Source organism: Pollachius pollachius (assembly GCF_949987615.1).
Source record: "Pollachius pollachius genome assembly, chromosome: 5".
Lineage (NCBI taxonomy): Eukaryota > Metazoa > Chordata > Actinopteri > Gadiformes > Gadidae > Pollachius > Pollachius pollachius.
Genome location: NC_136938.1, coordinates 2,570,003 through 2,815,949, shown reverse-complemented (window position 1 = coordinate 2,815,949; position 245,947 = coordinate 2,570,003). Strand labels below are relative to the sequence as shown.

The following is a 245,947-nucleotide window of genomic DNA, read 5'->3' as shown; positions in this document are numbered from 1 at the left end:
GGTGAAGGACAGCACCTCCTTTAGATCTCCCCCAACCTCCTCCTCTGGTCCAGTTGGGTCTGGAGGTACAGATCTAACGTCCATCCCCTCCGGCCGAGGACTTGTTGCACCTCTGAAGGGTTTCTGCTGAAGCTCCACAGATACCTGATAATAGATTTACTGTCCTTCCACTTTATTATACGAGTTGGATGTACTCCAATATTTAAAAACGATTTAGAAGCGTCTACTTCCATTTATTTTGTTCCAATTCAAACTTTATCAAATATGTTTTTCTTGGCGGAATGGCAACTTGAAGCCTATTACTAATGAATAATGACTAATTCCGTTTATTACTCGTTAACGTAAATTCAGAATCAGGTATGAGAGTCTTCTCACCCACAATAAACAGCAGAGGCCCTCATGGCTCCTCATCCGCAGGTGACTGAGTGAAACATGACTGGATAATCTCGTGTCACCTTTACTAAGTTGTAGGCTTCAAGAAAACATGACAATATGAAACATGACTCGGTACTTTGTTATGTTATTGAAACTTGAAGAGAGAAATTGACACCCCAATATTTCAGGGGTGTGCACTAAATCCATACTGCTTAAAAAAATTGCATGCCAAGTTTCACGGCATGTAATTAGTATTACATTGAGGACAAACTACACAGTTCTAAACCGACTGAGAGATCATGGGGGGGGGGGGGGGTCACTGCAGTGACCACTTCTCCAAAGTACCACCACTCCCCCTAAACAGGTTCTGTGAACCTGTGTTTAGTGCTATATAAAGAGGCGCCATGGTATAGTTGTAATGGAAAGATAAGATATGCATGGAGCTCACATCTGTTTGAACATATCAGGGGAAGCAGAAGGAAGACATGAGCAATCAAAGACACAAACCACTGTGGTCGAATATATGGAACAGAAACATGATAAATATCACGTTTCACCATCATTATACAATTGATTCATCGTGAGAGAGTTCATCCAACCCATCGCTGCCGCTGTTGTCATAGCAATAGTTGCTATGACAACGCAGTGTGATCAGAGAATGATGATACAGATGATACAGATTTCCCTATATCAGTTAGTGTCGTTCGTTTCCTTGATCCTGTGGAGATGTATCAAATACTCTCAGAGGTAAAGGGTGTCTATGATGGTAGGGGTGGTTTAAGATACGGAACTCTGTGGTGGGAATCTTAGCTATATATTAAGAATCAGGTTATAGCATTTCCACTCAAAACAAACTCAGTCAAGCCATTATGCTGGACAAACTGTATCAAAAGGTCAATATCAGTAGAAAGAGGCTTGAATGAGGAGTCTGCAAGCTGTTGAAAAAAAAAACATTTATTGTGGAGTATTGTGGTGGAGGTTTTGCGCTACAGAAGACCAGGAGTATTTATGTGCACAGGAGAAGTTTACTGATCACAGCAACAGATTGACTGTCACTGGGGCCGCTGTGCATAACTTACAACACGCGTTATACTTGGTTAGTAATAAATAAGAATACAAATGTGTGGTATACTTGAGTTAAACAAAAATAACCATGGCATCCATACCTTTAAGTATATACACATAATGACAGGTGAGCTCCCGATGTCAAAGGACCTTTACTCTGAAGGATTAGAGTGTACATGTGAAACACTGTAAGTGGAGGGTTTTCCACGACAACACAAGCCCGCGTGCCAGATCCATCTTGGAATGTGAGGCGACATGGTGGGGCTGTCGTCATTCAGCCAGCACCTGGACGTTTCATTAAGGTTTGAGTCTCTTAAAAAGCCGGGATTTGTTTTTTAACTGTTACCATCTCTTTCATTCTTTTTATTCAAACTGAGCAGTGCCAGTTGTTTTCATGTTTCTTGTTGCAATTAGGATACATGAATGCCTCATATATCCTAGTTCATATTCTATATAGTTAACCTAACAATACCCCCTTAAGCTATAATGCTTTGTTCAAAAACATTTGAGTGCTGTGGGGACACCAGTTCAGTAGAGTTCGTCAAGGTTTCTCCACACCTGGAAGCCTTCAGGCTAAGGGAGGGTGTGGCCCATCAGTTATCCAGAAGGGTCTGGAGTCTGTGGCGGTGCGCTGGTTCCAGATCAGCCCCCGGTGGGAGCAGTCTGGGAGCCAGCTCTCTGTGCAGTTCCCAATCGATCCCAAAGATTGTTGTGTGTGATAAGCTGATTGGCAGGTTTGTACGTGTGTACGCTGGGTGAGAGGGTTGTCAGCTGAGTGCTTTTCCCTTTTCTTGAATTGAATTAGCTTCTCTGATTGTAGATGATGGTATTATGTTGAGTAGATAGATTGTTAGTTTTGTGACTTGTCAACTTTTAACTGACTTGACCGACTTTCAGGCATCCACCATGCCATCACTGACTGGGCCATGTTCAGGTTCTGCCTTCTGAAGCCTGGATGTGTTCATCCTTCATGTTTAGAACCAATGCCGCCACTAGGTGGCGGACGCTGCTATCCAGACTGTCCGTCGGTCTCGCCCGAGGGAGGATTTGAGCCAAAAACGCAAACACTTTCAACGTTAGGGGTCAGGTGTCTGCTGTCCTCGGTAGTAATGAAGTTGCCATGTCGATGCCCTTTAACTGCAAAAAGACAAGGTATTACAATGTAGTATGCATTAGAAATGCACCGAACTCCTGAGCTATAGTTTTACATCTTTTTGCAGGCTGCTATGTGCTTAACTTAACATAACTTCACAAATCTTCATAAATTATCCCCTTTCCTACCCATCATTGCAAACTTCATCAACGCCCCTGCCACTCTGCAGAAGGTGCTGAATACAACAGTTGTTCAGTGTATTAAGTGAATTAGTATAAAACAACCCGTTATGAAACGTGTACTTACGTCTGGAGATGGAGGAAAGCAGCGTCATAAGTTGGTCCTCTGGCTTCCCTCAGAGCTCTCCATCTAGGGACACTAATCCACGTTCACCGGAGTGCCACCGCTCCTGCTCGGACCGCTCTGTGGGCAGAAAACCTTGATGTTCCGGTGTTGTTGTCTGTGCGTAACGGGCTTGGATCGGAACCTTGCAGGTAGAGTGCGTAACGATCCATTACATTGGTTTGGTGTGGAGCGCGTCTCCACACCGAGGGGGAGGGGGGGGGGGGGGGGGGGGGGGGGGGGGGGTCATGTGATCACAGCTCAACTATAACATAACGGAGCTCAGCTATAACATAACGGAGCTCAACTAGAACATAACGGGGCTGAACCGTGGATAATTGTAAAGTTAACCCTTTTCATAGTTGGCTCAAACATGCTATAACGGGGAATTATTGATGGGTGCGGTATTTTCCATTGACGGAACACCTACGTGTCCATGTTAATGCAGTGCGCGCGAGCTGCGCGTCTTTCCTCTCCAACGTTTCCTGCTTTTGGAGAATTAGCAAACACAAAATGGCGGCTCACTTTGGCAGACGCACATGCGCACTGGGACAGATAAAGAGAGGGGCGTAGCTTTACCTTATGTTTATGCATCATGTTTTATACCAGAGGATGCTGTTACAACTAGGAACTCATTCTAAGTGGTGTTTACAAGTGGACATCGTTCTGTTGTATTCCTAGGTACTAGTTACATCTCCATCCTCCTCCTCATAGTCCCCAGTATCCCCAGTATCACCAGTATGGAAGGGTGGGTTCTAAAGGGGTGTGTATGCATGAGATACGCCCTAAAACGCCTCCGTTTATTTATGGTACGTAAAGAAACAATCACAACATCGACAGACCATTGATGACATGTAACGCAGTTTTCAAAAGTCAAACAAGATTAAAAAAAATTCAAACCCGCTTTACAGACAATCTGCATACGGTGACTTGCCGAGTCAACTTTTCCATCATAGTAACGGGAGGTTGCAGCATGCAGAAATGTATTATCTAATTCCTATAAATTGCTATGGGATAATTCTCTCGATCATAGACATAATCAACAGCTATGAAGCCATGTCAAACCAAGTATTTTTCCTTAGTTTCAGAAATCTTTAATGCATAATTCATTATTTTAGGGTGCTGGTTGATCTGATTAGAGAGCAGTAGGGAAAAGATGAAGAACCATCTTCTTGCCATCTTTTAATTTCAACAAAATTGCTTTGGAAAAAACGAGTCTCCCAACACAACAGCCTAAAGATGAATACTTAATTGATTACATAATCAAACATAATGTGTTTCTTTCAGTTCCTCTGAAGCTGGTTGACTTCTCTGTCCGTTATTCCTGAGATGATCTGAGCTCTCTGACGGTTCTTCCCGTCTTAACGGCTCATTGTGTCTTCACCGGCACGTTCTCACGCTCCTCTCTGCGGGGGGGGGGGGAAACAAGGCGAGGTCTGTGGGTCTAGCCGCTCGGCCCCTCCCACTCCAGCCAGGCATTACAGACTGCCGGTCCTTCACACATAGCAACGCCGCCTCGGCAACAGAGCCCCGGCAACGAGCTCCACGGCAACAGTGCCGTGCTCCGCGATGGAGCTGCCATTGGGCGGACCCTCGCTGAGGCACTACACCCAGAGCCGACCCAGACCCCACCGGCAGAACCCAAACCACCGGCCCGCCCGACAGCAGGTACCCCCCCCCCCCCTCTTTAGGCTAGGGGAAAAGGTGTGAGTGTGTGAGCAGTCGAGCCCGGGAGAGATGGTGACGGCAGCGGGAGGGAAGGGGAGACTCAGTGGGTGTGTGTGTGCGTGCGCTCCCTGCAGCCACACAAAATGGAAGGTAATGAGATAGGGGGATGTAAACGGGGAGCAGGGGGGGGGGGGAACTAGAAGGAGAAGGGAGGGTCATGTGCAGAATGCATGGGGTGTGTGTGTGTGCGTGCATGCAGGCTCTAATGAGATGTTCCCATTGTGCTGGCCACCAGCTGTTTCATCCAACCACACTTGAGGCGTCATCTGGGTGTGCATGTATGATTGATTGATGTACGAAATCCACTAATCGTTCATGCTTGCATGATGTATATTTATTCAGGGGATTCTGTGGGGGAAGACAGAAGGACAACAGCAGATTTCCCCTGAAAAGAGATTGCGTAACATGGAGTTGTGCTTGAATTTTGCTCTTCACTCTGTCTCCGAAATCTTTACGTTGGTGCCCGCAGATGTGAAATGATACGCCTCATATTTCCCTGAGTAGCTGATAATTATGCGGGCCATATTATGTATTCCCTTGGTTCCAAGGGCAATCTTCTTTTTTTATATCAGAGCTGGATGTGGTCTCATCATCAGGGAACGGCAAAGGGGGCGTGTCTCTGTAGTATCCTCAGGGAGATGTAGAGCTGTAGTTGTGTGTCTGTGTTTTGCTGTGTAACTGTATTTGTGTGTCTGTGTTCTTCTCGATGTAACTGTATTTGTGTGTCTGTGTTTTGCTCAGTGTAACTGTGTTTGTGTGTCTGTGCTTTGCTCTTTGTAACTGTAGTTGTGTGTCTGTGTTTTACTTGGTGTAACTGCAGTTGTTTGTCTGGGTGGTGCTCTGTATAACTGTATTTGTGTGTCTGCCTTGTGCTCGGTGTAACTGTAGTTTTGTTAATGTCTGTGTTGTGCTCTGTGTTACTGTAGTTGTCTTAATGTGTTTGTTGTGCTCGGTGTAACTCTATTTGTGTGTCTGTGTGGTGCTCTGTGTAACTGTAGTTGTGTTTATGTGTGTGATGTGCTCTGTGTAACAGTAGTTGTGTTAATGTCTGTGTGGTGCTCTGTGTAACAGTAGTTGTGTTAATGTGTGTTCCTCCCAGGAGCCGATCCTAGAGAGTGAGAACGAGGGCCTGGACCACATGGGGAGGGTGGATGAAGGGGTGGAGGAGTTCTTCACCAAGCGGGTTCTGCCCGCTGACTCTCTGTGAGTACCTCCACCTCCCTCTGGTCTGTGTGACACCGTCCCACCAGACCCTGTTCGCTGTGGACAGCCATGATAAACGTACCGGTTATATCGGACCACATCATGTGATCGCGTGGTTGTGGTGTTTTCTACAGGAAAATCGACGATGAGATCTCGCCGGCGATCGTTCCAGAGTCGCTCTCCACCAGCGCGACCTCGTGCCCCCCCCCCACCCGAACCCTGAGGAGGAAGCTTGGGGACTTCTTCACCCTGAGGAAGAGGCGAGGCCTGAAGACAGAGCCCAGCCAGGAGGGCCGCTCCAAGAAGGCGTCCATCGCCGACCTCATCCGGCCGCTCCGAGAGGCGGCGCGGGCCGACAAGAGCAAGAAGGAGCAGGACAGAGACCACGACAAGGAGAACGACAAGGAGAGGCAGAGGGACAAGGCGGATGGGGCCGGAGACAAGGTGGTCGAGGAGGCCCCTGTGGCCCTGCGGAGCGACGCGGCGCCCCCCCGACGCGCCCTCAGAGAGGGGAAGTCCCAGTCACTTATCCTGCTGTCGGGATCGGCAGCGCCGGGGACTGGAAGCACCAGACAAGCCAAGGTGAGGTCCCCTTCAGGAAGGATCCAGGTTCCTCAGAACCTGATGAGAGTTGAGCAGAAGGTGGAGCCGATGTCTTGGTTTAATAAAGAATTTGTGTTTTTTTTTACAGAAAAACTTCGATGGTCAGCATAGCTTTGAACAGAAACTGAGTCTCATGCTGCAACGCATCGGAGTGACCAAATCCCAGCCAGCAGAGGAACAGGTGTAGTACACAGAACGCATCGTTTAGAGTATGAATAATTGGGATTCAATGAGTGCTAATGTAATTTGCCATCTTGGCACCAACATGGCGATATGTATCCCCACATGTGGGGCTTTCCCTGCTCCCAGTTTGTCTCATGTGTTGGCAAAAAGCAGTGTAATCTCATTATCTGCTATTCTCAGAGTCCGGAGGGAGAGATGAAGAAGGCAGACTCTGAAGGTAAAACAAGTTTAATGCTTTTATAAATGTTTGCCATTGTTCTTTGCTTGCTACCATGAACATTCAAATAGACACAGAGATTAAATATCTCTCTTAACATATTATTTATTTGAACTAGGAACTATAATTGACAACAAACCTGAGCCCCCGCCCACTGCGTCCAAACCCCGGACCATGTCCACCTCCTCAGGTAACTCACCTTCTAACCGGTCCTCTTTTATAACGGATTAGGAATACATCTCTTTAATAAACTGCTCTGCTCCGTCGCAGACACCAGGCATCAGATCCGTCAGAGCGCGTCGGCGCACGAGGCGGCGGGGAAGCCGGCGCTGCCCCCCAAACCGACCCTCCGGGCTGCCGCGCCCCCGGCGCCGCCGTCCGGCTGCAGCACCCCAGAGAACGAGCTCGCCCACATAAAGGAGGCCGACGCCTGTCCCCCGGATACCGCCGTCTCCGCCCCTGTAGACCCCGCAGCCCCGGCCGCTGCCATCGCTCCCTCCGACACTCTTGAGCTACGTCAGATAGAGGCCACGATTCCGGTAGAGGCCACACCTCCGGTAGAGGCCACACCTCCGATAGAGCTCACAGCTCCGGTAGAGGCCACACCTCCGATAGAGCTCACAGCTCCGGTAGAGGCCACACCTCCGATAGAGCTCACAGCTCCGGTAGAGGCTACTCCTCCAATAGAGGCCAGCCCTCTTAAAGAGGCCACAGCTCCCAAAGAGGCTACTCCTCCGATAGAGGCCACACCTCCGATAGAGGCCACGCCTCCGGTAGAGGCCACACCTCCGATAGAGGCCACGCCTCCGGTAGAGGCCACTCCTCCGGTAGAGGCCACACCTCCGATAGAGGCCACACCTCCGATAGAGATCACTCCTCCGGTAGAGGCCACACCTCCGATAGAGGCCACGCCTCCGGTAGAGGCCACACCTCCGGTAGAGGCCACACCTCCGATAGAGGCCACGCCTCCGGTAGAGGCCACACCTCCGATAGAGGCCACACTTCCGATAGAGATCACGCCTCCGGTAGAGGCCACACCTCCGATAGAGATCACTCCTCCGGTAGAGGCCACACCTCCGATAGAGGCCACGCCTCTGATAGAGGCCACTTCGCCGATAGAGGCCACGCCTTCGGTAGAGGCCACACCTCCAAAAGAGGCCCCGCCTCCAATAGAGGCCACTCCTCCGATAGAGGCCTCGCCCCCGGAGCTCCTTGATGGCAGCGCTGCGGTCGCTACACTGGGTGTGTCTGCCCTCCCCCCCCCAGCCCGGCCCCTGTCCTCCTCAGCCGACCCCAGCAGCTCCGCAGAGCCGTCATCACTGGCCCCTACGCCAAGCGCTGCAGCCCCGGGCCCCTCCACTCCTCCACCCCCTGCCACCACCGTTGCCATGCCCATTAGATCCTCAGGGACATTATCGCCGCTTCCTTCCACTCCCTTTGAGTCCATTACTTTAAACCCCCTCAGTCATTCTACAACAACAACAACATCAACAGCCACGCATTCTGGCCCCTCATCCTCCGTCTCCATTAGCTCCTCCTCTGCGGTGCCCCCCAACTCATCCCCTCCTTCCCCCTCGCCCGGTCCTGTTGCGGCCGTCCCAAACATGGCTGGTTCTGCTCTGGTTTCTCAAGATCCATCTTCAGAAGCCACCACTGTGGACACGGTCTCCGTGGGAACCTTCCAGAACGCAGCGGGGCCCCCCTTCACACATTCCCCCCGTACCGTGACCCACCCGGACCCCGTCTCCACCACAGATATCTCCACCAGCTCTGAGACTCCGGCTCCATCCATAGCGACTCCGGTTCAGGGTTTGGCCGCCACGTCTTCTGTCTGTAAGACGCCGGTCGAGACGGATCCCCCCCCTAGCGCCGGATCAACGGCGTTGTCCTGTGTGGAGGCCACGCCTCCTACCGCTAATGTCACCAGCCCGGTGTCTACTGACAGCGCTCACTCTATTGTAGCATCTCCAAACATTCAGCCAGGCCCCCCCCTCCCCTCTGACACCACCCAGACCTCCTGCCCCGAGTTCTCCACCTCAGGGGCCCCCAACACATCCATCCCTCCATCCACCTCCACCTCAGGGGCCCCCGACACATCCACCCTTCCCTCCACCCCCACCACTCAATCAGAACAGCCAGCTTCAGTTAACCTTTGTGTCACAAACCGCCCCGGTGCAACAGGACTGAGCAGCATCAACACTGAGTATGCAGAGGTTCCCTCTGTTACCATGACAACGGCAGCTTCCCGTCCGGATTCCACCAGTCCAACAAATCACTGCCGAGCCGAGGTTAACAATGTGCAAACACCGCCGGTGGAAAAGCCCCAGCATGACTCACCGACAAAGGAGAAAGGTATTTGCTGAACACTTAAGTTTATAGATGCCTTTGTCTTAAAGTGGAACTTAAACTGACTTTAGTGTCTTTCTTTCAGCGACAGATGATGATGTAGACCGCAATGTTCAAAGGAGCAAGCAAGAGGAGAGGAATGGAGACAGCCAGGAGGAGAGCCGCACTAAGCACCCAGAGGTGGAGCGAGGAGAGGCCCAGCAGGTCAGAGCAGAAGAGAGGGAGGACCTCAGAGTCCCAGACGATAGCACTGTGGCTACAGACCCATAGACGGCTTAGGCTCAGAGAGACGACCGGCAGAAAAGGAACGGGGGAGACCAGAGGCTGAAGCTCAACCAGATGAAACCAGTTCCATCCATGAAAAATAAGTTCCTAAAGAGAGGCCTACAATACCAATAGCATCCATGTGGGACCAACTACTGTGAGGAGGAAGGAGAGCCAGCAGTAGGGAGTTATGAGGAGGGACACACGAGTCATGGGACCAAAGAACAGCCCTCCCATTGGATGAGATGATCCAGCAGCGACTTTGTCTGTTTTTTGTTGTTGATGTATTTTTTTTATGGATATGATTGAATATTGAACTGCACGTATAAAATGTACTGTATGAGAAGAACTGTGGTAAAAAATATGTTTACAATAGATGGATAAGAGACATACTCTTCACTATTAAATGGATTGTCGACTTCATAATTGAATGTTCTCACTTTTCTCAAAGAAAAATAATGATTATAGAAATTACTTATTCATATAATATATAATAATACTGATATGGTCTGGATTAAAGATTTAAAATTGTTCAGAGCTAATTATAGGCCATGTGTTATGTTTCTTATTTTGAACCAACTAATGAGCCGTAGCAATAAATAAAGAATATCTATTGTACATAGCCCATACATGGGTTATATGTAAGAGAATATTTTCAAAATAATGTTTATCTATGATACATCTAGGCTGTAATTGCATTTAAACTTACCTTATTATTACAAGGGCATCAACGGATTGTAAGAATATAAAATATTGTGTTTGAATCGTAATCAATTCCAAATGACTAGTATATGGTTGAGTGTAACGCCTGCCTCCCGGACTGAGGGGGCGCTGTGACATCAGCTCCCACTAGAACTACAGCTCAGAAGGCGCGGAGAGGGAGGGCCGAAATAAAGAAACAAGCATTTTTCTTTGTAGTTCCGCAGTTTCTGCAATCCTAACTTTATTTTCCAGATTCGGGCGTCCAGCTCCACGCCGGTCCTCGACAGAAGGGTTGCCGGTTCGTTGCCCGTCCAGCAGCAGCATGTCCATCGTGCCTCCGAGCCGCTCCAGCGCCGGCTGGCCGCGCGGCGGCTCCGTTCAGTTCGGGAACAAATACATGAGCGGGCCCGCCAAGGCGCTGAGCCTGGAGAGGACGATCAACCTGTGAGTCCACAGACATACACAGAAACACACACGTACACACACGTACACACACACACACACACACACACACACACACACACACACACACACACACACACACACACACACACACACAGCCTGGACTGGGTTAAGATCGGTCTCTAGTGTGTATTCATGGAGTATGAACGCTGTGGGTTTGCGTGGCATGTCCAGGTGTTTCCTGCTGGGTCGTTAGGAGACGGGACAAACAGGTTCACTTGAACCTTCAGGTTCTCAGTTCCCTCTCTGTGTGTGTTAGATGTGTTCCTGGGTGCTTCATTATCTGTACCCAGTGATAATTTCCGTGGGTCAATAGGAGTTCAGCTCTTCTTAAGCAAGTGGTTGTATTCCAGATACCCGCTGACCAACTACACATTCGGCACCAAGGAGCCTCTGTACGAGAAGGACAGCTCGGTGGCCGCCCGCTTCCAGAGGATGAGGGAGGAGTTTGACAAGATGGGGATGAGGAGGACGGTGGAGGGGGTCCTCATCGTCCATGAGCACCGGCTCCCCCACGTGCTGCTGCTCCAGCTGGGGACCACCTTCTTCAAGCTGTGAGTACCATCGTCCATTGAGTGTTTCCGTACAGTCTGTGGTACAGAATCCAACACCGTGCCTCCTCCCCAGGCCCGGAGGAGAGCTGAGCCCCGGAGAGGACGAGGTGGACGGTCTGAAGCGGCTCATGACGGAGGTACGTACAGAGTGCTCCTGCTGAGCGGCTGGTGGTTGTTGATCTGTTGTTGTTGATCTGTTGTTGTTGATCTGTTGCTCCCCGTCTGTCGTCAGATCCTCGGGCGTCAGGACGGAGTGAAGCAGGACTGGGTGATCGACGACTGCATCGGTAACTGGTGGCGCCCCAACTTTGAGCCCCCGCAGGTGAGAGCCCCCCCACATGTCCTGGGGGTCATGAGGCCACGATCTGATGATCAGTCATGAATCAGTGCCGACTAGAGAAGCTTCATCTAATATTTGCCTCCATGGATTTCTTTTTTTGAAGTAAATCAGTAAGGAACAATGCTGGCCAATCGTAACCATATAAACTCTTGAATCTCTGCATCATACGTTCTTGGTAATCAAAACATCGGTTTTGTTTTATGGATGAGAAAACATACTGATTATTGTACAGATTGCATCTCGTTGAGTCTGTCTTCAGCCTGATTGACACGTCCGTCTGTCCATCCAGTATCCCTACATTCCGGCTCACACAACCAAACCCAAGGAGCACAAGAAGCTGTTTGTGGTTCAGCTCCAGGAAAAAGGTCAGTTTGAACCCAAGCTAATGTCAAAATAGGCGTTTGCTCATGAATATGATTCAAAGTTGTGATTGATGAACGTCCAGTCGGGATTGACTCATGTCTTGTGTCCTCCTGTCCTTGTTTCCTCAGCGCTGTTTGCGGTCCCTAAGAACTACAAGCTGGTGGCTGCGCCCCTCTTTGAGTTGTATGACAACGCCCCCGGCTACGGACCAATCATCTCCAGCCTCCCGCAGCTGCTCAGCAGGTACCTGCCGGTTTCCTGCATGTTTCTGGAAGAGGGGCTGTGAAGTGTGTCTGTTGTATACGGGGAATAGGTTAACCTAGTGATTGTTAGTGCTTGGCACATGGTTCTATGAACATCCCTACTGTACCGACAGCGATCTATTGTTGTTTCTCTTTCTTCTGACCAATGTACTTATTTTAAGTCGCTTTGGATAAAAGCATCTGTTAAACGCTCTCAATCTAAGTAAGGTGTAAAGGAATATGTTTGGTTTGAAGGTGAACAGCTTAAAGCCAGGGCTTTGGCCTTCTACTGCTGAGCCCAATAAAGTCTTGATGTCTGTTTTTCTCCACGTAGATCAAAAATGATATGCAACTTTGGAATGCAACGGTTTAAGTTTATTTGGTGACTTGAATATAAGTATAAATATATACAATTCTTGGCGTAAACTCCATAATACTGACAAAGTATTCAACATGCAAACCATTATCTTGGTTCCTAAATCGTGCTTTTCTTTTTTACATTTCTTTATTTCGTTTTTTTTTTAGGTTTAACTTCATCTACAACTAAGAGAGGAACATTTATTTGATGCTGTCTCTGTGAGCACAGCTGTTATGGATGTAGTTCAAGAGGAGCTGGTGGTTTGGAAGAACACTGTTCATCACTGAAGGACTGTCCCAGCAGCTCTCCCCCTCACTGGGTGGACGGGACTGCAGTGGGCTCCGCTGGGGATGGAGAGGAGATATGGGCCGGGGAATTTGTGTTTGTTTTTTTACATGGAAAAAAATAGTGATATTTTCTATCATATGTTGTTTCCTTATCCAAATGCTACAAATTCATTTTACTCAAAAGATTTGTCTGATTAAAAAATAAGAAAAAGCTACAACTTTGAGTTTCTTGTTCTAACCTGTGATGATGTAAGTGTTTTATTTTAATAAAACAGTTTGTTAAGAGGAATAAGCTCTTTCTGGAGTGTGTTGATGGATTTATTCAGGTGGTGAGTGCTCGCATTTTCCAAAGGGATTGAGACTAATATTTATAAAATTACCAATAAATATATATATATATATATATATATATATATATTTACAATGGGGTGAAAAATGAAAAGCCATGTCAGGGATTTGCAGCCGTATCGTAAAAAACGGTCCTTCCGAAAATTCTGTTCACACTGCAATGACACTGAAACGTTATAATCTGTAAACAAAAGCAGACTCTGGATTAAACTGCTGGGATGAGGGTGTATTTATAGCTTCAGCAGGCAGGATGCTCTATGTGTTGCTCTGCACTTCTCTAGGAGTTACAGACGCAGGCTTGGTAAACCCTTTGAGCATTTCCATTATGTGTTTTATGTATTAGGTCAACTGTTAACATATTCTTTATAGTGGTTTTAGAGGTGTATTATAAATTGATGCACTACTTGGGAAGGCTCTGGTAAAATAGGCTCCTGGAATGTGTTCATATTCTGCTTCATAATGCAGTAAAGCCAATGAAAGGTCTCATGTGTACATGTGTGTATATATATATGTATTATATGTATTTGTTTATATAAATTATCAAGTCTTTTTAAAATGTTTTATACATTTACTGTATAAATATTGTTGGCCGATATAAATCTATCTATATATAATATATATCTAATATATATAATTATTATTTTTTTATATTGGCAAACAATAGTAAGATAGTAAATGTATAAAAAAAATATTTAAAAAGACTTGATTGTAAATGTAACAAATGTTGAAAGATAACCAAATAAGGGTTATATTTATGACGGAATACAAAATGTTTGAGCCCGTCCTTAACTTCTGTGGCGTAGATCCTCCGCGACGGTCCCCGGCTGCTAGCACGACGCTGACGTAGACACTGTGCGACCGGACCGGACTTTAATAGAGTGGACCTAACCAAAGTAAACATCCAAATGTGGAGCATGAGGCGTTAGCAATGAGTTCTAAACGATTACAAGAGCACAGCGACAACCCGGAGAAGCGAAAAAGGATAAAGAAACGCGAAGAAGTGGCTCAACTTTCTGTGGTTGTGGATGACGAGGAAGTGAAGAAAGCCGTGAAGGAAGCATGGGCACAAGGAGTCCACTACTCCAATGGTGAGTGGACTAGAGTCCTTACCCTATAGAGTCCTGGTCCTGGAGTCCTAAACCTACAGAGTCCTGGTCCCAGAGAGTCTTAACCTACAGAGTCCTGGACCTATTGAGTCATAAACCCAGAGGGTCCTGGTACTAGAGAGTCCTGGTCCCAGAGAGTCCTGGTCCCAGAGAGTCCTGGTCCCAGAGAGTCCTGGTCCTAGAAAGCCCTGGTCCTAGAGTCCTATGTAGTCCTGGTCCTATGTAGTCCTGGTCCTATAAAGACCTGGTCCTAGAGTCCTGTTCCTAGAGAGTCCTGCAGTTGATCCACTGTACCGGGGTACCAGCCCGGTTAGGACGGGGGGGGGGGGGGGGGGACGGGGTAGAACGCGGGGTGAGACAAGTTAGGATGGGGGGTGAGACGGGTTAGGACCGGGTGGTGAGACGGGTTAGGACAGGGTGGTGAGACGGGTTAGGACAGGGGGGTGAGACGGGTTAGGGCGGGGGTGTGAGACGAGTTAGGACGGGGATTCGAGACGGGTTAGGACAGGGGGTTGTGACGGTTTAGGAAGGGGGGTAAGACGGGTTAGGGCGGGGGTGTGAGCCCATTCTCCAGTCTCCTCCAGACCCAGACTGTTAGCTGATCCGAGCATGAAACCATCATCACCTCAGTGATGAGAAGGGACCCCCTACATTAATGTTACGTTTGTTAACGTTTGTTGTTACAAGTTTGTATCCTGTGTAACAATTCATGCATTATTAGAATGTCATCAAACTGAATGTTGGATCAGTCCTGTCCTGAAGCCCCCCTCAGTCTGGATTGAGTGGTCATCTAGTTTCATCGTTTTGCGCCAAATTCGTCATCTGTCTGTTGTGGATCCTCGAAGCTCCCCGATGGGATGAGGAACACATCAGAACAGGAGTGTATTTGTTCTCACATTTCCTACATCTTTTATTTTACAGAGAACTTGGAGTTGAGCTGCTACCCTTTCCCGCATTGCATCATCAAGGACTTCATCCACAGTGAGGCGTTCACAGAGAACCTCCAGAAGGAACTTCTGGAGCTCAACTTCCACGAGAAGTCCAACGACCTCTACAAATTCAAGCAGGTTTGCCCAGTCTCTTGGTTCTGCTGTCCAGCCTGCAGGGCCAAGCTGTGGTTAATAACATCTTCTCTCTCTTCTTTTCCAGTCTGATGACTTACGGGAGAGAACAGAATCCCATATATCAGGCTTGAGGTAAAGAGGAAACAACATCTCCCCAGCACATTTTCTTCTGTATTAATGTTTGCAAACTGTATGAGACAACATTTGGTGGATTGGTGTTGATTTTTTTAACTCACTGTTTTTGGGACGGTCTGTTGTTGATTTTTATTAATTTTTTTTTTATTCTCATTAATATCAGGGCAGCGTTATTTGGCCGCTTCCGTTGCTGGCTCGGAGACGTTCTGGGTGTTGAGCTCGAACCCACCGTGGACATCTCCTGCGCCAAGTACCAGTATACCGGTAATACTATTAATACTGTGGTAATACTATTAGTACTACACCGGTAATATGTATTGTTACACTGGTAATATTTATTAAGAATACGCCGGTAATACTATTAATACAGTGGTTATATTTATTAAGAATACAGTGGTGATATTTATTAATACACCGGTAATGTTTATTATGAATACAGGGTAATATTTATTAATAATAGACCAGTAAATCTTATCACAGTGTTAATATTTATTAATAAATACATGGTCATATTTATTAAGAACACAGTGGTAATAATAATTATTACAGTGTTAATATTTATTAAGAATATATGGTAATATTTCCAGTCCTCCCCTCCTCCAGATATCCTCCTCTGTCATGACGATGAGCTGGAGGGCCGGCGGGTGGCCTTCATCCTGTACCTGGTCCCCCCCTGGCAGAGCAGCGACGGGGGCACCCTGGACCTGTACGCCACCGACAGTACGTAGCTCACAGCAGGGGGGCGAGGGTCCTGGTTCTGCTTTATCAGAACAAACCAATAAAGATGTCATAAATATTTGCCCTGTTAAGCCCTTTGAGACTGTAATGGTGACTAAGGGCTATACAAATAAAATAGAATTGAATGTTCCTCCTCCACCAGGTCACCTCCAGCCAAAGCACATCGTCAAGTCCCTGGTCCCCTCCTGGAACACCCTGGTGCTGTTCGAAGTGTCTCCGGTGTCCTTCCACCAGGTGAGCCCATCCTCTCTCCCACTCGGGTGGGGGGTGGGGGGGGGGGGTCCGGGTTAGGGTTAGGGTCTGGGTCCGGGCCCCAACGTCTTCTCCCTGTAGTCCTCAAGGATGTTTACTTCAATACTTCAACAACAATCGTCTGTAAGGTGCTTTGGATAAACTTGTCCGCTGACCTGCTGGTCTAGACCCAAGAGTAAACGCCCCAGAGAACAGGCTTCTACTGCCCCAGAGAACAGGCTTCTACTGCCCCAGAGAACAGGCTTCTACTGCCCCAGAGTACCAGCTTTTACTGCCCCAGAGTAAAGGCTTATAATGCCCCAGACTAACGGCTGCTTCTGCCCCAGAGGCTGCTCCTGCCCCAGAGTAATGGCTGCTCCTGCCCCAGAGTACAGGTTGTTCCTGCCCCGTTTTAATGGCTGCTCCTGCCCCAGAGTAACGGCTGTTCCTGCCCCAGACTAACGGTTGCCCCTGCAGGTGTCGGAGGTGTTGTCGGAGGATAAGTGCCGTCTGTCGCTGAGCGGCTGGTTCCACGGGCCCTCTCTGGAGCGGCCGTCCCGCCACATCGAGGAGCCCCTCCCCCGGAGCCCCCACCTGCCCAGGGATGTGAGTCGGGACTCCTGCACACATCTACCTCTCCCTGTCTTGGTACGTACCCGTCTTGGTACGTTCAATCTCCTTTACCTGAAGCTTGACACGCTGGTCTTTTTCCTTCCCAGGAGACGTTGCTGCTGGAGTGGGTGAACCCAATGTATCTGGACATCTCCTACCAGGAGCAAATCCAGGAGGAGTTTGAAGAGAGCGCGGAAATCCAGCTCAAAGACTTTTTAAAGGTGAGCCTCCTTCTTTATTAGTGTTATTTTTATTTCTTGTTTTTTTCCCCTTCTCGCTGTTGATGCTGTCTGTCGTCAGGAGGAGAAGTTTGCGGAGGTCAGCGTGGCTCTGAGGCTCCACGACATCCAGTGGGCCAGGAGAGGGCCGCCCAACAACAGGTCGGCCACCTCCCCCCTCTCCCCCCCTTTACCTCTCCCCTTATCCCTCCCTTAAACACCGTGGTTACGACAGCGAGAAGTGGTGTTGCTAAGTAACAGCGTCCCCTCCCCAGGTCCTACGAGGTAGCGTCTCTGGAGAGCATCCCCCCGTGTGTCAGTGAGTGCTGGGAGCTGCTCTGCTCCGAGGCCTTCTTCCTGCTGCTATCCAACTTCACCGGCCTCAGGCTGCACTTCCTCTGCCCCAACGACGAAGAGGAGGAGGAGGATGAGGACGGGGAGAATGAAGAGAATGAAGAGAAGGAGGAGGAGGAGGAGGAAGAGGAGGTAGAGGAAGAGGAGAGCCAGGAGAGTGCGAGGGGCGGAGAAGCCACGGGGTCCGCGATGGAGACGCCGTCGACGAAGAAGAAGACCAAGGCCAAAGGTAGGGGGGTCCAGGGGGGCGTCGGCTACGCTAGGCCCCGCCCATCCTCTCTAGGTGAGTCTGTGACGTCTCGTTAACCTCTGACCCCTCCCCAGAGCCGAGCACCCCTGAGTACGTGGGAGAGCTGCGCCGGTGGACCCACGGGGGCTACACGCTGCTCCACGACGGAGAGGCGACGAGGGCCGAGTACGCCTTGGACCTCATCCTCCCCTTTGGCTGCTCAGGTCAGAACACTGACCCAAACCCCAACCCCAACCCTAACCCCAACCCTAACCCCAACCCTAACCCCAACCCTAACCCCAACCCCAACCCTAACCCTAACCCGACCCAGACGTTACTGTGACGCCGTTATGTGCAGTTTGATGTAGAGATTTTCCGATAACATTTTTTCCTTTCCGAATCCTGAACTTGAGTATCGGCCGATAGAAGTATATACCGATACAGCCTCTAGCATTGTAACTTCTAACAGCACTTGTTCTTACTGAATGGTTCTCTAATTATGACAGCAATGTATAGTCGGTTCACTTACTGTCAACATTTTGTTTCAGAACTAGATAATTTACATTTATAATCTATAATTATAATAATCCATTTGTATTCTTGTAGTTAAGCGCCCATGCATCCATGTTTATCCGACTCGGTAGCTCGAACCCCCGTAGGTTGGAGATGATTCCCATTCCGACTTTCCACCTCTGACCGTTAACGAACGCAGCAACAGTAGTGCAGTGTTTGATGTTCTCTGCCTGTGTAGTTAAGGAGTTGTGTGATGGTATCGGATCGCGTCAGAGACTTGCGTACTCGCCTCAGATACTGCCTGAAATGTAGTGTCGGGTATTGTCGACGGCGCAAGTCTATGGTGAATTTAGTATGATGTTTTGCGATGTGTCTCAGGTTTAGACTTTAAGTGTGTGTGTGTGTGTGTGTAGACTGGCCGTCAGAGTTCGGGGGCTTCACGTCGTACGTGGCCAACGAGGAGGACGAGGAGCTGCTCACGGTGAACCCGGAGGACAACTGCCTGGCGCTGGTCTACCGCGACAAGGAGACCCTCAAGTTCGTCAAACACATCAACCATAAGAGCTCCTGTCAGGAGAACGGCAATAACCTTCGTAGGACATTTTACGACTTCTCTTTTGTGTACTATGAATAAATCTTTGTGACTTTTACTGTTTGGTTGTTTCTCCACTGCTGAATCGATCCAAGCTGTCAATCATACAGTATAAATCAATATCAGGTTATGGAAGGGTCTAGATTATTTACCGCAGGAGGCAAACGATTTTAGATAATACTGTTTGGTAGGTTTTGTTGTTTCTCTGTTAAATACTGAATGTGTCAGAAAGGCCAAAACAGTTTCTTTACTAATAACAATTTGTGTATCTATGTTAAAATTATGAAATGTACGAAATATGAATTGACTGAATTAATAAAATGCATGTATTGTAATTGATAGCAACTAAGACATCCACTTAATGTAGAAACAACTCTGTCGCCCCTCGGTGGCTTAATGAAAACCAACCATGTTTTATCCTGTGGGGCTTAAAATCACATTTCGATTCATTTTGATGAGAAAAAGGAACTTATAATTATTCTAAAAGCAATCTCAATCACGTGATTTCGATTGCTTAATCACTCAAACACAAAACGATGATTCAAATGATATAATTACGACGAATGCGTTTAAATTAATTGGCCAAGACTCCAAATACTTAATGCTTGGTTGAGCTGCGCAGAACTTGTTCTACCGGCCGGGCTGAGAGGTCCATGGTCCACCAGTATGGGTCTGGTTTAGTTCACCAGTATGGGGTTGGTAATGTCCACCAGTATGGGTCTGGTTTGGTCGACCAGTTTGGGACTGGTTTGGTTCATCAGTATGAGACTGGTTTGGTCCACCAGTATGAGACTGGTTTATTTCACCAGTATGGGTCTGGTTTGGTTCACCAATATGGGCTGGTATGATTCATAAGTATGGGACTGGTGGTATTGTTCACCAGAATGGGACTGGTTTCGTCAACCAGTATGGGGCTGGTATGGGGGATACGCCAACAACCATTTCCTCTCTGCTGAGGGTCAGCCTCTCGACTAAAACTTAACTTCGTCCAATCGCAGTGTTCCCTGATTCCCAGTCAACCAATCACAGGCCGTGACGCTCCTAGCAGGCTGTGGGCGTGGTCCTAAGTAGGAAACATCTCGGAACATGGTTACAAAGTTCGAGGTAAGTTCTTAAAGATTCTGTATCAGAGCGACAACAAAGAGGAACTATCTGTACGGTGTATCTTCAATACATGTGTGTATGATTAGTTTCTTTGTACTTATTTGTACGTAACTGTCTGTCCTGCAATCCCCGAAGATATTGGTGTTGCTCTGAAACCCATTCAGCAAACCAGTCATGTACTGGTCCTGTACTGGTCCTATACTGGTCGGAGGACTCCAGCCCGTTTTAAAAACGAGTCTTTGATAACCCCGATGTGTTTGTTTCTCGGCCCGGTTCCTAATTGCTCTCCTTAACCCTCCTGTCCCCTGAACCTCGCTGGGTTGAGTCGAGGGTTAGTGGATCTCAATCTGAGAGCACAGTGAACCGCACATTATCACATAATCCTTTACATCTGCGGGGAACTAATCTTACCATTATATTTATAGAATATCAGTGCATAGACATATAGGCATATGATTACATATGGGATAAGGCATCGTATTAGTTTAACAGAAAAGCATAATCCCTTGTGATGTTCTTTCCACGAAGAGCCATTAATGTGTACAGCAGAAACACATCAGAACGAAAACAAGTCTGCATCAGAGAGGGAAGGATACATCGAAACAGTCTGTATTGAACGACAGGGGGATTCTGATATTATGGGTTGTACATTAAATTGGCCTTTTTATATACCTTCTGCTGAATGTCCTTTTATCTGACATGAGCCCTGAATATAAGATTATATTTCCTATAAACCTAATGCTCATGGAAAAATAGTCCCATATATTTTATTAGATTTTCTTACAGGCTTAATAGAATAATATAGGAATAATAACAATAACATAGTATTAATATCATCCATTAAGCTTTCCAATGGTTAAACCCTACATTTCAATAACAGTTATTTTTTAATTAGAGTGAGAAATATTTATTTTCTGTGATGCTAGTAAGTAGCTCTGGAACAACATCTTGGCTACTAGATCTCCCCTCTAGAAATCCAACCAAGTGATGGTTTTTCACCAGGAATACATGGTTCCTTATCAGAAAGCTTCTTATAACAACGAGATGAGATCCTGCCGTGTGTATGAACCCATGGTTCTTGTGAGCCCGTGTTCAAAGGAAGCATAAGGGGAAGGTGGTAACTGTAGACCCTGTGAATGTGTTATTACACCACAGCATGGGCTAGACCAACATGGCTAAAGCAAGACACTCAATTTTGTTCTATCTATATACATATAGAACAGGCTATTTAAAACACACTCCTGTTATTATAGGCATTATGAAATAAAACAAGTGCTATGAGTGTATTAGTGTCCCCTCACCTCAGGGGACATATCAGGGGCTGCACTCTGAAAACCAGGACCATAAATTATCATAAACTTCAATGTAATGAAGCTCAATGGGATTGTTGAGAATCACATTCTCTGTGTCCTAATGAACTGTGTGTGTGTGTGTGTGTGCGCATGTGTGTGTACGTGTGTGTGTGTGCCTGTGTGTGTGTGCGTGTGTGTGTCAGAGCATGGCAGAGATCGGCGGCTGGATGGGGGGTGCGGTCCTCTTCCTGGAGTCCCTCTGTCCTCACGTGAACCTGCTGTCGCTCTACAAGGACCCGCACCACAAGTTCACCCTCTTCAAGGTCATCAAGCTGACCCTGACAGGTAGACCCCGCCCCCCTCCCCCCAGGCCCCGCCTCCAACGGGCCACGCCAACCAGACCTCAGACCTTCTATGTGTGTGTATGTGCGTGTGCTTATGCGTGTGTGTGTGTCTGTTTGTTTGCGTGTGTGTGCGTGTGTGCTTATGCATGTGCCTGTGTGTGTGTGCGTGTGCTTGTGCGTGTGTGTGCGTGCCCCCAGACTCCGCGGGGGGGCTCGGCGGCTATGAGATCCTGAAGCTGCACGACGCGGACCCCCTGCTGGGCGTGGAGCTGAAGTTCGTGGAGCTGGAGGCGTGCCGGCGCTTCCTGCAGAGCTACATCTCCGGGACGCTGCGGCAGGCGCTGGCCCAGCACGCCGGGCGCCTGCTGGCCGCCGCCCCCGAGGTCAAGGTTGAGACGCAGCTCAAGGCCGGGACGCACACGCTGGACCTCTGCCTGGACAGCCTGGAGGACTGCCTGGAGCACATACACCTCTCCCAGGTAGGGTGCTGCTCATACACCTGTCACAGGTAGGGTGCTGCTCATACACCTGTCCCAGGTAGGGTGCTGCTCATACACCTGTCCCAGGTAGGGTGCTGCTCATACACCTGTCACAGGTAGGGTGCTGCTCATACACCTGTCACAGGTAGGGTGCTGCTCATACACCTGTCACAGGTAGGCTGCTGATCATACACATATCTCAGGTAGGGTGCTGCTCATACACCTGTCCCAGGTAGGGTGCTGCTCATACACCTGTCACAGGTAGGGTGCTGCTCATACACCTGTCCCAGGTAGGGTGCTGCTCATACACCTGTCACAGGTAGGGTGCTGCTCATACACCTGTCACAGGTAGGGTGCTGCTCATACACCTGTCACAGGTAGGCTGCTGATCATACACATATCTCAGGTAGGGTGCTGTTGGGTGCTCATTCACCTCTCCCAGGTAGGTTGCTGTTCACACACCTCTCCCAGGTAGGGCTCATACACCTCTTCCAAGTAGGGTGCTGATCATACACCTCTCAGAGGTAGGGTGCTGCTTGAAGTATTAATTTTAATAACAGTAGGGTGCCGTCGTGCCTCGGGAGGCGTATTGAATATATCAAATAAATCATTATTAAATGATCTCTATTTTATTATATACAGCATTAGTATTAATAACTGTACAATAACATATCCAACATATAACCTTGACATCTGCTATCTGCACCTCCGATCTGATCAGGTTATTCCTCACTTCATCTGAGCGTTGTTCGACCCCGATAGCCGTGACCTTTGACCTTAATCGACGTCCAGGGACGAGGGGTGCGGTGGAAAGGGCAGAAAATGATCAGATGATAACAGTCAGACCTAAAGGCCTGACTGTTACAGTGGTGTCATTGGAGACACAAAGCAGGTGCTCTGGTTCTGGTCTATGGTTCTGGGGTCAGTCATGTTGCAACCCAGTGGGTTACTGGGGGGACTGGTGTGGGCCCCCCAGTCTGTGTCTGAGAGGCTTCCAGCTCCTCCCTAAAGTGTTTGATTGATGTGTCCTCAGTCGGCGCGTCTCCGTGACGACGAGATGGAGAACCTGGAGCAGCGACTCCAAAAGCAGGCCTTGGGGGGGTCGGCCCCGCGGCCCCCGCAGGGAGACTGCTTCCACTTCCAGAGCGGGACGTTCGGTGAGGACTGGTCCGGCCTGAAGTCAAAACAGTGGATTATTGAAGTCGACCTTTGACGGTTTTAAGGATTTCTCCAGACAAAGCTTGTGAACGTCTCTGTTCTGCTACCAGGACAGATACGGAGGCGTTCAGTCCTCAAAACAATCATGGTGACACGGCACTATGTGAAATAAAACAATATCATCTATATCATGAACTAGGAATTATATCATCCCCTTTTAAAGTTGAAAACAGAACCATATCATATCTGTGTTAGGTGTTCTTCAGTAGACTGAGAGCAATTTAAACAGAATCAAGCCTCACATTAACACCTCTCCCTCTCTCCCCTCCCCTCTCCTCTCTCCCTCTCCTCCCTCTCTCCCCCCACCCTCCCTTTCCTCTCTATCCCCTCCCTCCCTCTCCCTCCCCTCTCCCCCCCTCCCTCTTCCCCTCTCCTCCCTCTCCCCCTCTCTCCCCCATCTCCCCCTCTCCCCCCCTCTCTCCCAACCCTCCCTCCGGTGGGACAGAGGACCGTATCCTGACCGCCGCTGACATCCACAGCTTCTCAAACGGCGTGGGCCGGCAGTGGAAGCACGTGGGCCGGGCGCTGGCCCGGAGCTGCCGCGCCCTCAAGGGGCCCGCCATCGACAACCTGGCCTACGAGTATGAGCGGGAGGGGCTGTACGAGCAGGCCTACCAGATGCTGAGCCGCTTCACGCAGGCCGAGGGCAGCGCTGCCAAGCTGGGCCGGCTGGTCGGTGCGCTGGAGGACTGCCGGCTGACCGGGCTGGCCGAGAGCCTGCTGGGCTCCCAGTGACCGTGTACTCTACTGGGACGGTCTCCATGACCCTGTACTGTACTGGGACAGTCCCATGACCCTGTACTGGGATGGTCTCATGACCCTGTACTTGGACGGTCCCAGTGACCGTACTGTACTGTGACTGTCCCAGTGACTGTGTACTGTACTGGGGCGGTCCCAGTGACCCTGTACTGTACTGCACTGGGACGGTTCCAGTGACTGTGTACTGTACTGGGACGGTCCCAGTGACCCTGTACTGTACTGGGACGGTCCCAGTGACCATGTACCATACTGGGATTGTCCCAGTGACCATCGGGTTCCTTTTACTGTCCCAGTGACTGTGTACTGTACTGGGACGGTCCCAGTGACCGTGTACTGTACTGGGACGTCCCAGTGTAGGGTGCAGAGGAGGGGTGGAAGATGTACTTATGAAATATCTGATCTTTGGTTTGTTTGTATCTTTTGTTATGTTTTCTCTATGTGTGTGTGTGTGTGTGTGTGTGTGTGTGTGTGTGTGTGTGTGTGTGTGTGTGTGTGTTCCGGTGTTCTTGGTGCAGACCAGCAGGCGGCCTTGTGTCTGACTTCCATTTTTACATTTTGAGCTTCGTTGTTTTAATCCTCCAATACACACGGCCTCTGGTCACTCCTGTTCTGGCCAAGAGCAAATTGTCAAACGTGCCTTTTCTACTCTCCATTTGTAACCAAAGAATGATTGAATCAGATATAACCTTTGAGGTATTAGACTTGTAAATGCTGAGCACAAATGTGATTGTTACTGGGTATTTCTGTTTAGCCAAATGGGCGGATTAAATGGTTGTAAAACAGTCTGCATGTTTATGTTGGATGCATTAGTATAATTGAAGATGAAAATAATTTAGGAAAACATTCCCTCAGGTATAATTTGCAATAATCCTCTCTCTCTCTCTCTCTCTCTCTCTCTCTCTGATTAAACGGTTCAGTACGGCCGTATCTTGCGTGTGACCGTTTGGCAGCGGCTGTAACACCAGGGGTGGTGGGGGGGAGGGTCCTGAGTCTGGTCCCCCTAGGAGGCGATCTGGGGTGAGTCCTGACCCTGGTTCCCTAAGGAGGGGGGGGGTGGGGGGGGCGGGGGGGTCTGGCTCCATTAGGGCTGATGGTCCTCTGCCCCCCCCGCCCCCACGCTGCACTTGTCTGCTCATCCAGATGTGATGCGGATTAGAAGCTTTTAACACACTTACATCTGTAGCCCACAAAGGACCAACAGTAAATATGAGATATATATATTCATATATATGAATAAATATCACCACGGCATGTGACCTACATACTGAGGTATCTAAACAGGTAGCCTATATATAGCTCGCTCTGTCATTCTCTTAGTTTCAATTCTGTTATACACCTGCAGAGGCTTTTTTAAACGTGGATCTTTTTTCAGGCTCTAACGTTATTACCCATAATTCAGCTGCACGTCTTAAACCTCTGAAACATGAACACAGGGTGATGTTCAGGAATGACTTTCCCGCCGCTACAGTGTGTAGTAATGACACAATAAGAGCAGCAGCTCGCTGCTCGTTAAAAAGGCTTTCATTGAAATCATCTTCCCTGGGATGTGATTAAAGCTGCCGTGACGTCAGCGAGATCGCCTCTCTAGGTGAGTCTCGCGCGCTCTGCCTCCTCCTCTCGCGGCGGCTCGCAGATTGAACGATGCACTCGCTCGCGCGGACTGTTATCAGCGCCGCCCTATAGAGACCCCCACCTCCGAGGCTCGAGCACAACGACCCCATCTCCGAGGCTCGAGCAGAACGACCCCACCTCCGAGGCTCGAGAAGAACGACCCCACCTCAGAGGCTCGAGCACAACGACCCCACCTCCACCTCCGAGGCTCGAGAAGAACGACCCCACCTCCGAGGCGCGAGCACCACTACCCCACCTCCACCTCCGAGGCGCGAGCAGAACCCCACCCCCTCTCCGAGAGGGACGGCGAGAGACACCGAGCTGTAACGGACTAAATACCTTTCGGATCCCGCGGCTCCATTCGCCCCGACCGGGCCTAATGCTTTAGCGAGAGAGAGAGAGAGAGAGAGAGAGAGAGAGAGAGAGAGAGAGAGAGAGAGAGAGAGAGAGAGAGAGAGAGAGAAAGAGAGAGAGAGAGAGAGAGAGAGAGAGAGAGAGAGAGAGAGATCCGCACTGATTGAGTCGGCAGGGACAGGGCGGAACAGAGGATCCTTCATTCGCTCTGAACCATGGGCTGTACTCTGAGCGCCGAGGAGCGCGCCGCTCTGGACCGGAGCAAGGCCATCGAGAAGAACCTGAAGGAGGATGGCGTCACGGCGGCCAAGGACGTCAAGCTGCTGCTGCTCGGTAAGGAGCGGGACCGGGAGCGGGACCGGGGCCGGGCAGCGGGAGGGAGGCGCCGCTCCGGGAGGGCGCACCTTGCCTCCTTAGGACCGGGCTGCTCTCCGTGGTTCTGATTTCCTTCGTCGCTCCGTCGAGTCTCACTCTGCCGTTCTCCGTTCTTTGCAGGCGGCGGGGAATCGGGCAAGAGCACCATCGTGAAGCAGATGAAGTGAGTGTCTTTACGTCAGATTTATTGTGCGGTTTTCCGGCCTCGTCATGGGGGGGGGGGGGGGGGGTAAGGCCCAGATTGCGCCTCCCTTGACTCGCTAAAGCTGAGCCGCCATGTTTCCGGAGGCCGGAGCCCAAGGACTGCCGGGGACTCGAACCCTCCCGCGGACCGGCCCCCGGGCCGGCCCGGGGGCCGGGGAGGCGCCGTGCCAGCCGTGGTTCCGACCGCCCCGGGGGTTTATATGTGTGTATGGAGGGATTGGCGGATCATACGTGGGTGTTGCTCTGCTCGAATGAGCGTGCACGCGCAGGCGCGCGCGCGTGTGTGTGTTTTTGTGTGTAATGGTTGTGAGGTCACTCTGCTCCATTAGCGCTACCTCCGCTTTAATCTTAATGCCTTTAAGTGCCTCATATCAACCAGAGTACTTTTGCATATAAAGCGGATTTACGCAGAAATATGGCATCTCAACCCGCACCTAAACCGGGCCCCTTCTAATCTAAATCTAAATCGGTGGTATTTTAAATCACTGTTGTTTTTCTAAACCTCTGATTTACTTGATGTTCGGGGACGCCGCGGTGGTTGTGTGTGTCCTGCACGGCAGACATCTTCTTAGCATCTTGCATCCCTGCGCTATCCGAGCATCCTCTCCCACTCCCTCCCAGCTTCCATTCTGCATTGCACCCCCGCTTCCTCTCTCGCTCCTCCTCGATCATCTGTTTATCCATAACCAGTTCTCGATGGTACGCCGTTATCTCAAGAAATGCTTTTTGTCATGCTATCCATTAGCCTCTTATACATTCACCCGGTAGATTAAGTGCACTGCAGAATTACGGGTTTTGGTTTATGCTCTTCTGCTCTGTGTGTGTGTGTGTGTGCGTGCGCGCGCGCGTGTGTGCGTGTTTTTTCGGTTTCGATGTGTGTGTATGTGTGTTTTGGTGTGTGTGTGTGTGTGTTTGCGTGTGTGTGAGTGTGTATGCGTGTGAAAAGTAGGTTACCCTAAAATGCAATAAAGCACCATAGTTGTTTTTTTTCTGGGGTTATTTTAAGACCATATCTGATTCATTATGCATATGAAAGATGAGTTGTATGCAGTTAATATATCTCTTATAGATACAGTTTCACTTAGATATAGTAAGTATAGCTGGTTGCTAATGTGTGTGTGTGTGTGTGTGTGTGTGTGTGTGTGTGTGTGTGTGTGTGTGTGTGTGTGTGTGTGAGAGAGAGAGTGTGCATCTTGGATGTTAATTTTAATCGCTAATTTGTCGTATTATTGAAATCTGTTTTCCAATATTTTGTGGGTTTCCTCATTGGGTGAAACCCCCACAGACAGGGTGCCAACCCAGGCTGACTTCTCTCCTGATATATTGAGCCTGATGAGCCCTGTGTGGAGGACATTATACTAATGATGCTCCTCTTCATATGTTACCAATATTAGCTCAGAAAGCGTTACATGCTGCGGCTCAGTAGGAATCCGACTCCTCCTGAATTATTAATTCCACTGTCTTGTTCCTCCTTCAGCAATATTAAACATAAACGGCAGAGAATACATTCAATATGTTGGTTAGATATTGATATAAGATACAGACTTATATATTTATATAGATATGTTTATACACAAATATATAAGGTGAAAGGTAAATGTAGAGGACATCAACAAACGCACACACGACCGCACACACAAACACACACACTCACGCACAGGCGCGGGTGTTTTCGCGCTGCGCTGCGAGCAGGTGTGTGTGGCGCTGATTGCGGTGTGTGTGTGCAGGATCATCCACGAGGACGGGTTCTCAGGGGACGACGTGAAGCAGTACAAACCCGTGGTCTACAGCAACACCATCCAGAGTCTCGCTGCCATCCTCAGGGCCATGGACTCCCTGGCCATCGAGTTTGCCGACAAGGATAGAAAAGTGAGTCCCCCTCCATGCCCCAGGATGGGCCGGAACTAACCATCATGGAAATACCCAGCTCCCACTGGGACCGGTGGGACCAGTGCAACATGCAGAAGCAGACACTGCAGTTTGTTCTATTAGAGTAACGTAAACGTGGAACCGCTTATTAAATTATTAATAAATGTTTTAGAGCTGCAGAGTTCCCTGCTCTATTCACGCCGTCTCAGGGTGCAGGGAGAGAGGTTGTTTGGGTACAGACCCCGAGAAATGTCACATCGTGACATGAATCCTTTTCTCAGTGAAAATGGAGATTGGGATTCAGGAACGATCATTCCCACTAATAACGAATCATATTGCATCACAACGTCGGTCAAAGCATCAAACCAGGAGTCTAACCGATCGTTTAGCCCGTAACGATCCATCCAGTACGATCACACTGTTTCTATCGGTTCACATCCCATAACTGTAATAACTGTGTGTGTGTTTGTGTGTGTGTGCGTGCGCAGGCGGATGCTAAGCTGGTGTGTGACGTGGTAACCCGTATGGAGGACACGGAGCCGTACTCGGCAGAGCTCCTCACGGCCATGCAGAAGGTCTGGGCCGACGCAGGCACCGCCGAGTGCTTCAACCGCGCCCGGGAATACCAGCTCAACGACTCCGCCCAGTAGTGAGTATATTAACATGACTCCGCCCAGTAGTGAGTATTAACGTGACAGTAGTGAGTACATAACATGACAGGGGCCGTAGTTAGTATATAACATGACAGTAGTGAGTACATTAACATGACAGGGAATAAAGTGAGCACATTAACATGACATTGGTGAGTACATTAACATGACTGGGACAATAGTGAGTATACTAACATGACGGGGATAGTAGTGAGTATACTAACATAACAGGGACAGTAGTGAGTATATTAACATGACAGGGACTAGTGAGTACATTAACATGACAGGGACAAAAGTGAGTATATTAACAACTACAGGGACAGTAGTGAGTAAATTAACATGACAGGGACATAGTGAGTACATTAACATGACAGCTGTGAGCACATTAACATGACAAGGACAAAAGTGAGTGCATTAACATGACAGTAGTTATTATACTACCATGACAGGGACAGAAGTGAGTATACTAACATGACAGGGACAGTAGTGAGTATATTAACATGACAGGGACTAGTGAGTACATTAACATGACAGGGACAGTAATGAGTACATTAACATGAAAGGGACAATAGTGAGTATATTAACATGACAGGGACAATAGTGAGTATATTAACATAAGGACTGACAGGGGCAATAGTGAGTATATTAACACGACAGGGACAATAGGGAGTATATTAACATAAGGACTGACATGGACAATAGTGAGTATATTAACATGGGGGTGATGGCTAACAGGGACAATAGAGAGCACTCACATGGTACATGACAATGCGATGCACTAGCTGCTATAGTGGCCGTTTGGTAGGCTAATGCGTGTGAATAGTCTGAGTGCACTCTGATATTTGTACCGTGGTCGTTCCCCGTGGGAATCGAACCCCCAGCGGCGTTATTTCCATGCCAGTTGAGCTAGACGGTGAAGCGATCCTCATAAGCCAGCGGGCCACATAACAACAACAGTAGCTGTACGAACATGACCCGGGATAAACACTTACATCCAGGGAGATGGAAAAACCATTAGAACGAGGAGCTGTGTGCTGCGGAGGAAACACCCCATTCATCCAAACCCCTTCCCCTCCCCTCAGCTACCTGGACAGTTTAGACCGCATCGGAGCCGCAGACTACCAGCCCACAGAGCAGGACATCCTGAGAACCAGGGTGAAGACCACCGGGATCGTCGAGACCCACTTCACCTTCAAGAACCTTCACTTCAGGTACCTGGTCCCCAGCCCTTGGCCCCTGGGGCCCGTGGCCCCCTGGGGCCTGCACGGCCACCCGTCAGGGCCCCTAACGCGTCAGAACCCAGAGGTTGACAGCTGTCTGCTCTCTGTCCACCAGGCTGTTTGACGTCGGAGGTCAGCGGTCCGAGAGGAAGAAGTGGATCCACTGCTTTGAGGACGTCACCGCCATCATCTTCTGTGTGGCCCTGAGTGGCTACGACCAGGTGCTCCACGAAGACGAGACAACGGTGGGTGGAGCATCAGAGCATCACTGCACATCTCCTCTACTCCCTCCAGTGCTGGAGTCGTTAACACTAATCTAACCCCCTTTCTCCCCCCACAGAACCGCATGCACGAGTCCCTCATGCTGTTCGACTCCATCTGCAACAACAAGTTCTTCATCGACACCTCCATCATCCTCTTCCTCAACAAGAAGGATCTGTTCGCTGAGAAGATCAAGAAGTCCCCTTTGAGTATCTGCTTCCCTGAATACATAGGTAGGTCCCCCCCCCCCCCCCCTCCCCCCAGACCTGCTGATGGCGGCGTACTGACGTGTGTCTCTCCCCCCCCCCCCCAGGTGCTAACACCTACGACGACGCCACGGCCTACATCCAGGTTCAGTTTGAGAGTAAGAACCGCTCCCCCAACAAGGAGATCTACTGCCACCTGACCTGTGCCACCGACACTGGGAACATCCAGGTAGTGTTCGACGCGGTCACCGACATCATTATCGCAAACAACCTGAGGGGGTGTGGCTTATACTGAGGCCGGGCCACCAGCCACCATGGGGAGTATGAGGTGTTAATAATGATAATTTTGATGATACTAAAACACATAAATACTGTATGTAAATCGACACGTCCACACGGACCCAAAGAGCTGCCGTCAGACACCACACTGAATTATTGCCATGTTTGGTTCCTCTCCCATCTTCTCTGTTTTGAGTTCACTATACAAACCCTGGGTGTGTTTTAAAAAAAAATGTGTTTTCACAAAATAAATGTTTAATTGTTTTTTCTTGATTGTACCAGCAATTATGAAGATGAGAAAACGCGGCACTAGGGGCTATGAGCAGCCTTGCCTTGTTTTTTGCAAAACCTAGAAATCCGATGCACGGAATGCACAATGTACTCTTTTAACATTTCCTTAAAAAAACACAAAAAAAAAGATAGTGGTCGTCCTTTACATTTGATCAGCGAGGCCGAGAGAGCCGCTGTCCTGCTGAATAACCCCTGGTGCCGCCCGGCCACAGATGCTCTACTTCTATATATATATAGGTGGTGGTGGTGGTGTAGGGGGGAACTGTACCGGTGGCTTGGGGTCATGCTGGAGATGAACAGAGCTCTTTAGCGCTCACTGGGACAAAGCTCCCCTTTCTTCTGGTCGCACATGACTGCTTAATGCCAGTAGCCTGCAGGAACCTCCGTTTGTCTTTCTCACTCTTTCTTTCTCTTCAAACACATAAAGGAGATGAGGATGGCTCTGTTAAAGTGGCGCTGGCTCTTTTTATATTGGGCCCCCTGCAGTGGATAGAATGCCTCTGATCAGCCAATGATAGGTGGGGGGGGGATGTCATATCAGTGCCAACCTTCTGAGAATGACAGGGAGAAGCCGTCATGGGTCACTATTGTCGAATCACCTAATGTCATTGAAGCAACACCTTGCATTTTAATATCATCGGATGAGTTATTTAGACCTCATGCCCTGCATGCACCCTCCCACCTCCTTAGAACATGCCCCCATCCCCCCGTCACTCGAGGGGGGGCAGTAACCTGTGAACGAGTCGGAGGGCTCCGCCACCGCGACCGCCTGCAGCCCCCACTCTGATAGACGTAGAACTCTACCGGGATGGCGCCTTGACACGTTCCCTCTCCTGGGGGTTTACCCCCGCCCCCTCTCCACTGAGCTAGGCGTTTAGCCCCGCCCCCTCTCCAGTGAGCTAGGCGTTTAGCCCCACCCCCTCCAGTGAGCTAGGCGTTTAGCCCCGCCCCCTCTCCAGTGAGCTAGACGTTTAGCCCCGCCCCCTCCAGTGAGCTAGGCGTTTAGCCCCGCCCCCTCTCCAGTGAGCTAGGCGTTTAGCCCCGCCCCCTCAAGTGAGCTAGGCGTTAAGCCCCGCCCCTTCACAGACACAGTGCACCACCGCCCCCCGGTCCGTGGGTCTGTCCGCTGAGAAGAGGAAGTACAGCTCTCAATCTCTCCACTCCTGATATCCATCCTCCTTTCCCTGTATACTCTTATCTATCACATATCACTCCTCATATGCTCTTTCCATTCTCACCTTGAAACACCGTACTGTATATATATATTATGATTATACCAGATTTTTTTTTTACTGTGAATGTTTTTGTGCTGCATCCCATCCTACTCCGTAGTTTTATTGGTTGCTCTCATGTGGAATGTTTGTGCTGAGCCAATCGAATGTTGTGTTTACATTAAAGCCACACTTTTCCTAACTATTCCCAATGTCTGCCGCGTCTTTAATCCACGTGCACACACACACACACGCACACACACGGAGCAGTGTACTATCACTCTGGCTCCTCAGCAGACCCGTCTACAGATTAAGGTTAGCTGTGGAGATGAGGCGACGTTATTAGAGTGGCCCTCTTTTAATGGTTCATTACCTTGTGCATAATGCGGTGTACTCAGTGACTCCGATGTGGCCGTAATACAAAGGCTTTGTGGCGGCCTCCGCGCTGATAGGACAGCACTTTGCAGAATGTAGCACAGCAGAGATCAACAGCATTGTACAGCCTCTCAATTTATTAGGTTAAAAGTGTCCCATCAGCGCAGACAAGAAGCTATTCATGTGTTGAACGTTGGATCAGTCGTCTGACCCGCTTCTGTCCTCTAATGGAGTGTGTTCATTACGCGCTGCCTGACACATCTAGCGCAGTCTTACTTACAGATATAAAAAACTCAACTCCCCGATCGACATTATCATGAAATTAAACATTTGACAGATTCTTTTACATTTCATATTCCCCTGAAACGCTCCGACGCCCCCCGGGCTGGAGCCCAGATCCACTTCGATTCAGCGGTGCTCACAGGAAGGCTGAGGTGTTTAACGCCAGGGAGAAGGCTCTCCGTCCTCAAGACTAATCACAGTGCCACCTCCCACCCTGATAACATATGTACACAAGAACCGGTCTGGAAGAACACACGTAAAGAACGGATCTCAGTCCCAGCAGAGCCTCAGCAGCCCGCTGCCGCACGATGGACGGCGACCCGATCCATGATCCTGGTCCCGGTTCCATACCACGCTCCGGTCCTTGTCTCGGGCTGCGTCCTGATTCCAGACGGCGTCCTGGTCCCAGTCCCGGTCCCAGACCGCGTCCTGGTCCCGGTCCCAGACTGCATCCTGGTCCTGGTCTCGGGCCGCGTCCTGGTCCCGGTCCCAGACCGCGTCCTGGTCCCGGTCCCAGACCGCGTCCTGGTCCTGGTCTCGGGCCGCGTCCTGGTCCCGGTCCCAGACTGCATCCTGGTCCTGGTCTCGGGCCGCGTCCTGGTCCCGATCCCAGACCGCGTCCTGGTCCTGGTCTCGGGCCGCGTCCTGGTCCCGGTCCCAGACCGCGTCCTGGTCCCGGTCTCGGGCCGCGTCCTGGTCCCGGTCCCAGACCGCGTCCTGGTCCCAGTCCCGGTCCCAGACGGCGTCCTGGTCCCAGTCCCGGTCCCAGACCGCGTCCTGGTCCTGGTCTCGGGCCGCGTCCTGGTCCCAGACCACGCCCCCCCCCCCCCCCCCCCTACAGGCGGAGCCGCTTTATGTCTTCGCTGCGGAAGTCGATGCGGAGTGCAAGGACCTGCCGCACCTCGGCCGGGGTCAGGCGCCAGGTCAGGGGCCCCGAATTGGGCCCCCAGTAGTCCAGGATCTCCGTGACCTGCAACACACCACAGAGTCACCCCCCACCCCCCCAACCCTAACCCTGACCCTTAGTGAGGGGTGGGGTGTGGGGGGTAAGAGGGGGTGGGCGGTTGGGGTAAGGGGCAGGTTAAGAGGGGGTTGGGGGGGCGTTACCCTCTCCAGGTTGAGGACGGTGGCCATCTGTGTGAGGCGGGCGAACTTGTCGCGGATGGTCCAGGTGGTGACGGTGGTCAGGTACGCCACCAGCGAGCGCAGCTCCTTGTCAAACTGCAGCCCCCCGAGCTGCGGTAGCGGGAACAGAACCGGGTCAGCGGGGTGCGGTCGGCCGCGGGGGCGGTGTCGCGCGGCTCAGCTTCAGTCGGCCGCGATGGACCCATCCAACATGGCCGCCACAGACGGTACACAATTAAAATCTATTTCCGCTGCACCACAAGGAACCAGCGTCACGGGAGAGAGGAAGTGGTTAGATACCGGGGGGGGGGGGGGGGGGGGGGGGGGGGGCGTGCTCGCTGAGGGAGAACCGGAGGAATCCTAGCATCACCCACGCAGTACCTCCGTCATCTCGGATACCTCGGTTCCAACCCGCCAGCCCGTACAGCCGTTAGCGTGGGTCACGTGTGTAGGTGTGTGTGGGGGGGGGGGAGAACACTCGTGGGGAGTGTTCTCCTGGGGGGGCCTGCCCTACAGCTGGGGGCTGCGTCACTATCAGCCTCGTCTGAACACGTCTAAACACTCAGTGACTAGATCACAAATAGCATCGGGGGGAGGGAGGGAGGGAGGGAGGCTGAGGGAGGCTGGGGGAGGCTGACAGAGGCTTGGGGAGATTGAGGAGAAGGAGGGAGGGGGAGGGAGGCTGGGGAGGGAGGGAGGCTGAGGGAGGGAGTCTGATAGAGGCTGGGGGGGCTGACAGAGGCTTGGGGAGACTGAGGAGAGGGAGGGAGGGGGAGGCAGGCTGGGGGAGGCTGAGGAGGGGGAGGGAGGGGGAGGGAGGCTGGGGAGGCCGTTCTTCCCGTCTGCAGATCTTCCATCTGGGCGGTGACTGGTTTCTGCCGCTGCTCTACTTAAAATATAGATAGATGCCATTGTGCGGAAACCTTTTTCTGTTGCCCTTTCTGGAGTCATAAATAAATCATGGTTCAGGGCGGGTCTGTTCACCACATCTGTGTCAGTGATGTAACGCCTGGCAGGGGCAGCACAGCGCCCCCCTGTGGCCCAGCGCGCGTGCGCTCACTCCTCACAGCCTCTCCCACTCACTCCACACAGCCTCTCCCTCTCACTCCACACAGCCTCTCCCTCTCACTCCACACAGCCTCTCCCACTCACTCCACACAGCCTCTCCCTCTCACTCCACACAGCCTCTCCCACTCACTCCACACAGCCTCTCCCTCTCACTCCACACAGCCTCTCCCACTCACTCCTCACAGCCTCTCCCTCTCACTCCTCACAGCCTCTCCCACTCACTCCACACAGCCTCTCCCTCTCACTCCACACAGCCTCTCCCACTCACTCCTCACAGCCTCTCCCTCTCACTCCTCACAGCCTCTCCCACTCACTCCACACAGCCTCTCCCACTCACTCCACACAGCCTCTCCCTCTCACTCCTCACAGCCTCTCCCTCTCACTCCACAAAGCCTCTCACTCCAACACCCTCTCACTCCCCTCACTCTCTCAATCCACACAGCCTCTCACTCCCCTCACCCTTTAACTCCCCACACCCCCTCACCCTATCACTCTCCTCTCTCTCTCTCTCTCTCACTCTACACCCCCTCACCCTCTCAACCCCCACACCCTCTCATCCCCCTCACCCTCTCACCCGGCTGAAGGTGCACTTCAGGACCGTCTTCTCCATCTCCATGGCGACCAGGCTGGTCATGAGGCTGGTGAGGGTGTCATAGGAGGCCGGGGTGAGGCCGGTCTGGGGACAGGGGGAGAGGGGGCGGGTCAGGGGGCGGGTCAGAGGGTGGATACTGCATCCTGATTGTTCAATGCCCAATGTTCCAAACGCAGAATCTATCAGTTTTTTTTATTAATGAGCAATACAATATTTTCAGTCCAATCTTGTATCTTTAGTAAGCAGCCGTGTACTAAGGCAGATAATGTACAGCGAGGCGTTAACCCTGGGGGGTCCGCCCGGATGCACACGGCCTTACGTAAGGCTCAGATGTTCTGCTGTACCTTGAACTCCGCCATCACCTGCTCCAGACTCACGATGAGCTGCTGGACCCACGGGTCGTTGGCCTCGTACTCATTAAACTCCTCCTGGGGACACACACACACACACACACACACACACACACACACACACACACACACACACACACACACACACACACACACACACACACACACTTAATTTGTTAGATCCACGTTTTTATACTTTCCCACAGACTCAGACCCTGGTTGGTCAGGAGAACACAGAGAGGCCAGGGCAGTCAGGTCATGGAGCCTGTCTGAGGTGATGCTCAGCAGGGATTTTGTCCTGCAGCCAAAGCACCAGCATGGCGGCCATCTTGCCTCCTCGATGTTGTGAGAGATGGAGAGGAAGGCGTTGATCCAGGGCTTCACTTGGGGCTTTATGGCCGTGCTGTTCAGCTCTGTGAGGCCCTCCTGGGAACAGACAGAAGATCAACATCAACAAAACAAACTCAGTCATGTGCTCTTAATATTAATAGAGACAATTAATATTAATTAATTAACTATTATTATTAATAGTTCTTCTAAGATCACCATGTTCTCTCTACCGAACCTTTGCTTAAACAGCCGATGATAAGGCTGTTCATAAATCGTCAGAAGCTAAAGTGATGTGAGCGATGACAATAGTGTTCCTTTCGCCCGCAATGCCTCGTCTGAGCACAAGAACACGAACATGAGCACATGAACATGAACACATGAACACGACATGAACACATGAACATGAGCACATAAACATGAACACATGAACATGAGCACATAAACATGAACACATGAACACGACATGAACACAGGAACAGGAACATGAGCACATGAACTGTGTGTTAGATGGAGGCGGGGCTTGTGATTCGTGGGCAGGCTCAGACCTGCAAGAGGTCCTTGAACTTGCTGGATGTGTTGACAAGATCCGACAGGCAGCTGTCAATCTTGGCGTGGTCGCCGGAGGCGGGTCCTTGCATGAACAACTTGGAGCAGTCGTTCTGCGGAGGAAATAAGAAAACAAATGTTCAGAGTCTGAGGGGAGGCCGTCTATGTGGCACGCTGAGAAGATATTCCCGCTCTTCCTACCTCCAGGTTCCTCTTCAGCGTGGTGATGTTCTCGCTGCAAACCTCCGCGTTGTTCAGCGTCACCTGGGGGGCAGCAGAGAGCCGTCAGAGAGTAGGTCAGCGCGCCGTAACGCGCCGATCCTCCCGAGGGACTCTGACATTCACTAAACACCGAGTAGGTAGACCGTCCGTAGGGAGAGGAAGAGCTGGAGAAGGTACAGCCAGCGATGAAGAGGAGACAGCTGGCGACAGACTTTAGGGATGAAGGTCAGCAGTATTGATGCGTAGATAAATAACTAATAAATGTCAAAAGTCACGTGACATAAAGGATGAGAAATGTCACGCTGGAGTACATGACAGCAGTACACCATCATCATGAACCATAACCTGTTAACTGCTCTGGATAAAGACCATGTTCAACGACTATAATAGATAGTGAATAGTATTATAAATAATCATATTTTCTCTTCACAACTGATGGTAATTCATTGAAGAGTTAGAACATGATAGATCCCCCTTTAGAAATGTCAGTTATACCACATCGTTCATCATGATGACTTATTACTGATGTGAAATCTGTTTGGATCCGAACCACATAATGACAAATCATACGGCCGGAACAGTTGCGTCCGTGCCTGTGTGCTTGTGTGTCTGCCTGTGTCTGTGGCTGTGTGTGTGGTTGTGCGTGTGGCTGTGCGTTTGCGTGTGTGTGGCTGTGCGTGTGTGTGTGTGTGTGTGTGTGTGGCTGTGCATGTGTGTGTGTACTGTACACCCTCCTACCAGGAAGGCCGCCTTGGCGTTCTCGGTGCTCTCGATGCCGAGCGCGTTGAACTTGCCCTGCTGCAGGCTGCTCTGCATCAGGCTGACAGCGCTGCTCACGCCGCGCTGGAAGTCCTGCAGCGTGGTGGCAGGGTAGCCCTGCCTCAGCTTATTATACAGCACCTCCCTGGGACACTCACACAGAGAGAGACACACACACACACACACACACAGAGGCACATACACACAGAGAGAGACACAGAGGCCCACACACACACACGCGGAGGCACACACACAGAGAGGCACACACAGAGACAAACACACACAGAGACCCACACACACACAGAGGCACACACACAAGCAGAAACACACACACACACACAGACAAACAGAGACACACACACACACACACACAGCAACAGAGACACACACACACACACACACACACACACACACAGGCACAGAGGCAGAAACACAGACGCACACACAGAAGGGTATGTGTGAGTCTGGATCAATAGAGCAGATGGTGGAACAGCGTGAATGCTTTCAGCGGTACCTGAAGTCGGACTCCAGCGCGGAGGTGGAGTGGTTGATCATGGCACACAGGCAGTCAATGTTGGAGCTGGACAGCGCGCGGCTGATGCACTTCTTCACGATGTAGAAGCAGTCGTCCGCCATGCTGGACGTCAGCTGGCCCTTCTCGTACGAGTCCATGGCAACGGCCTGAAGACAGGGTTCATCGTTAGGAACCAGGATTCATCGTTAGGAACCATGAGGGGTCATCGTTAAGGACAGGAGGGGTTATCGTTAGGGACCAGGAGGGGTCAACGTTAGGGACTAGGAGGGGTCATCGTTAGGAACCAGGAGTCATCGTTAGGAACCAGGAGTCATCGTTAGGAGCCAGGAGGTTTTAGGATCATGCCTCCTTTCCATTGTCCAGTTGTGGCCATTTTCCTTCCAATTAACATGAATTCATGAAACTTTAAATGTGAAGACGTCTTCTCCAATTCCTGCCGTCTCAGCAGCCTCCCAGCTCCTCCTGACCATTAGCGCTCGGCTAATGGAGACCATTAGTGGTCAGCTAACCTGTACTCGTCTCTGATTGATTCTTGGATCTTGCGGTTTCATTTGATCTGAAGAGCTTCATACATCCTCAACTCTATTCTTAAAATGGCTACTTCACAGATACCTCATACGTTAGCATAATACATTTAAAATCAATACAATGATTATTAATGCTGTGTTGGCTACAAGATTAGTAACCTTAAGCTCCACGCTACATCTTTATGAGAACGTTCTCCAGCTCAGCAGGTGGGGAGCAGCGACCTGAAGATGATCTGCTGCCCCCAACAGTCCGTCCGCATCACTCACCTTCCAGTGTTAAATCAGCACGCTTCAACCTCCTCAAGACCACTGTAGAGGACCCCTCCAGCACCGGTCAGCTCAGTGTCCCTGCCCCTCCCTCAGTGTCCCGCCCCCCCTCTCTCAGTAGCTGCGTTTCCATCCCCCTGATTTTATGCAAATTTTGAAGTATCGAATTATCGAATCAGTAAACGGTGATGGAAACCGGCCATAGCAACCCTGCCGACATCAACTTGTAGCGTCAATGTATTTTTAAGCGTTTGTATACATAGACATCCTATATCATATATATATATATATATATATATGATATAGGATGTCTATGTATACATCCTATATATATATATATATATATGATATAGGATGTCTATGTTTGTATATCCTTTAATCATACCGTGTCCATTAATCCCTGATATATGGACACCTACTAAGTAATTCCATTCAAATTATCTGTTCAGCTTTCAAAACGAGAGCTGGTACATTGTGGAAAATGCATTAAACTGTAATCAGAAAACGAGGTTATATGCTATAGACCCTATAGTATCTGGGGTATAAAGTATTTCAAATGATAAATATGTACACTTTATGTTGAAAGTATAGACCGCCGCGGTTCCCATTGAAACGAATGGCACGTTGAATAGTCTTCAAAACGAGCTGGTACATTGTGAAAAATTAATTAAACTGTAATCAGACAACGCGGTTATATGCTATAGACCCTGAAAGATCTGTGGTATAAAGGCTGCGACGAATTTCGAATTATAAATATGCACAATGTATCCTTTAAATACGTCCATGGAACAGATGACAATGGGAATAATAGATATGTGTGGACCGCCTAAGAGGTAAAACGTTTCCTTGCTCCCATCGAAGAAAAAAACATTACAGCTATTTTAGATGGAAAACAACGCAATTCCAATATATATCAGGACCTAATAAAGGATGTTATCAAAAGGATATGACAAGCCCTGGAATGTGTGTAGTTTTCCGCTTGATGGAAACGCAACTAATTAAATTTATTTTTTGCGAACTTTCCAAAGATTCGCTTCACCTTTTAGATGGAAACGTGACTAGTGTCCCACCCCCCTCTCACCGTCCTGCTCGGTGTCCCCGCCTTCTCTCAGTGTCCCCCCCCCCCAGTGTCCTGCCCCCCCCTCCCTCAGTGTCCTGCCCAACCCTCTCAGTGTCCCGCCCCTCCCTCAGAGTCCCGCCCCTCCCTCAGAGTCCCGCCCCTCTCACCTTGTTCACCGACTCCCTCATGTAGTACTCCTCCATGGGGATGTAGTAGCCGATCAGCTCCTGCATGGTGGTGCTCAGCAGGCAGTGCTTTAGCAGCTTCTCCACGTTCTGCTGGTGCTCTGAGAGGAACAACACAGGAGGACCTTAAAGATCTACTTGTGCTCTGTGAGAACAAGAGGACCTTAAAGATCTCCTGGTGCTCTCCGGAGAACAGGAGGACCTTAAAGATCTACTGGTGCTCTGTGAGAACAAGAGGACCTTAAAGATCTCCTGGTGCTCTGTGGAGAGCAGGAGGACCTTAAAGATCTACTGGTGCTCTGTGGAGAACAGGAGGACCTTAAAGATCTACTGGTGCTCTGTGGAGAACAGGAGGACCTTAAAGATCTACTGGTGCTCTACGGAGAACAGGAGGACCTTAAAGATCTACTGGTGCTCTGTGGAGAACAGGAGGACCTTAAAGATCTACTGGTGCTCTACGGAGAACAGGAGGACCTTAAAGATCTACTGGTGCTCTACAGAGAACAGGAGGACCTTAAAGATCTACTGGTGCTCTGCGGAGAACAGGAGGACCTTAAAGATCTACTGGTGCTCTACGGAGAACAGGAGGACCTTAAAGATCTACTGGTGCTCTGTGGAGAACAGGAGGACCTTAAAGATCTACTGGTGCTCTCCGGAGAACAGGAGGACCTTAAAGATCTACTGGTGCTCTGTGGAGAACCACAAGGAGGTCTTTGGTGAATGGGAGGGGTTTAATATGAGTGGGAGGGGTCTTTGGTGAGTTGGAGAAGTCGTTGGTGAATGGGAGGGGTCTTTGGTGTGTGGGAGGGGTTTAGGGTTATTAGGAGGGGTTCAGGGTGAGTGGGAGGGGTTTATGGTGAGTGGGAGGGGCTTAGTGTGAGCGAATGTTGATAGTAACATTCTTGTAACTATAGACTTGATATGATATGACTACAGAAATGTCGAGGTTATGTTAGAGGGTCTCCCGTCAGGGGGGGCGTGTCAATGTGCCCCTTGACCCTGTGACCCTATGACCCCTGTGCTTGACACCCACCCTGTGTGGTGCTCTGGGCGTCGCCGACCTCCAGGTCCGCCATCAGACGGCGCCGCAGGAAGCGCAGGTAGAGCTCCGAGCGGGCGTTCATCAGGGTCACCTCCATCAGCACCGGGTCCAGCTCCCTGCACACACACACACACACACACACACACACACACACACACACACAAGTGAGGAAGCCTATTGGCTGATGGGCCATAACAGGGCAGGCAGCCAGGAGGCCTTGGGGTGGGCGCGGTGTGACGTGGAGTGAGGCGGAGTGAGGTACCTGGGCTCGATCCTCTCCGTCGGCAGTGGACTCTTCATCATGCTGTTCTGGACGACCTGGAACTACGAGAACACAACGAGGTCAGAGCACTCAGCGGAGACTAGAACACATCACCATAATCTAACCCTAACCCTTATCAACACTCGTCACCCCTCCTATCTCGGTCCCTCCCTGCTCCCTGGTGATGAGGGCGGCACAGACCTGAAGACCTCAAGAGTGGCCCATCAGATCAGTGTCAATAGAATCGTCTCTATTCAGAGGACACCTGCTCAAAGACTCTGGACACGCTGGAGCTCTGCCTCGGTGTGTTGGGAGCAGGACTCACCTAGGTCTGATAGTCTCTCTCTAGGTGTGACTCACCTTGCTGTGGTCTCTACCTAGGTCTACTGTGGTAGTCTCTACCTAGGTCTACTGTGGTAGTCTCTACCTAGGTCTACTGTGGTAGTCTCTACCTAGGTCTACTGTGGTACTCTCTACCTAGGTCTACTGTGGTAGTCTCTACCTAGGTCTACTGTGGTAGTCTCTACCTAGGTCTACTGTGGTACTCTCTCCCTAGGTGTGACTCACCTTGTTGTGGTAGTCTCTCTGCTGGATGAACTTGTCGACGATCTTCTGGGCCTGCCGGTCGCACTCCTGCTGCAGGTGGATGATGAGGGTGTAGAGGTGGCCCGGCCCGTAGTACGTCTCCACGATGGGCTGGTGGGTCTCCACCACGCGGGCGATGCCTGGCAGACAGGAACCATCGTAAGAGGACGGATGACTGACAGGCCGTCTGGGCTCTTGAACTGACTTATTTTGAAACATTTACACATTTAGCTTGCTAGATTATACTATCTAGCGTACTTATGTCATAACATGATATATACTGCTCACCAGGTAACATTAATATGTTCCTTAACTAAAGTCAACATGAGCAGTATGCATGTTCTCTATTCAGAGGGGACTAATGGAGAGAGAGCGGTCTGAGCGTGTGCAGACCGCCGTGTGTACGTCCTGGCACTTGTACATTGTACTTATTCAAGGTACTTGATTGTGTAGCATCTACAGTAGCTGCTATCGCTGCTTTACACGGGGAATGGGTTAGCCTAGCGATTGTAATACCAAGTGATACTTGTGTAGCACTTGGTTCTATGAACGTCTTTACTGTACCGACAGCGATATATTGTTTCACTTCTTATGACAAATGTACTTATTGTAACAAATGCACTTATTGTAAGTCGCTTTGGATAAAAGCGTCTGCTAAATGCCCTAAATGTAAATGTAAATGTAAATGTAAATGCAGACGGACCCTCAATACGATGTTGAACTATAACCAGCTGGTCTTGCTGGTGATCTAACCTTCTAGCAGCAGAGTAAGAGTGTCAGCAAAGACCAACGGGGCCCTCTTCTCGTTGACGTCTCCCCCCGTCGCCAGCAGCAGGTTCTCCTCTGCTTTGGAGGCCAGCTGTCCACAGGTTCATGATGCAGGATGTCAGCGTGTAAACCAGAGGCAGAACAATAGGCAGAGAACCAACGTTACATTCATCATCTGGCAGAGGCCTCGTTTCACAGTGACATTGGTTAATGCACTAAACTATCCTCCAGAGTATTTCTCAATCACTAACAAATGAACTATATGGTTCTATGGGTCGGGAATGAGGGCCAGGAACCCTCCGGTAGCACCGACCCCAACCCAGCTCAGGGGAAAGGCTTCAAAACACAAAATACAACAGAGAGGCTTTACTGTTAACTACTGGAAAAGTATTTGATGCTTCATTAAATGTGACTTTTATGTTCATCATTCGACTTTGACTTTTAAGATACCTTCTTGACGTTTGTCTACCAAAACGTCTTTGACTTCTCAGCTCTGGACGGCTCTGGAGGTAAGAGGCTGCTGGCGATAAAGCCTCGGTTGGTGGGCGGAGGGGCTGACCTGGCTGCAGAGGGTCTAGTGTATGTGTGTGTGTGGGGAGGGGCTGTGTATGGGGGGCTGACCTGGCTGCAGAGGTACTGGCCGAAGCGGGCCAGGCCCTGCTGATGGAGGCCCAGCAGGGGGAAGATCTTGAAGAAGCGCTCCACCTGCACAAGGTCCACCGCCGCCACGGCCGCGTCCAGACGCTCGGCCACGATCACCTTCAGCTTCTGCTCCGCCTCCTGCAGCAGCACCAGGCTGGCGTCCACCGAGCTGCCTGGGGGCAGGAGGGGTCAGCAACACCGTCATGGGACAGGAGCTATGGAGCTCTATAGGGTCCTAATGTCAAGTCTGCCTCAAAGTAAGACTCTCTTTGTTATTGGGCTTCACAAAGTGGAATACAAAAAAGGCTATTTAGGATGCAAGTGGATGTCAATGTCAGTGGCATCACAATACTTTCCAATGTTGTCTTTATTCACAAGGCTAATGTCGCCAGAGCTGGCCACCTCCACCCCATCACAGAGTCATTCCGGTGTGGAGGAACCAGAGTAGGGATAAGACTTGTTCTCCCACCTCCTCCTGACTCCTACCTGGCTGGGAGCAGGGGTCTCTGAGAGCTATAGTGAGCCTCATCACCACAGCGGCGATAATTCTGGAGTTCGCTCCAACCTCAACAACCTCAAATGGTTATGGAAGACGCAGCCGGCCAGCCAAATAAGATGATATACGTTATTAATCCCAGAAGCGATATCAGGGAACAAAGACCACATTGGAAAGGATCAGGGGCATTGCCTTATTATGACCTAAAACTAAAGTGATTCACTGTCCCTTCAAGGGTAAAAGTAACAGGATACTGGTCTGAACCAGGACTCACCCTCCTCCCCCTGGCGGCTGAGCTCGATCACCGATTGGTCCAGGGACAGGTAGCGGTGGATGTGCGCAGCCGCCTGCTCGTAGTCCTCATTGTGCAGTGAGGTCTGAACACCGTCCATGCAGAATTTCAGGTCCAGGATGTCATCAGCGCGCTGAATCACCTTATAGAGACGCGTCTGCACGGGGACGCAGCATGTTGGTAACCTTATAGAGGACCCCTTATAGAGGACCCCTTATAGAGGACCCCCTTATAGAGGACCCCCTTATAGAGGACCATCTTATAGAGCAGTGGTTCCCAAACTTTTTGTGCCCAAGGCACACCAAAGGACAAATAAAAATTTTAAGGCACACCTATTGTGCAAAATAGCCTTATAACACGTGTTATCACTAATATCATCTGTTTATCTGTTAAGTTTATAATTATTTACTAATGCCAAATAAGATGTGACAAAGACAACTATTCTACTCATGAAATATTTATTAACAAAATACTTCACAAAAATATTTAAACTTTATCAAATTGGGCTTAATCAAAACACACCCATTTCAACCAGACAGGTGAGGCAAAGGAAACAGAAATTCAGCAGAGAACTGTCCATGAGAAAGCTGCATGGTCCTGAATCTGACCCACAAATTATTACTGTAACATTTAGAATCAGGCTTTTTTTGTAAATATTCTGCCTACTAACAAATCAGTGGGACACATGTGCCTGTCGGGGCGCACAGATTTTTTTAATCCTTGGTGGCACGGAGGAGAGGGCCACTCGCAAGTCCTGCTCAACAGAGAGCCGTGACCTTCATGTAAACCGTCTTCATGTAAACAAGAGTGGAGAACGCCAACTCACACAGGTAGGTGGTGGGGAAATGAAGAAGTTGGTCGATAGCGTGGTGGGAGATGGTTGGATATTCTGATGCACAAACCAACCAAAACTGATCGAGTGTGAGCTCACTAAATTTCAGTTTCAGCGTGCGGTCCGCACGGAGCTCTGCGCTCTCCTCTCTCTCCTTCATAGTGAGCTTCTCGGTTGAGGACTCGGACTCCTGGTTGAATGGGTCTCGGATCCAGTCATTGTCCTCGATGTCCGCCACACGTGGAAAATAGCGCTCAAACCTCTCTTTTAAGGTCTGAAGGTGTTCGGCATATACAGCGCGCTCACTGGCTGCCTGTGGCGCAGCTGATGCCAGCGGGAACATGTTCATGGAGCCCTGTTCCAAAGCCTCGCGCCACAGGGTCAGTTTGCCCATAAAGCCCCGAATCTTGTCTGTGGATGATAAAATGTTTTCATTCCTGCCCTGAAGCTTGGCGTTTAACTCGTTGAGATGCCCAAATATGTCTGCAAGGTAAGCCAGCCTGGCGCACCAGCTCTCATCCGCGAGCCTGTCCTTATGTGGGACAGCGCGTTCACGTGAAAATTCCAAAAGCTCTTCCCGAAGCTCGTAAAAACGGGATAAGACTTTCCCCCGAGACAACCATCGTACCTCTGTGTGGAGGATCAGGCTTTGGTGGTCGGCTCCCATCTCAGCGCACAGCTGGGAGAAAAGGCGAGATTTCAGGGGCCTTGATTTGATGTAATTCACCATCTGCACAGCCTGATTCAGCACCTCAGTCAACTCCGGGGGCATGGTTTTGGCAACTAATGCCTCTCGGTGCAAAATGCAGTGGTTGGTCACTATCTGTGGATTTTGTGCTTTTAGCTTTGCAATAAAGCCTCTCACTCCCCGTCATGCATGCCGCACCATCCGTGCACAGACTGACGCACATACTCCAGCACAGATTGTTTTCTTTTAAGTAGTTATCAGTTACCTTGAATATTTCTTCTCCCGTTGTATGGCTTGCCATTTCTTTACAGAAGAAAAAAGTCTCTTTAATAGAGTCACCGTCAACATACCTGACGTTTGCCAGGAGCTGGGCAGCCCCACTTATGTCGGTCGATTCATCTATTTGAAGAGAAAATCTGCCGCTCGCCTGCAGTTTCTCTGTTAAATGTTGTTCAATGTCTTCTGACATGTCATCTATTCTTCTTTTGATTGTGTTATCAGATGCCGGCACCTTGGATAGCTCATTTGCGGCATCTGGACCCAGCATGACACCTGCAATTATTTTGCAAGCAGGGAGGATGAGTGTCTCCGCTATTGTGTGAGGCTTCTTTTGCTTTGCAATAAGCTCCGCTAGCATGTAACTAGCCTCCATTGCCTTTTCAGACACTTTCACACAATCCAACAAACGGTCTTGCTGCCTCTGGTTCAGATCCCGCGCTCTTTTGAAATAGGCCAGGTTTCTCTCAGCGTAGAAGGGATGTTTGGTTTCCAAGTGCCACTTCAGCTTGCTTGGAACCATATTAGCATTAGCTTACTTCTCCCGACAGAGGACGCACTCCGGCTGAGGAATGTTGACATCCCCGGTCCAACTGAAGCCATAAGACTTTCATGATACTGTCGGCTGACAGTTTTTTTTCCTCTTTTCTTTCGGTGGGTTGTCGGACTCGGCAGTCTCTGCACTGGTGGTTGGTGGTTTGCTCCGCACGAGAAAGCGCTCCATTTTCCCTCTTGTTTATGTTTTAATGTTGTGTTGACCTACTGCCTTTGATGTGTCACAGTCTAAATTAAATTCCCACCTGCGCAACTGCGCGAACAGCGAAATGTGGGATCCTCTTTGAGGATTTTTTAAATAGTTTTTAGATAAAGAGTTTGCCTCTGTATTATGGAAAGAGTGCATTCAAAGTAGTATATAGTAAATTAAAATAATTATTTTTGTCTAGTTGTATACTATATTGCAGTAGGCTATGGTTGTCACAAAATCCCACGGCACACTTGGACTTGCCTCACGGCACACCAGTGTGCCGCGGCACACAGTTTGGGAACCACTGTTATAGAGGACCCCCTTATAGAGGACCACCTTATAGAGGACCATCTTATAGAGGAGCACCTTATAGAGGACCCCTTATAGAGGACCCCCTTATAGAGGACCATCTTATAGAGGACCCCCTTATAGAGGACCACCTTATAGAGGACCCCCTTATAGAGGACCCCTTATAGAGGACCCCCTTATAGAGCACCATCTTATAGAGGAGCACCTTATAGAGGACCATCTTATAGAGGACCCCCTTATAGAGGACCACCTTATAGAGCACCATCTTATAGAGGAGCACCTTATAGAGGACCCCTTATAGAGGACCCCCTTATAGAGGACCACCTTATAGAGGACCCCTTATAGAGGACCCCATTTTAGAGGACCCCATTTTAGAGGACCCCATTATAGAGGACCCCATTATAGAGGACAACCTTATAGAGGACCCCCTTATAGAGGACCATCTTATAGAGGACCCCTTATAGAGGACCACCTTATAGAGGACCCCATTATAGAGGACCCCCTTATAGAGGACCCCCTTATAGAGGACAACCTTATAGAGGACCCCCTTATAGAGGACCCCCTTATAGAGGACCACTTATAGAGGACCACCTTATAGGGAACCCCTTATAGAGGACCACCTTATAGAGCCGCGTCTGCACAGGGACACAGCCTGCATGTTGGTCACCTTAGAGGATTACCTTATTACGGTGACACAGCCTGCATGATGGTTTACACTCTAGGGCTGGGAACCAGTACCAATACCAGTTTCAGTACCCTGGTGGTTTATGGGAATGCGTGGGCATGTAGACCGTGGAACACCCTCCCTGACCACCTGAGGGCCCCACAAACTACAGCTGTTTTTAAACTAAACTTAAAACGTATATTTTTAAAAATGCATTTTGCTAAATTGTCTTTTATAGGTTCTCCTTTTAACCATTTATTGATTATTCTTAATAACCGTTTTATTGCATTTATTCTCATCGATTCTTATTTACTTCTCTGTAGCACTTTGAGATTCCTGAAATATAAGGTGCAATGCAAATAAAATGTAATATTACTATTATTATCATGTGTGTGTGTGCATCAGTGTGTGCGGGGCTACCTTGGCCAGGTCCAGCTGGCGGACCTTGCGGCTGACGTTCTCGGCCAGGCTGCAGGTGAAGGTGATCATCCCCGACAGCTGGCTGGCATCGCCCTCGATCAGCTGCAGGTTCGGCCTGGGGGGGATCAAAGCCTTAATAGTTGATCACACTATTAGTAAGACTCTCTTTGTTATTGGGCTTCACAAAGTGGAATACAAAAAAGGCTATTTAGGATGCAAGTGGATGTCAATGTCAGGGGCATCACAATACTTTCCAATGTTGTCTTTATTCACAAGGCTAATGTCGCCAGAGCTGGCCACCTCCACCCCATCACAAAGTCATTCTGGTGTGGAGGAACCAGAGTAGGGATAAGACTTGTTCCTACTCTGTCTTATCCCTACTCAAATCTAGGAATTAAAAATTCTTAATAAATGACACATTAATACAACTGAATTTATTTGTCGTCGAACATTTCTGACTCCCACCTGGCTGGGAGCAGGGGTCTCTGAGAGCTACAGTACAGCACTATAACGGTTTATATTATTACTGACAACACGATACATGTCACTACAGTAAGTTATTGTGAATATGTACAGGATTTAGTAGGTGAAAGAAAACAACTTCCTGCGTTTTTAACGTTCCTCCCCTGAAAGCTAAATGTAGGCGTGTTGGACAGTTTTATTTTTTTACCAGTACGTCCTGGGTAGTTCACTTGTTTGATTGCAGCACTCCAATCATGCGCGAGCACAGTGTGATGTTTCAAATAACTAATTGGACGAGGGGAAGTGGTCATAAAGAACAGAGTCGTTTTAGAGTAACTCCACAGCGACTTGTGTTCCTCCAGGATCTTAAGGAGCAGCAGCAACTAGAGGGGAACCAGATCATGGCTGGACGGGACGTCCTGCTCACCCCATTCTCTGCAGCGTCAGCATCTTGCTGTTGATGGTTCCCTGCTGACCGACCAGCTTGTCCAGCTCCACCTCAACAGCTTTCTGCGAGGGAACACATTTATTTTAAGTATTAGTACCACAAATATGAATCTTTGAAAAGATGAATGTAGTCAGTCTAGATCGTTCAATGTATGATCAACATTTGTACAACACATGCCTCATCCTGTGAACAAAGGTTTACTATGTTTAGGACCAAACCTAAACACAATATAGGGTTCATTCTGTGTGTGGTTGTGTGTTGACCGGAGTGCGTCCTGCTTCACTAGTCACACACTAGTCACCCACTAGTCGCTAACTAGTCTCACACACTACTCACACACCACTTGTCACAGACTAAATCAGTAGTCACACACTAGTCATAGACTAGTCAATAATTAGTCAACAGACACACACACTAGTCACTAGTCACTCACTAGTCACACACTAGTCACACACTAGACATTAGTTTCACACTAGTCACTGGTCACACACTAGTCAATAGTCACAAACTAGTCACAGACTAGTCAGACTTCAGACTAGTCACACCCACTTCCGCGTCGTCAACAGACCTGTCGTGTTGGTGTTGACCAGTTGACATTTATGCAGGTGTCGTACAACCAGACATTACCCCCATGTCCACAGTGCAGATAAGATGTTGATGTTTCATACCTTTCATTTCTCTCCCCGTGGAGTCGATCATAAACAGGCAGGTAAACCCAATACGAGCGGACCTGTCTACAGTCTCCTGCTCAGCACTCACCTCCTCGGTGCACAGCTGCTGGTAGACCCGCTCCAGGTCCTCCAGCTCCGTCAGGGAGGTGATGGTCTCCATGCTGATAGAAGATTCGCTCAGAGAGTCGATTCTCCGGACCGACAGGAGCCCGCTGCTGTCTGCCATCTTCGTCAACACACGCTTTACGGCAGGAGACCAGCTCGGTTTACGACACATTATCGACACGACAGCAACGTTAGTAGCGTCATAGATGGATTATAAAACAGGAAGAGTCCTGTATGACGTTACCATTCTTAAAGGATGTATAATAAGATAATAATGGTAAGATTCGTGTATAACATTAACATTCATAAATGTAGATGTTTTATTAATTAGTCTCATGCATTACATTACCAAAGAAAGGAGGAATTGTTATTCAATGCTCAGAACTGTTGAACGCTATGGAGAGCAGATGGGTTATGGAGCAGTATTTATAGAGAACAGTTAGGAGTAGAAGAGAGTCATTCATACTTAATGAATGCTTATTTCCAACAAGGAGCCTCACAAACTGTTTGAGTTCTGTTCCATGTACTAGAAATGTGCTCCACAATTCACACCATGATGTGTGTGAACAGCTCATCCTAATCACATTTTACGACCAAGTTATCAAGATAATATCAGGTCCAAAAGTCCTCAAATCTAGGAATTAAAAATTCTTAATAAATGACACATTAATACAACTGAATTTATTTGTCATCGAACATTTAATGGAAAAATTGTGTTTCCTTGTCAAGGCTCAATGCTCCTGGTGTAAATGCAATACAAGTTATGGTCACAAAGCAAATTAAACAAGGCTGACATGAAACAGAAGTTAAATATTACATCTTAACAGAAATTCACAGGCTGGAAAATATACAGTGCAAGAATTTTAATCCACACCGAAACATACAAAATAAATACAACAGTTAGGAACATGACTGCAGCGACTGGCTGCCTGGTAGACACAATACACTGCTTAAGAACGTGGCATTGATTCAGTGCAATAAAAGGATGTTTAGTAGTTGTAAAAGCCTGAAGGTATAAGTAATATGTGTCCTTAAGACACGATGTAAACATCTTTTTTAAGCACTATTAGGACAGCGTGAGGTAAGCATGTGACATCAAACGATAGTCTCCTCACCTGCATTGGATTACTGAACACATCGCTATACTGCAACCCCACCAGCTCTCTTCGCCTGGAGAACCCATATTGCAAACATCTTAAATAAAGTGGAACACAGCCCTTTTTGTGTGTTCGAGGTCCAAAGCCGTTCACTTCCTGTTCCTGGAGCCTTACCCGGGCTGAGTAGGATGACACTATCTAGAATCGGTCACACATCAATCCAGTGGTTCACCTCCACCGAATCTAAAGTACAACGCATCAAAGAAGAGGCTGCGCTCTACACGGGGAAACGGATGATTCCAGAAAGATCAGAGAATCTAAAAAATGAAAAAATATATTAATTCAATCAGGGTTTTTTTTACATATGTAAACACGGTTACATACATCCTTGAATCATTAACACGCGTGTTCTGCTGGATGCTCGTCTGGATTTCAAAAGAAGCGCAAAAATGGGATTTCTTTTGTTAATTTTCTAAATTGACAAACTGACATCAGAAGAAAAAAAAATAACTCGGATGAAAGATTATTTTGGAAACACTTTCAAACATGTAATCCTATTAAAAAATGTAGACCAAAAAATGTAAATAAAAAACAGTTCCATTACCCTCATTTTGTGTCTCTGTACATACATTTTTGTCAATGAAGTAAGGAAAATAGTTTGCAGTGTTTAGCATATTACAAAAAAAACAAAAAAATAACACTCCCCTGGAATTCTAGCGCTCATAATTGTGTAAAGAAAATAATAATTTAAAAGAAAGGTTTGACATGTTCAAAGGTTAGACGTCCAATATTTGAATTCTTGACAATATTCCAGTCAGAAGAAAACCGACATTATTTTAAAACCAGTTAAGAAGAGGAGACAGAACATGACGGTGTTCTCTGTAGAGCTCAGCGGCCGTTAGTTCTTGTTCCTCTGCAGGCCCTCACAGAGGTTGTGGTTGGGGTCCGGTTCCTCGGTTCTTAGTTCTTGTTCCTCTGCAGGCCCTCACACAGGTTGTGGTTGGGGTCGGGCTCCTGGGTCATGACCTCCACACACTCCCACTCCCCGCTGCGGCTGGACCTCTTCACCGCCTCCACCACCGTCTGCACGTACAGCCCGTCCTCGAAGGAGGGTGCCGCCGCCACCGGCTCGCGGGCCCAGGACCGCCGCTCTCCGTGGGCCTGGAACGAGTGTCTGAGCGCCGTCACCATGGAGCCCAGCCCGCGGAGGTGGGGCAGCAGGGGGTCCGCCGGCCCCGCCCGCCCGCCGTCGCCCAGCAGCAGCTCCTCGCCGCCGCCCCCGTGGCGTTCTCCGTACAGCTGCGTGCCACGGGCCACCAGCCGCCCAGCAGACCCCACCACCATCACCTCCTGGGTGAACGCCCCGGGCATGTTGAAGTTCAGCGTGACCGTGCAGCACACACCGCCGGACCCCGCCCCTGGCCCCGCCCCCGGCCCCGCCTCACCCATCAACATCTGGAAGAAGCAGAAGTCGTCGCTGGTGACGCGGCGGATCCCGCAGATGGAGGCGCTCTGCGTCAGGAAGGTGCGCAGCAGGCCGTGCACGCGCTGTGCCCGGGAGCCCAGCAGGTGGCTTAGCAGGTCAATGACGGTGGAGCCCACCGTGTGAAGCCCACCGCCGCCCATCAGCTCCTCACAGGTCCAGCCGTAGGCGCGGTCCAGCAGGCTGGGCCCGCACACCCGCACGTCGCACACCTGCACCTCGCCGACATAGCCCTCCAGCAGCCGCCGCCGCATCGCCACGAACGCAGGCAGGAAGCGCAGGGTGTTACCCACAATGCTCAGCAGCTGGGGGTAGTAGCGGGCCGCCGTCACCATCTTGAAGGAATCCACAGCAGTCGCAGCTTTTTCACAGACAACGTTCTTCCCGATGCCTGGGACAGGGAGCAGTGATCCGTTAGACTTCTGTTTCAATACGCCTGCGTACATAATACATACATTATTCAGTCCCACAATACATTTTACATTTTCCAAGTGTGCATGCAAGTCTTATTCCTGCCATAATTCGCCACAATATTGTCCCGGTGATTCTGTTGGGATGTGACAAACCCAGGAAGCTGAAACAGGAAGCTGAGGTAAACGGTTAGGAATTCCTGAGATAAGCGAGCCGCAACCACACCCTCTTGAATTCCTATCTCAGTGCGTTGTGCATGAGCTCACAGGCTAACAGAGGATCGGGGCTGCATTGAGGACGACCGTACAGAGAAACATACAGAACATGACCTCTATGATCATATAGGACGTAGAGTCATCCTAGGTGTTCCAGAGCATTCTGGAGATCATCAAGCTGTCATTTTGTAATATCTAGGTCGGTGTGTGTCCTGCTGCTCCCGTTTCACCCACACTGTGTTCTTTCCCCGTCTGTCTGTCTGTCTCACCCAGCGCATTGACGGCGATCTGCCGCGTCATGGGCGGGGGGATGTAGATGCAGACCAGATGCACGTCGGGGTGCAGCAGCACGTCGTCCGAGCGGCTGGTGCTGAAGGGGATGCCCAGCTCCCGGGCCAGGCCCCCCGCCTCCTCCTCGCTCTGCCCCCACAGCGCGTGCACCTGGAAGCCCTCGGCCTGCAGCAATGGCACTAGCATCCGGGCTGTGCTGCCCGTCCCGAACACGCCCACCCCGGGCAACATGGCACCTCACAGCCCTCCGGTCCGACACATCCTCACGCACACCGCCCAAACCAAACCGACGGTCTCCACGAGCCCACGAGAGATCACCTGTGAGGATCAGACATCGGACATGAGACTCTAATCGATATATATCATTACTGTTGACTGGCTGTTAAACGGACTGCATTCATACCGCGCTTTTCTAACCAGTGGCCACTCACAGCACTTTACAATATTGCCTAACATTCACCCATTCATGCACACATTGACACAACAACGGCGGAGTCAACAACGCAAGGCGACAGCCAGACCGTCAGGAGCAGTCAGGGTGAGGTGCCTTGCTCAATGACACCTCAGACCTGATGTCTGTGGGCTCTCCGCATGTTAAAGTGGTTGCTGAGCAACAATGCAAACGTGATGTAAATGTAATTTGTCAGGTCTCAGGTCAGCTGAGCGGCGTTCTATAGCAGGGAGCTGTGGAACACACTGTCAGACACTGGTCAACATATTTGATGTGCACACAAGGTGTCTGTCTGGGTATCAAAAAATACACCTAGAGAGAGAGAGAGAGAGAGAGAGAGAGAGAGAGAGAGAGAGAGAGAGAGAGAGAGAGAGAGAGAGAGAGAGAGAGAGAGAAAGCACCTGCTCCTGTCAGAACATAAGAAAGATGAATTCACCTGCCCCCTATATTTGAATCTATTTAGCTATCCTTTAAATAGCTGGTCGCGCATACTCCAACACCACAGCATCAAGCGTCATAAGGAGCTAACGGATTAGCCGCTACACCACCAGTGTGTGAGCGCGTCACGTCAGAACGTGATCTCAGCCGACGCTCGGTACGCCTGGGGTCTCGCGGTGAACCGTTAGTAGAACCGTCCAGAACGCGCTGCTCTGGGCTCGCGAGGCGGCAGAGGCGGCTCCACCGAACACCCAGAGCTCCCGCTGAGGGCGGAACTAGCAGCACTACACGACTCTTTAATCATTGGTGCCGTTTAAGTGAACTGTAACTGACGAAACAGACAAACAAGAAACACACGACCGCATCAAAACACAACATTAAACGGAATGGTGTTAAATCATATCGTTAAAAGACCTGTTCCCAAGACGACAGCAGTGGCGGTCGCGACACTCGGCTCATCCGGATCCGGGCGCTGCCCAGTTGCTAGCAGGTTGCTAGGCAGTAACGTCTATGGGCTGTAGCCTATCAGACGTCTACGATGAGAAAAACAACTCAACATGTTGCTGGCAGGTTGCTATGCAGTATCCTATGATACGTTTAGGATGATTAAAACAACGTATTGTGTTGCGAGGCAATAGCCTATCACTCGGATACGATGATAAAAACAACGTAACGTGCCAGATGATGAATCAAGTCCATCTTGTTTAGTTGTTTGCTTGTGTGCTCTCCAAGTAAACGCCACATAAAGGTCAGAACCGTGCCCGACAACGTCAAAGACAATACATCTATAATTGATTAGGAATAATTAATAGCTGATATAGTTTTACACTTCAGTTCTTCACATTATGCACTCAAAAGTAAATGAGTAGTCTTAATGTAAAGAAATTATCTCAATGTATCTCAATGCAACGCCAAATCGTTACAGCATATCAAACATTGAATAATATAAAACATGCCACATGTCATGTCACTTTCCACACGCTAGAGGACGCTGTGGCGCATTCTATAATACGAAAGAAGAAGAAGAAATCCTTTATATCAAACAAAACAAAACTTTTGACCACTTCTAATCATCAATCGTGGTATCTAGGTACACCAATGGACATCAACCGTCGATTGTATTCGTGTATTGCAGTCTCTGGAAACTGGCTTGAGTCTGAGTCTACCATATAATAGCATTTTTATTTTTTAACGTGGCTGGTATATAGGGTCGGTTTGTCCGTTAAAGACTACAACTCCCGCCAGCAGGGGCAGTGGCGCTATCGTGTTCCAGCTCAAAACGAAAGGGATTATGGGAGATTTAGTTCTTCTCGAAGGCGCTCGAGAAAATTTAAAATCCTAACTTTTGACCAATATGAAAACCAACGAAATAATATAAATAAAGTGAACTGTAAGCACCTTTGTTTAAAGTAAATTATTTTTGGTATTTTTGTGTTTGTTATTTGAGATTATTTTGTTGGAAACTATACCGGAAGCTGTAAGCATTGTGGGACGTGTAGTTCCGCCTAGAGGCGCTGGGCTTGATAACAACGCGCAGAAGAACGAAACAAAAATAAAATAACCGTAACTCATTTAAAATAACCTATTTTTAAACTATACAGTACACTAAGGATGCCTGGGTTCACTTGCTGTGTCCCTGGCTGTTACAACAACTCGCACCGGGACAGGGAGCTGCGGTTCTATACGTTTCCTAAGGACGTGACGCAGAGGGAGCTCTGGCTGAAGAACATCTCCCGGGCCGGGGTCAGCGGCTGCTTCAACACCTTCCAGCCCACCACAGGACACCGGGTGTGCAGCGTGCACTTCTCCGGGGGACGCAAAACTTACAACATTCGAGTCCCAACTCAGTTCCCCCTGCGGGGCGTGAATGAGCGGAAACACCGGAGGGGAAGGGGCCGGGGCAAGAAAGGGTCCGCAGCGGTTGCGGCGGCGCAGCCGCGTACTGCAGCTCACCCGGGGATCGTGATCTCCAACGTGTACTCTTCTTCCGCCGGGGATGCCGACAGCAACACGACCGCCGAGACCGGCATCGACAGCCTGACGGTGGTGCAAATCGATCAAAACGGGGAGTACGTGGGCTCCACCAGCGTGGCGGTGCAGCCCTACCGGATCGGCGTGCCCGCGGATGTCTCCAGCACCACCGACCCCACCAAGGAGGAGCAGTCCCCGGAAGAACCCCTCGACTACATCAGCGTGATCAGCAACCCCCTTGACCACTCGTACTCGCTGACCACCGGGACCACCTCCACCGAGCTGCTGCGGAAGCTGAACGAGCAGCGAGACATCATCGCGCTGATGGAGGTGAAGATGAAGGAGATGAAAGCCACCATCCGCCAGCTCCGCGTGAGCGAGGCCAAGCTGCAGGAGGAGGTCCGGGACCGGGACCGGGAGCGGTCCCGCTGCCGTGGCCTTCACCGTGAGGAAGAAGATTTGACCCGCTGGAAGTAGGAGGTCAGCCCAAAGACTCTCTTGGGACGCCGATATCAGGTCCTGAGAACAAGCCCTGTTTTCTACAAATTTACGATTTCCGACCATTTGTACACATTAGAGCCAATAGATGCATTTTCATAGGCTGACATTTTCATCTATTGAAGACGTAATAAGTCAAACTACTCATGCTGATGATCTAGAATGGTCGTCCAGTTTAGTCCAGGTTTGAAGTGCCCTGCTGGTCTGCTCTAGTTATGAGTTTCTGTAATCATGACACCGTAGGCGATGCTCATATGCAGGCTTAGATATTAAAGACAGGGGTATGAAAGTCTAACATGTATCCCACGCGGTTGCATTGTTTACCCGCTGTATCCTGTGATATGCTATGCAGCGCACAGACAGCCGCTGCTTTCATGTCCAAGGATTTGATGCGAAGAATGTTACTTTATTATTTTTCACAAAATGATATGAAACTTCCAGGTCATACATGATTGTTTTTTTTTTTTCGACCTAATTATCAATTGGAAGTAACTATGTTTTTTGAGATGGGGGATTAGCCTGAGTGACTCAATGCCTTCTAAGATGTATTCTTGGTAAGGGGAGATATCTTGGAGATATTTCTGGGCAGAACAGAAACAGGTGATTTGGGAAGTTCCCCATGTTTCTGTTATACCCCTAGGAAGATTGAGATTAGGCCATTGCATCGCTAATAAAACAATGGGACAGTGGACGTCACCAGACCTGGAAGACTGTTGGTTGAACTGTTGTTTTTTGGTATACATGCAAAACCATAGGATTTGTCATTTATTTATTTTTGATACGTAGGCCTGCCATTAGTCATAGGATATTAGAAAAGGTATATCTATGTTTCTGATTGCAACAGCTTGTGAAAAAGGTACATTTCCATTTCATTAATAAAAAATGAATTAGTACAAATAGTGCATTGAACCATTCTAGAGTAACGCTTAATGCTAATCACATTGTGTATGTTGAATAGTGAAAGGTCTTAAACCTGCTGCATGTTCAGGTGGAATCAGGGATGAGCAGAGCCACCTGTTATACATGTGGGAGGGACCAAGAGGTGTCAGAACACTGATCCATCACGTCAGGACCAATCACATGCTCAGACTTCTGGCCTCTATTGGATTAAAAAAAAAAAAAAATCTGATGTGGTTTACAAAAAATTGCATTATAGCGCTGACGGGGAATTTGGGTAAAAAATAGGGTGGATTGTTTATTCAATATTTATTCAGCAATCCTAGTGTCTAATAGTCATATGCACTTAGTGTTCAACAGCTCCTATTTGGAGCAATCAATGCTTCAAAAAAAAGATTCCAAAATAGGCAGAGCAAGCATCCACACAACAACCACAAGTTTATGTAACAGAAGTTGGCTCATGATAAGGAATACAGTTAAGATTATAAGACATAATGCCTTACGCAGTCATTATGAAATATATTGATGAAACGCCGTCGCCCTCCATGCTGCCTCCGTTGAGGTTTAAGAAAAAGATTCAACAGCCTCTCGGTGTTACACAAAAATCATGTTCTCATCACAACTCTAAGCCACGGCTCCTCTGTACAAGTTTGTTTTGATTATATTAAATATACTGAAATAGTATTACGAAAGGTGGTGGGGGAGAACAACTGTTTTGTTTGTTGATTTCTATCAAATGTGCTACGATTGTCTGTCTGTGGTTCACAGCGACAATTAAAAATAAAGGCAACAAATGAACACAGTGAGGCGCCTGCCGTTGTGTGGCAGGGCGGTAACATCGGCTGCATGTTTCATATATACGATCTGTACAAAACAAGGGCGTAGGAACCGGGGGGGACGGAGGGGACGTGTCCCCTCCAATATCGGAGACTGGCGCATTTGTCCCACCTAAAAATTATACCGGATCTGTCAGGTTTCCGATATGTGTCCCCCCCAATGTTAAACTCATTCCTACGCCCCTGGTACAAAATATATAAATCTAAAATAGTTGTCGATTATAAGTACATTTTCTGTTTGTCGAGTGGAATCAAACAGAACCTAACATAACCTGTAGATGGCAGAATGTTAAATATTCTCTAAGGTCTCATTAATTGGGTGGGTGTGCGTTGGTGGGCGTGGTTGGGGACGGGGGGTATGTGGGTGTGGGTGGGGGTATGTGTGTGTGGGTGGGGGTATGTGTGTGTTGCATACACACTGCATGAATGGTGCATGGCGTCATTTCAGATTTGTGCTGTAGATCCGTCCCGGTTGTTCTGCAGAAACCGCCAGCAGAGATGAATGGATGGAGGGAGAGCAATGAAGAGATGGAATGATCCTAATCTCATCAGGATTTATTTGTATTTATTTATTTTGTACTCCAAGCAGAGTTGCATAATGCCTTAATCCACGGCTGTGGATCAAACGTGCTCATCGCCCCCCGCTCTGCTGATATCACCCCGGCCCCACTCTAGAACCCTCCATTGATAGAAATAGAATGCAGCATTGAATAACCCTACTCTGTGATTGGATCTGGAATAACCTGTACATTTAGGCCATGTCCAATTCACAAATTAATAATGTACTATTACAGTATGAAATAATGAATTATAAGAAGACTAAAACATTGCTCATTGATTACAAGAGAAAAGTTCTTTATTCCTTTGAATTCTTTTTCTTAATTTCTGCAGTAGGCTTTTCCCTCATGAAGAGGATCAGCTGCCTTTTCCTAACAGAAAGATGTAGAGTTCAGTGAACTGAACCTAAAGTCTTTACATGCATGAAAAAGCTGCTCTTTGGACAACATCTGTTCTGGTCCAATTTAAAGGCTAGAGAACCAGCATGCAGGGTCTCTGGGGTTTTACGTCTAAGCTTTCCGATTCTCTCTTCCCTTTTTTTAGTTCAGGGGAAAAATTGCACTTCCATATCCAACACAAATTCACGGACATTCAATATTTGATATTTTTCATTGAATAACTTCAACAGAACCCAACACACTCCAAAAACACTATCCTGACAAACATGATTATTATTATTATTAAAGTGTTTTTCTGTATCTTAAATTAACAGGCCCCGGTTTCAATCTCACACCAGATAGTCTCTCTCTCTCTCTCTCTCTCTCTCTCTCTCTCTCTCTCTCTCTCTCTCTCTCTCTCCCTCTCTCTCTCTCTCTCTCTCTCTGCCAGGTAGTGTGACCATGATGGTTTTTGTATTTCGTTAATGGTGGTTCTAAGCAGTAGATTAACATGGAGTAAGCGTTCCTCTTGATGCCAAGAGGATTTATGCCCACAGGAAACGCCATCTGGCTGCAGTTGATTCACCTGAGAGGTGAGGGATGGACCTGGTCGGTAAGGACAGTGAATAAATAAAGGGAGTGTTGACTTGTGTGTCAAAGGATCCCCTTAGATTAGCTCAGAGTATGTCTCCTCTCTGCTCCTGTGAACAATAGCAGCGTGCTTTCTGACGAGCTCCCCGTCCAATCAGGGGCAACAGGACTCCAGAGAGAGTGGGAGGGGTCCCTTATGGAGAGGACCTCTACGTCAGAGAGGGTCTCACTACGCAGGCCGCCTCCCGTGGGGGCGTGGCCCTCGAATCCTCTCTGGGACAGCATCCATCTGGCAGCAGCCTCCTGGAACATCTGATTATCCCCTCTGTCCCGCGGAGCCTGCCGGCCGCGGAGCAGAGCTGGGTACTTACTGCGCTCTGAAGCATCCCTCAGTGTCCTATAATCTCTATTGTAATACAGGTTTCGGTCCTACCTCGACTTTTTTCTTCTTGAACTTAATACCGGAAATGAGAATGCTTTCCCACTGGCTAATCCGAGCAGCCGAGCTGAGCGCTTACACCAAAGCTCCACGCTTTACCTTGGGCCCCGCCCCCTGGACACATGCATACACACACATATACGCACACACACACATGTAGAAACACACACAAGCACGCAGACACAAACACCCCCCCCCCCCCCCGACACAAACACACACACACACGCACACACACACACACAGACACACACACACACACACACACACACACACACACACAGAGCAGCCCCATGGGCTCTCTGTGATCCATCGGTTTATGTCATTTTAATCCCCTGGTCTGTGGGTTTGTGTGGCTCTAGTATTTTTGCTGTTTTCTGACGGATTCCCAAACTGACGACAGCACACAAAAACTTTCGGTTTGGAATAACAACATCCCAGAGAACATCAAGTCACAGCCTTCAAAAGACGAGGTTCCACTGAACTCTGCTGGACTGGTCTGGTCATCAAGTCGTCTGGCTGTCAGCAGCATGTCTCTGTGGCTCCAGCTCGCTCTGAGCCTGGGTAAGGATCTGCTGTCAAGGAAAAACCTGTTGGTTTCTGGGTCTTCATGCAAAGTGTGCGTGTTCATGTTTATGTGGTACAATGTCCTGCCTCTGTCGAGGCATTAATACCCATGTTTTAGAATATGGATATTGTGGGATGGATGTTTGTAGTGCATATATGTATTTAAATCATGAGGACAATACAAATATAGGACCATGTTGCTTGACACAAAACAAAACAGAATCATTATCAATGGAGGGTGGAAGGACCATTGAGCTTGTTCTGAAATAGTTTAGTTCTAAAATCGTTTTTGTAAAAGCACTTATCTTCTAGTTTTGTTTATTTTGAGTATTTGTTTTGTTTAGATGAGATTTCACATGGTTTGAGAGTGTCACAGGGTAGAAGCCTTATAGTTACAATGATAGTAAATGATGGATCCTTTTACTACTACTGCTGCTACTTTCATTACCACAACTACTGTTACTACCACTGTGACATATTCTACTGCAACGGCTAGTTGAACACCAATGAGAATCCTTAAGAACTAAACTATGAAATTAATGATTTGTGAATAAATATGGCATGTCAGATGTCTTATACAAACGGGTCAGGCCGTGTGTTTGATAACTGCTTCATTCAATCATCTGGAGCTGCAGGACTCCTAGAAGATCCTATCTGACAAGAGATTAGAACCAATAAGTACAAGGGTCACACCTCAACCTAGCCCCTCGACCTCTGCATACTTTGACCCCATTCCTGAACCAGGAAGTGAATCTATTCTTTATCAACGGCACAATTTAAGTAAAGTTTATTTTAAAAACTGAATAAAATCCACTTCTAAATAAATGCTGGAAAGGTGTCTTATGATTTGACTACAGAAAATGTGACAAAAATTAGCAATTACATTATCAGTCTCTTCCTACTAATGGTGGAAGAGACTACAGAGGCCACAGGGAAAATGTCCAAACAGTATCAGCGTACCCTGGTGTGAAGCGTTTGCTGGACTCACTGGAATCCTATTATGTCTACATATTCTGGTCACTCGCCATTTGCAAGTGGGCAGCACCAAATGACCCTTTAAGCATAATCTCTCCATATGAATGAAGCGGACATATTTTGGTAGTTGTTTAATCTTTCCCAATAGTACAGCAAACAAGGTCCAACTCTGAGGGTCAGAGTAGTCTGAATAAAGCGACGGTACATTGTTGTAACTCTATAGAGCACTATATACCAACAACTGAGCAATTCATGGTTAACCACAGCTACCTCCTATTAATGACAGCGTATCTGTATCTCTTTACCGTTAAGTCGTTTTGGAAGAAAACTTATGCTAAAAAAATATCTGCCGAATAATAAATGTGACGCCTATGGTTGGAATGTGCCTAAACGCATTCCATGGGATCATGATGAGCATCAGTGTGGTTCGCTATTGATGAAACGTTATGATGGTCAGGGTGTCTAACCTCCTACCTGTCTAACCTCCTACTTGTATAACCTCATACCTGAGGGAACCTCAAAATAGAACTTAGAATCGTGTAGCATCGCTGGTGTATATGGGGAATGGGTTTACCTAGTGATTGTTAGTGCTTGGGACTTGGTTCTATGAACATCCTTACTGTACCGACAGAGATATATTGTTGTTTCTCTTTCTTCTGACAAATGTACTTATTGTAAGTCGCTTTGGATGAAAGCGTCTGCTGAACGCCCTGAATGTAATGTAAATGTATCTGTGTTCTCAGGGCTGCTCCCCGTGTGTTGGGCGGCATCAGTTCCTGTTTCCTGTGGCTCAATCTACAAGAGCTTTGCGGGGTGTCTGGTCACCCTGGGGGACAGCATGGGGGACACCATGGGGGACACGCAGAAGGACTCCAGCACACAGGACATCGATGCGATCTGCAGGTTCGTATTCGCTCTACCTAGAGTTTCAGAAAAGGTTAAGAACAAATTGATCCTTATTATTTAGTATTATTATATATTATTATCTTCCTGTGTAGAGCTACACTGTGTGTGTCTGTGTGTCCTTCAGTCCGTCTGTGTGTCTGTGTGTCATCAGTCAGTCTGTTTGTCTGCCCTCAGGTCATGGAATGCCTTCCATGTTTGTGCCAGCTCTGCGCTGGCCGGTTGCCCTGGCGACGCAGCAGCTGTCTGGGAGTCGCTCCGCCAGGAGTCCAGGAAGACGGAGTTCTCCGGAAACCTTTACGATCTGTGTGCCAGCCGCACGACCCTGGCACCCAGCACCCTGCCCCCGTCCCAAGGACCACCCACTTCGGATCAGACCAATCAGGAGACGCTGAAAGGCCACAGCTCCAAACAGAGGCCGGGTTCCCCTGTACTCCTGGTGCCCCTTGCCAGCCTGCTGCTGGCACTCATGGCCTAGCACTGCCTGGGTGAACACGTGACTGTTGGCTGGCCGGTTCTGGGTGGTTCTGTCTGATTCTAGCTGGTTCTGGCTGGTTCTGGCCGATTCTGTCCGGTTCTATCTGGTTCTGGCCGGTGCTGGCCGGTTTTGTCCGGTTCTGGCTGGTTCTGTCTGGGTTTGGTCGGTCCGAACAGGTGGACGTGATGAACACTTGTACAGGACTCAGTGTGGATGTGTGGACTTTCCTTCGAGGTTATTCGTGTTAAGTGACTTTTCTTTTACGCTTAACCTTGAAGTTCACACTGATGAAGATTCCAAAAATAAAATCTAGAACAATCCATCGAATGGCACATGATCAGGTCTGGATAATAAAGGGAGGTTTTGACATTGATTTGATTGACAGGTTTTCAGCTCTGTCGGAGATCCAATAGTTGTTTTGTTTCTTAACCAAGGACATCTTGCTTTGTGAAGACAGAATATATTTTTTTACTGAAAACATTCTCCATCCTGTTAAAATCAGGGCTTTCCTCAATATGTTAGAAATCTGACCTAAACATATTCTTCCTTATATGTCAAAACCTATTCTTAATGGAATTTTAAAATGCAAAGCAAGGCATTCTATATATAATAATAACAATAGTATTTCATTTGTCATTGCATATGTTCAATTATTAACATATTGATTTTTGTACAAAATTCATGATTTTGTGCATAATGTTATTAGCACATTTCCCTCCTTCAAAAAACGCCAAACCTTGTGATACAATTTTAATCTCATTATTTGTATGGGTCATTAAAGAATGATTAAATACACAGATGTTTCTAACACTAAGTAATAAAATCTCTTTGGAGTGTGTGGATGCTGGCCCAGTCTGATTGGACGCTGGTGCTGGGTGGGGCTGCACACCTGGTGCACATTGAGTCAGTGTGCACAGGTTAGACCAGCCATCTCCTAGCATGAACCTCCAGCCCCACCGACATGTCAGAGTGTTGGGACCGATGTGATCCTCAGACCTGCAGACAGGGGACCAGCCTACCACTCACTAGCTACAACTAACTTTAACTATATTACACAGACACATGTACAGGGTGGTTTTTATATGTCACACTGGAGTACTATAGACTGGTGTTGAACCTTCTATGTGTCTGCTCTCGGGTCTGAAGTGTCCTCTTTATTGGGAGTAAGGAGCAGGAGATCATCCTGTATGCAGCATCATAATGCCTGGGAGATTATTACAGTGGGTGCTCGGGGATTATGGCATTGTGTTATTTGATCCAGAGCTCAGTATTTTCGTTCGAGGGCTTTGGCCTCTCACAAGACGACTGAGAAGAAGGGAAGCTGATGTTGATCGCATGGCAGTCAGAATAATGCATGTTCACCATTTGATTAAGATTGCAGTTTTGTGCATTTGCCATCGGCTGAGAAGCTATTTTTGATTTTATTTAAATGCCACCCCAATAGGCAAATGTCCTTCATTTTAATGTAGTGTTCCACGAACATTGGTAATGCTTTATTTAATAAACGCCTAAAACGCCTTGAGTATCAAAATAAAAAACTATCATCAAAACGATATTATTATTTTTATTTTTTATTACTGGGCCTCAAGTCCAGACGAAGAGCATCTCGCCTGTGAAAAGATCTCCACTAGAACTGTACACAAATTGTCTGTTCTGTACGTAAATCTATAACCCATCACGGATTTCAGACAACACATTCGACTATATTAGATCTGTTTCGAAGGGTTTCCAAATTGTGCAAACGGAACTTTTACCTCGTGACCTTGAGGCAGCTGAAGGAGCATCTCGAGTCGAGCGTAGCCGAGAAGAGGCCACAGATCAACACTTCGGTGTCAAATCTTTCACGGCGCAGCGAAATGTTTGATCATGAAGCGTCTAATTAGTGCGGACCTGTGTGTGTGTGTGTGTGTGTGTGTGTGTGTGTGTGTGTGTGTGTATGTGTGTATGTGTGTGTGTGTGTGTGTGGTGGGGGGAGGCGGGTGGGGGTGGTACTTCTAGGACTACTTCTAGGGAATGGGCGCGCGTCGCTCGGGTCTCTGCCAAACAGCCTTCTGAGAGTGTGCGGCTGTAAGTCTATATTTATATAAATGACTATACTACTAAAAACAACCCTATATACATCCCTACATATATTTGCTTGCATTTAGACTAAAGTCGCCTAGCATTTTTTGGGGTCCCGGAAGAAGGACTGAACCACTCTAAGATGGAACCGTAGCCTCTTTAAGTGTATTTTTGAAACCTGATGTTTCCAGTTCTCAGTCCTCCCTGAAGCGCTCTGCAGTCTTTCTGACGGTCCTATCCAGGTGATTTATAATCGTAGTTCTTCTATTAAACGATGGAGGAGCTCGCTCGGGAGAGCATCAGTCTGCTTGCACGGTCCGCGTCCCACGCCGACCCGCCCCGGCTCGGCTCCTTCGGCGCGATCTTCATCATGCTGAAGTCCGCCCTGGGAGCTGGACTCCTCAACTTCCCCTGGGCCTTCCAGAAGGCCGGCGGAGTGAACATCGCCATCAGCGTGGAGATGGTAGAGATACTGCAGGCCAATGCATGTCTCACTGTATCGATACGTGATGATGCGCTGTGTGAATAGGAACCGTGGTGGCCGATCTGCGTGGCCGATCTACCCCTTCTCATTTAAATAACTATTAACCACGTCTAAAACTTTCAACTAAAACTGAAGTTTAACATAAACTTAAATATCGTGTGTGTGTATGTGTGTGCGTGTGTGTGTGTGTGTACACCTTCCGACCCACAATGTTTTCTCTCCTTGGTGTGAAAGTGAGCGTCAGTTCTCATCATGGTACTAATGAAAGGCCTGTCTGGCATGTTCACATGCTTGAATTCTGATGATATCTGCTCTTCATTTCTGCTTTTGCTGTTTAATTTTACGTCTGTCACAGTCTTTCCCAAGCTGATCTTTTTTATCCCTCTCCGTCTCTCTCTCTCTCTCTCTCTCTTTCTCTCTCCCCCCCTCCCTTCTCTCCCTATCTCTCTCCCTCCCTCCCTCCCCTCTCCCCCTCCCTCCCCTCCCCCCTCTCCATCCCTCCCTCCCCCCTCCCTCCCCTCTCCCCCTCCCTCCCCTCTCCCCCCAGGTGTCCCTGGTCTTCCTTATCAGTGGTCTTGTAGTGCTGGGCTACGCGGCGTCCGTCAGCAGGAAGGACAGCTACCAGGACGTGGTGCGGGAGGTGTGCGGCGCCGCCACCGGCAAGCTCTGTGAGGTCTGCTTCTGCTTCAACCTCTTCATGATCTCCGTGGCCTTCCTGGTGGTGGTCCAGGACCAGCTGGAGAAACGTGGGTCTGCCCCTCAGCACACGCATCACACAGTGTGGGTGGGGGTGTGTCCCTGTGTGGGTGTTTGTGTCTCGTGTGTGTGTGTGTGTGTGTGTGTGTGTGTGTGTGTGTGTGTGTGTGTGTGTGTGTGTTATCCATATGATGTGTCTTTGAAACATTCTGCACACCGTCAGTCTCTATCATACAAAGGTATTGCTCTGTGGAGGACGGTGAATCTCTCCTCTGCTGTGTCCTCAGTGTGCGTGTCTCTGTACGGGACGGTGACGGGCTCCTCCGAGGCCCTCATGCCGTACCACTGGTACACCGACCAGCGCTTCGCCCTATTCGTTGTGTGCCTCCTCTTCATCCTCCCTCTGTCCATCCCCAAGGAGATCGGGATCCAGAAGTACACCAGGTACCGTCAGCACCTTGACCTAGTACTAGTACTAGTCCTTATCTAGTACTAGTAGTAGCCCTTATCTATTACTCATTCTAGTTCTTATCTAGTACTAATCCTCATCTAGTACTAGTACTAGTTCTTATCCCCCTGCCTAAAGTCAGCCTCCTCCTGCTGTTCTGGCTGACCTCTGACCTCTGACCTTGTGTGTGTGTTTGTACAGCGCGCTGGGCACCCTGGCTGACCTCTGACCTCTGACCTTGTGTGTGTGTGCAGCGTGCTGGATACCCTGGCTGACCTCTGACGTGTATGTGTGTGAGTGTGTGTGTGTGTGTGTGTGTGTGTGTGTGTGTGTGTGTGTGTGTGTGTGCAGTGTGCTGGGAACCCTGGCTGACCTCTGATCTCTGACCTCTGACCTCTGACCTTGTGTGTGTGTGTGCAGCGTGCTGGGCACCCTGTCTGATCTCTTACCTCTGACCTCCGACCTTGTGCGTGTTTGTGTGTGTGTGTGCAGTGTGCTCGGCACCCTGGCCGCGACCTACCTGTGTGTGGCGGTGATCATCAAGTACTACCACACGGCGGAGCTCAGCCCCGAGCACAGCCAGGGGTAGGGCGTGGGTGTGTGTGTGTGTGTGGGTGTGGGTGTGTGTGTTTGTGTGTGTGTGTTCCTTGTGTGTGTGTGTGTGTGTGTGAGTGTGTGTGTGTGTGTGTGTGTGTGTGCGCGCGTGTGTGTGGGTGTTGACTCCTGTGTGTGAGTGTGTGTGTCGACTCGTGTGTGTGTGTGTGTGTGTGTGTGTGGTTGTGTGTGTGAGTGTATATGTGTGTGTGACTCCTGTGTCTGTGTCTGTGTGTGTGTATGTATGTGTGTGTGTGTGTTGACTCCTGTGTGTGTATGTGTGTGTATGTGTGTGTGTGTGAGTGACTCCTGTGTCTGTTAGTGTGTTTGTTTGTGTATGTGTGTGTGTCTGTGTGTGTGTGTGTGTGTGTGTGTGTATGTGTATGTGTGTGTGTATGTATGTGTGTGTGTGTGTGTTGACTCCTGTGTGTGTATGTGTGTGTGTGTGTGAGTGTGTATGTGTGTGTGACTCCTGTGTCTGTGTGTGTGTGTGTGTGTATGTATGTGTGTGTGTGTGTGTGTGTGTGTGTGAGTGTCTCCTGTGTCTGTTAGTGTGTTTGTTTGTGTATGTGTGTGTCTGTGTATGTGTGTGTGTGTGTATGTGTATGTGTGTGTCTGAGAGTGAGTGACTCCTGTGTTTGTTTGTGTATGTGTTTGTGTCTGTGTGTGTGTGTGTGTATGTGTGTGTGTGTGTGTGTGTGTGTGTGTGTGTGTGTGTGTGTGTGTGTGTGTGTGTTTGTGTGTGTTAACTCCTGTGTGTGTTTCAGAGTGGGCTCCTGGGGGTCCATGTTCAGCGTGGTTCCCACCATCTGCTTCGGCTTCCAGGTGAGAAGATGTTTTAATCATCCATGCTATAAGGCCTGTGTGTGTGTGTGTGTGTTTGTGTGTGTGTGTGTGTGTTTGTGTGTGGGTGTGTGTGTGTGTGTGTGTGTGTGTGTGTGTGTGTGTAGGCTGCAGGATTAATTGCATGTCAATCGAAATGTTTGAGATCTCGGCAGCTGCAATTAACTAATCATGAAAGGTTTGCAATTAATTGATAAAAAACAATTATAAAAGCATACATTAATCATATCTTTGTACATCTGTGCATTCATCAGATTACCAGTTTGTTATGTACAGTAGGCGCCACAGAATATTAATGTAATCCGTTAATCATAATTAATAACCCTGATCACAATATCAGGCATATTTATTGCAATTATATTTTCCTTAATGTGTCTTACCGTGGTTCCAGTGTCACGAGGCATGCGTGGCAATCTACAGCAGCATGGAGAACAAGAAGCTCTCCCACTGGGTGCTCATCTCCGTCGTCTCCATGTTCTTCTGTCTGCTCATCTACACACTGACCGGTGAGCCCCTCCTGGTCCCCGACGTCAGGGGTCTCCCGTCTCCATCCTTGGGCCTGGAGCCTGCTGGACTGCCCTCTTTCCCTATGTCTCTGGTTCTCAGACCTGTTCTAGATGTTGGTTCTGTGTCTCTGGTTCTCAGGCGTGTTCGGCTTCATGACGTTCGGCCGTGGTGTGGCCTCAGACATCCTGATGTCATATCCTGGAGACGACGTGGTCATGATCATCGGCAGACTGCTCTTTGGGATCTCCATCATCACCATCTACCCCATCATTCTACTGCTGGGACGGTAGGAACCAGCAGAGAGAGAAGTGGACTTAGTGAGGGCCAGGACTATTATGAGTTATTAATAACACTACCAACTCTAGCAGTTTCTTATGTTTTTGTGTTTTAATACATCAATCAATATCTATTCCAGTCCAAATGATCGATGAAAGTGGAGTTAATTAAGGCTGTGTGTTTTGTGATTTGTATTAACTTGTTTTAAACTTCCTTTAAAAGACTGATATTGACCAATTGCTCTCCTGTGTGTGTGTGTGTGTGTGTGTGTGTGTGTGTGTGTGTGTGTGTGTGTGTGTGTGTGTGCGCGCGCGCGCATGATCACCGACCCCAGGTCGGTGATCCTGGACCTGGTGGTGCGTCTGCGGCGGGACCAGCAGGGGGCGGTCACGCACTCCTTCGAGAGCCGGTGGCGGGCGGGGCTGACGGGCGTGTGGATCGCCGTCACCATGCTCATCGCCATGTTCGTCCCCGACATGAGCGACGTCATCAGCGTCATCGGAGGCATCAGCGCCTTCTTCATCTTCATCTTCCCAGGTGTGTGTGTGTGTGTGTGTGTGTGTGTGTGTGTGTGTGTGTGTGTGTGTGTGTGTGTGTGTGTGTGTGTGTGTGTGTTCGTGTTTGTGGTTTAGTTGGTGCATATTAATTCACCTAAAGAATATGAATAAAAATGTAATTATTAAAAAATGTATACATTTGTCTGTTAACATTATTTTTCTATTCTGGTCTGCTGTTTGATCGTCAGCCAAACCTCTAGTTTAGGGCAGAGAACAACATACTTATGAACATACAGTTATGTGTCAAGGATAAAGATACTGAATCTGTGTATTCTCAGGTCTATGTTTGGTCTTCATCATGCAGTCTGAACCCGTGTCCCCAAAAGTCAGGTGAGATCATCACTCTTAGATTCTTTAGGGATAGATGATGGGTGCTGACTGTCCCCTGTCTCACTCTATGTCCCCTGTCTCACTCTATCAAACGCTTTTCCTCGCAGGGTGCTGTTGACAGCTTGGGGGGTCATCACCATCGTGGTCGGGGCTTTTATCTTCGGACAAAGTACAACCAAAGCCGTCATGGAACTGTTCTACGAGTTTTAATTTTCATCGGCCATCTTGAATCCTTCTTCTATTAGTCCACCATCAACCCCAGATGAGAATCCATCATCAACACCATCAATACCAGCTGAGACTCCACCATCAACACCATCAATACCAGCTTAGTCTCCACCATCAACCTGATTTACACGTCAAGGGATTGCAATGGGACACAATGGGAGTCTTTTTATATGTTACTCCAATATATGTGGCTACATGTGACATGGATTGTAAATTGAATAATTTCTACACTACTATATATCCTATACTAAATACATAAATATATATATTAATATGTATGATACATTATTTTTTGGTCATGTTTTGTTTTATCATGTTTCTTTCTGCAATGTAATAATTATTAAAACAGTACAGAAGCCGACCGAGTTCAAATCTTGCGTTCAACGGACAGGGGGCAGTGTAATACAAAAATAGTCCAAACGTACAACGAGAGCGGAATGGCCTTTCTTACAAACATTGCCAAATACAACACCCAGTTCTGAATTAGAGACGAGGGCAAGACCTTTATAAAGTGACACAATGACAATTAAAACATTAATTTCCTTCTTTATCGACATAATGCTCTCCTGTCTTCATCCCTCCCCTCTCGACCTTCCCTGGTTTTGATCAAAGAGGGTCTTATGGGTAATAGGACCGTAAATCGTGCCGCACAAAGTGACAGCCACGTCATGCTGGAAATCATTCACTATATATATATAAATATATATATATATATATATATATATATATATATATATATATATAATTGATGTGAAGCAGTTTAGAATTATGGCTGTGTGTGTGTTTCTGTTTCTTGTTTTTGTATGTATGAGTGTGTGTGTGTGTGTGCGTGTGTGCTAGTGTGTGTGTGTTTGTGTGTGTATGCGTGTGTGTGTGTCTGTTTCTTGTTTTTGAATGTATGAGTGTGTGTGTGTGTATGTGTGTGTGTGTATGTGTGTGTGTGTGTGTGTGTGTGTGTGTGTGTGTGTGTGTGTGTGTGTGTGTGTGTGTGTGTGTGTGTGGTACCGCCACTAAGGTGACAGCACGTTGCGGTGCTCAGGACCGACCCCAGACCGGAGGAGCAGACAGAGGAGCTGAGCCGCAGGCGTCCGTACGGACAAACTAGGGGTGATTTATGAATGGAACTCTCCTGGAGATGAGATGGAAAGAGTTTCCTGTCAAGAGTTTCCCCCCCCCCCCCTACAGTACATAAATACCTACAGTACATATAACTCAAAATACACTTCAAAACCAATCCTCTGACTCAATAACTTTGCTAATAACAAGCAATTTTGGTTCTGAGAGGATTATGACGACAGACCTTTGAAAAACCTCCCAAACTCATCTCAGGAAGCGCCACTGAGCTCCAGAGCTGTTGGATCACACTCAGCGGTACGGTCCACTACCTCACTGCCCCCACCTGAGGAGCAGGAAGGGTCTGATGGAGGACCTGTCTGTCTTGACGGCACAGCTTTATGGGGACCTGTCTTTCTTGAAGTCACAACTTTATGGAGGACCTGTCTGTCTTTAGGTTAAAGCTTTAGGTGGACCTGTCTGTCTTTAGGTCACAGCTCTATGGAGGACCTGTCTGTCCTTAGGTTACAACTTTACGGAGGAAGTGTTTGACTGTTTGTCACATTTATACTATATAGTCTCTCTCTCTCTTTCCCTCTCTCACTCTCTCTCTCCTATAAATTAATCTGCTGTCTGTCACACCAGAGGTAACCAGGTCTACACCATCTCCCCCCCCCCCCCCCCTGTCCTATAGACGAGTCACCTGGTTCAGCCCGGTCCATTTACTGCTCCAAGCTAATTGCACTCCTCGCCCCTAGGCCTGTCCCTCCTCGCCTCACCCAGCCCTCCCCCTCCTCGCCTCACCCATCCCTCCCCCTGAGAGGCATCCCTCTCCCTGGGTCAAGCCCGTCCTCTGAGTCACAGATTCTAGTAAGGATTTTACATCTCATCCAAAGGTTGATCGCGGGCCACTAAAGTGTCTTTGAGTGCGTTGGTTTTTTGGGGTGGTCACTTGGTGTCTTCAACTTACTGGTAATATCAACGTATATTTCATCGTTGTTTTGGACGAAGTCCCACTGCAGAAAAAATGCAACAATCCTCAAACTGCATCACCAAACCTCCCATATCTCAAAGTGACGCCTTTAGATTCATATTTCAGTGTTATTCATTTTCCCCCTCCTGTGATTGATAATGTTGAGCCTGCTCTTGTCAAGTGTGCTGGTATATAGCCCCACACATCGCGTGCACCTCTCCCACAGCGAAGCAGCGCGGTTAATTCCAGTAGGACACAGCATGAGCAAATGAAATACTGCAGAGTGAGCGTGAGCGGAACAGCAGAGCGCTGGGTTCTGTCCGCACAGGAAGGCTGTTTGGTCGCTCTCGTACTCCAGGTTTGTAATGTGTTTGAAAGGGTTTCATCAGATGTGCTGTACCGGTGGTGGTTTCATTGGCAGGAGAACAATCTCACAGTTTGAGTTCTGGATCGGTGACTATCCAGTCCCAACCACGGCCAACTTCTGTAGAATTAACAGGAGGATTTTTTAATGGGTTTCTTTTTTTAAAGATTTTATCTGCAACAAATCTCAAAATCAAGCATAATTTCCACTGGTCGAGCCATGGAACAGGCCGTGGTCGGCTCGGCCAATCAGAGACGAGTAGGCGTTAAGTGTCTCTGCTAATTGGATAATGAATGAATACGTGTATAAAGGAATGAATTAAGAGATTAAGACGGATGGGAGGTAAACAAAGAACGTAAATTAAGTCATGGAAAGGATTCAATTATTGAATTTGCATAACAATTTATAATGTGTATGACATAATCATGAAGATTAACTGCCTATCGGGTACAGCAAGCATGAGAGGAGACAGAGAGGAGACATAGAGAGCAGACATATAGAGGAGACATAGAGAGGAGACAGACAGAGGAGACAGAGAGAGGAGACATAGAGAGCAGACAGATAGAGGAGACATAGAGAGGAGACAGACAGAGGAGACAGAGAGAGGAGACAGAGAGAGGATACAGAGAGGAGAGAGAGAGGAGACAGAGGGAGGAGACAGAGAGAGGAGACAGAGAGAGGATACAGAGAGGAGAGAGAGAGGAGACAGAGGGAGGAGACAGAGAGAGGAGACATAGAGAGGAGACAGACAGAGGAGACAGAGAGAGGAGACATAGAGAGCAGACATATAGAGGAGACATAGAGAGGAGACAGACAGAGGAGACAGAGAGAGGAGACAGAGAGAGGATACAGAGAGGAGAGAGAGAGGAGACAGAGGGAGGAGACATCGGAGACATAGAGAGGAGACAGCGAGAGGAGACATAGAGTGGAGACAGAGAAAGGAGACATAGAGAGGAGACAGCGAGAGCAGACATATAGAGGAGACATAGAGAGGAGACAGACAGAGGAGACAGAGAGAGGAGACAGAGAGAGAATACAGAGAGGAGAGAGAGAGGAGACAGAGGGAGGAGACATCGGAGACATAGAGAGGAGACAGCGAGAGGAGACATAGTGTGGAGACAGAGAAAGGAGACATAGAGAGGAGACAGCGAGAGGAGACATAGGAGACATAGAGGAGACATGGGAGACATAGAGAGGAGACATAGAGAGGAGACATAGGAGACTTAGAGAGGAGACAGACAGAGGAGACAGAGAGAGGAGGCATAGAGAGGAGACATAGAGTGGACACATAGGAGACATAGAGAGGAGAGAGTTCTGCACCTGAGATGTGATGATGTGGGTACCGCCCTGTGTAGAGGTCAGGTGAAGGGGGGAGAACGACCCCGGTTCTCCATTAAGATGACAGCTTCCTGATGAGGAAAACAAGGTCATCTCTTTACATTCATACGAGCATTCACATCTACCTACTACGCACATTCCATAATAGCATGTTCTTGATCAAAGGGGTTATTAGATACAGTACTCTTCATTCGTCCTCAGAGACCATCCCCCCCCATGGTCGTGAGAGAGTAAATAAAAACAATGTGTGCTTCTATCTCATTCTATGGCCGTGGCGCCCGTGGACATGTGACTCACTGAGTGGCGGTTATCAGGGGGCCATGAAGACACAAAGGCTGCTATTTATAAATGACCGGTGGCGCTGTCCTTTGAGATGTCCTGCCCGCCGAGGAAGGGTGGTGTACGTTACTCAATCATGATATCGTTGGTTCATCCCTCTGCCCTCTATAGAGCTTGTAAGTCCGCCCCTTCCGGGAGACCCCATGGGACCTCTGGGGAAGGAAAAATTAGAATGGGTTTCAATTGAGAGAAAGTAATTATTTTCTGGTCCCAGTCTTTACATGCCCTGGATGACACATATGTTGTTTGTAGATTTAAATTAAAAATGTTCATGCAAAGAAAACAAAAAAAAATCTCGATGAAGTTTGAAAATGTTTGAAAAGGTTTTGTGTGAGGCCGCTTTGTGAACTACAGCCCCTCGCTGCTCTCTACGCGAATGATACACGTCAGCACCGCTGTGGTACAGACATGGCGATCTCTCAGCTCGACTTCACCGATTTTTTCCAAGGGGAGGATAACAGCATCGAAAGAGGTGAAAACCCTTATAAGTCAGGGCATGTGTAGATTTTCAGTTATGCCTATGGGGAGATTGTCGGTCTTGTTCACGCCAGTTGCAGTGAGCGTGACGTCACATACGAGACGTGTAGTCTTTCTCATTGTGATTTCTGTACAGCCTTTAACTGAACAATTGCACAATGAGCAGTCAAAATCTTGGCATGAATAATTATCATTTAAATCCACAAACAACATATGTGTAATCCGGGGCATATAAAGAATGGGACCAGAAACGATTTACTTTCTCTCCATTGAAACCCAATCATATTTTACGATCTCATAGGTCCCGTGGGGGTCTACCGGAAGGGGCGGACTTACGAGCTCTATGCTCTATACTCGTTGGAGTCATGGACCTATAAAAGAAAGGACAGCGGACTTAAACATGGCTGCCCATTCATTCCTATGAAAACTGCTCCATAGAGTGGCGAAGTCACGCCTTTTCCGGTAGAGCCCATGGGACCTATGAGATCGAAAAATATGAATGGGTTTCAATGGAGAGAAAGTAATTATCTTCTGGGTCAAGTCTTTATATGCCCTGGATTACACATATGTTGTTTGTGTATTTTAAGAGTGTAAGAGTTTGACCGTTTATTGTGCAATTGTTCAGTTAAAGGCTGTAGAGAAAACACAATGAGAAAGACTACACGTCTCGTATGTGACGTAAGGCTCCCTGCGACTGGCGTGGACAAGGCCGACAATCTCCCCATCGGCATAACTGAAACTCTCCACATGCCCCAACTTATAATGGTTTTCACCTCTTTCGATGCTTTTATCCTCCCCTTAGAAAAAAGCGGTAAAGTGGAGGAGAGATCGCCATATCTGCACCGGAGTTCCAAGTGCGGGAGGTGACGTATATCATTCGCTTCGAGAGCAGCGAAGAGCTGTAGTTCACAAGGCGGCCTCATACAAAACCTAACATTATCAAACTTCCTCGCGATTTTAGTTTTCTTTGCATGAAAAATTATCATTTAAATCCACAAACAACATACGTGTTATCCAGGGCCTATAAAGACTGGGACCAGAAAATAATTACTTTCTCTCCATTGAAACACATTCATATTTTTTGATCTCATAGGTCCCATGGGCTCTACCCGAAGGGGCGTGACCTCGCCACTCTATAGAGCTCGTAAGTCCGCCCCTTCCGGGAGACCCCCATGGGACCTCTGGGCTAGGAAAATTAGAATGGGTTTCAATGAAGAGAAAGTAATTATTCAGAGGAAATCGCCTTGAACACTTAAGTCTGAGATTTCCCTCAGAACTTCGTGCGAAAGTAGAGCAACCCGAGCCTCCGAGTTGACGTCACACAACAATGGCTGCCCATTTCATTGATAGACTAAAGTGAACTTGCAGCAAAGACGAAGAGGCGAGTTAACACCAATTCTAACATTTGCATTACGATACATTATAGCTTACAATTATACAATTATAAAAATCATCAACTGATCAATTCTCCCTCATGTTCAACCATCGCAAGCATTCCTAATAACTGATTCAGCAAAGAACGCAAAGAGGTCCCTGCGTGCATCCATACTTGTTGTTGTTATGAATTCTAGTCTCACAAACAATCTGTTTTTCCGGTTCTATGTCATATCCTACAAACGTTTCCTAAACACTCTTATTTCGGAAGAAGGGAAGGTAAAGACACGTAAGAGCTTCCGAACCTCCGAGCTGCTTTGAATAATAATAATAATAAATGATTTTATATAGCGCCTTTCAGGATACTCAAGGTCGCTTCACAAGAGTGGGAGGTGAGGGTGTGTGTGTATGACCTGGGTGGGGTCGTGAGTTAGAGGCCATAGGCCTCAGAGAAAGGGTGTGCTTTCGTGTACTTTTTGAAAGTCTCCACGGAAGGGGCACAGCGGATGTGGGGGGGGAGCTGATTCCACAGAGTGGGGGCAGACACGCAAAAGGCCCTACCCCAAAGGTCTTAAGTCTCGTGCGGGGAATTGCCAGCTGGTCCTTGTCAGGACCTGAGGGACCGCAGGGGGTTGTAGGGGTGGAGGAGGTCAGAGAGGTAGCTCACCTTCACGCTCCTGGCTGGACTCCCTGCCTCTGCGATTAAAAACCCTTGCAGCGCATCCAGAATGCGGCAGCGCGCCTCGTGTTCAACCTACCAAAGTTCTCACATGTAACCCCCCTCTTCCGAGACCTCCACTGGCTCCCTGTAATAGCTCGCATCAGATTCAAGATGATGGTACTGGCATACAAGTCAGTCGATGGAACTGCCCCTGCCTACCTCCAAGCATTAGTAAAGCCACACACCCCAGCTCGATCCCTCCGCTCAACTACCTCAGCTGGACGTCTGGTACCGCCATCGCTAAGAGCAAGCAAAGGTCGATCAGCAAAGTCACAACTTTTCTCTGTTTTGGGACCTCAGTGGTGGAACAAGCTCTCTACCGATGTCAGGACCGCAGAGTCGCTCACCAGCTTCCGCAAAAGACTCAAAACTCACCTGTTCAGAGTTCATCTCAACTCTGCATAGAAACCAATGCACAGCCACCATTGAATGTTGTATGTCCTGGCACTTGTACATTGCACTTATTCAAGGTACTTAATTGTGTAGAATCTACAGTAGCTGCTATCGCTGCTTTACACGGGGAATGGGTTAGCCTAGCGATTGTAATACTTGCACTTGGTTCTATGAACGTCTTTACTGTACCGACAGCGATATATTGTTTCACTTCTTATGACAAATGTACTTATTGTAACAAATGCACTTATTGTAAGTCGCTTTGGATAAAGGCGTCTGCTAAATGCCCTAAATGTAAATGTAAATGTAAATATATGTGAGTAATAGAATTTTGAATTTAATGCAGAACTTGACTGGTAACCAGTGGAGCTGCATCAGGGTGGTGATGTGCTGCCAGGGCTTCATGCCAGTTAAGACCCTGGCAGCTGAGTTCTGCACATATTGCAGTCTGTCCAGGGTTTTACAGGGGAGACCGGTGAGTATGGCGTTGCAGTAGTCCAGGCGGGTAGAGATGAAGCAGTGGATCAGGGTTTCGGTAACTAAGTCTGAGAGTGAGGGTCGGAGTCGTGTGACGTTCTTCATGTGGTAGAATGCAGATCTTGTGACGTTCTTAATGTGGGACTGGAATGATAGGGTGGGGTCCAGGATGACACCCAGGTTGCGGACTATGGGTGATGGGGTGATGGAGCAGCCATCCACTTCCAGGAGTAGATCACCAACCTTGCTGAGCAGTGACTTGGGGGCCACCACCATGAGTTCAGTTTTATTGCTGTTCAGTTTGAGGAGGTTGGAGGTCATCCAGGTTTTTAATTCTTGCAGACAGTTGAAGAATGGACCAGGCGGAAGCTGAGTGGAGGGTTTGGTGCTGATGTATATTTGAGTGTCATCAGCATAACAGTGGAAACTGCGACCGTGGTGACGAATAATTTGGCCAAGGGGGAGCATGTATATGGTGAAGAGGAGGGCCGAGCACAGATCCCTGCGGTATGCCATGATTGACTGAAGCCAGGGTGGAGTTGGCATCTTTCAGGGTGACATATTGTTTGCGGTTGGAAAGGTAGGACTGAAAGCTTTGAAGGCGGCATTAACAATGACCTGTGATCTGACAATCAAGGCCCCCTCCACAGCACTGTCTGTGGTTCTCTGTTGACTGCAGAGGTTCGCTGTTAAAACTGTTTAAAAAAAGTGAATTTTAGGAGAAAGCCTGTTTTAGATAGTTAGGCCACGCAAGCATCAGAATGGAGGAGTGTGTAAGTTATGAGGCAAAAAAAAGAAAGGAATGTTTAAGTATGTAAATGTAGAATAGGAACGATTAACAAAATCCCAATAATTAAGTAGACCTACATCTATTCTACCCAGCCTTTTGAGAATATACTGATTCTGAATCAGAAATATAGACGATATTGGTAGCGTTCTCCTTTAAGCTTCATAGCACCATCTAAGACGCGCATGCGTATTCCGGGTGCGTTAGCATTTATTTCCGCCCTCCCTGCCGGCTTCTTCCGGACCGCCAGAGGCGGTGCAGGCGGTAATAACATCATCCCAGCGGAAGCGTAGGTCCAGCGTGTATAGTCACGTGCGACAAAGGATGTCCGTCCTGTACTATAATTGACGTGATTCACATTCATGTTTACCTTTTAATCCTCGCTACGGGTAAGTTAACCGAACAGGTAGACATCCGGCCCGGCGGGGAGGGAGGTAGTGGACATTTGGCCCAGGAGAGGCGCGTTGACAGAGCTGATAAACTTAACATATCCTAACATATCCTGGGCTCATTCCTCTTGGCAACAACAGAAGACAGTTATGGTCCTAAGTCTTTAAAATGCCGATTCGAGGCGTAATCATTTAAATCCTTTCTTTAGTAGATCGGCTCCAACAGCATTCCAGTTTACTTTAGGTGTAGCCATCACATTTTATGTTGTTCGATACAAAAGTTATTCATTTGGACGTTGAGTTTCCAAAAAGCATTTATTCAGTGCATGAGGATGCGGTATTGTTTCGGAAGTTGTGAGATCTTTCGTTTCTGTAGTAGATAATGTGTGACGTCACTAGGAGGTTTTACGTCTATATCTCTTATTGGAGAGATAAAGATATCATTGGAACATCTATAAGTGCACTACAAGACTATTCTGAAATCTCAGGAAGGACATTTCCAATTGTTATTACAATCTCAACTCACCGACCTCCATTTAGATTATTTTTTATAACATTAAACTAGGCTTTTTGTAGACCCAACTCAAACTACCAGCCCTGCTCCCTACAACTCTCAGTCCTGGTTCCTCCATCCTGTGTCTGCAGCTTCTCAACTGTCCCGAGACTTCCCCCTGAGCGAGACTCCCCCTTGAGACTTGGTTAGACACAATGTGGGCTTGTTTTGTAAGCATTTAATGATTAGGCGTTTTTACGTTGTTGTATTAGTTACTGGCAGAACCAATGGAGCTGTCCTGCTAGAAGGTTCTAGACTTTAGTGTAGAAACACTGTATCTACATGGAGGCCTTCTGGCAGTAATGTTGTTTGGACATCAAACGATGTCTCCCAAAGAAGGCTTCAGGGTTTAAGAAAGCGTTTCCCGAGAATACAGTTACTAAATGCCTGTTGTCCTTCCGCTATAATCACTGTTTATGTTGTTTCATCTCCTCTCTCTGAGGAGGAGGATGGGCAGAGCTCATGGATCAAGGAAGAAAGCCGGCCAGCCCCCGCAGTCCAACATGGCTGCCGTGGACCCTGACATGGCGACCCTTGACCCTGACATGGCGACGGAGGTGGAGGAGCTCTTCAGCAAGCGGAGAACGTTCACCAAACCGTCCAACGAGGAGTGGTGTCTCCCCGACCCCAACGAGGTCCTCACCCACCCCCAGCAGCAGCACCCCGAGCTGCAGGCGCTGAAGGCATCCCTGAACGCGGTGAAGAGCCGGCTCAGTGACCAGGACCTCTCCGAGTGGCAGTGGCACACCAGCTCCACAAACCGGGCGGGAAAGGTCATCACTGCCGTGCGCTCGGCCGCCAACGCAGAGATCTGCACGCAGGCCTGGTGTAAGTTCTACGAAATCCTGGGGACCTTCCCGCTGCTCCCGGAGGCGGCGGTGGCGGCAGGGGCGCTAAACACGGTTCACCTCTGCGAGGCGCCCGGCGCCTTTGTCTCGGCGCTGAACCACTTCACCAAGACCAGCGAGGCCACCCGCTACTGGGACTGGGCCTGGGCGGCCAGCACGCTCAACCCCTACCACGAGGGCAACGGAGGCCACGCCACGGTGGCCGACGACCGGCTAATCGCCAACACTCTACCCTGGTGGTCGTTCGGCTCGGACAACACGGGGGACCTCACCAGCCTGAAGAACCTTCTGCAGCTGCAAGGCTTCGTGGCCCACATGCCGCGGGTGGACCTGGTGACAGCGGACGGCAGCTTTGACTGCCTGGAGGCCCCCGACGAGCAGGAGGCGCTGGTGGCCTCGCTGGTCCTCTGCGAGGCGGTGGCCGGCCTGCTGCTGCTCAGCTGCGGGGGGGCGCTGGTGCTCAAGATGTTCACGCTGTACGAGCACTCGTCCGTGTGCCTGCTCTACCTGCTCAACTGCTGCTTCAGCTCCGTCAGCGTCTTCAAGCCCGCCACCAGCAAGGCGGGGAACTCGGAGGTGTACGTGGTGGGGCGGGGCCACTACGGCAAGGATGCGGCCCGGCCGCTGGTGGCGAAGCTGCTCCGGAGCTACGGGCCGGACATGGCGGACGGGCCGGCGCTCTTCCCCGCGGCGCTGATCCCGGCGTCGTACCTGCGGCAGCACTTGGAGGTGTGCTCCTACTTCCACGCGCAGCAGGTGGCCACCATCACGGAGAACCTCAGCCTGTTCCCCGTGATGAGCGCCGAGCAGAGGGGGCGTCTGGAGCGCCTCAGGGACCTCACGGCCCAGCAGTACCTGCTCCGCTTCAGGGTAGGCTCCTCTCTCGCTATGCACACACCGTTCGGATCGGCTGGGCCACGATTAACACAGAGGATGTTTGGAAGATCCTGCAAGTCATCATTATCCCCTACAGTATAATCATAGAATGTTATAATTATATTATGGTAATAATTCAATAGATGGATGTGGTGAAAAGATCACACACCACTGTTTGTTCTTATTGGTTTACGCTACAGACCCTAAAGCTGCTCCTGTCTGTGTTTCTGAAGGTGAGCTTCCTGCCGCGTGGCCGCTGGCTCTCCCGCGGCTCCGTAAGCCCCGCCTTCCTCAGCGTGTCGGGGGGGGGGCGGCCGGCGGGACTCAAGCGCCACATGGGCTCCTTCAACGCGCGGCGGGAGCTGCGGGGCCTGAGCTGGAGGCAGCGCCTGGAGCGCGGTCGACACGGCGACTGGGTGAGGCCCCACTGCGCCGAGGGGGGGTGTGGCGTGCTGGAGGGGCCGGTGGACTGCGCCCCCATTTCCTGGTTCACTGTCGCGGGGGCGGCGCTCTCGGAGGTGAGGAACTCCCCGTTCTGCCAGGGGGGGCTTCTGAGCCAGCTGAACGAGGCGCTGGGGGGGGCCGCGCCCGCCACCTGGGACCACCTCCCCCCCTGCGGCGCCTGCCAGGCAGGTGCCGCCGCCGCCGCGCTGGCCCAGGTGGCCCTGCCCGGTGACAGCGGCGGGGGCGAGGCCCGGACGTGTTGCCTGGTGGTGGGCGACCGGGTGATGTGGGCGGCGGCCGGGGGCCAGAGCCCCGCCCCCACGCTGTCGTTCTCCGAGGAGCCGGCCTTCCCAGAGGGGGGGCTGCTAGCGCTGCACGACGGCGAGCCGGGGTACCAGCGGGCGCTGCTGGGGGTCCTGCTGGGGGCCCTGGGGGGGATGGGCCCCGGCGACGCCCTGCTGCTGCCCCTTCTGTCGGCCGCCACGCGGCTCACAGCTGGCCTCGTCTTCTGCCTCCGCGCCGCCTTCCGCTCGGTCGCCTTCCGCTGCCCCCCCCCGGGGGGCCGGGTGGGGGCGCTGCTGCTCTGCTCCGGGTTCTGCCCTGATGCTGCCGCCCAACTCCTGCCCCCGCTGGCGGACCTGCGGGACCACATGGGGCGACTGGCCGAGGGCCCGGACCGGCCCCCAGGGGCCCCACAGCAGGTGCTGCAGTTCGTCCCTATGGAGGAGCTCCTGGGGGGGGGGCTGACGGAGTTCCTCTCCGCCCTGAACTCAGCCGTCGTCCGGCAGAAGCTGCACCTCCTCCTGCAGAGCCCCGGGCCCTGAGGGGGGGCGGGGGGGGAGAGACCGGGGGAGACCAGGGAACAGTGAGGGTCCCTGCACGGAGGATGGTTTGGTTATTTTTTATCCTTTTTGTTATGGATGATGATGATGATGATGAAGATGATGGTATTATTTAGGTAGAATTGCATCCATTCAGTTATTAACGGTAAACAGGCCATCACATATCCGTACCGCTTAAAATACAATCAAAGACCCTTGGCCTTTTAAGTTTTTTATCAAGATTCAAAAGGTGTGTTTCACCTTTATACTGATATGCATCTGGGTTTGATTGTTTGAGTTTATATTAGTAGATTATTTATTAATTGCACAACTATTCAGCATCTGCGTTCCTGCATCGTGCTATTTCTTACTTATTCTAAAAAAGGAAATATTTTAAAATATTTTATTTTAATAAAACGAATAAACTATTCCTCTAACCCTGCATCATTGTATATTTGTATAATTGCATATATTCCTGTTTGTACAACATTACATACTTGGGAGCATATGAATTGTTTGCACCGATGTGTTCATATTCAAATGAGACTAAAGACTGGAGCGAGTCACGTGAGTGCGGATAAGTCGAGCATGTTGCTGCACTTCGTGTGCAATTGTATTAGTCGAACCCAGTGCTTCTGCCTCCCCAGCTCCTGATTTGGACTGGAGTGCGTGCATGTGCGCGCGCGTGCACGTGCATTCCCGTGCATGTGTGTTCATGTATTATGTAAGTGACGGTGGGAGGGAGGGGCCTGGGATACAATTCATTGAGTGAGATGATGTAATGCCATCGCGGCGTGCACCAAAACATATTTCTAATCTATATTCCTACCACTTTTGGCGTCTTCTTCTGATTGCTAAACGTGTGTTTGTGTCTATCGGGAGCGCTGGGCGGAAGGTCTGACGGAGCTCCGATGGGATGAGAGACGCCTGAGCAGAGCGCCTGCAGACGGACCCCCTGCAACGTCCGCTCCGCTTAACTAAACTCTTCTTGCCATCTGCGAGTCACAAGATAAGTCGATGGAACGGCGGCGCCCGGCCCGGTTTACGTAACACCTGACCCCGTAGCGGCTCTCCTGCCGGGTAGCCTACCTTTGGCGCTGGCACCGCCAGGGAGGATGAGCAGATGGCTGGCCCGACATGAAGCGCCCGGGACGGCCCTCCAGCGTCGGGGTTCCCGCTCCACGGAGGACTATAAATAAGATGGCTCAGAGTAGCACAGGGAATCATTCTTCCTCTTTTATTCAGGGAGGCTAGGAAAACAACTTTACACAACACCATTTGCATTCAGTCTATTGTAAATGTGTTATATTTTCTGTTTGTAAAAACTATCACATGTTTATTTAGTTCTGTAGCGACCAAGCACAGTACACACAGAGCCGTTTGCTTTACTGCAAAATGCAGATGAAAGGAAACAGACTACTCTCTAATTTATATTTTCATGCTGAAGCCAACCACCACTTCTGCTCGTTGGGTTTAAACGTCGCCCTTCTAATGGACTTAGCCAGGGATTCTGATACACCATATAAACAAATGCATGTATAACGTTAAGAGTATCTGTATTAGTAGAATGCAGCTATAAAAAAAATAATGCCATAATATATGGTTAATATTTTGTAATAATATATTAAGAATTAAGCCTAACTTTTTAAAGATAACTTAAAGCAGAACCACTTCAACTCCAAGAAAGAGAATATGTCCGCGCGTGTGTGTGTGTGCACGTGTGTTTGCGTGTGTGCACGTGTCTTAGTTTGTTTGTGTGCGTGTGTGTGTGTCTGTGTGTGTGTGTGCTTGTGTGCATACGTTTGTATTTGTGTGTGTGGGCGTGTGCATGTGTGTGTGTGCGTGTGCATGTGTATGCTAGGGACCTACTGGACCAAGTGATTGGATTGTATTTGTACTCAGAATGCAATTCCTCCTCAGTACGATTTACAACGTTGTCGCTGCTCCACCTCTTCTGCTGAATCGGTGCTTCACAGACATGCACACGGACGGTGCACACGGACGGTACACACTCACATGCCTGCCGCCACACAACCCAATAACCCCTGCACGCCTTCTCTTGTGAGATCTGGCGTTGTTGTGCTCCGGGACACCCTGCTGGTGGTGGTCGGTAACGCATGCCCACCCCGGTACCTGGTTAGTAACGGTCTTCTGAATCTATTGGACCGCAGACACGCTAACACCGCAGTGTTTTCTCATCTGTCTGTTTCTGTCCATGGGGAACAACGTGTCACCGTTCTTCAATGGGTGCTGGCGTACGAGCTGTGATCAGGAGACGCATTCACCACATGGATTAATATCATTCAGCTGTTCCAAGTATCAGCTCATTGATATCCATGAAGAAGAACCTCCATTGAAACTTGAAAGAAAGTGCCTTCAGTATTGACCACTGACGTTCCACTGAATCTGACCAGTCCAGTATCCAAGCGGGGTTAACCGAAGACATAGAACCCACATTAGCGATGAGACGAAGGAGTGATGCGTGAGAACAACATCAGACCCCTCTGGGTAAATGAACACGATGACCTAGTGACCCGAAGAACGTGTGACAGCTATCGATGGGAGCTTCACGCTACTCAGTCAGAAGAGCAAAACATGAGAACAACGTGAGAACAACATGGAAACAACATGGGTTGGTAGTTTGACCTATCAGAGTGCATTCTGCCATGGTATATCAGAACGGCTCCCTACCAAGAAGCAGGTGATTATAGTTATTATATCCAAGTTCCTTCTGGATGAAATAAGTGTGATAACATGGAAATGACTTCTTAGCCTCCTGATGTTTCCTCAGGTGAAGATCTGTGAGCCCACAATGGTGTGACCGCTGAAGAATCACTGGAGAACTGGAAGGTGAATCTGTGTGTGTGTGTGTGTGTGTGTGTGTGTGTGTGTGTGTGTGTGTGTGTAGTGTGTGTGTCCCTCCCTCCCTATATGATTAGTGATGGATACCAGCTTCCCAGCTAGCATTTCCTTCTGTGAATTATTCACTACAGCGTCATGCGACGACAATCAGACGTTAAAGTGAGAAAATAAAAGGTTATCAACGTGGTTGTGAGTTTAAAAACCTTTGTCTGTGAGGAAGACGAGCAGCAGAAGGTCTCCTGTGCAGCAGGACTAGAGAAACAACATCTGCTCTCCACCCCGCCCTGGACGGACCCTCCTCCACTCTCCTACAGCTGTTGTCTGGAGGAAAGCCTCTTAGATGCCCTCACTGGATGAGATGAATCTGACCTGGTTTAGAACTCCGCTCCATTGTCAACATGCCTCTAGCGTTGGGTGGTGAACGTTACACATTCACAGAAAGACCTCAACAAGGGGTATTGGTCCCCCTGAGGCCAGCAGGCTGACCGCCGAGAGCCCTGAGACACACTGAAGGAATCGCTCCGGCCTCACAGTGAGGACGCTCATTAGACTCAAAGCGCCGTAACGCGGGGGAGCAGCAGCCCTCTGCTCATACGAGACATTTAGCAACATAAACTAATAATCCCTGCTAGAATGAATCCGCTAATCCACCCATGAATACTACCAAATGTATGTCTGCACACATTACACGCATGCATGCACGCACAGACAGACAGAGATGCACACTTACACAAACACACATGCTAGCATACACACACACACACACATAAACACATCCACGCACACAAACACGCATGCATGCACACACACAAACACACACGCAAGCACACAAACACGCATGCACATGTATGTACGCATATAAACACACAAACATACACAAGCACTCACACATACATATATATAGAATAATTTAGCCAAACCACTAACGGCTAACATTTCTTTACTCCAAAGGGGTGTAAACACTAGAGTGAGGCCACTCATCTCTTGTCATGGAATGTATCCTCCGTCCATTAACAACAGCAACTGTTTAACCTCGGACACAATCCCAATTGAACCGTCAATCACTGTCCCGGCCCGGACAGATGGCGGTCTGGTTCCTGTTGTCCCGGTCGGATGTTTAGCATGTAAATAGAAATGGATAATATTGAACTTTATTGCTGACTCCGAATGGTCTTTGGCTTCGTGTCTTCATAAAAACCTCCAATGAACCCCATGGCTCATGTTGGACGCGGTCTGACGGAGACTAAAGGAACATCATGTACACTCTAGACCTGTTAGTAACATTACAAATGGTGGAATACCTCCGCACAGATCCATGTGTTTAGGCAGGAAGTGAATGGAGGTCTGTACAGTAAACCTCTACAGTGACGCTAGTGAACCAACGGTTTATACACGTTTTATATTATACACAACATATTTACACTGCAGACTGAGGCTGATGGGAGGACGAAGAAAATGAAGGAAATAGATTGGAGGGAAAACCCACTGAATTCAAGTTTAAATCTATGTTAATTAGGATTTAGCTGGCATGCAGTATGCAGAATTTAAGTCTAATCAACTACAGTATCTATTGAAGTTATGTGACCGTAAGGACTCCATGGTTTGCAGTGTGTTGTGATTAAGGCGTATAATTTTCAATATTTGATATATCGTTACACAATTGTTTTCCATTTGTGAATTAGTAAAATGGTAAATTAGTTTGGGACGGACATAACATCATACTGAAACGTGCTGAACCACAGTTCATCCTCATCAACGTCATTCCTAATTACAACAATAACAGCAATTAACGCTTGCCTGTAAGTCATGAGAAAGACTTTGATCGGCAGATCTAGTGGCCGTTGAGCAGTGTTATCACGTCTTGTTTTAGGATGTGGTGGCTGCACCACAGTGTGGCCTCAGTCTTGGTTTCATGAATAAATGTCAGCCCCGGGGTTCACACAGAGAGTAAACCATCCCCATGAATCTTCATCCTCTAAAACCCTCCTCTTGCCTCCAGCCAGGAGCGCGAGCCACACATCAAACTGATGGTTTGCTCTTTTAACTTCAACGCAGTGTGTCGTTTAACATCCAAAGTAATGTGAGCAGGAGGGCTTTTTAAAATAGATGTGGTGAAACATCCTGCTCAATGCTAATGGTAGGCGCTCAGTTACAGTATGGTGTTGTTACACTTAAGGTACAGTGTGAACAATCTAGTGGCATCTAGATTTAAATTGAATTTGATATTTATAAGGTTGTCTTTTTAAGTGTATCATCTCATGAATATGGATACATCACTGTTACTTCACTGTGCCAGTAGACTTATCTTACGTGGGAATGATGTGTGGTAGATCAGCGTTGAACGAGTTTGTGTGTGTTTTCCTCACAAAGTTGAAGCTGGAGGACGACATCGTCCCTCTGACCCAAACGAGACCTGGTGAGGGTGAGGTGGTGAACCCTGCTGACGCACCCTTTCACAAATGGATTGCTTGGCCCCTCCAAAACACAACAGGTAGGTGTTGGCAAGTTTACTGGAGAGCTGGCAAAATGTTAGGGCAGTGCCGGTATTAATCGCTGACACGTCCGATCTCTCTCTCTCTCTCTCTCTCTCTCTCTCTCTCTCTCTCGCTCTCTCTCTCTCCCCCTCCCTCTCATCTCTCTTATCTTATTTGGCACTATGATTTCCCACGTGTTCAGCTCTACTGCACCACGAACATCCTGGGGAATGGCTTTTCCCAATCAAAATAACCCAGTATGGTTTATGATTAAACCAGTATGATCAAACCTTAGTGCAGATGGACCCAGCTCCTCTCCTGTTCCTCCCTAGCGCTGCGTCTCTGTCTCTATCTCTGGGGAGTTCGCCCTTTCTGTCATCCTCACCAATATTGATGAATGTCAAACATTAGATCTCGCTAATTTAATTAATCGACTCTAGACTTCAAAGTACTGCAGCAGAGTGCCGACACAGAGCCAAGCCCTGAGCCAAACTCTGAGCCAAGCTCCACTCCTCCCCCTGGGGAGAGCAGGATGCTGAGACAGCGGATTAAACCTCAGCCTCCGTAGCTGAGGGCACCACAGGTGTGCAAACTCACCAGCCACCAGTCTGGGGCTGGAGAGGCTGCTTCAACAAACCAGCAACCCCACACCCTCCCCCGGTGATTTGATATGTTCTCATGTTGTCTTCCCCATAAGAGAGAGTATATAGTTGCACTTTTAATGTAAGTGTCACATTGCAATCAGTGTCAGTGTGTCACGTGACTATTCATGTCATTCTACCTGAATAAGGCCTCCAGCTTCCTCTGGTAGCATCACTGGATCACTGATGTTACCAGAGGAGGCTTGAGGCTTGAGCTGATCGATGGATTGGGAAGCACAACAATGGAAGAGGTCGGTGCCTCAATCATTTCCTGACCTAGAATGAGCTCAGAAGCCAAGAAGAGGTTGAGAAGGCTGAGCGAACAGAAGCCTCGCAGGCCGCATCCATCCTGACATCAGAATGGGTTCATTCAATTAGCAAGTCACAAGTCAACTGGTGGAAACTGAAAATTGAATACGGGGGGTTGTAAAATAAATCGCGGGTGGCGGTCGGAGCGGGGCAGCTTATTGGCAGCCGGCGTGATGGACGGCGCCGCAGGACGCAGAACGCAGAACCAGGCAGCAGCAGCCGCCATGCAGGAGGGCTGGGTGCAGCACTCTGCCTCCTGCCTCCTGTCTCCTGCCTCCCGCCTCCTCCCTCCTGCCTCCTGCCTCCTGCCTCCTCCCTCCTGCCTCCTGCCTCCCGCCTCCTCCCTCCTGCCTCCTGCCTCCTGCCTCCTGCCTCCTCTCTCCTGCCTCCTGCTTCCTGCCTCCAGCAGCAGACCCAGCAGAACCCAGCCTGGGGTTCAGCTCCATAGTTCTTCTGTTGTTTTAGGCTTCATCTTTGTTCCATATCTGTAGGGGCTGTTTGTTTCATGACGACTGATGTCTGGATCAAGACACACACTCACATGCACATGAGCAGCAGTGCAAGTAGCCTACATAGCTATCCCTCAGCTAGCTCTCCATGTAGCATTGTCATGCAGCCTGCAGGTAGGCTCACAGAACATGTGGAGGTCGGATGAGAGCTTATCAGTTCGGTAGGGAACTAATCTGCGTCCTTTATGCATTAACAACCGCAAAAATGATTGGATTTGGTAGGCAGACGCCAGCCATGGTTAAAAAAAGAAAACAAATGTAAAATGCAGGTAGAATGCAGGTTGGAATCATATAATCACCACAAAAAGGGGCATACAATGGCAGGTTAACAGCAAGGTGTGAATGTTATTGCAGGTATTGTCTGTCAGTAAACTTAGTGAGTGGGGGGGGGGCGTTGCATCAGATGTACAGACTGAGGGAGTGTGGTCTTCAGCGCTGTGTTTTTCAGGTTGTTGTGGCATCGCTTCAGAGCCGTGCTCCTGGGGCTGAAGCTAATGGCCCTCCGAGGAGAATGCAGCCCCCTGATCCCGGCTCCCTGTGCACACACAGCCAGCCTATTGACTAAACATTCATCAAAGGGCCAAGGCAATTAGGTTTTATACCGATGGCTTTACCGACTCTTTACCGTGCGGTTATTGAAGACGGATTAGAGAACAATTTAATGTCTGGGCTGTCAGCAGGAAGTTAGTCTTCATGGAGGGAGGGATGGTCACACAACTACGGGTTTGATTCCCCCGCCTTGGATCTTAAAGACCGCACATTGTGAGACGCTGAGATGCATGTGTTTGGTCTCTCTAAATTATATTTATCTGAGATTACTAACCCTGTTACACGTACTGTTTAGATATTGTATTTACGGTATAATTCAAACGGGGGTCTTCCATTGTGATATGCAGGCGCCTTATGTTGGACTAAATGCTTCCCAAAGGTTACGTCTCATTAGAGACAGACACAATGTGACATCGTATTACTGAGATCAGGCTTTCTGTCGCTCGCCTCGCGAGGATGATACACTCACACACTCCGCAGCTACTCATGCGTGTTAACGATGAAAGAGCAAACGTTCCCGCCGCTCAAACCCACGGAGCTTAATGTCCAATACGTAAACGCGTCCGCAATGCGCGGAGACACAGTCCGCAGTATGAACCGCTGTGTGTTTCTGATATCAGGCCGCCGCGGCGGGACTGTGGAGCATGATGTCAGGGGCGTTGCACCTGATTACCTGGAGCTGTTTGCTCCTGTTGGCCTGCTCTCTGTCTCCAGAGAGGATCGGAGTGGGAGGGACATGAGCGTAAACACCCATAAGTTCATTGTGCTCAGGTTGTGAGAGCGTTGTGTAACACAACAGGGATCACTACTCTCTCTACGGACGTGAGAACGACAGGAGAGACAAACAAGCACCATGGGTTTACAGCTGTGGTCAGCTCACTCTTTCTACACAGAACTGTTCTCAGTTCCCATTGAATCCATCAATCCATCGATCAGTCGATCCAACCATCGAGGAATCCATCCATCCATCTATCAATCCATCGATCAATCAATGATTCATTCCATCCATCCCTCCCTCCCCCCCGCTGCTAGTCCTCTGTCTCCCATGCTCTTGTCGCCACGACAACGGGCCAAACAGAGCGGCCCACCCTCTCCTCCCGAGGGGCCCCAGGGGGCCCGGCCCTGGGGAGATCTCTGGTCCCTGCTGCTGGTCCCGAGTCGGGCCCCGGGTCGTCTCCCCAGGAGAGGGGCCTGGTGTGAACCCAGGAGGGGCTCCGCTGAGGAGCTGTCCTCCGCCCTCTCAGACGGAGGCAGAGGAACAGAGACTTCAGTACTCCTGGACTGCTGAGCTTCTCCCTGCAACACAGGGCGAGCCCGGCTAATTGATTTACACACTATATGTATGTAATATTTAAGTATATGATACACGTAAACACTCCAAAAATTAACAAGTTAACACTTTTTGCCGGGATTTATTTGTTTTTATTTGCGTGACGAGACGAACATTTTGTGATAAAAACAATATCCCGAGCTTTGAGATCTTTGGCATTGGATATTGCCCTACATCCCGAGATAGCGAACCAATCAAATTGCGCCAGCTTAAGAGGTTCACGTGTAGCATATACAAAATATATATATATGTATATAATAATATATATTGAGCAAGCTAGCATGTTGTAATCAACTTAACTGCACATGTCGAGTTTAATATAATCACGAACAGAAGGTGATGAGACCATTTGGGCTCATCTTCGAATCAAGCGATTATGTCACTTTTTCACTGCAGTCGTGACTTTTCTTCTAAATTATTAAAATGTCTTAAGAAGTGCAACCCATCCATATCTCTCTTGTTGCTCTAATTTATATTTTATTAGCCTCCCCCCCCCCCCCCCCCCCCCGATGGAGGGACCCCCGCTCTGCGGTCCAACAAGATGTCTGTCCTGACCTCTGGGGGCTTGGGCTGGGGGGGGGGTCATAAACATATGGCTGTTCAGACTGTAACTTAAGGGCTATACAAATAAAGTTAAAGAGTCAGTAGAGCGGACAGAACACTCTCAGAACACTGTGGTTTTGAAAGTTCTAAAAGTCTCCTCCGACTTTAAAACATTGTTTTCTTAATTGTGTATTTTAAAGGAGACATATTATGGTGTTTTCCCAACAAGTAAACATAGTATTTGAGTTCCAGAAATCATGTTTTTGAAGCTGTTTGCTGGAAATAGCTTTTAGGAAAGAAAATCTCGCCTACCGCTATTCCCCTCTGTTTCAGTCCCTTCAGAATGCGCTGTTTCTGGTGTCTGTAGCTTTAATGCAAATAATCTGCTGCCCATTAACCAATGAGCTGTCAGACTGATCCACAGCATGGAGGAGAAGGGATTGCTGCTGTTTGCGGACTCCTGGAGCTCTATATCTATATAATATAATATAATAATAATATTATGTATGGGTATTTATATAATATTATATCTAATATCACGGCCAAAAGCAATGTGCTCCTCGGATGATATTATGAATCATAAAGACTGCGTCTGACGTCTCTGGTACTTCCACAACAAGTAAAGACTCGTAGTGGGGGATATCTCGGCCATGGTTGAGAAGAATTGGGGGGAAGGAACTTTGGCCTTGACTCTCTGAAGTCCATGAACCGTGCCATGGAGGAGAAAGGGATTGTACTCCGGGACTAGAGCTGCCGGACTGCCGCCGAGCTCCCCGCGCCGATGCTGCCAGACTGCCGCCGAAGATTCGGCGGCAGTCCGGCAGCTCCGGCGGGGGGAGCTCGGCGGCAGTCCGGCAGAGAAAGGGATTGTACTCCCGGAGCTGAGCTGCCCTCCGTGTGCTCTCCTCCTCCCCGCGGACACCAGAGAAAGTCGGCCCAGGGTCAGAGCCCATCGATCCGGAGGTGGGGGATGTCAGCCACCGGAGAATGGCCCGCCGTGCTGGAGATATTCCTTCACACTGTCACTGACATTTCATCACCAGAGCCCCCCCCCGGCCCGGCCCTCTCTCCCTCCCCCGTGACCTCTCTCCACCGCCCGTCGTTATTTATTAAGAGCCTGAGGCCGTGTCAGGTATGATCGCCACCGCGCCAGATGGTTTATCACAGAGCATGGCGTGCTGCGGCGTCCTGATCCCAGTGCGTGATGGGTGGCCAGGCGGGGGGGAAGGGGGAAGGGGGGAGGGGGCAGGGGGGGGGGAAGACCTGACAGGACTTTAGAGCACTGTCCATCATGGGATTTAACGTACGCAGGGGAACCTGCAGGGACTCTGCATCTGTTGCCCTGCATCGAGAAGAATCATATCACACACACGCACACACACATGTACACACACACTCACACACACATACACACACATCAACACACACACACATGACCACACACACACACACACACACACACACACACACAGGCATGCACACACACACACGCACACACACACACACACACACACACACAAGCACATGCACACACACACACACACATGCACCCACACAAACACACACACACACACACAAACATATACAATCAGACCAATCTCCTACTGAGCTCTAGGTTTAGTGGTTGCACTGGTTTTGCTAGGAATTCTGTCATTTCAGGTTGATCATATTGAAAGGACCACAGTGATGAGGTGGAGGAAACGTTGGACTTTGTTTGGCCGCAGTCCGCTGGCCTTCATGGGCCAATAGAACCTCATTAAAGGAAGTGCTCACAATGCACCATCACCTACAGTTATTATATCACATTGATGCTTAATCCAAAGCGTGTTTCTGCCCCTGGACAGGTGGTTTTACCCTGGTAGGTGAAGGGGGCATATAGATTTTGAAATTATGTAACATACATTATGGAACATTATTTCTGCGTGTCCAAATATGGCAGCTGAAAAGTATTGTCTGGTTTTTTGTTTGATTGACTGACAACGATGATCAAAGGGATTTGACATTCGGATTGAATACCCTGCAGCCTCCAGCCCTCCACACACACTGAGGTTTTCCATAGGGGAACTGAAGCTGCTCATCACACACCTTCTCTTTTGCATGAAAAAAACCTTTCTGTTGCAGACATCTCTTACCTTGAGGAAGGAGGGGAAACAGTTCTAAGAATGACAAGGTGTTCCATAATGAGAACAAAGAGTCACTGACAGCACACACTACATACTTTAACCTAATATTCTTACAGAACAACAGCACTATTATAACCTTCAGTACATAGTTTTGAATCAGATGCAGTATAAATAAAGCTATATTATACACTACACACATACAGGTATAAAAGTCGTAAATATAGAGGTATCTATTCCAAATCAGAAACCACCAGCTCCTGGTACCGAGAAGTGGAACGTGACAGGACGTTCTGTCGGTCCGTTTGTGAAATGGACCCAAAGTGCTCTGAAGCCTCTCTCCCGCTGACCCTCTCAGACTCCACTGGGCTTCAGGCTGCTGGACAAGGGGCTGTGCACATCCTCTGTGGCGTGTAGTGATGCAGGGTAGTTTCTGCCTTTGAGCACTAAGCGGACTGAATGAAGGACCCCTGGAAAGGAATGGAGCCCATACTCCTCATTAGAGCCTCTCAATGTGCAAAACCTTGGTTTGGCGTAAACAGAGAAACACATTTTAACGTACCCACCGCAACGCCTGAGTGTGTGTGTGGGCGGAGGCACGCGTCTGTGTGTCTGTGTGTGTCTGTATGGGTGTTAGTACACTTGTGTGTGTGTGTGTGTCTGTGTGTGTGGCTATTTAGGTGTAAAAAAAAGTGTGAGTGTGTGAGATGTGTGTGTGTGTGTGTGCGTGTCTGTGTGGTTGTAAGTAGTGTGTGTGTCTGTGTGTTTCTGTGTGTGTGTCTGTGTGTGTGTGTGTCTGTGTGGTTGTAAGTAGTGTGTGTGTCTGTGTGTTTCTATGTGTGTGTGTGTCTGTGTGGTTGTAAGTAGTGTGTGTGTCTGTGTGTTTCTGTGTGTGTGTGTGTCTGTCTATGTTTGTTTGAGTCTCTGGATGTAAGTAGGCGTGCGTGCCATGAGTTTGGTGACAGCATTTCATTTTCTCCTTTGTCCATTTTCTCATTATCTCCCCCATCCTCCCGCTCCCCCATTAATCCCATCAGCACCTCTAGTGCTGGGAGGAGAGTGCTCACTGGGAGCCACTCTTCAGATAAACGCTTCCATTCAGCCTGCATTGGTGCGACTTCAGAGGTTTGCTATAAATATCACTCCCACTGTTTCAGTCCTTTGTCACGCACACACGCACACGTGCACATACAAAGACACACAGACTCTCACACACACACGGACACACGGACACACACACACACACACACACACACACACACTCACTCTCACGCACACACACACACTCACTCTCACACACAAACGCACATACACCAACACTAACACACACGCACACATACAAACATACACACACATACTCACTCTCATGCACACACATACGCAGACACAAACACTCACTCTCTGACACAAACACACTTGCAGGCACACACACTAACAAACACACGCAAGCACATGAACACACTCACTCACACACACATTTAGGCTCAGTGATACCTTTCTATTCTCCAGTCTTTTCATTTCTCTCTAATCACCAGAAGGTTTCCTCCTCTGCCTCTGCCGCTCTCTCTCTCTCTCTCTCTCTCTCTCTCTCTCTCCTTCTCTCTCTCTCTCTCTCTCTCTCTCTCTTTCTCTCTCTCTCTCTCTCTCTCTCTCCCTCTCTCTCTCTCTCCCAATGGGTTCCTGCCCCCCCCCTCACACTGCCATGCATGTTCCTGCAACTGAAGAGCGGCGATATGGGAGGAGACGGAGGAGGAGGAGGAGGAGGAGGGGGAGGGGGAAGAGGAGGAGGAGGAGGAAGAAGAAGAGGAGGAGGGGGAGGAAGAGGAAGAGGAGGAGAGGAGAGGAGTAGTAAGATGAATTCAAGAAAGAGGCATAAAGTAAGAAGGTGGAGAAATAGGAGGAAGAGGAGGAGGAAGGGAAGGAGGAGGAGAAGGAGGATGGGGAGGTTGAGGAAGAGGAGGAAGAGGAGAAGAAGGAGAAGGAGGAGTAGGAGGAGGAGGAGGAGGAAGAAGAGGAAGAGAAGGCTCAGAGATAGATAGGATGTTTGCATATCCCATCCGGAGCAGAGGAAGCTATAAGGGATGGATGCTCTCCCCCCCCCCATCCCGCCCACCCTCTATCAAGCAGCCCCCGGCAGTCCGTGAGCCCCCAGGTCCTTGATGGAGGGTGGGCGGCTGGAGAGGACCACGATGGATCAGGGAACACATTAGCGGAGAGACGGGCTCATCCGTATTCCAGACTGATATCTGATCAATAACACGGCCCGGGTGCATGCATGTAGTGTCAAAATGAGGGCTTCTTTCTTTACCTTCATTAAAACAGGCTGAACCCAATAATGAGGTTCCTATTGGTTTCATTCAATACAAAGAAACACATCAGCCTATTGTGGCTCGCAACTTCTGCCGATGAGAAACCCTGCCAGCCTCCTCCGCCTCTTTCTCAGGAGACTGATTGGCTTCTGACGGGCGCGCCCCTTGTGGTCATCGTGTGAACTGCACGGTGCCGCGGGGGGTTTAAAAGCTTCTGCAAACAAGGAGCGACTGACAGTTTCAAGAGGTTCTGCACCGGAGAAAGTTGACTGATAACTCGCTGTACGACGGAAGGACCTACAAACTCAGGATGGCCACCAAGACGCAGCAGCCTCCTCAGCTCCAGCTGGCTGAGATCACCGCGGCGCAGTTCATCGACATCTGGAAGCATTACGACGCAGACGGTCAGTCATATTGCTGCATTTATGGACATTTTAAGTTACCTTTATAAAAAAAAAGATGTTTTTGCGCGGTATAACTCTTGATTGTCGTTAGAGACTAACGTTTTTCCAAATTGCAGGTGCTTTAAATGCATTTAACAGTGCATTTAAATAACTCGGTATCTTCATTTTAAAGTTGTTAATAGTTAATTGTAAAAGGTCGTAACATATTTTCATATTGTTTATATTCTTTCAATTATTACACTGAAATCTATTAATTGGAAGACACACAAGTAAAGCTTATACGATGACTTGACTTTATAACCGACATCTTGAGTATTGCATCGTGCATTCTTAGTACTTACTATCAGTGTACTTACTATTTGCTACTATTGGATGGGACTAAAGTAATAATTGATTGAATTTATATAGTGCTTTTCTAGACACTCAAATACGCTTTTTACAGTTGCACCCACTTGGGTGATGCACGGCAGCCAATCTGCGCCAGAACGCTCACCACACACCAGCTTGAGGTGGAGAGTGATGGAATTAATGAGTGAGCCAATTATACAGGAGGATGATTAGGGGGCCATATTGAATGAGCCTGGTTGGGTAGTTTTAGCCAGGACCCCGGGAAAACCCCTACTCTTTGCGATAAGTGCCCCCTGGGATCTTTTATGACCTCAGTGAGTCAGGACCTCGGTTTTACGTCTCCTCCGAGAAAATGTAGATTTAATGCACGCAGCATGAATGGATGAATGAATTTTAGAGCATGTCCAAATGGATGGATGGATGCATGAATGAATGAATCCTAGAGTGTCGTCTTCATGGATAGTTGGATGGATGGATGGATGGATGATTGAAATAATGAATTAATGAATCCTAGAGCGTCGTCACCATGGACCGATGGATGGATGAATGGATGAATGGATGAATGGCTGAATGGTTGGATGAATGGCCGGATTAATTATGCTCTTCACGCGGACTCCTATTGACCTTTTGACGAGTCGCTCACGCTGACCTGCCTTGCGGCGCTGAAATTGGCTGAAAGATGTTGAGGTTGTAATGTCTGTCTCCACGGGCATTAATTCTACCCAGCACAGCCGTATGGGCACGGCCAATCATAATGACTCTGGAGGCTGACTGAAACATCATCCCATTGGGGCGTCCCGGGTCTCTGGGGAACAGGTCCCTGGTCTGAGGAACAGGTCCCTGGTCTGTGAGGGACTGGTCTCTGGGGAACAGGTCCCTGGTCTGTGAGGGGCTGGTCTCTGGGGAACAGGTCCCTGGTCTCTGGGGAACAGGTCCCTGGTCTCTGGGGAACAGGTCCCTGGTCTGTAAGGGACTGGTCTCTCGAGAACAGGCCCCTGGTCTCTGAGGAACAGGTCCCTGGTCTGTGAGGAACAGGTCCCTGGTCTCTGGGGAACAGGTCCCTGGTCTGTGAGGAACAGGTCCCTGGTCTCTGGGGAACAGGTCCCTGGTCTGTGAGGAACAGGTCCCTGGTCTCTGGGGAACAGGTCCATGGTCTGTGAGGGACTGGTCTCTGGTCCCTGGGGAACAGGTCCATGGTCTCTGGGGAACAGGTCCACATTGGGTTCCTTAGACCTTCCTTTTAGAAGAGGATGCAGAAAGATTTTTCTGCATTCTCTCAGGAAACAAGGGTCGCACATAACGACCCTGTCTTCTGTAACTTAATCATATACTGCTGCAGTGAACCAGTCAGATTAACTCATTCATAACCCTAAAGCAGTCATCCATCTGAACCTGTGACAATAACACATTCATAACCCTAAAGCAGTCATCACTCAACCAGTAACAATAACACATTCATAACCATAAAGCAGTCATCACTCTGGACCAGTCAGATTAACATATTCATAACCGTAAAGCAGTCATCACTCTGAACCAGTGACAATAACACATTCATAACCCTAAAGCAGTCATCACTCAACCAGTAACAATAACACATTCATAACCATAAAGCAGTCATCACTCTGGACCAGTCAGATTAACATATTCATAACCGTAAAGCAGTCATCACTCTGAACCAGTGACAATAACACATTCATATCCCTAAAGCAGTCATCACTCAACCAGTAACAATAACACATTCATAACCATAAAGCAGTTATCACTCAACCAGTTACAATAACACATTCATTACCATAAAGCAGCATTCTGATTGGAGGAGGATGAGGAGGCTCTACCCTTCCTTGTGTTGGCCATGCTGAATTACAATGAAAGGCGTGTATATATATATTGATCTATCTCTAGATTAATAGCCCTCTCTCCATCCCTATATAAATATATATATATATATATATCTCAACATCATAAGGACTCCATGATTCTGGCTGTTGTCTCGGGGCATCAACACTCTGTCCGTCAGCCTCATTAATTGCGCAGCCTTGTAATGACGCATCCTTTCAGCACAGACAAAAGATCATTCCGATTGGTTCCAGGCATGAGTTGGTAATTTTGATTTGCTTAATGCACACAAACAAAATGTCTGACACATTAACATTGGGATTTACTTGATGTCATTTTGATAAATTAACTCTAATTGAATGATGAGATAATCTACCGCAGCTGTTCTGTGGCGTAGCACAGGGAGGCTGATCTATGGTGCCCAGCTCACCATTGGCTTCAGCTGGTCTTTACCTAACAATGCGTCTGGATCACACAGATAACTTCTCTTGAAGGTTTGGGTTCCAGATATTTAAGGGTGTAATGCTGCCTCTAAATCAAACAGTAACCGATAAAATAGCTCAAAACCTGCTCTAGTCATCATGACACTTCTTAACTGAATCCTAGGGCTCAGGGAAACCCCTAGAAGCAGAGGGCCCAGAATCAGCAGTTATTTAACACGGGGAGTTGAGGTGTTCCTGGAGTTCTGCTAAACTGACGCCCAGATAGAGAGTGATCAGACTAGCGAGATTCTACACTGAGTCTTTTTTTTTAGCCAAAGACACAGAAACATGCCCATGCTTAATCAGCCATACAGAAGGCCAATGGACATCTGTGCTCCTCGGTCGTTCAGTGTGCAGAGAGTAGGGTGTCACGGGGCTAAGAGGCTGTGTCTCATCTCCACAGGCAACGGCTACATCGAAGGGACGGAGCTGGAGGGCTTCTTCCATGAGCTGGAGGAGGCACGGCGCGGAGTAACGGTGGTGAGTGGGACCCCATGGCCTCTGACCTGCGAAGGTCTGTCACATGACCTCTGGCCTGAGAAGGTCTGTCACACAGTGGAAGTCAAACGGAGGGGATGGTTTCATGCGGAGGTTCGTTATCGGGAGGGCAAATTAACATGTATGTGCTGAAATTGCAGGACCCCAAAAACGTTGTCTTTAAGGAGAAGATGAAGGAGTTCATGGCAAATTTTGACAAGAACAAAGATGGGAGGATTGAAATGTCAGAGGTAACATATCACCAATCGCAGTTTCCATCGATTTACATCCCATGTTTGAAGGGATGGTTTCATCTTTAATTAAATTAGCATTTTTATCATCTGGGGAGCGTAGTCTAATCATTCTTTCTATCCATTCCTTTTTCTAGTTAGCTACGATTCTGCCAACAGAGGAAAACTTCCTGCTCTGTTTCAGGCAATATGTGGGATCAAGCTCTGAGTTTATGACTGTGAGTATTGAGTATTTTCTGTGTGTGTGTGTGTGTGTGTGTGTGTGTGTGCGCGTGTGTGTGTGTGTGTGTGTGTGTCGAGGAGCACTTACTTCACTGTTAATAAGAATGATATGATTTATATGATCTCATTATATTAAATTCACACTATGTGTGCATAATGTGCTCTTTTTAATTAATTGTAGTACATTTCCAGTTATTTGCTGATAACAGCAAAATGTTGACAGCAGCATGATTTGACTATAAAGTTATTTTTGATAGTTGTTAGAGAAATACTAATAGAATGAAATTAAATTGTAATCAAAAAACCAACCAGATTACGATACGTTTCATAGTGCTGTGTCAAGCCTTGGTCTATTGTCAGTGTTTACTGTTTTGAGGCAGCTTGTGTACAGCGATCAGGAGCATATGTGGTAATTAGCCTTCATCTGACCGACTAACATGTCATCTCGAATCCCCTCCTCAGGCGTGGAGACTGTATGACAACGACCGCAGCGGATACATCGAGTCCAATGAGCTAAAGGTAAACCCACACAGACTGAACCTAATGTGGTTGTTTTAATGTTTGTTATCAGGTTAATCTGTCTTCCAGAAGTTGGTAACAAAAAAATCAAATTTCATGTTGGTTCATTCTTTAAAAGGCTAATTAAAAACCATCTACTTCTGATTGGTTTTGATCAACTAATTAGCTATGGAGTGACTGAGTACCTGTCTCTATCTCTCAGGGCTTCCTGTCCGACCTGCTGAAGAAAGCCAACCGACATTACGACGACAAGAAGCTCAACGAGTACACGGCCACAATCGTGAGTACGACCGAACAGAACTACCCAGAACACAAGTGAAGGATGCATATCGATGTCTATTTTAAGCAAACACATTTATAAAGCCTTTAAAATACCCAGAAGCAATAACTACACATCCCAAAAACTGCTGTTCCAATATGTGTCCAACATGCATACACTCTTAAGGTCACATATGGCGTACTGCATGTTTCATGGCTGCATGTGTCACCTAATTGGAACATTAAACATCTAAATGTGCTCTTGAACTGCTTGTCTAAATATTCTCCATGTTCCTCAGCTAAAGATGTTTGATCTTAATGGTGATGGCAAGCTGGGACTCTCTGAGATGGCAAGGTCAGTATGTGATACAAAGGACAGTATGTGATACACAGGACAGTATGTGATACAGGACAGTATGTGATACAGGACAGCATGTGATACACAGGACAGCATATGATACAGGACAGTATATAATACACAGGACAGTATGTGATACACAGGACAGCATATGATACAGGACAGTTTATAATACACAGGACATTATGTGATATACAGGACAGTATGTGATACACAGGACAGCATATGATACAGGACAGTATATAATACACAGGACAGTATGTGATACACAGGACAGCATATGATACAGGACAGTATATAATACACAGGACAGTATGTGATACACAGGACAGTATGTGATACACAGGACAGCATATGATACAGGACAGTATATAATACACAGGACAGTATTTGATACACAGGCCAGCATATGATACAGGACAGTATATACAGTAATACACAGGACAGTATGTGATACACAGGACAGTATATAATACACAGGACAGTATCGGATACACAGGACAGTATGTGATACACAGCACAGATGTGGATCAGTATTTGATACACAGGACAGTGAGTTTCTCTCGTGTTTCTGGTTTGAAATCAGTGGCTTTGTGTTTAAAACTCTTTGTGTTTCTCTTAGGCTTCTGCCTGTTCAGGAAAACTTCCTGCTGAAGTTTCAAGTAAGATATCACATCAAGCAACTACACCAAAACACCCGATGTATACTTTATATATAGTACAAATATCTCTCGACCCTTTTACCAAGACGATGTTTTGATTATTAATATTATCGGATAATTCTTCTCGAGGTGGTTGACGTCTGTGTTTGAAACAGTGTCCGTGGAAACGTGTTTCCAGTGTTTCATTAAAACCCTTAATGAGCAGGAGAGCGTCGGACTGTAACCCTTACCAGGCGGATCATAGGTTTTATGTCTTTAGTGCAGGGAGGTCATGAGGTCAAACAACACGCCGGCTCTATAGATCCACATCCCCGTTTCTTTAGGAGCAGTTGGGATTATGGATCAATCACTGTGCGCGTTATAATCCAGTGTTACTAAACCATACGATCAGCCTTATGGGATCGTAGATTTCTTCTTGCCACAGCTTCCAAATGGCTTTACACATTTAGATTGGGCTACAATTATATTATTGTTAGTATTGTTATGTTGACGTTTTTTTAATGCAAACTGCAACTTCTCTTTAAACTATCATGGATGTGAGAGGAGTTTTAAGAAAACATTTTAAGCAGAAAGAGTGTTTGGGTGACTATATATATTTTCACAATTTACTGAGGTTCTGCTCTTCCTCTCCTCCTCGGGAGCAGATTTAGGTCCTCCTCTGTGTAAAGCTGCCATATGTATTCTGTACGTACCCAGGACTTCCAACTTGCAAGGGAATATCAACAATTCCTTTCAAATGTGGGATTAGTCTGTTCGTGCTGGATTAAACTCAGCGCTAATCCCAGTTACTATAATCTGCATAGATTAATATCACTGCTGGATCGTGGCCTGAGTCCCACTGTCTAGAAATAATCCCTGGTTTCTCACATTTCTCTGCCTTCAGGACATTAAGCTGACCACCAAGGAGTTCAACGGCCTCTTCACCCTCTATGATAAGGTCTGTTCATGAATCTTAATTCTAGTGTGAATATCAAGGGGTATTTGAACGTGGAAGCTAAGACAAATCTCGATCTTCTACAAGCTACAGTCAACAGCGTGACTCTGACTAATAGCTTCAGTTCACTTCACACTTCGCCCTTTTCCCACCAGGATGGTAACGGCTACATCGATGAGCAGGAGCTGGATGCCTTGCTCAAGGACCTCTGCGACAAAAAGAAATTGGTAATGGGGCCCGATCTCAGTGTCTTCCTAAATATCAGAATCCTTCTATTGAAAGAACAGAACGTTTATCTTTCTCATGAAGGACAAGGTGTTCTCTAGAGACGTTCAAGGCTCATCGTAACAGACACCAACACTGAGAGTAGTGCACAGTGTGTCTCTCCTCTCCGTCTGTTTGTCTGAGCCCCGGTCAGACAGACGGCCATGTGTTAACCTGTCTCTCTCCTCCCTGTCCCCGTGGCTGCAGAAGGTGGGCCCGGGTGGGCTGGGGAGCTACAAGGCCAGCATCATGGCCCTGTCAGACGAAGGCAAGCTGTACCGCACCGAGCTGGAGATCGTCCTCTGCAGGGATTCCACGCTGTGAGCGCTCAGCCTGGCTGCTACAGGACACCCCCCCCCCCCCCCCCCCCCCCCCCCCCCCACACACACACACACACACACACCAACCCCACCAGCACCAATGGCATGCATTTGATCCTAAACCACTCAAACTGCAAATGAATGTGCTATTCAGAGCACATGCATACATATTAACATACATACACATACAGACACACATACATACACACAAACACATACACATACACGCATACACACACAACCCTCTACCTCCCTCCCCTCCTGGCTGCCACAATAGAACTGCAGTCCTCTCTGATTTACGTGTGGTTGGATAGTGAAATATTTAATATATAACCTACCTTTTGCTCCTCGTTATAGTTATGCCTTTTTTATTTAACTGTTGAACTCTTTTTGCGTTCCATATAATCTTTTATTTTTTGCATTCAACTTGTACTCTTCTCTGGAAGACATTTCTAATGTCACGAATAAACAAACCTAAAGACACGTGTCACTCCTTGTTTCTATTATCATCCCAAACCTCCCAGCTAGCTCAATGCTAGCCATTAGCCTGTGTTGCTTATTGGCTGATGTGTTGACATTCCAGCTCATTTACCACACCACACCCTCAATTAAACTGAGGAGCCCGCGAGACACTCCCTGACATCATGGAACTCTCGGAGAGAGACTTCAGTGGGGGTGGGGCTTGGCCTCACTGGTGTCACCTGCTGGAGGTCAGAGGAGGCGGGGGTTGTCCTTACTGGTGTCACCTGTTGTAGGTGAGAGGAAGGCTCAACTCAGTCCTAAAGGCCACAGATATACAGCAGCTGCAGAGAGGACCCTGCCTAAAAGACAGTACTATGAACATGGAATATATGTATTCAAGTCAAAGGATTGGGATATATGATGAATGTGTTTCACCAATGTTCTCTCAGGCGTCATGGGATGGTGTACCTGTTATCAATTATTCATCGGCCCTTTAATGATTTATTGAAATCACTCACGACAACACTCTTACACACATGTGTGCGCACCCACCCACCCACACATACACACACACACACACACCACACACCGCTGTAATCAACCAGCACACATCAGATTAAATATGTTATATATTCACACATTCTGTTAAGGTTTGGTTTAAAAAAGTTCAACACAAACTCCCTCCTTCCCTCGCAGAGGCTCAGAGACCCCCCAGGACTGCAGACTGCTCGGCTACAGTGACGCTGAACGCTGGCTGGCCTTCAGAGATACGGGCTTCATGTGAACCTCTCTCTCCTCCTAACTCCTGGTGACGTTCAGATGCCATTCAGCTGCTACGGAGACCTGTAGATGATGACCTAGACCTGTAGATGATGGCCTAGACCTGTAGATGATGACCTAGAACTGTAGATGATTACCTAGACCTGTAGATGATGACCTAGACCTGTAGATGATGACCTAGACCTGTAGATGATGACCTAGACCTGTAGATGATGACCTAGACCTGTAGATGCATTTTGGTGATGTTCCAATTTCATAACAACCTATTTGTTTGTCATGGACTTTGAAGCGTGAGATTGTATACAGGGCTGTGAGTGAGAGAGACAGGGAGAGGGAGAGGAAGAGATAGAGAGAGAGAGAGAGATGGAAAAGAAAAGGGAGAGAGAATACCGTCACAGTATTTCCCAAGCTGCTCCTCAGATTGGTAAATATGCGTAAAATATGCATAAAAATATACAGCAGCGCAGAAATTAAGAGCAGATATCGTCAAAGGGTTTCACTTCGCCCAAAACATGTGCACACACCCACACACTATAGGGAGAGAGAGAGAGCTAAGATATCTGGATAGAAAATGTATGTGTTACAGAATAAACGTTTGAGCAATATCAGTACTACAAAGGGAACGTGCCCATGTGCCCACGGTGTCGTCTGCTCCCGGTCAGGAGCGTGTTCCCACCAGGCGCTGCTGCCACTCAGCATTAGACACTCTCAGCCTCTTCCCCCCCACCTTCACTTCTCCTTCCTTCTCCTCCTCCTCTCCTCCAGCTCAGTGTCATGCGGATTCTGTTTCCTATCCCTCACCCTGAAATCACGTTCATGAAGCTTCTTAACGTTGGAGGATAATTGGCCTTTCAGAGGTTTGCGTGTAACAAAAGGATATGAAGAATACATTGTGGAGAGTATAAGGGACAGTCTGGGGAAATAGGAAACTTAAACCACAGAGCCATAATTAATGCTCAATAAACACAGCACATCTTCCACAAAATAATATATATTTGTTATGTAACAGATATAGCTTTATGAAGTATTACTATCAACTATAACAACTGTATAACTATACACACACACACACACACACACACACACACACACAAACACACACACACATATGCATACACTAACACACACTCACACTGCCCGTCAGTTTTCGGCATTTGATGTAAACCCAGAAGAGATAGATAGAACATGAGGTACAATGTCTCGTGAGGTAAGCATTCGCACCCCATAGGAATGAGGAGATCAGCCCTCCCTGTCAGATAGTTCGGATCCAGAAGGGCCTCGTCTTCTGTTTGGTACAATACTGACCTCAAGTGGACATAACCTGTACATGCACCACTACTCTTGTCCTACTCCACAAAACCTGATGGGCATGTGTCCCACTACCGGAAGCAGCACTCGAGTTGAGGGGGGATGAGGGGGGGTGATCAAAATCATCCCCCTTCTGAAACAACCATCCCCCCTTCCCATCCCCTGTTATTTTATCAATGAATGTGGAAATATTACCGCTATTTCATTATAGTGGTTTCCTTTTTCAATTCGGCGCAACGTTACTTTTCCCAGGGACAGATTTGACAGGACACTGCATTCTCGGGCAGCATGCTATTGCGAAAGCACGCAGGCACGCTTGCTGCGCGCCTGCCTACTTGCGCAATAGTGCCTTCACGAGCTCTCATTCCACACCGTACGAGACGAGTGGGTAACGGCTGCGGCCTGCTGCAATACAATCGTCTGCAGCGGGAGGCGGGGCTTGACCGTCCAGCAGGTCAAGCCCCGCCCATGACACACGCGTCACACGCCAAGCTCTGCGTAGAAGTTCAGGGACAGTCGGGATTTCGGAAACTCAGTAGAAACAGCGCCTGGGGAGGATTTTCCCCTACTACTACCCTATAAAAACTGTCTTTGCAATGTATTTTGCAGCGACATATTGTGTTTTTGCTATTAATAGATAGGTTTGTCATTGTTTGTCATTAACGGAAACCCGAGAACAGCAAAATGCAGAGAAGTGAGTGATTATTTTATAGGCTACATCAATTATATAGGCTATAAAAATTAGACTGTACAACAATCAAAGAAAACATTATATAATTTTTCTACAATTTTACTATCTTCCAATGATGTAGGTCTGCATCAGTCTAAAAAACATACCTTGAAAAACTTTTTTTCACCCCTTCTCACCTATACAGCATCATGACCTGTATTGATGTGTCACTGCCTTTGTTACTGTATGTGCCCGTTTATGTGGAGTGTATTTTGGGACTTGTCCAGGTAATCAAGGGCAGTGGTTCTCAGTTGACTGGTTAAGTAAAAAAGTGCAACCCTTTTCATGGAATATCATAATGATAGATGATTGGAAAAAGCCAGTGATAGCAAATAATGCAAATCATTACCAAAAGAAATGTTTCAGTAGGTCAGGCAAAAAAAATAAAATATACATCTATATATATATATGTATACACACATATAATATTGGTGCAGCATTCATGCAGACCAAGTTATTTCAATGCCTTTTTTCTTGATCCATAAAGATGTTATGAAGTGGATGATCCTGGTGGTTGTTCTGAATGGCCTCTCATCTTCAGTGTACATCTCTCCACCACCAAGTAGTTTTCCCAGTTTTTTTGCCTTGCATCCTTGTGTCTGATGCCACCTCACCAGCAGAATGAGAAAAGAAAACGACAATCTTGCCACCACAGACTGAAAAATCATCTGCAGCATCTAACTACAGATAAAACGACTCAAGGACTCAAGAAAATTATTTTCATTTATTGGCCTGTTAAACATATCAACATATAACTGACCAATATAAGCAGTAGAAAACAAATAAATGAAGCATGAATGATGAGAGAGGGTCATGTCCTGTCATCTCTGTCCCTCCTGAAAGGAAAGCATAACATGTTACTCGATTTGCCGTAGCATATTCTTGAGCATGGTTGCACAGCACAGGCATCCTTGAGCATAGCTGCAGCAGGTTTGGCGACAGGCTCTGCCTTGGTTATTCGTTCCTTTAATGATCTGCTTTGCAGACCCATCCATCGGGAAACATGTCTTCCAGCCAACTGTCCTTGAATTTGCACCTACCCATTGTCGCAGACTAGCTAGCAAGCACGCAGATAATCGTTTATATATGCAGCTAGCAAGAAAGAAGCCTCTCTACATGTCCTTCCTGAAAAGTCCCACGAGAAAAATAAAAAAATATAGTCCTGCCCCGACAAATTTAAGACCTTGAGCAACAGTATTTAAGACCAGCATATGACATTTGTAACAAATTTAAGACTTTTTAAGGATGCGCGGACACCCTGTGCAATTAGTGCAAAACCTCCCACTAGAGACATTTCACTGCATGTCAGACGTTTCAAATGAAAACATAGTGATTGTTCACGAGTCGAGTCGAGAGATGTGAATAAAGTTTTTCATTTAATGCATTTATTGTAGCAACGTAATTTCACTCACCGACATCATTTCTCCTTGATGAAATCTACCTATTTAATACTTGCAAAAACACAATATCCTCCATCCTGAGTTTCCGAAATCCCGACTGTCCCTGAACTTCTACGCAGAGCTTGGCATGTGACGCGTGTGTCATGGGCGGGGCAAGCGTGTGTCATGGGCGGGGCTTGACCTGCTGGACGGTCAAGCCCCGCCTCCCATTGCATTGCAGCAGGCCGCAGCCGTTAGTACTTGTACGAGACAGACACTGGTATCGTGAAGCTGTCTCTGCATCTCAGACATCACTTCCGCAGACAACTCTGTCCCCTTTTCTCCCATTCATTCCAACCCGTGAGCAACGCTAGTCTCCCTTCTCTGCCGAATGCAATTTTGAAAAAAATAATAAGAATCAGTTTTTTTAAATCCTTAAAAGTAATGCATGCCTCGAATCGTGTGATGCGTCCAATGAGCTGCGTTTTTGGAGTGATGTTTTTTTGGAACGAGATAAGAGCGATGACAGTAGTCATCGCTCTTATTTTATCCCAAAAAATATATAATAATATACTACTACTACTAATAATAATAATAATAATTATCACACCGTTGGTCTCCCACCATATGCGCTGTTATCAGCACAAATTATCTGTCCCTAAAAGTTAAAATCCACCATCCCCTCTGGCTTTTTTTTTACAACTCGACCGCTGACCGCAAGCATCCTTATCTGGAACCGACCAAGTACAACACTACTCATGCCTTGATGGGTGACAGAAGGCCCACCAGATTCCCATGGCTAGGCTGTCTGGCCGATTCGATGGGAATAACTTAATTTATGGAAGATACGTCATTACAATTAACCTGCTTATCCCATATAAAAAAACAACCGTTTTATTTTTTTATAATCAGGATCATATCAAAATGTTTATTGCTCTGTTTATTGTATTATGTTTATTGTTAACTTTTATCAAAAATATATCTATAAACAAAATCGAAATCAACAAAATACATATATTTTATAATAATTATCAAAATACAAAGTATTCTCATAAGGTTATCAGTTTAGGCCCAGTCAAACACACACATATATATATATATATATATATATATATATATATATATATATATATATATATATATATATATATATATATATCATCTTGCAATAGCGTATTTTGTGGCATCATCACGTTCCCTTGACGTCAGTACGCCTGACGTCAGTACGTCATCCCGCTGTCCCCGCCCCTGTCCTTGGTGGTGATCGTCCACGCTTTACAGAGCAGCACTTATCCGAATTCCTACCCAGAAATGGCCCTCCTAAAGAGCAACAAGGTGATCTTTGGCCTGGGGAACCTCTCCCCGGCGCTGGGGTCTCTGTCTACCCGGAACAGGTGAGTGATGCCCGTGCTCTGGCGGCTCACTGCAGCGGTCAGGCTGCGCAGACTGACACAAGTCGGTGATGTTGGTGTTGAACACGGAGGAACACTACAAGGTGACCGTCACCGGCCTGTCCTCCCCGTGGACCCGGTCCCAGTGTGAGGAGGTCTCTGGTCCTCCTCATGGACTCGGTCCCGTTGTGAGGAGGTCGCTGGACCGGGGCGGAAGGGCTGAGACGCGCAGGGGTCAAACGCGTCCAGGCCAGTAGCAGATGCTCGGCGCAGACCGAAAGGGCCGTGACGGGTTATCATGTCAGGTGTTGTGTTTTACGGCTGGAAAGGAACGAATAGAGTGTCGGTAATGATGCTTGAACGTTATTCATATTTTAATGACGACTCCCAACACTGGAGGATTATGGCTGAAGTGAATCCGAGGCTCCAACATCAACCAGGGCCGTCACTCAGACTTCATATCAGATTACAGTCGGATGATATGCAGGGAAACCTGGACGCACAGCGTGTGGATGTTACTCATTATTTAAAACATGGCGTTAGCTTTCGTTTTGATGAAAGTTTTCCTTTTTATGAACCTTGAAATGATCTTGGAGACTTTCCGTCGTTACCGTTGCCAGGCGAGCCCATTGGTTGGCCAATCGGTAAGACTGATCGGTGATTGGCTAACATTTTTTTTGTCTAAACAGGACTTCTGTGCGTGCGTGCGTGTGTGTGTGCGTGTGTGTGTGTAAGGGGTCTTTGGTGGAGATTAGTGGAGTTCCCCCGAGGTCCATGTTCTCGTACTACAGTTGGTGCTGGATTAGCAGTGTAGTTTAGCTCATTGCTAACTACTGCAACTCATTCCCATCACTAGCAGGTGGTTCAGGCTGCTCTGATCTTCTTAGTCAGGTCTCCCTTCACGTCACTTTCGATTGCTTTGAAACGGTTCACTCCATTGTAGAGGATTAATAAACCAGGCAGATGATTGACTGATTAACAAGAAATTCCAATGAGTCTGAATGTCACTGCCTTAGGCCTAAATAGTTCACTTTAGTTCCTCAGAATGTGAAGTTCAAACCTGCAGCCAGCTAACCACTTTATGCTCTATTAATAATAAATAGTCTGTTGGGCTGACGAACCCTGGTTGTTTGTACAACGATCAAAGGTTATGTCTCCATGCCACTCAATGTTATTAAGTGTTATTGAGTTACAGCTCCAAAGACCTTTCTCTTCAGTATTGTACTAGTCTACTAGTATAATACTAGATTTCAAGTTTAAAATAGTGAACAAATCGTGTAATAGTTTGTAAACTTAAAGCCCTCATTTCTTATCAATATTAAACGGCACCTGATGTTGTTCCTGCTGATCATATGGAATGTGATTACATTTGTACACTTGTATTATCAAGTGTTCACTGATTGGATTTAGGTTCTCTGGTTTACTGGCCACCTCGGCTCCGTCCCTCCACAACTAAGTTTAGCTCCAACCTTTCAAGTGTCCGAAAGCATCTGAAACCAAAGCTGGTCGGTATGTAGCTGCAGTACACGCTTTAGCCAGGGGCCACAGCCTTTCCTCTGGACCACAGGGGCCTTCTCTGCTCCTCTGAACCTAAATACCTCTATATCAGTGTTTAAATAACACTGACTGCACTGTGTTAAGCTAAATTTACTGTAGGAATAATAGCATTTACTTGAATGAATAACAAATAAGTGTGCGGTAATCAGGTTGTTGACTATAGCATGTTAAAGAATAGACAGGGCTGTTCCTTTGTGGAGGGGTTAGGGCTAATAGGGTTCAGAGGTCACCACCACAAGTTCACTAATCCATGATACTGATCCTGGTATTTGTGAAATGGATGACGTGCCTATCCATGAAATAAGTGATGAATTCCCTTTTTCTGATGACTACATGGCCAGGCAAGACCTGTGCTCCTTTTGAGGTGAAACGGTCTCTGTGAGGTTTCACAACAGATCTGTAATCAGATTTTTATTGGACCTTTGCACTAATTCCATCTCCACAAACCCCTGTTCTTAACCAATGGCTGTGAGGGGGAAGTGAATGCTCTGTTACAGTTGCTATAGTAGGTTGATTTGAATTTCAACAAAGACTTGAGTGAATAAATGTCCAAAGTATTGACCTTATTCAGGGTTCAGCTCCACCCTGTGTTGTAGCTGCTGCTGCATTTCAAGGTTTTGTTTTAAAAGCAAATCCCCAAACTTGTCCTTGTGGGGACAAGTTAAGCCCAAACATGATGAACCAATTATCAATGACATTATTATGACTTCCCTGCAGGTCCCTTAGTGTTTTATCTCATGGTGTGTGAAGGCAACCTCGAGACAGGAAGAGTAGAAGTCCCTGCTTTCATTAGTTCCTTGCAGCATCTAATTACAACTGCAAACACGATCTAAATAGCCAGTCAGTGGTTTGGTTGTTTGATAAAAAAGCATAGTGGCAGTTATGTGTTTTCAGAAGGTGAGGAGGTTATATAAAGCCTAGCATACCTAGGAACCTTTAGTTCTGTTATCGACGATCATGCTTTCACTTCCTACTCTGAACTCCTTATGTAGATTACAAACGTTACGTAACACATCCCTCTGTGAAGCGTTTCAAACAGTTCAGTGTTAGGGAGTCCGAGAGGTCATGATCTCACAAGCCCTCCTGTCCTTTAAGCTCCTGGTGGGGGAGTGTTCAGATGGGCCCCCCCGACCCCATCCTGGGGGTGAGCGAGGCCTTCAAGAAGGACTCCAACCCCAAGAAGATGAACCTGGGAGTGGGAGCCTACCGCGACGACCAGGGCAAGCCCTTTGTGCTCAGCTGTGTCCGCAAGGTACACACACGCATGCATGTGCTCAGGCACACGCACCTACACACACGGACACACAAGGACAGACACATAAGGAGACGCATAAGAATGATAACAGCCATGCCATTCTTGTTTTACAACCTTGAAAAATGTATGATCAGAAGTCCAAAAGAGTGATGCGTATGATGAAGTGTTTTGTAGCTTAATTGCTACCGGATTAAGTGTAGAAAGTCTCTGTCAACACACAAGCAGTAACCGTGTATTCACACACTGTTGTGTGGGCTTGTTCTGAGTAAGCTAGCTTACACCAAGCAAGCGGACCCGTGACTTATGAAACAAAAGGCTGCCATAGGTTCACACAATGCAAAGAGAAGGTCAGGGAAACCTAAACCAACCAAGGTCTGCATGTGGGACCGCGTCTCTATTCCTGACTCACTACAGGAACTTGAGTGTTTTGATCAACAAAGGCTGGTGTCATGGAAAAGGTGTGATTCATAAAACAAAATGTTATTTATATGCAAGTTATGAATTGGGCCGTCATGCTTACTTTAATATGCATCAAAAGACAAGAGACCCAAAGTGATCCATCCCCTGTGTTTGAGCAGACTCTGTTCCGGTTAGTCCTTGATGTGTGTATGAACCTCAGTTTAGAGGTCACTGACCCCGACGTTCGCCCGATGGCTGAGCTGGACGTATGGACTAAGGTCCTAACTCTCTGAGCGGCTCCTCTCCCCAGGCCGAGGCTCTGATCTCCGCAAAGCAGATGGACAAGGAGTATCTGGGCATCACTGGGCTGGCCGACTTCAACAAGTCCTGCGCCAAGCTGGCCCTGGGGGCGGACAGCGAGGTTCTGAAGAGCGGACGGGTGAGCGCCTGACGATACCGCTAGGATGGAGTTTGTGTACCCAGGTCACATGACTACAACACTGTGGTCTGGGTAATGTAGTTTTGTACCAATACAAAATCAACCTTTTGATGGGCGACAAGAAAAATACCCATTCTTCCTTCTTCCCATCAGAACATCACGGTTCAGACCATCTCTGGAACCGGATCTCTGCGCATCGGAGCCAACTTCCTGGTAAGAGGGCGCTGTGGTGGTGGTCCATTTACAGTGTGGCCTCCTCCCTCCATCCCCCCTGCTCTCTCACCCCTTCCTCCCCCCTTCCTCTCCCTCCTCCCCTTCCCTCCTCCATTCCTCCTCCCCATCCCTCCTCCAACTTCCTTCCTCCCTCCTTCTCCCTCCCTCTGCCTCCCCCTCCTTCTCCCTTCTCCCAAGCATCAAAGCGTTCAGCTTCGAACCCCTCAGCATCGCTTCTGCTCTTTTCCCGCCACAGTCTCGTTTCCACGGCGGCCCCCGTGACGTGTACCTGCCCAAGCCCTCCTGGGGAAACCACACCCCCATCTTCAAGGACGCTGGCATGACGCTGAAGGCCTACCGCTACTACGACCCGGCCACCTGCGGCTTCGACCACAGCGGGGCGCTGGAGGACATCTCCGTAAGGACCGCCACACTCAGGGGCCACACTCGGGCTGGGTGCTGAGCAGAAAGGTTGTATGTGTGGGTGTGTGTTTTGCCTGAAAAAAAAAAATGTGTGTGTGCTACAGAAAATCCCGGAGCAGAGCGTGATCATGTTGCACGCCTGCGCCCACAACCCAACTGGCGTGGACCCCCGCCCCGAGCAGTGGAAGGAGATCTCCGACCTTGTGAAGGTGAGCTCACCTGCTGGACCTCTTATCCTAGCTATCTCTGTTGTATACAGGGAATGGGTTAACCTAGTGATCCTTACTGTACCGACAGAGATATATTGTCGTTTCTCTTTTTCTGACAATTTTACTTATGTAAGATGCTTTGGATAAAAGCATCTGCTAGACGCCCTAAATGTAAATTAAAAAGAACCCTGTGCTCCTTTAAATATCTACCAGTTTTCACTCTTCTAACGGATGTCATGGTCGATGCTGTTCAGCTCTTTAAAGGAATGTCTGTGAAATATTCAACACGTTTGTTTAACGCCTCAAAGATTTGGTCTGTTTGTTTCTTCCCTTAACCTCACCCTTCTCTTCGTCCAATCAGAAAAGGAACCTGCTGGTGTTCTTCGACATGGCCTATCAGGGCTTTGCCAGCGGCGACATCGACAAAGACGCCTGGGCAGTGCGCTACTTCATCGAGCAGGGACACAACATCGTTCTGTCCCAGTCCTTCGCCAAGAACATGGGTCTCTACGGTGAGTGCCGGCGCATTGCCTTCGCTTGGTGCATGCTGCTCATAAGTTGGCATTCTGTGGACAGTATGATTCATCAGGTATCACCTGCAGGTAATGAATCATTATCAATGCAAGGTGAAGCTGCACACAGGAACAGAACAGAAGCCACAGGATGGCTGTTGGTCCAATCAGCCGCTGACTCTTTTCCCTGCTCTTTACTGCCCCTCAGTGGTGATATGGTGGATATGGTTTGACATTTCTAATCCCATTATTAGTTAAAATTCACCACCATGATACTTAATTCACAATCAATAAGGCCCCTGATATAGACACAGCATTGATGCGTAATTTAAATTGATAAAATGACTATTAACCTGAATATTGCTGATGTTGGTATGCCTTTCTCCAACTCAAACGAGTCAATGTCGTCAATGTAAACCCATGTTTAGTTGAGCTTTTGTAACACATCGTTGTGTGTTGGTCCCCAGGCGAGCGCGTGGGGGGCTTCACGGTGGTCTGCAATGACGCTGAGGAGGCCAAGCGGGTCGAGTCCCAGCTGAAGATCCTCATCAGGCCAATCTACTCCAACCCCCCCATGAACGGAGCGCGCATCGCCTCCACCATCCTCAACACGCCCGAGCTCTACTCTGTGTGGTACGTAAAGAGGCTATAGAACTGTACTCCATAGAGCTGTACTCCATAGAGCTGTACTCTATAGAGCTGTACTCATAGAGCTCTACTCTGTGTGGTACGTAAAGAGGCTATAGAACTGTACTCTATAGAGCTGTACTCATAGAGCTCTACTCTGTGTGGTACGTAGAGAGGCTATAGAACTGTACTCTATAGAGCTGTACTCATAGAGCTCTACTCTGTGTGGTACGTAAAGAGGCTATAGAACTGTACTCTATAGAGCTGTACTCATAGAGCTCTACTCTGTGTGGTACGTAAAGAGGCTATAGAACTGTACTCTATAGAGCTGTACTCATAGAGCTCTACTCTGTGTGGTACGTAAAGAGGCTATAGAGCTGTACTCTATAGAGCTGTACTCATAGAGCTCTACTCTGTGTGGTACGTAAAGAGGCTATAGAACTGTACTCTATGGAGCTGTACTCATAGAGCTCTACTCTGTGTGGTACGTAAAGAGGCTATAGAGCTGTACTCTATAGAGCTGTACTCATAGAGCTCTACTCTGTGTGGTACGTAAAGAGGCTATAGAACTGTACTCTATAGAGCTGTACTCATAGAGCTCTACTCTGTGTGGTACGTAAAGAGGTTATAGAGCTGTACTCTATAGAGCTGTACTCATAGAGCTCTACTCTGTGTGGTACGTAAAGAGGCTATAGAACTGTACTCTATAGAGCTGTACTCATAGAGCTCTACTCTGTGTGGTACGTAAAGAGGCTATAGAACTGTACTCTATAGAGCTGTACTCATAGAGCTCTACTCTGTGTGGTACGTAAAGAGACTATAGAACTGTACTCTATAGAGCTGTACTCATAGAGCTCTACTCTGTGTGGTACGTAAAGAGGCTATAGAACTGTACTCTATAGAGCTGTACTCATAGAGCTCTACTCTGTGTGGTACGTAAAGAGGCTATAGAGCTGTACTCTATAGAGCTGTACTCATAGAGCTCTACTCTGTGTGGTACGTAAAGAGGCTATAGAACTATACTCTATAGAGCTGTACTCATAGAGCTGTACTCCGTGTGGTACGTAGAGACGCTATAGAGCTGTACTCTACAGAGCTGTACTCTATAGAGCTCTACTCCATGTGGTACGTAGAGGTTATAGAGCTGTACTCTATAGAGCTGTACTCTATAGAGCTCTACTTTGTGTCGTACTTAGAAATGCTATAGAGCTGTACTCTATAGAGCTCTACTCCGTGTGGTACGTAGAGAGGCTATAGAGCTGTACTCTATAGAGCTGTACTCTGTGTGGTTACGTAGAGAGGCTGTAGAGCTGTACTCTGTGTGGTACGTAGAGAGGCTAGAGAGCTATACTCTATAGAGCTCTACTCTCTGTGATACGTAGAGAGGCTTTAGAGCTGTACTCTATAGAGCTGTACTCTATAGAGCTGTACTCTGTGTGGTACGTAGAGAGGCTGTAGAGCTGTACTCTATAGAGCTGTACTCCGTGTGGTACGTAGAGAGGCTATAGAGCTGTACTCTATAGAGCTCTTCTCCGTGTGGTACGTAGTACTTACTACTAAATAATCCAAGAATAAGAATCTAGTGAGCCTAGTGTCTGATCCATCGCTCCTCTGCTCTCTGTCCAGAGAAGGAGCTTATGCTTCCGTTTTAGTGGAGCTGTTCCAGAACGGATTCTATGCTTTGCTTCCTCACTGCCTTTATTTTATTTTTTTAATAATTGAATTATAAATAGATAAATAATGTATTTGTTTTATTCTTATAATATAATATCAATATTTTTAAATCTTTTTTTTCCTCTCTCCTCTCTTCTCTCTGTCCTCCTCTCTCTCCCCTCTCCTCCCTCTTTCTCTCCTCTCCTCCCAGGCTGGGGGAGGTCCATGGCATGGCCAACCGTATCATCAAGATGAGGGAGCAGCTGGCGGCGGGGCTGAAGAAGGAGGGCTCCACGCGCGACTGGCAGCACGTCATCGACCAGATCGGCATGTTCTGCTTCACCGGCCTCAAGCCTGAGCAGGTACGGCCTCAGCCCCCAGCTCAGCAGGAGGAACGTTAGTCACATAGTCATGTTCATACAGAAGTATAAAAACATTACATTTACATTTTTACATTCAGGGCGCTAAGCAGACACTTTTATCCAAATCGACTAACAATAAGTACATTTGTCAGAAGAAAGAGAAACAACAATATATCTCTTTATGTACAGTAAGGATGTTCATAGAACCAAGTCCCAAGCACTAACAATCACTAGGTTAACCCATTCCCCGTATACAACAAATATAGCTAGGAGAAGATACTACACGATGCTTAATAATATTTTTAAGTACCAGGACGTACAACAAACAATAAGTGTGTACATTAAGTTCCAGGACTTACAACATACAATAAGTGCGTACATTGACTCCCTTATTAAGTACATTATACACATTATTCATATTCATCAATTACGTTTATAATGTTCGATTCATTTTTCGTACTTCTCAATGTATAATAAATGTAGATCTAGATAACCCCAGGTTATTTATATACTTTAATTGGAGTGAAGAGGATTCACTTTGCTCATAAAAAGACAGTCAGGACCAGTGTTTGTAATAACACTGTTTAAAAGAACGGCGTTAGCTAACGCTGTTATTTTTTCAGTAACGGGGTAATCTAACTAATTACTGTTTCCGTCGTTACAACGCCGTTACCGTTACTGTACGTTTAATGTGGTGCGTTACTATGAATTGATTGAATAAACTGCGTAATCCGAATGCACCCCTGACTCCAAACACAAACTGCTAGTGAGGAGACCGGGTGGGTTAACAACGAGATAAGCGATTATGATTGGCTATGGCAGAGTGTTTCATGGTAGCCAATCAGAGCCAGTGTTTTTACACACAAGCCAGGACACGCGCGCCATGCACATGCACACACCAAACAGATTCGATGAAGCAGCAGAAATGGCGACTCCGGAGCAATCCGATGAAAAGTTGGCATTTTCTGTAGTCTTCGGCAGATATTCCACAGCCTTTGCAACCAAGAAAATTACAATTCAGTTGGAAGTATATCAGGGCCTTGAATGGGCAGTTCAACCATTTAACACATTAAGGCCAAGTGAAAACTGCTCAGAAAAATCCAAATTCTTAGACATATAGCAACTTTCTTTTTTTTACAGTACCCCAAATAGTTACTTTCCCTGGTAACTAGTTACTTTTGTTATAGAGTAATTCAGTTACTAACTCAGTTACTTTTTGGAACAAGTAGTGAGTAATAGTAATGAGCGATATAAACGATATACGATATAAACGATAAAAAATGGCCTACGATAGAGATTTTAATTCTATCACTCTATCGCGATAATGCATGTTGATGACACAAAATACAATGTTTAATTTTTGGTTTGGTGCGGTTCCTTTTCACATTGCAATTTTCGCAACAGTGCCAGAATTCGTCAACAAACCTGCATGTGTGCGAAGAACGTTAAATCATTGGACAAAAAGGTCTGGGGCGGGGTAAAGCGTTAAAGAAAAAGGGGGGGAAGCACCGGTGAAAGTAAACAATCATGGATATCCAGCGTGATATACATTGATCTGCGGACTGGTCCAACTCCTTCTCCCTCATCCTGACTCAGAATGTGTTAAATGCATCGGCATTTTTAAGTTATGTTTTCCAGCATACTTTTTACTTGCTTTTGTTGGACCGTCGGGTGGTGGCTCAACATGGAGCAAAGAGGAGACCGAATGTCTTTTGGATATCGGACCCAAATATCCAATAGACGTTCCGTCTCCTCTTTGCTCCATGTTGAGCAACGTCTCCGAGACCACCTCTCCGGCTGGATCAACCTCCTTTTGATCGATTAAAAATGATCACGTAATCGACAAAAATCTTAACAATCAATGATCGATCATCAATTAATCATGCCCATCCCTAGTTGTCAGTACAGTGTCTGTTCCTTATCTAGAAAGACACCCGTTTTTCCTGTTCTCTGCATCTTGGGTGGCATTTAAGAACCAAGGACTTAAACTAAGTGTAGTGCCTTTTAGAATGGTTTGAACTAAAGGAAAGAAAACCAATACTAATTTTATTTATCTGCAACATTATGTTGTATGATTACAGTGTTTCACAATAAATGTTCTCGAAATGACATACTATATTTCTCTGTTTTTTAAATACATTTAGCAGTTTGGCTTTCCTTAGGGTCTATGTAACCTGTTCTGAAACGGTTATTTTATGATTTTATATCGTGATATATTTTGTTATCGCAAGAGGCTGCAATGTATATCGCAATATGGATTTTAGGCCATATTGCCCATCTCTAGTGAGTAACTATAACTAATTACTTTTTTAAAGTAACGTTCCCAACACTGGTCAGGCTTCAGACACAGTAATTCGATCCTCACCAGCCGGTGTGATTTGGTCAAGCCGATCGACTGTTTAAACGAAGCATTGGTTTGATATTTCCTCGCCTGTGAGATTTGGTCAAGCCGATTGACTGTTCAAACAAAGCATTGGTTTGATATTTCCTCGCCTTCTTCCTGGTAAACATCCTCTGATTGTCCCAAGATAACGGAGTGCAACGACTTGAGGATGTAATCAAGTTTCCCCAGATCACACTCCGCAAACGGGGAAGGGACAGATTACATTCCCGGCTGATTTGTAAACATAATGCAAATGACTGAACTGATCAAACTCTTTGTGAGGAGTCATGCTTTGTGGGCCGGTTCCCCCTCATGGGACCTGGGTCACTACTTATCTTCTGCTGACGAGGCTGCTCAGGGGGCGATACTCATTCTGGGAGCAAAACAGGGTTTCTGGTTTACCCTCACCTCAAGAACATCAAGCCAACCAGCTCCATGTCATACAGTATGGGGTTCATGTTATAGAACCAAGTGCCTGGAACTTGGTTCTATAACATCATTACTGTACCACAGCGATATATTGTTACATAAAAGCGTCTGCTAAATTCCCTCAATGTAAATTTCAAGGTTGTGCAGTATGGCATCCATGTCGTACAGTTTGGGGTTCATGTTACATCTTAACGACTTATTTTCTTCCTCGTGCTCTGGACATCAGCCTGCTGAATGTTGACCTAATGGAGACCTCCTCTCTCCTGCTGAATGTTAACCTAATGGAGACCTCTCTCCTGCTGAACGTTAACCTAATGGAGACCTCCTCTCTCCTGCTGAACGTTAACCTAATGGAGACCTCCTCTCTCCTGCTGAATGTTGACCTAATGGAGACCTCTCTCCTGCTGAATGTTAACCTAATGGGGACCTCCTCTCTCCTGCTGAACGTTAACCTAATGGAGACCTCCTCTCTCCTGCTGAATGTTAACCTAATGGAGACCTCCTCTCTCCTGCTGAATGTTAACCTAATGGAGACCTCCTCTCTCCTGCTGAATGTTAACCTAATGGAGACCTCCTCTCTCCTGCTAAATGTTGACCTAATGGAGACCTCCTCTCTCCTGCTGAATGTTAACCTAATGGAGACCTCCTCTCTCCTGCTGAACGTTAACCTAATGGAGACCTCCTCTCTCCTGCTGAATGTTAACCTAATGGAGACCTCCTCTCTCCTGCTGAATGTTGACCTAATGGGGACCTCCTCTTTCCTGCTGAACGTTAACCTAATGGAGACCTCCTCTCTCCTGCTGAATGTTAAAGGGGACATATAATACCACCAGGTGTGAGTGTGATTAGCCATTACAAGCAGGTTTGAAAATGTGCAGCATTGTGACAACACAGGTTGGCGTGTCCATCTATCCGTCACACATCTAGATGGACACGCCCACCTGTGATGTCACAATGCTGCACATTTTGAAAACGGCTTGTAATGGCTAATCACACTCACTAATTAACCTAATGGAGGCCTCTCTCCTGCTGAATGTTAACCTAATGGAGACCTCCTCTCTCCCGTCAGGTTGAGCGTCTCACCAAGGAGTTCTCAGTGTACATGACCAAGGATGGCCGCATCTCCATGGCCGGTGTGACGTCCGGGAACGTGGGCTACCTGGCGGCCGGGATCCACGCAGTCACCAAGTAGACTGGGGGTCTACTTGGAGACGCAGAGATGAATATATATATATATATATAGGAGACGTTGATAGAGGCAGACTAAATGTGTCCTATTCTCACCCTGCTCCCCTCATTCCATGTTTAGAGAAACAAAAAAAGTTTGTTTAGAGTATCGGATTCAGTTTTATCTTCTAGAAGTTTTGCAGTGGGCCGCCCGTCTGAGCTTATCGTGTTGTTAATGGTTTAATAGTCTGGAGTGGCCTCTCAGTTCTCTCTGAACAGGAGACGTGATGTGACCCAACAACACACTAATCTCACTCTGCTGACTGAGGGGCTGGTGTCTCGTGACTCTGTGTGTCTGCTTATTTATGATGTACTGTTGGCCCGATCCAGCACCACCTCAGAACGCACCCTGATGATACCCTAACACTGTGCTAATGCTGGGCCAACAAAGAGCATTGCACAAAGTGGAAATCCGTTCTATGTTTCAGACTATGGCCACTCTGTCGATCATGGAGCACTTAATTGAAGATAAGGTTTTGGTTTAGTTTAGGATGCATACCATTAGTATGCATCCTAATCATTCAGACTAATCTATGGCTCTTTATCTAAACAAATCAACCTTTCAGTCAGTGATGAGTGTTTATTCTGTCCTTTCGACACGTCTATTGAAATGAGTAATAGTAAATTACATTCTTTAAAGGTTATTTTGAGTTGCTAACAAGACATCAGCTTCTCAGTCCCTCAACTTAAATACCCAAATTAGACCAAGTTACTCTGATCGTCTGTGAGAGATCCAGAGGTCTTCTGTTTCTGCTTGACTGTGCACTATGGACACATTGGCCTTTTTTCATACATCTAAACAAAGCACAACTCAAATCTCCTTAAAGATTTCCTCCAAGGGGAGAGCGGCTGATTAACAGAGCCTTCGGAGATCAACAGACAGAAGCGATACGCAGGAGTCAGGGAGAGAGATCAGCTCCTGGGACAAAAATGTAGTTAGCAAAGAATGGGTCATTCATCTTACTCTGAACAAATAAATTCATAAATAAATTCAACGAATAAATTCATTATCAAAATAAAATATTGGCTGTCAAGCGTTTTATTTTTTCCATTTTTCCTTGGACGTTACTATTGAATTATTAAAAGCCCGGAGAGGGGGGGCGCTCTTGGTTAGTTCATAAAACTGTGTGGGGGGGACTCGAACATTGGACCGTGCCGTCCCTCACCGAGTCACGTGACTCGCGGTCACGTGACTCTCCGTATTAAGCTGCTGACCGCCTGCTGAGTTTCACTCCCGGAGGATAGGAGCTGAAGCCCGCTTCTCTCCTCAGGAAGGACCGGCAGAACCAGAACCAGACCCGGGTAAATAACGTTTTCTCCTAGAGGGACAGCGGATCGGTCTTCGGGTTAGAGACCGGGGCTGTTGTTTAAGGCTAAGGGTAGCTAGCAGTCACACGGCGCTACACGTCGCTGTTATCCTGTCAGAGGAGAGATGGGAGTGTTTATTACTGGAAGTACCTGCTATGGTTAGCGGTTAGTACCTGGGGTTAGTACCTGGGGTGATTGAGTACCCGACGTTACTACAGAGTCGTAGCCCCTCTGTACCGCGATGGGTTGTGAGTCAGATGTGTGTTGTGTTGTGATCCAGATGTGTGTTGTGTTGTGAGTCAGATGTGTGTTGTGATGCAGATGTGTTTTATGTTGTGTTGTGATGCATATGTGTGTTGGGATGCAGATGTGTGTTGTGTTGTGATGAAGATGTGTGTTGCCATACAGATGTGTTTTGCCTTAACGTTATACTAGCTGGACTTGAACCACTACAAGTCGTAACTTACGTGGTATTTACATTCTGTTCACCTCGGTAAGGTCTCTTCTTCATTAACTCATTCAGTGAAGGTGGTCAGATGATAAGTCCCAACTCACTGCCTGGTTTGACGGACATCTTCCTGTAACTGGAGGGAATGCAGATGTCACCATTTTGTTTCTTGACACCTGTTTCTCTCTTTTGAAGGAGCTTCAGTGAAGACCACGGGATCCTCATCTGAACCCCCACCCTAAGTGAAGACCCTGTTGGGATCACAGCTGATCTGGGAGTGACAGGACCTGGTGTCATACTTGTTGTACTGGTCTTACTTGGTGATCGTACAGCTTCATCTGTTGGTTGACTACAGACCCGTCCACCACTGGGAACACTGGGCTGGCTGGAGGTCAAAGGTCAACCTTCAGCTCCTGAGGGGATGTCTCAGAGTGCAGATGCGGAGGAGGGGCCCCGGTTTGGGGAGGGGCCCCGAGACGGCTCGGGGGAGCGGGCGTGGCTGCTGCAGAGCCCATGCGTGGAGTCGGGACGCACGCCGGAGGCGGAGCGCGCCAAGGCCACGCGGGGGGTGTCGTCCACGGCCGCCGTCTTCATCGTGGTCAACGCGGCGCTGGGGGCGGGGCTTCTCAACTTCCCCGCCGCCTTCAACATGGCGGGCGGAGTGGTGGCTGGACTGATGCTACAAATGGTGAGAGAGAGAGAGAGAGAGAGAGAGAGAGAGAGAGAGAGAGAGAGAGAGAGAGAGAGAGAGAGAGAGAGAGAGAGAGAGAGAGAGAGAGAGAGAGAGAGAGAGAGAGAGAGAGAGAGAGAGAGAGAGAGAGAAACACGCTATCCTTCGGAGCACAGAAGTTGAACCATGGTGTAACGGTTCCTTTTTCCCTTTTGTCTGCAGTGTATGCTGATCTTCATCATCAGCGGACTGGTGGTGCTGGGGTACTGCTCACAGGTCAGTGTCTGGTTTATCAGCCCCCTTTTGGTCTAATGTGTGTGGTCAGTTGCCAAATAAGATCAGCAGATACTATATCTTAATTTTCTTCGGTATCTGAAACAAAATAGGATTCCATCCCAATGAAATGATTGATTGAAGGTTGAATCTCGAGATCTTGAGATCAGCAGAGCATCAGGTGTTGAAGCAGATCTGACCTGAGCTCCTCTCCTCCAGGTCAGCAACGAGGCCACCTACCAGGAGGTGGTCCGGGTGTCCTGCGGGAAGGTCTCGGGCGTGGTCTGCGAGCTGTCCATCGCAGTCTACACCTTCGGCACCTGCATCGCTTTCTTCATCGTCATCGGAGACCAGCTGGAATGCTGTGAGTCCTGGACGTGTTCTTCTGTGTGTGTGTGTGTGTGTGTGTGTGTGTGTGTGTGTGTGTGTGTGTGTGTGTGTGTGTGTGTGTGTGTGTGTGTGTGTGTGTGTGTGTGTGAGAGAGGATGAGGAGGTGAATGGATGAACCTCCATCCCTTGTGTTGTTATCAGGATGGGGTCTCGTACCGTTGTCACAGCCTCAACCGTTGTTTGATATGAATTGTTACTTGATTTGACCAAGCTTCGCTGGAATGACCTCAGGGTGGAACCGGTTGTAGTCCTAGTGTGCTTTAAGAGTGTCCAAAGGGCAAACCGTTGACACGTCTTCACTGGTCAGTCTTATGACTCGGACCGCAGAAACGCTGACAAATAGAAGTGTGTTTTGTCTGCCTGGCTTCCTCCATTTGGAGGAAGTGGAGAAACGGCAGCTCTTATGAGTCCTGACGACGTAAGGGCTGTTTGAACCTTAATCAATAATGGTTATCTTGAAGGAGGTCACCACCATTTCTTAACCTTAATCAATTATAGTTATTTTGAAGGAGGTCACCACCTTTCTCAGTCTGATCTTATCACAAGGAAACTCCCAATCAGATCAATAGCCCTTCCTCTCAGATGATCAATAGAGTGGGGTCTGTCCTGTGATTAATGGAGTGGGGTCTGTCCTGTGATCAATAGAGTGGGGTCTGTCCTGTGATCAATAGAGTGGGGTCTGCCCTGGGATCAATAGAGCGGGGTCTGTCCTGTGATCCATAGAGTGGGGTCTGTCCTGTGATCTATAGAGTGGGGTCTGTCCTGTGATCCATAGAGTGGGGTCTGTCCTGTGATCAATATAGCAGGGTCTGCCCTGGGATCAATAGAGCGGGGTCTGTCCTGTGATCAATAGAGCGGGGTCTGTCCTGTGATCAATAGAGCGGGGTCTGTCCTGTGATCAATAGAGCGGGGTCTGTCCTGTGATCAATAGAGCGGGGTCTGTCCTGTGATCAATAGAGCGGGGTCTGTCCTGTGATCCATAGAGCGGGGTCTGTCCTGTGATCCATAGAGCGGGGTCTGTCCTGTGATCAATAGAGCGGGGTCTGTCCTGTGATCAATAGAGCGGGGTCTGTCCTGTGATCAATAGAGTGGGGTCTGTCCTGTGATCAATAGACTAATATCTAGTTGCATAAGGACATTTGAAGCTGCAGACTCTGACGCAGTGTGTTGTTGTCTCCTCCCCCCGTCCCGTCAGTGATGGCGGCAGTGGCTCACGAGGCCGCCCCCTCCCACTGGTACCTGCAGCGCCGCTTCACCATCTGTGTGACGGCCGTCCTGGTCATCCTCCCGCTCTCCATCCCCAAGGAGATCGGCTTCCAGAAATACGCCAGGTAGGAACGCCTCACACACCTATCAATCAATCAATAAAACTTTGTTTTCATGGAGGGGGGGGGACACATGTTGGGGTCACATATGGGGTCACAAGGGTGTTAACTTGGGTCATGGCTCTTGGTCGTGTGTGACTGATGTCTTTGTACCTGCAGTGCGTTCAGCGTGGTCGGCACCTGGTACGTCACCATCGTGGTCATCGTCAAGTACTTCCTGCTGACCGAGGAGACTGTGCCCACTAACGTCCCTACCAGGTGAGCCCCTCCCCCACCAGGTGAGCCCCTCCCCACCAGGTCAGCTTCTCCCGCCCCCATCAGGTCAGCTCCTCCCCCCCCAGGTCAGCCCCTCCCCCTGCTGTGGGGGTCCCACCGTAGAGGCTGCACGCTCTCCTGGCCCAGCGGTTCTGAACGGCTCCTGCTCCCTTTGCTCCCCTCACTGTGCTCCTCCTGCTCCTGTGCTCCTCTCACTGCTCCTCCCACCGTGTGCTCCTCCTGCAGCGCCGCCTCGTGGACCGCCGTATTCAACGCCATGCCCACCATCTGCTTTGGCTTCCAGGTAAGTGTGTGTGTGTGTGTGTGTGTGTGTGTGTGTGTGTGTGTGGTTAAACTAATTATCAGTGTTGGATGCTCCGTGCTTAGGACCAGCTAACCGCCCCCTCCCTGTATCCTGTCTCACCTGTCTGCTCTGCTCCTCCTCCTCCAGTGCCATGTGAGCAGTGTCCCGGTGTTCAACAGCATGAGCAGGAAGCAGATGAGGCCGTGGGGCCTGGTGGTGACGGTGGGCATGGTCATCTGCCTCTTTGTGTACACGGGAACCGGTAAGATGGGCCCCACACCCTGGTCTAATGCCCCACACACCCTGGTTTAAAGCCACACACACCCTGGTTTAATGCCTCACACACCCTGGTCTAATGCCCCACACACCCTGGTCTAATGCCTCACACACCCTGGTTTAATGCCCCACACACCCTTGTTTAAAGCCACACACACCCTGGTCTAATGCCTCACACACCCTGATCTAATGCCTCACACACCCTGGTCTAATGCCTCACACACCCTGGTTTAATGCCTCACACACCCTGGTCTAATGCCTCACACACCCCGGTCTAATGCCTCACACAGAGTCAGGGATCTGGTGTTATGTACTCTATGAAGGCAGCATGACCACAGCTAGATTGGAGAGGATCCATGTGTAGCTTAAACTCCTCTTGGTTTAGGGAAGGCCAATCCTCTGAAACCAAACTTCTTACCAGTTTAAGATACTTAAACCGGTTTACTCTCCATTTCTCTCATTTCTACATTTTTAGAATTGTGTTTTCATCAATCTGATTCAAAAAGTGTGTGTGTGTGTGTGTGTTTGTGTGTTGCAGGTGTTTGTGGATTCCTCTCGTTTGGCTCTGAGGTCAAGCAGGATGTGTTGATGTCCTACCCCTCTGATGACATCGCTATAGCGATTGCACGAGCCTTCATCGTCGTCTGTGTCGTCACTTCGTATCCCATCCTGCACTTCTGTGGCAGGTAAGACTAACCCAGACTGGACGGTCAGACCGGGGCTGGGCGGGTGGTGGTTTTGACTGGGGTGTTCAGGGATGTGCGTCATTTATCAAATTTATCAAAAATGTGCAGAGTCTGTTCAGAAGAGCCCATGGCGGCTGGTCCCCACTGCTCCTCTAATCCTCCTAACTGCTCCTCCTCCTCCTCCTCACTGCTCCTCCTCCTCCTCAGGGCGGTGGTGGAGGGGTTGTGGCTGCGTTGCCAGGGGGAGCAGGTAGAGCTGTGTGTGGTTCGGGAGCGGAGGCGTCGTATCCTCCAGACCGTGGTGTGGTTCTCCTCCACGCTCGCCCTCGCCCTCTTCATCCCCGACATTGGCAAGGTCATCTCGCTGATCGGAGGGCTGGCCGCCTGCTTCATCTTCGTCTTCCCAGGTATCTTCATCACCACCTCATCAGTACCGTTGCTGTGATGATGTAATAGATCACATGATAGCGTCTTCTCTGTCCCCAGGTCTGTGTCTAATCCAAGCCAAGCTTTCTGAGAGTGACGACCGGTCTGCCAGGTAATGTTGTCCCTCTGTTGGGATGTTCTGTGTGGATTCTAGGAGGTCTGGTTCTGTGCTGATTTACTCTGATCTCTCACAGCTGGTACGTGCTGGTGGTCTACGGGGCGGTGATGGTCACCATCGGGGCGTTTGTCTTCGGACTGACGACGTCCAACTCTGTTTATCAAGACATCGTCAGCTAAAACAGCACCTGTCGCCCCTCCGGTCTGAAGGTGCGACAGCGGCAGTGTTCATGGACTATTCAACGAGGAGATGACTCCTAGGGGCCGAGTATCAGTACTTGGAACACGGATTGATTTTAAGGATGGAAAGGCATAATTACAAGGGACAAACGTTATTTTATGTATTTTTCAGGGTTTTAGTATTTATTTTGTAATCTGTGCAATTTACAGGGAAATGGTGCCTAAACTTGTATGAGGGCAGAGAAGCCACTGCCTCCATGAACTAAAATACTATGTGGTCTTCATGTTATAAAGGGATCAGTGGTCAGTATGTTCAAAGGTGCAAAATAGCTTGACATCGATAGTCATTTGTTAGTGTTGCAGATGTACGAAAAATCTGACAGTGCATGTACATTTCTACATTGTAAAAGAGTCACTACACAATGTTAAGTATATCATGTTGCTACATTCAGACCTAATGGCTTTTAAATGTAGTCCGCGTGTGAAAGAGCTGCACAATGACAGGAAAATGTTCACACTTTTAGACCAATATTGGGATCCCAGTCTTTGGCAGTACACTAGTGGAGATTCCCTTTGGTGGGTCATTGTGACTTATGTAAATAATGATTTAATAGTTTGTTGCAAAAATGGATGTTCTGTGAAAATGTTAAATGATTTAAATGTAAATAGTTAAGATGGAGAATAAAAGCCAAGTATTGTACAGAGCTCATCTCCCAAAACATTTTTATATCTAAAAGCTTTTGATTCAGTCAGCTCCATGTATGCCTTGTAGTCATTGCCATTAAACGGCCAAGGAATGATTTCAGACCGTTGGTATCCTAGTTGGGCATTAGACATTTTTTTGACATCTTTAAATTGCCAAAAAGCTTGTGCCTGATTGGCAGGTTTGCGCCAAAGTATCACAATAAAGGCGCTCAAATTGAAGTTGTGGTTTATTAAAAAAAGAAAAAGGAAAAAAGCAATCACGTACAATATCAACCCCCCCTCCCCAAAAAATTGCAGTATGACATTTGAAGAAAAGGGGGAAGAGGAGAAGCCTCCAAACCCCGTCCCTTAAAGTCCTCTGACGAAGAGGCTGCCGTCTAGAGCTCAGACCATGATGGACCTTCCCTGAGTAGAACATCTGAGCCCGACCCCGCCTAGTAGGAGCCAGACGTTATGAAGGACTCAAACATGTGGAGGGCTGGACCTGGGGCCCACTGAGGAACCATGTGACCAGCGCCCTGCAACACAACATCACCGTCAGTCTCCTCGGACTCACAGTAAAGCATAGGATTGAGAAGTTATGTTGTGACAGTGAGCAGGTACATGATGCTTACCTTGACCGTAAGAAAGGTGAGGTTACCATACTGCTGATAGAAACCAGCTATCTGGTTATCGTATTTCCAACTTTGGTACTTTGTGGTTTCCTAGGAGCAAATCATAAACAGACAAGTTAGTGATTAGACTCCAACACTCTATTGTCCTCCTTTCTCCTCCCTGGAGGAGCAAACCTTTACCTGAATGCCGAGGTCCTCCACAAACCACTGGTCCCCCAGAAAGTTGCAGGCCATGTCCGTGTCCCCATTGTAGACCAGCGCCCGGATGCCCAGGGACAGCAGCTTCAGGTAGAAGTCCTTCATCGTTGGGTAGATTCTGGTGTACCCATCTCCAACCACGTCGCTGTTGGAGAACAAACTGGGCTGAGAGGGTGGCCTCTCGCTACAGACCCCCGGACCACCTTCAGCAGAGCTGGGGAGTCCGGCGCTAATGTGTAAGTACCTACATGACCCATCAAGTTCTTTAGGAGGCACTGGGTAGGACAAAGCCTTCTCCTACTATAGACGGGCCTGGAGCCCAGAGCCTCCTGTAGCGTACCTGCATAGGTCCCAGGGGGCCTGGAGCCCAGAGCCTCCTGTATGTACCTGCAGAGGTCCCAGGGGGGCCGGACGTCAGGGATGTGAAGGGCCTTCCTGACGTCGCGGCGGTTCAGCCAGCTCCTCTGAGCCGTGCTGTTGATGCAGGGCGGCACGCCGCCGACGTTCAGGCTCACACGCTGCGTTGGCGCTACCTGCAAAAACACACCTCCGTTATGGTCAACCACCAACCAAAGCCAGCTCAGAAGAAGGAAGACCTTACCTTGAGGTGCTGCCAGGCCTCCCTGCTGTTCCTCAGGAGGTTGCGCATGCTCCACTCGTAGCCCTTGTGGGATTTGACTCCGCCCGCACAGTCCAGGTACAGCGCGTACTCGTTGAGCCCGCCCTCGTACACGATCTGAAAGGCCAGGTTCACCTGAGGCAAGAGTGGACCGAGGGTTAAGAGACAGTCCGACAGTGAGGAGATCCGCTGTGAAGGAGAACACGCACCATGGTGTTGCAGGGCCCGGCCTTCGCGTTGTCGAAGTGACAGCCCGTATCGTCACAGCAGTTTAAGGTGAGGTCACGCCACAAACTGCAGGGAAGAGGAAATGTCCCCATGCACCTTCGATTATGAATGAACTAAAGCAACCATGTGATGATGGAAGTCTTAAAAGGCTGCTGTTAAAGTGAACACTGATGTCCTATGTGAATCAGTAGTTACTGCAGATATTGTCCACTTACTCTTCTCCAAAGAGGCCATGGTAGTATCCAAAATAGATGAGGGACCGGTCATTAAGAGCATAGCTGCTGAGTCCGTTTCCAACAGCAAAGCCCTGGAAAAACAGAGACATGGAAGTGTGAAACTCAGCTTTGGACCTGACCCTGACGTGTTCTTGTAAAAGAACCCTTCACCTTGAAGTTGATCTTTGCTGCGCCGCCTGCCACTCGCTGGCTGAGAGTAGGGGCGTAGATACCACCGTAGCTCTCCCCAAAGATGAAGAACTCGTTCTTTGAGAAGTTCGGAAACTTCCCAAAGAAACTCTGCAGTGCTAGGTAATTATTATCTGCAACCTAAGAGATGCAGCATGAATTAATATGGTTCCATTGCTCCAACTGTCGATAACCAGTCCCATTAGGCCCTTCACTGCCCCCACCTCGTTGTCGCTGGTGTTGTAGTTCTCGGTATCAGAGTAAGAGAAGCCCACTCCTGCAGGGGACTCAAGATACAGAAGGTTTGCAATCTTGTTCCAGCTGAACTCGTTCATATAAAGAGTGTTTCCATTGTCTTGTACCTGAGAAACAAAATGTATTCATTCAGGTATTCTCATTTTAAAGCTGTGGTTAGCGTCCATGCTATTACAACGACCACTCACATGGAAGGGGCCGTTCTCAGACAGGAACCCGTCCAGTGAGCTACAGCCCGGACCCCCGTTCAGCCAGAGGACCAGGGGGTCATTGACGGGGTCCCTCTGAGAAGTCACGAACCTGGAGAGCAGAGCCAACAGCGCATGCATTGAGCTACATGTTGCACATCTTCATACCAGACCAGAATGTCATCTGCACTGAGAATTGAAGGCAAAACATGCACATACCAAACCTAGGAAATCACTAACATGTCAAACCACTGAGCCACTACACGATCAAATCTGCTTTGAGGACGAGTGAAAGAGGAAGTTGCCACCATCACCAGAACGCTCTGTTGTGGGAAGCCTACTCACCAGTAATGAAGGAAGGTTCCTGGGCTGGCCATCAGATAACCCGACCACTGCCTGTAGTTCGGTTTGAACGCCATGCCGGGCAGAGCTTTGACTTCATCAGGAGGGTACTGCGCCAGGGCGCAGATACCGCAGAACCACAGCAACACCAGGACACGTCTGGGTAACATGGTGACTCCTCGGTTGAAGAGACGGACAGTCTGCGGGTCTCTGCTGTGCAGATGAAGAGACGGACAGTCTGCGGGTCTCTGCTGTGGAGATGAAGAGACGGACAGTCTGCGGGATGTGAACAGTTCTCTACTTCCTGGACAGACAGCAGTGCTGTAAACAACCACAACAAGCGGTCGTATGACTGGCTGCGGCTCCACGTGATCAACAAAAACACGAAATAAATCAATTATAAAGCGGATTTGTTACTTCAATAAGCAACACCTGTGTCAAATACACCTGGAAGTGTGGTTATATATAGTTATATTAAATATTAAGAGCACACAACACAGGGTCGCCCTGACCGGTTGTTTTATCATTGCGGATGATGAGATAACTAATGAATTAAAGTTCAATACTACTAATAATAAAACAAATGCTATGTAGGCCTTTATGTGTCACTTGGTCTGGCACTGTTTTGATTATTATGTATTGGATGTGTTTTTCACATGATTAAAGCTCAATGTATTCTAAATGTTCTATAATGTTCTACAGGAGGATTAGTGCCACATGTAATATTTGTTGGGGGAGTTTAGACCTTAATCTAAATTGAATCATAATCTCAGAATTGTGACTTTTGGAGATGTTATTTTCATGTTAAGTGGAGTAAGATGTTATTTTAATGTTTTAAAGTTGCGTTGGATGTTATTTTAATGTTCTTAAGCGGCGTATCACGTTATTTGAATGTTGTTAATATATATATATATATTTTATGTTGTTCAGTGGCGTTAGATGTTATTTTAATGTTGTTAAGTGTTATTTTAATGTTAAGTCAGCTGTTGAAAGCTATTGCGCAAGGAGGACTCTTACTTTGAAGCCTGCGAAAACCTTGCACCGGAAATACACAAAGTTTTCTTGTGGTCTTCTTCCGTCAACGAAAAAGAGTCCAGATTATGGAGCGAGTTTTAAATTTCGTTATAATTTCAACCTAACTTTAAAGTTAAAGTTCTCGTCCCAAGGGGGAGCAGGACGCGCTGAGCCCGCGGGGGTCCGGGACTCGAACCGACAACTCGGACAAGCGCAGGGTCCCAGCAGCGCTGCTCTGGGCTCTGAACGCAGAAGTTTCTTTCTGAGACATTTCAAAGTTTCAAACTTCTATTGACAGAAAAGTCTGTGATTGCATCCCGCTGGGCGTCCCAGCACCGCACCCCTAGCCCTCCACCCCGGGGGTCGGATGGTCTGGTCCTCAGGGGGTTCAGGAGACTGGGTCTAGAATCAGCAGTATGGACTACGAGTTCATGGAGGCGATCACTTCCAACATGACCGTGAGGAGCGAGAGGAGCCTGGGGCTGCTCACCATCAAGTTTGTGACCCTACTGCAGGAGGCGAAGGACGGGGTTGTGAACCTCAAAGAAGTGAGATCACAATAACTTCTGCTTCACTTCTGGAGTGCTGCTCCAACAGATTACAACTCATCTGACCACTGCTGCTAAAACATCAAATACATACTCAGTTATCGATCAATATTTCTCTGCTATTTATATTATACATCTCTCTCTCTCTCTCTCTCTCTCTCTCTCTCTCTCTCTCTCTCTCTCTCTCTCTCTCTCTCTCTCTCTATATATATATATATATATATATATATATATATATATATATATATATATATATAATTGATAAATGCATACGTTTTTGTGTGTGTGTGTATCTATATATAAATCTATATAGATCTATCTATCTATATATGCACGTGTGTATATATGCTTGTATAAGGATGCCTGATAGAGGTCTCCGTCTCTCCAGGCTGCGGACCACTTGGCTGTCAAACAGAAGAGACGCATCTATGACATAACCAACGTTCTGGAGGGAATCGGTCTGATCGAGAAGACCTCCAAGAACAGCGTGCAATGGACGTAGGTCCCCCGTACCCCCCCCCCCCCCCCCCCCCCCCCCGCCCTGCAGGTGGGGCGGCTCTGTGACACTGTGTGTGTGTGTTGTGTGCGCTCCAGGGGCCTCGGTCTGTCGGGGACTCACCATGACGACAGCAGGCTGATGGTGCTGAAGTCGGAGCTGGAGGAGCTGGAGCTCAGGGAGGCGGTGTTGGACCAGCAGCAGGTCTGGGTGCAGCAGAGCATCCAGAACACCACAGAGGACTCAGAAAACTTCTCATATCTTTGTCCCGCACGGCCGGGGGTCTCATGGGGGTCTCTGGGAAAGCCCCTGTTGTATGCTGCGTGTAGGATCTTCTCATGTAGGGTTTGACATGTCAACCAGATATATCCCATATCCTTGATATATATCAACAGGAGGTTCTCATATCCATGTCATGTATCGCTTTGTGGTATTATGGCTCTGGATAGTGTTTCTGTGCAGTATCTGACCTTAACCCAGACCCACGCTGGCCTATGTGAACCATGAAGACATCTGCGACTGTTTCAATGGTATAATTCCTCTCTTATTAAAACCATTTTATATATATCTTTGTTTCCTGCTTTGTAATTCCTGACCTAGATGGTGTGATCTTCAACCCAGAATCCATCTTAATGCCCTCAGTGTCCAGTTTCTTATCATAACTCAGCGTCTGTTCCGCCGTGTTCCTCCAGGGAACACCCTCCTGGTGGTCCGGGCCCCCCACGGCACCCTGCTGGACGTCCCCATCCCCAAGGCGGTGAGTGCTGCCCGGACACTGGTCCCCACAGAGGGGTTCCCAGACCGTGGTCCCAGGGTGTGGCCCCCACACTGTTTCCCGGTTGGCCCCTGCTTCAGAGTAACCCCTGCCCTCGGCCCCCAGGTGGAGGACTGTGAGGAGCGCTACCAGATCCATCTGAAGAGCATCAACGGCCCCATCGATGTGCTGCTCATCAACAAGGACCCCGCCGCCCCGGCCCCCGTCACGCTGCCCGTCCCCCCGCCACGGGACCTCTTCTCCGTCAGCAGGCGGGCCCCTGCCTCCTCTGAGGCTCGAATCAAGCCCAGGCCGGGACGCCCCACCTCGCAGGGCCCGAGGCCCCCGGGGGACGGCCCGCCTGCGGAGGCTGCGTCCAGTCGAGCGGTGTACCAAGAAGGTGAGCTGAGTTAAGACTTCATGTGTTCATCTCTATTTCTGTGGTGTGGTGACTCACTAGACACAGTTCCTGTACATCCTCTTCCTTCCTTTTTTGACTCTTACTTTAATTATTAAACCCATAACCCTTTTCTCTCTGCAGCCTCAGGTGCAGATCTAATCGCGGACCTCATGACCTCTGAAGGTATGTTCCCTCCCTACCCCTGTGGTAAAGTAGCCTGCTGCTACACTGGGCTGCCTGGCACCACTCGCCCTCCTCGTCCTCTCTCCTCCACTCACCCTCGCCACCTCTCCTCCACCTCTCCTCTACCTCTCTCCTCCACCTCCCTCCTCCACCTCTCTTATCCACCTCTCCTCCACCTCTCCCCAGTGTTCGCCCCCCTGCTGAAGCTGTCTCCTCCTCCCAGCGACCGCGACTACAGCTACAACCTGGACGAGAGCGAAGGCATCTCCGATCTCTTCGATGTCCGCGTCCTCAAAACCTGACTTTGGAGTCCATGTTTATGTCCTCGTGGCCGTGGTAACAAGTAACATTGGTTTTGTTCACATGAACTTACTAATATGACGCTTGTGTCCCACACTACACCATGTCATCCATAACATTGTATTTGCTTCTAGGTTATGCTAATCCTGATTTATGATTTACACCACATCATCATCGTCAACATCACCTATATCCTAATTCATGTTATTTTTCAAATACGTATGATGCTTGAAATGCTGTTGTTTTAACCTAATGCTGATCTTTTTGTCCTCTCTGGTAAATCACTACTGCCTTAAGACAATCTCTTCCGATACGATGGACAGATGGAAATACATTATGAGTCCCACGAACGATGCGGGAAACGACCATGTTTTTGCAGGTCAAACTAAACCAAGATAAGAGTATTTGCTCTGCGTCTCTTACTGGATTCCCTACTCTGTCTGCTCCGTGTCTCTTTCCTTGGGCTGAACAGCTCGGTTAGGTGGTAGGATGGAAACCTGAGGAAAATGTTTAAATTAATCCTCTGATCAGGAAACCCAAACCACTCGCTGACGACAGCCTCAGCCTGGTGGGAGCTGGGATGAACAAATAAATGTACTGTTTTACAAATAAAGCCATCCTTTTTTAATGTTCATAAATTCATTTAAATGTTTTTTACGACACACACACACACACACACACACACACACACACACACACACACACACACACACACACACACACACACACACTGATGTAGATAGAGCACTGCCATCTATTGGTGCACAAATAGAACTACAGCCATACAAACGAAAGTGTGCGGACACTGATGACCTCATGATCCCAGGATTCACCTGTTGTTACAGCTTGTTACGTCTGCTCAGGTCCAACCCAATACCGTAGAATAAACACAACTAGGAATATACGTGCAAAATATCGCTTCAGTTGAAATGTAATTTTTATTGAAAATATGTACTTATACTATGCTTGTATATAAAATAAAAAAATATACCAGAGGCTTAAGCAACTCTTAAGGTTAGTGTCTCAAGTCTACTTCAGCAACCCCTCCGAAGGGAAAACCAAATCTTCGCTAAATACATTCACCCTTTGTCACTCAGTTACTGGCACTTAAAACATAAAGGATCACATGCAAGGATTAAACCAATTCCACAATTCTTTTGATGATCATATAAAGAGACAGAAAATTATAAATCACAATGTATTTTGGGAGTATTCTAGGGCAGGATGGTACTTAAACTTTTATTAGTGTCCATGAGGGAGGTAATCAAATGAATGCAGTAAATTCAAGACTGTACTTTTTGGAAAATATAACTTTCCAGAGATCCTCTGCAGTTTCCCTGAAGCGCTGAGCACCAACGTCAGGCCTCCAGGTGAGCTTCTGGTCCTCCTGGTGTGGGGCACCAGAGGAAACATCATCTTGAGGCACCTGATGGACGGACAGAGGGTGGGAGAGACGGGAGGCCATCGAAGGTGAGCCTGGTTACCACGGGAGACCATTCTATGACCTATTCTATATTTAAATGTATCACGTTTATCCTCTACATGTTCAGTCAAATACAAAATTATAACAAGGAAAAACATCTGTGTATCCTGGTTAGAAAATATAATGAATAAAATGTGTCTTCATTGATCTGAAAACATGAGTCATGACCAGCTTATTTTTTCTAATTTTAAGTGGATACATTTGACTATATGTATGACTAAATGTATGACTATATATATATGTACATACTGTATATACAACTATATAAATACATTAAGCATTATAAATTTAGGATTTTACTAGTGTGAACATTTTCAACAGCATCATTAGAAAACAAACCGTCTTGTATCGGGTTACTTACATTGTTATGGTTGAGTGTTATCACCAGTTGCATGATTTGGCTTGGGTCGTGTTGTTTGATACGTCCGTGCCAATAAAGCACATTCAATCGAGTTGAAAGAGAGAGGGAAAGCGAGAGTCGGGATCCGGTTCTCTTCGAGTATTCCTGCGGCTAACCGATCCGCGCGCTGAGGGACGGCTGCTCCCGGGACGTCAATAATAGAAGAGGAAGTTATTGTCTTCGCGGGCCACCGTATCACACGCTACAGGAGGGGGGAACAGGGGCCCTTTCAGCAGGGCTCTAGGGTTACTGCCCCCAGACCGCGGGCCCCCCCCACACAGAGCCCGCCTGTGTGTCCAGACGGCTGCAGGATGCGGGCGTGAGGTGGTGACAGCTGTCCTGCTGGCCCAGGGTAAACTGCCCAGTGAGGGCAGTTTACCCTATCCTGTGTGTGATTAACTTGATCCAGATTCCACCTTGCTGGAGCAGCTGACATTGGTGACCTCTGGCAGGCCATGTTCAACAAAACAAATATAAAAGAAAGTAATTGGAGGTTTGACTCTAAAGAAATCAGAAATCTTTATTTTTGTCAAATTAAATACATAAGCTGTTATCTGCTGTTTTTTAATTTCTTCATCTTTTTTTACAATGTAGGACGGAAAACTGCGGACAGACAACAATGTCCAGGGTCACTCGTGAAACAGGACACCTCTGAAACCCATCAGACCTTTGAGAAGGTTTACCAAACCCAGAAGACACAGAGGGAGACGGCTGGGCTGGTGGGAGGGGCAGAGAGAGGAGAGAGAGAGCTGTCCAAACGCCGCGAGGCAGGAGCAGCAGCAGACCGCAGGTCAAAATGCTGACCGCCCCTCACAGGACCAGTGGAGGAACCCAGCCTTAATAACCGGTGAGCTCCACTACACATTTACTACATTAGAACAGGGACGTTTAATACATTCAAACTGTTTGAATGTCTAAACATAATGTCTTTATAAAAGCAGAACATTAGAACTATTTATGGTGACTTATTTGAATGGATTCCTTTTTTATGACTTGATTAGATGCACCCTACATTCTAAACTTAATGGGATTCCACTTGTGAGCGCATGTGTCTGTGTGTCCTCGCTAAGTGCAGCGTCATTAAGGTTTAATCAACCCTCGCCGGTGGGATGCCTTACTCTCACGGTGTCCCTCTCTCTTCACCACAGAGCCACTGCGGCTCTGAACATGTTGTTGTGTCCTCAGTGACAGAACCCTGACTTCAGCGAGTCCGGACGATGTGAGCAGCCTTTAGCACCTTGGTGTGAGTTAGAGATGGCAGAGAGCGGGCTGGCCAAGGCCTCCGTGGGGCTCACCTCCGTCACCCTCGCCGTGTGGATCCTTCTGCTGGTCCCAGCGCTGCCGGAGAGGACAGGTGAGCGGACGACACCACGCGGAGGTCTCCACTCCACACTGTGCACCGTGTGTTTGTAACGCTGGGCGCTCCCGTCCTCTTGCAGGAGAGTCCAGCGATCCCAGGAGGGAACTCATCAAGGAGCTGCTGTCAAAGTGGAGTAAGGGAGGAGTCTGGAACACGCCCCAGGACCCGGGGCCAGGACCGGACCGGGACCAGAAGGTCCTCCACCCCCTGGTGAGGAGCATCATGGGGGGCCTCAAAACCCTCGGGCTCTTCCCCTACAACGACCCGGGCCCCTCATCCCCGAACAGGGCGGTGGACCGCCACCGCCTGTCCAGCTTCCTGTACAACATCTCCCATTACCTCCAGGAGATGGGCGCGGAGCTGGAGGAGGGCCCGGCCAGCGAGGAGCAGCTGTGGGAGAAGGTCCTGCAGTCCTTCATCCAGTCGGAGGGCAGCGCCGCGCAGAGCCAGTGGAGCGGCCAGGGCCCGCCGCGCCCCAGCGTGCGGCTCCAGGACTGGTTCCTGGCCCTGCGGGGCAGCCCGCACTGGGACTGGGCCCTGGGGCTCCTGGAGAGCCTGATCTCCCTCTCGGAGCGCCAGCCCCATCGGCCCCTCCTGGCCTTCCTGTCCCAGAACTGGCGCACGGTGTCAGCGCTGCTGGACGCCATGCTGCAGGGCCTGGTGAGCGGCGGCTACGGCCAGGCCAGCGCCGCCCTGCAGGGCTTCATCTGCGCGCTGAAGGGCCGCGCCGACTGCTCCTTCAGCGTCAGCTGGCTGCAGCAGCTGCTGCTCTTCCTGGAGGGGCGGAGCTGGAGGCCCGTGGTCAGCGTGCACCCCATGGGGGGGGGGCCCGACAGCCACCGGGCCCCCGCCGCCTCCGGGCGCCTGAGGCCCTTCAGCCTGCCCCCCGAGGCCACGGAGGAGGGGGGCCCCCTGGGGAGCAACCCCGTGGGGAGCACCCCCCCCGGTAACGGCTCCCTGGGGGACGTGGAGGAGCTGTGGTCCCTGGCGGAGGACCTGGGCTCCATGCAGAGCTTCCTGCTGAGCGCCCTGTCGCGGTCGGGGGCTGGGGGCCGCGCGGGGCCCCCGGCCGAGAGGAGCCCCGCCCTGGTGGCGCGGCTGGACGGGCTGCGGCGGGGGCTGGTGCACCGCGTGGGCAACACCGTCTACAGGAGCCTGAGGACCAAGGTGTCCCGCGTCACCATGGCGATGCTGGATGACGTCAGCAGCCGGGTGGAGCTCCCGCACGCCAACCCCCAGGGGAAGTGCTCCGTCGGTGAGTGGGCGGGGCTCACCTCGTATCGTTATAGCAGCACTAGGAAGGACCAGTGCTCAATGCAACACGAGGCTCAGTTATGTAAAATATAGAATATAATAAACCTTTTGGAGTGGACTGTAGAACGCTCAGGTGAATTTAAAGAGGCTCTGACACACTGATGCACAATGTGTGAATTCAATTATAACCCACTGTAAGGCACACACTCATACAGCAGTTTAGTCTGAGACAAGAGTATGTGTAACACAAATGGCAGGATTAAAAATAATGATTATTAATCATTTGGCAAAAATATTATTTTACAACCCTTTTCCAGCTAACGAAAGGTCATTTTCAGTGGTTTAATATGATTAGCATGATGCCGTCCAGTGAAAGGAGCTCCCAGACCCTGGCTCCCTGCTCTAATCTCCTACCTCAGCGAGCCAGTAACACTATCCGCTCCATTGTTAGCACCGCTATGCTGTTACCTCAGACACCGTCCAAGCTGAATGGACCTCCAGGAGATTTTCCATCATTCAGCACTTCACCTGATTGAACAGTGATTCTTCATGTCATAATTTGCTCCTTTCTCTCCAAGGTGACCTGAGACAGCTAATCTTATGGTATGTCAATATGATCTATGCACATTCTCACTTTATAATATAATATTATATAGTATAATATAATATAATATAATCTATGATATTATAATATATTATAATATATTATTACTGAAGAGGATGAGGGCAATGATTATTATGTTTTTAGTTCTGAATATAAAGTCAGAATTCAGACTTTAAACTCAGAAATAATTCACATGCTGCCCTTATCCTCTTCTGTATAATCTAATATAATAAATATAACATAATATAACATAATATAATGCAATATATTATAATAATATAATATAGAATTATAATATAATAATATCAGTGATGCACAGTTCCCCAATGCTTCTGGTTCATGTGAACATGAATATGTAATATTTACAACCCTAACCCTGTTTCTGTTCCCTGTGCTCGTGGAGGGGGATCAAACACAACGTGACCTGGAACACCCAGGCTCTGGGCTTCAGCTCCCAGGGGCCCCCTGCTGCTCCCCCATTCCTGTCCTGCCCCAACATTGAAGACCTCGGCCCCGAGTCCTCCGGGCCCCTGGCCCGGCCCCACGCGTCCCTCAGACCCACGCTGCTGTCAAGGAAACACTCCCCTCCCAACACCATCTCCCGGAGACAGGGGGACCCCCGGAGAGAGGCCCCCCAGAGAGAGGCCCCCGAGCCCCTGTGGCCCCCGGCTGCGGCCCCCCGGAGAGAGGCCCCTGATCCCCTGCTGTCCTCAGAGATCCTGGAGGCGGCGTGCAACGCCTCCATCCCTGGGCTCACCGGCGTGTCCAACTTTACCGTCTTCCTGTACTGCAACCTGTTCTCCGCGGAGAACAGGTCGGGGGCCGCGGGGCCGGCCGCCGGGGGCCCTGACCTCCACGCCACCTGCTCCGACGCTGCATGGTACCTGTGGGCGGCCGAGGAGGACTTCCTGTGGGTCCACGTCTGCAGCGAGTTCTTCGCCCAGGAGTTCAACAACACGGTCTGCGCCAACTCCTCCTTCTGGCTGCAGAGAGCGCATCAGGTGGGCAGGAAGTCCCTCCCCTCCCTCTTCCTGTTCCTATTACAGAACAACGTTACCTGCACCTCATGAGGGCCATTCATAGATGGGTTTAAAGGAACTCATAAGCCGTATTTCTCTCAAACCTTAAAGATATGTAGCGGTAACACTGACTTCAAGCAACACTGACTTCATGAACTGACGTCATGAAGTGGTGACACTGACCTCCTGGATGTAAGTCCTATGCTCTAACTCCGTCTCCGTTCTCCAGGCCGCTGCCTCTAAGGACTACCCGTACTTCAACCAGTCCAGCATCAGCGAGCTGTGTGTGGCGCTGTCGGGGGAGCCGGCGAGGAGCACGGCGCCCCCGGACCCCGCCTGCCTGGACGCGCTGGCGTCCCACGCCCTGACCGCGACCGACTTCCACCGCTGCTTCCTGCCCAACGACTCGGCACTGATCTCCGCGCTGTGTGGCCCCCCCGACCGGGCCCCCGACCGGGCCCCCGACCGAGCCCCCGAGGGCGGCTGGGCGGCGGAGTACTGCTCCAAGGCCTCCCCTCCGCCCCAGGCGGGCCCCGGGGACCCCTGCGACTACGGGGCGTGGCAGCCAGAGAGCTTCACCAACGCCTCCCTGCTGGAGAGCTGCGGGGGGCCCCGGGGCCTGAGGGACTACCTCTGTGACCCCGCCTCCCTGCCCCCCCAGGGGCCCGACGAGCCCGACCTCGACGAGCTGTGCGCCGACCGGGCCCCTGAGCCGGAGCCCGGGCCATGCTTCCTGCAGAGGTTCTTCCAGCTGCTGCCGGCGCCGTACGACTTCGACAGCTCCCAGCTGTGCGCGGACCCCGGGCCCCTGCTGCTGGAGGCCCTGGGGCGGCTGGGCGCCTGCCAGCTGGAGGAGGGGCCCCGCGGCGGCTGGCTGGGGGCCCTGGGCTACGCGCTGCGCGTGCTGGACTTCATGGTGGGGGTGTCGGCGGGGCTGGAGGAGGGCGAGGGCGAGGCCAGGGCGGGGCTGGCCCAGGCCATCCTGCTCTCCAGCCTCCTGGACAACGCCTCCTTCTGGGGCACGCTGAGGCCCCAGGCCGCCCGCAGCGTCCTGCACACGGTGGGGCGCTTCCTCCGCACGGAGCAGGACCCCGCCCTCAAGGAGGACCTGCTGGGCTGCTTCAGCGTAGGGGCAGGACACACACACACACACACACACACACACACACACACATACACATGCACACACATGCACACATACACAAACGCGCACACTTAAACATACACAAACACACACACACACACACACACACAGGAAGTACTGAGCTAAATGATGCTTGATAGTGATCAGTGCCTGCTGTCCCACCAGCCTCTGCTATGGGAGCTGATCCAGAGGGAGGACAACTCCTCGTCGCTGCGCGTCCTTATGCAGGTCCGTCGCTACGCTCCACCCCTCCCCACGTTCTCACCGCAGACTGTTGAAATTGGTTCTAATGACGTGTCGATCCCTTCAGGAGTACCTCCAGATGCCCAGGGAGAGCATCCGCACGCTGGTGATGTCTGCGGAGAAGGACGCTGTGAAGAGGTTCCTCTCCCACGTGCATCAGAGCTGGGACCAGCTCCATGTTGAAACCACGCAGGTTTGATCGCCTTCCCTCCTTCAGCTCCCTGGAGAACATGAACTCTGAGACTGAGAGACTGATGCTGCCTGTGTGTTCTGAGCTCTGAGACTGTGAGACTGGGATGCTGCCTGTTCGTTCTGAGTCCAGCTGGTTCTCCTCCTCTCCTAAGGCGTCCCAGCAGGAGCTCCAGGCAATGGAGTCCATGACCGCCGCCTTCATCCACAAGTTCCCGCGCGTGACTCCTGAGCTCTTCCTGGACCTGTCGCAGTTCATTCCTTTCATGTCCGTCTCCGACATCCTGACCTTCCCCGCTTCGCTCATCGTCAACGACAGCGTGTGAGTGATGAGGCCATGGATCTGATTTAATCTCCCCAGGAGTGCATACTCTCTGAGGGTCTCCGTCTGACCGGTGACTCCTTCTGAAGGTTGATGGCTATCCGCGACCACAGCGCGGAGATGCGTCCGGACCAGAAGCAGGCGTTTGTCAAGCGGCTGCTGCAGTCCAGCGTTCTGGGGGACGTCCCCACCTGGCCCCCCATATTCCTCAGCTCGCTGCTCCCCCTGCTGCCACACCTCCCATTCCACCGCTTCCAGCAGCTCACCTCCCAGCAGGTCTGTGGGCCACAGGGGGGCGATGACGGGGTGAAGGAGTGAATGTGATGACGGGTTGAATGAGTGAGTGTGATGAGGGGGTGAATCAGGGATGAGTGATGAGGGGGTGAATAAGGGATGTGTGAGGCCGGGATGAATCAGGGATGAGTGATGCCGGGGTTAGTCGTTTTGTGTCCAAGTCATGTTGTGTTCTGTGATCTCCTGTCCATGCGGGGGTGCTGATGATGTGTTCTGTGTTCCTCCCCCAGCTGGCTCCTCTGGTGGAGCTGCTGGCCAACAGCAGCCTGGACGGCACCAGGGGGCGCCACGTTCTGCGGACCCTCCTGCACCGCAGGAAGAACCTTACCGGGGACCACCTGCTGAGGTACCGAGGCCCCTATAGAGGCCCCTGCCTTTATATGGTCGCAAGGTTCCAGGTTAGGGGCAGAGCTTTGCTGTGGGTCATATAACATGCCCCCTGCCTTTATATGGTCACTTGGTTCAAAGTTAACTGTGTGTCATAGAACAGCGCACTCTACCTTTACCTTGCCGTGTGGTTCCAGGTTGGGGGGGCTGGCGTGCTACCTGGACCCGGCCGACCTGGGGCCCCTCCTCCAGGGGCCCCTGCTCCAGCCCCGGTCCGCTGGCATCTGGCAGCAGCTGGCCCGCTGTGTGTCGGAGGGCCACCTCAGCCCCACCGGCCGGGTGAGAGCTCACACCCCCCCGCCTCCTCACCGAGGGGCCCCTCTGAATTATGGATGTGTGTTTGAGTGCCTGCATATTTATGGATGTGCGTGTGTGTGTGCATATGTATGTGCATGCCTGTGTGGGTGTGTGTGTGTGTGTGTGTGTGTGTGTGTGTGGTATGTGTGTAAGGGTATCGATGTATGTGTGCTTGGGTCTCAATGCCTGTGAAGGAGTGTGTGTGTTTCTTTGTTTGTGCATACATCTGTGAATCAGTCTCAAAACGTGTGTGTGTGTGTGTGTGTGTGTGTGTTTGTGCTACCCTCTGTGTGTGTGTGTGTGTCTGTGTGTGTGTGCGTGCGTGTGTGTATGTGTGTGTGCGCACCCCTGTGTGTGTGTGTGTGTGTGTGTGTGTGTGTGTGTGTGTGTGTGTGTGTGTGTGTGTGTGTGTGTGTGTGTTTGTAGCTCTCCACATTGCTGCTCCCTGCAGTAGCCGCTCTGGACTCCAGCCTCCTGTCCCCTGAGGAGCTGTCAGCGCTCAGCGGCCTGCTGCCCCATCTCGGGGCCTCCTTCCTGGAGCCGCTGCCCACCCCCCGGCTTCTGGAGCTCCTGACAGCCCCGGGGGTCCCCAGCTACCCCCCCGCTCAGGTCCCCAGTCCACCAGAGACCCACTAAACCATAGCTCTGTATAGAACAGCTCCACTCTGTTCTTAAACCTCTTCTTGATCCTCTCTGCAGGCGTCTCTACTGCTTTCCAGGATCTCAGAGGACACCAAGGTATGAACACATTAAAACACACACCCTCACCCATTCAGCACCATATGTGTTGTCACTTCCTGGTGGCTGAACGGGTGTGCTCCTCAGATCACCATGGAGATGCTGTGCCGGCTGAAGCCCCTTCTCCCCGGCCTGTCCCTGGCCGTGCTGCGGGCCCTGGGCTGGTCTGAGATCAGCTCCGGGGCCTCCTGCCAGTGCTGGAGCAGCCTGAGGTCTGGTCTTAGAGCCGGCCAGAGAGCCATGGTGTTCACCGCTCTGCAGGAGGTACGCCCCCCCCTCACTGATCCCTGATCCTGGGTCTGTTCTGTGAGGTCTTGGAGGCCGATGCCCACTGGCTGATCAAACACATCCAATCAGCCTCTTACAATCCTCTGAACCCTGTTGATGACCCCGAACCCAACAGGGCCCGTCTGTCTCCGTGTGCTTCTCCTTGTGGCTCTTTCTCCTGTGCGTCCCCCGACAGGCGCTGCTGACCGGGGGGGTTATGAACACCTCGCTGGGGGCCCCGTGCCTCGGGCCCTTCGTCCCGCTGAGGAGGTTGATGGAGGTGGTGGAGGGGGAGGCGGTCCTGGAGGACCTGCGCCCCTACAGGGAGGTCCCCTGGCTCCCCCAGCAGGTGAGCAGGGACGGCCCGCCAGGGCCTGTCTGTGGTACACCAGGACCTGTCTGTGATACACCAGGATCTGTCTGTGATACACCAGGGCCTGTATGTGGTACACCAGGACCCTGGTGTATCACAGACAGGTTCTGGTCCGCCTGTAGACCAGGTGCTGGTGAGGTCCAGACTCCCATTCACCGGCAGCTCATTGGCTATGCTTCAAGCGAGACGTTGAGGATATGAACACGCAGCACGCATCAATCACCATCACGCTAATTAGTTTGGATGTGGTACAATATCGTCCCACACGTCGTTATGAATTAGTAATGGCCGCTTCAAAGCCATTTTGTCACAGCCAGGGCGGGCTCCCTGATGGAATAGCATAGCACACGGACCACATTCATCCTGTCACCAAGGAGAAATTGCGCTTTGTTCCCTTTAGAGTTTCCTTTGTGTTGACTATTGTTCGCTGTTGTTATAATAAGAAGCTAATTAGCATTTCTTTCATTTTTCTGGACGCTATTATAGCTCGCTTTCATGCGGGGAAAGATTTTGAATGTCATGACATTTTGAAATAATCATGAACATAATAAGTACAATTTGTAGGTCAGCGTCTGGGATGATTCTGAAGACTTTTCATTTGTGATTTCTTCTGAAAAATTCTCAGGTTTCAGGTTACAACATTTAAAAGTCGCTTGGATCTTTTAAAGATGAGCGAAAGCAAACGACCTGTTGCCAGGACTACAACAGCCCATAGCTACAAATGATGCTCAGGAAGACAGAGTGACCTTTATTTCTTAATTATGAAGCTGATCAAATGGTTATATTTGTGTTTCTTTAATAGGCCCAACTGCTGTTCAAGAAGATCCAAGAAGTTACAAACATCAGCAGAGAATTGGTTCAGTAAGAATAAACCCCTTTCCATCCTCTGTTCATTCCAAACCATCCATCATACGATCAAAACACGTCATGTTTTTTGGTTGTAGGGATCTAGGTCACATGACCGGTGGAATGAGCTGTGATTGGCTTAGGCTTTGGAACAATGACACAGACTTTTCAAAGTTAGTTAAGTTGGTCAGTGATCTTCCTGAAATTATAAGACCGGCTCTGGTGAGTAAAAAAGGTTACACCCAAACCCATACACATCGAATATGTATATACATTTACATTATGTATAAATATAATTAAATCTCATAAAATTAATGCTAAGCATTTCTATTAAGCTCAAATATTATTACAAATAATATGAATATATTTGAATAATTAATCTCAAGGTTCATGTATGTGTTTATTTTTCAACCAGAGGAAATGTATTGTGGAAGAGCTGAGAACCCACCCGGAGATCAGCCTGAATGATCTCCACCCCTGGTTCGCGGCAGCGTTACCGTAAGAATACTTTTCATGATATATTCATATTCACCAGCAACGATTGATCCTTTATGCATAAGCCCTGATCCTACCTGTGTGTCCCCGTGGTCTGACCTCTGAACGGACGAGTCTTCTGTTCCAGCGTCACCATGGCCGAGCGGCTCTCCAACACGTCTCTGACCCGGATCCTGGTCCTGCTCAGGAGGAACCTCCCGGCGTTCCTGATGCTCCCGCGCTACAAGCAGATGCACCTAGCCGAGCGGGCCCTGACCGTCCTGGTACTGACTCAACACACTGCAGTACAGACACTCTGGATTGGTACTGACACAGTAGAGACACTCTGGATTGGTACTGACACAGTAGAGACACTCTGTCCTGGTACTGACACAGTAGAGACACTCTGTCCTGGTACTGACACAGTAGAGACACTCTGTCCTGGTACTGACACAGTAAAGACACTCTGTCCCGGTACTGACACAGTAGAGACACTCTGTCCTGGTACTGACACAGTAGAGACACTCTGTCCTGGTACTGACACAGTAGAGACACTCTGGATTGGTACTGACACAGTAGAGACACTCTGTCCTGGTACTGACACACAGCAGGAGAGACACTATTAGTCTACCAATAGTGGCTCTGTGACAGTCATAGAGTGAGGAGTGATACTAGACCCTAAACCGTACCTATTGTCCTCTAAGCATCATCAGGGCAGAAGAGAAGACAGAACCCAGATCACAATGGTCCTGTGAGGTTCTGCCTCCGTCCCACCACAGGTCTGTCTGTGTCTCTGCAGGCGTCCCCCAGGGCCCTGGCTGAGGGGGCCCTCGAGGGGGACAGCCTGGACCTGCTGGGGCCCCTGGTCCCCTTCCTGGAGCGCGGGACTCTGGCCCTGGTGGACCGCGAGGCCCTCATCGTGCGACTGGACGACCTGAGGGGCTACTGCTGGCCCAGTGACCCCCTGGGGGGCCTGGGGCCCCTGCTGGGCGAGAGGATCCTGCTGGGGTACTGGACCGGGGGGCAGGGGGGGTATCTCAGGCTGCTACATTATAAAGTACCACTAGAGGATCTACTTCCTGTTTATAAAGCACTACTAGAGTCTACTTCCTGTTCTAGTGGTGTTTACGCTTCTATGACCTTCACTGTGTTCCCCATCTGAATTTCACCGTGCGGCAGACTGTACTGCAGCAGTATAACAACGTTATAGAACCAGTTCAGTGAATGGATGATCTCCAGATGAGACCTCTGGTTTCTGAGGGAGTAGCCGCCCAGTGGTCGTTCCCCACCAGACATCCTCATGTGTTGCGTTACTGATTGAGCCTCACTGTGCTGTTTCCCAGGGAGCCGTCCAAGTGGGAGGTCCAGGACGTGGAACATCTAGGACGGCTGGTCCTCACACTGTCGGCCAAGCAGATCAACTCCATCCCCCTGGTGAGGAGCTGCTGAAGTACTCACACACACACACACAGACACACACACACACACACACACACACACACACACACACACACACAGTCACACACACACAGTCACACAGTCACACAGTCACACACAGTCACACACACACACACACACACACACACACACACACACACACACACACACACACAGTCACACAGTCACACAGTCACACAGTCACACAGTCACACACAGTCACACACAGTCACACACAGTCACACAGTCACACACAGTCACACAGTCACACACACACACACACACACACACTTTGAACCTTTCTGCCTATCTCCTGTGTTAAGCCCTATCATGGCTGACAAGGTTTCTCAGTGAATGCTCAACCTGTCTCCTGCTGTGCGGGGTGTCCCGGTCAGGCCGTGCTGACCCGGGATGCGGTGGAGCAGGTGCTGGTGGCGCAGCGGCGCTGGGAAGAGACGAGGGTGGGCCGGGCCTGTGATGCCCACTGCACGGACCCCCGTCGACGGGCAGAGCTCACGGATGGCCTGCTGCGAGGGATCGTCAGGCCACGGAGCAGGAGAGCCAAAGGTCTCTGTCATTGGAGATCGTAGTACTACTGATGTTCTGGTAACCATGGACACCACATGTCTGAACCCACATGTCTGCAGCCTGGTGTAGATCCTTCTTATCCACTGGGGGGCGGCATGTGGCTCAGGAGGTAGAGCGGGGTGGCTGGTAACCTGAAGGTTGCTAGTTCGATCCCCGGCTTCTCCTAGTGTGAGTGTCCAGGTGTCCCTGAGCAAGACACCTCACCCTGACTGCTCCTGACGAGCTGGCTTTCGCCTTGAGTGGCTGACTCCGCCGTCGGGGTGTGAATTTGAGGCAGCATTGTAAAGTGCTTTGAGCGGCCACTGGTTAGTAAGGCGCTGTATAGATGCAGTCCGCTCACCGTTCACTGTTGGTCCCTGATGAGCAGCAGACTGCCTCCACAGTCAGAGCTCCGGCCCTCAGTACCAGTGTGTCACCGTGCTCCTGTTCCCCAGTCCCAGTCCCAAGCTGTGTGGACATCAGAGGGACCGCTCCCTCCGCCTGGACGGCCAATCAGCTGAGCCGAATGACCCCGAAGGATCTGAGGCTGTGTGTGGACGTGATTGGTCAGGACAAGTCCCTGAGCCCGGAGCAACGCCGGGCGCTGTGGTTAAAGTACCGACAGGTGAGGGGGGGTGGGGCTACAGACAGGTGGGTGTGGGGGGGGGGGCTGTGGTTTAAATACAGACAGGTGGGTGTGGTTAAATTCCGACAGGTCTGTGGGGGGGGGTCTGTGGTCACTTCAGCCTTCCAGGGACACATAGCTGGATCTGACACTGTTTTCTTAATAAAACGTCATGTTGGGTGACAGAGTATTGATCTGACCTTTCTTACACTTGTTGTGTTGACAAATATATTGAGCAGCCAGTGGCTCCAGCCCTGACACTAACTGAACAGGGTGGACGTTGAATCCTCGGCCAACACATCTGATCAATACTTGGCCCCGAATCAATGGGCTGTGATCATGTTAGCATCTGGAGCCTGCACACACACACACACACACACACACACACACACACACATACAAAGACAGACAGATACACACAGAGACACACACACACAGACACACAGATACACACACGCACACACACAGACACACAGATACACACACGCACACACACACAGACACACACATACACACACACACACGCACACATACAAAGACAGACAGATACACACGCACACACACACAGACACACATACACACACGCACACACACGCGCACAGACACATGCAAACAGACACACACACACACGCGCGCTCACACACATGCAAACAGAGAGACAGAATGAACCACCGTGTTCTGAGTGAGCCTCTCTGTCTCTCCTTCAGGTCTTGGGTCCAGCGAGGGAGCTGAGCGCGGAGCAGCTCCTGCTGCTGGGCGCGGTGGTCACCGAGATGGGCGAGAGGGAGCTGCAGGAGGCAGAGCTCGCCCAGCCGGGGGTCCTGGAGCAGCTGGGGGCCCTTGGGGCCTGGAGTCCTCAGAAGGTGAACGGGGGGGACGGGGATGGGGCCTGAAGTAGTGCTGGGTGATTTGGCCAAAAAATGAAATCTCTGATTTTTCAAACCAAACCTGATCATCGATTTGAATCTATTTTTTTTCTTAAGTTTAGATTTTATTTGAAGAATAGCTATGATTAACAAAAGCAAAATAGATAACACACATCTCCCACTCGTGCCTCAGTTTAAGATGTTGGAATAAATGTGTTGTGCTGCTGCTTTTGGTTTGCCACAGACTTTAAGCAAGCTATACACACTTTATTCCACGCATGCTGCCATGTTGATATTTTACTATTTTATTATTTTATGTTTTTAAATATATATATGTATGTATATAATTTATTTTATTGATTTGCTTCTTCAAAAATGTCCTAAACCATAAATCGAATTACGATTTCAAAATCAATTAGTCGCCCATCTTTAGCCTGGAGCCCTCAAAAGGTGAGCGGGGCGGGGGAGGGGACAGGGGCGGGCAGGGGCGGGCCCTGCAGGACGTCAGGCTGACAGCTGTCTCGTCCTATCAGATGAGGGCGGTGGTCGTGAGTGTCCTGAGGAAGCAGCGACAGAGGGTGGAGAAGCTGACGGCGCCGGACCTGGCGTTGCTCGGGGGGCTGGTCTGCGGCCTGCACCCCCCCGAGATCAACCGGATCGACGCCTACAATCTCAGGTGAGGAACTTCTTTAAAGGGAGCTGTTCAGGTCGCTCATTCTAACCGCTCGTTACCGTAGCAACTAACGGATTAAATGTCCCAGCTAGAAAAAACCGCCTGTACTCCTTCAGAGCGTAACGTGTGTTGAACCGGCAGCCTGGCTGTCCTGTTCCTGCGGGAGGCGGTGCTGCCTTGCTCAGAGGAGCAGCTTCAGGCCTTGACCGGGCGGCTGTCCCGGCCCGAGGCCTTTGGGGCGGTGTCCAGCTGGGGGCCCGAGGTGTTCACCGAGATCGGGACATTGGCAGGTAGGCCGGGTGCCGGGAGGAGGAGCCTGGGGGGGGTGTTGGATGGGCTGTGGGGTGACTCTCTCTGTGTGTGTTGGGGTCAGCGGGGCTGCAGGACATGGCGCTGTCCTCCCTGGTGAGAGAGCAGATAGAGGGTCTCACAGTAGAAGCCATTCCCCTGATCCCCCCCAAGAAGATGGCGGTAAGACCCTGTATGGATACAACCGTTTAAAGCAAGGACGTATATTTGTGTGGGGACCAGGGGACGCGTCCTCACCAATGTCAAATGACGACTGAAATATCCCCACCAATATTCAGGTTGAAACAAAAACAAAGCACCTCATGCGGTACACAAAGGGTTAAATTCCCACTTCGGTACCGCCTCCCAACATACGTCTACCTTTTTACACTGCCCAGCCGGTACGGTCGTGGCTTCTCGTAAGAAAAGTTCCTCTGCGTCTTTCTCGTATACGCATCATCTCTCCCCGCCTTCGTTTAATGCGCCTTCATCACCTTCTCTCCCATGATGGTCAGCACCTCGCGGTTTTCACTGTTTTATCTGGTTATCACTGGTTATCACTTGCTTGCTACATCCTATATAATCCAGATAACCCAACAGACACACGCACACACGCACAACCAGGTCACTATTCAGCGTATGAATTTGAGGAAAATAGTGAAATGGCAATTATAAAAACAACAATAGTAGGCTATACAATAGTATTGCGTAGACGTCAATAAAATTATCACTTCTTCAGCTAGAACTACTCATATTGATATTGCTGCGTTGTCTCTGTCTAGACAATGCAGCAACACCTCTACCAAAGCCTAATCGCATTTACATCAAAATGAAACCGGCAATGTGTGTAAGGTCTGGGAGGGTAAAATAGGGTGCTAGCTCAAGCCGGCAATTTACCTCGGGCAGTTTAAATGCGCGGACCATGCCGGGAAAAAGGCGCGCATAAGACGGGCATATTTGGCAGTGTAAAAACATTGAAACAGATCTGTATTATAATTTAATAGGTGGACGGAATCTTTGTCTTTGCTTACCAAGCAGATGTGTACAATTGGAATTGTGCTATGCTAAATGTTTTACTGCATATGCATCAGCAGATAATGCATCAAACAAAGTTAAATTCAGGCGTGCATCATACGTTATTTGATTTAGTGTGTGTGTGTGTGTGGGGGGGGTGGGGGGGCGTTTTATAGCAGCGTTTGCATAGGTATAAAGATGATGACCCCCTCTGTTCTGCAGGTGGTCCTGAGCGCGGCCCAGCTGTCCTGGCTGAGCGGGGAGCAGGCCTGGGCCGTGACCCCGGAGCAGTGGGCGGAGCTGGACGGCCGGCAGCGCCACGCCCTGGGCCTGGCCCAGTATGAGGGGGATGTGCTGCTGGAGATGAGAGGTGAGGGGGGGCGGGAGGGCGGGGCCTCATCAGGGCCACGGTGCGGCCGGACCCTCTGGGGGCTGAGAGGGGACACACACACACACTGGGCTCCATGTGGGCGCCGCTGTCTGAGGCAGTGATGGTGTTGTGTTGATGATGTTGTGTTGTGTTGATGTATTGTATTGATGGTGTTGTGTGGTTGTATTGATGATGTTGTGTTGTTGTATTGATGATGTTTTGTTTTTGTATTAATGGTGTTGTGTTGTTGTATTGATGATGTTGTGTTGTTGTGTTGTTGTATTAATGGTGTTTTGTTGTATTCTATTGATGATGTTGTGTTGTTGTATTGATGATGTTGTGTTGTGTTGTTGCATTGATGATGTTGTGTTGTTGTGTTGTATTGATGTTGTGTTGTTGTATTGCATTGATATTGTGTTGTTGTATTGTATTGATGTTTTGTTGTTGTATTGTATTGATGTTGTGTGGTTGTGTTGTTGTATTATATTGATGTTGTGTGGTTATGTTGTTTTGATGATGTTGTTTTGTTGTGTTGTTTGATGATGTTGTGTTGTTGTATTAATAATGTTGTGTGTCCACAGGGAGGAACGGGGCTCCGGCCTCCAGATCAGCAGACACACTCACCCGTTGTTTCCTGGCTGTATGGATTCTGCTACGGCTAATAGATTAACTCCCTCCAGCACATTTGTATTTATTTGTCCCTTGACTCTATATATCATTGTCCCATTTGTAATTTGAATAAAGATTTTGTTTTGAACAGTGTCATACATATGGGTTATTTTTAAAACCACTTTACTTTATGGAATTCCCTGGTATTATATATTATTGCTAATAAGCCTACAGGCTATTTCTTATCACATAAACAACATACTGTACAGCAGATTTCGCAAGAGTACTTTTTTGGTGGTTGACCAGGTGCCCTTGATGAATACTTTTGCATAAAGATATGGTGTTTTCAAACTAACTTAAAATAGATCAACCAAAATTATGATTTGGTTAATAATGTTTCCATAGCATCAGACGCTGAACCTCAGGATAAACAGGCTGCCGTCTGCGTGTGATGCTGCGCTCTGACACTAGGGGGCGCTGTTAGAGTGCGACACGAGCCGTCCATAACAAGATGTGCAGTTTCTCCATCGCAGTGACGTATTTCCTGGGGGTTGTACTTAGCGGTCTAAGTCGGCGGTGGGGGGGGGGTATCATGACTATTTATAATCAACAATTCAGCGTTATCTTCTCCCCGTTATTCTCCGGTGTGGTCAGCGGCGGAAAACTGTGACGCGCACCGCGACACGCCGCGCCATGTGAGGACAGCTGGTGAGTGATCGACGCAAAGTTTCCCGACTTGTTTGTGGCTCCTGACGGGTCCGCTAAGCTAGCGTTAACCTCTCGGCGTCGCCTGGCCCTGCTGCCTGGCACCGCGGTGCTCCGGGGGGACGCGGTCCGTGGATGTGTGCGTCGCGGTGCGTCTGTGTGCGTCGGGGTGCCGTTAACCCGCGGCGGGGTGACGTGGACCGGGTCCGTGTGTCGGTGCGGAGGTATTCCTCCTGCTCCTCGTCATTCCGCTCTCCTGCTGACCGGATCATCTGTCAACATGTAGGAGACCTCGGTATGGATGAGGGATGGAGCCACGTGTTTGTGTTTGTCAGGCGGCTTTATTTACGTCAAGTTGTTGCTGAGAAGGTGGAAGAATCCCCGACGTGTCGCCCGGCGGAGGAGCCGCTCAGCGGGGCTCCAGTCACGGGTCTGTGAGTGCATGCTGTGGGTCTGTGAGTGCATGCTGTGGGTCTGTGAGGGCAGGTTGTGGGTCTGTGAGTGAATGTTGTGGGTCTGTGAGGGCAGGTTGTGGGTCTGTGAGGGCAGGTTGTGGGTCTAGCAGGGCAGGTTGTGGGTCTGGCAGGGCAGGTTGAGGGTCTGGGAGGGCAAGTTGTGGGTCTGGGAGGGCAGGTTGATGGGGCAGATCTCCGACTATCTGACCTCGTCTATCTGGAACTGAACGACTTGTTCGCTCGGTTCAGAGGTGTAACTTTATTGCATTTTAGGGTTTATGTCTTCATATGTGTTCCCAGATAAAGCATGGGCTTCTTATCAAAACTACTTGGTTGTTGACCTTTAAACATCAGTAGAAACTTCAGCATATAGAAATATCAGTCGATATGCCACAGGCGTTTTGTAGTATCTATAGAAATACAAACAGAGTTTTATTTGCTGAGGACTGCTTTATTTCAACATTCCTCTACTCCATAATTGTGTTTAATGATTTTTTTTCGGTTGGTTCTGTAATATAAAAGTATATTTGGATGTTTAATCCTTTGAGGAAAGAATACAGACCATATTGTAATGCAGGATACTATTCAACAGCTATAGTTATCCCAATGCTTCACATCATCATGCTTGCTGTGTGTAGGATACAGAAGTTGTGCAGGACTTAATTGCTATTGGGGCAAATTTCTTTTTCAACGGTAGTTCAAACAAATTGGAAACTAATCCAGGCCCAACAATGATCCCAATAAGAACAATGTTGACACGCTGTCAGTTTCAACAGAGTTCTGATCCGAAGGTTGTTTTCTGTGCGTATGGTGAGCCCCTTGTATTTTGTAACATTTTCCTTTCTTTTGATTACTGATTAATTATGTATTTTCTTTCAATATGTTGACTTTTCATGTGACAATACGGTGGTGGAGAGGATTATCCTGGATTATGAATCTAGGTGCAGACGTTGTTGGATTGGGCACATGTTGCGGTCTCGGGACAGTAAGGTCAAAGGTTCTCTTGAGTGAATTTTTGCTGTCATAATTGCTGATGGCCAGCTGGTCACACCAACAGCACTCAGGTGTTCACTCAGTACAGGGAACCACAGCCTTTGGCTGGAAAGACACAAGTGGGCCTGATGGAGAAGGTACCAAGAGGTCACTGGTTCTGAGTACTGGTATGTACCCAGAGGTCACTGGTTCTGAGTACTGCTATCTACCCAGAGGTCAATGGTTCTGAGTACTGGTATGTACCCAGAGGCCACTAGTTCTCAAATACTCTTGTGCTACAATGTGGCTAATGTGTTGGATACACAAACCCATTGTGGAAGATATTCAGATATCTTATATCAGATTATTTGATATAACATAGAATGTTGTTAGATATAACAATCATTTTGCAAAGAAAACATTTATATAATGTTGACAAAGACTGACAAAGATGCCAAATGATCGAAATATTGACATAATATATAATAAATAGCGTAGGAGTGAGATACAGTTCAGACTCAGTGCGAAGTGCCGACTCTACTCTTTCAGAAGTATGAAGACCTCACGCGTGTGGGTCGATCTGTACGTCTCCTTCTACTTCTCTATCCCTGAATTTGTTTGTTTCTACCAACACTTCTGGGGAGTTCCCACCGCCCGTTAAGGTCCCCTCCCTTCCCCAGCAGGAACCTGCTGCGTTGTGGTTTCCTTGGGCTTGGCCGTGTTGCGTCTTACTGGTCAGCCCTCGTTGTATGGCTGTGACCACGTCTAGACACAAGCCACTGCTGTCAACAAAACTTCTGTTTCCCTGAGCTTTATCAGATTTAAACCCAAGACAGGAACGCGGCCCGCCTCTCCCTCTGGGCACACTGAAGGCTAAACACACGGCCGTGACGTGAGTCACGGGGTTAAAAAGGGGAGGAACGTGATCAGCCCTGTGAGCTGAACCATGAACACATGCTTACCATTCACATGCTTTATTAACCATCAGCTCTCTGAGCTATACCATGAAAACAGGCTTTATTACCCATCAGCCCTCTGAGCTATACCATGAACACAGGCTTTATTAACCATCAGCCCTCTGAGCTATACCATGAACACAGGCTTTATTAACCATCAGCCCTCTGAGTTATACCATGAACACAGGCTTTATTAACCACCAGCCCACTATACCTTGAACACATGCTTACCATGTACACATGTTTTATTAACCATCAACCCACTGTACCATGAACACATGCTAACCATGTACACATGTTTTATTAACCATCAGACCACTATACCATGAACACATGCTAACCATGTACACATGTTTTATTAACCATCAGCCCACTATACCATGAACACATGCTAACCATGTACACATGTTTTATTAACCATCAGCCCACTGTACCATGAACACATGCTTACCATGTACACATGCTTTATTAACCATCAGCCCACTGTACCATGAACACATGCTTACCATTACCATGTACACATGCTTTATTAACCATCAGCCCACTATACCATGAACACATGCTAACCATGTACACATGTTTTATTAACCATCAGCCCACTATACCATGAACACATGCTAACCATGTACACATGTTTTATTAACCATCAGCCCACTATACCATGAACACATGCTAACCATGTACACATGTTTTATTAACTATCAGCCTACTATACCATGAACACATGCTTACCATGTACACATGCTTTATTAACCATCAAACCACTATACCTTGAACACATGCTTTATTAACCATAAGCCCTGTGAGCTATACCATGAACACCCGCTTTATTAACCTAGAGGCTGATTCATGTCCCTGTCTTTCTCAATCGGTAAAGATTACTTCAACACACATTGATTTGAATCCACAGAATAATTGAATGATTCAACAGCAGTATGTTTGCCCGCCATCTCGTACTGGTGTTATTGGTTTAGTTCCCATCCAGTACGATGCCTACAGGGATCTGCTGGTTTTGCGTCCGCGGGTCTGTCCTAACTGGGACCCTACTGGGACACTCGGTCTGGTCCGACACTGGTTCGACACTGGTCTGACACTTGTCAGATGTGTGTCAGGGTTCCAGAGAACACGCTGTATTGATCACAAAGCCAAAGGAAAAGTATTTTCTGACGGTTTCTTCTGAAGCGATGGCTTTAACCGACTCTCAGTAACGGTCAACATGGACCGCGTGAATAATTCAATGTTCAATTCTAAAGCTTCAACACTGTTTACAGAAGGTTTGTTGGGTTCAATACCAGTCCAGACAGGACCTTGGCCCTGACTTGTTGGGTAACGGCGGGCTGGGGGGCGTTCAGTGGGCCCCTAAACTAGACCCGGGCAGGTCGGGAACCAACCAGGGATCTACTAATGGGCATTAATCAGCTGACCCCAGGAACACCTTCAGTGTCTCGGGTCGGCAGCCAGTCAACTCTGCTCAGACAGCTGCTTTGGTAAACCAGCAGCCAGTCAACTCTGATCAGACTGCTGCTTTCGTCAACCAGCAGCCAGTCAACTCTGATCAGAGTGCTGTTTTGGTCAACCAGCAGCCAGCCAGCTCTGCTCAGACTGCTGCTGGATGTTTACCCCGAACAGTTCCTCCCAGAAGGAGATCAATAGTGAACCAGTTGGCGGTGTTGTTGATTGAGTGTTTGGTTTGGGCAAACATCAGCCCACATACCCAGTACCAGCACTAGTTACTCACTAAGGACTCCTTAATCTAAGGTAATGTTCCTTTCTCAGCTGGTTACTCACTAAGGACTCCTTAATCTAAGGTAATGTGTCGTTAAAGAGGTTTCTTCTTTTATTCAACAAATGTCAAATGCTTTTTGTGGATTTATGGATTTGTTCTGAGCTGTAATTACTGGCTGGTTGGATGGCATCACGTTAATACAAGATTTACCATTCTTTTGTACTTTACATTTAAACTGGCTTTCATTTTCAGCAGTTCATGCCAACATCAGCCTTTTTTGGGGGAAAAAATCCCTTTTGTCTTTGGAAGTTTGTGGCACATGAAGCAGTCATATTTGGCTTATGAAATATGATTATGTGGCTGATGGTCTGGAAGTATGAAATAAGAATTATGGGGCTTATGAATTATTTGGCAGGACATTGGATGTCCAAAGCATTATTCAAAGAAGAGGTTTAATCAAGATTGCCTCCATTTGGCTATCGAAAACTAGTGTGATCAATTCTGGCCACTATTCCTGTCGTCGAACATGACAAGACCGCCCTAATTGTGATGACAATTGAGTGAATCGTTTTCATACCGAAAATGGTTCACACTTAAAGTTTGCCTTTAAGCCTTTACGGAAAGCCTTTACTTTAGGTCTTTTGATGATGTAACTTTGCTCCATTACCTCGTATCTGGGTTTCAATCGCTTATTAACCTCCTTGTGATGCCATTTTTATTAAATTGCAGAGGGCACTATTGTTATTGCATCATTTATATTCTTAACTCAAGGTTTAATATCTGGTATAAAACCTCCAAAGAAAGTAAGAGTTTATACTTTCAATTCGCTGTCGTACGGATCCCTTTGAACAACGAGATCCGGAAACGACCAGGAGGTTTTCTTCCGTAGGGGTTTGGTCGAGTCCCCGTCAAGTGTCCGCTGCTTGGATAAAGGTTCAATCCCCCGTCAAGTGTCTACTGCTATGATAGAGGTTCAATCCCCCGTCAAGTGTCTACTGCTATAATATAGGTTCAATCCCCCGTCAAGTGTCTACTGCTGTGATATAGGTTCAATCACCTGTCAAGTATCTACTGTTATGATATAGGTTCAATCCCCCGCTTGGTGACGCCATAAACGTTGATGTCAGTTTATATCTCACTCACGGCGGCGGATTCGACAAAATCAGACACTCCATCTTAGAGAGAGTTGTTGCGTACTCTGACCGTCTGTGATGTCTTTTGCCTCTGACCTTCTGTAATGTCTGTCTCCTCAGGGTGTGATGTCTATCTGTGATGCCTGTCTCCTCTGACCATCTGTCTGTCTCCTCAGGTGTGCAGTGACCGTCCCTTCTCGCCCCTTGCTCTACCTACCGGCCGTAGGGCCCCTGAACTCAGATCGCTGCTCCTGAACCCATGGCTTGTGGCCCCTCATCGCTGGCCACAGGCCCCCGGGCCGGACCGGTCCAGTCCCTCCTGGGCCCCGCACTGCTGGTCTTACTTGTGTCAGGACTGGGACCAGCGTTCTGCCAGAAGATCTACACCAACACCTGGGCCGTCCAGATCCCTGGAGGCCAGGAGGTCGCCGAGCAGGTGGCCAGCAAGCACAGCTTCGTCAACCTGGGCCACGTGAGTGCAGACCCCTGCACGGCTTTAAGGCCTGTTTGAATTCACAGTTCTCCAGGGGATAGCAGCAGAAGCCCCCCTGGTGTTTTATTGGGCCTGTGAATAATGGATGACTGCAGTCTTATGAAGAGCAGGTCAGAGTGGCCCGTCAACGTTAGGGAGGCTATGTTACTGATTTAACGACTACTGGTTTGTTAATTGAATTGCAGCGCATTGTCACACCAGAACTCCGCTGATTAATAATTATTTTTTATGTTTTCTCTATCAACTTTGAAAAGGGAACCTTCATTGTTTGTACCCAGAGCCTCTCAGGATGAGCTGGTGGGTCTCGTTCAGGTCAGCCCACCCTGGCACCCTGACCACACCTCTTCATCGCTTCACCCCTTATCTCTAGCATGTGTGCGTGCGCATGTGTGTGTGTGTGTGCTTGCCTGAATGTCAGATGAATGTCGTAAAATAATGTCCACATTTTGTTGACTTGAATTCCGTGATAACATTTCGCTAATCTTTCTCTGAATGAAGGAATGTCTTTCTGGTGGTATATATTCTGTTTCTTTCATGGATTATTGTGTATGGATAAGTATATTTATAATGACTTTGGAGCCCTCTGATAGTATACACACATCCTTCAGATTGGTGGTGTGGTTCTGTGTATTTGTCTTCATATCTTCTTATTGCTCTAGCCGTTGTAGTCCTCTCAGAATGCTACGGTTTTGCCAGGTGTCAATCATCAATTTGTTCACATTGTCTCCGATCGCTCCTCTTTAGTCTCTACATCGGCAGACCGTATTCTGACTCTTGCTGTGTGGGTGTTGACAACGAATCAGAGAGGCTAAAATCCCCCACTGGTGGGCCGTCCTGCATCACCATGACAGTTCCGTGCTGCAGGAGGAAGCTTCTGGCCCGTGGGCATAGTCAGGAGGAGGAGGAGGAGGAGAGCTCCTACTGCTCGGTCGGCTTTCCGTTGGCAGTCAACGCAAACCTCCTCTGCTAGATACTTCTCAGAGCCGCACACGCCTGGTGTAAGAAAGACCTCCGGGGAGCCTTAGAGAAGAACAGAGCAGAACTCTGGGCTGAGGCTGGGAGAGGTCTGCTGATCTAAGGCTGATCTGAGGCTGGTAGAGGTCTACTGATTTGAGGTCTGCTGATCTGAGGTCTGCTGGTTTAGTTCTGCTGATCTAAGGGCTTTTGAGGCAGAACGATGGAGACATTACGAGCTTAATGAAGTGAGATGGAGTATAGTATAAGATGATTAATTGAGTACCATAAAGCAGGTAAACGCTTCAAAACAATCTTAATTACGGCATGGACATGGACAGTGGGGAAGTAATTGCCTTTACAGTCTGTTTTTCTTGGCTTGTGATGCCAGCTGATGTTAATGCTTTGTGCTTAAAATACAATTATGTGTCCCTTTTTAGAGAGGATAATGCATTACATTACCGGGGATATTCCTCAACCAAAAGGTCACATCTGTTTGGCCCACTATATCATCATGTGTGTGTTACTGATGCCACCAAACACTTTGAACATTGCACCAACATTGTGCGTTAACTTTGATTGCCTTGCTCACCACAATGACTAAGATGATCTCAAATTCCGTGCGAGTACACGACACAGATGACTGACATTGCCCTAGATCTGGGAAACGAAGGAAAGTGAAGGCATTTAGTCTTTCCCTGACAGGGGAGTAGGCGTTCTCTTTATCCTCCAGAACAGTGTGTAGTCAGGTGAGACGTTTCACTCGGTGAGGCCGTATAGAACGATGAGCTGGTGGATTCATGTGAAGAGCCATCAAGGAGCTCACCTTGGGATTCTAACATTTAATACGCTGCCATTATTTGATAAGGCCTTATCAAATTACTTTGATAAGGTTTTACATATTGTTTTTGACCTCCAAAATCAACTTGCTTTACAAATCTAGAAGTATAACGCATCTCATTTGTCATGATTCCTTTTCCTTTGGTACCTGGGGCCAGCTCCCCCACCAGCCCACAGACACGCCCTACAGGTGAGCACTGAACACGTTCTCCTCAGGCTAAGGCTGGTTCATCTGTTGTTCCTCCTAATCAACTCAAGCTGAACACCTAAGTAGATGCACTTTGGGTGTTTGGGCCATCTTGAGTTGTTCCAGATCACTAAAGCCTAAGGTAGTGCTTTTACTCTGAAGCCTCGGCTCCTGTAGTACCGTAGCTCTGCCTTTGAGCATATGGCTTTACTAGAATCTATTGATTGTACATTATACATGACTGTTATCCTTTAGGAACTTCATGCCATGTTGTCTAGTAATGCGTTTGAAGGCGGCTGAAAAACTCTTTGTTAAACATTCAATACGTTGTTTGACTAAGACTAAGTAAATTGCCAATTCAATTACTTTGAAGAACATTGTTCTGATAATAAGAATAAATAATTATTCATTAAAATAAATGCAATGTGGTTTTACATGAGCACTATAGTTGTAGCTGATTGGAAATCGACAGAAAGCCTTTCAGAAAGATGAGGGAGCATTGATTACCAACGTGTCTGTGCTTAAAAGAGCACTTTTATTCTGACCTTTAAAACATTGATGCTTGTTTGACGTTAGCTGGTCCTGTTCATCGTTACATGCAGTAGCATTTCTGTCTCACAGTAAATATCACAGAATGAATTGTTTGGCTGGGATTTGTCACAGTATTGAATGTGTTGTTGTGTTCTGTTACTGCTTAATAATATTGATCTCATGTTACGGTAATCAGTGGGGTGTTTTGAATTCATTCAAATGGACGGCCAAAGTCCAGAATAAAAGCTAGTTTGTGTTTGTGTTCGTAGGTCAGTGGGACTAGTTCAGAACAGTTGGAGGTTCATTCACTTAAAAAACGATTGTGCAATAAGCTCAATTCCCCAAAATGACTTGCCAAGTTTACTATAAAATTATGACGGCTTCACACCTCGAAGCGCCGTAGCATTTCTTGGAACCCACCGCAAGGAGGAAATGTAATTTTTCTTGTTTTCTAAAGAAATGGTTTCAGTTGTCGGTTGTTAACCACTTCCTAGGGAAAAGAGAGTTCTACTGGATGGCCCAGGGTCTGAGGGTCTAAGGAGAGGGTTGAGCTGGAAGGCCCAGGGTCTGAGGGTCTAAGGAGAGAGTTGAGCTGGAAGGCCCAGGGTCTGAGGGTCTAAGGAGAGAGTTGAGCTGGAAGGCCCAGGGTCTGAGGGTCTAAGGAGAGAGTTGAGCTGGAAGGCCCAGGGTCTGAGGGTCTAAGGAGAGAGTTGAGCTGGAAGGCCCAGGGTCTGAGGGTCTAAGGAGAGAGTTGAGCTGGAAGGCCCAGGGACTGAGGGGCTGAGGAGAGATGGTCCTCCCTGCTGTGTCCTCTCTCTGCTCCCGTCTCCTCTCCTCTCCTCTCCTCTCTGGAGGAGTCGGGTACTCCTCTGTATTTATGGTCTTCAGCAACAGGACTGAAACCAGAAGGAGTCAGGGAAATTGAGAGGGAATATTATTATTCCCACGCTAATGCAACATCCTGTCTTAAATAATGAAGGGAAAAGCAGTGTATTTAAATGCACTTTTAATATGGTTTGGAAACTCATCCCATTTATAGAAATAGACATATGCTGTGGTATTAATATTACAGAACCTTTTTGGGGAAACTCTTTCAATGCCATAGTTCTGGGACTGGCTGTGTGCTAAATCTTCTCTGAAACTTTTATTGGCTTAAATGCTTTTTTCTCATAGTTTCTCAAAACAATGACGGGAACTGGGCATGAAGACCGAGAACCAGACGCTACGGGCTAGTCCTAGGCCAGACCCCGGACCTGGTCCCTGTAGGATAGTCTTAGTTCTGAAGGGTAGTCCTAGACCGGTCCTAGACCCAGTCCCTGGAAGGTAGTCCTAGACCCAGTCCCTGGGAGGTAGTCCTAGACTCGGTGCCTGGAGGGTAGTCCTAGACCCTGTCCCTGGAGGGTAGTCCTAGACCCAGTCCCTGGAAGGTAGTCTTAGACTCGGTCCTAGTCCCGGTCCCTGGGAGGAGAAGGCGGTCTAAGATGTCGGTTGGCCTTGGAAAGCAGAGCGCTGGGATGTGATTGGCCGGGCTGTGACGAGAAGGCGGGTCTTGCTGAGCTCTACTGGAGCCAGATGTTCCTCACAGCTGGACGTGGACTTCTTGTCCCATTAGCAACGCCTCACAGTGAGTACGTGTTGGTAAGAATATCAGAGTCCAGAAGTGTCTCTGGCCCAGGGGATCTCGTCTCTGTGCTCTGTAGGCTGGAACGCGCTGTGATTTATTCATCCGCTGACTGAGAGCCTCAGGATCGTTTCAGTGACCCGGCACTCCACTGGCTATAGATCGCCCCTGATGAATATTGCAGGGCGGTGTAGATTGTTTCCTAAACTCCAAGCCTCTGTTCATTAATCTTTAACCAGCAATATTTCGTACCATGGTGCCGCCCTATTTCATGCCAATAAGATGGACCGGCCAGCAGTGCCTACAGGCCTACAGACAGGCCTTCAGGACCAGCACTCTAAGCCTACAGGCCTAGAAGACCAGCACACTAAGCCCACAGGCCTACAGGTCCAGCACTCTAAGCCTAGAGGCTTACAGGACCAGCATTCTAAACCTAGAGGCCTACAGGACCAGCACTCTAAGCCTACAGGCCTTCAGGACCAGCACTCTAAGCCTACTGGAGACATTGTCCCTCTGAAGTGTTGGAACCAACAACCTCTTGGTATGGCTTCTGTTCAGGCTTGCCGCCCAGTAACGGGCTGGTTTTATCCAGGAGAGGACTGTATGTCCTCTGAAATCTTCGTTATCTCTGGTACAGTGCGGTCGATTCCAGGCCTGTAATCCGTCCATTGATTTTAAAGAACAGGATGGTTCATTCAGAGCTCCTGTCAGACGAACGTCTCCTCGATCTGCAGGGAGCTGCTGGTCTGATGGTTGCTGATAAGTAGAGTTTTATTCCCTACTGAAGATGGTTTGTTTGGTTCTGCGTGTTGAGGCAGTTCTGGCACAGGATTGATATCGATTGAAATAATCAAATGTAAATCAATTCACTACAATTAAAATACTGAGTCCATAGAAGTATGAAAAAGCAAAGCACTATTGAGTGTAACACTCAATAGTGCTTTGCCTTAAGATTATTATATAAAAAAATGACATTTGATGCGTAATGTTTAGTGGCAGTAGCGTATGTACCACTCTAATCCACAGAGCTAAATGATGAGAATTAGTGACGGCAGCAGCCTGAAGTTTGCAGCATAACTAGCGAGCACAATGTCAGCCAGTTAAGAACGGAGCGCTCAGATCAGGAGAACTCACCAGCTCTACAGTTAATGACAAAGAAATACGCCAGAAATTCAAATGTTGCTTTGAAACCCGATGATGTTTGGCATCTTGTCGAGTGGGTTTAACAGTAGTGGTGGCACTGGGAGTGCTTTAATGTTGACTCTCGTGGCCTTTAGTTGGATTTCAGTTGCCGATGGCTACGTGGGCTTTGGTCTGTACCCTTCAAACAGTCCGCTGCTCGACACTACAGCAATACTTGTCATATAATGGAAGATATTTCAGTACAAAATGAAAATAATAGTTGACATTAGCCCTGAGTCAGACAGCCATGTTTTTACAACATCAGTTGACTAGTGCTCATGTCTGGGCCAGGGGATAAAACTAAATCTATAATATATACAAACTGCTGAGTGTTATTCTGATCAGTCCCATCACCTCCATAATGTAGAGACTCATCTAGAATCAGCACCCAGCCCGGTTCAGTCAGAAGACGGCTGTGACTCCATCTCACTGGGTGGAGGAGCGGACCTCCATGTAGTCGGAGGCTCCAGGGGGAAGTCTGCCCTTTCCAGACGAAAGGTGGGGGTTGACACGGTGCAGAAGGCAGACAGCGAGGGCTCGGTAACCAGAGCCAGATGTGTTTTCCACCATGGCTCAGCTGTCGGTCTGTGAACTCACAGAAAGGTCTGGATGGAGGCGCTGAGGAGAGGTCACGGGGTCAACACCAGGAGTTCTGCTCACAGCTCCTCAAGTTAAATCGTTATGTCATAATTGTGAGAAATACAATAACAAAACAAGATGGTCATTAGAGACTAGAACAGTTCCTGTAGAGTGGGTGAAGCGGTCTGGGCTCAGAAGATATACTTTATCTCTTACATTTAAGAGGTTTAATGTATAACCTTGATATTCACAGAACATGTCCATCTCAGAGGTAGATGTTACTAACTAGTTATTCATAAAGCTTCACCTGGCTTGGTGACGCCTACATACTCTCCCATGCATTCTAAGGGAGCCATGGTTCAGGCAGATAAGCTACAAAACACAAAGAAGACGAGATACAGAGGCAAATCTGGGTGTGGAGCTTTGTGCTGTAAACTGATACATTGGCTGTAATATGAGTCTCCACTTGTAACAGATGCTCCGTGCCTCTGTCTTGGATACCCTCGTCCAAATTAATGAGAACACGGAGTTCAAATTCCTTCGCACAGTTAGCACCACCATAAAGAGGGTTGCAGAGAGAACTGGCACCTTATTACAAGTGCACCGTTCTGTGAACAAACCTCGCAACCATCTAACACTGATACTGTGATGATATGAAACTCTTCTGTCATTCTTGTCAGTCGCTGCACTTCATTTAAAAAATAATACAAACTATGACATATACCAAATAATTCCAAATTCTGGGAAAGTAAAGTGTGGAAGGTGGCATCAAGCCTCCATCAACCCTTCTGCAGATACAGTTTGAACATTAAGTGTAAAACAATGGTTCAGACTCTTGTACTCATAAACCAGTCAACAGACACTCCTTAAAGCTCAGAGCTATGCCGCGTGTTCAACCTGTTGGACCAAACCACAGCCATGCCTCTTCCTGCTGTCGTATCACGTTGCGATGGCGCTGTGTTCTTTATCCCAGCTCGTTGTTCTCAGTACAGGGTAATATTTCTTTCCTCATTGTTTCTCGGCCACCCCTGCCCTCCCTGTCCGTCAAGCGGCACAGCAGGTGCTGCTATTGTTGTTGAATGTTTCCAGTAACTTCTTGGTCTTCCGCCATTTCAAAAAAACGTGTGCCTCCACCGAAAGTTGGTCATGAATTGCCCAAGAGGATCAGGTTTTAATTCCCGTCTCTCAAAGTTATTCTGTGGTTTCTTTCAGTCTTGTTGTTTGGTTCACGCTAACAATAGTCTAGCGGTATTATTTTCCATTGTTGTCGGTTTTTCTTCTCCTTGGCTAGTTTGGAGCGTTGCAGCATCAGTGCTGAGAGACTCGCTGAAGGACTACAAAGGAAACATTTCTAACTAGGTTATCCATCCGTGTTGCAAAGAAAGTGGAATATATCACGCCTGCGCTCGCACCATCACTTATTGAGATGGGTTTGACTGCTCATGAATATTTGATATTGCCGATCCGCGCTCTGCAGAAACGGGCCTAAGTTTAACCCCCTCCCCCTCCTCACTCCCCCAGCCCGGAGCAGAGGCCTGGAGAGCCCCGGGCTGCCTGCTTTCAAAGCGCCCAACCCCCCTGCACCCCACCATCCCAACCCCCCAGCACCCCACCATCCCAGCATCCCGCCATCCCAGTACCCTGCCATCCCAGCACCATCCTGCCTTTACGAGCTGATTCTGCTGGGTTAGGCCTTGCTCACTGATGGATGTCTTTTTTTTTTTGTCATTCGGTTGCTAGAGTATTCAATTATGTACAAATATTGGTATGCTAATCTGATGGTATATCTTATACCGTCTGAAGGAAGATTTTTGACCTGTTCGTGCTTTGGATGAGAAGAGAATTAGAAAATGAACTTCAGTGCTTTGCTTAAACGAAACGTGACTTCACTCACAACCAAATTCCTGCTGCTCGGAATTCTGAATACAAAAAGAGTAGAAGGGAAAAGACGATTCCAGAACAAGAAGTATTCTTTTAGCAGAAGGTCTGGGACCGCTGAGCGTGCTGTCGCTGTGGCGTGGCGGAGATACTCCACTCCTCAGGTTCCCCGTCCGGTGCTACCATTCCTGGACCTGCCAAAACAAGAAGCCAACCGCAAGGACGACAATTACGGCGCATGTGAACCAGCGGAGTCTGGGCTGTGTTTAGCTCTGGGGTAACCCTCCCCAACCAATGGCTTCAGTGTTTAGTCCACAGAAAGCAGAATTCCCACCACTCGCCCAACCTATAAAACTAGCTGTCTGTGAGGAATGTTGTCTATGTGTTTCTGTGACTCTCTGGCGCACTCCTCCCCTCCCTGACCCCTCCAGCCACACGGGAACAGGCCTGGAACCCTTTATTATCCTCCTGGAGCAGATTGCTCCGTTCCTCTATTTCTGGCCCCTCTGCCATCGTTATTGTTGTTTTGTAATCTAATGCAGGGGCTGCTGCAGTCGCTGTTTCTCTTTAGGGAGGTGGTACTTCGTTCATCATTCATCGTGCTCATGGTTATGATGGGACTCAGGGAGTGAGATGAGCAAATCTCTGATTTGTTAGTCAAGGTGGCGGTGGCTACTTACATCGCTATGCAGGGCATGCAAACAAAGGCACCACACAAGCTCACTCCTTGGTACATAAAAAAACAGATTTATCTGTCATCAGACTCGGGGCTAACAATCCAGCGTTTAAGCTTTGCGGGCTAACTGTGCTGCGTTAACCTTGGCGTCGTTGTATATTGTAATGGCTTGGTCGATATTATTCTTGTTTTCAGAACGGCTGCTTTAGTACAAACCGTTCCTCGGTTCAATAGGCTGTGCCACATTTTCAAGGCCTTATTCACAAATATCAATAGGTTTTGGTTATACAGTAGATATATATTTCAAGATCTGGAGGTCTTCACATGTGAAGAAGGAATCAGTGTGCGGTCGCTCCAGCCGCTCAGCAGTCCTCCTGTCTGCCGCGCAGCAATCCCCCTATCTCACGCGAAGCAGTCCTCCTGTCTCACGCGAAGCAGTCCTCCTGTCTGACGCAAAGCAGTCCTCCTGTCTGACGCTCATGGCAGGCTGCAACGTGTGTCCAGGAACGCCTCCTGGGCTCTGGGGGAGCCTGGACGGGTTCCATACACCATGATCCAGACACATCGACCTACAACAGACTAACAAAGGGGAGCGAGGGAGGAACCATTATGACCACAGCAACACAGGCACAGTGACACAGGGGGTGTTGTCCTGCTGTTGATTGTGTTCTTTTGTGGTGGTTGTGTTCTCCTGTTTGTGTTGTCCTGGTTGTGTTGTGTGTTCCTGGTGGTTCAACAGTTTAATCAATACTGGGGGGCAAAGTCGAAACTAAAACTGCTTTTATCACTTTAGTTCAGACAATCATAACTCTGATGGCAGTTTGTAATAAACACAGAAAGAACAAATTAAAAAGAGGAATGGATGACAATAGAACGGAGGCTGGTGTGGGGGTGATGCTGCTGCTGCCCCGAGGTCTGCTGCTCACTGGATCCACAGAAACATCTGAGAGCCTTTCTCCAGTCAGCTCTCCTTTGATAGACGGGCCAAGCATGGAAATCATGTCCACATCTTTTATTAAAACAAATCTCCATCTTTTGATATCCACCAGTCATTTAAACTAGGGTGTTTGTGACTCGTTCTATAGCAATACTTAATTGATGATGTTTGCATGATTAATAATTCAGCAGATCCAAGCCTCGGCCCTGGCTGAGCGCGGCTTAGTACGCCTTTCTTTGAGTTTGTGGTGAAACATATCTGTTGTTTGATGCTGCTAGCCCCGCATGTTGCTGCTCTGCAAGTGGAAAGAACGCAATAACAATGTCTTAAGGGTATGGTGCCCATGTGTAGATTTCGTCATCTAACATGACCTGATAAAAATATTCTCCTGCATGCATTATTTACAACTACAGACCGTTAAACTAGTTGCGTCCTTTACATCAGCGTGTTATTCCTCCCAAACACCTGGGGGGTCACACACTTCTACAGCCAGCCTCCATGTGTTGTGGGGGGGTCACACACTTCTACAGCCAGCCTGGTGTGTTGTAGGGGGGGTCACACCTTCTACAGCCAGCCTGGTGTGTTGTGGGGGGGGGGGGGTCACACCTTCTACAGCCAGCCTCCGTGTGTTGTGGGGGGGTCACACACTCTACAGCCAGCCTGTTGTGTTGTAGGGGGGGGGGGGAGTCACACCTTCTACAGCCAGCCTCGTGTGCTGATGTTTTCCGCAGCTGGTAGCTGAAGATCAAGGTCCGTTTAGGAGGTTCATGAAAGACTGCCCTACACTTCAGAGGGCAAAATAAGTCACATTAAATACTTCATCACTTTTTCATAAAAATGTAACGGCCCCCTGAGACCGCGAACATGAGACCAACGAGCACTGAGATCCTAACTGAGCCAAGCAAACATGGAGAAGGAAATCCTGTTCCTTCCTCCGGCCCCTAGAGGCCGTCAGCGGAGCTGCAGGCGTGAGCCCCACTAACGCACATGTTGTGGTGGCTGAGGCCGGATCTCAGCGGCTGCATCCTATAGGTCGTATCCTGGCTGTTTAGTGGTGCCGGGACGCTGCCCAGCTTCTGCGTGGGAGGAGCTCATTACGGTTGGGCAGGGGGAGGGGGGGCGGCCTTGTCTCTGTGTTCACAGGACGTGGATCGCTCTGTTTGTACTGGCCTCCCCTGACCACCACGGGGGCCGTCCAATCAGCCATCTGCCGTATGACCGGACACGCCCCCTGGATCAGAGGCAGTTGTTGACTGCGTTCCTGCAGGCTCACGTGTTCCTGTCAGACGCCAGGCGGCCGCGGGTAAATAATAATTAGGGCAGGCCGCCATCAGCTGGGATTGGAAAGTAGTCTGTGCTTGGTGTTTGTGCTCATTCCTCCTGGGAGCCTCTGTGTGTGTTCAACATGTGGCCGATGACGGGGCCGCACAGAGTTCCTCTACTACAGCGACGGCTCTCTGATCCTCTGTTGTTCGTTCTCTGACGGTTCAGTGTTCCTTGCGGGTGGTGAGCCCGTCGTTCCCATGACTACAGTCCATACGGCGTCTCTGGGTGCCACCCACATGAGACTCAACGCTCTAGTAATGAACTCAATTTGTCCAGGAAAATGGTGACAGTAAATAGTTTTGATTGTCATTTATTAATATAAATGAGGTTATTATCAGTCTCAAATGACCAGGATGGGAGAGGCGTATGGAGACATGAATCAGATTCCCATCCCTTGGACCCTGCTCCACGTATTCAGACGGCGTTTAGATCCATCTGGGTCCGCCCTGTGGCCGGCGCGGTGGAGTCAGGCTGATGGTTGTCATTGTGTGCGTCTGGAGGCCTTCCAAGAACGCTGCCATCCGACATTCCCCAACAGTTTCCGCATTACTCTTATCAGATCCTGGCTGCCATTTTCCGCTCGCTACCGGCGGAGCTCCGCTTCATGTTCCCTGAGCAGCGGGAGGCCGTTCGCAGAGTGATGGTGACAGGATCGCCTGGTTCACTCCTACATGGACTAATACAACTCCCAGTTTTAAAAGAAGCCATGCATTGATTCATGCGACCTGTTCCCAAGCATTCAGCGTTTCAGTAATTAGTAAATAATTAGTGACAAAAAATAATTATGATAAAGTACATATTTTGTAAACCTTGCAGGCATTTGCAAGTGAAATTATGGACTTCCTCCACTATTTCTTTCCAGGATTCATGTCAAGTGATGAGTCTCCCCTCAGCGTGATCTCCATGGGAACCAGCGTCGCCCTTCGGTCGGTTTCACAGCAGCCTGTCGCCATTCCCTTTGTCAGACGTCCTCCCAGCTCCTTCCTGACATTGAGGAGGAGCGAGGGCCCCTTATGGAGGGAGGAGGATCAGGGTCTGTACTGTGCAGCCCCAGGCAGCGGCAGCGTGCAGAGAGAGGCAGACAGTCATGTGGGCTGCTTTGAATAACCAAAGCTAGTGGCAGCCTGACAGACAAACAGAGGAGGACACTAGCGTAGTGGAACACATCTGAACACGCTTCTGTTTCCTCCGCGCGTGTGTCGACTCATGTGTGAAGTTGTTTGTGGTGAAACGGGGGAAATGCGCAACACAGCCAAACGTTGAAGACAACTCTTTTCTTCCTCTAATTCTTTCTGTTTGCATGCCATCATTGTTCCTGGATCATGTGAAATATTTCAACCACCACTCGCATGCCATGGTTTAGTAAACATAGCGTGGCGTGTTTCAGTGGAACGGTGAACAACACTGACCCATGCATCAGCTGCAATTAGGACCACTGGCCAACCCTCCCACAACCTGAGCTCCATTAAGCTCAAGTGCAGCTGTTGTGCTCAAGCTGACATTTTTTGTAATTGTCTTGTGGCCTTTAATTCCCTTCCATACAAAGATATAAAAGATGAAATCGGTACTCAACTGCTTTGAAAAATGTTTTGCGGTTACATTCTGTAAAGAGAAATTCAGGGCATTACAAGGATTTGAAACGGCTCATTATAAGTTCCAAATGACCAGCGCTGTCTGATCTCTTACAGTAGCTCTGTGTTCTCCAGACAGGCACCCAGGGAACAGAATAGCATGCGTTGGTCCCGTGGTAAACCTCGTCATTTGCTCTCCTCTCATTCATCCTGGTTAGCGTTATAGAATGTTAAAGGGTAATTCCGGTGTAAAATGGATTTGGGATATGTTTTGTATGATAACGAGTTGAAACGTTCGTTTTGGAGCACAAAAACCATATATAGACGCTTTCTTCAGTTGGCTGTTTTTAGCCGATTCTATCAAAACGCTATAAACTTGGAACGATGGGGTTACTGGTTATGGTAAAAACTAAATCGCTATTTTAAACCACTTAAAAGGCTAAAAGTAGCCCGACACTTCTTTGTTATGTCCTTTTTAATAAACAATCTGTGTACTTACAAAGTTCTCAATGCCTCGTTTTATATGTTACAACCCTTATTTTACTACCAAAGAAGTGGCGGGCTACTTTTAGCCTTTTAAGTGGTTTAAAATAGCGATTTAGTTTTTACCATAACCAGTGCCCCCTTCGTTCCAAGTTTATAGCGTTTTGATAGAATCGGCTAAAAACAGCCAACTGAAGAAAGCGTCTATATGCCGTTTTTGCACTCCAAAACAAACGTTTTAAAATCCATTTTACATCGGAATTACCCTTTAACATGGAGGTTTATCAGAGCGCGGTCAGGGGCCAGAAACTGGCACGGCTCGCGTCCCACTCGGTCCTCGGTTTTAATTTAGCTTCGTCCTCTTTCCAACCTCCGGCTGTCCCCCTGGTGTGTGTCCCTCTGGTGTCCTGCTATAGCTGGGCCTGGTCAGCCTATTTAAAGAGAAGACCTCCAGACCTTTTCCTCCTGATGGAGATGTGCTGGTGGTGCTCTAACGTCTGACTGATGCAATAACAGAAGGGTCACCTCTTCATGTTCCTGTGGAAGGCGTCAAAAGGTCAGCAGGCTGAGATGATGGTGAATCCAAAGATAATGTGATAATCTGCACAATGCGTGATTCATTTATTGTAATGAATCAGTAGGATTCTCATTTTTTGGGCCGGCTTCAACTGTAGTTTCCATCAATTCCGGACACTTTTGTAAAAGTTGTTGAGCTCAAAAGGCTCTCCTTGTGAATTTAAGGTTTTATAAAAATGCGTTCTGAAGTGACTGACTGGTCTGGTGAGAAGGAAACCACAAAAACGCGTCCTGGGGCCAGCGCTCGTCTTATCAGGCTGTTGGTGGACGTCTCCACTTCCCCTTTGTTTCATAGCTGATTTAAAGTGGCCCCACTACGGGTTTAATTGCTTCTACCCTCTACTGCAACAGGGCAGATGATGCTTGTGAAGATGATCCTGTACGAACATGGCTCCCACACAGCCATCAACTACCAGTTGGCATAATGATGAGTAATGGTGTATCACAAGCGCCAGACCAGTCTAGACTGGTCTGCTCCCTGAGTGTGTAAGATACGGTGCCAGATTACCCGGAATAGTAGTGGGTTTATGGTCCTCAACGTACGTGTGTGTGTGGGGGTAGGGGTTGTGGGTGTGTGTGTGACTCAGTGCTTATGAGCAAATAGTTTCACAGAAGTTCTTCAGTGACACACTAAACATTTCACAGCTGATCGACTCCATAGAGCAACGTTGTGCTGCGACTCCATACCTGGACAATGGATTAATAGATCTATTAAACATCTTTATGGGCATTGCTCTCTCCCAATTTGCGGTCTATAGGCATGGTGTAGTAAATAATACACCTAACTGTTTTAAAGTAGGCTTGAGAAATGCCGGTTATTTGTCAATGGTGTTGAGTTCTGCCAGGTGCCCTCGAGCCAGGAGGTCTTTTTGGGGCCTTCCTGCGGTGCCAGGAGGTGTGTGATGAAGACACTGTAGAGGTCAGGGTCGCTAATCTAATGGCCTGATGTCTTCTTGGTAGAGACCTCGTCTGGGAACAGGAAGTGACTCTGTGCCTTGATCTTTATGCTCAATATTGCTGCTTCTGGCTGCTACGTTGTCCCGGAGTAACTTCCTGTGTTCACAAAGTAGCATTGAGGATTTTGGAAGTATGTTTTATTTGTGTAAAGTTATGAAGGCATAAAGTGGTTAGTCCCATTGTACCCCGGTATATTGCCAGTCTAACGTGTTTAAGCCAAGTATTTATCAAAACATTTAGAAAGTATTTGAAAGAATGCACTTTCTAATGCAGCCAATGGCGACTCCTCTTGGAGACCTGTGTGATTTATGTACTGTCTGAGGTTGGTTTCCTGTGGATGGATTAATTCACCCTCAGGCTTATCTGGCTCTGCTGCTGCTGCTGGCCCACTGCGTGTTGGTTAATAAGTTATGTCTGTTGGCCACCCATTACAATATGTTAACTTACTCCTGCCAGTAATTCAACCACTGAACTGTTCTTTAAAACACTTTATTTTTCACCTACTTTACAACTCCTGTTTCTTTTATATCAGGGGTGACCTTGAATCCTCGAGGATTCAAATCTTTGATAGAAAGACATTCAGGCGACATTTAGTCGACATTTTGTTTTATAGTCGAATAAGTTGTTGTGTCGGGAGCATTGTGTGTGTGTACCAGTGGGAGATTCCATTGGGAGGACGGGGGTGCTAAACAGGTGATACCTCACGATTGGGGGAGGGGGGTGTTCAATGAGTGACACCGCAGCACTGCTTGGCTTGTTGAGGCGAGAGCCTGTAAGTTATATGATTTATTTTGTGCAGCGGTTGCAGCCGGTCTTCTGTGGGCAGTTTGCTGTGTTATGTTTGGCTTGCAGTAAAGGTCCTTTATTGTTTGTTTGATAACCCCTTTGTGTAATGGAAGCAGCAACAGCCAATCAGCTTCCTTTCAAGGTAGAGCACATTCTGGACCGACTCTTGAAGGATAGAACAATATCACAAAATAAATTCTAAAGTGTGGCAGCGTATGAAACCATTATAACCCCGCTCGCTGGGGAAACACTACTGTTTGTACTTTGTACTGAAGAGTGCTCCTTCTGCTCTATACACTGAAAGTATTAACTTGTATGTATTTTAAATACATACAAGTTAATCCGACTCCGTAACTACGGAGACCCGGAACGGGCAAATGCCACAAACAAGTCTATTGGTGTTTTCATTGCTGCTGATCTACGGCAATTCTCTATTGTTGACAAACAAGCAGTTTTTTAAATTTCCCCTTAACTATGAACCATACCGTCCTGTACCGTACCGTGACTTCAAACAAAGGTACGTACCGAACCGTGACTTTTGTTTACCATTACACCCCTAGTGAATAATCAGACAGAGCTCTCCGTCTCCAGAGACACAGCCCTGGCTTACAGATGTATGATCCAAACCTTTAACCTGGTTTAAACCGCCTTAAAGACTCCTAAAGTAGGCACTATTTAGCTGCAGATATAAAAGATAGATCTTATTTGATGAATCTGGCCTAGTCTATCCTGACGAATCAGTTTCGACTATTCAAAATCGTAGTCGAGGAAACCCCTCATCTACATTTTATACACCTTTTTATACATGTAGTCTGACAACACTTTCTAGATGTGTTCTGAAAATAACACCTATCTTATAAGTAAGTTCAGAGCGAAGCCACCGTAAGGGGAAGAAACACGTCTTAGGGTGATTAACAAAAGCTCCAGGAACGAGGAAACTGTGGTCGGGTTGGCAGTAAATGTGTTGATCAACCTGACACTGAGATCTGCCAAGTGACTCCTCTGGAGCCTGAGATCCTCCTGCTCAGCGCTCCTTGCTCCTCATGCTGCTCTCTCTTCCTGCTCCTCTCTCCTCCTGCTCCTCTCTCCTCCTGCTCCTTTCTCTCTTCCTTCTCCTCCTGCTCCTCTTCTCATGCTCCTCTTTCTCCTCCTGCTCCTCTCTCTCTCCTCCTGCTCCTCTCTCTCCTCATGCTCCTCTCTCTCTCATTGTGCTCCTCTCCTCATGCTCCTCTCTCCTCTCTCTCTCCTCCTGCTCCTCTCTCTCCTTCTGCTCCTCTCTGTTCTCTCTTTCTCCTCCATGCTCCTCTCTCTCTCCTCCTGCTCCTCTCTCTCTGCTCCTGCTCCTCTCGCTCCTCCTGCTCCTCTCTCTCTCCTTCTGCTCCTCTCTCTCCCCTCCCTGAGGGGTAAGCTATCTTCTAGAAGAGATGTATAAAATATGATATCCAGTCTTCAGATATCATCCCAGATACTGGTGTTTCATTTTGTTTACCCTTTCAGCGATATTTCCACTGGATCGGTTTGCTTCTTTAGTTCCGCTCCTTAAAAAATATGTTAGGGTTATAGTTTGTTTTTCTACAGTTCTGTACAAATGCGGTTTGCTGTTAAACCTAATGGTCCAAACGTCTGCATATAGGAAACTTTCTTCATGAAGCGAACGGACCGTCCAACCAGAGGTCACTGTGAGCACTCTGCCCGAGGCCTTTCAACCACTCAGAAAATCGCCACGCTCGTTTCAACGAAGCGCTCCACAGAATGCTAATCAGGTTGTCCTGTTCCATCCACCTGACGCTCTTTAATGGCCGCTTAAAACCCACCCTCACCCCGACCCCGTCCGGCTGTTCACACGTCCTCCCGGTCTCCATGCCTCCAGGGGCTTTTCCAGAGAATAGCAGTCACGCTCGCCTTAAAAAACACCCGAGTGACCTTCCATTGGGTTCCTAATTGCAAGATTTTGATCAGCCTGAAGTGAAAAGATTAGGGGGAGTTGTGTCTGCGTATATCTAAGGCTGTTTCTGGAATAACTAATGGTCTGCAGTAGTTAAACAGTTTAACATGATGTTGTTAAACAGTTTAACATGATGTAGTTAAACAGTTTAACATGTTGTAGTTAAACAGTGTAACATGTTGTAGTTAAACAGTGTAACATGTTGTAGTTAAACAGTGTAACATGTTGTAGATAAACAGTGTAACATGTTGTAGTTAAACAGTGTAACACGTTGTAGTTAAACAGTGTAACACGTTGTAGTTAAACAGTATAACACGTTGTAGTTAAACAGTGTAACACGTTGTAGTTAAACAGTGTAACACGTTGTAGTTAACCAGGGTAACTGGAAGCCAAGTAATGCGTTGAGTGCTATATTGTATAGAAATCTGATTGTATTATTTTTTTTTTTGAGGATTCAGCAGTTTATTCTGAGAGATGTTAAATTGAGCGTTCCACCTCAGTCTCATCAGAGTACGATGCTCTCTGATTTTTCTGCCTTAAGCCAATGTTTGCATCAGTCTTCTCACTCAAGTGGAACTCTGTGAGGTTGAACAGACCACCAACCTATCTCATGAGCCCGTTCTTTCAGACGACAGCGGGTCGCTACTGCAAAGGGTACAGTTTGGAGGGGTTAACAGTGTGTACAGTGTTGAGGTGTGTACAGTGGTGAGGTGTGTACTACAGTGTGGAGGTGTTTTGGATGATCCAGACAATCTGCACCAATTCACATTGGCTTTTTTTCGATTGAGAAGAAACCACAAAGTAACTCATTGGTGCTCCTTCCTCGAACTAAATTCCTTTTTAAATGTGCAGACCTTAAACACGAAGAACAGCTTGGAGCTCCCTGGCTGCATCCATCCATACTTCTTGGTTTTAATTGTCCTTCTCTGTCCGTGCTAATTAGACTGAGTGTGCTTGATGTACTCCGTCAGTCTCCAATACGCTGGTGTTCAGCGTCCTCGACGGCGGTCAGGATCACCAAGGCTCCACTCAGAGCAGGGAACAAAGGCCTCTTCTTCTGATGTCTGTGTTTGACATGTTAAGCACAATGTTGTTTCCTTAAAGGGTTTCGGTTACAGGTTAACATGATTCCACTCGGGGCGGTCTTTCAGCGCTAAAGGTGTTGGCATGTGGTTGATTATAGGCTCTCTGTGTCTGTTTGCTGTGTGTCTCGGATGTATTGTGTCCGCCTGGCCGGTAATTAAAGGGGAGGGAGTAGGCTTTGCTGATGAGGCTCGGTTGGTTCACAGGGAGGCAGTCTGTCGGAACTTGTGTTGGAACGACTCCACAGTCAACCACAAATATTCAGAAGAAATCCTTTTAGCTCAGTACATTAGGACATTAATATGTCAAAACATTGCTTTGGATTATCTGTTGAACCCTCGTCCTAAACGCCTGTAGTTTATGATGCAGACATCTCGCACCGTTTTTGAGTTTGCCAGTTGAATTGGTGCATTCAGATATGTTTCTGCTGTATTCTTACAGCCTAGTTTCTCGACTATTATAATTTACGTCAGTATTAATAAGGATGTCAATATTTAGACTCATGTTAGCTGATAATGTCGTCATGGAAACCAGCATGGAGATGTTATGCCCTCTGGATTAAATGAGTTGCAGCAGAGCATGTATTTCTGTTTTTCTGTTCCGCAGTTTCAGCCCAACTCGATGTGTCCCGAGCTCCCGGTTCCATTAACTTCCTCGTTAGGGCATTCAGTTTGGATTTAATTAAGTCTGGTCTGATAAGTCATCGTTTGGCATACAGTTTTGGATTATATGAATTCATGCGGTTTGTAGCGGGGACACAACGGACATTAGAGCGTTGATAAACTGGAATGTATCTTATAAATATACTAACTGGGTATAATGGTTTGTATTTAGATGTGTTTGTCTTTTTATGAAGGTGTTTTATGTGTCCATTTTGTTGTGATTTAAGCAGTAGGCTGAATTAGATTGACCAGCAATTGGATTATTTTTTTGCAGTATTATACTAACAACATGCAAATCCTGAAATATCTGCACAGTATTGTTAAAATATTTGTCGTTTACAGAAATGCAAAATTCTCATTTTGTTACTGTCACACCTCTACAGTGAAGAAGATTCCTTATTTTTACAGCATCAGTTACTTGATGCTGTTACTGGTACAACTGATTTACTGTGTTTTTCAAAGTAAATATGTTCCATGACATTTGGTTTTATAGAGATGTAATGGAAGTGTTTTATGTTGCAGGTATTCGATGATATCTATCACTTCAAACATCGCACGGTGGAGAAGAGATCCCTCTCCAACCACCGTGGAACGCACGTCCGCCTGCACAGAGAACCCAAGGTAGGTTCTAATCCCAGTTAATCCCAGTCCGACCACACAGAGAACCCAAGGTAGGTTCTAATCCCAGTTAATCCCAGTCCGACTACACAGAGAACCCAAGGTAGGTCCAAATCCCAGTCCGCCTGCACAGAGAACCCAAGTTAGGTCCTAATCCCAGTTAATCCCATTACCCCTCACACAGAACCACAGGTATGCTGTGTTCTAATATCCATGCTTCCATGAGTACACTTAAATATAGTACACTATCCACACTCACTTAGTGTGCTAATTTTCCGATGTCAGTGTTGTTTCAAATCGAATACTCCGTGGTGCACTAACCGGAAATTACGATCACCACTGCCGCTGCTGCTCCTCCCCCGCAATAAACATCCCGCTTTGACCGGTGAACTCTTTACGCCTAGCAGCTATAAAAAGCTAAAAAAGCTATAAAAACTACAAAATGACTATTAATGCAGGCTATGTGAAAAATGTGCCGCCTTTGGCTCAGCCTGGCCCCGCCCTCTTTCGCTACGTAGCTAAGATGGCTGCCGTTGAGTACGAAAAGTGTACATCGATCCACACTTTGCGGATTGACTGTTTGGAGTACACCATCCGCGTCCTTTCAGTACACTTATTTTCGCCCGATCTTAATTGGAACGCCCTACGTACTCAAACTAAGTATAGTAAGTATGGATATTGGAACACAGCAGTAGTCTTTAATTCCAGTATCCCAGTATATAATCTCTCCCTCACGGTGTTCTATTCACAGTTGTTAGAAGCGTAGTGTTGTGTGGCAGTGTTTCAGCGTAGTGTTGTGTGGCAGTGGTTCAGCGTAGTGTTGTGGGGCAGTGTTTCAGCGTAGTGTTGCGTGGCAGTCTTTCATCTTAGTGTTGTGTGGCAGTGTTTCAGCTGTAGGTTGTGTGGCAGTGTTTCAGACGAGGGTTGTGTGGCAGCGTTTCAGAGGAGGGTTTGTGGTTGTTGATGTCCAGCAGATCAGGTCGCTGTGTTCTCATCCAGCATATATAGAGCACTGGGTGGAGAACGCCTTCAGAGGAATCCTGACCTGACCCATGACTCAGTCGTGACCACTGAGCCACCGCTGCTCCTGAACCTCTCCTAGTCCTCTCCCCTCAACACACCTGCAGCGTGACAGCTCCTCTTACAACACTCCCTGGACGGGAGGGCCGCACGCTGGATGGAGATGTGAAAGAGTTAGCCAACACTCTTAACGGTCGTTGCTCAAGGCCAAACGTGGCAGTTGAGCTGTTTAAGCCGGCCACACTCCGGAAAAGGAAGCGGCGCGCTACAGCACCGTTGTGATATGTTTTGAAAGAAGCAGATCAACAATCATAGGTATGGGCTACCATAACGTCATACCAGTTGTTTTATGACTACATTTATGGCCCTGATGCTCATGATCCTCTGTTTGTACTTACAATGATAGTCACATTAATTCATAGTTACTTTATGTACTGTCGGGCTCTTTGTTTACGGTTTAGTCACTTTACACACTTTATTTACTTTCATTGCTCATTCCTTTTGCATTGTGGAATTATTTATCTAGTGCATCAACAATCTCCATATGTACAGCCTTGTATCAAGCCAGGAAGTACCAAACAGCTTTAAAAAAAGTGGTTTTTCAGGGGCGGCGACGCTAGGTAATAGAACAGTGGCGTGAAGCCTAGTTGCGCGGCGCGCTGCCGCGCGGGCTAGTACATCCAAAATAATGGGAGCGTTCTTTTTGACCCGCTGCTTCGGCGCTGGTGTGTGTTGGGCTTTAGTCCCGGTCCAGCACACGGTAAATAGAGGACTATTTGCAGCTGCATCTCTTCCTCAAGCTCTTTCCTCTTCAACAACAACCTGAGGTGACGGAGTCTCACTCTAGGACTCACCCCGCCCCCCTCGGACCCAGGGCTCTGAGCTCCCTGCGGGCGGTCGTGGGAAGCTCGCTCTGGGAACTCTATTCCAGGTACCGTGTCCTGGTTGGGCAGTGTTGGCGCCCCCCCCCCCCCCCTCAGGTGCATGCTGGGATGCTGCCTGTTCGCCCGGCCTCACTCAGTGAAACTGGCACAGCTCCCTGGACCCCCCCTCCGGGACTCCCCCTCTGGGACTTCCTTCCCTGTTTCCTGTTGTTGAATTCCTTTATTTCCAGAGCACCTCAGAGGAGAGCGGGCCATGGTCACCGCCACGGTTACCATGGTGACGCCTTCCCCCGCCTGGCAGAGTTCAGGTCGTCACTCCCTCTAGTGATCAACTGGGCTGTTTTTCTGTGTTTATCGGTTCAGAGTCGCATGTTCTTCCTGCGGTTTATAAATCTGTCATAAATCTGCTGTGACCAGTTAGCCTCACGTTCCACACCTCTGCTGCAGCAGACATGTTTTGATCAATGCAGCCGACATCGGGCAGTCGGTGCAAAGTGCCAGGCTATGAATATATTTATTCCTGTTGATTTTATTTATTCATCTCTCCACCAGCGCTAGAGCAATACTGAACCTCTAATAAAATAGATGGTTTTAAACCAAGAATAAAATAGCTGCGCACCGTTTTATAGAAATCCTATTTTAGAGAAAATTACTTTTGTTTTAGAAGAACGAGCCTAGAATTTAAAGACCAAATGAATCCTAAACGGAATGAGTAGATTGAAGTCTACACCTGGCTCTTGCTGCCAACGGCAACTGATGGACACTCTAGCTGATGTAATGTTTGGCTCTTTCTGATCCCTGTTTATTGACTGCACTCTGTTTTAATGTCCAGCCACACAGTATCAATGTCTGCTGAGGTGTCGAGGGAATGGCAGCCGTTCTAAACTGCTTTAATGTTGTTAATACAGGTGTTTGAGCCACTGTTGTGCTATCAGTCAGTATAACCACGTTTCCTTACGGCGCTTGCCCACGAAAAGAGGTGTGTGTGTGTGTGTGTGTGTGTGTGTGTGTGTGTGTGTGTGTGTGTGTGTGTGTGTGTGTGTGTGTGTGTGTGTGTGTGTGTGTGTGTGTGTGTGTGTGTGTGAAGTCCTGTCTGTTTTAAACCATTAACTTTTCGAGCTGTACTCAGACACAACCCTGAGTTTTGCGATTGCTCTAAACAAATGAAAACGTGTTCCTGGTCTCCTGACGTGTTTATAGGGCGGGGGGATTGGGCTTGGGTCCCAGACAGTGCAGTTATTATATTATCTTTAAGTATTAGTGAAGGACGGATGTGTATCGGTCCAGTGTGTGTGAAGGTGGATCAGCCTCTTTCTGTATTTACATTATTCAGGTTCATCACCCTTTTCTACATATAATTTATTTATCCTGGATTTCTTGCATTCACTGGTTGATTAAGAAAGAAGATACGTCCCTCACAAAGAGAAGAGGTGTGTTTGTGATGTGTTCCACATGGCCGCATGAAGACAAGGAGAAGAGAGGAGGGCGAGTCGCCATTCAGGTGAACAGACGGGTCAGCCTGGACACAATGCAGCAGCATGGGCACGATGCAGTGAGCAGCCATTGGACATTGAGCTGCTACGGGACGTCTCTGCCCCTCGGTCTCCAAAGCCGTTCTGATTGTTATTCACGTTCCCCTGTGGTTTCTGAGTCGTGGACCGCTAGCGTCATCCACTCTGTGACCGTGAAGCTACAGACGATGCAGCAGATTCCCTTCATGGGGTTTCTAACCTCATCACCTTGAGAACAACCCTGCTCACTTTAAAACAGTCGGTTGGTTGCTCGACAAAACCAACCATTGGCTGCGACGTTAAGGAGGTCTGGGCTCCATCGGTCTGCCTACCCTGAAGGATCACAACCTGGTCTACCTTCAGCCTCTACAGACCTGCAGTGTGGCAGGTCTGGTTACTAGAGGCAGAGGGGGTTCTCAGGGCTGTTCTGAGGGGACCCTGGGATTTCTCCATCATGCTCATTGGGACTGAGACTACAAAGGGCCTCACTGAACCAGGAGATGGACACTTTCAGGAGTGGAGATGAGGAGATGAAGGACGTGCAACTGGAACGGAGGGGAGCGGTCACCGAGGGCGATGCAGGTTACAGGAGGATGCTTGAGAGGAACCCAAGCTGGACAAACACCAGGTCTGACAGGCCTGAGAAGAAGACCAGGGAAGGGAGGAGACCTGGAGGGGTTGGGTCTATTGTGGAACGGTGGCTCCCGGCCACCCACCCCCCGCCCGCCTGCCTCTTCCTCTATCTTAGAGATAGCTCATTTTTATTTTTTATTATAGCTCAGCTTATTTATGTTCACATGAAAATTCCTCTTTATTTTACTAATATTCCAGCTGGGCTGTGTTAACCAGTAACGTCTAACATTGACTGTTGGGAAAGACTTTCTGATCAGAAGCTGCTCTCTGGAAAGGGGCTGAAAAGGTTGCCATAAAGATGGGCAAATTCTCAGATTTAATGACTATCAAACAGTGGTTTCCTCCATTCTCCTTCGTATGAATTATTATGAGAAACTACCAGGGCGTAACTGAGGAATAGAGGTTGGTTGTGGTCCAAACGATGGCCCTTACCAAGATCTTTCTTTGTTTTTTTTAAAGTTTGTTTCTCACAGGCTGGTATTTTGGAACAGGAAAATGGGGACATTTAGAAAATAGATTGAAGACTGCACTGACCATTTTAATGTCCATTTAAACAGGCCCTTTGAGAGCTCTAACACAATAATATTGGATATAGGTGCTGAGTCACACACACACACACCTATCAAACAAATAAATTGAAAATGGGAAATAACAAGACACATTCTTTGACAGATTCATAAACAGAGGACGTATTAAACCTAAACATCAAATGAGATGTTCTGCTCCAATGATTTTCTCATTATTGGAGTATTTTCTAGGGGGGATAAAAACAAGGGTGGTGCCGTCCATGAGAGGAGACTAGTCCGAGGCAATGAGGGCTTGTGGTGGAAGGCTTTGTACCGGGCCCTGCAGTGGGACGTACACATTGGAATGGAGGTCAAGCCTTGCTACTTATTTATCCAAACTGGAACTCCGAGATGAGATCAGGACTTCCAGACATTTGGAGCCTGCAAAGCAATTTAATGGAATCAGTTTGACTCTGTCTCGACAGGTCACAGAGAAGTGATAAGAAGGACTCTCAGAATAGTAATGTTCCTCTAACCGTCCCTCCTTTCCTTGCTAGGTAACGCAGGATTATTTAATTTAGCATTCAACAGGAGTTATTTTTAAGGACCATTCCTCTGCTGGTTAGTGACGTTTTTCTATTTTTGGTGCAGTATTATGACGTCATTGTTTTAGTTAGAGATGCACTGATCAGATTTTCTTACCGCAACGAATCATATTTATTGTAAATGTATGGGCAGCCGGTCCGATACCATCAACGTTTGTTTAGTTTACAGTGAAATATAGGCAAGAATTGTCAGGTTTGTTCATTTGTCATTTCTTTAAACACAGTTTTATAAAAACTATTTATGTGTTCGATAGATAGTGAAAGAGCCACTTTTATCGGGTCCTGCAAAAGGCCAATTGATCGGCCGATCCCATGTTAAGGGCTGATATCGGTCAAAAATTATCAGTGGCCGATCGATCGGTGCATCACTAGGTCTTTTCCATTCAGTCTCAGAATGACCTCATGGCCAAACAACTCTAGATCGGCTGTTTGTTTGCTCCCTCCTCTCTGCCAGTGGGGCGCCCTCCGCAAAACACATCGGAGAACACTGATTATGGAGAGTTGAGCGACTACAAAGGCCTCCGAACGTGGAATGCATCTCTGGACCTGAAAGGATTCCATATGAGCGGTTGCATCATCAGGTTTAATTGGACTGCTGGACGGGGCTCCACTTGGATCTCACTCCTTTGACGGACTCTGCTCTCCATACTTCTCGGTATTAATGGCTTGTTTCACAAACACAAAGCACAGAGCTTTCCTTTCAACCTATGCAGCGTATGGCTCCAACGGAACCGGTGGAAATTCAACCAGCCTCCGTTGAATGTGTGTTTATATTCACCGGACATGCAGTCCTGACATCGTCAGGAAAGGAAAACATATTTCTGGAACTGTTCTAAGGATAACAGCAGAGTATGTTTGTTCTTATATCAGTATCCCAAATACAAGAACCATGGATGACTTGTGCTCAGGCTGAGTCAATAGACGGCTTGATTTGATAAGCCAAATAAAGTAAGGTCAACAATGACGGGCCGCGGCCGTCCTCGCTGGATCGGAGCGCTGGGATTAATTGGCGGCCACACATTCCTGTCAACGTTCTGCTGAAGCGAGTGCTCTGCAGATTTCAGTGTAGGGTCAAAGTAAACCCTTCCCTAGCTTTTCGCTTTGCTCTTCCTCAACACAGATTAGGGATGATAGCTCCATTAATGGGAAGTGAAAGCAGGAGAAAATACACTTTATGCTTAATGTTTCACTGCAGATGACAACGATAAGAAATATGTCCCGTCGACGGATTTCATGGTTGCTGCAGTTTAGCAGATGTTCAGCCCCCCCTCTCTTCCTGCAGCCCCCCTCTGCGGTCCCTCCATTCCCCCTCCTATAGTAGAAATGATAGTCATGCCTTTTAGGTGGCTTTTGTGCAGCCATGAATGTCACCTTGATCGATTTTTATTGTATTTTATATTTATTTTTGCACGCCTCTTCATCTCCGCCTGCAGACTGCATCTCCTCGTCTCCTCGTCATCTCCACCTGCAGACTGCGTCTCCCCTCGTCTCTCATCTCCTCGTCCTCTCCCTGTCTTCAGCGACCTTGCTGCTCCGCTGTCTTCTGGGCGTCTTTGCTGACATGTCCTTCCTCTCTCTCCCTGGTGGTTCTGTTTCTGCCGTACAGCGAGGCTCCAGGGCAGGATAGAGGGCCTTATGGAGAGCCTTATGGAGGGTACAATATGCCCTCAGTCATCTCCAGGGCAAGCGTGTTGACATGATGTGCGTTTGGAGACGATGAACGAAAGACCAATAACCGTATCCCCCCCCAAGCCAGAATACGGGGCGCCCCGATCCAGAAGGGTGAATTAGCGCTGGAATTCCCTGGCCCCCGCTGTGCCTCTCATTAGCAGGGGCCCGGCGGCAGGCTGGAGCTGTTATCACTGATGGCCGCCCCCCACTGCGGATCAGGCCCCCATTTATTCAGGCGACCCCTCGACCCCGTGCAGCGTCCTGATTACGGCTTATTCTCTCGGCCACGGCTAACGGCCGGATTAGCGTTCCTGCTAGGTGGTTTCCGGTTCTTTCCTGCTTGGTGGTTTCCCGTTCCTTCCTGCTCGGTGGTTTCCGGTTCCTTCCTGCTCTGTAGTTTCCAGTTCCTTCCCGCTAAGTGGTTTACGGTTCCTTCCTGCTTGGTGGTTTACGGTTCCTTCCTGCTCGGTGGTTTACGGTTCCTTCCTGCTCGGTGGTTTACGGTTCCTTCCTGCTCTGTGTTTCACGGTTGGTGGTTTACGGTTCCTTCCTGCTCTGTGTTTCACGGTTGGTGGTTTACGGTTCCTTCCTGCTGTGTTTCACGGTTGGTGGTTTACGGTTCCTTCCTGCTCGGTGGTTTCTGGTTCCTTCCCGCTAGGTGGTTTACAGTTCCTTCCTGCTCTGTGTTTCACGGTTGGTGGTTTACGGTTCCTTCCTGCTGTGTTTCACGGTTGGTGGTTTACGGTTCCTTCCCGCTCGGTGGTTACCGGTTCCTTCCTGCTCGGTGGTTTCCGGTTCATTCCTGCTCTAACGTGTTTCTGTTGTGATCTCTCCCTTCAGGTGGTGTGGGCTGAGCAGCAGGTGGTCAAACAGCGACGGAAGCGGGACATTTACACAGAGCCGTCAGACCCAAAGTTCAGAGACCAGTGGTACCTGGTGAGTCGCTGCTCCTTTAGAGGCATGAGACCCTGACGCTACGATAGAGAAGAGAGAAGTACGACTTTAGAAGATTTTAATTGATTCACAACAGTCTGTTTTAAATGGTAAGGATCACAGCAAGCAGTGCTCCAAATGTCAGGTACTCTGTGTCCACCCAGCCAGGGAGCCACAGGCTGATACACAGCAACACAGTGTTATAGTGGTCTGGATGAGAGCCGTGTTTTAGCAGGGAAACATGCCTGTGCAATAATGGGATATTGTTAAATCTTTGTAATCCGTCGCTCTCTCTCCCTGTCTTTTTGTTTCTGTGTCTCTCTCTCTCTCACTTTGTCTCTCTATGTCTCTTTCTCTCTCTCCCTCCTGTGTGTTCTCCTCTATTCACTTCCTCGCTGGATCCATCTCTGACTTAAATATAATTAAAAATTACGACTGGGTTTTGCACAAACTCAATGCTGCGGCCTTCATGCTCACTCCTTTGTCTGTTTTAATAACGCTCCATTCCAGCCTTCTCCTTACATGTGGCCTGATCTGCCCCCTGGAAAGGAGAATGAGTCAGTATATGAATATTCACAATCAGAGGGTTCCATGTTTCTGGAATTAAATCCGTTCATTTTAAGACCATCTCCATCAGCTCTGTATGCATTCTAGAATCGTAGCCTCTCTCAAGCGCAAAGGAAGAAATGGCATTTAACCAAATGCCAGTCTGAATGTCGAGAGCCCTGGACACTGATTTCTATTTGCCCGTTCGCTGCTGACAGAGCCACTCAAGGGAGGGTCTGCCGTTAACTCAGATTAAAGATTGAGGCCAGTGATGCGGTCCATAGCACACCGCTACGAGCAAACGACAACATCTCCCACGTCCCACCCACCCTACCCTGTCCTCATAGCATCCCCACTTAGTGAGGAGGAGGGTCATCGATGTAAACCTGTCTGCTGGTCGCACCTCTCACAGGCCCTCTTTCATCAAAACGTCTTGTAGAATCCTTGTTTTGCCTCCATGCCGTTAAAGAGTGTTTGAGTGATGGCATGTCTTGTTCTAATCTTGTTTTCCTGTGTTCAGAACAACGCCAACCACCGCGACCTGAACGTGAAGGGCGCATGGGAGCTGGGCTTCACCGGGAAGGGGGTGGTGGTTTCTATTCTGGACGACGGCATCGAGCAGAACCACCCCGACTTGGCACAAAACTATGTAAGCATCTTCCTGTTTCACAGCCTGGACCAAAGAGGTGGCATCCTCTGAAAGTGTGAAGCTAGCGTTTCTGAAACAATGGGGTGGATATGACACCCCTTTGGCACTTTGAGGGACGACTTTTGGCACTTCTGCTACTCTGGCCTCCGACTGTTAATTTAAGAAATCCTTTCAAGTGACCATATTAATCTTGTTAGATTTAGGTTTTTGTTGTTTTGCTTTTCTGTGCAGAAACCAATTTCTCTTGATGCCACATATTAGCGTGTGACCTTGTTACTGCCTTCCTTTGTGTTTGTCTCTGATCGGAAGGGAGATGAGAGCAGCAGCGGTTGATTTAGAAAACTCAGAGCGTGACCTCCTATCTTTGATTTCTATAAACATTCAGATGTTTACATGCATTTTGATTTGGAGAATTGCAGAAGGGCCAACTTTTGACTTATTAATGTGGTAGATCCAACCCTTTATGAGAACAGTTAACCTCATAGTGATGGGTAAGCTGATGTCTGGTTCTCATGTCCCCATAGTGACGGGTTAGCTGATGGGTTCACTGATGTCTGGTTCTCATGTTTCTCTAGTGACGTGTTGGCTGACGGGTTAGCTGATGTCTGGTTCTCATGTCTCCATAGTGACGGGTTAGCTGATGGGTTCGCTGATGTCTGGTTCTCATGTTTCTCTAGTGACGTGTTGGCTGATGGGTTAGCTGATGTCTGGTTCTCATGTCTCCATAGTGACGGGTTAGCTGATGGGTTAGCTGATGTCTGGTTCTAATAGTTTGTGTCTCTCTGTAGGACCCTGATGCAAGCTACGACGTCAACGACGGGGATCCAGACCCCCAGCCTCGTTACACACAGCTGGACGACAACCGGTAAAGAAATGTTTCTGAATCGTGTTCCTATTCACAAACCTGCACTGACATCTGATCACATGGGTCAAATATAAATGCAGAGAAGTTAAGAAATCAGCTTTTACTGCCCTGGCCTGCAGCCCATATATGGACATGTGGACCTCCTGAGGGCGTCTCACCTGTTGGATGGGATTGAACGAAGTGTGTTAGTTCTAGCGCTGCAGCGAAGTGCCTCTCAACTCTGAGAGCGTCTGTGATCCCCTCCCCTCGGTGTGTTTCCAAAGTGGCTTTAATGAGTTATTTGTGGTGCTCTGAAGCTTTGGGCCCCCTGCCAAATGCTCCTTTCTGTATATTAAAGCCCCCTAATGGTGGGAAGAGTGGCTCAGAGCTGGGGGCTGATGAAAGTCAAACGGCCCGAGGTAAGACGGAGCGCTCAGACGGAGCGTTCAGACGGAGCGCTAACGTCCTGAGGAGCCGCCAGTATGACGGTACTGGAGGTCTCTACTGACGATGGTACCTCAGGTCTCTACTGACGATGGTCTCTCCGGTCTGTACTGACGATGCTCTCTACTGACGATGGTACCTCCGGTCTGTACTGACGATGCTCTCTACTGTCGATGATACCTCAGGTCTCTGCTGACGATGGTCTCTACTGACGATGGTAGCTCAGGTCTCTGCTGACGATGGTCTCTACTGACGATGGTAGCTCAGGTCTCTGCTGACGATGGATTCTTCTGACGATGTTACCTCAGGTCTCTACTGACGATGGTACCTCAGGTCTCTACTGACGATGGTACCTCAGGTCTCTCCTGACGATGGTACCTCAGGTCTCTGCTGACGATGGCCTCTGCTGATGATGGTACCTCAGGTCTCTACTGACGATGGTACCTCAGGTCTCTGCTGACGATGGTACCTCAGGTCTCTGCTGACGGTGGTACCTTAGGTCGCTGCTGACGATGGTCTCTTCTGACAATTGTACCTCAGGTCTCTACTTACGATGGTCTCTACTGACGATGGTCTCTACTGACCATGGTTAAGGTTCCTACACTGGAGGGTTGAGGTTTCTACAGGGTAGGGTTAACTGAGGTTTTTGCAGTGGATGATGTCCATGCCGTTCAACAGCAATCTTTATGTTAATGTATGTATAAAAGTATATTTTCATCATAACTGTCAAATAGCAAATTATGGAATTCATTGGGGGGGGCGAACAGTTTTCCAATAAAGAGCTCCTAATGAGGTCCAAGATATGCTTCGACCCCTACAGCAGGTTAGGGGCTCCACGGTTAAAGGAAGACTGGTGACGTGTCCTCCATGTTTGGAGACTTTCGCTCGCTCTGTGTAGCCTACAGAGGCCTTGGAACTACAATCATGGCTCAGCCCGGTGTGTGTGTGTGTGTGTGTGTGTGTGTGTGTGTGTGTGTGTGTGTGTGTGTGTGTGTGTGTGTGTGTGTGTGTGTGTGTGTGTGTGTGTGTGTGTGTTCCTGAATGCCCACCTCTGTCCACCTCCATAAAGCTCTCTTTCTTGCTGCTGGCGGTGAGGACGGCCCCGTGGTGATGCGTCCATCAGAGCTCCGTTTGTCCCGGACAACACTCCACCCCGCTCACCGCGTGCCAGGGCTTCCTCTGCCGGCTGCTTTGAGGACTCAGACCCTGAGGGTTCCCGCTCCCCGTAAGGATTAGGACTCTTTCTTCTCTCCAGACTCTCTGAGGAGCAGAGTCCAGCATTAGGAACAGTCGAAGAATGTGGGGCTGATCCACTTAGGGAAGAAACGCCAGTTCTCAAGAGGACTGAGGAGCCGTTAGTCGGCTGCTGGTCGAGCAGCCGTCCGTCTGCGGCTCACAGCCAGACTGGAGCAGAGCAGGTTACACTAAACATGCCTTCAATAGCAGGCAGATGTGCAGCCGCTGTCGACCTAAAGCCATTATCTTATTAGCCAGCAGACAAACTGGTGTTTGTCAATGCAGGGGTTTTCTGTTTTGCTGTGTATGTTACGTTTTCTGGGACTTGAAGATGTGTGAAACATGAAGTGAAACAACAGCTCCTATAAAACCCTGGTGTTGTGGTGTGTCGGGGCTGTTGTTCAGGTGATAAATACTCGGTTTGGCTGCGATCTGGTTGTTTGTGATGCTGTATCAGAGAGATGTGTTGTGCTCCGGTGCTGTTGTTGTGTCTCTAGCTTTAATCATCACACCCTGCGTCTCCTTCCCAGCTGGTAAAAATACTTTACCTCCAGAATCTCATGAAAGTCCTGACAAACACATCGGTTTGCAAAAGGTTAGGAAAAAATGGATACAAAACTGCTTTTTCTTCCATGTTTCAGTCTCTCAACGGGGTGTTTAATGAGACAATATCTTCAGTTGTGCTTGTGAAATATCTTGCTGCAACACTTAAGTTGTATTACTCCCGTAAATGATCTTCAGTGCATGGAAATCTCGTTCCTTTGCTGACTGCTGCAGCAGGTTGATCGATTCTGTGTTCAGTTCAGTCAGAGGCCTGCTCCGTGGACCTCATTTAGTGCACCCTATAAACATTAGCGGTTCCATAGAGCAGCTCATTAGTAACCTGATTATAAATATGAGCAGGGCGCAGTTGATCAGAGTTACCTTTGAGGCGACCCGCAGACTAATGATCAGCCATTGGCCAGACCTCACAGAGCGATAATGATTTTCTTCAGCTAATTAGGCAAATGCAAGATGGAAAAACTGAAAAGTAAACTGTGGTTGTCGCCTCCCTTCTATAAATCCCCAGTTCTGTGGAGAGCGGTTGGACTTCCTCCAAGGGGGGGGACTGGGGGGGACTGGACTGGGAACAGAGCAGTGGTTATGTCAAAATGGTTACATGATTTCATGTTTAATCTGGTGTGTGTGTGTGTGTGTGTGTGTGTGTTTGTGCAAAAGCGGTTTACCTTAAATTGCCAATGGTAAAGATGTTTTGTTTCGTTCTCTTTAGTGATGAGCGGTATCTCCTACCAGACGCCCAGTTTGTCAGCGTTATAATTAGTAGGCCCCGTCTCCAGGGTGACACCTCTTCCTGTGAAGCATAGTAACTGAGTGTACATCAAATTACACACAACTCTTCCAGTTCGCCACTTTAAGTCAAGTCCATAATCGTCAGACTGAGCAGCACGGCTGTCAAGTATCTGAGTCTTGTTATGTTGCCATCTTTAAAAATAGCCAGGCGGTTAAATGGTTCAATAGCCATGAAATCTCTCTGCGACTCATAAACCATGTAATCTCTCAGGGGTTAGGAGACTCTATGTTAATAAAAACCATTCTTAAAACGGGTCAAAGGCCATACAGATTTAAGGAATTGTAGTGTGTGAAGGAGGGGTGATGAAGGGGTGATGGATGGGTGGAGGAGGAGGAGGGGTGAGGGAGGGGTGTTCGAGGGGTGAGGGAGGGGGGGTGGAGGGGTTATGAATGGGTGTATTTAAGAGTGGTCTCTGTAGAGATGTCCTCCCAGACTCCCAGAGACTGAATACTAATGCTGCGTTATCCTCGGCCGGCACCAGACACATGTCTGGCGGAGCTCTTCATGTACTGTTAACGGCGGGCCTCTTCATCCACTACAGACCGTAGACTACAGGACTACAGGAGGCCGTGTCGCGCTAGTTGTCCGTCTCTTGGGGCTATAAGGAGCGATCGCTTTCAAATGATCGTTATGATAGAAATGCCATGCATGGATATAACTTTATAGTGACTCTGGTTATTATGTATTGCGTTTAACAACGTAAAGCAGTAATAGTACCATGTGCTTTGTTTTGTTTCGGCTGGGGCATGTGGAACCTCTGCACACTGCTGCTATCGTTGGGGTTTAAGAAGGTATTCTCTCTTCCTCTTCGTTATGCTGGGAAGCTCTCTCGATCCGCTGGGAAACAGCCGATTCAAACTGGATCCAGAGGAGAGCGGAGGAGTGTACCTGAGGCAAACCCTTCAGATCAGACTTGCTCAGAAGCTGAGCCGCCTGGAGGCTAGAGCTTACACAGCGCCTTTATGGCGACGGGTTAATCTAATTCTGCTCCCTCCCTGGTGTGATGGAGCCTGGCCTCTCACTCTGTGCCCTCACTCTGTGCCCTCACTCTGTGACCTCACTCTGTCCCCTCATTCTGTCCTCTCACTCTGTCCTCTCAATCTGTCCCCTCACTCTGTCCTCTCACTCTGTCCGCTCACTCTGTCCTCTCACTCTGTCCCCTCACTATGTCCTCTCACCCTCCTCCCTGATGTGATGGAGTACGTCCTCTCAATCCTTGTCCACCCCTTCCCTCTCCAAGCTCCAAAGCGCTGCAAGGTCACAGCGGCTGGCCGCTGCATGGCCGGATCTCTGGAAATTAACCATCCTTCAGGATCAATAGAGGCTGAACTGGGAGCCTTCCTGGTTCTGCTCCAATAGAACCGGCCGGGAGGCTCCACGTCTCCACGGCAGCTCATAGTTTGCGTTCTCATCTCCTGCTGGGTGAGCTCAGTGGTCTCGCACTGCGGTCAATATCTCAAGGGAGGAGGAGGAGGGTGCATTAACCTGATGGCTGCTCTTCTTTATTACCGTCATCGGATCACAGTTTCTGCTGCTGTCAATGACTTCATTGAAATAATGAGTCTGCATTTGTTTTCAAAGCATCCTTTTAACAATGAAATGTTTCTCTCCCTCCTCTCTCTTCCTCCCTTCTCTCTCTCCCTGTCTCCCGGTCTTCCCCCTCCCACCCTAGGCACGGGACACGTTGTGCAGGAGAGGTCGCAGCTGTGGCTGACAATGGAATATGCGGCGTTGGCGTGGCTTATAATGCAAAGATCGGAGGTACTGCGAAGAATGACTAATACCCTCTCTCACTCACTCTCTCTCTCGCCCTCTCTCTTGCTCTCTCTCTCGCCCTGTCTCTCGCTCTCTTGCGCTCTCTCTCACTCACCATCTCTCGCTTTATCTCTCGATCTCGCTTGCTCACTCTCTCTCATGCTCGCGCCCACTCTCTCTCTCCCCCTCGCCCTCTCTCCCCCTCGCTCTCTCACTCTAACTCTCTCGCTCTCTCGCTGGGCCTTGACTTTATATTTCATCCTCAATTTCCTCTTGGTTTCTTGGGGAAAACACGCCTGCTGCTCTACTCTCCTCCATCCAGGTGATCGCTCCGTGGGCATGCGTAAACATCGTGAATAAATCTCCTCATGGGGTACAGGAGAAACGCAACACCCCACGCAGGCCACTGTCTGCACGACGCTCACGTTTGTGGATCCAATCGTGTTTTCGTTTTAAGAAAATATTTTGTGCAGACAGCGGTATCAGCCTGATCCATAGCGGGCCTAACGGCCCTCATCATAATGAGGCGCATGGTGAGGACCGCGTGGTATCAGCCTGGTCCAACGCGGTCCTCACAGCCTCATTATGATGAGGCTGTTAGGGAGGCGGGGAGCTAGGAGGCCGCACCACAGGGGAGCGCGTTATCAAGTGGTTACAATGGAGCACGGAGCGGATCAATCCTCATGTTCATTTAAATACACCGGGGGACATTTAAGGGGTTTTAAACATAAGGAAATGTGTTCTGGTAATCACCACTGTATGAAGAGACATGGACAGCAGCTCGATACATGGGAACGGGATCTGGAGCGGCGTGGAGAACGCATCGATTGTCCTTCTCTCTCTGTGAAGAGTCTCCCAGAGCTCCCAGTGGTGCACCATTCTAGTGGTACTGGGCTCAGTGGTCTGCTCTCCGACCCGGTCGTACCCCAGGGGCAGCGGGGATTCAGAGAACGGTCGGCGCTGGGCTTCTCTTGTGGGGAAGCTGAGCTTCTGGAAACAACAGGAAGTACACTGTAGATATACAGTGTTTGTAATATGCAAATGTGCTGCTATTTCTGGTGAAGAAGGTGTCCTATATAAAATGCTAATAGGAGTGGTGAACTCTATTGGATGCTGAAGGTGGTCCATGCTATATTTCTTGGCACAGAAAAACGATAATTCCATTTTGGTGCGCACCGCTCCCGGTTATGGTAGACCTATTTTAAGCGGGCCAGAGCTGCATCATCCTGGATATTTTGTGTGGAGCCTTTTTTTTTTTTCCATAACCTTGTCAGAATGTTAGAAAAACATTTTTAAATCCCAGAATAAACCAGCGTGTATGTGTTGTTCTGTTTGTGCTTAGATTGTAAGCAGGAGAGCTCCCTCAATAAATCCCTGCTCACCACGGCAACCATCTACCGCGTTAACCATCCGGTGCCCTCTACCTACTGTACACCCTGCATCGTGTTCCCGTACTGTACGACAGAGGTGGTTATGTTCTCCATGAATAATAGCCTGTGGTACAGTGCGAGCCAGGGTGTGTTCTGCTTTTAATTAGAGCTTCATTTATTCCAGAGCGTCGTAGCCCGGGTGTACGCAGGCGCCCTGCTGGGCTCCAACTCGCAGCTCTGAGCCGCTCTCCTCCCGCTCCTGACGGACGCGTAGTGAGCGTTGGGTGTTGAGCGGCAGGTTGGAGCGTTTGATTCACATCAGAGCGACTGAGACAAACGCAGAGGAGCTCAGGGGAAGGACCTGGGCTCTCACACACGTACAGAGACACGCACACGTACAGACACCCACACGTAGAGACACGCACAGGGCCTGCACAGCGACACGCAAAGAGACACGCACAGGGACACATATACAGACACACACAGACATACACACACGTACAGAGACACACACAGAGACACACATTGTGGTCACCCGCTTCCCAATGTGCCGGGTTCCAGGTACGAATCACACGCTGAAAGAGGGTTAAGCCGCACTCGGCATTTATTGCAATGATCTCCGACAGGGAACAAAATCACTATCTATAGGGTCTCCGTGAGCCTTAGTCGATCGTGGTCTTGAGCGCTTCCTTCTTGCCATTCGCTCCCGTTCTTCCCTCTCGTCCGTTCTCGTGCCCCTTTTTAAGATGGCTCCCGGGCCTTTTCCTCCCTCCGGCCAGGTGTCCCCTATCTCGCTGATTGGGGGGAGAGAAGTGATGCTCTCTGTCACCGGTTAGTGGGTGGCGGCGGTATACGCCGTCCAACACTAATCTTCGGACCCGCCCGAGCCGAGGTTTAAGGGGCGGGATGCCACAACATACATACAGAGAAACACGCATACACACCCAGAGACACACAAACTGACAGAGACACACACACACACACACACACACACACACACACACACACACACACACACACACACACACACACACACACACACACACACACACACACACACACACACACTGTTTGTGCGTAGCTTGAATACAGATGACGAACACAGCAGTGTGTGTGTGTGCTGTCAACAGTGCAGAGATGCAGCAGCTCACTGGTTGAATACTTCAGCACCTGGTAAAAAATGAAATAAAAGACTGGAGGTGTTTTTAAGCAACAACCACTCTGGATTCCTGGTGTGTGCGTCTCCATGACGATGGATGTGAGGGGCGGCCTGCAGCCCCCATGCTGAGGAGATGGTTCGGTCCGGCGCTGTGTAAAGGCGTCTCCACCCCTTCCTATACGTCAACTCCCCTGCTCTGACCCGTGGAGACACCAGTGTTATTATACTGTATGTTCTTACATCAGGAAGTGGCTGAGTGTGGAGAAGGAGGAGAGGATAGCTGGACCACGAGATTGAATCGGTCTCCTATCAGTTTTATTTTTTTCTGTCTCGTCCCAAACAGAACGGGATCAAACCGGCTCTTATCCCCCGGCCTGTCCATCAGCCCTGTAGCTTGCCTGTTTGAACGATGAGATCATCGTTTGGCCTCCATTGTGGATCCTCTGAAACAAAACACTTAAAGTCAACCAATAGATTTGATCAATTTTCAAAAATAAAAAGCATTTTTTTTCCCTTCCTTCGTTCCTTCAGGGCTGTGACTCCAGTTATTGTATTACAGTGTACATTAGCTATTATATTACAGTATACAGTACAGTTATTAAATTACACTGTACACTTATGATATTACAGTACACAGCCTAACACGACACATCAAAGAGGGATCACCCAGAGAGCCACCTCCATGAGGAGCTCCTGGCTGAACAACCCTGAAGAACGCGCTGTTCTTTAACGCTTTGTGTGACACCTCCATGGCTGCCATGGAAACGTCCTTGATGCGTGGCGTGTTGCGTGTCATGAAGCCTGAGCCCGGCGTGTTGCGTGGCGCGTGGCCCCGCTTATTTAATGCTTCTGCAGGAGGCCCCTTGGAGAGCTGGCTTTTGCTGACCTGGGCGGCTTCCTCCCCGTCTCCTCCTCCTCCTCGCCCTCTCCTCCTCCTCCTCCCTGTCTCCTCCTCCCTGTCTCCCCCTCACCGCTCCACCTCCTCCTCCGCCTCCTCCTCCCTGTGTGACCTCCTACTGTGTGTTGTGTGTCCAGGTGTGCGCATGCTGGACGGGGAGGTGACGGACGTGGTGGAGGCCCAGTCCCTCAGCCTGAACCCGCAGCACATCCACGTGTACAGCGCCTCCTGGGGGCCAGAGGACGATGGCAAGACGGTGGACGGCCCCGCCAAGCTGGCCAAGGACGCCTTCCTGCGTGGCGTCACAGAGGTGTGTGTGTGTGTGTGTGTGTGTGTGTGTGTGTGTGTGTGTGTGTGTGTGTGTGTGTGTGTGTGTGTGTGTGTGTGTGTGTGTGTGTGTCTGTGTGTGTGTGTGTGTGTGTGTGTGTGTCCACTAGCCGACTAAAAGCACAGTTTTTATAGTCAAAATGACCTTTTGATTGGCTCATTGTTCTGACCTTCTGTTCCTGACCCTGAAGTGCTTCGGTCAGAAGGTGGGGTCAGGTGTGGCTGGTAAACGCTCACCTCATATCTCCATCTTTAATCTGGTCTCTGGGTCAGGGGGTGTCAGGTCACATTCTGCCAGTGATTTGTTAGTCGTTGGGTAATGAACACTGGGACTGACCTTCTCCCTGAGGAGGGAGGTTGCAGATGGAGAACCGCAGGCCTCAGGAGGCTGAGATTGGATCTGATAACGGAAGGACTGAGAGAGTCGAAGTTAAGATGAACACGAGGTGAATAAAGTGACAGGAGAGGGGAGGCCTGGGGAGAGAGATAGGGGGCGAGAGAAGGAGGGGGGAAGGAGGGAGGGAGGGAGAGCAGCAGGGATGCCCTGTGATATTACTCTACGGTGATGCTGGGACATTGATAGTGCAGTGCTGGGGTTTGTTGGCACACGGCCCCTGAGGTCTGGCCTCACTGTCAGCCTCTATTTATGAGCTCTAATTCTTTAAGTGGCCGCGCGGGCCAGGCGGTGACTGCAGCGCTTATAATGCCCCGTCTTAACCGGACCTCAGAGACCATAGAGAGAGAGTGTCGTAGCGGGAGAGAGTGTCACAACGAGAGAGTGCAGTGAGATAGTGAGGTAACATCAGAGTGTCCTAACGAGGGAGTGTCTTAATGAGAGAGTGCCATAAAGAGAGAGTGAGGTAAAATCAGAGTGAGGTAACATCAGAGTTTCCTAATGAGGGAGTGAGGTAACATCAGAGTGAGGTAACATCAGAGTTTCCTAACGAAAGAGGGTCCTAACGACTGTCTCCTTAGGGTCGCGGCGGTCTTGGCTCCATCTTCGTGTGGGCCTCGGGGAACGGCGGGCGGGAGAAGGACAGCTGTAACTGCGACGGCTACACGGACAGCATCTACACGCTGTCCATCAGCAGCTCCACCCAGAACGGCAACGTGCCGTGGTACAGCGAGGCCTGCTCCTCCACCTTGGCCACCACCTACAGCTCGGGCAACCTCAACGAGAAGCAGATCGTGAGCCGCCTAACACAAAGTCATCCGCATTCACACCGTCCACACACACTGAGAGACGGATCTAGACGGGCATGTGTGGAGACACACACACCTAGGGGTGTGTGTGTGTGTGTGTGTGTGTGTGTGTGTGGAGTTTGGTTTAGCGGGCTCTTTCCTGGCATTAGATTAGCACGGTAAAGGATATGGATATGTATGGCTGTGTGTCAGGAGCTGGGCCCCTGGAGTGCTGATTTCATTACTGCGCCGACATTTACATAAACTAGTCCTGCCAAGAGCCTCTCTGGGACTGGGTTGTGCAGCGCCCAGCGCTGTCGCACACATTGTTTCACACACTGTTTCACACTCCGACACGCAGAATGGAGGAGTGTAGCGGGCAGCGTGAGGACAGCCCCTGACACGTCCTCACAGTACGGCCCTCCGCGCACCAACGCCTGCTCCTTTAATTGACCTGTCACTCAGGAGGAGGAGGCGTGTCATGGATTATGTTGGGCAGACAAACTTTTCCTGTACACCATGCAGCATTAATCAGCTTCATTCAGACGGGATGGTCGGGGTAATCGGGGCGGGATCAGGCTGAATAAAGCGTTTACTCCATGACATTCAGTGTACTGGTCGGAAAAATAGTGATTGTTATTTATAAAGTCTTGTGCGTTGGCCCTGCGGCAGCGGTCGGGGTCGCTGCCCGGTACAGACCCTGCAGTGGGCCAAGCCCCCGGCGTCCCAACGCAGTGCCTACAGAACGGAACAGGATACATATCTCTGGGCAGTGGTCCTCGGTTAAAGGTTCTCTGATCGTTCTGAGCGGCGGTTGACTGGAGGAGGAGAAGGAGGAGGGGCTCAACGGGTAGAGAAAGTAAAATAGATTGCATGGTGAAGGAGGAGCGCAGGCGGTGTAACGGTAGGAGGAGGTCGGTTGAGCAGGGAAGAGGAGCAGGGAAGAGGAGCAGAGAGGAGGAGGAGGAGCAGAGAGGTGGAGGAGGACTTCAGATAATGAGCACGATGGCCCTGAATATCCAGTCCAATATATTCATGTTTTTAATTTATTTTAATCGTGTTCATAAAGGAGGATAACACGTCCCGGTCTGTCGTGGGGCTGCCCTCTGATTTAACGTTACCGTCTCAAAATAATTATTGCAATTTGACCTTCGAGCCCTCCTCATTATGCAGCATAATGTATTTAAAGTGCACTGATTTACATGTAGTCCTCAATACCGCTTCTTAAACCTCACCACACCACCACCACCACACACCAACACCATCGCAATCACCAGCCCCACTACCACCACCTTTACCACCACATCAACACCACCACATACCAACACCAACACCATCATCACTACACCCCACCACCACCCCCACCATCTCATCCCCCCTGTGCTCCTCCCCTGACAGATCACCACAGACCTGAAGTCGAAGTGCACCGACTCCCACACGGGGACGTCGGCCTCCGCCCCGCTGGCCGCCGGCATCATCGCCCTCGCCCTGGAGGCCAAGTGAGTCCTTCTGCATCATCACCGCCTCTTTATGTTCCTGTGCATCAGCACCAAGTCCCCGCCCCTAACCCCCCCACATCCCTCTCACGCACTAATTGTACGTTGTACGTCCTTGCACTTAAAAATAGTACTTGCATGCATTTGTAGCATCTTATCCTAGCTGTCTCTGTTGTACACGGTGTGGCAACCCGGCCCCGTGAGTGTCTCTATCCCTCGGTAATCAACACACGTCAAAGACCATTTAAAGCCAAAAGAGGCTTTTATTCAAAAGTCAACGGAAACCGCGTGGGTCTGTGCCCAACACGGGGAAAACGAAAATAATCCCAGTGGCTCCATGAGCCACCAAAGAGTCAGGGTCATTGTCTTTCCGGCACGGCCGGTCTCCTCCCTGGAAGTGGGATATCGTTCCCATCGGGCGGTGGGTTCAGCACTGCCAACGTCGTCCGAGTGTGCGTGCTCCCTCCTGAGTGCTGGGAGAAGGTCCGCTAAATCTACTGGTCCTGCCGTCCGAATCGGGCCCTGGAGGTTCCCTGGTCCACACGTGCTTCCAGCTTCCCCCCCCCTGAGAAAGCATGCTACAGCCTTTTAATGGTACCTGGTCTTTCTCCTCCTCCACCGCAGGTGTTCTCCATTGAACTGATTAGTGTTGCGCAATGGACGCTCTCTGGTGCCGACTGGTGGATATCGGGGGTATACGCCATCCACCACCTCTCCCCTGGGTCGCCTGGCCCGAGGGGTTTGGACCGGGTTGCCACAACGGGGAATGGGTTAACCTAGTGAGAATTAGTGCTTGGCACTTGGTTCTATCAACATCCTTACTGTACCGACAGCGATATATTGTTATTTCTCTTTCTTCTGACAAATGTACTTATTGTGAGTCGCTTTGGATAAAAGTGGTTGCTAAACGCCCTGAATGTGAACGTAAATGAGTCCTCCTTCATTATTTGCATTTCTTCGTTCAGCACAACCTTCACATGCTGCCCTCCCGCTCGCTAAAAGCCTCTTCTCTGATTGGACAGGAGACAGAGCCACCACCATACAGCGTGTTGAACTCCGATGTGTGTTTTTTCCTCTGAGTGAAGTGCATTTTTGTCACCGTGTGAAACTTTTATTGGGAGCGTTTTTCATCTGCGTTACAGCCGACTGAGTTTCAATTAAGACATCAAGTCACGAGGGCTCCATCGCGTTCCACTCTGGAACAAGATTGAAAGAGCTCTGAATTTCAGAGCTTCAGCTGTTAGAACTCTTCACAGAAGGTTGCGCCCCGGTATTTTCCATTGTTTCTGTTTTTCATTGTCATGTTAATTCCAGATCTTCAGTCTGATTCAAACAGGCTTTAACCGCTGACTGTCTGACCAGAGCAGCTCTGAGGTCAGCCTGCTGCAGCAGCTGCCCGCTGACCGTGTAACAAGCACATGACTTCATCACATCCATCATCCGTTCATAATTAAGAAGTCGTTACGCACACAGATCAGCTGGGTTGGAAAGGATTACAATCTCTGGTCCTTGGTTTGATAGTCAAACGCGTCCCAACGTAGAGCTGATATTATCGGGACTCGAACCTTCGGTCTTCGTATCGTCTGGACCGCTTGTGGTCTTAGTGGTTTCTCCTTCCTGCTCCGGTTCCTCGGTCGCAGCCTCGCCTGGATCCATCGGTGAATGAATGGATGAATGAGTGTTCTGATGTTGTCCTCCGTGTGGCTCCAGCACCAACCTGACCTGGAGGGACATGCAGCACCTGGTGGTCCGCACCTCCCACCCCGCCCACCTGCTTACCAACGACTGGAAGACCAATGGGGTCGGCCGCAGAGGTACCCCCCCCCTCCCCACTCCTCCTCCTGGCGCTCCTCCTCCTCTACTCCCTCACTCGTCCTCCTGGCTCTCCCTCTCCTCCTCTCCTTCTCCGCCTTCTGTCTCTCCCCCTCCTGCTCTCGCTCTCCTCCTCCTCCCGCCTCTCCCTCTCCTCCTCCTCACCCCATATTAGCTCTCTCACTCCGCCCTGGTCTTCATACCAGCCAGCCTCTTGGTCTCCACATACTGATTAGAATCGATCGTGTGTGTGTGTGTGTGTGTGTGTGTGTGTGCGCCAAGCCCTGGCAGTTGAGAGCAGCGAGTGTTGAAGCACTAAGCGTTAATCTCCCATTGAGGTGACTGGTGATGAGGCTGATTCTGCGTGTGATTGGTCCTCAGTGAGCCACTCGTACGGCTACGGCCTGCTGGACGCCAGCGCCATGGTGACGCTCGCCAGGAACTGGACCAGCGTGGGCCCGCAGCAGAAGTGTGTCCTGTCCATGGTCTCAGTACCCAGGTAAAGCACGCACACACACACACACACACATGCAGAAACACACAGACACGCAGACACACATGCAGGCATGCAGACACACGCGCAGGCATTCAAACACACACGCATGCAGACACACACATGCAGGGTTGCACACACGCAAACCCAAACGGAGGGACTGAGCGCTACGAGTCCTGGAACGCCGCTTCTCTGCAGCCCGTGATCAGCCCACCGTGACCTCTGGTGACCTTTGCCCTCGCCCCAGAGCTAGACCGCAGCTTCAGCGCGGCGGCGGTGCTGGTGGAGGCGGTGGTTCAGGTGGTGGTGGTGGTGGTGCTGTCTGCCCGCGCGTGACGGCGCTGTCATGATCTGCTGCTGTCACGCGTGACATGTCTTCATTTCTGTCCGGGCGCAAGCTGAAGACTTTAATGCTCCGATGGGTTGGGGGTGTGTGTGACTGTGTGTGTGTGTGAGAGAGAGACTGTGTGTGGGACTGTGTGTTTGTATGTGTGTATATTTGTGTGTGAGTGTGCGTGCTGCCCCTTCAGCTTGAGCCTGTGGACACCTCTATGTATCTGGTCCTGAAGGCTCTCTATATGTATCTGTCCTAAAGACTTTCTCTATGTATCTGGTCCTAAAGGCTCTCTATATGTATCTGGTCCTGAAGGCTCTCTATCTGTATCTGTCCTAAAGGCTCTCTATATGTATCTGGTCCTAAAGGCTCTCTATATGTATCTGGTCCTAAAGGCTCTCTATATGTATCTGGTCCTGAAGGCTCTCTATATGTATCTGTCCTAAAGACTTTCTCTATGTATCTGGTCCTAAAGGCTCTCTATATGTATCTGGTCCTAAAGGCTCTCTATATGTATCTGGTCCTGAAGGCTCTCTATATGTATCTGTCCTAAAGACTTTCTCTATGTATCTGGTCCTAAAGGCTCTCTATATGTATCTGGTCCTGAAGGCTCTCTATATGTATCTGTCCTAAAGACTTTCTCTATGTATCTGGTCCTAAAGGCTCTCTATATGTATCTGGTCCTAAAGGCTCTCTATATGTATCTGGTCCTAAAGGCTCTCTATATGTATCTGTCTTAAAGGGTCTCTATATGTATCTGTCCTAAAGGCTTTCTCTATGTTTCTGGTCCTAAAGGCTCTCTATATGTATCTGGTCCTAAAGGCTCTCTATATGTATCTGGTCCTAAAGTATCTCCCTCCTCTGTTGGAGGAGGGAAAGCCTTTAGGACCAAATACATATAGAGCGTTTCCTCATTACTTAATTTGTCTCCAACAAATAGCGTTTCCTCATTACTTAGTTTGTCTCCTCACTCTGTCGTCGTTCCTCCACTCGCCTCCTCTCTGGAAGCCCTTACCTGTTGCTTAGCAGCAGCAGCCTGGAAGCAGGCGTTCGGTGGAAGGCTGTTGTTCTGGGTGGAGGTGCTGCTCCCTTAGCCTGCGCGTGGTTAGCTGGAAGGTGAGGGCAGGGAGGGGTCAGATAGGAGGGCGGGGAGGGGTCAGATAGGAGGGCGGGGAGGGGTCAGATAGGAGGGCGGGGAGGAGTCAGATAGGAGGGCGGGGAGGGGTCAGATAGGAGGGCAGGGAGGGGTCAGATAGGAGGGCGGGGAGGAGTCAGATAGGAGGGCGGGGAGGGGTCAGATAGGAGGGCGGGGAGGGGTCAGATAGGAGGCCTCTCCTGGACGTCTGACCCGTCGTTCCGTCGGGCCACAGAACCAGAAGGTAGGCCTCTGATGCAGCAGAGCTCCTCCACCGGCTCACCTCAGATCGATACGTTGATTACCGCGGCGCTCCTCGTGTTCCATCACCAGCCTGCACCGGGTACTTCCTGTCCTGATCCTGCAGTGGGTGGACGGCAGTTGGCTGTTCTTCTTGCTGTAATTAAATATTCATCCCCTCACCCCGGCGTAGGAGGATGAATCTGCCCAGGGCGGTGATCACATGATGCTTAGTCGCCATGTGTGCGTGGCTCCTTGGTGTTCGGCGTGTCTCTCCACTGGCTCTGAGCTCCGGCCCGCTGCTGGTTGTTGGCGACGCCTCTAATCTGCTCAAAGGATTCTCGGGGTTCGAGACGGGGGCCTGGTGTCGCACCACGGCCAGGGGCTCCGGGCTCCTGACGTGAGAAGCTGATCCTGTTCAGGGCTGAGAACCCCAAGCCCCAAACTCTCACCACGAGGGAGGGGGCAGTGCCTCAGGGACACGCTACACCCATCTTAGCGACACGCTGAACCCATCTCGGCCTGCAGGTGGAGGAACAGAACATATGACATCATGTCCGCGCATCATGCTCCCTCTCCTCTCCCTCTCTCATGGTTCTCCTCCTCCCTCCCTCTATCTCAGGAACATCGGCACCCACCTGGTCATCAAGAAGAGTGTGGACGGCTGCCTGGGGACAGCCAATCACGTGAGCTCTCTGGAGCACGTGCAGGCCCAGCTTACCCTGTCCTACAATCGCCGCGGCAACCTGGCCATCCACCTCACCTCCCCCTCTGGCACCCGTTCCACGCTGCTGGCCCCAAGGTATATCCTGGAGACTGTGGGGGGGGGGGTTCCACTGTGGTTCCATTGTGGTTTCATTGTCCTCTGGTTCCACTGTGGTTCCACTGTCCACTGGTTCCACTGTGGTTTCATTGTCCTTTGGTTCCACTGTGGTTCCATTGTCCTCTGGTGCCTCTCTGGTTCCACTGTCCTCTGGTTCCACTGTGGTTCCACTGTCCTCTGGTTCCACTGTCCTCTGGTTCCTCTCTGGTTGTCCTCTGCTTCCACTGTGGTTCCACTGATGTTCCTCTCCGTCCTCAGGCCCCATGACTACTCCTCCGAGGGCTTCAACGACTGGGCCTTCATGACCACGCACTCCTGGGACGAGCGGCCCAGCGGAGAGTGGACCCTGGAGATCGAGAACCAGGCGGGGGTCAGCGACTACGGTGAGTACTCTTCCCTGGGCTGACGGAGTCCCCAGTGAAGGACTCAAGTCTGTCTCCGGCTGGGAGGTATGTACTGGCCCCGGAGCCTTTCAAGGGGCCCCCACTCCAACGGCCCACCGGGGACGTGTTCCTCTTAACACCAATCGTGGCTCCGGCTGCACATTCCTGCTCCTTCCAGGGATTCTGGTTCCAGGAATCGCCTCCTGAGACGGAGGCTCAGCAAGGCCCTCAGCGAGGCTCTGAGGGAGGCTCTGAGAGAGGCTCTCAGCCTCTGGTCTCCATCGGCCTCTCCTCATGAGAAGGAGGCTGCGAGACGGTTGGCCTCCTGGTGTCTAACGGCCTCTCCTCCTCTCCCCAGGGACCCTGACTCAGTTCACCCTGGTGCTGTACGGGACCGGCCAGGCCTGGTCCAGCCCCTCGGACGCAGACCTGGTCCCGCCGGTCAGCCGGAGCTGCAAGACCCTGGACCTCAGGCAGATCTGCATCGGTTAGTGGGGAGAGGGCTAGTGGGGTTAGGGGGGAGAGGGTTAGGGGGGAGAGGGTTTGTGGAGAGAGGGTTAGTGGGGAGAGGGTTAGGGGAGAGAGGGTTAGGGGGGAGAGGGTTAGTGGGGTTAGGGGGGAGAGGGTTAGTGGGGTTAGGGTTAGTTGGGAGAGGGTAAGTGTTAGTGGGGTTAGGGTTAGTGGGGTTACGGTTAGGGTTAGTGGGATTGGGGTTAGGGTTGGTTGAGTTAGGGTTAGGGTTTGTTAGGGTAAGGAATGGTGAGCGCAGCCCAGCAGAGTGACTGAACGCTGACACAACGTTTACACTCGCCGTTCAAACCGGGTGCTGCTAGATGTGGAAGTTAAATAGAGTGGATTTAAAAATATATTTATTGTTCTGACCTAAACCACATTGGTGCTTTTATGTTTTAATTAAAAGTAATCAATTAGTTTTTCTTCCCCATTTAAATGTTAATTATATTGGAATTTATTTCGGGAGTGACTCTGTGAACCTCATGACTGCAGAGAGAGATTGACAATGTCGGGCTGCTGCTGCTTCTCACAAACACCGCAGCTGGGGCAGCCTGCCCCCTGCTGGCGGCCGGCGGTAACGACGGTTTAATCAGACCGACTCTCCAGTGTCTTAACAAAGCGTTGACGCTGCCTTCCTCTGCAGTCACGGTTCTTACAGTCGTAAGCAGACCTGTGTCTCGACTTGTAACTTATGGAGATAGCGTGAGGGATGCGTCACAGATCATAAGGCACAAAAGACTCAAGAGTGGTTGGTAATGTGTTAGTACGTTGTATCCAGTAAGATTTATAGAGCCCATTAAGGAGAGACTGAGCTCATCAAGGTCCGCTGAAGCTATTAGGGAAGCTAACGAACAGACGGCTCTCTAACGCTCCTCTCCCTCCTCTCCCAGAATGCACGGCGGGCTACCTCCTGTTCCAGCAGTCGTGCGTGACGGAGTGCCCTCCCGGGTTCAGTGCGGGCTGGCTGCCCCTGAACTACACGGTGGGCAACGGGGTGGAGCCGGCCCAGGTGCGCAGCTGCCTGCCCTGCCGGCCGCCCTGTCTGACCTGCAGCGGCCTCAGCCCGCGGGCCTGCCTGTCCTGCCCCACCCACTCCCACCTGGATGCCGCTGCCGGCTCCTGCACGCACCTCAACCAGTTTGAGCGGGAGACGCCTGGCGGCTTCATGGAGGGGCCGCTGCCCCCCGCCTCGCGGCTGCCCGCCACCGTGGCGGTGCTGAGCTGCGTGGGCATCGTGGCCACCTTCGGCGGCGTGTTCCTGGCGCTGCAGCTGCGCTCCGGCCCCCTGCGGTTGCCGCCCGCCCTGGAGGCGGGGGGTCTGCGGGAGCGGCTGGGCCTGGGGGGCGGGGCCCGGCACGCGGCGTCCTACCACGGCATCCCCACCGTGTGGGGCGACGACGTGCTGAGCTCGGACTCGGACGACGACTATGGCGTCCGCGGCGAGAGGAAAGCCTTCATCAAAACGCAAAGTGCTATTTAGTGACCCTGACCTCCTGGTGGTCCCGCCCCCTGGTGTCCCGCCCCCTCCCCCCTGGTGTCCCGCCCCCTGGTGTCTCGCCCTTCCTGTCGTGCTTTTACAATTCAGTTAACCTCTTCTCTTTTGGGGGTTCTTGTTTTTGATAATCAGTGCTGTGCTGTCTGTTCACTGTTTCCTCCTGCTCTTCCTCCTCCTGCTCCTCCTCCTCCTCCCCGTTGTGTCTGATCCAGAGGCTGCCTTCAGCTCTTCCTGTTCACACCTGGGTTCTTTTCTATTAACCCGGTTCCCGCCTGACCCGCCCCCCTCCCCGTCCCCGGAGAGTCGGTCCTGAGACTGGGGCCTGAGTGACATCACAGCGCTGACCGCCTCCTCCTCTGTGGCTGCGCCTCCTCCTTCCGGCCTCAAAGCAGCGGCCAGACCTGTGTGTGTGTGTGTGTGTGTGTGTGTGTGTGTGTGTGTGTGTGTGTGTGTGTGTGTGTGTGTTATAGCTCAAAGTACGATCATAGAAAGAGAATGGTAGTAGGTGATTTATATATAGATCTCTATGTGTATGTACAGAAATCTCATTTCAAAATCTCATTTCTGAATCTCAGCTGCTCACAGACTTTATAAACTTTACTGGTTTACACGAGGAGCCGGTCTGAGAGGGCTGTGATCCACGACCCTCTGAACGCCGCCCACTACGCCCGGCGCCCGACCTCAGCCCCCACGCTCCCGAGTCTCACTTCATCATCAGAGCCAATCAGAGAGCAGAGTCTTAGTTTTTCATCAGAGCCAATCAGAGCAGAGTCTGCGTGTGGCTATGTGTCGTCTTCCTCTGCGGGGCGAGGGTCCTGCTAACCAGGAGGTCCCCGTCCAGGCGCCCGGTGTAGACCGGCTGAGGAAGACCCTCCCCCTCCAGGGGCCTGGGGGGAAGGTCCTAAATTAGGGTGGCCCTCACAGCACAAACCGCCCGGGGGCCATGCAGCTCTGAACTCTGTGATTTGTCTAACTGGGAGGTCGGTCGTCAACACTCGGTGAACGTCTGGTCTTCATCCCCCTCCTCCTCAGCCAACAAAGGACCACCGTACCAACGTGGCTCATCCCGGAGACCCTCTAGCAATATCTCAACATCTGGTTCTCCGTCTCCTGAAGAGGTTCAGCGTGGAACCATAGGATTCATTCATCTGTAGGTTCCGCCATGGGGCAGAGCCATGGCTGGTTGTCATGGTGATGACCTGCAACATGCTCCTCATCCTCATCTACCTCTGAGGAAGAGCAGGTCCGACCGTCAGTGGTGGTCCTACCAGTCTGGGAGGGTCTGCCAGACTTGGAGTCTAATTTAAATATATGTTTAAATAAGTTGTTTATTCTACAAATTTACTTGGTTTCGCATTTGTCTTCCAAATGTTTGTTTCATTGGTTTATGATTATTATTATTTTTGTTTAAAGGCAAACCTAAATCTTATTCCATGTGATTGGTCGATGAAACGTCGAGTTGAGGTATGGTTCTGGAACAAGCGTTCAGAATGAGTTCACCGACGCTCGATGGAACCGCAGGGTTTAATATTTACTACGTTCTGCTCTGCAATCGGTTGACAATCATCTCGGGTTTTCTATTTGAGGGGTCGGGACGTTGAACGTTGTACAACGATGTTAGTTTAATTTAAAGCATTAATTCCTTTCTTTGGAAAGGGCTCCGTCTGTAGAGATTATAATCAGATGAGAATTGCAATGCCACGTTTTAGAAAAGCATACAAATGTAGGACTTAAACTAGGGGAAGTAAATGTCAGTTTGTTCTTGACTGTTAGAACTACAACCCGTCTAGAGGCAGAATAACGGACACGCACTTGTGTTCTTGTCCACTAGGGGGCGAGCAGGAGCATCGTGTGATCATCTTAGTGCCTGATTCCATCCCGGCTATCCCACCAGTCAACAGTGATTTTCTAAGTCGTTGAGCACACACCTTTATATTGGATAGTACACTACATTATGATAATCATTTGACTAAATATGCACAGCGCAGCTACTTCAACTAAACACATGTCATTCTTCATTTTCGAATATAGCCTACAATGTAAACATCGACGCATTTCCACTTTTCTTTATTTGGTTTGACCACATCGATTCACCAGGAATTCAGAAACTCAAAAAAGTACTGAATTTCAAGAACCTTCAAGTGTGGAGGATTGAAAAGTTTGAAATGCTGTTCATGAATATTTCAGAAAGACTGAGCATATTGTACAGTAAAGAACATGTTATACAGTGCCTACCATACAGGTGAGGAACTCTCATCGGCTCTCTGTCCCAGTGCAGATCAGGATTATTGATTATTTGTGAATAATGAAATCTGCGCGTGGCACCAAAGAGGAACTCATTGACGGGTGAACTCCTGCTGTGAGGCGGTTCTCATGGTCCCACCGTTCAGTTCTGCTCCTGGTTGAACCGTTCTTCTGCGAGCGGCTGCTCTCTGAAGACCTGAGGTCGCGTCTCTCCAGCGCCCAGCACGTGGTCAGAATGTAACGCCGCCGTCATTAAGGGCTCAGCGGAGCCACGTGGGCGGCGCGGTGAACCGCAGGGCTGATGGTACTCCATGGTGACCCGCTGGGGCCCTCGGGGTCGCATACCCCCCCGGCCCCTGATGATCTTATAGAGGAGGACCTCCGTGGATCAGAGCTCAAACGAGGCCTATTTTTGTACTCTATGAACCGTTCAGTGTCATTTTCTTGTAATTTAATGCTTTTTTTGCTCTTATTTTTCCTCCGTTTTATTTAATTGATGTCAATTATAGATTCTACTAAAAAAATAAAGATCTATGCAAATTTCGAGGGGCTTTAATTTTTTTTCATTAAAGGTATAATGGTTGACAGGGTGATTTTTTGGAACTTGAGAAAGGGATTGGTTCAAATAAGCTCTTATCTTTAAGTGTTTAAATATTATTCCTAAAAAGGGAGCGTCACGCTACGACGTGGTTTTCACTCCACGTGACTACTGGTTGAACCGGCAGCAGACCGAAAAAGTGACGACACGTTCCACAGCTCGGTGGATCTGATCCTCAGAGGTTCCTGATGAGGAGGAACCAGTTCCCCTGATGATGAGGAACCAGGCTACCCTGATGAAGAGGAAGTCCTCAACACTTGTTCCTCAACACGCCGAGCGAAGCAACCATCACAGTTACATACTGTGGAATCTGTCTTTAATCAGGCTGACCCAACAGTGAACCGTTTAGCCAGAAAGCAATGAGCGCTTTCTGACACCAAGTCCGTTGCAGTGGCTCGTTGCACAGGGAGGGTCGGGGTTTCTGCCCGCATGAGGAAGTCAAACACAAGCATCTTCATAGATGAATAGGGAAGTGAACCAAAGCCTAGGTGTTCAGCACCAGCTGCCCTCACACACACTTTGGTTCCTTCTGTCGTGAGGACAAACGCGTTCACTCAGTCTGCAGAGAGCCAGACCCCGGCCTGCTGCCTTCTTCACGCTGCCTCCTTAACGTCCGTCCAGACATGCGCTTCGGGGAGGAGCTGTGGTGCGCCCCGGCCCACGCCGCTCTGCTGCGCCTCCAGGAGACGGAGCTCCACCTGATTGAGAGCATGAAGAGGTGGATGGCGCAGCGCGCGCGGAGCGAGCGGGACTTCTCAGTGCAGCTGCATCAGATGGCCGCCATGTTGGAGCGGCAGAGCCGGCCCCCCGCGGCGGACTACATCAGCCAGCTCCACAAGGTGAGGTGTGGGGTGTAGACATAAAACTTAATTAAAATTAATACTTGATTATTCACAATTTGTACAATCTTTAGCACATTTATAAAAAGGAGAGATGGCGTTATCTCCTCTGACGTCATGTCGGATAAAACGGAACAACCGACCGCGAACAGGAAGGCTGACCGAGCGACACTTTCCCTTTTTTGTTCTGACGCCGCTATGTGGGCTCCCCTCCCCCGATCCAGTCCTGGGGAGTCCTTGTGGGTCAGACCGAGAGCCTGAGCCGGGTCATGAGGGAGCGGTCCGAGGACCTGCAGGACGGACCCATGAGCAAACTGACGCTCCTGATCAAAGACAAGCAGCAGCTCAGGAAGAGCTACGGGGAGCAGTGGAGCCTGCTGAGCCAGGAGCACAGCAAGGTGATGCACACGCACACGCATGTATGCGTACACATGAACAGTTGTCCGCCATCGTGGACAGACTGTGTCTCTGTCACTGTGGACAGAGCAGTGGCGTCACTAGGCTGTTTCATTCAGGACTAAAGCCCCGGATATTATTTAATTAGCCCCCCTAATCTTATTTTTTGAAGAAACATTTTCTTTTAAATATTTTTTTTAGCTTGCTTTACACAAGAAACAAACATGGGGATTCCAGCGGCATCTCAAAATAAAGTAGCATAGTCCTTCTAGATAGTCCTTCTGTCAAGAGAATAAACGGTTTAAAAACATAACCAGACTGTTTACCTCAAGTGAATTAACCTATCCTATCCCCAGTCATATATATATGACTGGGGATAGGATATATATATATATATATATATATATGTGTGTGTGTGTGTGTGTGTGTGTGTGTGTGTGTGTGTGTGTGTGTGTGTAAGGTCTGTCTCACTTGTTTTCATTTTACTCTGAAATAACTTCAATGAAACTTTAGATGTATGTGGATAAGCAGCACATCAGTCAGGTAGCTATTTAAAGCTATAATAAATTGTGGTTTTTGTTTATTTAGGTAAAGCATGAAAAAAATTGTGTCTCTGTCATTATGGACAGGCTGACTTACAGTGTGCCTCTGTCACGGTGGACAGACAGACTGGCTGATAGTGTTTCTGTCACGGTGGACAGACAGACACAGTGTGTCACGGGTCTACTAGGGAACTGTTGATGGCTGTATGCAAATGTCCCCGGTCACTTACTACCTTCAATCGACTATTCAGCAAAGGAGTTGGCAGGACACACACACACACAAACTCCACATTATGCAAAGGGTTGTTGTGTTTCCAAGTCCTTACTGATGGTCTGAGTCCAGAAAGTGCTTTATTTGTTCTTCTCAAACAGGGATTTGAACCGTGTGTTATTTTGAGTGACTTTGCTCGGGTGCTAATTAGTCAGAGCTCAAGGGATGCGTTCAAATACGTTCTGTTTCTGAGTATGTGTTCACATCTCACTACAGTTCCAAAGCCTGACCACAGATGAGTTACTCATGATGGGGTTCCTGCAGAACTCTCTGACGTCAGCGAGGGAGACGGGAGCCATTTTGTGTTCAGTCAATAAAAAATATTTCCAGAACCTTTCATTAAGCTGCAACTTTAAAGTGAAACACACTTCTGGTTAATTCAATCTCAAAGTGGAGAGAAGGATGTCCTTTGAAGTCAAAAAGAGTGGGCTGGAGCTGGGAGCTAGGAGGGAGGGGGGCTTCATGGAGAGGAGCTTTAACTCAGCTTCAGAACTTTGGAACGCTCAGAAAATATGCTTTTTTTTAATACAAATTGGCAGTCCTTGAATTAGTGAGGCTTGTTAGTGATATGGAGTGAAGGGGAGTGAGGCACTCAGCACAGGGTGAGCCAGAGGCCCTAGAAGCTGCCTCACTCTCCTCCCAGGTACTTCCAGTTCCCTGGCCTTGCCCTCCCTCTGTTCCTCTGCCTAATGAGCCGCTCATTACATTGTTCAGCGTGTGTTCGCTATGGGGCCGTCGGAGTGTCGAGATATTGTTCTCCTCAGGAACCCGCTCAGCCCGGCCGTTCTGTGCAGGTGGGCCAATAAGGAACTCAGTGACAGGTGGAACCGGCCAGAGCCGGTCCCTGGCTCTGGTCAGCTCTTGGGTCAGAGGTGAACTGATGCATGGCTGGATGAGGTTCACTCTTCCTTCACTCAACACTTAGGGCTGATCTTCTAATGCAGGGCAGATTGAAGCTACTTGTTCATTAGACAAAGGGATTAGGATATATAATCAATAAATTATCAATATGATCAATATCAATCTATTCATATATAGAATTATATGCATAGGGACAATGATACATCGTTAAATGTTTAACATTGGTTCATGGTGTTATATGTTCATATAACATGTTATATATACATATAACATGTTGTATGTTCTCCAAGTATAACACAAATGCGTGTGTGTCTATTTGTGCGCACGCCCGTTTGTGTGTGTGTGTGTGTGTGTGTGTGTGTGTGGGTGTGTCTGCAGGTGACCCAGAGCGATGTGGAGAAGCAGAAGCTCGGCTACAAGCAGGCGGTCCGGGAGGCGGCGGCGGCTAGGAGGAAGTACCAGGAGGCCAGCAAAGGTGGCCAATCACAACTTCTCTAGAGACACAGGGCTGCTGCCCATTGGCTCCTCGCTCTGAGTCCTCTCAGGCAGACCAGACAGTCACTAGAGGGTGGGCTCTGATGGAGAAAGGGAACATGGTTTAGGATATTAGTACAAGGACTTCATGGTCCCAGGGGGGAAGTACATGATCATGATAAGGATGATTGTTTGTTTGTATGTGTGGTGGTATGTTCGTAAATGTGTCTGTATCCCTGTCTGTATGTTTGTGTTTGTGTCCCTGTATCTGTTTGTTTGTGTGTGTGTGTGTGTGTGTGTATGTGTGTGTGTGTCACTGTGTGTGTGTGTGTGTGTGTGTCCCTGTGTGTGTGTGTGTGTATGTGTGTGTGTCCCTGTGTGTGTGTGTGTGTATGTGTGTGTGTCCCTGTGTGTGTGTGTGTGTGTGTATGTGTGTGTGTCCCTGTGTGTGTGTGTTTGTGTGCGTGTGTCTCTGTGTGTGTGTGTAGGTAAGGAGCGGGAGCGTGCCCGGGAGCGGCTGGTCCGGGCCACCCAGCGGCAGCAGCAGCTCCACAACGAGTATGTCCTGGTGCTGCGGGCGGCGGCGGTGCAGCAGCAGCAGCACTACGGCCGGCTGCAGCCCGGCCTGCTCAGCGGACTGCAGGGCCTGCAGCAGGAGATGGTGCTCATACTGTAAGACACACCTCCACCTACAGCACCTACGCCTCCTACTGTAAGACACACCTACATCACCTACAAATCCTACTGTGAGCTCCGCCCTACACCTCTTACTGTAAGCTCTACCTGCACCTACACATCCTACTGTGAGCTACACCTACCGTGAGCTCCACCCTACACCTCCTACTTTGAGCTAAACCTTCCACCTTTTACTACTGGGAACTAAACCCTCCACCTCCTACTGGTAGCTTCACCTAAACCCTCCACCTCCTACTGGTAGCTACACCCTCCACCTCCTACTGTGAACTAAACCCTCCACCTCCTACTGGTAGCTACACCCTCCACCTCCTACTGTGAACTAAACCCTCCACCTCCTACTGGTAGCTTCACCTAAACCCTCCACCTCCTACTGGTAGCTACACCCTCCAACTCCTACTGTGAGCCACACCCTCCACCTTGTACTCTAAGCTCCACCCTCCACCTCCTACTGGGAGCTACACCTCGTACTGGGAGCACCACCCAGGCCCCCACATGTCTGAAAGGTGGACATCTTCAGTTGTTATATTTCTGCCATGACAGAAAGGCGACATCATTCCTTCACCTGCATGTAGCTCCTCTCACGGTGCAGGACCTGATAAAGGATGTTTACCCCAGCATAGTTAAATGACAGGATATATACACTAACACACTAATAGACCCAATCTGTTTCTCTTGTTGTTCTTCAGGAAGGAGATTCTGCAGGAGTACTTCGACATGTCCAGCCTGCTTCACCACGAGGTGGTCCAGATCCACAGCGAGATGTCTGCCGCCCTGAGCAGCATAGACCCCTACACCGAGTACGAGAGCTTCATCCAGCAGAATAGGTACCCACCGGTACACACCAGTACACACCGGTACACACCAGTACACACAGGTTCACACAGGTACACGCAAGTACACGCAAGTACACACAGGTACACACAGGTTCACACAGGTACGAGCAAGTACACGCAAGTACACACAGGTACACACCAGTACACACAGGTACACACCGGTACACAACGGTACCTACCAGTACACACCGGTACACACCGGTACACACCAGTACACACCAGTACCAGCTGGTACCCAAACCTGTACGTTCCACATCTCAATACAGGAATAAGACAGAACAATAACAATGGTGTGTGTGTGTGTGTGTGTGTGTGTGTGTGTGTGTGTGTGTGTGTGTGTGTGTGTGTCTCTCCATGTGTGTGTCTCTGTATTTGTGTGTGTGTGTGTGTGTCCTTGTCTGTGTCTGTGTGTCCTTGTCTGTGTCTCCTTGTCTCTGTGTGTGTCTCCTTGTCTGTGTGTGTGTCTCCGTGTGTGTGTGTCTCCATGTGTGTTTCTCCTTGTCTGTGTGTGTGTCTCCGTGTGTGTGTCTCCTTGTCTGTGTGTTTGTGTCTCCTTGTCTCTGTGTGTGTGTCTCCTTGTCTGTGTGTGTGTGTCTCCTTGTCTGTGTGTGTGTCCCCGTGTGTGTAGGTCTGTGGGGGAGGTCCCGTCCCTTCCGGATCCGGACTGGGTGGTCCTGGAGGATGTGGAGATGCTGAGTCCGGGGGAGCTGAAGCTCACTGAGTTCACGGTGGAGAGCCTGCAGCACCGGTCAGAACCACACTTAAATAATAAATACTCATTCACATAATGGAGCAAATAATAAAGGCTGTATCAGTCAGTAGTTATTGTATGTGTAGTGTCCCTTTGTGCATCCTGTCCTTCATGTCTTCCATGCTAAACACACACACACACACACACACACACACAAACACACACACTCTGAATTTACCTAAACCTGCTCCTCTCTCTCCCTGTCCTCCTCTCCTCTCCTCCTCTCTCCTCCTCCTCATCTCTCCCCTCTCCTCCTCCTCCTCCTCCAGGCTGACTGCTCTGGAGGAGGAGCTGATGGGTGTGGCCGTGGGGCTGGGCGGCCAGCAGGCCTCGGTGGAGCAGCTGGAGCACGACCTGGAGGTGGCCAAGGACTGCTCCCCCGCCGGGGGCCAGAGGTGAGCTAACAGAGCTAACAGAGCTAACAGAGCTAACAGAGCTAAAGGAGCTAACGGAGCTAACTGAGCTAAAGGAGCTAACGGAGCTTACAAATAACGGAGCTAACGGAGCTAACAGAGCTAAAGGAGCTAACGGAGCTAACGGAGCTAACAGACCTAACAGACCTAACAGAGCTAACGGAGCTAACACAGCAAACAGCTACTGAACATCAGCTGAATACCCTGGTGTGTGTGTGTGTGTGTGTGTGGGCTGCAGGGTGTACCAGTTCAGCAAGAGGCAGCTGCTGGAGGAGTTCCGCCAGCAGGTGGCGCTGTCCATGGGCCGGCGGGCGCGGCTGGAGGCGCAGCGGCAGGCTCTGGAGCAGGCCTTCCACGGCCTGGGCTCCAAGGAGCCGCCCCCGGGGCTGCTGCCGGAGGAGGAACCGGGTCCCGGGGCCCCTGCCAACACCAGCGTGGGTGCACTTTAGAAAATTATATTACACACACACACACATTCATTTAGTGTCCCTAACTCCAAGGCACCCCATTACTCCACCAAAATATCCATGTCTTCTTCTCTTCCTGCTCCTCCTCCTCTCTTCCTGCTCCTCCTCTCTCCCCCTGCTCCTCCTCTCTCTCCCTGCTCCTCCTCTCACCTCCTCTCCTCCTCTTCCTGCTCCTCTCCCGTCCTTTTCGAACACCATCCCATAATAAGACCAAACTTCCTCGTCTTCAACCTGTGGTGAAGCTCAGCCTGTAGGACTCTTGGCTTCACTCTCGCTGCTGTCACCCCGTCACTCACACCTCCCCCAGGAACAGACTGGAGACTCTGGCAGAACAAACACTCAGAGAGGAGCCACACACTGAAGACCTGCTAGATAAACACAGCACAGCTCAACAATACGAGGACGGGCCTCGCCCAACCACACAAACCTGCTGCGGTTGTTCAGACATGAGATGGTTATTGTAAGCCGGTGTTGATATGGGCGTCGACCTGAGGCCAGCTATGACCAGTGTAAAAGGATTTTCCTGTCATAGATCATCTTTACACATAACAATTCTAAGATATAATTAAATGAAGTAACCTCTTGGCCCGGGACCAAAATACCTTTCCAAAGAAGCTACACCTTCACTTGCTCTTTTAATACTGTCTGTACTGCTGCTTGTGTCTTCTCTTTAACTACTGTCTGTACTGCTGCTTGTGTCTTCTCTTTAAATACTGTCTATTTAAAGAGAAGGGTTAAATAGACAGTACCGCTGCTGCAGTGGTCCTCTCTTTAATACAGTCTGCACTGCTGCTGTGGTCCTCTCTTTAATACAGTCTGCACTGCCGCTGTGGTCTACTCTTTAATACGGTCTGTACAGCAGTGGTCTTCTCTTTAAGACGGTCTGTACTGCTGCTGTGGTCCTCTCTTTAATACAGTCTGCACTGCTGCTGTGGTCCGCTCTTTAATACGGTCTGTACTGCTGCTGTGGTCCTCTTTAATACGGTCTGTACTGCTGCTGTGGTCTTCTCTTTAATACGGTCTGTACTGCTGCTGTGGTCTTCTCTTTAATATGGTCTGTACTGCAGTGGTCTTCTCTTTAATACGGTCTGTACTGCTGCTGTGGTCCTCTCTTTAATATGGTCTGTACTGCGGTGGTCTTCAGGAGGAGAAGAACAGCTCCACCCTCCTCAGTATGGACGGGATCCTGACCCACCTGGGCGGCCTGTTCAGACCAAGATACCAGGTAAGGACCCAGATACATGGTAATGACCCACCTGATACATGGTAATGAACCAGACACATGGTAATGACCCAGATACCAAGTAATGACCAACCTGTTCAGACCCAGATACCAGGTAATGACCCAGATACATGGTAATGCCCCAGATACATCTTTTTTTCAATATGTTGCTGTGAGCAATTATTTTTTTCCGGTATTTTGAACATTGAGCCTCCTTTGTGGTTTCTCTAGGATGAAATAGAATCAAGTATCATAGCGAAATACAGTTTCTATCGTGTTTTATTGCACATTTTAGCATTTTGTAAATCCCATTGATTTCTGTTGGAAGACTCATTGCTCGTTGGCCGGAAACGGAAAGGGGGGTGTTCACGTTTGGTTGTAGTCTTTTTGCTCAGTTCTAGCCCTACTGTTGAGACGGAGAACCAAGCGAAAAGACTACAACCAAACGTAAACAGCCCCACTTTCCGCTTCCGGCCAACAAGCAACGATTCTAGGAGGTATTCTAGTCCGCTGAGCTAAGAGCCAGAGAGCTAACGTTATGGATTGTACATATTTATAATTCGAAATTCGTCTCAGCCTTTATACCACAGATACTCTAGGGTCTATAGCATATAACCGCGTTGTCTGATTACAGTTTAATTCATTTTTCACAATTTAACAGCTCTCGTTTTGAAAAATAATCACTGTGCCATTCGTTTTAATGGGAATCACAACGGTCTATACTTTCAACATAAAGTGTACATATTTATAATTTGAAATTTGTCCCCCCTACAGATACTATAGGGTCTATAGTATATAAATGTGTTTTCTGATTACAGTTTAATATAGCAGTAAGCTGACAACACCGCAACTGCAAATTAACCACACAGAGATAACCATGGCAACCAGTCAAACAACATGCCGTTCTGCGCGCGCATCCGCCATGTTGATAAACAAAAAACCCCCTATTGAATGAAGTTAAACCGAGTGAGTGTGCCGTTCACAGACACCAGAACGAACAAGTTCACAGTAACGTTCATCAGGCAGTAATACAGTACGTTCAGTTCATGTTCGCCAAAAAATATGAACGAGTTCATGAACTATCATTCAATGAACGCGTTCAGGCACAACACTCCATGGTAATGACCCACCTGACACATGGTAATGACCCAGATATATGGTAATGACCAACCTGATACATGGTAATGACCCACCTGATACCAGGTAATGACCCACCTGTTCAGACCCAGATACGAGGTAATGACCCACCTGATACCAGGTAATGACCCACCTGATACATGGTAACGACACACCTGTTCAGACCCAGATACCGGGTAATGACCCACCTGTTCAGATACATGGTAATGACCCACCATGATACATGGTAATGACCCACCTATTCAGATACATGGTAATGACCCACCTATTCAGATACATGGTAATGACCCACCTATTCAGATACATGGTAATGACCCACCTATTCAGATACATGGTAATGACCCACCCTGATACATGGTAATGACCCACCTGTTCAGATACATGGTAATGACCCACCATGATACATGGTAATGACCCACCTATTCAGATACATGGTAATGACCCACCTATTCAGATACATGGTAATGACCCACCTGTTCAGACCCAGATACCAGGTAATGACCCACCTGATACATGGTAATGACCCACCCTGATACATGGTAATGACCCACCTGTTCAGACCCATGATTATCTGAATCCTAATACTTTTTTTATTCTACCGCGCTCCCTATCAGCGTTCCTATCAAATTACCGCAGCATTCCAGAGCAGTTGAACTGCTGATGAACCAAATTATCCCCAAGGTCACACCTCATGCTCCACACTCCTTCATGGTGCTTCACCTGAACACGGCGCCAAACCAGTCCACCCAGACCAACGCACACCGCTTATTATTTAGGTTCACTCTTCTTCTCTTCCAGACTTATATATATATATATATACATATACTAGACTTATGCATAGACTTATACAGAGAGTTTTTTATAGACTTATACAGAGACTTATACAGAGACTTACAGATCAGTACTGGATGAGTGAGTGTATCAACTAGTTTGTTGTCTGAACCAGTGAGGCGACAGCTGGTAGGGGGCGGGATTATCTCAGACCGGCTAGTGGGCGGGGTTATCTCAGACCTGCTAGTGGGCGGGGTTAACTCAGACCTGCTAGTGGGAGGGGTTATCTCCTATCTGCTAGTGGGCGGGGTTAACTCAGACCTGCTAGTGGGCGGGGTTATCTCTGACCTGCTAGTTGGCGGGTTTAAATCCGACCAGGTTTTCTTTTTCTTTTCCAACACATCCGGTGAACCTGAGATCCCGCCTCCTTGCCAGGCCCCTTGCAGTAGACCGTTGTGGCTCCCAGTCCCCCCTCTCACCCCCCCTCCACCCCCCCCCCCCCCCCCCCCCCCCCCAGCTGCCCCCGGCCCAGGAGGCGGTCCCTGAGGTGGAGCGCCCCCTGGAGAAGCAGGCGTGGTACCACGGGGTCATCCCCCGCCTGGAGGTCCAAGAGCTGCTCCGGGGCGACGGGGAGTTCCTGGTGCGGAGGAGCCAGGGCAAAGCGGAGAACGTGCTGTCGGTCCACTGGGCAGGAAGCTGCCGCCACTTCCTCATCCAGCAGAACAATGTGGGTACTGGAAGGACTGGGAGGACTGGGAGAGGACTGGGGGAGGACTGGGACGACTGGGGGAGGACTGGTGTGTACTGGTGTAGGCCAACGTGGGTACTGGGACGACTGGGAGGACTGGGGAAAACTGGGAGGACTGGTGGAGGACTTGTGGAGGACTCGTGTAGGCCAACGTGGGTACTAGGAGGAATGGGAGGACTGGTGTAGGCCAACGTGGGGACTGGGGGACGACTGGTGTGTACTGGTCTAGTACTGGTGCGTACTAGTGTAGGATATGTGTGTACTGAATGAAGTGGGTCTGCCATAATGAACAGAAGAAGTAACACCCATATCCAAACAACAATCCCTGACACATTTATAAAAGGTGTTCATCTGTCTTCTTCGTTTGTGTGTGTGTGTGTGTGTGTGTGTGTGTGTGTGTGTGTGTGTGTGTGTGTGTGTGTGTGTGTGTGTGACAGAACTTGTACCGGCTGGATAAAGAACAATTTGCAACGGTGCCATTGCTGATAAATCACATTATTTCATCAGGACAGCCTGTCACAGCCAAGACAGACATTCTCCTTAAAACACCTGTTGTCAAGGTAATAATCATGCTTAAGACACCTGTTATTAAAGGGTAATTTCGGTGTAAAATGGATTTTGGATATGTTTTGTATGATAATGAGTTGAAACGTTCGTTTTGAAGCACAAAAGCTGTATATAGACGCTTTCTTCAGTTGGCTGTTTTTAGCCGATTCTATCAAACGCTATAAACTTGGAACGATGGGGGCATTTGTTATGGTAAAAACTTAATCGCTATTTTAAACCACTTAAAAGGCTAAAAGTACCCTGACACTTCTATGGCAGTATAATAAGGGTCTTAACATATAAAACGAGGCATTGAGAACTTTGTAAGTGTACAGATTGTTTATTAAAAATGACATTTTATACACACAATACCGTTAGTAGATCACCCGTCGACGCCATTTTGTTTTTAAGACTCGATAAGTAGATTGGCGAACACAGAGCTTGCGTGTTGCTGACGGATGTCACAATCTCTGTGTTCGTCAATCTACCTATTGAGTCTTAAAAACAAAATGGCGTCGACGGGTGATCTACTGATGGTATTGTGTGTATAAAATGTATTTTTTAATAAACAATCTGTACACTTACAAAGTTCTCAATGCCTCGTTTTATATGTTAAGACCCTTATTATACTACCAAAGACGTGTCGGGCTACTTTTAGCCTTTTAAGTGGTTTAAAAAAGCGATTTAGTTTTTACCTTAACCAGTGCCCCCATCGTTCTAAGTTTATAGTGTTTTGATAGAATCGGCTATAAACAGCCAACTGAAGAAAGCGTCTATATACATTTTTTGTGCTCCAAAACGAACGTTTCAACTCGTTATCATACAAAACATATCCCAAATCCATTTTACACCGGAATTACCCTTTAAGGAACCAATCACCCTAGGCCTCGTCTGCACTTTTCTCCGCACACACACACACACACACACCGACCCACACACACACACACACACACACACACACATACACACACACCCTGTTCTTCCTGCCTCTTCCCTCTCTCCTGCGGTTCCGTGTTCAGACTAGCTCTACTCGCTCTACCGCTCTCTCTGCCAGGACAAGTGGGTGTTGGAGCACGATGACGTCATCCTGGGACCCAGCATCGGACGGGTGGGTAACCCCCACACGTCACCCCCACATGTTACCCCCAAATGTGACCCCCATATGAGACCTCAGATGTCTAAGGGCTGCTTAGGCTTCTGGGGGCTGACTTCAGGTTTGTGTGTGTGTGTGTATGTGTGTGTGTGTGCGTGTGCGTCCGTGTGCGTGCGTGTGTTCGTGTGTGTGTGTGCGTGAATGTGTACGTGTGCGTGTGCGTCCCAGGGTAACTTCGGCGAGGTGTACAGCGGCCGGCTGCGCTTCGACAACGCGGCGGTGGCGGTGAAGGCCTGCAGAGAGGACCTGCCACCCGAGACCAAGAAGAGGTTCCTCATGGAGGCCAGGTTAGTCGCAAGCAGTATTTGAAGACGTTCCCGAAATTCAGCCGTGGTGCAGAATTACAACCACTACGAGCCCAAATGCGCTGTTTCGGTGTCCGTAGCTTTAATGCAAATGAGGAGGAGAGAGGCGGGTCAAGGAGGAGGGTGGGGGTGTGGCCCTGAGCAGCTTGCAGCCACGGTACCAAGCGCTCTGTTTACAGTGGCTGTGTGCGCCTCGCAATGGCAAGGCGCACACAGCCTTTAGCCATGTTCTGTTAATATTCTAGAACACACGGGTGCCCTGGAGCTCTATATCTAAATAATATCATATTATACATAGCTATATCATATAATATATATTATCGAGCCTCCAGACGATATTATGAATCTCAAACAACCGCGTTGAGTTCGCCGACGTCTCTGGTTCTTCCACGTCCACATCAATCTGAAGTAGACTGAACCACGACATGGAGGTGAAAGGGATTGTTGCCCGCGATTGTTGACCGCGGTTGTCTCCCGCCGGAGCCTCGCTGCCGAGGGACCACCGCCTCGGCAGCGGTCAGCGCTTAGGCACCATTGCCTCCTGCAGCGCCGAGGCGGTGGTCCCTCGGCAGCGGGAAGCGGGGCTCAAGCGGGAGACATTCGCGGCCAACAATCCCTTTCTCCTCCATGTCATGGTTCATGTACTTCAGGGAGTCAAAGCCAAAGTACTTTTCCCCCAAAAAAGTACTTTGGCTATATATTGGGGGGGTATATTAACATGTGACTGCATACAAATGTGTCCACAGACATGGTGACTAATGTATGATAGCAAGCACTATTGGCCCTTAAGTAGGGTTGGGCATCGTTTGAATTTGAATGATTCCGGTTCCGATTCCGATTCCTGGTTTGGATTCCGGTTCCTCGTTTCGATTCCGGTTCCTAACGATTCTCGATTCCGATTCTCTTAAGAGGCAGGGTCAAAAAAGTTTACATGTTTTAAATGAGCTAGCTAACCAGAGGTCTTTCTGGATGAAATAGTCTAAACTTCTCCATGAATTTTAATTCTATGAAATTTTTACTTTTTATGAACTTCATTTTGAATTTCTCACAGGGCTGTTTTCAACTAGTATATAAATATCAAATCTATGAAATGAATATAAATGTTATGAATTTTCTTTTCACAGAGGTATACTTTTCACAAGATAGTTTAATTCATTTTTGAAAACTTCACATTTAGACATCCTGCAGGTACTTAAACATGTAACTGAGCTCCCACTGATGGGCTAACCTGGTGCAGGATATCGAACAAACAAAGAGGAGCAACTTGTACAACCTAGCCCAGATTAGCAGCAGGTACATTATAAAATCAGAAACAGTTCTTGTTGAGGAAAATGATCATATCTTCCTTCTCAGGCAGTATGCGTGAGCGTTCTGGACAGATAGTGTCTCCTGCAGTGGAGAACACACGTTCGCTTGAGTTGACCAACCGTTTAGGTCGAGTATAACTTGTTAGCTGCCTCAATGTTGGCATAAAATTCGTTACTTACCCGATAGTGCGGTGCTAGGGTGAGAGTCGGATCCGGAGGATGAAGCAATGGAGGAAGGCCGGCGCAGCGCGTCAAAGACGGGGCACGCTGTTACCTCTACACCGTGACCCCGGAGATGTTTAATCATGTTGGTTGTACACCCTCCTTTGCACGATATAATCGTTTTGCAAGTGTTGCACCGAGCCGACTTGTCATTTATTTTATTAAAGTTAAGCCACACTTTCGAGCGCCGCCGCACAGTTTCCATGTTTAAGCTTCTTCTTCGTTAGTTTTCGGCGGCTTCTTCTTCCCGTCGGCGGACTGGGCATCGAAACTAGGAATCAAAATTTTAAAATTTGAACAATTCCGGGAGAACCGGAATGTTAGTCCCGGTTCCAATCGATGCTCGATGCTCGATGCCCAACCCTACCCTTAACACTAATATTCAGAAACAACACTGCCCCAAAAGGCTACTGGCTTAAGCAACACCAGTAGAGGCATATACTTTCCCCTGAACTTTTAAACGTTGCAAACGTGCAAAAACATAATTGTATATTTATGTGGCATTCAGTCCAATGCTTAAAATATATCTGTGGCATTCAGTAGGCAAATGCTGTGGTAAAGTGTGTAAAGTATGACCAAGTGTTTCTTTCTGTTCAATAGATAGAACTTTATCAATCCCCTGTAGGAGAAATTTGTTAATGTTTGTCCCTATAAAACAATAATGGTAAAAAAATAAATGCAAAACATGACGGTAACTAAGTAAGTAACCGTCCAATCTGAAGGCTCTACTTAACCACTCCCCCTACTAGGGCTGGGCGATATACCGGTAGTCAAATTTATACCGGTATATTTTTGAAAGAGATATGTAGTTGAGACAATATCGCCATACCGGTATATTATATATTATTTTGATGTTGCCTTGTGAGCGCTATTTTATAAGGCCGACCGCTGCTCTCTGAGCCTACAAGACATGTTCAGCTGCTCAATCCCGCCCCTTACATGTACGCAGTGTCTCCCACCCACGTTACGCATCACAACAAACTTTGAATAAACACATGGTGGTAGAGAGTACGGAACCCGTAAGGGACATGGGGTAAAAAAAAATGTTTTTAATGTTTCTCGTGAGCACGAGAAAGTATCGCACGCATATCACTGGCAGTGTGTGTGTGTGTGTGTGTGTGTGTGTGTGTGTGTGTGTGTGTGTGTGTGTGTGTGTGTGTGTGTGTGACGTCAGCGAGTCAGTGTACGAGCGAGGAAAGCGAGCGGTAGCGTGCGTGTCAGTTTAGTGAAGTAATGAACAAGTCCGGTTGTGTGTAAGAATAAAGTACCCAGCCTGTCAAGAATCGGTGGCCGCTTCATTCTGACCATATTCCGACCTATAAGCAGACCCACTCCCGGTCAAAGTGAAGGGTGTTGCCCCCGATAGCATCGGCCCTGGAGGGAACGTCTCCCCTGTGCAGGTTCCGTATGTTTCAAACAGGCAACACTATTGTTTTTTATCACACGGCTCTTCTCAATGCCGTGGAACGCTCCGTTCACTTGCATGGGCCCTTCACAACTTCCGGTGGTGAATTTATATTTGATAATTCACCGTTGCTAAGTATAATTGACCGCTGTCAAGGAAAACAAAGGATTTTTTTGCCTCTAATGACGTCTTTGGTATCACTCCGCAAGTAGTCCGGTAATTAGTCAGCCCCGGCGTCTGTGTTTTCTAAGCGACGTCACAATTTTGGCGGACTATTTCTCTACTGATCAACACTACGAATGCTGGTTACAAATGAATTGTAAAAAGACACACCATGAAGTTATTTTTCGTTTAGGCAAGTAGCCGTGTAATAAGCGGGATAATGTATAGAACGTCGCCGGTCATTATCGAAAATTAGCCCCTTCAGGGCGAAGCAAGACAACTCCGCTGCATGTCGGTGTCCTGGTCGCCCGGGCTTATTTTCCCGATAATGACCGTTGTTCTATACATTATTCCTTACTTATTACACGGCTCTTCTCAATGCTGTAGACTGCTCCATTCACTTGCATGGGCCTTCCTAACGTTCAGCTGTAAATTATTTTTGTTTATTACACGGCTCTTCTCAATGCAATGGAATGCTCACGTTCAGCATATTTGACCACTGTCAAGGAAAGCGTTTTTTTTTGCCTCTGATTCACATCATCTGTATCACTCCGCAGTCTGGTAATTTATCAACCCCAGCGTATTCGGTTGCTAAGCGACGTCAACGACTTTGGCAAACTATTTATCTGCTGATCAACGCTACGAATGATAACAAATACATTGGAAAAAGACACACTGTGTGAAGTTAGTTTTTCGTTTTGGCAAGCAGCCATTACTAATAATACCAATTCACTTTGGCTGGGATGATGAGGCATCAGAGAATCAAGTCATTTTAGCCTGAATACATAGGTAAAAAGCACCAGAGCAGGTTGCTAGTATCATGGACAGTATCATAACGATAACCTGTTGAACTAAATGGATGTGGTAGGCTACACCACGGGATGCATTTGCAGACCACTGCCACATAAATAAAGGTAAGACGCGATATTTATTGCTTAAGACTTGCTGGTGTTGTGGTGAGGTCTTTTGTGTTTTTTGCACTCAAGTGGTCTGCTGTTTTAACTTGCAATTGATAGTCGGTGGAGTCAGTCTCTTGTTGACACAAAGTGACTTTTGGTCATTCTCTCTTTGCTTAAATTCTGGAATAATTGTGGGGGGGAGTGCATGCGTTTTGCGTAATTTCCTTTCCTAGCTCCTCTTGTTTATGTTGTTAGCTTAGCCATGTCATGTCACGTTGTCAACATTGGATACATGAAGCAGAACATAGTGGGTCATATGTCCGATGCTTTTTGGAAACGTTTTCTTCATAAAACGTGCCAGACAGATTTTGTATAAATTTTATTCCTTAGTAATTAGCTACATGGGTATGCCGTCTTTCAGAACCTTTCATTACCGGCACTAAAGAGAGAAAAAAGAGTGCATCCTCATTGTACCCAGCACTTCCGAAAATGCACTTCCGAATGCGGCTCTGTCCCCAGCACATTTCAAACCAAACTGACGCCCATCACACTCATCCCACACAAACACGCACACACACACACACACACATACACACAAACACACACACAGGTGCTGAACGCTGAAGGCTGGTTTGTGTTGCAGGATCCTGAAGCAATACGAGCATCCCAACATCGTGAGGCTGATCGGGGTGTGCACCCAGCAGCAACCCATCTACATCATCATGGAGCTGGTCCAAGGTCCGCTCTGCAGCCAGCGAGGGCGTACACTGCTCCCTACAGCTCCTTATAGCTCCTCACTGCTCCTTACAGCTCCTCACTGCTCCTTACAGCTCCTCACTGCTCCTTATAGCTCCCTACAGCTCCTCACTGGTCTTTATAGCTCATTATAGCTCCTCACTGCTCCTTACAGGTCCTTATAGTCCCTTATAGCTCCTTACAGCTCCTTACAGATCCTTATAGTCCCTCACTGGCTGTTTGATTTAATTAGAGGGCCATTCCTCATTGCTGTCAGAAAGTGTCTTGAATGTTTTCGTTTTCTGTTGTGCCAAGATTCCTTGAAGGGGTGGAAACAAGCACGTGTGTGTGTGTCTGTGTGTGGGCGCACACCCACGTTTTAACTTCCGCTAAAATTCTTCTTACAAGCCTTCCATGTCATCAGAGCAGTTGCCAAGTTATGTTGTGCTTTTGATTTGAAAGCGTGGACTTTGACGTGGGGTGTGTGTGTGTGTGTGTGTGTGTGTGTGTGTGTGTTGTAACAGGTGGTGACTTCCTGTCGTTTGTGCGTGCTGCTGATAGAAGCCTCCCCCCTGGGCTGCTGGTGACCATGGTGGCAGACATCGCGTCTGGAATGGACTACCTGGAGAGCAGGAAGTGCATTCACAGGTCAACACCAAACCATGAGAGAGATGAGCCGAACTAAAGTAGAATTATGAGGCTTTCTTTATGTTGATTGAAGAGGAAAGTCTGAAGAGCCATAATAATAATAATAATCTCTCTCTCTCTCTCTCTCTCTCTCTCTCTCTCTCTCTCTCTCTCTCTCTCTCTCTCTCTCTCTTTGTTTCTTTGTTTCTTCTTTGTTTCTTTGTTTCTCTCTCTCTCACTCTCTTTCACTCCCCCCCCCCAGGGACCTGGCAGCGAGGAACTGTCTGGTGGGCGAGCAGCACGTGGTGAAGATCAGTGACTTCGGGATGTCCCGTGAGGAGGAGGACGGGGTGTACTCGGCCACAGGGGGCCTCCGCCAGGTCCCCGTCAAGTGGACCGCCCCCGAGGCCCTCAACTACGGTACGGCCCCGCCCCTCTCTATTGGTGCATCATGGGAGGTCTGTGGAGGAGACTAGAGAGTCTTAAACTCTAGACTCCCTAAGGTGAACGTCGGGCCACCTTAGGAAAGGAGACTGTTTCACGGCAGCTCTCATGCGAGACGCATGAGAGCTGCCGTGGCGCTTTGAACACACAAACGTTTCCCCTTCGTGACTAATGACATCACCTTTAATTACTAAACAAAGAGCAGGACTCCATTCCTTTTCACACATTAACGAGCGCTCCTTGCTCCAGCGCCTCAGGGCTGCTCGTTACGAGGTGATCATTGTTTCTGGGCTTGCTCCCCCCCCCCCACAGGTCGCTACACCACGGAGAGCGACGTGTGGAGCTTTGGGGTGGTCCTCTGGGAGACCTTCTCCAGGGGGATGACCCCCTACACCAGCATGTCCAACCAGCAGACACGGGACGAGCTGGAGAGAGGTAGGGACCCCTGCTGTGCTTTGGGGTCATGTCAGCCTGTTCCTGAGGGGGTCATGTCAGCAGACGTCCATTAGTAGTGGTGTCTGTGTGTCTAAGCGTCCGTGTGTCTAAGCGTCCTGTGTCCGTGTGTCTGAGCGTCCTGTGTCCGTGTGTCTGAGCATCCGTGTGTCCGTGTGTCTGAGCGCCCTGTGTCCGTGTGTCTGAGCGTCCGTGTGTCCGTGTGTCTGAGCGTACTGTGTCCGTGTGTCTGAGCGTCCTGTGTCCGTGTGTCTGAGCGTCCTGTGTCCGTGTGTCTGAGCGTCCTGTGTCCGTGTGTCTGAGCGTCCTGTGTCCGTGTGTCTGAGCGTCCTGTGTCCGTGTGTCTGAGCGTCCTGTGTCCGTGTGTCTGAGCGTCCTGTGCCCGTGTGTCTGAGCGTCCTGTGTCTGTGTGTCTGAGCGTCCGTGTGTCCGTGTGTCTGAGCGTCCTGTGGTCTGTGTGGTTCAGGGTACCGGATGCCTGCCCCGCCCGCCTGCCCCCCCGAGGTTTACTGCCTGATGCAGAGCTGCTGGCAGACCGAACCGTGGAACCGACCGTCATTCAGGGAGCTGAAGGAGCAGCTGGCTGAGCTCCGCCTCTAACACCACCTTCAACACCACCTTCAACCACCTTCAGCTGGTCCACCTCTAACCCCACCTTCAGCTAGTTTAGCACTAACACCACCTTCAACTTTTTCACCTCTAACACCACCTTCAGCTGGTCCACCTCTAACAGCACCTTAAGTAGTTCCACCTCTAACACCACCTCTAACACCACCTTCACCTGGTCCACCTCTAACCCCACCTTCAGCTGGTTCAGCACTAACACCACCTTCAACTTTTTCACCTCTAACACCACCTTCAGCTGGTCCACCTCTAACACCACCTTAAGTAGCTCCACCTCTAACACCACCTTCAGCTGGTCTACCTCTAACACCACCTTCAGTAGCTCCAGCTCTAACACCACCTTCAGCTGGTCCAGCTCTAACACCACCTTCAGCTGGTCCACCTCTAACACCACCTTCAGATGGTCCACCTCTAACACCACCTTCAGCTGGTCCAGCTCTAACACCACCTTCAGCTGGTCCACCTCTAACACCACCTTCAGCTGGTCCACCTCTAACACCACCTTCAGCTGGTCCACCTCTAACACCACCTTCAGCTGGTCCAGCTCTAACATCACCTTCAGCTGGTCCAGCTCTAAGACCACCTTCAGTTGGTGTAGCTTTTGTTTATGATTGGGTAACTGACTTTACCCAAACATAAAATAGAATTCCCATAGTTATTACATAATTATTATGCAATTAGATAAAAAATGCTAACGTTTTTTTAAATAAAATATGAGAACACAGCAGACTTGTCTATACGTGTTTTCTTTGGACGTGTGTTTTACTCTGCCCCCCCCCCCCACTGCCGAGCCTTCTCAGCATCAAGCTCCCCAAGCCTTCCTATGTTAGGCCAAATTTATGAGCCACACAGGATTAATTGACACATGTACAAAGGTTAGCCTACAAATATACGTCAGGTCAAAAGGATAACAGAAAAAAGCCCATAGGTTAATTCCATTTTGGTGAAAAGCTGAGCCTCCAAGGAGACTTAACGGGACAAGCCTTATCGTCTTGTGAGCTTATCTCGATTAACTAGATGTAAAAGAATAACGCCCCCCCGCACACCATTTCAAACTATCAGAACAGATCAGCTATTCTAAATCTCAAATGTATCCAAACTTGATCAAATCAGCTACTTCTGGGAAATGCATTTTCTAGTTTATATTGCTCTGGCCATTCCTTAAAAGATAATGTGTCTAGGACAAATGAGTCTTCTAAATGCAGAGCAGCACTCGACGGCTGTAGAGCGTTTAATGTGTGAACACCCAGTCTCCCCTGGCAGGGCGAGCCCCCAGCCGACGCAGCCTCTGAACCCTTTCATCCAGCAGATGTACTGGAGGGGCCACGTGAGGAAGTGGGGGTCCCTGCTTCCTAACGACCCCCCCCCCCCCTGCCAGGCTGCAGGGGGACAAAGGGGCTTGGCTGGGACCCTGACAGGAGGAAACCAGATCAGGGAGAGCCGGGGGCATTGGTAGATATTGACCAGTGATTACCTGACGGAATGCAGCGATGCAAAAAAACTGGTTTGGCCGTGTGTGGAATTGTGGAATTTTTTGACTCTGCAGAACTTGCTCTGAGTGAAACCACCTGCAGCCTGCTCTGATGGAAGGGGGGACAGGGATTACTGTATATGCATTAGAGCCACATTTGTCACCTTTACCGAGACACCTCAGGCAACACTCGACCTTAGATAACAGCGTACAAAGGTGAAATATCGCTTGGTCAAAAACAAACACAGAAGTGCTCTGATTCTGTTGGTTCTGTGTGATGCTCTTTTCAGTCTGTTCTGTGCTGCCCGGTATGAATCAGCTGACTTTAGCAGACAGAGTCTTCTTGGCCGGTGTTCACACCCCGACCACTCAACTATCATCACTATCACCTGCTAATAAATAGCATACATAACCTTACCCAGTACAGGTACAGAGCCCTTGGACACTACCAGTGATTAAGGGCTATACAAAAACAATTGAATTGAATTGAATAAACCCTCAATGTAATTAACCTTGTTTAACTTGAAATCCATCTTTTTTAAAAAAGGGCTCAGTGAGGTTGTGGCGATAAACTACTCGGTCATATGCCAACGTGAAACTAATTTAGCCATCAGAAAAGTGAATGTTGTTAATTAAGTGCTGTTGTGCAGGGTTAACAGGTTATAACTAACTGCACATCCCCCAAGTAACTGGACATGCCATGCCAAGCACTGCAGCGACTCTGTCAGCCTAGTGTTATGAAATATGAAATGTTTGTCTGCCTATTTACAGTGATTCAGAGGTTTCTAAGACTACACTGCGAATACAGCTGGAGTCTCCAACGCTTTAGACACGGAAAATCCACAGTTCCACACGCAGATCGCCCCTACTGTCATGAAAAACATTTCATTTACAAAACGATTCAATATTCAACAATTTTCTATTATGATTCAGGAAAAGGTTATGTAATGCTGTTTTGAGTTTAAATGAATGGCGAGCAGAGCTAAAGCTAGTCTGAGGAGTAGGTGTTCTCATTTTCTATACAAACGCTTGATCAGAAAACATGTGATATTTTATATAATATACCTCATATATATATCTCATATATCATGTGTTTTATATTTGATGCTCTTATGACCTCTGAAAGCGGAGGTTGAAATACTTGAAATGATTCAAATTAACTTCAGGGAGAGTATCGCACTCACTGGGGAAGGTGTGTCTGTCGGTCTGTTATTCCTCTGTCTAATAGCGTGACAAACGGCCACCATTTAGCTGTCAGCTCACTGTGAAGTCTACTCAGCCGCCGTTCACCCTGACCTATTTTGTTTCCTCATGTCATCACGTGACCCCAGAGTCATGACCCGCCACTACCAGGCTGCCCTGCTGTACGCACCGTTCCCCTGTCCACGCTGTGTGTTTGGGAGGAGGATTTCTTGTTCATCTGTCTGAGTGCTTCGTATTGGGTGACTTTAAGGTCTCTAGTGGCACCGAGTTGGGGGTTCACTCACAATACTGCGCCACCATAGAGTTTCCCACGTTGCATTGGTTCACACCAGTGTGTGTGTGTGTGTGTGTATGTTTCTGTGTTTGAGTGTGTATGTGGGTGAATGGGAGCCATACAAGTTATTTAAAATGTATTCCTAAGATATGTTTATTTTATTTGGTTTCAAAGACTAATATATATAACGAACATAATGTTGGATTATTTCCATAAATATCAGAATCTTCTGAAAATAATTGGAATAACCACTGAAAGAGGTCGGTTCGACCCCTCTAAGAGGAATACCTGAAGGTGTCACTTTGGACAGCTGGAATCTCTCCTGGTACAGGGTCATCCCTGAGGGACAGGCCTGGATGTGATGGTTAGGTCTCGATCTCCAAGCCGCATACCATGAGAAGAGAGGAAGGTTGGTTTATCTCCAGCCCTGCGCCTGTAGAACACATGATCCCATATCTGAGATCTGTGGAGAACAGGTGTCACAGAGATAGCCGCGGCTGTCGCCCTTCTATCTCACTGGCATCGCTTCTGCAAGTCTCTCAGGATTCCTCCAGTGTGAGTAACATTGCTCACGAGGAGCACATGAACAGGGCCCGACCGGTTACACGCCCGTCACGACAAAACAGCCAGGAACACTTACACAAGCCATGTCTTTGTCAAGTTATTTGTTTGGTAACCATCAAAATAATAATATATTATGATATGAGTACAGTTACACAGTACGGAAATATACCTTTGATCACATCTGAAACTCATCTTCATCTCTAATACAACAGCCTGTATATGGTCTAAACAATTGATAAGGGGCTGGTGATTGACTCCCAAAAGCCTCTGCTCTGCGTCCATCTCTGCACCTTGTAGCTCTGTTAATGGCCCTGGATGTCTTGGTGCATGGCTCAGCCATCTATTTAGTAAAGTATATGTCATCTTTGGATAAAAGTGTCTCCATCATCACTAAATTGGGCTTATTGACTTACCCTAACCCCAAAGCTATGGGTGACCTTTTCAATGAGCTCAATACCAGCGATATGGAAGGGGTGTGTGTTGTAATAGTATGAGAACACAAGAGGAAGGATCCATTAATCACTGTTATCTCTGAACGGTTTGCCTTCAGCCGACAGAAGGCTCATGTGAGCCCTAGCGTTATGGAATGCTCCGGAGTGTGACAGGAGACCTGGTCATGTGAGAAGAGCTGAAGAACGGAGGAAACAGAGTAGAAAGCCACAGCTCGGAACTGTTTTGTGTTTTCAGGATTTACTTTTCTACTTTAAGAAAAATGTTGTTTTTCTTCTCCCTCCTATTACAATGATCCAACTTTAAGATTGACACTGAAAAATCCATTTGCATAACAGTAAAACTGATAGCATCTGGAATGTTCTTTGTCATCCTAAATCAAAGACATAAAACCAACAGCAGGTAGCATGTCTAATGAATGTCTTCCATGTGATAGCATCTAGCGTGTGACCATTCAGAAGAAATGTGGTAAGTCTAGTATCTGTGCACTCTATGATCTACAGATACTTTTAATTGTTCCTTTCCTGCAAGAAAGTTTGCAGCTGATGAACAGTTTGGTTATGTTCACTTCCATTCTGTCATGAAGAGAGAAAGAGAGTGAGAGAGAGAGAGAGAGAGAGAGGGATAGAAGGGGAGAGAGAGAGAGAGAGAGAGAGATAGAGAGAGAGAGAGAGAGAGAGAGAGAGAGAGAGAGAGAGAGAGAGAGAGAGAGAGATAAGGCCTGAGGCCTCTTTTTGAGTTTGAGTATGTTGTTTGACAAAGAGAGGATCCATTATACAACTGTGAATCACATGCAGTAGTGACATAATTGTGGCTGTGCCAATGACCTGCTCATCAAGGAGATCTGCTCAACCGTGGAAAGGGAAAAAGGGAGCATGGGCCAAGCCACTATTATGACCAGCATTGTAACTGATCCATCGTTCAGGGCTTCTTCAACCATACACAACAATACAAGACAAGATAGATGGCTAGAGCGCTGTTATGCTATAACCCTAACCCTATCTGTGAGAGGGATACAACGTTTGATTTGTGACAAATTACCCAACGATTCGTCGTGATATTTTAACAGAAGCTGATGATTTAAAAGAAGATAATTTCTGGGAGGTATATCCCTGCTCATTATTCAGCTGTTGGCTATGAGTATTAGGAGGCAGGTCACAAGGTGTTCTCGCTCAGCCAGGTGTGGCCAAGGTGACACACCCCCCTGCTGAACCCTATTTAACCAGCGCACCGCCGCAGCAGAGTCACTCTCTGTTCTCCCGACCGCCACCATGTTGAGCTGGTTCTATGGTGGCACCAAGAGCACCAACGTGCGGTTCTCCCTGCCCGCTGTCTGCTTTGCGTGGCAGATCGCCATGATCGTCCTGTTCGGGGTCTTCATCAGATACAATGAGGAGGCAGACACTCACTGGCAGGAGTTCAGGAGGGAAAACAACATCTCCAGCGACATTGAGAATGACTTCTACTTCCGCTACCCCAGTAAGTGTGACCTCCACCTCGGGCTGCAGACTGATCCATTGTCCTTAGAACACATCCTTATTTACTATATTTATCCTTATATCCTGTATTTATATTCATATCTTTGTAACCACTTCAATGCTTGTGACTGGTGTTTATTTATTGCAGTCTCATTTGAAATGGTTCATTTCATAGTTTATCACCCAATTAAGGAAGCAATTTAATTACAATAATACATACTGTACATTTCAACCATTTAAAGAAAAAGTTGTAATATTCATTCAATATGCATAATAAAAACAATAAAACAATAATAAACAATAATAAAACATAATCCAAAACATTCAACAGTGTCAACAGCTGTAGAAACCTATTGACTTGAAATGATTCAAATTGGAAAATTACAATACTGATTCTTCAGATTTGACAAAATAATCAATAAAGGCAACCCTTCAAACGACGACGAGAGGATTTGACTTATTGTCTTTCTAAAAGGCGAGACCTACCTTCCCTGACTGTGTCAGAGTGTTTGCTAGAAGCAGAGGCTCATGGATGTGTCCTCCCTCCCAGGCTTCCAGGACGTGCACGTCATGATATTTGTCGGGTTCGGTTTCCTCATGACCTTCTTGAAGCGGTACAGCTTCGGTGCAGTGGGCTTCAACTTCCTGGTGGCAGCCTTCGGTATTCAGTGGGCTCTGCTCATGCAGGGCTGGTTCCATACCCTGGACCCGGCCACAGGGAAGATCCTGATTGGTGTAGAGAAGTAAGATACACTTCAAAGGTCTTCTGCTTGGTTTCCTGACATTGTTTGCTGTTCAGTTGGCTGCACAGGGCGTGTTTCCCTCACTGTCGGACCTCAATAGTATATTGTTTTGATAATGCATCGTCTGAAAATGAGGAACCAGATAATCAGGTTCAGGGAATTTTCAAAATGCTGACATTGCTCAGCACATAGCATCATTAGTAGAGTGACAATGACCATGCCTGTCATGCTAGGATCATTATGTGATGACTGACGAGAACCCTTCAGTCATCCAGCTCCACTGGTGGTTGATAGTGAGTCGCACACGAAACACCTGATTGTATATCAACGTCTTCCTCCTATTTGGTCCAAACAGCTTGATCAACGCAGACTTTTGTGTGGCCGGGTGTCTGATCGCCTATGGGGCGTTGTTGGGGAAAGTCAGCCCAGTCCAGCTTCTGGTGCTCACATTGTTTGGCGTCACACTGTTTGCTGTGGAGGAGTACATCATCCTCGACCTGCTGCATGTGAGTTTTCCCCTGAGCTGATATTCTCCAGAACCACCAAAGGATGAGATCCTTTCCCAGTGGGTGCTGTGCGTCCATGTTCACACCACCATGTCTCCCCAGGCCAGGGATGCTGGAGGCTCCATGGTCATCCACGCCTTCGGAGGCTACTACGGGTTAGCTATTTCCTGGGTCCTCTACCGCCCTAACTTGAACCTGAGCAAGCGCCTCAATGGCTCGGTCTACCACTCTGATGTCTTCGCCATGATTGGTGAGTGTGTGTTTGTTGTTCCTTAGTGCCACTCTGTGTCTTACCTTGCGGCCTAGAAGCGAGGGTGTCATGTTTGGTGTCTGCTCACAGGTACACTGTTCCTGTGGATGTTCTGGCCCAGTTTCAACTCTGCCATCACGGACCACGGGGACGGGCAGCACCGCGCGGCAATCAACACCTACCTGGCGCTGGCTTCCTCTGTCCTGACGGCGGTGGCCATCTCCAGTGTCACACAGAAGAAAGGGAAGCTGGACATGGTAACGTCGAACCATTACAGTCCAAACGTACACTGATTGTTTTCATTGGAAGTTTGCAGCGTGCGTTAGAATGCTGTGTGTTTTAAACCTCTTGTGATTGACAGGTTCATATCCAGAATGCCACCCTGGCAGGGGGCGTTGCTATGGGAACTGCAGCAGAGTTCATGATTACCCCGTACGGTTCGCTGATTGTTGGTTTCTGTTGTGGCATCATCTCTACCTTCGGCTACGTCTTTGTTACGGTGAGCAACTTACAACAATATAACAATTACATAATAATATTTTTTACGTCATTATTTTTGAAGAGTAGGAAAACCCATGGGTGCAGGGTTTTAGCAGGATAACCTTTTAACAACTTTATGAATTTCCATCCAAAACAAAAGTGTTTTTCTACTGAAAGTGACTTGGGTTGACTAACTCGAAATGGTGGTCACTTCGCTCTTGTCCGAACCAGCCACTCATGGAGAAATACCTGAAGCTGCAGGACACGTGTGGAGTCCACAACCTGCACGCCGTCCCGGGGATGCTGGGGGGCTTCATCGGAGCCATTGTTGCTGCCTCTGCAACGGAGGAGGTGTACTCCAGAGAAGGGTGAGGAGGAGGATGAGGAGGAGAAGGGTGAAGAGGAGAAGGGTGAGGAGGGTGAGGAGGAGGGGGAGGAGGAGAAGGGTGAGGAGGAGAAGGGTAAGGAGGAGGGTGAAGAGGAGGGTGAGGAGGGTGAGAAGGAGGTTAGCTCCAGAGGGGGGGAGGAGCTGACCCCCTCTAACACAAGAGGAGGGGGAGGAGGAGGTGTACTCCAGAGAGGGGGTAGGAGGAGGTTAACTCCAGAGGGGGGGAAAGTCATAACATGTGCAGATCCTGTTTACCCAGCTGGAGGTCTGGTTCCCCATCCTAGGTCAGAAAGGTTATAGTCCATCAACACTATCTGTATGAAAGACAGCTTTCTGACTTGGGACAGGTGATCAGACAGTTGGTAAAAGTATTTTTAACCTCTATAACCAGATACCTAAGCGTATGCAATTCGAACTAAAAAGTTATATTCCATAAATGGACCAATGCTTGTTTTATTCTGCCAGGTTAATCAACACGTTTGACTTTGAGGGGGACTTCGCCGACCGGACGGTTGGGACTCAGGGCGGCTTCCAGGCCGCCGCCTGCTGCGTGGCCATCGCCTTCGGCATCGTCGGAGGGGGGTGTGTAGGTAAGCTCTCAGACAGCGGCGTCACTGAGTCACGGGCCAGGGAGCCCGTCCAGAGGGTGACCTTTGATTTCTATAATAATTGACACGTTATGGTCTCACTCGCATACTTATCCCTGGTGACCCGTAACGTTTTCTGAGGTGTTAAATAAGACACCACCTGACATCCCCTGAACCCACCTCACGTCCACCTGAACCCACCTCACCTCAACCTGAATCCACCTCACCTCCATCTGACACCACCTGACACCACCTCACCTCAACCTGAATCCACCTGACACCACCTGATACCACCTCACCTCCACCTGACACCACCTCACCTCCACCGGACACCACCCTAACCCTGACACTACCCTAACCCTAACCCTGACACCACCCCACCTCCACCTGATACCACCTCACCTCCACCTGACATCACCTCACCTCCACCGGACACCACCTGACACCACCTCACCTTCACCTGACACCACCCTAACCCTGACACTACCCTAACCCTAACCCTGACACCACCCCACCTCCACCTGAACCCACCTCACCTCCACCTGACCTGACTTCTTTCCCGTTCCAGGTCTGGTTCTGAAGATCCCTATCTGGGGCGACCCGGCTGATGACAACTGCTACGACGACGAGGCTTACTGGGAGGTAAGAGAATGTTTTCTGGACTCACCACCAGGGGGTGCTGTTGCTTTGTGAACTGTAGCAAGCGTTTAAATAGCTAGGACTGGAACTATGCGGGTTGACGTTATGACCATGTGACATTTTTCAGGTCCCAGAGGATGACGAAAGCATCCCTCCGATTCTGGAGTACAACAACCACATGATCCACAAGCATCAGGACCTGTAAGTGTACATCAGCGCATGAAGCCTAAAGGGAACGTCCTTGCACGTAAAAGTAGTACTTAGCATTGTGTAGCATCTTATCCTAGCTATCTTGGTTGTGTACGGGGAATGGGTTAACCTAGTGATTGTTGGGTTAACCTAGTGAGTGCTTGTGCCTGTAACACAGTGTGAGCTTCACCTCAGCACTGTAACACAGTGTAACACAGTGACCTCAGCTGTAACACAGTGTAACACAGTGAGTCAGCTGTAACACAATTTAACACAGTGTAACACAGTGTGACACAGCTGTAACACAGTGTGCGGTCAGCTGTAACACAGTGTGACACAGTGTGACCTCAGCTGTAACACAGTGTAATAGTGTGACAGTGTAACACAGTGTTATTTAGCTGTAACACAGTGTGACGTCAGCTGCACCTTCTGCTCAGCTCCCAGTGAGCCCAGATTAATTAATATCTCTCTTCTCTTTTGTAGATCGGAGTCCAACTTCCAGGTGGAGCAGATCTAGGAGCAGCTACGGGCCGTTGAACCAGACGAGTGGAGGCCCTGATCACTGTTACCTTGTGGGACAGGAACTTTTATTTTCACAGATGACTTTTTTGTATAACACAATTAAGCTGTCGCTATTATTACTTATTACTATGCTATTGAAAGCACAAAGTGGATAGCATTCCTGTATACATAAGGAACAACGACCCAATGAAATAAAGGCCTACATAGCGGACATGAATGAAGGATAATCTCAGGGTAATCTTATAGGCCTACGGAGTACTTCTTGGCCTATCCTATGTGGGGCTCTTATCTGAAGGACTTTACATTTACTTTCAGGCCTATGGTCTCTGGTCATGTAGGCTATCGCTTATGTGCAGCAATAATCAGTTAAAATGTAAGTTTGCTTTGATTATGAACAAAGCCTACCAGATAGGTGTAGTGAAGGCCAGTGAAGCAAAACCCTGTATATATAGTATATTTGGTCCTTTCCATTAACGTTTAGCATGTAGTAGTCCTAGGCCTACTGACTAATCATCAATGAGCATTTGTTAATGCTTTATAATATCTTTAATCAAACATGATGCTTAATGATTGTATATACCTTCTGATATAGTTCTGTATATATATATATATATATTTTATAGAGGCATTGTTTTCCCTTAAAGATTTTGCTCTCAAATTTTGCAAATTATCCAAATTTCGCCAATTGACCATTATAGTCAAAATAAGTTAATGAATTAACTATCTTTAACATGATAGTTCATTCAGTAGGCCTACTCGTTTTTTTTAATGTATTTGTAACTAAGATAATTACTGCTCATATATTTGTCTTCACACAGCCTTCAGTAACAGTAAGGTCTACCCTGGCCTCTAATGTATTAGACCTGATTTGGGAATCAAACATTTGTGTACATGAGTGATTCATATGTTTAGCGAGCCTAGTCATCTACTTGAAGAGACATGACGGAAGGTGTAAATGTTATATTTTTGTGATTTTTGAAATAAACACATTAATCAAAAACATTGCAATTACATGAACAACAGTGTGAAGACAAACATATAAATATAAAAATATAAAAAATCAAACATGAGTCTTTTGAAAAAGTAAATGTAGCCTCCAAGCCACCGCAGACAGACGGCGACAGGACGAGCCACACAGGGACCCCCTGCCAGTAGCGCCGGTATAAACACCACAACAGGATCCAGCTCAGCAGGGTGCAGACCTCTCTCACCTTTAGGCTTTGTGATCACCTGATATTGTGCGTGTCTCTGCATTGATTATCAGGGAACCGAGGCTAGAAGAAAGGCTCCAGCCTGTGTAGCACAAGAGCAACTGGAGGCATTATGTGTTGATGAGACCGCTAAGTTAATCTATGAATCCTGACGGACGTAGAGGATCTGAGTCCTCATCCCAGACGTGCTGTAATGTCCAGGGCATGCTGGGAGAAGGCCAGCCTTTCCCCAGGTCTCCTCCTTTTCCTCCTTCCATCCTGCTGGTTACCCCCTCCCCCAGTCCATTATCCCCTTCAACAGCAGGCCAATTTGTCCCCCCAGCCCAGACCACGCCTCCCCCTGCTGTGTTATTTAGACCCTCTTCACTTCAATAGCAGGTACTGATTAGAGAACTTCCATGACCTCTTCCTTCTTCCTAGGGATCCCTCCTCCCATTCCCAGCAACCTTTAATCTGATTACATGCTTCCTAAGCGTTTCAGTGTGGGGCCAATCCTACCAGAACAATCGCAGGACATGTAGTGTGCACAAACCAGAGGAATTCTTGTGCAGGGCTTCCCAAGTCAAGTTCATGGTATTAATACAAAGAGAGAAAGAGAGAGAGAGAGAGAGAGAGAGAGAGAGAGAGAGAGAGAGAGAGAGAGAGAGAGAGAGAGAGAGCATAGCAATAAATAGTGATCATAAAAAATATACAATTTTTTAAAAATTGAGATAAGGACAAATTGCACATTATGCATTGCATTGCAGAGAGCAATGCAATGCACCCCCTAGCGGAATGTAGACCGCCATGCATAGACAATCTTCAAAACAATTTAAAAATTTAAACGACTTCAAATAAATTGGTATTGAAATCATCAATCTTAATTTGTCGTTTTATTAAACTTTTTGCTTGTTGAATTATCACTGAGGTCCTATACTTCATTCTATGTTTCAAGTTAATGGTGATGGAAACCAGCGGCTTTCGATGAGAACCAGCCTAACGTCATGTCCACCATTTGTTCAGAGTAGTAGTGACACACAATATCATGAAGTGACCTGATGGCTGGCTGGCTGCTTACACCGATCTGATGACCAGTTGAAGCAACACATTGGTACTAATCAGGGAGAGAATATTCATACAATAAAATAAAAAAGGATTTAAATGAAGACTGTCCATTTAAATGAGCAACTGAGAGAGAGGTAGCTCGTGTATATTTATGTTAATGTGAAACCTATTTTAACATTTACAGGTTATATTTATGTTAAATGTTAATTATATTATGTTTCTAATCATTGAACCTTGTCAATGCTACAGTTCCTTGCTAAAAGTCAAGTTCAACATAAATTAAAAGCATTTGGGCTTTTTAATTGCATAGTCTACCTCCTTGATTGTTGGAAGACAGAGTTGCTTCCAAGCAGTAGCCACAGGCGTGTCTATTGCGTTTGGTAAGTTTGGGAATGTGGTTGACACGACTCATTTAAATTTTTAAGCCCTGAGGTTTGACATGTTTATTCTCTTCACCTACACTTTCCGTCCTGAGACTGCCTATCTGGGGAGACCGTGCTAATGACCAGAGCTATGACGACGAGGTTTACTGGGGGGTTCGTTTTATTTTGAAATTCGCCACAAGGTGTTGCTGTTGCCTTATGAACTGGAGCAAATAGGTGGTGCAAGTTCATGTTTTGACCATGTGTTGGGTTTCAGGTCCCGGACAGGGTCGAAGACAGCCGCTTAGAGCTCCAAAACCACCTGATGACTGCTGTGAGGATGGAAGAGGCAAGCGGTCAGCGCTGTAAGCACAGCAGTCCGCCTGACCAAAAAACGTGCAACGCGACTCCACAGTCAAGCCCAGCGGTAAACTATTGGCCAATATTTTTATTTTAGGGAAAAATATATATACAAATGTCTTATTTTCCTGCTTATTATGCCAATTTACATGTAAAGAAAACTGTGATCATGAACCTCATGATGGTTCAATCTACATTTTGGTGTTCAATTGTCTTGATGTTTTTATGTTTTCTATGTCAGGCGGTGTAGCCAATGCCCACTAACTAATATGCATTTTAATTATCTTGAATTGAATTTTCTAATGGCAAATTAATCAATTATTGTGTCTGTTTTACGTTAATGAACTGCGTTTGTTTAAGGTATGCTCTCATTTAAAGTACCTCACTGAAATTATTCATTCATGTTATGCACCATTTTGTGATTCAAAGTGTTATTGTACCAATAGTCCAATTTACTGCCAGAGCAAGACAATAAGACTGTAGGGTAAGGACTTATTACTAAGTAATTTACTTGAAATCACGTGATACTTAAAACGTGATTTCAGTTGTGGTTTTAGCCGGTGCAATGGTCTGGACAACCAGTGATTTTGATTCACAAGGCCTACATTTACTTTTATTTGTCTTTAGATCTTCATCCTTGATTTGAGAATCACCAGAGTCCAGGAGCAAAACGCTAGGCAGTACACAGTGTCATGATCTGGAATGAAGATGAAAGGCCTCGTCTCCAGAAGACCAGACCGAAGAGCCCAGGAGAGCCTGCCTGAACAGGCTGGGGTTGGACTGAGAGAGCAGACCTGTGACTGTGTGGTCACACAGACTGCCCACGGCTGACGTTCCTCAAGTTGTCCATTCTGATGGTAATGTGTCCTGGACAGGCTGGTCAGTCGGGTCACTTCCTGACCATTCACTGTGACACTAATGAACTCTGAACACCGCCTGGTGGAACCCCAGCTTTGTACTGCTGTGACGGTTCAGCTGGTTTCAGGGGTTTGCAAGTGATGGGGTTAAATGAGTTAACCATGCTTTTTCATATAACTCTTCAACTTAACACAATATTCAAACTTAAAAGAGAATGTAGGCGCCTAATGAATAATGATCGACTTACATTAGTCCGGTGGAAATGACTAGTGACACTCCTTAAAAGGGGTGTACCATGGAATTGTACTTTTGAGTTTTGAAACGCTTTAAAGAAAACATGCTTTTTTAACAAACTGGGGTGGATTTCAGGATAATGGTGGTTAAGGTGTGTTGAATTTGATTAACATCATGGCGGCCAGGCAGACCCCCTGTGAATACCTGATGTTGAGGGAGTGGCCGCAGCTAGCCCCATGAATTATATGACCCCTTGTCCTGCGATTGTTCTGGTAGGATTGGGCCCACACTGAAACGCTTAGGAAGCCTGTAATCAGATTAAAGGTGGCAGGGAATGAGAGGAAGGATCCCTAGGAAGAGGGAAGAGGTCATGAAGTTCTCTAATCAGTACCTGCTATTGAAGTGAAGAGGGTCTAAATAACACAGCAGGGGGAGGCGTGGTCTGGGCTTGGGGGACAAATTGGCCTGCTGTTGAAGGGGATAATGGACTGGGGGAGGGGGGAGGGTAACCGGGGGAAGGAAGGAGGAGAAGAAGACCTGAGAAGGCTGGCCTACTCAAATATTCATTCACTGTCCATCCCCACTTGCACTAAGAGTGCATTTACCGGGTCAAAGGGAAGGTGTTGGGGGGGTGACCTCTGAGCTCACGTGGGGATAGGGGTATCAGTGACCACTACAGAAGGCGGGGGGGGGGGGGGGGGGCTTTGATCCGGGAACAAAGAGGATCCCTGCTAGTGTGAACGAGGAGGAAACCACAGCTGATTAGAACAAGTGGAGCGAGTGGCCGAATGCTTTAGCTAACGAGCTGCTCCCACCTGCTCTCCTTTCCAATTAGAGACCAGAGTAGAGACCAGAGTAGAGACCAGAGTAGAGACCAGAATAGAGCCCAGAATAGAGCCCCGAGTAGAGACCAGAGTAAACCCAGAGTAGAGACCAGAGTAGAGAACAGAGTAGAGCCCAGAGTAGAGACCCAGAATAGAGACCAGAGTAAACCCAGAGTATAAACCCAGAGTAGAGACCAGAGTAAACCCAGAGTAGAGCCCAGAGTAGAGCCCAGAGGAGAGACCAGAGTGGAGAAAGAAGAACAAACAGAGGAGCTAAAACTGATCTACTGAATAAAGGTCAACTTACACCGTCGAAAGCGCACAGAACCACGAAGAGGCTTCAAACTGAAGAGGTGAGGACGTGAGAGAACTTTTCCCAGATGAGTGCATGATGCCTAATTCAGTTTAAAATAAAGTACTACTAGTACTATGATGTACTGATGTACACAATGGCTGCTTTACTGTTAATTTATACCAAAGACAGAAGAAACAACTGATCCTTTATGATCTCTCTCTCTCTCTCTCTCTCTCTCTCTACATTAGCCCACTGCCCAATAAGAGGATTGTGGTCTCAGGGCCGATGGATGGCTCTCACAGTGACTCTCTTGAATTGAGGGCCTTTCACATGGGGCCCTCAAAGAGCTCCACACAGTTCTGGGTTCTGTAGAGGGGGTGTCAGGGGCCGCTCATTGCTATGCTGCCCTGGTGCCTCTGGGGCCGGTTGCTAGGCAAGGTACCACCGTCTGAACGTGCATTTGGCCAGTCTGCGCCATTGTCCCCGTTTGGTGGGACAGCTCTGTCTGCCAGCAGGGTGAGTGACAGGGCTGGCCTCATGTCCCCCCCCCCCCCCCCCCCCCCCCCCCCCCCCCCCGCCCATGCACACACACACACACACACACACACACACCCGAATCTCACGGCTGAGGGACGGATGTGGAGGAGCTGGGCCATGCTGTGTGAAGTCACAAGGCTTCAGCGGCCCCTATATGGTGCTCCTGAAAGGGCCCCTGGATGGGGCCATTGGGTGGGGCCCTTGGCGGTGGGAAGCAGACGGGGCGGAGCACATGCT

At 48.5% G+C, this 245,947-nt stretch overlaps 19 protein-coding genes across 23 annotated transcripts; 16 read left to right on the top strand and 3 right to left on the bottom strand.

The window, feature by feature from the left end:
* The first annotated feature begins 10,285 nt into the window (after nucleotides 1–10,285).
* Nucleotides 10,286–13,031, top strand: nudt21 (nudix hydrolase 21). The gene is made up of 7 exons (XM_079737148.1): nucleotides 10,286–10,565; nucleotides 10,937–11,137; nucleotides 11,211–11,274; nucleotides 11,370–11,459; nucleotides 11,767–11,842; nucleotides 11,969–12,083; nucleotides 12,608–13,031. Exons 1-7 carry the CDS (start codon nucleotides 10,444–10,446, stop codon nucleotides 12,627–12,629), a joined length of 690 nt encoding a protein of 229 aa, XP_079593274.1. The 5' UTR covers nucleotides 10,286–10,443; the 3' UTR covers nucleotides 12,630–13,031.
* A 902-nt stretch (nucleotides 13,032–13,933) lies between these two features.
* ogfod1 (2-oxoglutarate and iron-dependent oxygenase domain containing 1) lies at nucleotides 13,934–18,925 on the top strand. Of its 2 annotated transcripts, none has more exons than XM_079736043.1 (12): nucleotides 13,934–14,163; nucleotides 15,103–15,248; nucleotides 15,331–15,377; nucleotides 15,544–15,644; nucleotides 15,984–16,100; nucleotides 16,261–16,352; nucleotides 16,827–16,955; nucleotides 17,069–17,182; nucleotides 17,262–17,341; nucleotides 17,455–17,762; nucleotides 17,858–17,986; nucleotides 18,689–18,925. In XM_079736043.1, the coding sequence occupies exons 1-12, from the start codon at nucleotides 14,004–14,006 to the stop codon at nucleotides 18,907–18,909; spliced, it is 1,644 nt and encodes a 547-aa protein (XP_079592169.1). In that variant the 5' UTR covers nucleotides 13,934–14,003; the 3' UTR covers nucleotides 18,910–18,925. The 2 variants fall into 2 exon arrangements, with proteins under 2 accessions (XP_079592169.1, XP_079592168.1); XM_079736042.1 differs by having other exon boundaries at nucleotides 16,827–16,997.
* Nucleotides 18,926–19,923: 998 nt separating this feature from the next.
* On the top strand, nucleotides 19,924–24,839 carry tradd (tnfrsf1a-associated via death domain). The gene is made up of 5 exons (XM_079737416.1): nucleotides 19,924–19,971; nucleotides 21,467–21,608; nucleotides 21,806–22,086; nucleotides 23,120–23,243; nucleotides 23,750–24,839. Exons 1-5 carry the CDS (start codon nucleotides 19,954–19,956, stop codon nucleotides 24,037–24,039), a joined length of 855 nt encoding a protein of 284 aa, XP_079593542.1. The 5' UTR covers nucleotides 19,924–19,953; the 3' UTR covers nucleotides 24,040–24,839.
* Nucleotides 24,840–26,243: 1,404 nt separating this feature from the next.
* On the top strand, nucleotides 26,244–31,108 carry gnao1b (guanine nucleotide binding protein (G protein), alpha activating activity polypeptide O, b; the record flags this gene model as incomplete). The annotated part of the gene is made up of 8 exons (XM_079736719.1): nucleotides 26,244–26,361; nucleotides 26,524–26,566; nucleotides 28,335–28,476; nucleotides 28,965–29,125; nucleotides 30,209–30,337; nucleotides 30,462–30,591; nucleotides 30,687–30,840; nucleotides 30,921–31,108. 8 exons carry the CDS (start codon nucleotides 26,244–26,246, stop codon nucleotides 31,106–31,108), a joined length of 1,065 nt encoding a protein of 354 aa, XP_079592845.1.
* Nucleotides 31,109–34,063: 2,955 nt separating this feature from the next.
* Nucleotides 34,064–50,654, bottom strand: cog4 (component of oligomeric golgi complex 4). Its single transcript, XM_079737348.1, has 19 exons — nucleotides 50,508–50,654; nucleotides 49,728–49,810; nucleotides 48,839–48,953; nucleotides 44,887–45,061; nucleotides 44,096–44,289; nucleotides 43,460–43,565; nucleotides 42,689–42,846; nucleotides 42,122–42,183; nucleotides 41,851–41,975; nucleotides 40,800–40,918; nucleotides 38,758–38,924; nucleotides 38,223–38,388; nucleotides 37,464–37,526; nucleotides 37,262–37,375; nucleotides 36,720–36,812; nucleotides 36,381–36,464; nucleotides 36,019–36,120; nucleotides 34,359–34,487; nucleotides 34,064–34,221 (listed from the first exon to the last, which is right to left on the bottom strand). The coding sequence occupies exons 1-19, from the start codon at nucleotides 50,643–50,645 to the stop codon at nucleotides 34,087–34,089; spliced, it is 2,328 nt and encodes a 775-aa protein (XP_079593474.1). The 5' UTR covers nucleotides 50,646–50,654; the 3' UTR covers nucleotides 34,064–34,086.
* Nucleotides 50,655–51,217: 563 nt separating this feature from the next.
* On the bottom strand, nucleotides 51,218–55,400 carry gfod2 (glucose-fructose oxidoreductase domain containing 2). 2 transcript variants are annotated; one of them, XM_079736855.1, is made up of 3 exons: nucleotides 55,325–55,400; nucleotides 54,000–54,339; nucleotides 51,218–53,495 (listed from the first exon to the last, which is right to left on the bottom strand). In XM_079736855.1, exons 2-3 carry the CDS (start codon nucleotides 54,250–54,252, stop codon nucleotides 52,582–52,584), a joined length of 1,167 nt encoding a protein of 388 aa, XP_079592981.1. In that variant the 5' UTR covers nucleotides 54,253–54,339; nucleotides 55,325–55,400; the 3' UTR covers nucleotides 51,218–52,581. The 2 variants fall into 2 exon arrangements, with proteins under 2 accessions (XP_079592981.1, XP_079592982.1); XM_079736856.1 differs by having other exon boundaries at nucleotides 54,000–55,373.
* Nucleotides 55,401–56,417: 1,017 nt separating this feature from the next.
* Nucleotides 56,418–58,281, top strand: thap11 (THAP domain containing 11). The gene is given in 2 exon segments (XM_079736305.1): nucleotides 56,418–57,307; nucleotides 57,309–58,281. Coding segments are annotated over 2 exon segments (822 nt in total). The 5' UTR covers nucleotides 56,418–56,521; the 3' UTR covers nucleotides 57,345–58,281.
* A 3,323-nt stretch (nucleotides 58,282–61,604) lies between these two features.
* Nucleotides 61,605–63,997, top strand: nrn1lb (neuritin 1-like b; the record flags this gene model as incomplete). The annotated part of the gene is made up of 3 exons (XM_079736632.1): nucleotides 61,605–61,638; nucleotides 63,360–63,519; nucleotides 63,697–63,997. 3 exons carry the CDS (start codon nucleotides 61,605–61,607, stop codon nucleotides 63,995–63,997), a joined length of 495 nt encoding a protein of 164 aa, XP_079592758.1.
* A 2,335-nt stretch (nucleotides 63,998–66,332) lies between these two features.
* slc38a8b (solute carrier family 38 member 8b) lies at nucleotides 66,333–71,003 on the top strand (the record flags this gene model as incomplete). The annotated part of the gene is made up of 10 exons (XM_079736763.1): nucleotides 66,333–66,521; nucleotides 67,090–67,288; nucleotides 67,526–67,682; nucleotides 68,179–68,271; nucleotides 69,048–69,105; nucleotides 69,515–69,629; nucleotides 69,769–69,916; nucleotides 70,241–70,443; nucleotides 70,742–70,793; nucleotides 70,901–71,003. The coding sequence occupies 10 exons, from the start codon at nucleotides 66,333–66,335 to the stop codon at nucleotides 71,001–71,003; spliced, it is 1,317 nt and encodes a 438-aa protein (XP_079592889.1).
* Nucleotides 71,004–79,629: 8,626 nt separating this feature from the next.
* cmtr2 (cap methyltransferase 2) lies at nucleotides 79,630–83,605 on the top strand. Of its 2 annotated transcripts, none has more exons than XM_079736300.1 (3): nucleotides 79,630–79,706; nucleotides 80,705–81,977; nucleotides 82,217–83,605. In XM_079736300.1, exons 2-3 carry the CDS (start codon nucleotides 80,709–80,711, stop codon nucleotides 83,249–83,251), a joined length of 2,304 nt encoding a protein of 767 aa, XP_079592426.1. In that variant the 5' UTR covers nucleotides 79,630–79,706; nucleotides 80,705–80,708; the 3' UTR covers nucleotides 83,252–83,605. The 2 variants fall into 2 exon arrangements, with proteins under 2 accessions (XP_079592426.1, XP_079592425.1); XM_079736299.1 differs by having other exon boundaries at nucleotides 79,637–79,706; nucleotides 80,702–81,977.
* A 13,599-nt stretch (nucleotides 83,606–97,204) lies between these two features.
* On the top strand, nucleotides 97,205–104,233 carry LOC307076173 (calretinin-like; the record flags this gene model as incomplete). Its single annotated transcript, XM_079737056.1, has 11 exons — nucleotides 97,205–97,298; nucleotides 100,368–100,444; nucleotides 100,603–100,692; nucleotides 100,830–100,910; nucleotides 101,377–101,433; nucleotides 101,636–101,713; nucleotides 101,991–102,046; nucleotides 102,672–102,711; nucleotides 103,595–103,648; nucleotides 103,801–103,872; nucleotides 104,117–104,233. 11 exons carry the CDS (start codon nucleotides 97,205–97,207, stop codon nucleotides 104,231–104,233), a joined length of 816 nt encoding a protein of 271 aa, XP_079593182.1.
* A 5,894-nt stretch (nucleotides 104,234–110,127) lies between these two features.
* On the top strand, nucleotides 110,128–122,771 carry got2b (glutamic-oxaloacetic transaminase 2b, mitochondrial). The gene is made up of 10 exons (XM_079736035.1): nucleotides 110,128–110,282; nucleotides 112,932–113,088; nucleotides 113,801–113,929; nucleotides 114,083–114,142; nucleotides 114,399–114,560; nucleotides 114,670–114,774; nucleotides 115,136–115,286; nucleotides 115,754–115,919; nucleotides 117,778–117,928; nucleotides 121,810–122,771. Exons 1-10 carry the CDS (start codon nucleotides 110,200–110,202, stop codon nucleotides 121,930–121,932), a joined length of 1,287 nt encoding a protein of 428 aa, XP_079592161.1. The 5' UTR covers nucleotides 110,128–110,199; the 3' UTR covers nucleotides 121,933–122,771.
* Nucleotides 122,772–123,171: 400 nt separating this feature from the next.
* Nucleotides 123,172–129,435, top strand: slc38a7 (solute carrier family 38 member 7). The gene is made up of 12 exons (XM_079736819.1): nucleotides 123,172–123,269; nucleotides 123,919–124,411; nucleotides 124,616–124,669; nucleotides 124,886–125,030; nucleotides 126,252–126,387; nucleotides 126,541–126,639; nucleotides 126,883–126,940; nucleotides 127,088–127,202; nucleotides 127,755–127,902; nucleotides 128,110–128,309; nucleotides 128,389–128,440; nucleotides 128,523–129,435. The coding sequence occupies exons 2-12, from the start codon at nucleotides 124,145–124,147 to the stop codon at nucleotides 128,623–128,625; spliced, it is 1,377 nt and encodes a 458-aa protein (XP_079592945.1). The 5' UTR covers nucleotides 123,172–123,269; nucleotides 123,919–124,144; the 3' UTR covers nucleotides 128,626–129,435.
* A 104-nt stretch (nucleotides 129,436–129,539) lies between these two features.
* On the bottom strand, nucleotides 129,540–132,504 carry LOC307076001 (lysosomal protective protein). The gene is made up of 11 exons (XM_079736818.1): nucleotides 132,182–132,504; nucleotides 131,837–131,948; nucleotides 131,618–131,755; nucleotides 131,376–131,534; nucleotides 131,205–131,296; nucleotides 130,971–131,055; nucleotides 130,744–130,896; nucleotides 130,530–130,675; nucleotides 130,125–130,287; nucleotides 129,945–130,034; nucleotides 129,540–129,848 (listed from the first exon to the last, which is right to left on the bottom strand). Exons 1-11 carry the CDS (start codon nucleotides 132,346–132,348, stop codon nucleotides 129,765–129,767), a joined length of 1,389 nt encoding a protein of 462 aa, XP_079592944.1. The 5' UTR covers nucleotides 132,349–132,504; the 3' UTR covers nucleotides 129,540–129,764.
* Nucleotides 132,505–133,248: 744 nt separating this feature from the next.
* Nucleotides 133,249–136,749, top strand: LOC307075656 (transcription factor E2F5-like). The gene is made up of 8 exons (XM_079736315.1): nucleotides 133,249–133,740; nucleotides 134,129–134,238; nucleotides 134,335–134,493; nucleotides 134,723–134,766; nucleotides 134,929–134,993; nucleotides 135,117–135,390; nucleotides 135,532–135,573; nucleotides 135,760–136,749. Exons 1-8 carry the CDS (start codon nucleotides 133,609–133,611, stop codon nucleotides 135,873–135,875), a joined length of 942 nt encoding a protein of 313 aa, XP_079592441.1. The 5' UTR covers nucleotides 133,249–133,608; the 3' UTR covers nucleotides 135,876–136,749.
* A 2,261-nt stretch (nucleotides 136,750–139,010) lies between these two features.
* On the top strand, nucleotides 139,011–154,077 carry LOC307075759 (stereocilin; the record flags this gene model as incomplete). The annotated part of the gene is made up of 29 exons (XM_079736451.1): nucleotides 139,011–139,110; nucleotides 139,196–140,371; nucleotides 140,949–140,973; nucleotides 141,378–141,975; nucleotides 142,223–143,119; nucleotides 143,303–143,365; nucleotides 143,448–143,573; nucleotides 143,725–143,891; nucleotides 143,981–144,167; nucleotides 144,416–144,531; nucleotides 144,710–144,851; nucleotides 145,296–145,478; nucleotides 145,569–145,607; nucleotides 145,695–145,871; nucleotides 146,071–146,223; nucleotides 147,050–147,108; nucleotides 147,192–147,315; nucleotides 147,509–147,591; nucleotides 147,716–147,851; nucleotides 148,367–148,575; nucleotides 148,911–149,001; nucleotides 149,400–149,571; nucleotides 150,027–150,196; nucleotides 150,904–151,059; nucleotides 151,596–151,738; nucleotides 151,877–152,025; nucleotides 152,109–152,206; nucleotides 153,260–153,407; nucleotides 153,989–154,077. 29 exons carry the CDS (start codon nucleotides 139,011–139,013, stop codon nucleotides 154,075–154,077), a joined length of 5,976 nt encoding a protein of 1,991 aa, XP_079592577.1.
* Nucleotides 154,078–154,587: 510 nt separating this feature from the next.
* Nucleotides 154,588–210,878, top strand: furina (furin (paired basic amino acid cleaving enzyme) a). 2 transcript variants are annotated; one of them, XM_079736703.1, is made up of 16 exons: nucleotides 154,588–154,724; nucleotides 160,140–160,435; nucleotides 179,753–179,851; nucleotides 187,519–187,614; nucleotides 188,678–188,806; nucleotides 189,595–189,671; nucleotides 194,354–194,442; nucleotides 198,001–198,173; nucleotides 199,166–199,378; nucleotides 200,771–200,871; nucleotides 202,579–202,682; nucleotides 203,062–203,179; nucleotides 205,505–205,684; nucleotides 205,964–206,088; nucleotides 206,447–206,575; nucleotides 207,492–210,878. In XM_079736703.1, the coding sequence occupies exons 2-16, from the start codon at nucleotides 160,223–160,225 to the stop codon at nucleotides 208,079–208,081; spliced, it is 2,436 nt and encodes an 811-aa protein (XP_079592829.1). In that variant the 5' UTR covers nucleotides 154,588–154,724; nucleotides 160,140–160,222; the 3' UTR covers nucleotides 208,082–210,878. The 2 variants fall into 2 exon arrangements, with proteins under 2 accessions (XP_079592829.1, XP_079592830.1); XM_079736704.1 differs by lacking the exon at nucleotides 154,588–154,724 and adding an exon at nucleotides 154,749–155,016.
* A 268-nt stretch (nucleotides 210,879–211,146) lies between these two features.
* On the top strand, nucleotides 211,147–230,966 carry fes (FES proto-oncogene, tyrosine kinase). The gene is made up of 18 exons (XM_079736782.1): nucleotides 211,147–211,777; nucleotides 212,002–212,175; nucleotides 214,226–214,322; nucleotides 214,810–214,993; nucleotides 215,704–215,841; nucleotides 216,479–216,598; nucleotides 216,871–216,996; nucleotides 217,253–217,448; nucleotides 218,626–218,706; nucleotides 221,129–221,338; nucleotides 221,797–221,919; nucleotides 222,960–223,013; nucleotides 223,227–223,345; nucleotides 228,002–228,096; nucleotides 228,618–228,741; nucleotides 228,983–229,140; nucleotides 229,477–229,599; nucleotides 230,084–230,966. The coding sequence occupies exons 1-18, from the start codon at nucleotides 211,562–211,564 to the stop codon at nucleotides 230,215–230,217; spliced, it is 2,472 nt and encodes an 823-aa protein (XP_079592908.1). The 5' UTR covers nucleotides 211,147–211,561; the 3' UTR covers nucleotides 230,218–230,966.
* A 4,473-nt stretch (nucleotides 230,967–235,439) lies between these two features.
* LOC307075939 (ammonium transporter Rh type C 2) lies at nucleotides 235,440–240,985 on the top strand. Its single transcript, XM_079736706.1, has 11 exons — nucleotides 235,440–235,682; nucleotides 236,232–236,424; nucleotides 236,780–236,930; nucleotides 237,033–237,180; nucleotides 237,271–237,437; nucleotides 237,542–237,679; nucleotides 237,892–238,028; nucleotides 238,514–238,638; nucleotides 239,204–239,277; nucleotides 239,402–239,475; nucleotides 239,947–240,985. Exons 1-11 carry the CDS (start codon nucleotides 235,475–235,477, stop codon nucleotides 239,978–239,980), a joined length of 1,449 nt encoding a protein of 482 aa, XP_079592832.1. The 5' UTR covers nucleotides 235,440–235,474; the 3' UTR covers nucleotides 239,981–240,985.
* The last annotated feature ends 4,962 nt before the right edge of the window (nucleotides 240,986–245,947 follow it).

Bases quoted from the DNA above. Each gene is read 5' to 3' on its own strand.
- nudt21 (XM_079737148.1), top strand. From the start codon at position 10,444: ATGTCCATCGTGCCTCCGAGCCGCTCCAGCGCCGGCTGGCCGCGCGGC. The intron at 11,843-11,968 runs GTCAGTTTGAAC...TTGTTTCCTCAG, and splicing joins GGTTCAGCTCCAGGAAAAAG to CGCTGTTTGCGGTCCCTAAG. The intron at 12,084-12,607 runs GTACCTGCCGGT...TTTTTTTTTTAG, and splicing joins CTCCCGCAGCTGCTCAGCAG to GTTTAACTTCATCTACAACT.
- ogfod1 (XM_079736042.1), top strand. From the start codon at position 14,004: ATGAGTTCTAAACGATTACAAGAGCACAGCGACAACCCGGAGAAGCGA. The intron at 15,249-15,330 runs GTTTGCCCAGTC...CTTCTTTTCCAG, and splicing joins ACCTCTACAAATTCAAGCAG to TCTGATGACTTACGGGAGAG. The intron at 15,645-15,983 runs GTAATACTATTA...CCCCTCCTCCAG, and splicing joins CGCCAAGTACCAGTATACCG to ATATCCTCCTCTGTCATGAC.
- tradd (XM_079737416.1), top strand. The intron at 22,087-23,119 runs GTAGGGTGCTGC...ATGTGTCCTCAG, and splicing joins AGCACATACACCTCTCCCAG to TCGGCGCGTCTCCGTGACGA. The intron at 23,244-23,749 runs GTGAGGACTGGT...CCGGTGGGACAG, and splicing joins CTTCCAGAGCGGGACGTTCG to AGGACCGTATCCTGACCGCC.
- cog4 (XM_079737348.1), bottom strand. From the start codon at position 50,645: ATGGCAGACAGCAGCGGGCTCCTGTCGGTCCGGAGAATCGACTCTCTG. The intron at 49,811-50,507 runs GTGAGTGCTGAG...GTTCCCTCGCAG, and splicing joins AGCAGCTGTGCACCGAGGAG to AAAGCTGTTGAGGTGGAGCT. The intron at 36,813-37,261 runs GTCTGAGCCTGC...GTCTGTTCCCAG, and splicing joins AGTTCAAGGACCTCTTGCAG to GAGGGCCTCACAGAGCTGAA.
- gfod2 (XM_079736855.1), bottom strand. From the start codon at position 54,252: ATGTTGCCCGGGGTGGGCGTGTTCGGGACGGGCAGCACAGCCCGGATG. The intron at 53,496-53,999 runs GTGAGACAGACA...TCCCTGTCCCAG, and splicing joins GATCGCCGTCAATGCGCTGG to GCATCGGGAAGAACGTTGTC.
- cmtr2 (XM_079736300.1), top strand. From the start codon at position 80,709: ATGGGCAGAGCTCATGGATCAAGGAAGAAAGCCGGCCAGCCCCCGCAG. The intron at 81,978-82,216 runs GTAGGCTCCTCT...GTGTTTCTGAAG, and splicing joins AGTACCTGCTCCGCTTCAGG to GTGAGCTTCCTGCCGCGTGG.
- got2b (XM_079736035.1), top strand. From the start codon at position 110,200: ATGGCCCTCCTAAAGAGCAACAAGGTGATCTTTGGCCTGGGGAACCTC. The intron at 114,561-114,669 runs GTAAGGACCGCC...TGTGTGCTACAG, and splicing joins GGGCGCTGGAGGACATCTCC to AAAATCCCGGAGCAGAGCGT. The intron at 115,920-117,777 runs GTACGTAAAGAG...CTCTCCTCCCAG, and splicing joins CCCGAGCTCTACTCTGTGTG to GCTGGGGGAGGTCCATGGCA.
- slc38a7 (XM_079736819.1), top strand. From the start codon at position 124,145: ATGTCTCAGAGTGCAGATGCGGAGGAGGGGCCCCGGTTTGGGGAGGGG. The intron at 125,031-126,251 runs GTGAGTCCTGGA...CCGTCCCGTCAG, and splicing joins CGGAGACCAGCTGGAATGCT to TGATGGCGGCAGTGGCTCAC. The intron at 126,388-126,540 runs GTAGGAACGCCT...TTGTACCTGCAG, and splicing joins GGCTTCCAGAAATACGCCAG to TGCGTTCAGCGTGGTCGGCA.
- LOC307076001 (XM_079736818.1), bottom strand. From the start codon at position 132,348: ATGTTACCCAGACGTGTCCTGGTGTTGCTGTGGTTCTGCGGTATCTGC. The intron at 130,676-130,743 runs GTAAGGTCTTCC...GTGTTTTTGCAG, and splicing joins AGGCCTGGCAGCACCTCAAG to GTAGCGCCAACGCAGCGTGT. The intron at 130,288-130,529 runs GTACATACAGGA...GTTCTCCAACAG, and splicing joins CCCCCCTGGGACCTCTGCAG to CGACGTGGTTGGAGATGGGT.
- LOC307075656 (XM_079736315.1), top strand. From the start codon at position 133,609: ATGGACTACGAGTTCATGGAGGCGATCACTTCCAACATGACCGTGAGG. The intron at 134,767-134,928 runs GTATAATTCCTC...GTGTTCCTCCAG, and splicing joins CATCTGCGACTGTTTCAATG to GGAACACCCTCCTGGTGGTC. The intron at 135,574-135,759 runs GTATGTTCCCTC...ACCTCTCCCCAG, and splicing joins GGACCTCATGACCTCTGAAG to TGTTCGCCCCCCTGCTGAAG.
- furina (XM_079736703.1), top strand. From the start codon at position 160,223: ATGGCTTGTGGCCCCTCATCGCTGGCCACAGGCCCCCGGGCCGGACCG. The intron at 198,174-199,165 runs GTGTGTGTGTGT...CTGTCTCCTTAG, and splicing joins TCCTGCGTGGCGTCACAGAG to GGTCGCGGCGGTCTTGGCTC. The intron at 199,379-200,770 runs GTGAGCCGCCTA...CTCCCCTGACAG, and splicing joins ACCTCAACGAGAAGCAGATC to ATCACCACAGACCTGAAGTC.
- fes (XM_079736782.1), top strand. From the start codon at position 211,562: ATGCGCTTCGGGGAGGAGCTGTGGTGCGCCCCGGCCCACGCCGCTCTG. The intron at 211,778-212,001 runs GTGAGGTGTGGG...CCCCCGATCCAG, and splicing joins ACATCAGCCAGCTCCACAAG to TCCTGGGGAGTCCTTGTGGG. The intron at 228,097-228,617 runs GTCCGCTCTGCA...GTGTTGTAACAG, and splicing joins CATCATGGAGCTGGTCCAAG to GTGGTGACTTCCTGTCGTTT.
- LOC307075939 (XM_079736706.1), top strand. From the start codon at position 235,475: ATGTTGAGCTGGTTCTATGGTGGCACCAAGAGCACCAACGTGCGGTTC. The intron at 236,425-236,779 runs GTAAGATACACT...TGGTCCAAACAG, and splicing joins ATCCTGATTGGTGTAGAGAA to CTTGATCAACGCAGACTTTT. The intron at 239,476-239,946 runs GTAAGTGTACAT...TCTCTTTTGTAG, and splicing joins ATCCACAAGCATCAGGACCT to ATCGGAGTCCAACTTCCAGG.